Source organism: Pelodiscus sinensis, chromosome 28, assembly GCF_052426305.1.
Source record: "Pelodiscus sinensis isolate ZL-2025 chromosome 28, ASM5242630v1, whole genome shotgun sequence".
Taxonomy (NCBI): Eukaryota; Metazoa; Chordata; order Testudines; family Trionychidae; genus Pelodiscus; species Pelodiscus sinensis.
Window position 1 is genome coordinate 12,148,797 of NC_143079.1, and position 267,403 is coordinate 12,416,199.

Here is a 267,403-nt window from a genome sequence, read left to right on the forward strand (position 1 = left end):
AGGGAGCAGATGGGGGGGTGTGGGGTGCCCCATGGTGGTGAAAGTGGCAGTTGGGGTGTGTGGGGTGCCCCATGGCGGCATAGGGAGCAGACGGGGGGGTGTGGGGTGCCCCTTGGCGGCATAGGAAGCAGACGGGGGGTGCCCCATGGCGGCATAGGAAGCAGACGGGGGGGCTGTGGGGTGCCCCATGGCGGCATAGGGAGCAGACGGGGGGGTGTGGGGTGCCCCTTGGCGGCATAGGGAGCAGACGGGGGGGTGTGGGGTGCCCCTTGGCGGCATAGGGAGCAGACGGGGGGTGTGTGGGGTGCCCCATGGCGGCATAGGGAGCAGATGGAGGGGTGTGGGTGCCCCATGGCGGCATAGGGAGCAGACGGGGGGGTGTGGGGTGCCCCTTGGCGGCATAGGGAGCAGACGGGGGGGTGTGGGGTGCCCCTTGGCGGCATAGGGAGCAGACGGGAGGGTGTGTGGGGTGCCCCATGGCGGCATAGGGAGCAGATGGAGGGGTGTGGGTGCCCCATGGCGGCATAGGGAGCAGACGGGGGGGTGTGGGGTGCCCCTTGGCGGCATAGGGAGCAGATGGAGGGGTGTGGGTGCCCCATGGCGGCATAGGGAGCAGACGGGGGGGTGTGGGGTGCCCCATGGCGGCATAGGGAGCAGATGGAGGGGTGTGGGTGCCCCATGGCGGCATAGGGAGCAGATGGAGGGGTGTGGGTGCCCTATGGCGGCATAGGGAGCAGACGGGGGCGGTGTGGGGTGCCCCATGGCGGCATAGGGAGCAGATGGAGGGGTGTGGGTGCCCCATGGCGGCATAGGGAGCAGATGGAGGGGTGTGGGTGCCCCATGGCGGCATAGGGAGCAGACGGGGGGGTGTGGGGTGCCCCATGGCGGCATAGGGAGCAGACGGGGGGGTGTGGGGTGCCCCTTGGCGGCATAGGGAGCAGATGGAGGGGTGTGGGTGCCCCATGGCGGCATAGGGAGCAGACGGGGGGGTGTGGGGTGCCCCATGGCGGCATAGGGAGCAGATGGAGGGGTGTGGGTGCCCTATGGCGGCATAGGGAGCAGACGGGGGGGTGTGGGGTGCCCCATGGCGGCATAGGGAGCAGACGGGGGGGTGTGGGTGCCCCATGGCGGCATAGGGAGCAGACGGGGGGGTGTGGGGTGCCCCTTGGCGGCATAGGGAGCAGACGGGGGGGTGTGGGGTGCCCCATGGCGGCATAGGGAGCAGACGGGGGTGTGTGGGGTGCCCCATGGCGGCATAGGGAGCAGATGGAGGGGTGTGGGGTGCCCCATGGCGGCATAGGGAGCAGACGGGGGGGTGTGGGGTGCCCCATGGCGGCATAGGGAGCAGACGGGGGGGTGTGGGGTGCCCCATGGCGGCATAGGGAGCAGATGGAGGGGTGTGGGTGCCCCATGGCGGCATAGGGAGCAGACGGGGGGGTGTGGGGTGCCCCATGGCGGCATAGGGAGCAGACGGGGGGGGGGTGGGGTGCCCCATGGCGGCATAGGGAGCAGACGGGGGGTGGGTGCCCCATGGCGGCATAGGGAGCAGATGGAGGGGTGTGGGTGCCCCATGGCGGCATAGGGAGCAGACGGGGGGGTGTGGGGTGCCCCATGGCGGCATAGGGAGCAGACGGGGGGGTGTGGGGTGCCCCTTGGCGGCATAGGGAGCAGATGGAGGGGTGTGGGTGCCCCATGGCGGCATAGGGAGCAGACGGGGGGGTGTGGGGTGCCCCATGGCGGCATAGGGAGCAGATGGAGGGGTGTGGGTGCCCTATGGCGGCATAGGGAGCAGACGGGGGGGTGTGGGGTGCCCCATGGCGGCATAGGGAGCAGACGGGGGGGTGTGGGGTGCCCCTTGGCGGCATAGGGAGCAGACGGGGGGGTGTGGGGTGCCCCATGGCGGCATAGGGAGCAGACGGGGGGGTGTGGGGTGCCCCTTGGCGGCATAGGGAGCAGACGGGGGGGTGTGGGGTGCCCCATGGCGGCATAGGGAGCAGACGGGGGGGTGTGGGTGCCCCATGGCGGCATAGGGAGCAGACGGGGGGGTGTGGGGTGCCCCTTGGCGGCATAGGGAGCAGACGGGGGGGTGTGGGGTGCCCCATGGCGGCATAGGGAGCAGACGGGGGGGTGTGGGTGCCCCATGGCGGCATAGGGAGCAGACGGGGGGGTGTGGGGTGCCCCTTGTCGGCATAGGGAGCAGACGGGGGGGTGTGGGGTGCCCCTTGGCGGCATAGGGAGCAGACGGGGGGTGTGTGGGGTGCCCCATGGCGGCGAATGGGGCAGACGGGGGGTGGGACGGTGCCCATCGCCTGACGGCGGAGGGGCTGACGAGTTCGGTCACCGGGGCGGCGACGAGGGGTGCACGTAGGAGTGGCCCCACCAGGAACATACGTAGTTCTCCAGTGTGAACAGCCGCCTGCGGGGCTGGCTACACCAGGCACCCCTCAACTCCATTTTTCCTCTTAACGCAAACAAACACGAGAGGGGGGAGGGAAGAAAATGGGCGGGAAAATTTATATTTTTTCTATTGGCTACAAGAACCATCACTCATAAATCCCCGCCGTCCTCGAGCTGACTTCCTGCTACTATTGGCCAATGGCAACGTCATTCTCCAACTCCCCCCTCCCACGCCAAGCCCCCTCGGCCTCACTTCCCTCGCCCCTGCGTGCCGTGTGCAAAGGAAAAACAGCCGTTAAACGGGCCGCGGGGCGGGGCTAGCCAGCCGAGGAGACAAGAAGCGGTGTCGTGATTGGTCGAGGTGGTAGGTTCAAACTAGCATGGGATGCGCTGATTGGCTCAGAGCGGCCGCGGCAGGCCAGGCTCTCTCCTCGCGCTCAGGCGGTTTATTGTCTCGCGGCTCCTGAGGCGGCTCCAGCGCGGCGGAATCGGGACCGGTCCTCCCACAGCAGCGGCGGAACTATGGTGAGGCGCGGAGGGATGAGGCCGGTGGCCGCCGCGCAACGGGCGGGAAGTGCCCGTGCGCCAAAGGCGGCAGCGCTGGGGGCAGCCGAGCTCCCGGCCGCGGTGGGGCCGCAATCGCGCCGAGCCCCTCGCCAGGCGCGAACCCCTGTCCTTCCCGCCAGCGCGGTCCAGGCTGGTGGCGGCCCGGCTCCGGCTGTCAGGCGGGGAGCTCCCCAACGAGCAGGCCGGGCAGCTGATCGCGGGGAAAGTGTCGCTCGCGGCGGCACGACGGAGGCCGGAGACTTGCGGGGCTCCCCGAGCCTGGCAGGGACCTGCGGGGAGGAACGAACTGTGGGTCCCGTTTGTTTTCGCATCTTCCCCCCGGGGTCAGCGACTCCCGCTCGCTGGCCCGTCCCGCTCTCCTCGGACCTCCAGGCTCGAGAGGGAGCGTGCGGGGAAGAGGCGAACTTGCTCCTCGCGTACATGTCATGCCCTTGCGGAAACTGCTTTCTCCCGCTAGTGGCTTTGGAAGTTGGAACTCTTTCTGGATTGGGGTTCTGGGGGGAGGAGGGGGGGACGAACCATTTTTAACGGTCTTCTGCAGTCCAGCATCCTCTCGCTTTAAAGGAGAGCGAGGAGATAGTTGCAAGGGAATTCTGAGTTATGTTTTTGTCTAAGTTAATAAAACTCATAGGCCAGGGACCATGTCTCCACTGGATTGCACAAGCAGCGATGTTATTGCTCAGAGTTATTCAAATTTAACCTCTCGACATGAGTTGACACCAGCTCTATACTCCACTGATGCTCATCTGTCAAATTTTGCAGTTTAGTGATGGCTCTTAAAGCTATGACCTCATTAAGTAGTACAAGATCTGGAGGAATGAGCACGTGGGTGTGCGGGGAACACTGTTCTGCTGAGAACTTGTCACTTTGACTTATGGAAACTCTATATGTGAAATGGGGATAGTACCACCCTTAGGGTTTTGCACGCTTGTGGTAGGGATACCCAAACTTTGACACACAAGCAAATTGGGAACTTATAGATGCTCAAGGACTGCACATAGAGTGTATAGATTTATTTAAATAAAAATGGCACATGGCCATATTTCTGTCTGTCTCTTGAACTGATGTTTTGTTTAATTCATTGCACATTTCATTATTAATCAAAATAATCACAAGGCGCTATCTGCAAGCTGTATTTTACTGGCACTTTCCTTTTGGTTTGTATGTGGCCTGTCCTGATCCAAAGCAAAGGATTGTAATTGTAAGGGCTAAAGTAGGAGTGCTTTGTGGAGTTAAGAAATTGAATTTATCATAGAATCTTACACTCATAGATATCGTGTCGTTCTTGGCAAATTATGAACAAATTGTATTAAATGCTGCCCCAAATTAAGTGAAGCAATGCTATTATGTAATAAACAAGCAGTATTATAAGCACAATGTCAGGTTAAATGTAGCAGCACGTTCTAGGACTATCTTCCTGTATCACAATCGTAAGTAGAATACAGTGATTTACCTGACTCTAAATAGTTCATTCCCTGAGGTTACCAGAGTAGCATTTCCTAGAAAAGTGCTTATATTTATTTGCCTAGTACTTTACCTTGGACTTCATATGTAACATCAGTAGGATAAGAGCCTCATAGTGTCACAAGACACTAAAATATTTTTTGTACATCAAACTTCAACCATGGCAATGCCTAATTTTTTTTTTAATATTAGAACTAATATAAATGTTGAAAATTCTTTTAAACTGAACGCCTTTCTTGAATTGAAAGGGAAAACAAAACACTTTCTGTGTCTGCTGGAACAGCAACATCACTCAGCAAACATTGTTTCCAGAGTTGTGCTGAACAGTGATCCTGCCCAGAAAACGTATTAACATGTTTTATTTAATTTAAACAACTCCATTAAGCTATCAAGAAACATTTTAATTTCTAAATCCAAAAGGGAAAGTCGTTTCATTCTCCTGAATAGGAAAATATTAGCCCTCTTGATTTCCACCATCTAAGTACTTTAAATTATCCTAATGGACACTAAAACATATGAGAAGATTACTACTACCAAGTTGCTTTACAAGTCATTGCTCCTGGGCTGTGTAGGTATGGTAAAGACAAGGTTGGGGTGCAACCTATAATGTATAGGTTACTAAGCTAGGCCAAGTCCTGCTCAAGCATTTACTTATCTATGGCATATAATGGGATTATGCTTGTGAGGTACTTATTGCTGCTCTAGAAATTACTTTTTTTTTTTTAAATCTAAAGTCTCAATAGCCAGGAAAACTTGGAGCAGTCTTATAGTCATCTTGATTCTGCAGGCAGTGGAGTGATGGACGTGTGACTTTCACTGTGTAGACTCCAATCATGGTGAGCAAACTCAGCTACCAGGTTGTGTGTTCATCCTGATGTCTCCCTGGTTGTTCTGTATCCTCTGCACCACTATTGGCCATCCTCCTGAATCCTTGCTGTGCATTGGAACTCTGAGGCAGAGTAGAGTCCGTTTGTTTGCCCTTTGAGCTCCTTAAATGCAACTTCACTGATAAAACTAGATTTCTTAGACAAATCATTGTTCTTCTGATCAGAAACCACAAGATCTGAGTGGAAATACTATGTCTGAAATCGTGTAATGTTCTCAGTTTTATTCCTTAAAACTATTGGCTGTATTGAACTTCTGCAATGTTTCAACCCTCTCCTGCCAACTCGTATCCATTCCAAATCATGTGTGCAGTTTAACCACTTATGGTGAATAGACTAAATCTTGAAGATAAAGAAGCCAATTGAACGAATCTCTCTGGATGCTACCCGCAGAGGGAAATCTTATGGGACTTAACATAGAGGCCATGCAAAGTGTAGCCTGGGTTTGATGGATGGAGGAGTCTTAATTATACCCTAAACAATGTTGGATGGCCTGGGAAGGATTCAGATTGACCTAGGGGATTTTTTGACAAGAGTTGGTTTTACATGTCAGATATAGTAGAGGCTAATGAATAGACAGAGACCTGTCATCTTGATAATTTTATGAAAACTAGAACAGAGGTTGGGCTTCTCTACCAGAAAGCATCAGAAATTGATTTTAAACAGCTTCAAAATATTAGCTAAGTTGACTTGGAAATAAACTTTGAAATTTTGATTTCTGGTTCTCTCTAATGTATTACTTGATATTAAAGCAAAAACATACCCCCTTCACAGGCATGTAAATGCCAAATCTGACAGTAAACTGTTTTGAAAGTATTGTAATTTGGGTAGCTAATTTAAGCAATTTATATGCAATGGCCTTTTTCTTTAAGGGATAGAAATGAGTGTTTTGGAACAAAGCCTCCTTCTAGTCATACTTCTGGCAAAAAATGACTAAAGTCAGGATTAGAGAGCAGTGACCCTCTGAAAACATTACTGATTTTTATGTATATGTTTGCCCTCTTCTGCAGTAAAACATGTCAGGAATATGCTACAAACCTTTGCTGGCACAGTTATGTTGGTCAGGGATGTGAAAAGTTATGAACTCTCACTGATGTAGGATATTTTGCCAGACCAAGCTATCCTAAATGTAGTAATGGCCAAATAGCACTTTTGCTGGCGTAACTTATTTTGCTCTTACGGGTCGGGACTGGAATAAGTTGTACAGACAAAAGACTATTGCAGTTTTTCCAGTATAAGCTAAAGGATCACACAAGGAAGACCAGGTCATTGCGGCAAAGCTAAATACATTCTTTGCGATGGGCTTCACAACAGAGGATACCATACCTGACCCATTCTTTTTAGGTGTCACTTTTGAGGAACTGTTTCAGACTGAGCTGTCAATAGAAGAGGTTTTGGAAGAAATTAATTCATTAAATAAGTCTCCAGAATAAGTGGTATTCACACCAAGAGTTTTGATGGAATTTGGATATGAAATTGCAAGACTACTACTTGTTTGTGTAACCTATCGCTTAAATCAGCCTTTGTACCAGTTACTGGAGGGCTACTTAGTATAATGCTGGTTTTTCTTTTTTAAACAACCTCCAGAAGCAATCCTGGCGATAACTGGCTGGTAAGCCTAACTTCAGTACTAGGCCAATTGGTTGAAACTGTAGTGAAAAACAGAATGGTCAGATATGTATTTTGGGGGAAGAGTCTGTTTTGTTTTGGGGTTTTTTTGGCGGGAGGTGGGGCAAGAGAAATCATACCTAACCAATCTGTTAAAATTCTTTGAGTGTGTCAGCAAGTATATGGACAAGAGTATCCAGCAGATATAGTGTAGTTGGACTTTCGGAAAGCCTTTAACATGTCCCTCACCAAAGGTTCTTAAGCAAATTAAGAAGTCCTAGAATAAGAAGGAAGGTCTTCTCATGGATCTGGTTAAAACAAAGGATAGAACTAAATCAATGGTGGGCAACCTGTGGCCTGCAAGTCATTTTGTTTGCCATTGCCCTATGCACAGGGTTGCCAGATTCCGCTGGCTTCCATCCGCATAGGGTTTTTTCCTACTGGTATTACTAATTACGCACATGTGAGGTGTATGCTGATTGCACACAATGTTGACTGTGGGAGCCATGTGCGCCCTCTGTATCCCATCAACACACTGCTACAATTCAGTTGGCAAACCTCACAAATTTTAGGTATGCACGCACTTAGCAAAACTAATCTATCCTGGGAGACAGTTTTGCTTGCAACAGTCCATTGAGAGGAAAGGCCACTCATATGGCCCATTCTCTAGGCTAGGTTGCCCAGCGGTGGACTACATGATCTGTTTGGGTAGAAGTAAATAGCAAGGTCTCACAAAGTTCCGTACTGGGACAAACACGATTCATCATATACATAAATTGTCTGAAAAAGAGGTAGGCAAAGTTTGCAGAAGATACAGAAATACTTAAGATAGTGAAGTCTAAAATTGACTACGAAGAATTACAAAAGGATCTCACAAAAAGGGGTTAACTGGGCAACAAAACAGCAATGAAAACTTTATGCTGATAAATGCTAAATGATGGACATTGTATGTAAACGTGGGATGTTTTCCCAAAGTGATGGAGTCTAAATTCGCTTAAATTACCTTTTTCAAAAAAGGAGCATTACAACTGGATAAGGTACAGAGAAGGACAACAAAATAAGTAGGGGCATGGAATAGTACCTATATGAGGAGAGTTTAAAAAAAATTGGGACTGGTCAGCTTGGAAAAAGGGACTATTAAGGGAAGCGAGATCAAAGTCTCTCTAAAATAGGGATGTGACTGGCACCTGGCTGGAGAAGTCATCTGTGGCATAGTGCAACAGACCCTCCTGAGCACTGCTCCTGGTCAGGCCTGCTACCAGTACAGGAGCCAAGCCCTGCAGTTAACTTTTGATCAGTTACACAGTTAATTTTTTAAACATTTTTAACATCCCTACTATAAAATCTTGAGTGGCGTGGAGAGGGTAAATAGGGAAGTGGTGTTCTTATGTGAAAGGGTAAACTAGATGTCACCCTATTAATTACATTAATGGGCAGCAATTAAACATAAGGAAGTACTTCATACAAAGCACAATCAAACTGGGCAACTCTTTGCCAGAGGATGTGAAGGCCAAAAGTATAAATAAGTTCATGGAGGATAGGTCCGTCAATGTGTATTAGCCAAAATAGTCAGGATGCACCCCCATGCTGTCTCTCTAAACCAGTGACAGCCAGAAGCTGGGATTGGACTCGATAATTGCCTTGTGATGCTCTGGCACTGACCATTGTCAGAAGACAGGTTACTGGGCTTGATGGCCCATTAATAAAATATATGGAGATATACCTATCTCATAGAACTGGAAGGGACCTTGAGAGGTCAAGTGCAGTCCCCTGCCCTTACGGCAGGCCCAAGCACCATCCCTGACATATTTGCCCCAGATCCCTAAATAGCCCCCTCAAGGATTAAGCTCACAACCCTGGGTTGAACAGGCCAATGCTCAAAGCACTGAGCTATCCCTCCAGGGGTTTGACCCAGTGTGATTGCCTAGTGTCCATCTTAAGAGAAGAACATACGTCTACACAGCAGGGCTAACATCAAATTAAGATATGCAGCTTCAGCTACGTCAATTGCGTAGCTTGTTGAAATAGCTTAATTCAGCTTTTGACACTGTCTACACAGCAGGAAGTTGAAGGAAGAACACTCTTCCGTCAATTTCCCTTGCTCCTTGTGGAATGCGGGTTACTTTGAGGTTGGAGTAAGAAGTCCTCCAGCTCAACATTATTTTGAAATAACTGTTGGTAGTGTAGACGCGCTCTCTTATTTCAGAATAACGTCAGTTATTCTAAAATAACTCTGCTGTGTAGATGTACCATAGGAGCGCTTTGGTGGTATAGCTATATTGCCAAAATGCTGGTAGCATAGACGTGGCATAACATACAGAGCAAATGCATGGTAACAGTGGCTTAAATGAGACTCCAAACACAGCTTCTCTTCTTAACCTTTTCCATCTCTAAACTAGTTTAACCAGACTACCACTCTAACATTTGGATCAGGTACAGTATATACCGTGTTTTACCGCATATAACCTGTGGGTTATACAAAGTTTTACAAACCCCACAACCCACCTGCAGGGTATACAAGTTTATTTTTACTTGCCTGCGTGGTACTCTGCGTTCCTTCCACCCGGAGGAGGGTGGGTTGTGCCTGGCTGCAGCTGCGTGGAACCTGGCCACAAGTGTGGCTCCCCTCCTGCAGGCCGACCAGCTCGCCTGCGCTGCACTCTCCATTCCTCCCCTCCCGGAGTCTGTGGCTGGTATGTACAATTACCAGGTACCTTAAAGTAGTGTGTATATAACCTGTGGGCTATACATGTGTGCGGGTTATCTAAGACTTTTTTTTACACCTTCAGGAAAAACCACAGGTTTTGCACAGGTGCGGGTTATACACGAGTGTGGGTTATATATGCTAATTTATGGTAAATGTTAAACTACCAAATTACTGTAGACAGGTGTGAAGACTTTGCACTTGCTTAAACAGTGGTCTTTTTTGCATATTAATCACCAAAATTAGTATGTATGCTTTACTTAAGGCATTGTGTTAATCATGTTCTGTGTCCAAGAGATCTCACTTGAGAAGGATACCTTTCTTTACAGGTTAGAGAGGATTGTCCAACCAGTTAGAATACTTGCTCAGGTCTCTGAAAACTGTGGTTTGGTTCCCAGCTCTACCAGAGGTGTCCTGTTTGACTTCTATTAGTCACTTAGTGACACTCTTCTCCCCCCCCCCCCCCCCCCGAGATCAGTGCTCCACTACCTCATAAGTACATTAAAGATTGTGAGGTTCACAGATTTTAATAATTGGGCCATGTGAATACCCAAGCTACTTAGATAACTACAAGTTTAAAAAAAACCAAACCTCTACATTTGTCTGTTCTAGTCACTTTTTGCTATTTTCCTTGTATAGTTCTTTTCCCACCTTTTATGTAGGTGTTGATCTTTGCTGTTGCTGTGTGTGTGCTAAAATATTTGTAACAATAAAAAGTGAGTGGGTGACTTCTATTGAAGAAATTGTTAGATTTCAAGTTAATGACCCTTTAACATAGTCTGCATAGACATTAGTATTTTAAACTTCTAACCTCTATCTTGATCAGGGAGTGTGCTTTCCTCTATAGAAATGGAATGTTGAATGGAAAAAAATCCTATCTTTCGTACTCCCTGTGTATTCCTTAGTCCTTTTTGACAAGTAGCCTAACCATACCCTTCAAGCTATACTGTGAAGTGGAGGGTGTTCTGCTCTGAGTGCCATTTTCAAACTGCTACTGTTACAGAATGCGGTAATGTTTAAGAACATAAGAAAGGCCACACTGGGTCAGACCAAAAGTCCATCTAGCCCAGTGCCCTGTCTTCCAACAGCGGCCAATACCAGATGCCCCAGAGGGAGTGAACAAAACAGGGAATCATCAAGTGATCCCTCTTCTGTCATCCATTTCCAGCTCCTGACAAATAGAGGCTAGGGACACCATTCCTATTCTTCTGGCTAATAAGTATTGATGGACCTAACCTCCATGAATTTATCTAGTTCTCTTTTGAGCCCTGTTAAAATCCTGGTCTTCACAACATTCTCTGGCAAGGAGTTCCACGGGTTGACACTGTGCTTCATGAAGAAAAACTTCCTTTTGTTTTAAACCTGCTACCTATTAAGTTTATTTGGTGACCCTTAGTTCTTACGTTATGGGAGCAAGTAAATAACTTTTCCTTGTTTCATGATGTCCCTTTTCGCTAATGTATTATGAAGCCGTTTCCACACTGTGATAATATGGTACAGTGCCATTCTGGACTAATTGCAATCTTCCCAGTTTTAGTGTACCTTAATATTTTTTAATGTGTTGGCGCTAACCAGCCAAAAACTTAGTTAAGAGCTGAAGATGGGACCAGATAAAATGTTTCCTGACTAGGGATGTAAAACCCCATTTAAATCAGTTAAGTGGCCCCTGCCCACGGCAGGCTGCTTGGGCCTGGCTAGCCCTGCTGGGCCACTGGTTAACTGGTAAGCATCGCCCAATAAGGGCGATGCTTACCAGATAACCACTGACATCCCTATTGCTGACTCCACAATTACTTCCATTGCCATTTGAGTAGGTGAACTGAAACCTGCATATTCATTGCTTTCCGAAAGAGTCAGGAATAGCAAAACTTTCAGCACAATAACTGATGATGTATTTGTCTCAAAGTACTTAGAATAAAGGAGGTAAATATTATCTCCTATTCACAGATGGCAAAACTCCAGGCATAGAAGTGAAGTGACTTGCCAGGAGGCCTAGTCCAGTTCTCTAGCCAGGAGGCCACACTACACTGTATCTTCATTACACATGAATCTGGTTCCCAGCATTGGCAAAAGAAAGCATCATTATAATGGTGTTGGATGACTTCGGAAAGAGGGTAACATCTGGCTACATGTGGTGTGTTCAGGGATGGGAGATGCATCTTCTCTCAAATGGGTATTTATTCATTGCTGAACGGTGTGTTTCTAATGGGATCCTGCAGAGGCCAGTGCTTGGCCCTATGCTATGGACATTTTATTAATGACATAGAAGAGAACCTAAAATCATTCCTGATAAAGCTTGCAGACGACCCAGGTTGGGAAAGTGATAAACAATGCAAAAACCAAGCAATCCAGTTGCTTTTTGCAGAAAAGTGTCCGTGCCAATCTAGACGCGGTTTTGCGTAAGAATGGCGAAAATGGTGTTCGGGGCTATCTAGACGCTCTTTTCCACAAATGCTTTTAACGGAAAAACTTTTCCGTTAAAAGCATTTGCGGAAAATCATGCCAGTCTAGACACAGCCCTTGGGTAACTAAACAGGGGAATCTCAAGGAGAAGAGAAGAGGTTATTTAATCTCTTTATTTGGTATTGATGTGACTGTTGCTGGTATATTTTATTGGGTATTAATGTGCACAATTCAAGAGGGTAAGTGGGAGAGGGGTCAGAAAATAGCCATGAGAATGATTAAAGGATTAGAAAATATGCTTCACAGTGATGGACTCAAGGAGCTCAATCTTCTTAATTGAGCAAAGAGAAGGTTAGAGGGTAACTTGATTTAGTCTGTGAGTACCTAGATGGGGAACAAATATGTGATAACAGGTTCTTCGGTGTCACAGAGAAAGAACTAATGCAATCTAATGGCTGGAAGTTGAAGCCAGACAAATACGGACTGGAAATAAGGCCTACATTTGTAACAGAGCAGTTACTCATTGGAATAACTTACCAAGCGTTGTGATGGATTGTCACAGACTAGTTTTAAAACAAGATTGGATGCTTTCTGAAATATCTGCCTTAAGAATCTGAAGAAGTTTGTAAGGAGATGATTACAGTGATCCTGTGTAGTCCTGGAATCTGCCAGTTTTCATCCTCTCTCTAGCTCAGGGATACTTAACTTTGGAAGCCACAATGATACTCTCAGCACATGCCAAGGCAAGGGTCTCAACTTAAGTGTGGTTGCATGTACATGCAAAAATATATATGGAAATAGCTTCTTTCACACTGACTGACATGAATACAAAGATTAGGGCAAGACTACACAACATGCAGGCCCCATTTAAGTCAGTTCTGCTGATATTAATAAAATACAATATTTACCCAATTTCCACTCATATGACAGCACTTTTAATGAGCAATGACAGTCCAGGAATTTAACTACTAAAACGCATCTCAACAGAAAACCATTGTATTGACTCGCCATTATGGAGCATGTTCCCAGTAGAGGCCATGTTCAAAGGATCCCACCTGTGGGCCATGTGTTGAGCCCTGTGTAAACCCAAACCACACCATGGGCTGCAAGCGGGCTGTGGGCCACGTGTTGAGTAGGCCTGCTCTAGCTTCTACACCTGGGGTAGTTTATCAACATTATTGCATGGTGAGCCTTGCAGTTTGCTATAACAAAAACTGAAGGGGGTAGGGGTTGGTCCCTAGATTTCTTGGGATTATCAGATAAGTTAACTTATTCAGCCAAATAAACTAGTTCAGGTAAGAATATTCATTAGGTGATCAGTAAATTCACTGTGGAAAATTACAACTGCAATAGAATTGTTTAACATTCTGATCTGCTAACAAACTTTTCAGCATAAGTACTGACTTTTTAAAAATAGCATGGTCGTGCTCTTAAATTTTTCTGGCTTTAGCATAAAGCAGTCATGTGATCTTACAAAAACTGACATAAAAGGAATAGATGTGGGTGGTTTTGGTTGAAAAATATTTACATAAGCTGTAAACACCTGCAAACTTGGGAAGTTAGGTGCAACTAAACAGTCAAGCCCCCATGTTCATGTGCACAATTTTAATAGAGAACTCTGGATACAAACATTCCTCAAGTAAGAGATGTTGCTTAATCTTTTTGGGGATAAATTTTCCAAGTTTGAGCAGAAGAGGTAAGACTCTTGGATTCTTAACTGTGGTGGTGAAGATGGTGATGCAGTGCAGGTTTTTGTCTGTGCATGGGCTTGTTTTATTAATTCTAATATTGCTCTCTTGTTCAGGCTGGAGGCAAGGCTGGCAAGGACAGTGGAAAGGCCAAGGCCAAGGCAGTGTCTCGCTCACAAAGAGCAGGGCTTCAGGTAAAGTGGTGCGAAATCCTGTATTACTTTGTTTTGCCTTAGAATGTACAATGTGAATACAATAATTATCTGTTAAATAAAACTTACATTTTTGTGGAGCAGGTTTTAGCAGAGGGGTAGAAATATGCTTCTAGTTTGACTGTGAAATTTTGCATGGCTACTTATAACTGCAAAATCAAATGCCGTGGTTTCTTCTGACTCCTCTAGCCAGGCTTTTTCCTGCTACTCTGACTTTCTAACATGAATTAAACTTTACAATAGTGGTGTCCAGTGCGCTAGCTATTAGCTACGTGTGGCTTTTTGGCCGGTTGAGTGTGACTAGTTCAATACAACAGTAGCCATTTTTGTGTATATCACAATTTTTAACTAAATATAATTGATTGATTCAACTTCTTTCTTTGCCCCCATGTTTTACTGATTTCAAAAACAATTCTTGTCTATCATTAATGTTTGTTACTTACCTGTCTTATCGGGTGGTTGTGGGGATTAACTTGTATATTTTCAGGGGACTTTGAAAATGCAACACTATATAGAAGTACACTCCATCTGCTGTTCCTATGCTTACATAGTACCATTGGAAAATGTTTGGTCAACGGGGAACACAACTGTAAAATGTCATTTTCTGTAGAGTGAGTGCCCGCAGTTCTAGCAATAGTCAATGAACACTCCTCTGTTGTATGGCTTATGTCTCGGTAAATTTGTACTCCATTTACATGTCTTATACCAGATTGTTTACAGACCTTAACATTAGGCAGGAATGTAGTACTGTACCATAGATGTGGATCTCGAATGCTAACAAGTGTTTTTTACTGCAGTTCCCAGTGGGTCGTATCCACAGACACTTGAAGACTCGCACTACGAGTCATGGGCGAGTTGGTGCTACTGCTGCCGTGTACAGTGCTGCAATTCTTGAGTATCTCACTGCTGAGGTAGGTTTGAAGTACCTGCTGACAAACCCACAGAGTACCTGACAAAGTAAGGGCTAGGAAGTAGCCTTGTTTTTGTGTAGTCCTTCATATCTCATGTGGTTGTGTTTCCAAAGCCATGGAGAACAGATGTTTAGTCAGCTAGACAGAAAGATTGGAGATGTGTCTAATATCAGGCAAATATAATTGCAATAAATTAAATATGTTCCTTGTAGCTCTGAATAGCTACTCAAACAAATGTATTGAAGATAAGTGAGATGCAAATATTGAACGCTTTGGACCCCGAACTGTAGCATTGTTTGAATACCAAAAGAAAGATGCTTTTAACTATTTGCTATAAATGTGATAGGGATAATCATCCCCAGGATTATGTTTTTCAGAGCACACAGCATTTAGACCTGCAGTGTTAGGACCCTTTTAAATAAGTAGCAGAAAACAGTTTCTCTCTCAAATAGTTTTCCAATGTGGTAGAAACTAAGCAGCAAGTTTATATTACTGCCGTGTGTGTGTGTGTGTTTAATTTTTTAATTTTTATTTTTATTTTAAACACCTCCAGTTGGTTAAGCTGAATGGTATCTAATGCACTATTCTGTAGATGTAAAGAGCTAAGGCAATTAAAAAATGAGGGAATCTCAAGTAGGAGTAAAGGATCCTGTGTTTGCCACTGTTATTGGGAATACTGTGTCCAGGTTTGATTTCCACAGTTGAGACAATTAGAGAGGGTTCAGATAATGCCACTGATGTTTATTAAACATGCTTACAGTGACACATGTAAGGAGCTCCAATTATTTAGTTTATTAGAGAGAAGATAAAGGGTTGAATTAATTGCAGCTTATAAATTTTTACTTGGGGGAACAAATGCTTAATAATGGGATGCTCAAGTCTGGAGAACAATACAATCCAATAGCTGGAAATTGAAGCTAGAGCAATTCAGATTGGAATAAGGTGTACAATTTTAAGTGACAGTAATTAACCATTGGAACAACTCTGCAATACTTGTGGTGGGTTCCCCCTCACAAATCATGTTAAAATCAAGGTTGGATGTTTTTTCTACAAGATCTGTTTTAGAGAGTTTCCCCACAATAATTTCTAGCCATACAGGAGAGGAGATCAGTTTGCATAATCACATCGGTCCCTTTTGACCTTGGAATCAGTGAATGGATAAAGAAAGTAGCTAGAGAGCTAGCTTAGGACTTGGGAGACATGGGTCTGCCCCAAACTCCCATTGTTACACTAACCAAACTGATTAAGGTATCTGTGCCTCAGTTTCCCATCTGCAAAATAGGGATAGTAGCACTGTGAAGATAAATATATTACAGTTTGAGGCAATTGCATACTGTGGGAATGTGTAGCATATAAGTACTTCAGAGATAGTTGTTCATGATGACACATTCCCACTGAAAAAACATTTTGCTTTTTGTAAACGTTGACAGGTCTAACTCTTACTAATTTTGTCAGGTGCTGGAGTTGGCAGGTAATGCTTCCAAGGATCTCAAAGTAAAGCGTATCACTCCTCGTCACTTGCAGCTTGCTATTCGTGGGGATGAAGAGTTGGATTCTCTCATTAAAGCGACCATTGCTGGTGGAGGTATGTCTAGTTGGGCTTCTTAACTGGGTTCGTTATAGAAGTGGAGAGTCAGTAGTAAGGAAAATGATGGATAATAAGTTAACTTCACTTGAATTTCTTCCGTCACACTATTTCACAGTGGACACAAATCAATTTTGGCCATATTTGTATCTATATTGGTATCTAAAACATAGCTATTGTGATTTGGCAGTCTCAGAGAAAGATGAGCTACTGAATTACTCTTCAGCTTGTAGTGCATATTCTGTGGATTGTCCATTCAGTGCCTTCCATGAGCATTACACTTAAAATAATTGTAAGTTGAGGGAAATTGGGATTTGTTACACTTTTGTGAAAGCTCCTGGGATTGCAGCTTTTCTGTCCAGCCTCCATCTTTTTAACCTTGACTAGAACTTTCCTTACAGCAAGGACTGGGCTGTGTGAGGTAGTCTAGATAGGAAGAGGACTAAGCTTCACAAGAGTGCTCTTTGAAGATCGTGTAAATGATATTGGGTTAGAGATTGTAATTCTATATTGGACAAAATAACCTACAGTAACTTGTGAGATTTATATGAATGGGCCTGTTAATTCTCCTGTTGTTGCATCTGTGCCTCTGTACTTTCCTTATGTGGTGCTGCTGTTGGGATAAGCCTGGTAAACTCTGCAGAAGTGATATAGGCCTTGTTTACTCTTGTGGCTTGCAGGGTACACGTAGCTATGTGCTTCAGTGAAAAGCAAACTAGTTACATGCAGCAAAAGGCTCTGCTTGGGACTCTCTGGTAGTAGGGAACTTGCTAGACCCTTTTCTTGTTGCTTGAACTTCTTACTGCAGTGGGGAAAAGCTCCTGCAGCAGGACGGTATGCAGGGAGCGTGGCAGTGTAGCTATGGGAAGCGCTGCATGCGCGCACAGAGCTGTGTTGGGCTCATACTGGCGGGTTCTTGCACTTCTGTACTTGCCTAAGCAAAGCCTCCCCATCTACACTGCTGTCAAACCTGTGCTAGCCGTCTGCTCAACACACTGCGCTAGCTGCAGACGTAGCCGTGGTCAGCCTTAGTACTCACAGGTCAATTGAGCTGGTCTATGTACCCTTACAACTTCCATTTTAGCTTTACAGCTTAGAAATGGGCTGTTGAGACAGTAAACCTGTTAAAATGACAAAGGAGGTTCCATTGTGGTGGGATGAAATTATGGCTGGAGAATGGGCAAAGAACAAGAAAAGGTGTAAGTTTATGCAGATCATGCAAAACTTTCTGGCTATTCAGATAAAGAACAAACCTTTGAATTGACAGAAAGTAACCTGCTGAGAAATATTTGTTGTGCTACTATTCTAATCCATTGTTCTCTTTGCAGGTGTAATCCCTCACATCCATAAGTCTCTGATTGGAAAGAAGGGACAGCAGAAAACTGCATAGAGAGGAGTTTTAACCAGCCCTCTTCCTCCCTGTCATTGTACTGTAACTGGGACAGAAGAAATATGGGGATATGTGGAATTTTTTAAGAAATAGTTAAATGGAAGAGCATAGACAATTGACTGTAGACATGAGAAAACATTTGTATGTTCTTTAGATTCAAAGTTTGACAAAAAGTATCTTGTCATGTGGCAGCAATTCGTGTGTTGATTGGCTAGGTTTCTCCCGTGTGTTTTATACAAAAATGGAACTGATAAACCATTTTTTACAAAATTTGCTCTCTTGTGGTATTCAGGTGAAAAAAATCATGCAACAGAGACCTCACTTTTTTCTGTGAAACTGGCTCCCTCAGCAAAAGCTGTTTTCCTCTTTAGATAAGCCACATTCATGATGACTACACTTTGATGGTTTGTAATATAACCTGTTGATTGGGATGGGCAATGCTGGTAGTAAAGGGATAAACTCTTTAACTTACTAAAAGTAATTAAAAATCATTTTCTCACTTACCTGCCAAAATCTGAATTCAGGGTTCCGGTTGCTTTGTGAGAGAGGACACCGCTAGTATCTAAAGGGAGAAAGTGTTGAACTTTGTGTTTCTGATAGTAGCTCTTCTATCACAGGTAAATGGAGGGGCTCACCTCAACAGGTAGTGTGTAATTTGCATTTTTAAATGTACCTGTTGTCACTAGTAAGGATCACAGATACATTTTCTATTCATGTAAAACATGTGGTATGTCTATGGATAACATAATGCCCTAGAGATCTGTGGTGATTAACTATTCATATGTTTTTTTTAAAAAAATCTTTTTTTCCAACCACGGAGAACCACCAGCATTATGGTAATGGTGAGTCTGCCCTGGCTCCCAAGTGATTTCTGCTGTCAGAATGGCATGAGTGCAGTGGCAGCATTGCAAGCTACTTTCTAGTCAGTTACGTGCATCACTTCCCTTCTAACCCTCAAAGCTGTGTCTTCTGTTGGCTGACACTGCCACTACAGACAAGCCCAAGGTTAAACACCTGTAGTTCTCTGGCAAGGCGATGGGAGTGAGAGATGCTCAGCATCTTTGAAGTAAGTGATAGTTCAAGTGCTCAACTCAACTTTGGCTAAATACTAGATTCAACCTAGGTCTGCTAAGAACAATATAAGGCACTTCACCTGCAATCTTTACTTCTGGTAAGAGTACAGTAGTTCAGAAACATTTCAGTCAACAGATGTTTCTGGTTAGGGAAACTTTTTTTAAAGATGCTGTTCAAACAGCAAGTACCATTTTTCCTTAAAACAGTTTCCAGGCAAATGCCGAATGGGGCTGAAATCTGTTGCTGCTGCCTTCTGTTCAGAGATTAAATGATAACATTTGTTTGGTTTAAACTGTCATTTAAGTATTTTCTAATTTCCACCCTCTTATGGTTGCTAAAAAGAATCTGCTTTTGTCTTTTAGATTTTTGTAGACGTTAACATCCACTAAGTTGGACTTATGAGATAAATGTTGGCACAAATTGAATCATTTCACCTTTTGTAACAGCAAAAATATTACAGCTCTATGCAGTCAAATGAGTCAGTTCAGAAAGATGTGTGGGTTTTTTACCACTCACTTACATAGCAGCCATTCCCCATGCGAATTTCACATATGAACGCTGTCAGTGCACCGGCCACTGCTGGAACAGAGAGTCTAAATTGTGAGAGCATGAAAGCAGTAAGAACTGGCAAAACAGCGTGGTGGGGTGAAATGTGCAGACTCGGGTATCTTGCCATGCTAATTAGCTGATCACACTGGTTTTAAGTATTTTCAGTCTGCTGGAGAACTGGCTTTTTTTTTTTCCTTTCTTTCAAAACTTTGATTCTGAAGAGCTCTCAACAGTGCTATATTTGTGTAAACAGCAAACCCAGTGTATCAGTCTCTCTACATAGTTTGGCTTTCTAAACCTCTGAGACAGTACTACTGAGAGCAGAACAATGAAAATTTCACAAGGGGCTCCTGCATCAAACATTGCCAAACTGAAAATATTTGACACTGGTGTTGCTCAGGAATAGGGTCCAACTGTGGTGTCTGCAATTAACAAAGTGTTATGTTGGAGAGGGTTGACGAGAGATGAGAATTACTGAAGTGTTGAAAAATGTCAATAGGATGCTGGGGGCAGTATGGTCAATTCACTCCTGTTTGCATGTAAATGTCAGTGGAAGGGCTCCTGAGTTTGTAGAATTTTAATTTAATTTTCCATTCAAAAATATATTTTAGGGGAACATCTTATTTTGCCAAGTTTGGAAATAACTTTGTTAGACTCTACTATCAAGCAAAGGCCTAAATTGGAATTTGGCCCTGGGATTTTTGCTCAGGATTCAGTTCTGTTTTTTGTATTGCACACCAAGAGGGAAGTGGTTGGGGGAAACAAGCAATCCCAGTAATGCAGACATTTCCCTAGGGTTTATTATACTTGATTTAAAAAAAATCCGTGACCATAACCCATGTTCAGCTGGCAGCAGCCATCCTCAGTGCCACAGCAGCCTCTGCCTTGGCTCAGCTGGGATTCTCTGGCATGTGCTGTGGATCTGTAGCAAAGCTTCGTCAGTTACAGCACTGACATTCAGCAGGATCCAGGGATGAAAAGAGCATCACGGCTGTCACCATGTGAGGGAATCCTGGGAGCTGAATTAAGGTGCAGGCTGTGTGAGTTGGGTGCCTTGCTGTGACCCCATGGGCTGTCTGGGGCTTGTGTGCCTCTACCTTGTGCTAGCACAGGGAATTCAGCCTTGTGAGGGCTCAACCCTCCCACAGGCTTGAGGGCCAGCACAGGAAATGCTCCTTGTGCTAGGTGGGCTGGGGCAGGGGCAGGGGCATACTCTGTACTAACACTATGTGGCTGTGTGCAGAGTGAGTGGGTGAGATGTGCCCACCCTGGGCACTAAGTGACTCCAGGACTAACCCCCCTGCCACTTTTAATGCTGCCGCTGGGCTTCCCCGTGTGGGGCAATAATCACAGTGCACTAAACTGCTGTTGCAGGCAAAGGTGCAGGGCCTGTCCTTCCCTTAGCATGCTGGGGGGGGGGGACTGTCCCAGCTGCTCCAGGGGCAGTACCCTCCTCCGGCCGGCTCAGACCAGGAGGGCCACTGGACTGCCCCCACTCAGCCCCCTCCCCATGGGGAGCAGTGTGGTTCTCCTGGGCCTTGTGGGCTACAGCCTGAATGACTCCAGCTGGAGCTGCTCACCCATTGCTCCCTGCAAGCCAGCCAAAAGCCAGGGGCTCTGCAGTGCTTTCACCTGGGCTGGAGGCTTATGCAGGGGAACCCACGTCACTGTTGCCCAGAGGCAGGCCTGCTGGGGAATTCAGTGACAGCAGGAAAGCCTGGAGCCACCCATGAGGAGAGAGGGGTCCCCAGGCCAGGGAGCGGGTGGCTGTGGAGCTTGGTGCCTTTGACGGACCAAGGGAAGGGGGGGAGAAAGAGACCTCTTTCAAATTGTAGAAGCTGCTGGTCTCTCATCCAAACTGCTTCCCCACTCCCACCCTGCAGAGCCCTTCTAGGAGTGCACTTCCTGGGCAGCTGAGGACTTCTGGCCCCCACTCCCTACAGCCCCATCAAGAGCCCCAGCAGCCTGCTGAGCGCAAGGGGAGAGGTAGCTGCCTTGTATGGGGTGGTACCAGCTCAGCAGTGAGGGGACCTCTGGCTCCAGGCCTCCCCCCACCCTCAGCACCAGTTGAACGTGCGCCCCACCAGGCTGAAGAAGTGCTTGTTGTGGGCACTGAAATAGGTGCAGAGCTGCTCCAGCACCAGCTCAGGGATGGGAGGGTGGGGCCGCCCCTTGGACTCATCCAGGCAGCGCTGGTGAGCCCCAGCCCGCAGGCAGTAGAAGCCCTTGGTCTGGTTGAAGTAGAAGTTGTCAGGGCCCAGCCAAGGCATCAGGCCTAGGAACTGCTCCACCCGGCGCAGCTCCCCCAGGGGCTCGCGGACCAGGCTGCCCCCGTCTACCACGTGGATGTGGGCCAGGGGGAAGAAGGCCAGCCAGCGGGCCAGGTGCAGGGCATAGAGGCTGCGCTGGATGGCCTTGTAGCGGGGGTTGAGCTGGCCCTGCAGGAGCAGGAGCTGCTCCAGAGCTGGGTAGGGCTTGCGCCGGGCCTGGCGGTTGTGCAGGACCTGGGTGTAGTCTGACACCAGCCGCTCCACCGGGTCACGCACAATGAGCAGCAGCCGCACGCTGGGGTCCATGGCGTGCATGCGCTCGGGGGCCTGCAGGGAGGAGAAGTAGCCCGGGGTCTTCTCCAGGGTGAGCTGGCCGGGGCGGGTGAAAGGCATCTGCTGGCGGTACCAGCCCAGCCCCCGCTGGTAGTTCTCCTCCACGTTGAAGAAGTGCACCTCGGCGGGAGCAGCGGCTACCTGGGGGTGCAGCATCAGCATCTCCAGCAAGGCCCGCGTGCCCCCCTTCCTCACCCCAATGATGATGCACTGGGGCAGGCAGCGCTGCCGGCTGCGGGCTGGGCATGCAGACGTGTTTCCCGACCACTGAGCCTCCTGGGCCCAGGGCTCCAGCGTCCCGTGTGCCAGAAGCTGCCCCCAAGCCTCAGCCAGCACGAGCAGCCAGCCGGCCCACCAGCAGGCCATGTCTGCCCCCATCCCCATGGGCATAAGCAACGGGGACAGCCCAGGGTCTTGGCAGGAACTGGTGGGTGTGGTGCTGAGACCAGAGGCTGCTTAGCTCACATGTAGCCCCCTCCCATGGGGGCAGGGCTTCTCTTGGTTCCAAGCAGGGGCTCTGCCAGCTGTCTCCACTCTGGAGGGCAGTGGCTGCTGCACATCTGGAAGGATTCCAGCCCCCGGTCTGATTATCTCACTGGCTCTTCCATGCTAGGTGCAGCCAGGGCCCAGCTGCCAGCCATCTGCAGGAAGATGGGGAGAAAGGGCCTGGCTTAGCGGAAGCAGTTCTGGCCAGTGAGCGCCAGGGCAGCATGTGGAGGCCAGCTAGAAGGGGGCAGGGGAGAGACCAGGGCTAGCCGGAGCCATCCCCACCCGAGTTCAAACTCCAGCCAGCAGCTCACGGGGCCTCAGCTTGGGGTGGGGGTTGGAGCAGGGGACCAGGTAGGGGACAGGAGGTGGTGGCAGATGCTGCTCCTGTCCTCTGCTCTGCCCCTGTGGTGGGCGCACACAGTGTGACAAGGGAACAGCTGAGCAGCGTGCAGGGACTTCCATCCCCCTCCCCCCCCCCCCGGCTCAGCCCCCCCCAGCCCAGGCCAGGGCCACCAGCTCTAGGAGGGGCACTGGGGGGAACCTGCCCTCGCGTGGCCCTATTGGCATTGCAGTGTCAACCATGTCCAGCAGCTGTGATCATAAATAGCCCCCCCCCCCTCTCTGAATGCAGGGAGGTAGAAGAAAGGACTCTGCTCCTCACTCAGGTGTGTGTGGGGGGGGGGGGCTTTCATTCCAGCCTGGTGAAGCTGCTGTAGGGGGGGGGTTGCAGGCTGCTGGGCGTGGCAGCCCTTCCCTGGCTAGCCGGCCCAGGCTGTGCCCACCCCATGGCAGGTGTCTTCTCAGCAAGTGCAAGACCCTTCCCAGCTGCAGCCGAAGGGCTGGGCCCTGCCCCCTCCCCGGGCTGAGCTGACACGGCGCAGGTGTGCACATCCCATTGCAAATCTGCCCTCAACAGGCCCTGGAACACACATCCCAGGGCTGGTACAGAGGGACCCCGCCAAAAGAGCCAGGACTGGCCAGACCAGCACCAGGCACTAAATAGCACCCCCTGGGCAGGCCTCTCCTGGCGCAGAGCGCCCAGCTGGGGGCCACAGGCCCTGCAGAGCACATGTGCACACACAGCTGGCCCCCACACCACAACCAGGCTCTGCAGCGGGTGCTCAGAGCCCCCCGCCCGTCACACCCAGAACCGCTGGCGGGCACCAAGCTGGATGGAAAGACCCCACCTGCACCCCACCCTGCAGAGGCAGGTGAACCCCTGGTTGTTGTCAAGCTGTCCGCAGGAAGCGGGGAGATCCCCAAAGCTCTGCTGGAGGCTCTCAGCTCTGCACCCCCGCCCCCGCTGCTCAGACACAAACACCCACCGCACACGCCCAGCCAGCCCCTGCCCCCGGGGAGCTGTGGCTCCAGCTGAGCGGGGCACAAAGACGCATTTCCTCCTTCCTGCCACCCTAAATGAGTCCCAGGGGCTGGCGCCTGGCGCTTGCTGCCTGCCGCTGTTGCCCCTGGGAGTCCGGCTGGCGTCACTGCCGCTGTTGGGCCCCATGTCCCGGCCCCCAGGGGGCAGGTGTTGCCACAGCCGCCGCTGTTAGCCCCTCCTGTGAACAGCAGCACCCCTGCCAGGAGGGGCCAGAACAGTGGCTGGGGAGGGGCACGGGAACACCTGCTGAGACCCAGACTCCTCTTCCTGAGCAGCCAGGAGGGGCTGTAGCTTGGCCGGTGCCCCTAGTCTAGCAAGGGGGGTTAGATGCCCAGCCCCAAAGTGTCTGCCTGGCTCTGGGAAACTGAGGCACAAGGTGGACAATCCCGGTGCTGCAAGTCCTGCCCGAGAGACACTCCCCAGTTACTCCCAGTGCAGGAAGGCGTTACCCAGCTGGGGGGTGGGCAGCCCAGCTGGCCTGGGGAGTATTGGCGTCCGTGCACAGCTGGCTTCACCCCAACCCAGGGACAGCTCGGGCCGCGGCCGGGTCTGAAAGGGCCAATGTGCTGGGCCTGAGGCGCCAGCCAGCACCGTGGCACAAACCCCTGTGGAAGGGCCCAGACCCTGCCCCCGCAGGGCAGACACGCCCCACAGCCCCCTGCCAGTGGGCCCCGGCAGAGAGCCAATATGATCTCCCCATCCCGGGGGGGGCCCGTCGCTGGGGACACTGTTTGGCTCAGTGACTTGCTGCTCCCCTGGGGAACGACCCCCTGTTCCTAGTGGGAGTGGGGGGCAGCACCCACTGTCACCGTGGTAATGGAGTGCCGTTAAAGGGACTGGAGCGGGGGGGGGGGAGGGAAGAAGCCAGACCCTCGGTAAAGGGGATGGGGGGGGGCTGGGCTGCAGCACATGCAGCTCTCCCCAGCCCCCCCCCCCACATTGTGCCAGGGCCTGAGGGGGGAGCAGGGGCCCAAGAATCCAGGCAGCGGAGGGGCATTTAGACCAGGGCCTGGCGGCTTAGTTCTGAATGTGGAAAAACCTGCCCCCCAGCACCTCTGCCCTTAGGCACTGAGCCCCCGCCGGGCCCCGGCCCAGCCACCGCTCCCCAGGACAGCACCGTAGCCAGGGCAGAGCCGCCTCCTGCCCCACTTGTCCCGAGGCCACCTCCCTGAGCCCCCCAGCCCTGGGCACAGGCTGCCTGGCAGGGTCTGCTCGGGCCCCTCCTGCCCTCCACTCGCGGGAGACGCGGCGATCAGCCCCAGCCCCGGAACCCTGCCCCCCCCCCCATCGCCCCGCACTCGCAGCTGCTCGGGCCCCGGCTCCCTGAGTCAGCCCCGCAGGTCCCGCCCCGGGCGCTTCGCTGTCACTTAGCCCGCCCCCGCCTGCCTCAGTTTCCCCCACTCCCTGGGTGGTCCCTGGCAGGACCCAGCTTGGCCCGGGAGCGGGACGGGAGGCTGCAACTCACGGGCTGCTCCGGAAGCGGAGCGGAGCGAATGTCGAGCCGAGCCCGCCGCAGGGACCGGGCCCAGAACCGCCGACCCGCCCGATCGGGAGTCCGCGCTGCTGGGGGAGCCGGAGCACGCGTCTTTGTAACCGCGGCCCCGCCCCCCGAACAGGCCCCGCCTCTGGCCCCGCCCACGATGCAGCGTCCAGCCACTGGGGCCGGAGGAGCAAAACGACGGGGGGGGGGGGATGGGAGGGGCGTGACGGGGACGCTCTGGGAAGGGGAGGGGGGAGCATTGCGGACTGTCACCCGCCCCCTGCCCCACCCCACCCCACCCCACCAGCCCCCAGCCTCCCACCTGCCATCCCATGCGCCCCCAACACCCCCACCCCACACCCACCAGCCCCTGCACCCCCTAACATCCGCACCCCACCATGCCATGCCACCCCCCTAACATCTCCACCTCTACACCCCTACACCCTCCACCTGCACCCCACACCCTGCCATCTCCTGCAGCCCCAACACCCCCTACCTCTACACCCCCACCCCCACTCCCCATCCGTCCCCACCCTGCCCTCCCATGTGCCCCCAACACCCCCAGCCACATATCCACCTGCTGCCCCTCTCCACAAAGACCACCCCAATCCCCCCATCTGCTCCCCCACATGACCCCTATTCACTCCCCCTCCACACACACTTGGCCTTACTGGGGCGAGCCCGGTCCCTGCTTGCCCTGGTGCAAGTGGCACTTACCCTTTTCATGGTGGGGCTGCGTCATCAGCACCATGCTACAGAAAGGGAAACTGAGGCAGGTGGCATTTATCCCAAAGCCCACAGCAAGTCAGACCTGGGGCGGGGGGAGGGCAGGGGGAACCCAGGAGTTTTAGCTCCCAGTTCTGTGCTGTAAACACAAAAGGCAGGGATGCAAAGTGCAGGCCAAGGGGCAGAGCGCCCTCCCCAGCATCCAGGTACGGTCCCTCCTCGGGGGGGGGGCTATGTGGGGCTATGTGTATTCCCACGGCCCATCTCCCGGGCCCCTGGACACGGCCCTGCCCATCCTACCATCTGGCAAAGTGGACGCTTTCCCTTTAAACAGCCCAGCTCTTCCCAGCCCCCCATGGGGGGGGGGGCTGCCACAATTACACAGAATCACCCGCTCAGGTTCACCCGCAGTTCACCATCCACTGACCTGCCCCTCACCCTCCCTGGGGCAGCGGGTGCTAAATAATTAAGGGAGGCTTCAAAACTAGTGTCAGGAGACACACTCCCCCCCCCTCCTCCCCGCTCCCTCCCCCCGCTGTGTTCCAGCTCAGCCCCTGGCTGCTCTGAGGGAGGTGGGCCCCGGCGCTGGGCCCTGCTCGGACCAGCCCTGCCACGAAGGAGCTCACAGCCTAACAAAGGGGAAACCGAGGCACAGGACGACTACATGGCTGCAGTCACCTAGGAAGCCTGTGGCAGAGCCAGCTCAGCTCTGACCCCCAGCTAATGCCACCCCCCCTCCCCCGCCCTTTTCCCCACCTGCCCGTCTCTGCTGCTCACCTCAGGTATCCTGCAGCCCCATGGCTTAGGCACAGCACTGCCCAAGTCCAGAGGCAAGTCCCTGTCCCATTGCCTGGCTAAGGGCCCAGCCCCATAACCAGTAGGACGGGGGGAGGGATCTTTTCATTCAGCCTATGGGTCAGGAAGGGGGCAGAGGCTTCCCATGGTTTGGGGGCTGGGGGGTTGGAATGCCAGCCCCTGAGTCCCAGCACCTAGTCAACTCCCCTGGATTTCCCTACACCCCCCAGTTTTGTGAGCTATGGTGCCATACAGCCCACCTTCACCCCTCAGCAGCCCTGACACCCCCCTGTAAATTCGAACCCCCCCATTTCAATTCCTGGGGAGGCCAATGCTGCAGTAGCCCGATGGCCCCGCTGGGGGAGGCCGTGGCCGCGTGGCGCTTGCCCGCTGAGGCAGCTGCGGAGCCCAGGGTGCGCAGCTGAGTCATCCCTGCCCTGGCCGGGCTGCCCATGCAGAGCCTGTGGGGCGAGAACCCACCGCTGGTGCCAATCCCTGACTGAGGGGCAGCGGTGGCTTGGCACCACCAGCAAGCACCTCCCAGGCCCCCGCACTGCACCGGTGCCAGGTTCCAACAGGGGGTGTCTGCCCTTGGCCCCTCTGTGCTGCCTTCCCCAGCCAGCCCCCCACCCCGGCCCCAGCTGCCCGCTGCGGCCGCCCCCTGCTCACCGCCCCTAGAGATACTAACAAAGCCTGGCCCCCGTAGCTAATGCAGGGAGCAGCTTGCGCCCCGTTTCATGCTTGGTTATCTGCTGGCTCTGCACGACTGGCCACTGGGAAGCCTGAGGGGGGAGGACGAGCAGGGGGACTCCGCACCTCCTGCCTCAGCAGTGTCAGCCAGGGAAACTGAGGCACAGGTGGGCAGTACCGATCACCAGCGCTCCGGGGGTGGACATAGGCCCATGGCCTCCAGGACAGAAGCCGGGTAGGGCTCAGGAGACCTCGACTCCAACGCATGGGCAAGTCCCTGCCCCCCTGGGCCTCACTTTCTCCATCTATCCACGGGGCCTATGATCTGCCCATGGGCTCTCCAGCCTGGGAATGATGGGGAGACTACAGCGGGTTATATTGAAAGGTGAACTGTCAGGTTGGAGGAAGGTTACTAGCGGAGTTTTGGGGATCAGTTTTGGGGCCAATTTTATTTAATCTTTTTATTGCTGACCTTGGCACCACAAGTGGAAGTGTCCTGATAAAATTTGCAGATGACACAAAGTTGGGAGCTATTGCCAATTCAGAAAAGGATCGGGATATCATACAGGAAGATCTGGATGATCTTGTAAATTGGAGTGATAGCAATAGGATGAAATTTAATAGTGAGAAGTGTAAGGTTATGCACTTAGGGATTAATAACAAGAATTTTAGTTATAAGCTGGGGACACATCAGTTGGAAGTAACGGAGGAGGAGAAGGATCTCGGAGTCCTGGTTGATTATAGAATGACTATGAGCCGCCATTGTGACATGGCCGTGAAAAAGGCTAATACGGTCTTGGGATGCATTAGGCGAGGTATTTCCAATAGGGATAAGGAGGTGTTAGTGCCATTATACAAGGCATTGGTGAGACCCCATTTGGAATACTGTGTGCAGTTCTGGTCTCCCATGTTTAAGGAGGATGAATTCAAACTGGAACAGGTACAAAGAAGGGCCACTAGGATGATCCGAGGAATGGAAAACCTGTCTTATGAAAGGAGACTCAAGGAGCTTGGCTTGTTTACTTTAACCAAAAGAAGGCTGAGGGGAGATATGAATGCTCTCTTTAAATATAGTAGAGGGATAAATGCCAGGGAGGGAGAGGAATTATTTAAGCTTAATACCAATGTGGACACAAGAATAAATGGATATAAGCTGGCTAGTAGGAAGTTTAGACTTGAGATTAGATGAAGGTTTCTAACCATTAGAGGAGTGAGGTTCTGGAACGGCCTTTCAAGGGAAGTAGTGGGGGCAAAAGATCTATCTGGCTTCAAGATTAAACTAGATGGGTTTATGAAGGGGATGGTTTGATGAGATAACATGATCTTGGTAACTAATTGACCATTCATTATCAGTGGGAATAGGTCAATGGAGGGATGATAGGAGTTACTATAGAGAACTTTCTGGGTGTCTGGCTGGTGAGCCTTGCCCACATGCTCAGGGTTTAGCTGATCGCCATATTTGGGGTCGGGAAGGAATTTTCCTCCAGGGTAGATTGGCAGAGGCCCTGGAGGTTTTTCGCCTTCCTCTGTAGCATGGGGTACAGATCACAGCTAGAGGATTCTCTGCATCTTGGGGTCTTCAAAGTATTTGAAGGCTTCAATATCTGAGATATAGGTGAGAGGATTATTCTAGGAGGGGTGGGTGAGATTCTGTGGCCTGCACTGTGCAGGGGGTCAGACTAGATGATCATAATGGTCCCTTCTGACCTTAAAGTCTATTGGTCTATGGGCTGACAGAGGCTCACGGCACACAGGGCAGAGGGCAGACGTACCATCCTGCTGCAGGGCGACCTGGCCCGGAGCCACCGTGTGCTGGCACCATGTGGTCTACCCATTTGCTCACAGACACTGCTAGGAGCCGGGAGCCCCGACCCCCCCCAGGATGCAGATGGGAAGCGTTGGGTCAGGCCCCAGCATGGTGACGTCCCTGGGGTGAGCAGGCTGGGTCCCCCCTGGTCCCACGCTGGGGGAGCAGACTGGGTCCCCCCCAGCCCAGCTACAGCAGGGCAGAGGCCCTGTGCCTGAACTGATGGCTGCAGGGCAGACAGCCCCCAGGCGCAGCCAAAAGGCCTTGTGCAAGGGGGAGGCCGCCAGTTTGCGGCGGGGTCATGGCAGGAGCCATCATGAAATATTCACGGCCCTGCTGCACGTCTGGCATGGAGCCCAGCCCGCTGGGCCCTGCACGCACCGTGGCTCAGCCCGGCAGCTCTGGGCAAGGGGGGCTGGGCAGCACAGACCCCGGGCCTCGCTGCGGGCCCTTCCCCCTTGTGTGGGAGCCAGGTTCTGCCATGCCCCGCTGTACACAGCCCTGGAGCCATCGCCCCTCCCCTGCAGTACGACTGAGCCCCCAGCGCCCCTGCTGCAGGAGGAGATGGGCCCCGCGCTGCGAGCTCCCTCCCCCCCGAACCAGGCATCCAGCCAGGAGTGCCGGGAACTCAGAGTTTGGGGGTTTATTGATCTTCCCTTGGGTGCTGGGCACAGCGGGGGCAGCCACCGTGAGTGGGGGGAGGGGGATCTGTGCAGTGAGGGACAGCGTGGGGGGGGAGATGTACTCCAGGCGCGTTTCTCTTCCGGGTGGGGGGGGGGCGCTCAGGCATTTCTCTCCGGGGGGGGCACGTACTCCAGGCCCAGGTGCTGGAAGATTTCTTCTTCAGAGGCAGCCGGGAGCGAGAGGTCCTGGAAGGGAGGAACCCAGCACCCGAGCTGAGCGCGGCTCCCTGGGCCCATCCCATCCCGCAGGGCAGGGCAGCGCAGGGTCCTGCTGCAGCAGCTGCCAGGCCAGCAGACCCTGCCCCCCCCCACCCCGTGCCAGGGAACCCGCCTCCCACCCGCTCCCTGCGCCAGGCACGCGGCCCAGGGAAAGCCCCTCTGACTGGCGCCTTCCCTGCTGTCCCGCCTCCTGGGCCAGGGCAGCCAATCAGCACGGTCCCAGGAGACTGGCGGGGCGCTGCCCCACAGCCCTTGGAAGCAGCACAAAGACCAGCAGCTCAACAGCCCCCCCCCCCCCCCGCATGACCCATAGGTCAGCCTGTGCCCTGCCCAGGGCGCTGCAGAGGGAGGGGGCAGGGCATTAACCAATGGGAATGGCCAGCACCAGTGAGAGTCCCGTGGGGGCCAGAATTGGTGTCCCAGAGAGCAACTGCCCCCCCTGCCACCCTGCACACCCCACGGCACCGACCACGCCCCCCACGGCTATGACCACACACCCCTGCCACCCTGCACGCCCCACGGCACCGACCACGCCCCCCACGGCTATGACCACACACCCCTGCCACCCTGCACGCCCCCGGTTATGACCATGCCCCCCTGCATGCCCCCCCCAGCTATGACCACGCCCCCCAGCTGCCCTGCATGCCCCACTGCACTGACCACGCCCTCCCGCCACCCTGCACACCCCACGGCACTGACCACGCCCCCCCGCCACCCTGCACACCCCACAGCACTGACCACGCCCCCCTGCACGCCCCCCCAGCTATGACCACGCTGTCACCCCTGGGCGCCAGGGGCTTTTCAACACTGAGCTCCACCAACTCCTGCACCCCACAATTCCTGGGGTGCTCCCCATGCTGAGTCTGCCCCTTGGGCCAGCGAGAGGGACCCTCCATCCCAGCCCCGGAGCTGCCCAGAGGGCGTCTGGGGAGAGCAGGCACCCAGTGCAGGGCCCCGGCTTGGCAGCCAGAGCCGAGGCCCTGGGCAAAGACTTGGGGACCCCACCCGCAGAGGACAGGGGCCCTGGGGTGGGTCCTGTGGGTGCCTGGAGCCCTGGCCCTTCACTCCCACGCCCAGCCCTGCCCAGCACCGCCTACCCGCTGGGTGTCATACAGCGCGTGGCTGTTCAGCACCATCTTCCTCTCGTGCCTGGCAAAGCGGCGGAGCTCGCGCTCGAAGTGCTGGGGAGAAGGGAGCAGACCCCGGAGTCACCACCCGCTGCTCCGGCAGAGACCAGGCAGGCCCAGGGACTCGCCGCCCTGACTCCCTGCATGGGGGCGTCTGACTCAGGGCGCTGAGCCATGGGGAAGGTCTGGCTGGATCGAGACAGGGCCCTAAACCTTCACAGCGCCCGGCAGAGCGAGCCCAAATCCAAACACTGCTGGAGCGGGGGACGGGCTCACATCTGGAATCCAGCAGCACCTGGGCCAAGTTCTAGGATCCTGCAGCGCGGCCACAGCTGGCTCCAGAATCCAGCTCGGCCCTCAGATCTAGAACCCCAGTATCGCGGTAAGGGAGCTGGGCCAATCCACGGCTGGGAAGGGGGCTTGGCTCTAGAACCCAGGGTCAGACCCTGCAGCTCCATCGGCTCCCCCACCTGGGCAGGCACCTACCTGAGAGCCAGTCCAGCCTAGCAGAGCGAACGGGAACTGACTGATCGGAGCCACGACCAGGTCCACCCTGACGGCCTTCCAGCCTCGGGCCGCGCCCGGGCCCCGCTGGCCTCTCTGCGCCTCCAGGCGGAGTATGGAGAAGCACCTCTCGAAGCGGTCCATGCAGTCCCTGGCGCCCGGCGCCCCGGGGCCCTCGCAGAGCACGAAGCTGCTCTCCTGGCTGTGCTGGTAGAGGATCAAACCCTGGGCGGGGCAGGAAATCTCAGCCACGTGGGGAACTCCAGCCCCACCCACTGTGCCGGCCCCAAACCCACCAGCCCCCGCTCGCCTCCCAGAGCCTGGATAGAACCCAGGAGTCCAGCCCCTCCCCCAGGCCCCAGCTCTCACCTGAGACCCTGCTCCCCACCCAGATCCCCCCCATCTGAGGCCTTTAAAGGTGAACCCCCCCATCCAACCCCTCCCCCACCTGGCTCTCCAGCCAGCTCATGGCCTGGCTCAGCAGCCCCGCCTCTCGGCCAGCTTCGGGGTGGGTGAGGAGAAGATCCACGTCGTGGCCGTGCTGCTTGCCCCTGTGGGTGGGGAGGGGAGAAGCAGAAGGTCCCTCAGCCGCCAGGAGGGGGCAGCATGTAGTGCCCAGCCCAGCTGCAGCCAGTGCAGCTCCAGCAGGGGGCGCTGTGCGTCGGGGTGGAGAGATGGCCTGTGCCCAGGGCCGGGGCTTCCCATGGCCAAGCGGCCGCACACGCCCCCCAGGATCCCTGCGCCGTTCCCGTGCGGGAGGCAGGGCTCCCGGATCCCCTCCCCCAGCACGTTACCGTCTGAACCCGCCGGCCAGCGTCACCGAGGCTCCGGGCAGGACCCGCTGCAAAGCCGCCTGCACCGCCCGGCTGACGGCCTCCGCCTCGCCGCGCCCCACCGGCACGCTGAGGTCCTCGTAGTGCCGCAGCCCTGCAGGGAACCCCCGGGCCGGGGACGTGGGCGTGAGGTTCCCTTCCCTTGCGCCTGCCTGAGCCAGGCGCAGGGCTGCCCAGACCAGCAGCATCTCGGGTCCAGCCCGGCTCCCCCAGCCCACGCCTCGCTGGGGACTAGCCCCTCCCAGCCTGCGGAGGCCAGGCCAGAGCACGTCACCGCCAGGCAGTGCCGGCCAGCAGCGAGCCCGAGGCAACCCCGGGGGCCTCTGTGTCCAGCAGCCCCCCAGCGGAGCCCCCGTCCGGGCCCTGCAACTCACCTGCCTGCTGCTGCCGGGTCAGCCTAGTGCTCTGCACCTGCAAGTCCGCGAGCGTCCGCAGCCCCTCCTGGTACCACCGGCTGGCCGTCTTCACCCCCACCCCGAAGATCCTGGTGAAGAGCTGCGGAGACAGGACAGGCAGTGCCGGGGGGGCTGGACAGGTGGCATCGGTGGCAGGAGAAAGCAGCTACCCCCAGTAGCAGCCGCAGGACGCGCCTGTAGCACGGACAGAGCCGGGTGCTAGTGCCAGCTCCCCAGAGTGTTTAATGCATCTCGTAATTGCTCAGCTGTGTGTCCTAGGCCCTGTACTGCAAACGAAGATCCCCCTTCAGCTCAGCTGGCACGTTTACCATACGCCAGCCTACTTCAGCCTGTATCCAGGGCCCTTATGGAGAGGCTGAAATAGACATGCCACAGAGGTCTGTTATGGCCAATGCTGGGCCCCATCAGGCGTGACCCTGTGTTAAGACACGCTGCCTGGCCGGAGCCTGCAGGCTGCCAGAAGAGCCACCAGAGGGCAGCTGGGAGCAGCTGCTGACGACTCAGCCCCCAGTGAGCTCCGGGTCCGGGCCAGGATCTCCAGAGCCTGCCCAGCCAGCAGTGGCCAGGGGCAGAGCGAGGGGCAGGGCTGGCGGGGGTGGGGTAGCATGAAGCTCTACAGGAGGACGAGGGGAGGCTCAGGGTGGGGAGGGCGATGGAGCCTGCAGAGCAGCCAGAGACACTGGAGCAGGGTTCCCGGGGCAAGCAGCACAGCTGAGCCCGGAGACAACTCCAGCATCTCTGAGGGCTGCTGAGTCCCGGCTGCTTCCTAGCTCCAGGCCCCAGCGCAGGCCGGCACCACGTCCCTCCGGGACAGACCCTCCCCCACGTCCCCCAAGCGCCAGACCCCACCACCAACCCCAAGGAGACTCTCCAGCAGCTGGGAGCAGTGTAGGGTCTCGGACTACGTGTGGGGCAGCACCCGGCCCCACATCCCCCAACCAGATCTGGTACCTTCATAGTCTGGTATCGCTCCGACAGCTTCACGCGCTCCACCTCGGCCGAGACGCCGTCCTCCAGCACGTCCTGCCCCAGAGACAGGGCTGAGCCGAGTCCGCCCCTCCCCGGGGCCTGAGCAGCAACCCCCACCCATCACTGCAGGACGATGCCTAGGATGGGGGGACTGGCAGAGCAGGGGAGGAGACAGGGCTGGGCTGGCAGGGCAGGGAATTGGAAGCAGCTCAGGGCAGAAGGTTGGGGGCAGAGCTGGGCTGGCAGAGGGTTGGGGAGCAGGGCAGAGGGTTGGGGGCAGGGCAGAGGGTTGGGGGGCAGGGCTGGGCTGTGGCAGGGGGTTGGGATTGAGGGGCACTAGCAGAGCATGCCAGGGCTGCAGGGTCTCCCCCTGCCTCATGCCCAGTACCCCAGCTCAGGCCTGGGGCGGGACTTACCTGGATGACCCGCCGGGAGTGCTCCCCGATGCCGGGCAGAGGCCCCAGCTCCCCCAAGGTGCCAAGCGGGCCGGGCAGGGCCTTCAGCACGGAGGCTGCCCTGGTGAATGCCAGGCTGCGCCCCTCGCTGCCGCTGAACCTCGCCTCCTCCGCCAGGGTCTCCAGGGCCTCCTGGGACAGAGCAGAGTCACCGGGGGGAGGGGGCAGAGCTGGTCTCACCCCCCCCTTCGGGGACCAAAGCTCAGTGCTTCTGAGCACACCCAGGCCTCCCTCAGCTTCGACTCCCCTGTCCCTGTTCTGGCTCCACTGCCCAGCTCTGACCCCCAAGTGCCGGATCCTCCCATGCCCAAAGAGAGAACCCAAGAGTCCTAGCTCCCAACCAGGCTGCTCTAACCACTAGACGACACTCCCTTCGCAGCACTGGGGATCCACCTGGCTCCCAGCCCTCCTGGCCATGGGGCAGCCGTTACCGTCAGTGCCTGGTTGCTGTGGAGGAGCGGGGTGCGGCGCTGGCAGGCATACGACGCCATCAGCCCCCCATGCGGAGCCGCCGGCACGGTCACCTGGGGAGCAGAGCACCGGGGTAGGGGTCAGCGCCAAGACCCCAAGAGACCCCACCCACCATCTCCCCTCCCAAAGCGCCCCCTGCTGGGCACCCCTTGCCTGCGCCCTCCCCAAGGGAACCCTGCACCCAGCTCCCCCACCCGCCATCCCTGCCCAGCTCACTCGGAGGCGGTGCCGGGGTTCGATCTCCACGGGCCGCCCGGCTCTCATGCTCTCCGTGAACCAGCCGATGTCCAGCAGGGCGGGGTCCCCCCCTGCGCCGCGCACCCCCCGCTGCTGCGCCAGCCACTGGGCCACCTCGGCCCCCGAGTTCTGCTCCGACACCACGTGAGTCACCGCGGCGCTGGGCAGAAAAGCACAAGAGGGGCCTGAGCCCGGGACCCCAGGAGAGAATCGAGGAACTAGTCTGGGGGGCTCAGACTAGCACTGAGCATGGCTCTGCTCTCCCCTTATCCCAGCACTGCCCCCCCCAACCCTGCCAGTGCCCCTCACTCCGACCCACAGCCCCTGCCAGTGCCCCTCACTCCGGACCCACAGCCCCTGCCAGCCCTGTCCCCCCAGCCCCGCCAGAGCCCCTCACTCCAACCCACAGCCCCTGCCAGCACTGCCAGTGCCCCTCACTCTGACCAGCAGCCCCCCCATGCCCCTCATTCCAACCCGCAGCCCCCACCAGCCCAGCCCAGCCCTGCCCCCCAGTCTTGCCGACGCCCCTCACTGTCTCCCCGCAGCCCCCGCCTGCCTGGCCCTGGGATCTCATGGAGCAGTCAAGAAGACCCAAGAGGTTTCCAAACACCGCTCAGTACCTGGAAAGGGAAATCCAGCCTCCCACCCTCGGACCCCTCAGCACCTTGCCCAGGCTCAGCAGGATCCCTCACTTTCGGCACCAGACCTGGTGACCCCACAGGGCCAGATCCCCTCCCCTGACCCCCACTTAGCCACTGGGCAGCCTCTGCTCTGGGCCCCAGGGCACCTCAGACTGGGGGAGGGGACCCAGTGCCACCAGGTGCGAGTGGGGAGTGGGGCACGGCCAAGGCTGTCTCTGCTTTGGGGGTGCCTGTGCCCTGGGGTTCACGGCTCCCGCATCCTGCCCAGCTGCCCTGGGCTCCGCAGGGGTCAGTGGGGCCTGGCCAAGAGCTTCTCCATCCCCGATCCCAGCACCAGGTGCCCATGCCCCTGCTCACCTGTAGGCCACGTCCACGCGGAAGCCCTTGGCCCGGGCCAGCTGGGTGAGGAAGGCCCGGCGACTGGCGCCCATCCGCCTCTCCACCAGGCACAGCACCACGCTGGGGAAGCGCCCAGGGCCTGGGGGCTCTGCTGGTGGGGACCGGGTGACCCTCCTCCTCCTCTTCAGGGGCACCAGGGCCATGGCCCCTGGGGGGAAACGGGGGTCAGGGACACTGGCTGGGGTCTCCCACGGCTGCTGCTGCCCCCTTCAGCTCGGGGGCTGTGGGGAGGGGGGGCTGGCAGGTACTGGGGCTGGGGGAGGGCTAAGGTGGGTCAGGGAGAGGGTTGCATGGGGGGCTATGGGGCTGGAGGAGCAATGGGGGCAAAGGGGCCACTGGGAGGGACACAGGCGGGGGCTATGGGGGGGGGCCTGGGGCTATGGGGCTGGAGGAGCAATGGGGGCGAAGGGGCCACGGGGAGGGCTATGGGGCTGGAGGAGCAATGGGAGCGAAGGGGCCACGGGGGGTGGGGCTATGGGGCTGGAGGAGCAATGGGGGCGAAGGGGCCACGGGGGGCGCTATGGGGGGGGGCTATGGGCAAGGGCCCTGCCTGGCAAACTTCTTCACTTTGGAGGTGCCGCGTGAGCCTGAGGCGGAAACGTGAGTCAAACTCGCGCGCAGCCACGCCCCTTATGCAAAAATAGCCACGCCCCCTCCCTTGTGGGGCCAGGGCCAGGACGCTGCTTCCCTGCGCCCCATCCGTTAGGGGCGTGGCCAGAGGCGGGGCTTACTGGGGGCGGGGCAGAAGCGTGTCGGACTTGTGCAATTGCAACTTATCATATGATCGGCAAGTTGCGCTTCCTGAAAGTGCGCGGGGCGCAGAGCCGGGCGAGGGGCGCAGCGCAGGGGGCTCAGGGTCGGGAGGGGGCGCAGCGCAGGGGGCACAGGGTCGGGAGGGGGCGCAGCGCAGGGGGCACAGAGCTGGGCGAGGGGTGCAGCGCAGGGGGCGCAGAGCCAGGCGAGGGGGGCGCAGGGGGTGGGGGCTCAGGGTCGGGAGGGGGCGCAGCGCAGGGGGCGCAGAGCCGGGCGAGGGGCGCAGCGCAGGGGGCTCAGGGTCGGGAGGGGGCGCAGCGCAGGGGGCACAGAGCTGGGCGAGGGGCGCAGGGGGCGGGGGCTCAGGGGCGGGAGGGGGCGCAGCACAGGGGGCACAGAGCTGGGCGAGGGGTGCAGCGCAGGGGGCTCAGGGTCGGGAGGGGGCACAGCGCAGGGGGCTCAGGGTCAGGAGGGGGCGCAGCACAGGGGGCACAGAGCTGGGCGAGGGGCGCAGGAGGCGGGGGCTCAGGATCGGGAGGGGGCGCAGGGGGTGGGGGTCGCAGCCTGGCCATGGGGCACCCTGCACGGTGGGCTGCTCTGCTGGTGCTGGGCGCCACCTGGCAGCTGGTACTGTGGGGTACGGCAAGAGGGGGGCGGCGGAGCCCCCACAACATCGTGCTGATCCTGACGGATGACCAGGACACAGAGATCGGGGGCATGGTAAGTCCCCGGGGCTGCCAGCCCCTCCCCAGCCATAGCGGACACTGGTCTGGGCAGCCATCCCAACCGCTGCGCTGCCCGTGACACCCCACAACACGGTCCCACATGTGCCATGGTCCCATCCGCGCTGCTGGACCGTCCGTGCGCTGCCCGTGTCCCAGGCCCGGCCAGAGCATGGGGCTCCAAGTGGCTGCCAGCAGGGCCGGCCGGGGCTGCTCTAGTTCAAGTCTAAGCCAGTTGAAGGGTGACAGAGTCCAGCCCGAGCAGCACAGGTCGCTCGCTGGATTCATTCCCCAGCGCACTGGCCAGGGCGGAGTCTCCGCTGCCCTGCTCAGGGCTGGGTTACCCAGCAGGCAGACTAAGCACGTGCTTAGGGCACCCGCAAAGCAGGAGCACCAAGAAAAAAGAGATTTGACGGGACAGTATTGTTTTTATTTTGAATTACGGGGGGGGGGGCACTGTAATCTTTTCAGTGCTTAGGGCCTCTAAAGGTCTTAACCCGTCCCCTCCACGCGGGTCAGACCCGGCCTGTGGCAGACGGGGAGAAGGCGAGCAGCTCTGGCCGCACCTCGGCCCCTAGCACCAAATGCAGCCTAGAGCTGCCAACACGCACGTGAGCCGAGCAGCGCCGCAGCCTGGCCAGTGCAGTGGGGCTGGAGCCAGACGCCCACTGGGAGAGGCAGGGGCACCCGGGCCAGGGCAGTGGCAGGTGCCAGGCTGTGGGTTTGGCTGGGCAGGTACCAAAGGCAGCGAGAGGAGCAGCAGTGGCAGCCCCACGGCGACACAGGGGACCAGCTTAGCATCATAGAACCATAGAGCTGGAAGAGACCTCAGGAGCCATCAAGTCCAGCCCCCTGCCCAAAGCAGGACCAACCCCAACTCAATCAACCCGGCCAGGGCCCTGTCAAGCCGAGACTTAAACACCTCTAGGGATGGAAATTCCACCGTCTCCCTAGGGAACCCAGCCCAGCGCTTCACCACCCGCCTAGGGAAAGAGTTTTCTAGGAAAGACCTAGACCTCTCCCAGAGCCAAATAAAGGGGAATAATCACATCTCTGGACCTGCTGGCAATGCTCCTCCTAAAGCAGCCTAATATGCCATTAGCCCCCTTGGCTACAAGGGCGCCCTGTTGACTCATATCCAGCTTCTCATCCACTGTAACCCCCAGGTCCTTTTCTGCAGAACTGCTATTTAGCCAGTCGGTCCCCAGCCTGTACCAATGTTTGGGATTCTTCCTTCTCAAGTGCAGGACTCTACACTTGTCCTTGTTGAACCTCATCAGATTTCTTTTGGTCCAATCCTCTAATCTGTCCAGGTGACTCTGGACCCTATCCCAGCCCTCCAGCGTATCTACCTCTCCCCCTAGCTTAGTGTCTTCTGTGAACTTGCTGAGGGTGCAATCCATCCCCTCATCCAGGTCATTAATAAAGATATTGAACAAAACCGATCCTAGAACCAAACCTTGGGGCACTCCGCTAGAAACCGACTGCCACAAACCGTTGATCGCTACCCGCTGGGCCCGGCCTTCTAGCCAGCTGTCTATCCATCTTACCGTCCATTTATCCAATCCATACTCCCTTAACTTGCTGGCAAGAATATCGTGGGAGACTGTATCAAAAGCCTTGCTAAAGTCAAGGTACATCACATCCACTGACTTTCCCATGTCCACAGAGCCAGTTACCTCATCATAGAAGCTAATCAGATTGCTCAGGGACGACTTTCCCTTGGTGAATCCATGTTGACTATTCCTGATCATTTTCCCCTCTTCCAAGTGCTTCAAAATGGATTCCTTAAGGATCCTCTCCATGATTTTTCTGGGGACTGAGGTAAGGCTGACTGGTCTGTAGTTCCCTGGATCGTCCTTCTTCCCTTTTTTGCAGATGGGCACTACATTTGCCTTTTTCCAATCATCTGGGATCTCTCCCGATCTCCACGAGTTTTCAAAGGTAATGGCCAAAGACTCCTCAGTGACATTTGCCAACTCCCTCGGTACCCTCGGATGCATTAAATCCGGACCCATGGATTTGTGTATGTTTAGCTTTTCTAAACAGTTCCTAACCTGTTCTTTCCTCACCAAGGGCCACTCACCTCCTTCCCATACTGCGTTGCCTAGTGCATTTGTCTGGGAGCTGACCTTGTCCGTGAAGACAGAGGCAAAGAAAGCATCGAGTACTTCAGCTTTCCCCACATCATCTGTCACTAGGTTACCTCCCTCAGCCAGTAAGGGCCCCACACCCTCTGATCACCCTCTTATTGCTAATGTGCCAGTAGAAACCTTTCTTGCGACCCTTCACATCCCTTGCCAGCTGCAATTCAGTTGTGCTTTTGCCTTCCTGATAACTCCCCTGCATTCTCGAGCAATATATTGATACTCCTCCCTAGTCATCTGTCCAGGTTTCCACTTCTTGTCAGCTTCCTTTTTGTGTTTAAGTTCACCAAGGATTTCCCCGGTAAGCCAGTCTGGTCGCCTACCATGTTTGCTTTTCTTGCTGCGCATCGGGATGGTTTCTTTCTGTGCCTTCAATAAGGCTTCTTTAAAATACTGCCAGTTCTCCTGGACTCCTTTCCCCTTCATGTTACATCCCAGGGAATCCTGCCCATCAGTTCTCTGAGGGAGTCAGTCTGCTTTTCTGAAGTCCAGGGTGTGTATTTTGCTCCTCTCCTTTCTTCCTTTGGCCAGGATCCTGAAATCTACCGTCTCATGATCACTGCTGCCCAGATTGTCCCCCACCTCTACTTCCCCTACTTGTCCAGTGCCAGCCCGATGTGGCACGGGGCCCCAGGCATCCGCCTTGGTCCCCTGGACCTAAGGCTGGGCCTGTGTGTCACCCCTGTCACATGCTCTCACACGTGCCACGGTCCCATCTGCACTGCCAGGCCCCTGGGGTCGCGGTCCTGCTGGGGCTGTGACCCCCTGTGTGAACGAAGACAGGGCACCACGGCCACGGCTCCACGCCACGTGGCACAGAGCGGGCACGGCACAGCTCCAGCCAGGCCACGCCGTGTCCCTGGCATGGGCCTTCATAGCAGCAACTGGAGACACAATGCATGGCCTGGCCCCACCCCTGCTGCTGCCCAGCCGCAGCCTCCCGCCCACTCCCGCAGTGGGACTCCCCCAGGTGTGGCGCTGTCCTGGATCCAGGAGGAGCTGGCCTCTATTCCCACCTCTGTCAGCGGCTGCTGGGTGGGCAAGTTACGCCACGGCCCCCTGCCTCAGTTTCCCCTCTCACCCTTGCCTGTGTGCTCTTCCGGGCAGGGCGGGCTCCCAGAGCCGGGCTGTGTCCGTGCTGATCACAGGGCGCTGGTCGGCCCAGCCTGGCGGTTGTTTTGAGTCGCTAGTGCGTGAAAGGAGCTGGGGTGTTTGGCGCGTCCGTGCCAAGCAGCTGCGGAGGGTTACTTCATGCCTGGCTAACCCCGAGGCAGCTGCCGGTTCAAACTCAGAGCTGCTGTCTCGGGGAGGTAAAGGGGCTGCGATCGCCCTTGCGTGGAAGCACCGCGGGTCTGGCCCACTCTCCAAAGTGATGCGCTCGGCGTGGGCATGGGCGTGTGGCGGGTCTGCCCGCCCCAGGAGTGCACAGAAGCCTGGAGCTGTCCCTGGCGTTCCCAGGAGCTGGTGAGCAAGCGGTGCGGGGAGGGGATGATGTCTGACCGGCCTAGGGGAAGGGCGGGTCTCGTGGTTAACCCAGCAGCCCCCTGCAGACGGGATCCTGGGCAAGTCACTTCCCTGCCGTGTGCCCTGGTTTGCCCAGGGCAGGGTCAGGAACTAAATCCTGGGAGCTTTTCGGGGCCTGCAGGGTGACCGCTGGGCCCTGCTTCACTGGAGCATGGAGAGAGGCCCCTGGAATTCGTGCTCCGCTGCGCTGGTGGGCGGGAGATTGCCCCTCTGGGTCCAATGCGCCTGGATTCCCCCTGGGTGCCATCTGCCCCCTTGCCCTGTTGCTCTGCTCGAAAGCTGGGTCAGGATCCTTCGCCCCATGTGCAGAGGGGAAACTGAGGCACAACGAGGGGCTTGCACCCAGGCGTCCTTTCTCCCAGAGCCTGCTCTGTGTCCCAGGCCCTCCCCCGCGCAGCACAAGCTGGGCATGTTCGGGCACTGCCCTCGGCTGGCAGAACCCAGCCACTTCCTCCTTCCACTTCCACTTCTGCTGCTCAGCTCCCAGGGCTGTTGTCCCCGATGCAGAACAGCCCTGGGTGGTCACACTGACCTGGCGTGTGGGGCTGGGAGCAGCTGCTGCAGCCTCATGTGCTTGAGTCAGTCACAGGTTGCCTGGCCTGTGACCCAGGGGCCCAGCCAGGGCGAGCTGACGGACCCTTCTGAGAGCAGAGGGTTCCTAAGTGTCTCTGAGGTGCAGCCAGTGCTGGGGTGGAGCAGGGACACCAAGGGGAATCCCGAGTTCTCTAAGTTGTTCCCCTTTAGCGAGTCCACGTGTCGCTGAGCCTGCGTGGTCTGACCTGTTGGGGGTTGTTCTTTGTACAGCACCATGCCCAGGGCCGGGGAGAGACAGGACGCCACGTCCCTCCACAGCTGACAGTCAAAGTAAAGCGCAGCTCCATAGGAATCGCCTCCTGCTCGCCCCGGCTCAGTCTGCCTTAGCTCCAAGGAGCCCCTGCTGGGGGCAATTCCTTCCTGACCCCTGGCAGTTAGCGGCTGGCACGTGCCCTGAGGCATGGAGGTTTCCCAAGGGGTGTGTCCTCTGACATGACTATCAAAGTGGTTCATACACAGGGAATGGCTAATTCGCTTTTAATCTGGCGACAGTTTGCTATGCTATCCTGTGTGATATCCAGGGGCAGTGAGTCCCCTACGTTATCTCCCACATTCAGGAACTGAGCTGCTGTTATGAAAGACGGGGGTGGACGCATCATAATCCCCTTCTTTAGCCTTTCCACTATTTTGAATGCCATGCTCTGCCCCTGCCAAGTTACTGTACGGACCGGTCTGTATGTTCCCTGCCTCCCAGAAGAGGGAGGCTGTGTTCTGTCCCTGCCTCGTCTCTGTATGGACCGGTCCATAAGCTTCCTGCCTCCCGGAAGGGGCAGCCCATGTTCTGTCCCTGCCATGTCTCCGTATGGACTGGTCCATACGTTCCCTGCCTCCCAGATGTGTTCTGTCCCCGCCATGTCTCTGTATGGACCGGTCCGTATGTTCCCGTATGCCTCCTGGAAGGGGCAGGCCGTATTCTGTCCCTGCCCCTTGGGTTTGCAGCTGGTGACTGGTTCTGTGGCTCCTTACAGACTCCCATGAAGAAGACGCAAGCCCTGATTGGCCAGGCGGGTGTCTCCTTTGCCAATGCGGTGAGTGGCACGGCGCTGCGGTACTGGCCTGGGACGTCCCCACCAGAGACCGGGCGAACTCGCCGCACTTGTGGGCCAGGGACAGAGCCGGAGAGTGAGAGCTCAAGGCAGAGCCATGAGGCGCCCTGAGTTGGGAAAGGGGCTGCCCAGACAGCCCTGGGGGCAGCAGCCTTTGCCCAGGAAGGGGCTGGGGGTAGGGGGCTCTGCGGGGGGGGGGACACGCCTGCTGACCCAGAGCGGAGGGAGCCGCTGGCCTGAATGTCCCTCTCTCGGCCCAGTTCACGGTCACGCCCCTGTGCTGCCCCAGCCGCAGCAGCATCCTGAGCGGGCGCTACCCCCACAACCACCTAGTGAGGAACAACTCCCTGGAGGGCAACTGCAGCAGCCTGGCCTGGCAAAAGAGCCAGGAGCCGCTGGCCTTCCCCGTCCACCTGCAGCGGCAGGGCTACCAGACCTTCTACGCTGGCAAGTACCTCAACCAGGTAACGCCCCGGGGCCGCGCCCCGCCACACAGGGCAGCCTTGCCCGGAGCACCACCCCGGCGGGCACTGAGGGGTGGGGGAGAGCCAGGGTGCCTGGGTCTGTGCCGAGCTCTGGGAGTGTAGAGGGGCCTAGTGGTTAGAGCCAGGCGGGCTGGGAGCCAGGACTCCTGGGTTCTCTCCCCAGCTCTAGAGGGGTTTGGTTAGAAAGGAGGGGTCTAGTGGTTAAATCTGGGGGCTGGCCTAGACCGTCGCCAGGTTTCCCTGCGATGGAGAGTCTTTGGGGTGGGGGTTTGCTGCCTGCCCCCTCTGTCTGCGGGCCCGAAGGGGTGGTGCTGCTGGGCACGCCTTGGCCAATCGCCTCCCTGCTGCAGCCCGAGCGGCTGGCAGGGACCCCAGTGCCCAGCAATGGACCAGGGGCCTTCCAAGGGCTCTTCAGTGCCTAGGACTTTGCCCGGTGGTTTTGGAGCCAGGACTCCTGGGTTCTATGCCCCCTCTGGAAGGGGAGTGTGGACTAATGGTCAGAGCAGGGGGGGGATCTGCCCTGCTGCTGACCACACGTGCAAGCCTGCACACAGCATGGCCCTCTCTGCCTCAGTTTCCCCCATGGAACATGAAGCTAATGCCCCAGCCTGTGTGGGGTTGGGGCGATGTCTGGGAGGCTGCGGGTCACTGTGTGGATGGGGCCGTGGAGTGACTGGGCTGGGGGCAGTGGGCGTGTGTAACAGAGTCTCTCCCCTTGCAGTACGGACACCCCGCGGCCGGGGGAGCTCAGCACGTGCCTCTGGGCTGGAGCTACTGGAACGGCCTGGTGAGTGCCAGCCCCGGCTCCTGGCGCCTTCAGGCCGGGCCCCAGCGGGCTCCTGCTCCAGTCGGGGCGATCAGGTGTCGAGCTGCAGCCCCCCCAAGTCTCACAACCTCCTGGGGGCTGGGTCGGGCCCTCTGTGCTGTAGCCCCTGTGTGGCCCTGTCTGTAGCCTCGGCGTGGGAGGGGCACCCAGGAGCCAAGGTGATGGGTGGTGGGGACTGGCCCGGATCTGTTCTCCCAGCCTGCGTGGGGGGCACAGGTGGGTGCAGGGAGGTTGGGGAGGAACAGTTGCCAGTTGAACTCCAGTGTCCGGGCTAAATCGAACCAAAGAGCCGCACTTTGCCTCTCGGCGCCCATGCCCCGTGGGGCTTCACCTGCCGCCCTGGCCAGTGTCAGATTAGCTGCCCTGCTTCCCCCACAAGTGGCCACAGTGTAGTTGTGTGGGGAGGGTGCGAACGTCTCTGGGGCAGGTGGGTGGGGGGCTGGGCGGTGGGGAGGGGGCTGGGGGTGAAGATGGGGCACTGGGCGGCGGGGAGGATGCGGGGGGTGAAGGTGGGGCGCTGGGCAGCGGGGAGGGGTCTGGGGGTGAAGGTGGGGCGCTGGGCGGCGGGGAGGGGGCTGGGGGTGAAGGTGGGGCGCTGGGCAGCGGGGAGGGGTCTGGGGGTGAAGGTGGGGCGCTGGGCGGCGGGGAGGGGGCTGGGGGTGAAGGTGGGGCGCTGGGCGGCGGGGAGGGTGTGGGGGGTGAAGGTAGGGCGCTGGGCGGCGGGGAGGGTGCTGGGGGTGAGTGGGGCGCTGGGCAGCGGGGAGGGGGCTGGGGGGAGGTGGGGTGCTGGGCGGCGGGGAGGGGACTGGGGGTGAAGATGGGGCACTGGGCGGTGGGGAGGATGCGGGGGGTGAAGATGGGGCGCTGGGTGGCGGGGAGGGGGCTGGGGGTGAAGGTGGGGCACTGGGCGGCGGGGAGGATGCGGGGGGTGAAAGTGGGGCGCTGGGCGGCGGGGAGGATGCGGGGGGTGAAAGTGGGGCGCTGGGCGGCAGGGAGGGGGCTGGGGGTGAAGGTGGGGCACTGGGCGGCGGGGAGGATGCGGGGGGTGAAGGTGGGGCGCTGGGCGGCGGGGAGGATGCGGGGGGTGAAGGTGGGGCGCTGGGTGGCGGGGAGGATGCGGGGGGTGAAGGTGGAGCGCTGGGCAGCGGGGAGGATGCAGGGGGTGAAGGTGGGGCGCTGGGCGGCGGGGAGGGTGTGGGGGGTGAAGGTGGGGCGCTGGGCAGCGGGGAGGGGGCTGGGGGTGAAGGTGGGGCGCTGGGCGGCGGGGAGGGGGCTGGGGGTCACTGTGGGGGCACTGGGCGGCGGGGAGGATGCGGGGGGTGAAGGTGGGGCGCTGGGCGGCGGGGAGGATGCGGGGGGTGAAGGTGGGGCGCTGGGCGGCGGGGAGGGGGCTGGGGGTGAAGGTGGGGCGCTGGGCGGCGGGGAGGGGGCTGGGGGTGAAGGTGGGGCGCTGGGCGGCGGGGAGGATGCGGGGGGTGAAGATGGGGCACTGGGCGGCGGGGAGGGGGCTGGGGGGTGAAGATGGGGCGCTGGGCAGCGGGGAGGGGGCTGGGGGTGAAGGTGGGGCGCTGGGCGGCGGGGAGGGGACTGGGGGTGAAGGTGGGGCGCTGGGCGGCGGGGAAGGGGCTGGGGGTCACTGTGGGGGCACTGGGCGGCGGGGAGGATGCGGGGGGTGAAGGTGGGGCGCTGGGCGGCGGGGAGGATGCGGGGGGTGAAGGTGGGGCGCTGGGCAGTGGGGAGGATGCAGGGGGTGAAGGTGGGGCGCTGGGCAGCGGGGAGGGTGTGGGGGGTGAAGGTGGGGCGCTGGGCGGCGGGGAGGGGGCTGGGGGTGAAGGTGGGGCGCTGGGCGGCGGGGAGGGGGCTGGGGATGAAGGTGGGGCCCTGGGCGGCGGGGAGGGGGCAGGGGGTGAAGGTGGGGCGCTGGGTGGCGGGGAGGATGCGGGGGGTGAAGATGGGGCACTGGGCGGCGGGGAGGGGGCTGGGGGTGAAGGTGGGGCACTGGGCGGCGGGGAGGAGGCAGGGGGTGAAGGTGGGGCACTGGGCGGCGGGGAGGGGGCTGGGGGTGAAGGTGGGGCACTGGGCGGCGGGGAGGAGGCAGGGGGTGAAGATGGGGCACTGGGCGGCGGGGAGGGGGCTGGGGGTGAAGGTGGGGCGCTGGGCAGCGGGGAGGGGGCTGGGGGTGAAGATGGGGCGCTGGGCGGCGGGGAGGGGGCTGGGGGTCACTGTGGGGGCACTGCAGGCAGGCAGGTGGGGCTGACCCCTTGGGCTATCCCGCAGGTAGGGAACTCCCGCTATTATAACTACACCCTGTCGGCGAACGGTCGGGAGGAGCAGCACAGGCAGAGCTACCAGGAGGACTATCTCACGGATCTCATTGTGAGTCCCTGTGGGGTGCCCGCTGACCTCACCAGCAGCTTTCAAGCTGGGGCTTGCCCAGGGGCTGGAATTACCACCCAGGATTTGTGCTGGGTGTGGGGCCGATCAGGGGAAACCGAGTCGCGGAGCTACGGGGGCATGAAAAGGGCACAGGGGTCAATGGGCCAGGGACCAGCCAGGCTGGAGGTGAGATAGGCCCAGCTGCCCAAGGGAGGGACTGGACCACGGAGCTGCCCATGCTACTCAGAGCTGGATTCCAGGAGTCAGGGCAAGCTCATCCTTGGACTACAGCTCCCATGATGCACTGTGCCAATGCACCCCTCATGCTGCTCCTCCCCTTGCCAAGAGAGGATGCCATGGTGCATCATGGGAGATGTAGTCTGACGGAATGGATGGAAACTCAAACTACAGCTCCCAGGAGGCATTGCAGTAGCATCGCCCATGGGCAATATTCTCCATGTGGTTTTTGGACATCTCCTAGGAACACCCTCTCCCCGACATCCCTCTGCCCCCTTCCAGCCCTGAGCCCCCTTCCGCACCCCACATCCCTACAATCCCCACCCCCCTTCCAGCCCTGAGCCCCCTTCTGCACCCCACATCCCTACAATCCCCACCCCCCTTCCAGCCCTGAGCCCCCTTCTGCACCCCACATCCCTACAATCCCCACCCCCCTTCCAGCCTTGAGCCCTTTTCCCCACCCCACATCCCTCTCATCCGCCCTCCTCTACCCAATTCTCATGGCTGCCCAGTAGGGATCAGAGAAACCTCCACAGAGCCCCATGGATTCCAGCTGGACTGGGCACTGTGGGGCTCCCCCTAACCCCGCCCTGCCCCCATGGGCGCACAGCTATCCACCCCATCCCCTCTCTGGGAGGGGCCATCTCTCGGCCCTCAGGGCTCCACCCACCCCGCAGCGAGACCTGTGCCTTCCTGCCCAGGCCAACCGGAGCCTAGAGTACCTGGAGAGGTTTTCACACCCGCCCTTCCTGATGGTGCTGGCCCCACCCGCGGCTCACTCCCCGTGGACCGCGGCCCCGCGCTACGCCACGGCCTTCGGCTCCACCAAGGCGCCCCGCGGCGGCAGCTTCAACGTGCACGGCAAGGTGAGCGGGGACGGGGCGCCTGTGGCAGCCCGGGGGGGAGCCACGCATCGTGCCGGCGTCCTGGCCCCATCAGGCCACAGGGAGCCAGGGCCCACGGGCTAGTGGTGGGATCATCGGCAGGGCTGCAGCAGCCCTGTTCTCCAGCCTTGCCCCCTGCGCCGTGACGCCCCTGGGGCAGATCGGGGGGGCTGAGCTGCCCCTGCTGGGATTGAGCCCAGGTCCCAGGTTGCACCCGGGCTGGGAGTCGGGAATGCTCCCCCCACGCCCTCCCTTCCGGTTGCAGGACAAGCACTGGCTGGTGAGACAGGCCAGGAGCCCCATGGCCAACACCTCCATCGAGTTCCTGGACAAGGTCTACAGGGCGAGGTGAGAGGCCGGGCCGGGGTCAATGGGAGCTCAGTCAGCGCAGGTCAGAGCCCAGGCCGCCGAGCTGGCGGGCAATGGGCAGGGTGGAGAGACGCGGGGGGGGGGAGCAGGGATGGATATTGGGGGGCTGGGAGGTGGCTGGGTTTCTGCCCAGAGTGGGGGAGGGTTAGGTGGCCCTGACTGGTTTAGAGGGGTGAGGAAGGAGGGAAAGGGCCATTAGACTGATCTGGGAAAGGCAGGGTGGTGGTACAAGCGGGGAGGGCTGGGGGTCTGGTCTGGGACAGATGGGAGGGGATACCAGCTGGGAGCCTGGGGGTCTGGTTTGGGATGGGGGGGATACCTGCTGGGGTCTGGGGGTCTGGTTTGGGATGGGGGGGATACCTGCTGGGGGCCTGGGGGTCTGGTTTGGGATGGGGGGGGATACCAGCCGGGGTCTGGGGGTCTGGTTTGGGATGGGGGGGCGGATACCAGCTGGGGGTCTGGTTTGGGATGGGGGGGGATACCAGCCGGGGGCCTGGGGGTCTGGGCTGGCCAGAGATTAAGAACATAAGAACGGCCGTACTGGGTCTGACCAAGGGTCCATCTAGCCCAGTAGCCTGTCTACCGACAGTGGCCAGCACCAGGTGCCCCAGAGGGGGTGGACCGAAGACAGTGATCAAGCGATTTGTCTCCTGCCATCCCTCTCCAGCCTCTGACAAACAGAGGCCAGGGACACCATTTTATCCCCTGGCTAATAGCCTTTTATGGACCTAACCTCCATGAAATTATCTAGCTTCTCTTTAAACTCTGTTCTAGTCCCAGCCTTCACAGCCTCCTCTGGCAAGGAGTTCCACAGGTTGACTACATGCTGAGTGAAGAAGAACTTTCTTTTATTAGTTTTAAACCTGCTACCCATTAATTTAATTTGGTGTCCTCTAGTCCTTCTATTATGGGAACTAATACATAACTTTTCTTTATTCACCCTCTCCATACCACTCATGATTTTATAGACCTCTATCATATCCCCCCTCAGTCTCATCTTTTCTAAATTGAAAAGTCCCAGTCGCTTTAACCTCTCTTCATATGGGACCCGTTCCAAACCCCTAATCATTTTAGTTGCCCTTTTCCAAGGCCAAAATATCTTTTTTGAGGTGAGGAGACCACATCTGTACGCAGTATTCAAGATGTGGGCGTACCATAGTTTTATACAGGGGCAGTAAGATATTCTGGGTCTTATTTTCTATCCCTTTCTTAATAATTCCTAGCATCCTATTTGCCTTTTTGACCGCTGCTGCACACTGTGTGGAAGTTTTCAGAGAACTGTCCACGATAACTCCAAGATCTCTTTCCTGATTTGTCGTAGCCAAATTAGCCCCCATCATACTGTACGTATAGTTGGGGTTGTTTCTCCCGATGTGCATCACTTTACACTGGTGGTTGTCAGGGCAGAGGGGCCAGTCATGGCTGTCTCAGGGGAGCAGGAGAAGGGGCCCTGGCTGAGGGTGCGGTCGCCTGTGTGGGAACAGGGTCCTGGCGGGGGGCTGGGCAGTAACCCCCCTGTGCCCGCAGGTGGCAGACGCTGCTTTCGGTGGATGACCTGGTGGAACAGGTGATGGGCCAGCTGAAGGCCCTCGACCTGCTGGCCAGCACCTATGTCTTCTACACCTCGGACAATGGCTACCACGCGGGTGAGCTGGGGCCAGCTCTCCCTCCAGGCCACGGGTCACTGGTTTGGTCCAGTGTCACACCAGACGGGGAGCCCTCCCATTGGGGTGCAGGTCCCCGAGGCTGCCGGTCCCTGCAGGCAGTGAGGGAGGGGCTGCCCAGGGGGGTGCTGGTCCCTGCAGGCAGTGGGGGAGGGGCTGCCCAGGGGGGTGCCGGTCCCCGCAGGCAGTGGGGGAGGGGCTGCCCAGGGGGGTGCCAGTCCCCGCAGGCAGTGGGGGAGGGGCTGCCCAGGGGGGTGCCAGTCCCCACAGGCAGTGGGGCAGGGCCTGCCCAGGAGAGTGCCGGCCCCCACAGGCAGTGGGGGAGGGGCTGCCCAGCGGGGTGCTGGTCCCCACAGGCAGTGGGGCAGGGCCTGCCCAGGGGAGTGACGGCCCCCACAGGCAGTGGGGGAGGGGCTGCCCAGAGGGGTGCTGGTCCCCACAGGCAGCGGGGCAGGGCCTGCCCAGGGGAGTGCTGGCCCCCGCAGGCAGTGGGGGAGGGGCTGCCCAGGGGGGTGCCGGCCCCCACAGGCAGTGGGGGAGGGGCTGCCCAGCGGGGTGCTGGTCCCCACAGGCAGTGGGGCAGGGCCTGCCCAGGGGAGTGACGGCCCCCACAGGCAGTGGGGGAGGGGCTGCCCAGAGGGGTGCCGGGCCCCACAGGCAGCGGGGCAGGGCCTGCCCAGGGGAGTGCTGGCCCCCGCAGGCAGTGGGGGAGGGGCTGCCCAGGGGGGTGCCGGTCCCCACAGGCAGTGGGGGAGGGGCTGCCCAGGGGGGTGCTGGCGCTGACCCCTGCCCTCCCCGCAGGCCAGTTCTCGCTGCCCATTGATAAGCGCCAGCTCTATGAGTTCGATATCCGGGTGCCGCTGCTGGTGCGGGGGCCGGGCATCACTGCGAACCAGACCCGACTGGTAGGTGCCCCAGGCTGGGCTGCGCCGCCGCCGCGGCTCATGGGAAACCGGGTTCCTGTGCCCCTGGGGGGTCCTGTCTGGGCCCAAGGAGTGTGGAGCCTGATGCCCTCCCCACCCCCATCCCGCCCTTCCCAGAGCCAGGCCCCCCGCTCTGCCTGAGCCCTGGCTGCTCACGGCCAGCCGGGCACTGGGGGGCTGGGTGCGGCCGGGCTGTAGCCAGGGCCGAGAGCAGCCAAGGAGGGCCCCATGCCCAGCCCGCCCTGCCCCTAGCCCCAGGACCGGTGGTTATTTGGGTCCTCTCCCCCGCCTAGGAGCCGATCCTCAATATTGACCTGGGCCCCACCTTCCTGGACATCGCCGGCCTCAACGTGTCTGAGACAGCCATGGATGGGCAGTCCTTCCTGCCGCTGCTGGTGACGCACCCAGGGCGTGGAGGGGCTCTGGGGGGCAGGGCAGGGGCGACCCTATGGGTGAAGCAGGAGGATCACTGGTTGTGGGAGGAAGGAGCTCCCGGCTATTCCAGTCCCAGCCTCGCCCAGCGGGGGGCACTGTGGGGAGGGGGGCAGAGGTGTTGGCTGTGGGGAGCTCCTGGCAACTCCAGCCCCAGCCTTGCCCAGCAGGGGGCGCTGTGGGGAGGGGGCAGGGTGTTGGCTGTGGGGAGCTCCTGGCAACTGCAACCCCAGCCTCACCCAGCAGGGGGCGCTGTGGGGAGGGGGCAGGGTGTTGGCTGTGGGGAGCGCCTGGCATTTCCAGTCCCAGCCTTGCCCAGCAGGGGGCACTGTGGGGAGGGGGCAAGGGATTGGCTGTGGGGAGCTCCTGGCAACTCCAGCCCCAGCCTCACCCAGCAGGGGGCGCTGTGAGGAGGGGGCAGGGTGTTGGCTGTGGGGAGCGCCTGGCATTTCCAGTCCCAGCCTTGCCCAGCAGGGGGCACTGTGGGGAGGGGGCAGGGTGTTGGCTGTGGGGAGCTCCTGGCAACTCCAGCCCCAGCCTTGCTCAGCAGGGGGCGCTGTGGGGAGGGGGCAGCTGCTGGCTGGAGGGCTACGGTGACAGGTCCGGGGGGGGGCCCGGTTTAACCACCATGTGTTTGGCCCCAGGTGAGCCCCGCCCCGCCCAGCACGTGGCGGTCGGATTTCCTGGTGCAGTACACAGGGGAGGGGTACCCGGACAAAGATCCATCCTGCCCGGCCCTGGGCCCAGGGGTATCGGTGAGTCCGTGGCGGCTGAGCCCCATTGCTGCCAGGGAGAGCTGGTGTCTGTGCCAGTCAGAGCCAGGCCTCCCCTCCCCCGACTAGCAGCACTATGCAAAGCAGCTGGTTTGCACCAGAGTGATCTGCAAACACCCCTCCTGCCTGGCCGTGGGCACCGTGCCTGGCACCGCACAGCACCCAGGGTGCCCCTCCGCACGTCCCCTCCCGCCCCCCAGTGCCCGTTCCTCCTTCCCTAGGGCGCCCCCGTCTCTTGTGCTCCAGTGCACTGGCGGGGGGCGGGGGCCGGTCGCAGTGGTGGTCGGAGGGCCGGGGGGTGTCGGGGACGGGGCGGACTGGAGCTGGGGGGGCGAGGCTGGAATGTCCTGACGGTGACCCCTGCCCCCAGCAATGCTTCCCCGACTGCGTGTGCGAAGACGCCTTCAACAACACCTACGCCTGCCTGCGCGCCCTGCACCCGCGCAGCCTGCAGTACTGCGAGTTCGCGGACAGCCAGGTGAGCCGGGCACTGCTATAGGCTGCAGGGGCCTGCCCTCAGCGGCTGGGGGGGAGCCAGGCAGGGCTGGGCCTGCACCGGGCCTGGGGGGCGCTCAGGGCACCCTAGTCCGGGGCCTGTTGAGCCCCCTGGTTAGCCCAGGTACCCTAGGTGGGGCGGTCCCTGGACCCCACCCTGCTCTCCACTGACCAGCCTGGCACCTGCAGGCCTTCGTGGAGCTGTACAACCTGACCAGCGACCCCCAGCAGCTCCACAACGTGGCCAAGAGCGTCGACCCCACCCTGCTGGAGGCCTTGAACCAGCGGCTCATGAAGCTCCAGGCCTGTGCGGGGCCCAGCTGCCGGGACTAGGGGCACCCACCCTCGGCTGTGCCCAGGAACCTGCCCGCAGACACCAGGAACTCAGTACCCCTCAAACACCTGGCTCTGGGGGGCCCCAGGACCCCCCCCCCGACCTCAGCCACTGCCCAGGAATAAAGGGGCTTCCCCAGCCTGAGCCTGGATGGGGCCCTCAGCAGCTCCCCCCGTGTGCTGCCCCCCATGGGGCAGGTGTATTTGCCTCCCAAGCTGGGTCCTGGCAGCTCCCCCAGTTTGTAGCGGTGGCTGCTGGGCCCAGCCCCCTGCACCCCCAAGCTCTGCGCCCCCCATTTCTGCCCCTCCCCCGGCTCTGGGAGCTGCTGGGGTCCCTGATCTGCCCCCAGCCCAATACACGGAGGTGGAATAAAGTCTGGTTAGTCGAAGGGCTCGGCTGTTTGTCTGCGGGCTCCTGCCCCGGCGCTGGACCCAGCCTGCCTGGCTCCCACTGCAGCCCCCCTCTGGCACCTTCCCCCCTCCATTCCCACAGCCCTGGGACCAGAGGGGGGAGGAGGGAAGGACACGAGGGGGGGGGGCAGATTCTGCTCCTTCCTGTCTCCTCCCGCCTTCCTTTGGCTCATGCAAATCCCCACACAATGCGGGTCTGTGCCCCTGGCCCATTTGCATCCAAGCAGCTGCTGAGCTGCAGGGACCAGCATGGTGAGTCCAGGAATGCTGGGCTTTGGGGGGCAGGGCCTGCGGGCCTGGGGGTGAGCACCTTTGGGACCCCTGCCCTACAGCCCCAGCCCTGGGCCCCCACCGCTCTGCAGTGCCCCCACTCCCGCCCTGCAGCCCTGCCTCCCAGCCCTGCCCCCCAGCCCTGGGCCCCCACCGCTCTGCAGTGCCCCCACTCCCGCCCCGCAGCCCTGCCCCCCAGCCCTGGGCCCCCCACCGCTCTGCAGTGCCCCCACTCCCGCCCCACAGCCCCTGCCCCCCAGCCCTGGGCCCCCCACCGCTCTGCAGTGCCCCCACTCCTGCCCCACAGCCCCTGCCCCCCAGCCCTGGGCCCCCCACCGCTCTGCAGTGCCCCCACTCCTGCCCCACAGCCCCTGCCCCCCAGCCCTGCCCCCCAGCCCTGGGCCCCCACCGCTCTGCAGTGCCCCCACTCCCGCCCCACAGCCCCTGCCCCCCAGCCCTGCCTCCCAGCCCTGGGCCCCCCACCGCTCTGCAGTGCCCCCACTCCCGCCCTGCAGCCCTGCTGGCCCAGCCCTGCCCCCCAGCCCTGCCTCTGCCCCCACTCCCGCCCCACAGCCCCTGCCCCCCAGCCCTGCCGCTGCCCCTCACTCCTGCCCCACAGCCCCTGCCCCCGAACCCTGTTGCTGCCCCTCGCTCCTGCCCCCCAGGCCTAGGGCTCTCCTGGGAAGTTTCCCCACCATTGTGACATTTTGTTTTTCCATGGGCCAGAGCCACCTGCAGGCCCGGCCTCCCCCAGGCCAGAGGGTCCCACAGTGCGGGGGGGAGGCCGAGGGCTGCTTGATCCAGCAGGGGAAGCAGTAGAGGGTGGGGCGCCTGGGGGGTGGGGGAGAAGTGGGTGTTGGGGCGTGGGCGGGAGGATCTGGGGAGGCTCCCCACTGCCCCTCCTGCCCTGACCCCCCTGCTTCCTTGCAGAACATCTTTGGGAGGAGCCGCAGCCCGTGAGTAACTGATCTCACCCAGGCCAACAGCAGGGCCCCGGGGGGCAGGGACCCCCCTGGCCTTTGCCCCCCCAGGCTCACCGCTGCCCCCAGCCTGGCCGGAGGATCAGTCCCTGCACGGGAACCAGAGGGGCCGGGGCACCAGGCGTGTGATATTTGAGGCTTCCCCTTACACATGCAGCTGCCCCCCAGCCCAAAGAGAAATGTCCTGAGGTTTCCTCTTCCTGCTCACCCTTGGCAGGGAGCCCGGGTGGGGGTGGGGGTGGGGGGATGGAGCAGGGCAGGAGAGAGTTGGGGTGAGGGTTAGGGTTAGGAGCAGGGCAGTGGGGGGCTGTGGTGGGGTAGGGGATGGGAGCAGGGTAGTTGAGGGGATGCGGGATGTGGAGGGGAAGGGCAGTGGGGGCTGTGTTGGGGTGTGGGGGATGGGAGCAGGGTAGTGGGGGGGCAGGGCAGCGGAGGGGTGTGTTGGGGTGTGGGAGCAGGGTAGTGGGGGTGGGGGATGTGGGGGGCAGGGCAGCAGAGGGGTGTGTTGGGGTGTGGGAGCAGGGTAGTGGGGGGTGGAGGATGTGGGGGGGGGGCGGGAGGGGTGTGTTGGGGTGTGGGAGCAGGGTAGTGGGGGATGTGGGGGGCAGGGCAGTGGGGGCTGTGTTGGGGTGTGGGGGATGGGAGCAGGGTAGTGGGGGGCAGGGCAGTGGAGGGGTGTGTTGGGGTGTGGGAGCAGGGTAGTGGGGGATGTGGGGGGCAGGGCAGTGGAGGGGTGTGTTAGGGTGGGGGGCGATGGAGTTATGGAGGCTTGTGACAGCATGTTGTGGGGTCCCCGACCCTGCACCCCCATCCGCAGCCAGATGGGACTCCCGGCCGGCCAGGACACAGCGCAGTGCGGGGGCGGTAGCTCAGGAACCCAGGAGCCGACAGCTGAGCCTTATGTGATATCTCTTGTGGGGAAGGGGCACCCGGGCAGCCCCACCTCCCACATTGTCCTGCTTCCAGGCCCAAGCTGTCACCTGCGCCTCAGGAGTTGAGAGACTGAACGGACTTCCCCAGTGAGTCACACCCAGCCTCCCCCTCCTCATGCAGATAGTGCTGCAGGACCTGGGGAAACTGAGGCACGCACGCGCACACACGCACACAGACAGAGCATAGCATAGGACCATAGGATCACACACAACCCCGCAGGACACACAGTGAATGCAACCCCAGAGTGAACACAGGACTGCAGAAGTAGACGGCATCCCTGCTATGTCACAGAGCTGTGGGGGGCAGGGCAGTACGGGATGGGGGATGTGGGGACAGGAGCAGGGCAGAGGGAATGTGGGGCTATGCGGGGGTGGGGGATGGGAGCAGGGCTGGGGGGATGGGTCTGTGAGGGGACGGGGGCAGGGAAATGGGGGGATGGGTCTGTGGGGGGACGGGGGCAGGGCTGGGGGGGATGGGTCTGTGGGGGGATGGGGACAGAGAAATGGGGGGATGGGTCTGTGGGGGGACGGGGGCAGGGAAATGGGGGGGATGGATCTGTGGGGGGATGGGGCAGGGCTGGGGGGATGGGTCTGTGGGGGGATGGGGGCTATGCGGGCAGGAAGTGACGGTCGGGGTGGAGCAGGGAGTCTCATGGGGCTGCTCTTGTATCTCCTCCCCACAGGCCTCAGACCCCGCCCCTGCCCCCGCCCCCGCCCCCCAAGCGGCCGGGTAAGTGATGGTCTCAGGCCCAGGGGCTGGGGGTCGGGCAGCTGCTGGCTGAGCTGAGCCTGGGTGGCTGCGTCACTGCCCCCCTGCCCTGCACAGGGGGCGGGTGTGACGGGATCCCCCCGGACTTGCCGGAGCTGAGAGACGACTGGGCCCCCTTAGCTCTCCAGCCGGGGCTGCCCCTCCCGGTGCCGGATCAGCAGCCGGTGGCACGTGTGCCAGCCAGATGCACAAATGCGTCCCCCGGCCTGGCGCCCAGAGCTGCCCGGGCTCCCCCGGGGCGCCCCAGCCCCTCAGCCTGAGCCAAGCCCCCTCGAAGACAGGTCGGCCGCAGGCAGAGCAGCACCGGCCTCCCCACACGTCCGGCTCCTGCAGGCCCAGTGGGACGCGACCGTCAGCGGCTGGGCTCCCCCGCGGCCTGGGACCAGGCTCCCCAGTGCAAAGTCTCCGTCCTCCAGCGGCCAGCCAGGGGCTGAGATGGGGGAGGGGCAAGTGGGGGTGTTGCTGCCCCTCTTTCAGCCTTCGGCCCGGTTGCCAGAGAGATCCCGTTGTGCCAGGGGCTCTGCCCAGTGCAGCAGGGCCGGCGTGGGCCGCAGCAGGGCTGGTTAGACCTGCCTGGTGCACGGCACCTCGGCGTCTCCCCCCGGGGGACACGGGGCTCCGGGGCCCTTGGACAGGGCACGGGCCCCCCGGACTGGCTGCCGGAGCGTCCGTCCCTGACGCGGGGGAGGCGGGGGCCTCTTTCGGGCTGTGCCCACGTAACGCCCCAGTGCTGCTGCGCGGCGCCGTGTTCCCAGCGAGCCTCCGCCTGACGCCACCAGGCCACCCTCCCGGGCCGCGCGGACGCTTGTCTTGGGGCCCTTTGCCAGCGGCCGCCCTCAGCACAGAGGGCCACGTGAGCCTGAGTGCAGACAGTGCGGCAAGGAGCCATCACAGCCGCGGCGCCTGCCTCAGTTTCCCCTCGCACTCAGCAGACCAGGCTCATGGCGGTTTCCCTGGTGACAGGCACCAGCTGAGACGCAGCATCCCCCCCCCCCCCAGGGCTTGTGAGCACGGGGCCTGTTCTTACCGACACTCGCAGCCTGTCTACTCCCCCCCCCCCGGCCCACTGCCCCTTTCCCCTGCGGATCCCACCCCGCCCCGCCCCCTGCGCTCCCACGAGGGATCCCAGCAACCAGAGGCTTTGAATTAAAAACACAGCAAAGGGCTTGTGGTTCCTGGACCCCTGCTACGGCCTTGCCAGGCACAGGGGCTTGGGAGGGTGGGGATGGGGGGAGTGAGATGCGGGGGGAGGCGGGGGGGCAGGAGCAAGGTGGGGGAGGAGCAGGCTTAGTGCTGCCTTCAGCACCCGTGGGCAGCTCCTTTGCCGGCGCAGAGCGAGGCTCCAGCACCCCCGGCCATGTGAGTACGGGCCCTGCACCGTGACCCCTCCCACCGCCCACCTGGGACAAACCCCTCGGCCTCCCTCCCCATGAGCACTGGGGGCTTCAGGGGCGACGGGGCGCAGTGTCCTGGGGGGTGGGGCGGGTCCAAGCATGGCCCAGTAGAGTCACTGACAGCCTGGTCTGTGTTACAGAGACCTGGGAGTGTGCGGTAAGTGCTCCGGCGCGCTGCACCCCCTGCACCCCAATCCCTGCACCTGCCCCCTGCAACCTCAACTCCTGCACCTGCCCCCTAACCCCTGAACCCGCCCCCTGCACCCCAACCCCTGCACCTGCCCCCTGCAACCTCAACTCCTGCACCTGCCCCCCTAACCCCTGAACCCGCCCCCTGCACCCCAACCCCTGCACCTGCCCCCTGCAACCTCAACTCCTGCACCTGCCCCCCTAACCCCTGCACCCGCCCCCCTGCACCCCAACCCCTGCACCTGCCCCCTGCAACCTCAACTCCTGCACCTGCCCCCCTAACCCCTGCACCCCAACCCCTGCACCTGCCCCCTGCAACCTCAACTCCTGCACCTGCCCCCCTAACCCCTGCACCCGCCCCCCTGCACCCCAACCCCTGCACCTGCCCCCTGCAACCTCAACTCCTGCACCTGCCCCCCTAACCCCTGCACCCGCCCCCTGCACCCCAACCCCTGCACCTGCCCCCTGCAACCTCAACTCCTGCACCTGCCCCCCTAACCCCTGCACCCGCCCCCCTGCACCCCAACCCCTGCACCTGCCCCCTGCAATCTCAACTCCTGCACCTGCCCCCAACCCCTGAACCCGCCCCCTGCACCCCAACCCCTGTCCCCTAACCCCTGAACCCCCCTGCACCCCAACCCCTGCCCCTGCCCCCCTAACCCTTGCACCCCCCCTGCAACCTCAACTCCTGTACCTGCCCCCTGCCCTCCTAATCCCTGCACCAGGCACAGCCCTGCCCCCCTAATCCCTGCACCAGGCACAGCCCTGCCCCCTGCCCCCTCAACCTCTGCACTCACTCCCTGCACCCCTAACCTCTGCGCCCAGCACAGTCCTGTCCCTTGCACCCCTGGGCTCGGGTTGCCAGGTGTCCCGTATTCACCCGGACAGTCCAGTATTTTTGGCTCCCGTCCGGTAAAAAAATTCAGAGAATCCCGGAGAATACAGTCCTGAGCTGTCCGTTATTTTCTGAATTTTTCCCCAGCCAGGAGGCAAAAATGCCAAACACTCAGCGCCCGGCCTCCCCACCCCAGCTCCCGACATCCCCAGCCCCCTGCTTACCTGGTTCGCAAGGCTGCCGGCCAAAAGCCCTAGGGGTCTTAGTGCTCAACCACTCCCGTCCCTCTCCCTGCCCGTAAAGGGGACCATGCTATTCTAATGCTGTTTTATTTCAAAAAAAGTTTTGGCTTAATAAGTCCTTGGAGTCTTTTTTGTTTTGTTTTGTTTTGTTTGCTCAACAACTTTGGCCCCCCCCCCCCCCTTTTCTTTTCCCCTTCAACAGAATTTTTTCCTGGTGTTTTTTTTCAGGGGGGAGGGGTGTTTGGTATTTTTGTTTCAACCATCTGGCAACCCTACCTCCAACCCCTGCACCTGCCCCCTGCATCCCCAACCCCTGCACCTCAGTTGCTGCACCTACCCCCTGCATCCCCATCCCCTGCACCCCAATGGCTGCACCTGCTCCTGCATCCCCAACCCCTCCTCCCCACCCCGCCCGCTGCACCGCCAGCCCCTGCACCCCCAATCCCTGCACCACAACCCCTGTACCCAGCAGAGCCGAGCCCACTGCTTCCCACCCCACCTGCTGCACCTCCCTGCACCTGCCCACCCCGCCCCACAGCCATAGCTCCACCCACTGCACCTAGCATGCAAGCAGTCATCCCGACCGGCCCGGCTGCACCCCACTGTTGCTCTGTCCCCCCCAGCCCATGGCAGCACCCACCTGCTCCCATCCCCCCCCACAGGGCCCCAGCACAGGGGAGGAATCAGACGAGGGGGACACGTACGAGGTGCCGCCCTGTGAGAGCCAGGCCCGGAAAGTGGCACCGGCCAAGAGACAGGAGGACGCGGACAGCACCTACCTTGGTAACAGGGCTGGGGGGGAGGGGGAGCGAGGGGCTGGGAGGGAAGGGGGCAGAGTTGGGGGTTGGAAGGTTGGGGGTCAGCAAGGTCCCTGGGCCCATCTCATCCCATCCTTGCCTCCAGATCACGCTGCTGCCCGTCGCTGCTCAGAGTCCTACACCCAGCTGCCCACTCAGGTGAGCGAGCACCCACAGACCACAGCATGCCCCCTGCACCCCTCCCTCCACAGTGGGCCCCCTATACCCCCAATGCCCCTACCCCCACACCGGGACCCCTGTGCTCCTGCACCCCTCCCCCCACACCAAGCTCTCTATGCTCCCAATGCCTCTCCCCCCACACCGGGCCCCCTGCACCCCAATGTCCTTCCCCCCCACACCAGGCTCCCCTGCACCCCAATGCCCTTCCCCCAACACTGAGTCCTCTGCACCCCACCCCACCCTTCTCCCACGCTCAACTCCCTTCCCAATGCACCATCTCCCCAGAGCTGATCTTCCCCCGTAGTCTGAACCCCTTTTCCTCGCTTTCCTTCCCCCTGCCCCAGTGCTGAGCCCCCACCAGCCCTCCGATGCCCACGTAGGGAGAAAAGTAGGGTGGATAGACAGGAGCTCCCCTTTCCCTAACAGCAGTGGGCTCCAAGGAAACTCTCAGCCCCCTATCTGACCACCCCACATGCAGCCTGTGGCCAGCTCCTTCCAGGAGAGCCTCATATCCCACCGCTGCCACCAGTTGCCCCATTCAGCCACCCTGACCCAGCCACTCCAAGCCTGGGGGCTCAAGCGTGGGGCTCACGAGGTACTGGGGGGTGGGGGAGCGGATAAAGGTCACGGGGGGCTGGCTGGTGACTAGCTTCTCTTGTGCCCCACAGTTCCTGTCAAAGGTCAGCCTGGGGCCAGGCACAGATGCTGGCAATGGGGAGGAGATGCCCTGGGGCCAGGCCTGGAGGAAAGGTGAAGAGCTGGGGGCAGACACGGGGGGGGGGGCTGCTTTGTGGAGTGACCCCCTTCCCCACACACACTGAGCTCCCCTCCAGCCAGGCCTGGCAAAGCCATTGGGCACCTCCCCTGGGCTGGCTCCGGCCATGGGTCTGGGGGTGGCCTGGCTCCGCGGGCAGTGATCGCCATGGTAATGGATGTGGTTGCCATGGTGACTGGGTGGGGTGGCCATGTGGGGCCCTTGGGGCTGGGCCCTGCTGCGGCTTCTGTGGGCACCGGGCAGAGGCCCCTGGGGGCCCCTGGGGCCCGGCGCTGACCCACCTCCTTCCCTTGCAGCTCTGGACAGAAGCCGGGCACAGCTCCCCCAGGCGCCCTGCAGTCGCAGGGGCTCCCTGCCCAGCGCCGGCCGGACGCCCCCGCCGCAGCCAGCTGGCCCCGCTGCACCCCAGAGTATGTGGGCACCAGGCCCCCGGGTCGCCCCTTGGGGGGGCTGCACACTGAGGGGGCTCACTGGCGGGAGAGGGTTTGGCCCACAGTTTTCAGGGGGAGGACCCTGGGGCCCCTGCCACTTCCCCCCAGTCTCTGCCCCCCACCTGCCCCATCCCCCAGTCTCTGCCCCCCAGCCTGTCCTGTCCCCACACCATTGCCCCCCGCCATCCCATCCCCCCACCATTGCCCCCCACCTGTCCCGTCCCCCCATCTCTGCCCCCATGGACCCACCCCTCCCGCAGGGGAGGGACACAGCTCCAGTCACATGGTTAGTGTCTCGGGGCCCCAGTGATGACCCCCTTCCTTCAAGGGAGGGAGGGGGCTGAGCGGGATTAGTCTCCGGCTGCTGCTCACTTGGCCTTGTTCCTGCACCCGCAGATCCTGGCCTGGCCTCCTGGAACAAGGTACCAGACGCCCCCCCTCCCTCCTGCCCCGGTGGCTGCTGGGTGGGGGCCCCAGTGGGCTCCTGGCCTTCGCCCATCTGTGGGAGACCGTGCAGCCATGGGGGGCTGCACCTAGCCTGCCCCTGAGCACTCCACTGCCCTCTGCTGGGTGGGCACGGAGCTGCTCCTTGTGTGCCCAAGCCCCTGCATTGCTAACAGCTCATAGGGATTCCCTGCGCGGCAGCAGGGTCCGGCAAGGCTGTGAGGTGCTGGGTTGGCCAGGGACTGGGTCACGTGTCTGCACCCGCCACCCAGATCCCCAGCCTGCTCCGGGCGACACCCTCCTGGCATTCCAGTAGGTCAGTTCTGCATCCCCAGTCCATTGGTGGAGAAACTGAGGCACGGGAAGGTGAGGGGATACCACCCAAGGAGTCAGTGGCAGAGCTGGCAATAGCACCCAGGAGTCCTGGCTCCCAGGCCTCTGCTCTAACCACTAGCCCCATTGCCCTCTCAGGCCCTTGTTTCAGCCACAAGGCCCTACCATCTGTTGGGGGGGGACATTCCTGTGGCCCTGGGCTCTCCCCCAATTGCAGTGCCTGTGGCTGGACCCACTGTGCAGCAGAGGTATGGGGCGTCCGGCTGGGCAGGGGGCAGGGCCCCCCCCAAGTGATACGGGCATCTCTCCCCTCCCAGGACAGATCCCTAGGGGAGGAGGTTTACCTGGCGTGTGAGCTGCCCAGCCCACGTGAGTTTCTGCTCCTGCTCCCCCCGCCAGCCAGGCACTGAGCTGGGGCTGCAGCTCGGTCCCCCTGGGGGCCTGCTCCCTCCCTGACGCATGTCTGCTCCCTTCCAGCTCCCTGCAGGGCGGCCCTGGCCCCGAGGCGCCTGCTCAGCCAGGTGCCCCCACTGCGGCCCCCGAAGATACCCAAGTGAGTATCAGTCGTGGCCCTGCCCCCAACCGGGAATCCGGCTCCCGGCCCTGCCCCCGACCCCAGGATCCGGCTCCCGACCCCAGGATCCGGCTCCCGACCCCAGGATCCGGCTCCCAGCCCTGCCCCCGAACCCAGGATCCGGCTCCCAGCCCTGCCCACGACCCCAGGATCCGGCTCCCGACCCCAGGATCCGGCTCCCGACCCCAGGATCCGGCTCCCGACCCCAGGATCCGGCTCCCAGCCCTGCCCCCGAACCCAGGATCCGGCTCCCAGCCCTGCCCCTGACCCAGCTGGTGCAGGGGAAGCAAGTTCCCCCACTCAGGCCCAGTCACAGGCCCCGCCCTGGGTGCGAATGGCAGACGGGGACCCTGACTCCTGTCCTCTTCCGCAGGCCGAAGATCATCCTGCCTGGGCCGGAGCAGGTGAGTGCAGAGCCGGGGAAGGGGGGGGGGTGGCGGGGCAGGATGGCTCCCCACATCCCCACTGAAGGCGCCTTCTGCTCTCTCTTGGCAGAACCTGGCTGATGCCTCCCCTAGGGGTAAGTGCCCCCCAAACCCTGCCGGTGCCCCTCGCTCCCGCCCCGCAGCCTCCACCCCCCCCGCCGGTGCCCCTCACTCCCGCCCCGCAGCCCCCCCTGCCGGTGCCCCTCGCTCCCGCCCTGCAGCCCCCCAAACCCTGCCGGTGCCCCTCGCCTCCGCCCCCCCCCCGCCGGTGCCCCTCGCTCCCGCCCCGCAGCCTCCACCCCCCCCCGCCGGTGCCCCTCACTCCCGCCCCGCAGCCCCCCCCGCCGGTGCCCCTCACTCCCGCCCCGCAGCCCCCCCCGCCGGTGCCCCTCGCTCCCGCCCTGCAGCCCCCCAAACCCTGCCGGTGCCCCTCGCTCCCGCCCCGCAGCCTCCGCCCCCCCCCGCCGCCGGTGCCCCTTGCTCCCGCCCCGCAGCCTCCGCCCCCCCCCCGCCGCCGGTGCCCCTCGCTCCCGCCCCGCAGCCTCCGCCCCCCCCCCGCCGCCGGTGCCCCTTGCTCCCGCCCCGCAGCCTCCGCCCCCCCCCACCGCCAGTGCCCCTCGCTCCCACCTCGCAGCCTCTGCCCCCCCCACCACCAGTGCCCCTCGCTCCCGCCCCACTGCCTCCCACACCCTGCCGGTGCCTCTCACTCCCGCCCCCCCGTCCCCTCCCCCGCCGGTGTCCCTTGCTCCCGCCCTGCAGCCCCGGCCCCCCCCCGCTGGTGCCCCTCGCTCCCGACCCGCATCCCCTGCTCTCTGGAGCTACCAACTATCTAATGGACCAAAACTGAACAACTTTTCCTGCCCTGCCCCTATTGTGAGGCCCCATCCCGCCCTCACTTTCAGCTGGCTGGGGCAGGGGGTTGGGCTGAGGGCTCCGGCTGGGGGGCAGGCTCGGGGGGGGGGCCAGGAATGAGGAGTTTGGGGTGTGGACTGTGGCCAGGGGGTTTGGAGTTTGGAGGGGGCAGGCTCTGGGAGGTCATTTGGGTGTGGGAGGGGGCTCAGGGCTGGGGCAGGGGTTGGGGTGCAGGGCCAGGCTGGGGCTAAATAGTTTGGGGTGCAGGAAGGACCCAGCTTGGGAACTGGTAGGGGTCAGGGAAGGGGGCTCAGGCCAGGAGCTGGCTGGGGTGGGGCCAGGTCTGGGGACCCCCCTCATCCTGAGTGTTGGTTGGGCCCCTGGGGGTAAAGGCCCCGCTACTGCTGCCAGTCCAGGGAGCTCCCCTCTGGCCCACAGCAGGGCCTGGCTGGGCAAGGGCGCCCCAAGAATCTGCTGGGTCTCCTCTTAACTCCTCGGTGTCCTGCCTCTTTCAGCCTGGAGCAAAGGCCTGGCCTGCTCAGGGGGCGGTGGAGCCCCCCAGGAGGTGAGCACCAGCCTTGCCCCATCTCCCTGGGTGTGGGGCTGGGGAGGGGGTGGCACAGCCCCTCACCAGGGTGGTCCCTGCATCACCCCCAGCCCGTGGGCAGTCAGGTGCGTCCAGGCAAGATTCACGTCCGTGTTGGCATTGGAGGAGGATGGGGGCCGGCCAGGGTCCGTGGAGGGGGGGATCCCCCGGCTGCGCTGACCCCTTCCCCGTGCCCCCCAGGATCCGGACCAGGCCTGGTATGCGGGGAGCTGTGACCGGCAGACGGCAGAGAGCGTCCTGCAGGGGGTCAACAAGGTACCGGCCACGCCCGGGAGAGCGAGAGCAGGGCCTGGCACTTGGATCCCAGCTCAGGACGGGAGTGGGGGCTAGTGGTTACTGCGGGGGGGGCAATGGGGAGCCAATGGCCCTCTGCGCTGTGAATGTCCCAGCTGTCTGGGGTGGGGGTGGGGAGAGGAGGGGCAGGGCTGTGCCCAAGGCTCACAAACCCACTCCCAGTTCCTGCTGCCCCCCAAATGGAGCCAGGGCTGTGGGGGGGGCGGGGCTGGCAGCAGCTCGCAGGGCTCGATGCTGAGTACCCCCCCCAGGACAGCACCAGGGCTGTGGGGGGGGGCGGGGCTGGCAGCAGCTCGCAGGGCTCGATGCTGAGCGCCCCCCCCAGAACAGCACCAGGGCTGTGGCGGGAGGGCTGGGGGGGGAGGGCTGGCAGCAGCTCGCAGGGCCCAGTGCTGAGCGCCCCCCCCAGTACAGCACCAGGGCTGTGGTGGGGGGGTTATGGGGAGGGCGGGGCTGGCAGCAGCTCGCAGGGCCCGGTGCTGAGCGCCCCCCCCAGAACAGCACCAGGGCTGTGGTGGGGGGGTTGTGGGGGGGGGTGGGGCTGGCAGCAGCTCGCAGGGCCCGGTGCTGAGCGCCCCCCCCAGAACAGCACCAGGGCTGTGGCGGGGGGGTTGTGGGGGGGGTGGGGCTGGCAGCAGCTCGCAGGGCCCGGTGCTGAGTACCCCCCAGGACAGCACCAGGGCTGTGGCGGGAGGGCTGGGGGGGGAGGGCTGGCAGCAGCTCGCAGGGCCCAGTGCTGAGCGCCCCCCCCAGGACAGCACCAGGGCTGTGGCGGGGGGGTTGTGGGGGGGGGTGGGGCTGGCAGCAGCTCGCAGGGCCCAGTGCTGAGCGCCCCCCCCAGGACAGCACCAGGGCTGTGGTGGGGGGTTGTGGGGGGGGGTGGGGCTGGCAGCAGCTCGCAGGGCCCAGTGCTGAGCGCCCCCCCCAGGACAGCACCAGGGCTGTGGTGGGGGGGTTGTGGGGGGGGTGGGGCTGGCAGCAGCTCGCAGGGCCCAGTGCTGAGTACCCCCCCCCCAGGACAGCACCAGGGCTCTGGCGGGGGGGCTGTGGGGGGGGGGGCTGGCAGCAGCTCGCAGGGCCCGGTGCTGAGCACCCCCCCCAGGACAGCACCAGGGCTGTGGCGGGGGGGCTGTGGGGGGGGGGGGGCTGGCAGCAGCTCGCTGGGCCCAGTGCTGAGTACCCCCCCCCCAGGATGGCGCGTTCATGGTGCGTCAGAGCTCGGGCCAGGGCTGGAGCCAGCCGTTCACCTTGGCCGTGCTGCACAGAGGCCACGTCTACAACATCCCCATCCGCTACCTGGCGAGCAGCTGCCAGTACACGCTGGGCAAGGACCGCAAGGGCCACGAGCAGGTGGGTGCTGGGGGGGTGGCCTGGCAGCGCAGGGCAGGGCGGGGGGGGGGACCCTGGGAGGCTCCTGGTCATCCTGCTGCTCGCTCATCCCTGGGGGGGACCCGGCGTGGGGCACCCCCTGGCTAACGGAGCGCGTGGGCAGGTCCAGCCCTGGGACCGGGGCCCTGGGCAGGGTGGGGCTGGTCCTGCTGCCCTCCCCCAGGAGCAGGCGGGGCCGGCTGCTCTCCGACTCCATCTGCCCCTTTCTCGCCAGCGGTTCGCCAGCGTGGCCGCCATGGTGCAGCACTACCAGGAGCACCCGCTGGTGCTGATCGACGGCAGCTCCGCCTCCAGGGCGCCCGCCCGCCTGCTCTTCCCTGCGAAGCCCTGAGCCCTCCCACCCCTCCCGTGGGCGCCGAGGCTGCTCTGTGTGGCCCGGACAGCAGGGGGCGCCAGCACCCCCTGCAGGGGCTGGGGGCTCCCCCCAACCAGCTGCCCCCCACCGCCAGCTGCATGCACCGGGGAGGCGCCTTGGAAGCCGCTTTGCCCCACGGGGGCCCCTCGTGGCCTGGGCCTACGGCGGCCGGGCCGGGGACCGATGGGAATGGGGGGATGGAGACTGGCCAGGTCAGCAGGGTACCCCCCCCCCAGCTAGCACCTAGGCCTGAGCCCTTAGCACTCCTGGGTGAGATGTGAGATGGTATCACCCCCTCCCGGTGCCCCCGCACCAGAGACCCCCCCGTACCCCTGTACCACAGTGCCCCCCGCACCACAGAGACCCCCCGTACCCCCGCACCACAGTGACCCCCCCCATACTCCTGCACCATATCCCCCGCCGGCCCCGCACCACAGTGACCCCCCCGTACCCCTGCACCATAGCCCCCCCTGGCCCCGCACCACAGCGCCCCCCCCCCCGCACCACAGCGCCCCCCCCCCCGCACCATAGCCCCCCCTGGCCCCGCACCACAGTGACCCCCCCATACCTCCGCACCATAGCCCCCCCTGGCCCCGCACCACAGCGCCCCCCGCACCACAGAGCCCCCCCGCCCCGCACCACAGAGACCCCCCGTACCCCCGCCCCCCCCCCTGGCCCCGCACCACAGTGACTCCCCCATACCCCCGCACCATAGCCCCCCCTGGCCCCGCACCACAGTGACCCCCCCGTACCCCGCACCATAGCCCCCCCTGGCCCCGCACCACAGCGCCCCCCGCACCACAGAGACCCCCCCGTATCCCCGCACCATAGCCCCCCCACACCATAGCCCCCCCTGGCCCCGCACCACAGCGCCCCCCACACCACAGAGACCCCCCCCCGTACCCCGCACCATAGCCCCCCCGGCCCCGCACCACAGCGCCCCCCGCACCACAGAGACCCCCCCCCCTGCACCACAGAGACCCCCCCGTATCCCCGCACCATAGCCCCCCCTGGCCCCGCACCACAGCGCCCCCCACACCACAGCGCCCCCTCCGCCCCGCACGGCAGGACTCTTGAGCTCGGCGTGTGGGGCCTCAGCTGCCTTTGGACCTTCAGGCCTTATCCCCAGGATTGAAGGGCACCCCAGTGCCTGTCAGTACCTGCCGGCCTGAGCCCCCAGCCCCTTCTGCTGCCCCCTGCCTGGTGAGGCGAGGGCCCTGTCCTACATTCCCAGGCTCAGGGCCGCGGTGGGGTGAGACGTCTCCCACGCCGCTCCCCAAACCAGAGCTGCCCTCCTGGGGAGCCCTCCCAGAGCCCCCCCACCCTGCCTGGCCCAGACCTCCTCTGGCTGGGGCAACAGGAGCCCCTGTCACGCCCCACACTCAGCCCGTCCCCCCCGGCAGGACCCCCCCCTCCAGCGCGGCAGCCCCTTCTCGGGGGGCCCCTCCCCTCCAGCGCAGTGGGACAGCCCTTTCCCAGGGCCCACTCTACTGCGGCGACCCTCTCTTGGGGGCCCCTCTCACCCGGGGGGGCTGCTCCTCCGCCTCCGGAACAGCCCCTCTCAGGGCCTCCAGCCGCCTGCCTCCAGCGTGAGCCCCTCGGGGGTCCCCCCCTCTGGCCCCCGGGGCCTCCCCTCCCCGAGGGGGCAGCGCAGCCTGTTCCCAGCCCAGGGCGACCCCCAGCCAGCGCCCAGCAGGAGGGGCTATGGAGCTTTGAACCCAGCCACGGATCCCTCAGGCCAGTCGGCCTGGGCCCCGGCCCCCACGTCAGTCTCCCCTGCAGCCGGCTGAGTCCTGCCTGCTCCGCTCTCAGCCCCCAACACAGCCCCCGTCTCCCAGCAGAGCCCCCAACACCCCAGCCACAGCCCCTCCCCCGCCAGTGTCTTCTCCCCAGGTAACAGGGGCACCTGGGCCCCTCCTCGCCGCCCCCCTCCCTGTCCCATGTTCCCCCCTCGCTGGGACCCGCTGGGCCGGGCGCCGGGGTCCCCTCTGCAGCCCCTTGTCTGGCCTCTGGCTGGACCGGCCGTGTCCTCTGAGCAGGGCCGGGGGCACCAGACGCCGGCTCCAGTTCTGGGCCGTTCCCTGAAACGACAAACTCCCCCCCCCCCCCCCCGTCACATTAAACCAGTAACATCCGGCACTGAGCCCCCTGCATGTAACCCCCTTTGAACCCCAAAGCTCCCCACTTCCTCACAGCCCCCCCCCCATCCACTGGAGCTGCCTGGGCACTGGATGCACCTCAACTTGCCCCCAAGCTGCTGTGGGGAGAGGGCTGGGGGTCGTCTCTCCAGGGCAGCCTGGGAAGCCCCTCCAGCAGCTGAAAGCCCTCTGCCCTCCCCCCCCACCCTGTGACAGGTCTCCCCAGACTGGGGCACGACCCTCACTCCGCACCCGGCCAGGAAACGAGGGGCGCAGGCCTTGTGCTAACGACTCGGCGACGGGGCAGGGCTGAGTGTGGGGGAGCCAGGGTGGGCCCTGGCAGCGGATGCCCCACTGTAACCTGGGCCCAGCTGGCCCAGCAGGCAGGAGGGGCGTGGGAGGGGATGGCGGGGAGCGCCCAGAGGCCACGAGTCCCGCTGGGTTCCTGGCCGGGGAGAGAGAGCTGCTCAGCCCCACAGCCAGGTTCCCGGTAACGTGCGCCCGCGGGCTCCGCGGCAGTGCCAAGCCCCCTCGGGCAGGGAGCTCAGCTGATGGGCGGGGAGGGGCGCTCCCGTCCCAAAAGGGAACTGCGGCGCTCCCGTCCCAAAGGGGAGCTAAGGGGAGAGTGAGTGGCTGGGGGATGGGAAGGAGGAAGTACGTTCGGGTCTGTCTACACTACAAAGTTAATTCGAACTAACGGACGTTAGTTCGAATTAACTTTCCTAGGCACTACACTAGCGCTCCGCTAGTTCGAATTTAAATCAAACTAGCGGAGCGCTTAGTTCGAACTAGGTAAACCTCATTTTACGAGGATTAAGCCTAGTTCGAACTAGCTAGTTTGAATTAAGGGGTGTGTAGCCCCTTAATTCGAACTAGTGGGAGGCTAGCCCTCCCCAGCTTTCCCTGGTGGCCACTCTGGCCAACACCAGGGAAACTCTATGCCCCCCTCCCGGCCCCGGACCCCTTAAAGGGGCACGGGCTGGCTACGGTGCCCATGCCAGGTGCAAGCCTGCCAGCACCCAGCCAGCAGACCCTGCACCTGGCACGGCACGGCACAGAGCCACCCACCCGATGCCCCCCAGCCCTCCCCCTCTTCCCGGGACCAGGCTGGCGGCTCCCGGGAGCTTGCCCAGGACCTCAAGAGGCGGGCACCCGCCTGGGCTAGTGCGGACATCGTGGACCTCGTCCACGATCTCCGCACTAGGCACAGGAAAGTGGCCGGCTAGGGCAGGAGAGCTGCCAGCCTGGCCACCTAGGAGCAGGTGTGCAAGAGAATCAAGGGGGTCCACTGAGACCCCTGAGCCCTGAGCTTACAATGGCCGTCCTGGGTCAGACCAAAGGTCCATCTAGCCCAGTAGCCTGTCTGCCGACAGCGGCCAACCCTAGGGACCCTGGAGGGGATGGACCGAAGACAGTGACCAAGACATTTGTCTCGTGCCATCCCTCTCCAGCCTTCCACAAACCTTGGGCAGGGACCACTCCTACCCCTTGGCTAATAGCACTCCATGGACCCAACCTCCATGACTTGATCTCACTTCCCTTTCAACTCTGTTCTAGTTGTAGCCTTCACAGCCTCCTGCAGCAAGGAGTTCCACAGGTTGACTCTTTGCTTTGTGAAGAACAACTTTCTGTTACTAGTTTGAAGCCTGCTACCCATTCCTTTCCTTTGGTGTCCTCTAGTCCTTCTTTATGGGAACTAATGAAGAACTTTTCTGAATGCACCCTCTCCACCCAACTCCTGCTTTTATAGACCTCTATCCTGTCCCCCCTCTGTCTCCTCTTTTCTAAGCTGAAAAGTCCCAGTCTCTTTAGCCTCTCTTCATATGGGACCTGTTCCCGACCCCTGATCATTTTAGTTGCCCTCCCCTCTCCCAGCCTTTCTCTTCCCCTCTCCCACCTCCTTTTCCCAGTCTCCCCCAGTTTTGTTCAATAAAGACAAATTCCATTTTGGAAGACATGTTATCTTTATTTTGTACATCAAGAAGAGGGGCTAGGGAAGGGTAAGTGGAAGGAGGTGAGGGAGGAATGGGGTACGAGCCCCCGATGGGGAGGACTGGGCTGGCTCTGCGGGCTTCTGGGGGTGGAAGCTCTCCTGCAGCCCCCCAATTGCCCCCTCTCCCCAGATGGCAGCCTGCGGCAAGTGCAGCTGGTCTGATGGCCGAGTGCTGTGATGTGCCCAGTGTGGGTAGTCCGGGCAATCCAAGCCAGGACTGCTTTGCAAGCAGGGCACCCCTGAGAACTGTCTGTCTGGGGTGGGGGTCGGGACCCTTTAAGCACAGCCCTCGGCTAGCCTGACAGAGCATCTCCACGCTCTAAGTCCTCCTCTGATGCCCTGCCGGCACTGCTTCCGGCCATCCTTAAGCCCAGTTCAGGGTCCAGTTAATGTGGACATGCTAGTTCGAATTAGCAAAACGCTAAATCGAACTAGTTTTTTAGTCTGGATCCGTTAGTTCGAATTAGCTTAGTTCGAATTAACTAATTCGAACTAAGTTCGTTCGAATTAGCGCTGTAGTGTAGACATACCCTTAGTAATGAATTGGCTGATGAGGGGTCAGAGGGACCAGGAGCCCAGCACCATGTGGGCAGCCCCAGTCAGCTCTGGGGGATCCCAGGGACCGGGGGCTTCATCTGGGCTTGGGTAGAGCCAGGGCCCCTGTAATGCCCTTGCAGCAACCTCACCTCAGGTTCTCTGAATGCTCCCTGCCCGCCCCCAGCAGCACCCCCTCTCTCACACATCCCCTGCGACTGTTCACACCCCCTACAGTCCGGCTGTTCTCTCTTTCACACACCCACCCCGCGACTGTGCACACACCCCACACGCCGCCTGTTCTAACACACTCCCACCCTGCGACTGTTCACACGCTGCCTGTTCTCTCTCTAATACACACACCCACATACACTCCTGCGACTGTTGGCATCCTTGACACTCCAACTGTTCTCTCCCTCATACGCACACCCTGCGACTGTTCACACACCCCACACGCCGCCTGTTTTCTCTCTCTCACCCAGGTTATGCCCAAGGGGGGGATTCTGGCCATGGGCTTGGCCCTGGCTGGGCAGGGGTGATGCTGGCAACACCGACAGGGATGTTAACCCCATGCTGGCTGGGTCACAGGTGAATGAGGCCACAGCCTGAACGCCCCCTTTTCCAACGCCGGCTCCCAGCCAGAAGTGCCCCCCTGGTGGCCCTGAGTGGACGAGTGCGGCGCCCCTTGGCCCTGAGAGGCTCGGGGCGTGCCAGGGCCCGTGCTCAGCCGGCAGCCCCCACCCCGGCCGTCCCCCAACCACCCTCGGCATCACAAACCCAGCTGTGCCCAGGCCGGATGGGGGGCAAAGGCAGCAAGTTCCCAGGTGCCCTCCCCTGGCGGTTACGAGTCTGTGCATGGCCCCGTCACAGCCCTGCCCACGCCCCACGGCCAGCTCCGTCCTGTGGCCTGGCCCCCCTGTGGCAACACCAGGCAGGGCCGGCTGCGACCCCGGGTCGCTCAGAGCCCCGATAACAGATCCCTGCAGCTGGGGCCCTGCCACGGCGCGAGGGCGGGACAAGCTACCGTCTGGCACCGTCCCCCGCTGGCCCCACTCCGGCGGGATCCCGCAGGTGGGAGGCCCCGGCAGCTGCTTGGCGAGCTCCCCAGCTGCCTGCCGGGGCTATTTCGAGGCCTCTGGCACAGGCACCGCTGAGCCCCATTGTTATGCCGGGCTCGGGGCCAGGCCGGATTCTTCCCCCGCCCGCCGCATGCCTCCTGCGCAGAGCCTGCTGGGCCGCCGAGCCCCTCGCCTCGGGGCGTCGGCTCTGAGGGGGCAGCCCCGGCCCTTGGAGGAGAGGGGGCCCCTGGGCCAGGCTGCGCCTGCCGGCGTATGAGAGCAATGGGCACTGAGCGGACATCCCGACAGCCCCCGGGTGCCCCCACAGGAGCATCGAGGAGGTGATTGGCTCTGGCTGCAGCCCCCGGGCCCCGTGCCCCACGGTTGCCTATTTTTAGCCCCTTCGTGCAGGACTGACTAGGAAGCTCTTTCCCACCAGCTGAGCTGCTGGGGTCAGGTGCCGGGCAGGGCTGCCAGCCCGAAATAGCCCCGGTTCAGCAGCCTTGAAAGGCAAGGCCTCCCGGCTCCTCTTCCGCTGACCCGCCTGGAAAGGGGACGGGTGGCTATGGGCCGGGCTGACCCTCCCACCTGCTTCCCACTCCTCCACTTAACAAGTGACCTTCTCCCTCTGGTCAGTCAGCAGCCAGCAACCCACCCCCCACCCGCAAAGAGCCAGGGCTTTGCTCTGATACCACAAATGGCAGCAGGCACAGCAACATGCGTCCAAGGCCCTGTACTGCAGACAGCTGGTGGTGAGTCTCCTTCCCTCTCCTGGAAGGAAGGGCGTTCTGGGTTCTATTCCTGCTGCTGGAAGGGGCCGTGGGTGGAGGAAGGATGTGGGATCCCACCAAAGATGCCCATGAACTGGTCAATAACCCTGGACAGATCATCTGTTATGGCCATGCTAAGCAGGTGGGGTGGAAATCACAAGGCCTGTGTCCTACTTGAGTCCTAGAGGCTTGGCCTGGGTGTGTCTTATGTCGTGCCCAGGCCTCAGCTGGTGCCTGGTGCGTCCTGGTGCCCAGGCCTCGGCCGGTGCCTGGTGCGTCCTGGTGCCCGGGCCTCGGCCGGTGCCTGGTGCGTCCTGGTGCCCAGGCCTCGGCCGGTGCCTGGTGCGTCCTGGTGCCCGGGTCTCGGCCGGTGCCTGGTGCGTCCTGGTGCCCGGGTCTCGGCCGGTGCCTGGTGCGTCCTGGTGCCTGGGTCTCGGCCGGTGCCTGGTGCGTCCTGGTGCCCGGGTCTCGGCCGGTGCCTGGTGCGTCCTGGTGCCCGGGTCTCGGCCGGTGCCTGGTGCGTCCTGGTGCCCGGGCCTCACTCACATCCTTCTCTTTGATGCGCAAAGGCAGGAAACACACAGTGCCAGAGTCCTATAGCGAGAGGCTGCTCCACTCTCCAGCTACAGCCTTGACCCCTCGTCTCGCTCCCAGGCACGGGTCAGACTGGGCAGGCATCCGCCCAGCAGAACCTTCCCTGGAAGGGTCTCAGCCATCAGAGGGATCCCCTGCCCCACAAAGCCCCAGAGGCACATTCACTCCCAAACCCAGCCAGGGTGCAGCCAGCCGCTGGCCTCCCCGCCAGGCACGGCATGTGAGGGGGTGTGTCCCCCTCTGCATGGCAGGCGTCTGCTCTGCATGGCTGAGCTATCACATTCTGCCGGCAGCTTCCCAAGGGCAGCGCCGGCTGCACCTGTTCCCCGAGGCCTTAGCGGGGCAGGGTGCTGAAATGCATCTGGGGTGTCCCTGAGCTGCTCCGGCCCGATCCTGCTTCACTTCCCTGCTGGCTTCAAGAGAGTCGCTCTGGATTGACTCCAGATTGAGCGAGATCATAACGAGGCCCCTTTGCCATAGCTGTGGGAGTTTGGGGCAAGGGGGCCAGGATCTGTGATGTTCCCAGCCCCACACCCACCCCTGCAGCCCCCCAAGTTTGGGGATTAAACTGAATCAGGTCTGGGACCAGTTGGGGACTTAGGCTGTGTCTACATTACAGCTCTGCAGCGCTGCAGAATCCACACCCCGGAGCCCAGAGCTGGGTTGCTTGAAAGGTTGTGTGTCGCTCAGGCTTTCCATCTGGGGAGCTGGCCTTGAGCTCCACTGTGTGGCTGGGTTCCCCACACTGCGGCCCAGAGGGCGGGCGGCCCCCCCACCTCAGGGGCGCCAGGAGCCAGGCTGTTCTGGGGTGCAGATCACACCGTTGTCTCCCTCTGCCCAGGCTGTGGCCTGGAGAGCTCAAGGCACTTTGCACACACTGGTGCTTCGAGTCTTACAATCTCCCACCACAAGGTGGGTCAGGGTCATTGTTCCCCTTGTGGGGGAAACTGAGGCATAGAACAGGAAAGTGACTTCACTGGGGTGCGTGTTCTAGTCGGGATGGAGGCCAGGAGTGGCCACGTAGGGACAGAAAAGCCTCTTCTGGCACTTGTGCTTACCGGCCTAGGTTTGCGATATGAGGCTTAAGGCTCCACTGAGCTTCCTGTGCGTCTCCACCCGCCCACCTGGCTGGGAGGCAGGCTGATGCAAACTGCAGCCGTTCTTCCACACCCCTTCCCGCTCCCCGGCCTGGCCGGAACAGCAGGCCACGCAGGCCGCACGGGACAAGGCCCAGCAGGGCCGCGCAGGCTGGTGAGACGCAGCTGGCAGAGAGCAGGGAATGTTGAACAACAAACACACCTTGATCGCTGGGCCGTGAGCTGCTCCCTGCACCTGGGCGGCCGTGGACTTTAACCAGAGAGCAGCAGAGCCCTCGCACAAGCGCCCCGCGGGCAAAGCCCCAGCGGGAACCCAGTGGGGTTAGCAACGCTCTGCAAAGGGGCCGGTTCCCTGTCCTGGGGCCTGGTGCACAGGGAGACCTGCAGGGGCGCTGCCTAGCCTGGCCTGGGGGACTAGATTTAGGTACCCCCAGAGTCTCGTCTGCACTGACATTTAGACCAACTATGTCCCTCTGGGCTGTGGAAATCTGCGGCCCAGGTCCCGCCTCTCAGAGCAGGGGGCTAACGGCATTGATGGATCCGTCCTTCCTGCCCCATGGAAGGGTTGGCCCGACAACAGTGTCTACCGACGGGGCCTGCTTCTAGCACAACTGTGGTGGCGGGGTTCAGCCTTGTGGCTACGGGTTGGGTGTCGTTTGAGTGTGTATCTGTGTGTGTGTATGAGAGAGAGAGAGAGAGAGAGTGTGACTGGGAATGTCTATTTGTGAATGTTTATGTGTGTGTGTGTCTCTGTGTGTCTCTGTGTTTGTGTGTGTGCATGAGTGTGTCTGTGTGTGTGTTTGTGTGTCTCTGTGTGTGCAAGTGTATATGAGTGAGTGTCTGTATGTGTCTCTGTTTGTGTGCCTGTGTGTGTGGGTGAGTGTGTGTGAGTGTGTGTGTGTGAGTGTGTCTGTGTGTGTGTGTATGTGTGTGTCTGTGTGTGTTGTGTGTGTGTGCGTGTGTGTGTATGTGTGTGTGTGTGTGCCTGTGTGTGTGTGTGTGAGTGTGTCTGTGTGTGTCTCTGTGTGTGTGTCTATGAGTGAGTGTGTCTGTGTGTGAGTGTGTCTGTGTGTGTGTGTATGAGTGTGTCTGTGTGTGTATGTCTGTGTGTGTGCCTGTGTGTGAGTGTGTGTGTATGAGTGTGTGTGTGTGTGCGCGTGCCTGTGTGTGTATATGAGTGAGTGTGCCTGTGTGTGTATGTGTGTCTGTGTGTGTCTCTGTGTGTGTGCCTATGAGTGAGTGTGTCTGTGTGTGAGTGTGTCTGTGTGTGCCTGTGTGTGAGGGCCTGGAGGCTGCTGCTGGCCAGCCCAGCCTGGGCCTGGGAACAAAGCCAGCTGCCTGGGGGCGGGGATGCTGCCTCTTGGGCCTGCGCTTTAGCCTTGGTGGAGGTCTCGGGGCCAGGGGAGTCCCGGCTGCCCTGCGGGAGGTTCAGTTTGCAGCTGGACCCTGTCTCTGTGCCAGCCGTCCCCCCCGGGCCTGTTCCCCCCAGTGCTCCGCGGCTCCTGGGGGCGGCTCCCCGGCCTGGCCGGAGACGCAAGGTGCAGGCCGAGAGGGAAGGCAGTGCCGTGGGGATAGGCTGCAGCCCCGGACTCACGCACCGGGGGGCGCACACGAGGGGCAGGGCCGGCCCCCACTCACCCCCCGCGCTGCTCCACAGGCTGCCCAGGTGGCATTTGCAGTCACTGGTTGCCTTGGCAACACGCGGGCCCAGCCAGAGGAGCGTGATGCTCTGAGGCCCGAGGCGGGCGCCGGGGAAGGGGCTGGGGGGCTCTGGCCATGGGCGAAGGGGAGGCCGGGGCAGCTGTGAATTGCAAGGGGCTGGGAGCCCCCAGCCAACCCAAGGATGCAGAGCGGCAAAGCTACTAGCCCAGAGCAGTAGTAGCCAGCGTGCAGAGCGCTAAGTACCGCGCCCGCTGCGCACGTCACCTCCGGGCCTGCTCCCCCAGGGTACAACGCTCCAGGGATCGTGCCAAGGGCTCATCAGCTGTCTGCCACCATTCAAAGTGTGGGAGCTATGCTCAGAGACTGACCCTTCAGCTGGCTTTAAAATGGGGAAACTGAGGCCTGGACAGGCCACGCCATGCCTCTCACAAGAGACAGTATCACAACGCGCTCCTTCCTGGCTCCTAACCAGTAAGGCCTGAAGAGCCTGTTTGGCCCAGCCCGGCTTCTGCCTGCGCTCACGCAGCGCTTCTGGAAAGACACCTGTCTCCAAGCGACTGTGGGTCCACCGCCTCCTGGGCCAAGCCCCTGGCTGAGCCTCAGAAACTGCCGGCTCCTGTCAGAGCTCAGGAGCTCGGCTCTAGGCCCCGCACAGGGCTTGCTCTCCATGCTGTGCACAGAAGCCCCCAGGAATCGCTACCCGATTAGCACAGACTGGTGCCCTTCTTCCGGGGACAGCCCTGGCTCTCCCCAGCTGCCGGAGCCAGAGACCCTGCTGCATTGTCTGTGCTCCCTGGCAGCTGCTTATGCCATGGCTGCTCAGTCCGCCTTGAGCACCAGGGAGGAAGGCAAGTGCAGAGGCGCACAGGGAGAGTGCTGGGCATATGGAGCACAGAGGGGGCCGGTACCCTGGTGCTGAGAGCCACCCCAAACCCTCGGCACTGCCCTAGCCCGTTGGGAATGGGGCTCAGCAGGGTCTGGAGGAGAAGAGGGCATTGGGGGAGGGTCCTCACAAGGAGGCAGCACTGCACAGACCAGCAACGGGACCTAGGGAGGGGCTGCCCCACAGGACTGCAGGGTCGCCCTTCGACCTGCAAAGCCCTGAGTTGTTCCTGGACTCCGTGGTAAGGAGGCTCTGGTTCACCCCTGCCGACTCTTACATCAGCCTGGCAGAGGAGCGGCCGAGTGCCTCACCTGGCCGTGCTGACCTCTGGCGAGAGGAGGGTCTACTGCTTTCCAGGGGCGGGCCTGGCAGTGCCTGGGGCAGGCAAAGGGCGTGCGTGTTCCTGGGTGTGGGGGAAGGACGCTGCGACCTGCTGGGCTGGGTTGGGCTAGTTCCAGCACTGCTAAGACTTCGGCTTCCTTGCATCATGCAGGTCACTGTAACGTGCACAAAAGGGCGCTTGGCCTGAGACCAGCCCTTCCGTGCTGCCCAGCCAGGCCTGCAGCTCCTGCTCGGGGGGGACGCCTGCCCGCTCCAGAACAGCAGATGAGCCTGGCCCGTGAACGTTGCCAAGGAATAGTTTGGCTCATCTCCTTAACCCTGCCTCCCTTCAACCCCCATCAGCCCAGGGGTGACTTTGGGAGGCACTGGTGATACGGGGAGAGGGAGGCCAGACCTCCAGAACTGTCTGGGGTTTCCAGCAGTGAAAGATGAATCTTTAGTTAAAATTGATTTCCTGTCCAGGAATATGTCCAGCCAAATCTGGTAATCCTACATGGAGAATCCATTGCCTGGAAAATGTTGACAGCACCAGCCTTCTGCAGCAGGAAGGATGGCCTAGTGGTTACAGTGGTAGCCTAGCAGCTGGCAGACTTAGGGTCAGTCCCTGTCTCTACTTTAGGCTTCCTGTGTGACCCTGGACTCCTTGCTGTGCCTTGGACCCCCTTGGTACACTGGGGCTAGCTGCCCAGCAGGGGTGTGCAAGGAGAAATACAGCAGAGGATGTGAGATGCCCCCAGTAAAGGATTCCTGGAGCCATTTCTGCAGTGTTCACACTCAGCTCCTGTTTTGGACATTTCCATTACACCCAGCTGGAGCAGGGAGACAGCGAGCCCTCACCCAGGGCCATCAACCGACGGGGGCGCTTGCTCTGTGCCTGCTGTTACTGAGACCCCATGCTGGCCCTGTGCCTCCTGGCCCACTCACTGCTGGATGCACAGCCTAGCTGCCCCGAGTGTCACAGCGACAGCCGGCAGAGGACTCACTCTTGCTCCAACAGCCCAGGCTGTGCTCCTGGGCCTCGCCAGAAGCTGCTGGCAGGAGGAGGGTGACACACAGCCAGGCAGGTCTGAGTCCATCCAGACGGGGACACACCGGTGGCCATTTCACTGAGATTATCCCCTCATGTGACAGAGTCGTGGGCAGTCACTCAGCCTCTGAGCAATTAGACGTGTTTTGCAAATGCCCTTTTAATTCATCCCTTTAAGGCTGAGGAGCGATGCCGGATGCTTTCCCTCTCTGCATCCTGCAAGCTGCTCCTGTCTGTCCTCATAGGCTGTCCAGCCCACTCTGAGCCTTGGAAAGTGCCTGCATCCACAATGCTGAGTCACTCCCAGGAGGGCTGGGGACCCAGAACTTCCCTCTCCCCATGGCACTCTCCGGACAAAGCCGGCAGCTGCTGCAGCCAGACAGGTCCCATTTGCTCAGGGTGCAGGGAGTGGTTAGGGGAAAAGTGGGAATCACCCGCCAGGCCCAGGGCTCAGCAACACCAGCTGGATGGAATTTACACTTATCCAGGAGGGATGCCGGTTCCTCTGGAAAGTGAAGGTGTCACTCGCAGAACTGAGCTACCAACACTCTGTGCAGATCAGCCCTGAGCCTCGGGAGAAATTCACCCGCAGGGCACCAGTTCCAACCCAGCCCCCGTGCGAATGGCCGGCAGGTCTCTGGTAGCCCTCGAATTGGTGGGTCTCTGCCCCCATCTCAGTCTCGACCATCACAGCAGGACTGCAGCCTGGCAGTCTCAGCCAGGAGGCTGAATCGCTGCAGTTCCTTCTGCCAGGCCCTGGCTGCATGATATTGGCAGCATGACAGCTGGGAAGTTCAGCAGCTGCTGGTGGAGCTGGCCTGATGTGGAGATAGAGAGAGCAGGATGCAGTCTGCCCCCTTTTATTACTATTATGGTAGATCCCCCCAGACCTTCCCTGTCCATGAGCCCTGTCCGGGCGGCCTGGGAAGGCCTCAGCATGCTCTGTGTTCCGGTGGCACAGCTGTCACTGACACTGAACAAGGAAGCAGAAACGGAGCCAGTGGCGGAACCCGGAGCTGCAGCTCAGACAAAGGGGAAGCACTGACCACACAGGCCCGCGGGAATCCTCCCCCGTCAGCAGCCGGACCAGGCTGAACGTGTTTACACCAGGGCAGGGGGGATGCGCCATTGCAGCCCCATTGACCATGTCCCTGGGAGAAAGGGATGCAGGTAAAATACAGAAAGGATAGGCCAGGACAAGGAGCCTCGTGCTCTCTCGGCCCTCACCCTCATCTCTGGATGGATTTTGAGAACCACCAGGACATCACAACGTGGGCTTTTGCCGGGGGTGTACATATAAGCATTCGGATTCCAGTTGTTTTCTGTGTACTCACTCGTGTGGCACTGGAAATGACTGTGTGTGTGTCTGTTGGGGTGGAAGCCTCAGGGTGTCGCGGGAAACCAGCCTTATCTTTGCTCAGGCTCATGATTTGCTCAGCTGGCCTGGCAGTTTATAAACAAGGACAGGCCAATGGGGTTGCGCGTGTGTAAGCACGGGGGCAAAGTCAGCGGGGGACAAATGCAGATCACAGCCCTGCCATGTGCATTTCACCCGGAGTCCCTTGGCTGGCCTCGTCTGTCACATGATGAAATCAAAACACAGTCCTCAGACCACGCACGCCACTGAGTCCTACCCAGGCAGCCCAGATTCCTGCAGCGCTTAATTCTAAATACAGACCACAGGGCCAGATCTTCCACAGCTGCTGAAGCCCTGGGCCCTCTCCTTCTTCTATCACCAGGTGTGGGGATGGAATCCCACATTGCTCCTGCACTGGGGTCTGTCCCAAGGACCCTCTCCTAAGTGGAGGGAGCCCCACAGGCGGCTTTCGGCCACGTACTGCCCCTGCCCAGGTGGTGCTCCCACTCCTTGCTGCCTGGATCAGAAAGAGGCAGCTTCCCGCTCCTTGCTGCCTGGATCAGAAAGAGGCAGTAGGCAGGGGGAGAGGAAGGGATGCTGGGCGGGAGCTAGCTTAAAAGCTGGTTCCCCTCAGCTCCAGCTCAATGGGGAGGAGCCAGGGGCGCAGCGGTGGCATTCCACCGTTGAAACGTACAAGAGTCCCCGCTGGGGCTCCTGTACATTTCAAAGCAGAAGTGCTGCATGGGGCCTGGCGCCAGCGGGGGGCTCAGAAAGTCCCCGACTGGCCCCAGGCTCCAGGAGGCATTTCAGTCTTTGAAATGCACGAAAGCCCTGGTACATTTCAGAGGTAGAATGCTGCCCATGGGCTCTTGCTGCATTACAAAGCGGACGCGCTGTTATCCACAAATCAAATAGTTTATGGAAATTCCATCAACTATTCGAGCAGATGATTAATCTAATTTGAACATCCCTAATTGGGGCCTTGCCCCCACTGAGCACCCCTGGAGCCAGGGCCATCCCTAGCAGTTCTGATGCCCTAAGTAACCTGAGCACCTGCCCGGCCATCTGAAGGGGAGTCCAGTCCCTCTGCACAGGGCTGCACTCCGTGGCTGTGGGGGCAGAAGGGTAGGGAGACAGCAGAGATCAGGTCCACCACTGTACTCACAGGTGGCAGGAAGTGAAACAACATAGCTGGGAGAGTGGAGTAGGCTGTGGCAGGACTGGTCTGCTCCCCACTGCCGCTGGTGAGTGTGGGAGGGCCCAACTCCTGCTACCAGTGCCAGGCCCCCTGCTAATCCCCTGGATCCCATCACTCACAGAAGGTGGCTTGGGTGAAGGGATGATGAGGCAGGGGTGGGCAGAGTAGGATGAGAGACGATGAGGTGAGGTGGGCAGGAGATGAGGAGGCAGGGTGAGTGGTGGAGGGTGGGAAATGATGAAGCAGGGTGAATGGCAAGAGGGTGGGAGACAATGAGGTGGGAAGAGTGGGAGATGAGGCAGTGTGGGTGGCGGAGGCCAGGAGATGGTGAGGCAGGGGGGCAGCAGGGGCAGGAGATGGTGAGGTGGGGTGGGTGGGAGATGATGAGGCAGGGTGGTAGCGGGGGGGCGGGAGATTGTGAGGCAGGGGGGCAGTGGGGGCGGGAGATGGTGAGATGGGGGACAGAGGGGCGGGAGATGGGGGCAGGGTGGGCAGGAGATGGGGACAGGTGAATGGGAGATGGGGGCAGGAGAGGGTGAGGCAGGGTGGGTGGGAGATGATGAGGTGGGGAGGTAGCAGGGGGCGGGAGATTGTGAGGCAGGGGGGCAGTGGAGGGTGGGAGATGATGAGGCAGGGTAGGCAGCAGGAGCTGGTGAGGCGGGGTGGGCAGCAGGGGCGGGAAATGGTGAGATGGGGGACAGAGGGGTGGGAGATGGGGGGCAGGGTGGGCGGGAAATGAGGTGGGTGGGATATGGTGAGGCAGGGTGGGTGGGAGATGGTGAGGTGGGGTGGGCGGGAGATGGGGAGTGGGAGATGGTGAGGCAGGATGGGTGGGAGATGGGGGCAGGAGATCAGGCGGGGTGGAGGGAGATGGGAGGAGGGAGATGAGATGGGGTGGGCGGGAGATGGGGGGAGGGAGATGATGAGGCGGGGTGGGTGGGAGATGGGGGCGGGAGATGAGGTGGGGTGGGCGGGAGATGGGGTGGGCGATGGTGAGGCGGGGTGGGCGGGAGATGGGGGGGGGGGAGGGAGATGGTGGGAGGCGGGGTGGGCGGGAGATGGGGGGGGAGGGTGGGGTGGGCGGGAGATGGGGGGAGGGAGATGATGAGGCGGGGTGGGGGGGAGATGGGGGGAGGGAGATGGGGGGGGGAGGCGGGGTGGGCGGGAGATGGGGGGAGGGAGATGGTGAGGCGGGGTGGGCGGGAGATGGGGTGGGCGATGGTGAGGCGGGGTGGGCGGGAGATGGGGGCGGGAGGTGCCGGGGGGGGGCTGCCCTGAGGGCTGGCGCTGCCAGAGGCATGAGGCCCATGGGCACAGGGCTATGTGGCGCATGGCGAGGTGGCCCTAAGGGAGGATCGGGAGGGGGGGGTCACACTGGCCAGGGGAGGGGGAACTAAAAGAAACCAAAATGGCCGCCAGAGCGGGTCAGCCCATGAGGCACTTTACTCGCCCGCCTCCTTCCTAAGCGCGTGCGTCACACTGCGCCTGCGCGCCAGCCACATTTCTCCCCACCCCCCTTCCCGTCGGGAGCGGCTCTCATTGCGCCTGCGCGACATCCCATCACGCCTATTCCTCGGGCTGGAACCAAGCGTCTGGGTCAATCCAAGTGTCAAACCCGGGGGGGGGCACAGTTCTTCCCTGTACGCCTTGCGGGGCCGACTTAAGGACGGGATTTATTGCCTTGCCCTGTGGCGAGTTGTGAAGAGACATTTCCCTTCCTCCGTCTCCGAGCGAGCTAGGCCATGTGGCAGGGAAGGGGATTTATTATATAACGAGGCCCCCTCCCCCGGGGAGTGGTTGAGTCCAGGCCCGCTCTCTCCGCCCTCCCCGAGATTGGCGCGTTGCGGCGGGGCGGGGCCTGCCGGAGGGGGCGGGGCCGAGGAGGGTATAAATAGGGGCGCTGCTGAAGCGCCCTTCTCGTTCTGCCGAGCCCGCTGCCCATCGAGCTTTGTTCCTGTTTTGCCGCCGCCATGAACGGGCAGATCAACGGCTTCCGCGAGGCCTTCATCGACGAGGGCAGCTTCCTCTTCACCTCCGAGTCCGTGGGGGAGGGGCACCCAGGTGAGGCCGGGGGCGAAGGCGGGAAAGCGGCGGGCTCCGCAGGATGCGCGCGCCGCGCGGGGGCGGGGGATGGGCCCCTCCGAGCGCGCGCCCTGCGCCCTCAGCCGCACGCGCGCGCCGCATTGCGGGCTCGGCCGGGCGGCACGTGAGCGGCGCCGCGCGCCCCTGCAGCGCCCGCGTGGGGAGGGGGGGGGGCGGTTGCCCTCACCCGCCTCTTCCGTCCCCGCGCGTGGCCGCTTCCTGCGCTAGTCCCGCGCAAAGGGCAGGGCACGAGCCGCGCGCCGGCCCCGTGAGCGAGCGCGTCCACGGGGGGGTCCCGGCCTCCCTCCCCCCCCCCCAATTGTGGGCGGGGGCGAGTCGTGGGGGGGGTCCCGGCCTCCCTCCCTCCCCCCCAATTGTGGGCGGGGGCGAGTCGTGGGGGGGGTCCCGGCCTCCCTCCCTCCCCCCCAATTGTGGGCGGGGGCGAGTCGTGGGGGGGGGGGGGTGTCCCGGCCTCCCTCCCTCCCCCCAATTGTGGGCGGGGGCGAGTCGTGGGGGGGGGGTGTCCCGGCCTCCCTCCCTCCCCCCAATTGTGGGCGGGGGCGAGTCGTGGGGGGGTCCCTCCCCCAATTGTGGGCGGGGGGGTCCCTCCCCCAATTGTGGGCGGGGGGTCCCTCCCCCCAATTGTGGGCGGGGGGTCCCTCCCCCCAATTGTGGGCGGGGGGCCGGGTGTTGGAATCGTTCCTGGCCTTCCCGCGCGCGCCCCCCCCTTGAACGCAGCACCTGAGGGCTGAGCACACTTACATCCGGTCTCTCCTCGTGATTCACCCTTGCTCCAGCCAGGGGCTGTGGGCCTGGTGACTGGTGCTCATGGGGGCTTCCTGTGATTTCCTCACATCCGTGGCAAGGCGGGATTGACCTGCGTCATAGCCCTGGACCCTGGCTTTGTGTCGGCTACTAACGTGGTTTTGTCTGCAGCCTCCATTTTGGGGCCTTGTTCTGTTCAGATTCCCATTCTCTGCTCACACTGCATGACAGACTCAATCCTCTGCCCCTGCTGCGGAGGCTGCCTCAGATGGGTCAAGCCAATGGCCAGTGATGGTCAAGCATAGACTGGCTAAACAGGTGACCAGGCTTCAAAACCTGCTGCTAATAGTCTTGCAGGTGAAGCCAGGCTGCAGCAGTGCTCACATTGATTATTGCTGCGTAATTCTAACCAGCAGTCCTCTGGTATCCTGGGTATGGGATTTTAAATTCTCTTTAGTCTATTTTGTTGTTTTTTCTTCACCGTGTAAAAGATTAATAGTTCGCCTGTAAACTACATCCAGGGGGATTTTTTATCTCCCTGGGTACTCTACAAAATGATGCTTCTTGTTGCATCCTTTCCAGCACTGCTCTTTCACCAGTCACCCTGAAGTTCTGAGGAATGAATGGATTAGAGATGACAGGAAGGGGGTAGCTCAGTGTCAGGCTTCCCTTTATTCCATTTCATCCCCCTGCAGCGCACAGAATTAGGTCACTTGCTACATGTCTGATCTGAAAGGTCATTGTCAAGGACATCTAGCCCTGAGTAGCTTATTCATCACAGAATGTGAACAGTTCTTGCAAAGCCCATAGTGCGTTAGGGGTTTCAGATTGCTCTAGAATTGTCTGCAGCAGTCATGCTGGAGTGACGCTGACCAGCTGAAACCAGTTCTGCAGTCAGGTGGGCAGTGCTGCTGGTAACTTAGTTGCTTCTTGGCAGCCATGCCCAATGGCAGTGTGAATGTAGCCTACAGTATTGCATGTTAGAGTGTAGTCATTTAAACAATTAACTGATAAACCTGGGTTTATTGATTAATCCAGATGAGTTGCACGCATGCACACACTCCTTGCTGCCTCTATCAGTGCTGAATTTTAAGCTGGTGCCTCATGCATGCTAGTTCCCATGGAGCTACATGCCCCTCCTGTGGAGCTACTGGAGGGGGGCAGGTGGGAGCCAGTGCCTTGGGGTGCACTGTCCCTACTGCCACACAGCTGCCTCTATCAGAGGCAGCAGTGTGTGTGTGTGGGTGGGGGGGGGGGGGGGGGGGGCAAATGGGATTCTGGAGCAGCCTCTGATGGCAGTGCTATGGACAAGCCACTCTATGGGATGCTGGAGCAGCCTCCGTTCCTGGTAGCAGCTGGGGTGTTAGCAGCATGTTGGATACAGAGTAAGGGATGTTAGAGCAGTTTGGCTAATCGTGTAGTTGATACAAATTGTATCACTTACAGGTTAGTCGATAAGAGGGGCTGTTCTGCAGAGCTGCAGTGGTGGGTAGCTCCCATGGGCTCTTACTGCTTTTAAAACACAGAGGTGCCAGATGGCATGGTATCAGCTTGTGCTGCTGTTCAGCAGCCCGTTTGCTGCAGCCTCCCCTATCCCCTGCTGCCTCTGATAAAGGCAGTGCTGGGGGGAGGGAGGGGGACTGGCTTTTAAGCTGACTTCTGCCAGCACCTGCTCCTGTCCCCTCCTTGCTGCCTCAAGTGGGGGAGTATTCCACTCTTACTTGCTTATCCCTGATACAGAGGCAGCATCGTGGGTTGGCAGGGGACAATCTGGGAGTGGATCCAGGAGCACGCTGGCTGTTGGCCCTGCCCCCATGGAAGCATTTTAGTAACTGTAACCACGAAAAATTGTTGTGGCTACACAATTACTAAAATAAATGCTATCCAACATCCATCTTAAAATGCCATCAGTGGGGTTATGATGGGTGCATGCAGACCCTTGCTTGTGTGGATGCGAATCTAGAATGATTTTGCTGCAAGTGGCCATTTTGGCAGGCTGATTTTTCTAAAATATCTACAAACCAAATTGAGGCTGCTACCTTCAGTATGTGCTAGAGGGCAGAGCCACTTGCAGATCGGGTGCTGCTGTGATTTGGGTGCCAGAGTAAATCGCTTGGCAGCAGGTTGTTGTGCTCAGGGCTGTGGGAGAAGCTGTGTGCATCACAAAGGTGGAATAAGTGACTCCATTTAAGTCCTGACATAAATGTAACTTGATCCTAGGAGTGCCACTTGCACATGCTGCATCTGAGGGACAGTAAATGACAGTGTAAGATGGCACTTTTGCCTGGGGTTGTGTAACGGCAGTGGTTGCTTTCTGTTTGCAAACGTATGTGGAGACTCCCAGAGTTGGGTGGAATTCAACATATTGACTGGAAAGGGAGTTTAGTGAAGTGCACTGTGGCTGGAAAATGACTGGCTGCTTGATTTCTTTTCAGATAAAATATGTGACCAGATCAGTGATGCTGTCCTTGATGCCCACCTTAAACAAGATCCAGATGCCAAAGTTGCTTGCGGTGAGGTTACCTAGCCTAGGAAATGGGGAGAAATTGTACCTGTTAAATGCACTTTCATTACTTTAGGAGAGCTGTTTCTCCTAGTGACACTGAAGTTGATCTTTTATCCTCTTCTAGAAACTGTTGCAAAGACAGGGATGATCCTTCTAGCTGGCGAGATCACATCTAGAGCTTCTGTTGACTACCAGAAAGTTGTGCGTGACACAATCAGACATGTTGGTTATGATGATTCTTCTAAAGGTAAGGGTTTCTGGCTGCCTATGTCTGTGTTGGGAAGCTTGTGTTGCTAGCTTTGAGTAGAATGCTCTTGGCTGCTGTCGGTGAGTTGGCTGAGTATTTGTTCCTCAGAACACCATCACCTGTTCGGGGCTAGATGGATAAAGCTGGGATTCTGTGAGCCTGAAATTCTGCTTTGTGTGTTAGGGTTTGATTACAAGACTTGCAATGTGCTGGTAGCCTTGGAGCAGCAGTCCCCTGATATTGCCCAGGGAGTCCATCTGGACAGGAATGAAGAGGATATTGGTGCTGGGGACCAGGTTCGTATTCTAGTAATAGCTCGTCTGAGCTTGGAGATGTTCTAGTGTATGGGACATATTTAGCACTTCTCAGGAGTTGGGTCTGAAGTTGAGGTTCTAGACTCTCTCTCCTGTCCCATAGGGCCTGATGTTCGGTTATGCTACTGATGAGACTGAAGAGTGCATGCCCCTGACCATTGTCCTAGCGCACAAACTGAATGCCAAGCTGGCAGAGCTGCGGCGCAATGGCACCCTGCCCTGGCTACGGCCTGACTCTAAAACTCAGGTAAGTGGAGCCCTGCTGTACAGCTCCAGGAACGGGCGTGTGTGCAGGAGCCTGGCTGCTGGCCTCAGCGTGCTAAAAGCAGAATGGATTTCAGTTCTTTGGGTGAGGGAGGGTGGCCAGGAATGAAGTGGCACTAGTCTGTGTTCTTGCCCTCTAATGTGCTGAGTGGGACTATGGAAGGTGCTACTGTCCCTCCCTGTTAGGATCTACTGTAGATGTGTCTGACTGGTCTGTTGGGGGTATCCTTTCAGGTGACTGTGCAATACATGCAGGACCATGGCGCTGTCATCCCTATCAGGGTCCACACGATTGTCATATCTGTGCAACACGATGAAGATGTCTGCTTGGACGAGATGAGAGACGCCCTGAAGGAGAAAGTGATTAAAGCTGTTGTGCCTGCAAAGTACCTGGATGAGGATACAATCTACCACCTGCAGCCAAGTGGCCGCTTTGTCATCGGTGGGCCCCAGGTAAAACTTACTCGATACTCCAAGTCCAAGAAATGGATTCAGGTGTTTCACACCGTACTTGTCAGCAACAGGGAGGTAAAAGGTTAACCAGTTACCTGCTGGGTAATGCTTACCAGTTAACCAGCAGCTCAAGACTGGAGCAGCCCCTGCCCTCAGGATCCCAGTTATCCAGTTAAATGTAATGTTTAACAAGTTAACTTTTTAAATGGGCTTTTACATCTCCAGTTGGCAAACCAGTGTTTTGGAGCCGAAAGCTGTTTGTACAGTTGCACTAAAGTGAAATCCAGTTGTTGTGAAGTGGGGACGGGGGTTAATTTGAAAGCCCTGTGCCTGCTGATGTTAGAGGGGTCTTGTGATTAACTTCAGTGGGTACAAGGGTTAAGTTGGTGTGAGCAGTTATTTGGGGCAGCTAAAGTACTGCAAAGGGACCAGTGTTTGAAAACGGAGCCTAATGGGAGTTAATTCCAGGGAGATGCTGGCTTGACTGGCCGGAAGATCATCGTTGACACCTATGGTGGCTGGGGTGCTCATGGAGGAGGTGCTTTCTCGGGGAAAGATTACACCAAGGTGGACCGTTCCGCTGCTTATGCTGCTCGTTGGGTAGCCAAGTCCCTTGTCAAGGCTGGTCTGTGCAGGAGAGTGCTTGTCCAGGTATGGCCACCTGCTGCTGAGGTTTGCAAGTGAGCTGGCTGGGCAGCTGGTATTGGTGGCTGGCAGGATCTCTGCCTTTAAAGCCCCACTGAACCAATGATCTTGGGGCACTGTTATGCCAGGGAAGGGGGTGTGGCTAGCAGTATTGGGAGCCCATAATTCCCAGCACCATCCCACCAATTTGTACTAATGGGAAGCTGATGGTGCGAGTGGTGAATAAATGGAGCTTGTAATGGGGGTAGCAGATCCTGCCCAAACCTAGGGCACAGTGATCTGTGGCTGGCAGGGACCAGTGCCGTGTGCTGCACTGGGTGGGTGTTCCTGCCAAGTGACTGCAGAGCAAAGGGTGACCCTGGAATAGGAGGCGAGATGAGAAGGGAGCGTGGGCAGCGCAGGGGAACATGAACAGGCAGTATGCTTAGGGCAGCTGGATGGCTTGTTCCTGGTGGGGTGTGGCATGAGAAGCAGTGGAGGGGCGGTTTGTGGAGAGAGGAGTCCGTGTTATGGGAACCAGGTTGCCCTTCAGACTTGGGTGAACAGGTGTTGGACTGGAGGCCCGTGCGGCCATCTGCCTGGCTAGTGCTGAGACACGGGATCTCTCCTCTGCCCACAGGTGTCCTACGCAATTGGAGTGTCCCACCCACTGTCCATCTCCATTTTCCATTACGGCACTTCTCCGAAGAGTGAGCGGGAGCTGCTGGATATTGTGAAGAAGAACTTTGACCTGCGCCCTGGGGTTATTGTCAGGTAAAGATGGTAATGCATGCCCAAGGGTCGCTCCCACTCCCTTGTAGGGAAATCTCTTACTGCCAAGGAGTAGGAATTGAAGGCCTGGGTAGACTGGCAGTGCAAATGCTGCTGGAGTGGATCCTTACCATGTCACTGAGGTAGAAGTACACTTCTCCAGGCTGGGCTGCCTAATACCCTACCCCATTTCTGTAACCAAATGGGCGGCTTAAGTATCTGAGAGCACTTGAAGGCCGAGGTTGCCTTAAGACGGGGGCTAAATGCTCCTGTATTAAAATCTAGGATTCTAGAGCAGACTTGGCTGCCTAACCATCTTAGCAAACCCTTTGGGTGCACTTTTGAGCTGGAGTGTTGTGCTGCTGTTTGCATTCATGCCTGTTTTGCAACCTGTGCTGGAAGCATCAGATTTAAAGTCAGAAGTAGCCATTGGGCTAAGACAAGAGCTGCTTAAACAGAAGAGATAAGTGGTTTCACCAAATGGATCACCAGGTGCTGATATGCTGTAACCCTGTCGGGTAAGTATCTCATGATGTCACGTGAGTTCGGACACTTGTCGTTTCTCAGGAAGAGTTCAGACTGACCTGCAACTAGCGACGTGTCCTAGGACCCATCTAGAGAACAAAGCCTGAGAAACAACAACTGCTTTTTAAAGGAAGTGAGGAGCCTCAGTCAGAATGAATCCAGTTGCGTGTAGTCTGGTTTTATAGCAAGGTGGAAGGTGTCTTGGCCTCCCATGCAGCATATGTAGTTCCAAGCCTGCTCCACCAAGGGGGTGTTTGCCTCCATGACTTCCCCCTGCTGAGGAGTGAGGTCACCAAACCAGAGCCTCTGAACTGTCTTGTTTGCTTTGCTTGTGATTGATTGCTCTGTATTAAGTTTGGGACTTGTATATTCCAGGGATCTGGATCTGAAGAAGCCCATTTATCAGAGGACTGCAGCCTATGGCCACTTTGGTAGGGACAGCTTTCCTTGGGAAGTGCCCAAAAAGCTAAAGTATTGAGTGTTAGGCTTTTCTCCCCAGACCTGTTGGCGTAGGCTACAGAGAAGCTTTCAGGCTCTGGGGGAAAGAGCCCCTCTTCCCTCACATCCTGTCCTCCTGCTCAGCTCTTACTCAGCAAACCTCGTCCATTGTCATGGGGACCATGAGTTAGACCTACCCTCCTAGTTCTGGCCCGTGCTCCTTTAGTGGAACTGGTTGAGCACAGGCTACCTGTGTAATGGCCCAGAAACAAGCAGGCAGCAGCCTGTTGCATAAACGATGCTCTAAGATTGGCTCCATTATGCCCGAGAACCCAGCCCGAAAGCCTAAACTGCAGTGAGTCCCCTTCAGATGCTGACTGAGAAATTGTCCTTGTACCGTGCACGTGGGGTCTGCTTCACCATGGCCTCTGTCCAGCCCGCCAAGCAGCATGATTTGTGGTGTCTAGAATGTAGAGCCTCCTAGTGCCTGTAACACGCTCAGTCTGACTGTAGCTTTAGCCTGGGAGCGCTTCCCCCTAGCAGACCAGCCTTGCATGCAACAAGTTCCACTTGGAGCTCCAGCCTGCTGCAGTTTTTATTCAAAGGCAGTTCTTTACCCATTTGTGGCGCTTTACGCTCTTATTCCCTCTGGAGCTGCACCAGATTTTAACCTCTCCGCTTTCAGCTGTCTCTTGGGAGGACGTACGTAATAAGGTTTTTTAAAAAAGAATCAATCCTATGCATGGTTTCAGCACTAGCCAAACCTCACCATCCCCTGTCAACGGGCACTTGGCAGCCAGGGGATGTATTACAGAGAAGTCCCCAGGCAGTACCCGAGGTCTGTAGGCTGCACACTTTGGTACCAGAGTAATTTTTTTCTTTATAAGAAAGCTGGAGAATTCCACACTGCACAGAACTCCTCCTGGGTTTTTAAACTTTGTTTTATTTTCAAAGCCAGGTCCAATTTGTGCTCTGGACAGTTGGTGTCGCTACAGAGAAACCAGCTTCCTTCAGAGCCACAGGTGCATTTGGAGGGGAGGAGAGGTGGCAAAAATAACCCTTCATACTTGAACATTTTTCTAATTGCTTATTTATTGTGCTCTGGGGCAGGGTGTGAGTACAGAGAAGCCCTGGGCTCAGATGGCAGCTTTTTAACACATTTTTTGACACCATGATTCTTTGCCATGTTTCCAGCATTCCCTGATAGGCCAAGGTGTCCTACAGAAAAACCTTGGGTCACACCTACAGGGGGTCTGGCTGGTGTGAACGAAATGGAGAGGGCGAAGCTAGGGCAACTGGCCATGGGAGAGGCTGATTTGGCTGGTGTTGTACAGAGAAGCCAGCTTGTTTACATGCTTTTCCCAGGGTCTCTTCCCTGAGTGGAAAGTGCCTTTCGTGATCTATTTTTCTGGAGGTTTATTACGTATGTCTGGTTCTTCACATCCCACCAATTAACTGAAGATCTGAATAAAGTGCTAGGTTCTACCTGAACAGTCTCTGCACCAAACTTTATGTGGAACAGCGCATCCCGTGGAGGTGGGTATGGCTCACTCGTGCCCGTGGATAGGGCCACACTAGGTTACGTCTGTGGGAAGGGGGATGGAGTCTGTGGCCAGCTGTTTGCTTGCTCTGCTGTGGAGAGACTAGTGCTTAATTGGGAGGCAGGGGATAATTTTCCACTTCTTGTTCCCTCTCGGTTTAACCCGGTGTGCCTCAGGCAGGGTGGCTGTAGGTTGCTTGAGGTTTGGGCTGTGAGCTGAGCCTAAGACAACTTCAGCTTCTGCTCCTCTGCATTAGAGAACTGCACCAGGCTGGCCAGGGGCCCTTGGTCTAAGTACAGCTAGCACGGTGCATGCTCTGCTGCCAGGAGCTTCCTCCAGGGTCTGGGGCTTCTGCCTGACCTGTTTGCACCAGCAGGGCTGTTTGGGATGTCCCAGGCTCCTGGGGGTTAGACTAGTTTGGCAGAGCCGGATGGTCTCTGGTGCAGTTTGTAAGGGAGGCTGTACGGGCCTGAGCAGGCTCTGGCCTTAGTGCTGCTCCTGCTGGGGGAGGGCAGGTTGCAGGAGGAACCTAACAAGCTCACAGGTGCCCTACAGTGGGGGGGTTGTAAGGGGAGGAAGTGTCAGGCGGGCAGGTTTTGGGGCTTTCGGGCAGAGCTGGTACTCCTGGGCTACAGGCTCAGCAAAGGGCAGTTTGTGGCTGAGCCATTTCCTAGGGATGGGGGGGGGGGGGAGGGAGGAGAGGAGAGATGGATGGATTTTTCAAGTGGCCACACATCCAGCATCTGCTGCTTGCAGTCAAGGCCCAGATCTAGGCTCTAGTCCAGTTCTATGGCTGACCTGGGACTGGGCATGTGTCTGTTTCCCAGTGTGGCTCCCTCTGTCAAGATGGCATTGGCCAGATCTGGGCCTGAGGGCCACAGTGCAAGGTGTGGCAAGGGGGCAGTGGCATTACCCAGATAAGAGGCTCCCTGGCCAAGCTGTGGGCAGACCTAGGGCTCCAGCGAGCTTGGTTGTCCTGGGCTCTAGTCACCAGTGAGTGGGACAAAACTGAGCCCCTGCTGGGGATGCAAGCCCTGTGTGGGGGCAGGTTGGCACTGGGTGCTGTGGTTCCATCAGTCCCACTGCTCCTTCCCCCTGAAGCCAGCTTGGGGGGAGGCAGTGTGTTCTGCTTCCCAGGGACTGGGCCCTGCAGTGGCCCCTTGGGCAGGTGGCCATGCTGTGACACCCAGTTGGGCTGGCTGAGGCAGCAGGGATGTCTGTACAGCCAGGCTGGGCAAACAGCATTGCTGGCACAGACCTGCTCCTCTCCCCTCCAGAGCCAGCTGTGCCTCTTCCATCACTGCCCCAAGCTGCAGGTGGGCAGGGCCTGAAAGAACCCAGCCTGCCTCCTGTCCCTGCTCGGCCCACTGGCCAGCAGCTGCCTCAGGCCCAGGAGCAGAGCCCTGCTGTCTTGGCTACTGCATGAGGGGGCTGATGCAGCTGACACTCAGCCCTGCTGACCTGGCTTCCCAGCCCCAGCTAAAGCCTTAAGTGGCTTGGAGCTACCTTCATCCAAATGAAGCTTTCAGGGCTCTCTCTGGTGGTGCCCCCCTATTGCTTCAAGTGAAAGGGGGGGCAAGCCCCATGCAAGCCCAAGCCCCCACCTTTCCTGGCTTGTCCCTTAGCATCTGTGCATGTGCCCCTGGTTCACCCAGCCCTGCTGGATGGGGACAGGGCCCAAAGCTGAGTAGTGGCTCAGCTCCCAGGGCTGAGTAAAACCTACCCCCCAGCCCTGAGCAGGTTCCTGGTCCCAGGTATGTAGGGGGAGGATCAGGGCCCAATCCTGAACTCCCACTCCCCAGCAACACCTGGCGAGGGAGCAGGTGGCCAGGCTCTGCAGCCCACCCTGTGTATGTCAGTCTGTCCTACCCCAGCCCTGCACTATTCTCAGGCTGCCATGGGGTCGCTGCCTGGGACCTGCTGGGCAGGCAGCTGGAGACCAGGGGCCAATAGGGCTCTGCAGTGGGGTGGCCAGCAAGAGCTTCACCCTCAGCCCAGCAGGCACCAAAGGGGAGGGGTCATGGAGCCTCAGGCACCTGCACAGGAGACAGCTGGTGCTGGGATCAGGGGTGGGCTCTAGGTCAATGCTGCTGCCTCTGTTCCTGTTTGGGGGGGGGGGAGAGAACCCACATGTAGGGATTCTGTGCTGTATGGGGGCAGGATTGGGGGGGAGGGGTACAGTTAAAAGCAAGAGGCTGGGCACAGACCAGGCTGGAGCCACACATCAGCTACCCCTACCTGCCCCCACCCCATGCAGACTGGGGAGGGGTACTGCTCACTGCAGGAGGAGAGACAGGGCCCCTCCCCCAGGCAGGGGCAGGAACCAGCCCCAGGCTTAGAAACAAGGCGCTTTATTGAAGGAAAGGTTAAGCCCATTGAGCTAGAAGCCAGTGCCCAGAGAGCACCCCTCCCCCAGTGTCCCTCGTGCCCCACCTGGCCTGTCCCCAAGGGAGCTTGCTCACTGTTGGGCACGTTGGCCTCATCCCCAGACTGAGTCCTGACAGCCACCCAGCCAGGCCCCCAGCTCCCAGCCCTGCTCTACCCTCCCTGCAGCAGTCAGTGCTGGCACAGGGCCAGGCTGCAGGAGATTCCCAGACAGCCGGGGCTGAGCCGTGCCCATGGCCACAGACAGAGCTGGAGACAAGGGGCCCCCTTGCATGAGCACTAGCAGCCCAGCAGAGATGGGGGACCAAGGGTGCACTGGGCAGTCCCATGGAGGTGGCAGTTGGGCTGTAAAGCCCAAGGGGGGGAGGAACCCCTCTCTGATGTGCCCGCTGGGGTCAGAGCTCAGTCCGCTCAGGCTCCTTCTGCCCCCCTTCTGGGCTTGTGGTGCCCTCCGGCTGCTGCATGTTGGCAAAGGCCACTTCCTGCGCCAGCTGCTCCAGAGACGGGCGCCCCAGCACCAGGTTCCTGAGTGAAATCCAGGTCATCAGGAAGCTGTGAGGGAAAGAGCAAGGGCTGACTACAGGCCTGGGGAGAGCACTGGGTGCACTTGCCAGGAGGTGTCAGTAGGGGGCTTGTCTGTCACAGGGGCGGGGCTGGGAGGAGGCAGGTGCCCTGCCGGGGCCCGGTCTGTCACGGGGGCGGGGCTGGGAGGAGGCGGGTGCCCTGCCGGGGCCCGGTCTGTCACGGGGGCGGGGCTGGGAGGAGGCGGGTGCCCTGCCGGGGCCCGGTCTGTCACGGGGGCGGGGCTGGGAGGAGGCGGGTGCCCTGCCGGGGCCCGGTCTGTCACGGGGGCGGGGCTGGGAGGAGGCGGGTGCCCTGCCGGGGCCCGGTCTGTCACGGGGGCGGAGCTGGGGGCCAGTCTGTTGCCAGGGCGGGACCAGGCGCTCACCTCCGGCGGAACAGGAAGTACTTCTTGCCAGCAAAGCGCTGCAGCCGCTCCCCCAAGGTGGCGTTTCGCCGCCTCTGCAGCTCCTCCAATCGCTGCTGGCGCCGCACGAAGGCCTGGACAAGAGGGTCCGGCTGTGTGGTGGTCCCCAGGGTGCCATCCAGGATGGGCTGTAGCTCGGGGGGCAGGGGCTCTGTCTCTGCAGCAGGGGGACAGAGCGTGAGAGGGTGACTCACCCCCAGGGACCCGAATGCCATAGGGAAGGGGAAGCGTTCAGGACAACCCCCCCGCTTGCCTGCCTGGACACAGGCACTGGTGCCCAGCAGGAGGGGTATCCGCCTGTTACACACACACATCCTGCCCCTCACACCGCAGGGGACCTGAGCTCAGGGCAGCACCGGCCCCAGTGGCCAGGAGCCAAGTGCCCACGGACTCACCGCTGCCGTTCTGCACCTTGTCCCGCAGCTCCTGCAGCTGGGTCAGGTTCCGCTCCAGGGCCACGTCTGTGGTGTTAACGTAGACGTACATGTAGCAGGAGGGCTCGGGCGACACTGTGTGCACCTTGTGGTACTCGCCTGGGGGCAGCTGGACCGGGGGGGAGGGGTCAGTGACTGGCAGCAGGCCAAGTGGGCTAAGCAGCAGCCAACTGCCCTCACCCAGAGGCCTGCCAGGCCGGACTCAGGCTGGGTCTAGGATGCAGTCGCTAGGGGAAGAGACGCAAACCGAGAACCACAACAGGAGAATCTTTCCCTGCTTTTTTTTTTTTTTTGGAAGAGACTTTTCTGAAATTTGTCCTGTTTACACGGGGCCAAGTTTCGGAAAAGCCTCTTTCGGAACATCCCCCCTTCCTGAGGCAACGAGAACGTTTCAGAAACTGTTCCTTGGAGCCCTCGGGATCCTGGAAAAGCTGCAGTGTAGACATAGCCACAGTGCCCAGCTTGGGGGAGAGGGGGCAGGAATCCCCCCTCCCCCCTGATCTGAGGCCAGGCCCCCAGCACATTCAGCAGATCGAGGCCAAGAACCAGCCAACCTCCCTGCCAGGTCTGGGCCCCCACCCTTACCTGCATCCTGTCCCCCTCCCGCAAGGTGTAGTTCCTCTGCTCCTTGAGAATCTCCACTGCCACCTCCCCCTTCAGCAGCTGCAGGCTCGTGTTGCCCAGGTCCTCGCTCACAAAGTTCTCCAGGTGCAGGCCTGGGGTGGGCACAAAGGGGGTGAGTGGAGCCCTAGGGGACCCACAGGACATGCCCATGACTAGGGTGCCAGCCTAGGGGCTCCTGGCCTCAGGAAAGTGACACGAGGGCCTGCTGGGAAGTCTCTCCTGGAACAGCCCCTCCCCATCTCCCGCCTCGCAGTGGGTAACAGCTGCCCGGGAACAGAGCTGCTCCTTCAGGTGACACTGCAGCGGCCGAGGCTGGGGCAAGCCAAGGGGCTGTTCAGAATGGGACAGGCTGTGGACCCCACCTGGGAAATCAGCGATGAAAACCACCTCGGTCTGGTTGTCCAGCGAGCTCTCGATCTGCTGCAGCGTCGCTCTCCAGGGAGACAGGTTGACCAGCAGCGGCTTGAGCCACGGAGTGTGGCGGAAGGGAGACCACTCGGCCCGCACGATGTCCACCTGCGGGTCGAAGAGCCTGGCCGGCAGGAGGGACCCAGTGAGTGCCGGGGGTTGCAGCCACAGGTCCCTCTGGTACCCTGCCCCGACCTGGCTCATCCCCCCAGGCCCAGGCCAGAGCCAGCCGCCGGGTCACTGCTGACCTGGAGAGGCACCAAGTGCCTGAGGTGGCCAGGAGTCGGGGTGCCCTGAGCTGGGCAGGGGGCTGGCCGGCCCTTGCCCCGCTAGCTGACCTGTGCCCCCACCCCCACACTCGCCTCTGCTGGAAGCGGTCGTTGATGGAGACCCAGATGTCGAAGTAGATCTCGGGCTGCGAGACGTTGTAGCTGTGCAGCAGGCGGCTCAGGCAGGTGGCGTACTGCTTCAGCATGTCAGCGTGGTCCTTCCAGCGCCGGCTCTGCGTGAAAACCTGCCCAGGCACCAGCCGCTCAGACCCAGCCAGGGCAGCTCTGGGCCTGCAGAGATCCCACCAGCTGTTTCCCCACTTGTATCAAGGCAGCTAAACTCAGCTGCATCTGAGGGACAGAGCCAGGCCTGAGCGCAGGACTCAGAAAGCCCTGGCAAAGACCCCCCAGGTCTGAAACCCACACTGCACACATGGGAATGTAAAAAGACCAGCCCCCTAGGGCATGGGGCTCCAGCTGGCACACAGGGCAGGGAACCACTCACCGACAAGCAGAGTTTGGGGGAGAGGAGTCAGCAGGACGACAAGGTTCTAACCAGAGCTCAGGGAGGGGAGTAGGGTCTAGCAGTTAGAGCTAGGGCAGCAGGCTGGGAGCCAGGAGTCCCGCGTTCTAGCCCTGGTTCTGGAAGAGATTTCCTCTGTGACCATCAGTCAAAACCCCCTGCATGCCTCAGTTTCCCCATCCATGCAATAGGTGCGGCCTGGGGCCACCTTTGTGACGTGCCCCGAGAACCTGAGAACAACTGGAACCCAGGAGTCCTGGCTCTGCCCTGGGGCGGGGTCACTCACCCCCGGGTTGAGGTAGCCCAGCTCCCCTGTCACGCCATCCCGGTAGGTGATCTTCACGTGCTGGTGGGAGCGGGAGTGGACCATCATGTCCCAGGAGTAGCCGTACAGCCCCTGGGTCCAGTTGTTGTAGCCCTGGGGCAGGGGGCAGATGTCAGGGGGGGGAGCCCTGGCCCAGCACCCCACTGGGTTCCAGCCTCTAGCCCAGGGAGCTGTTTGTGCTGCTCCTTTGCTGCCCCCTGCTGGGCAGGTGGGGATCAGCAGCCGTGGCACCACAGCCTACCTTGAAGCCACGGCTCGGGGCCCATGCCCCCCCTCCCTGCACCCACCCCAATACCTGCGTGGGGCTGCTGACGCAGGCTCCTGGGGAAAGTCAACCCAGCTAGGAGGGGGAGGACCCAGCCCCACACATGACTCCCCATGCCCCTGGACATAGGTGGCAGGGGAAGTGAATTGGCACCAAGCAGGGGTCCCAGCTAGTCCCTCTCCTGTGTGAGCACCAGCTGCCCTGAGCAGCTATGCCTATGGCCTGTTCCCTATAGGCTCCCTATGCCCTCCGCTAGCCCCCAACTGCTGGGGGGCTCCCCGCCCTCAGAGTACCCAGAGCCCGTGCTGGGCGCCCCAGTGGGGCCCTACCTGGGTGATGAAGTGGGAGTAGGGCAGGAAGAGCTGCTCCAGCACGTACAGCACAGTGAACAGGGCCCCCAGCTTCTGACGCAGTCCTGGCCCCCGTTCCCTCTTGCCCTGGCCCTTGTGCTCCGGCCCCCTGTACACGCATGCTGCACTGGGCTGCGGCGGCTCCAGGGAGGGCAGGAGCCTGCGGAGACAGGCCGGGAACCTGGCGCCCAGGCGGCGTGGCCAGTCCGGGTAGCAGAACAGGGGGCTGGTGGCAAGCATGGTGTAGGAGAACATGCCTGTGGGGGAACGGAGACATCAGCCAGGGAACACCCCACCCTTCCCCTCCAGGCAAGCCATGGGGTGGGAGGACAGCAGCCAGGGGGATTAAACTCGGAGGGGGAGGGGAGGAGGCAGGACTCCTGTGTTTTCTCCCCAGTGCAGTGGGTTAGCTCATGGGGAGGCAGCGAGGGGCCAGGACTCCACTCCCAACTCGGGGGGGGAACGGGACTCCTGTGTTCCATTCCCAACAGCCCCCTTACCGATGCTGAAGAGCTGCGAGTTCATGCAGTGGAAATAGGAGACGAAGACGAGCGCTACCGGGCGGGTGGCATCAAAGAACAGCAGGTAGCCAGCCGTCAGGTCCAGCATCAGGCCCCCGCCGTGCACCACCAGCAGACTGGTCATCTCCTCCGACAGCACCAGCCTGGGGCACGCAGGGGTGAGACCCTGTCCTCTGCCCAACACGAGCCTTCTCCCCTGGAGCCCCCAGGCCACCTCCCCCTCCATACCCAGATCCTCCATGTTCTCCACCCCACGGCAGCCCCCAGGCCACCTCCCCCTCCATACCCAGATCCTCCATGTTCTCCACCCCACGGCAGCCCCCAGGCCACCTCCCCCTCCATACCCAGATCCTCCATGTTCTCCACCCCACGGCAGCCCCCAGGCCACCTCCCCCTCCATACCCAGATCCTCCATGTTCTCCACCCCACGGCAGCCCCCAGGCCACCTCCCCCTCCATACCCAGATCCTCCATGTTCTCCACCCCACAACAGCACCAAGCCCTGTATCTGGGCTCTGGGCCTGGGTGAGCGTGAGGGAGAAGGGCAGCCCCTGGAGGTGCGGGGGATAGTAACGCCGCATCCCCTTCCATGGTGGCCAGTGATCTCGGGGTGGGAGGACGGGGACCCTGGATGGCCAGGGAAGGAAATCCATGCCCCAGCCACTCCGTTTCCCACTAAGCCCCATGCAGGGCCTCAGCGGATGGGGGTCCCCCTCCCCTGCCGGCCCCAGCAGAGAACTGCTAGGGTGGAGGCAGCTGTCTGGGGCCAGCAGGGAGGGGCCCCTTCCCCCAGCTGTGGCAGATCCATTTGGAGCCCCGGGGAAGCAGCCAGCACAGGAGGCCCAGCTCCTAGGCAGAGGGCCAAGGGCTCCACACACTAGGGCGCCCAAGGAGGGGCAGGCACCAGGCAATCTGCCTTAGCACCCAGCTCAGCCCAAGCTCCAAACCCCGCACCCAGAGCCAGCTCCTGCCCCTCAAGCCCCCAGCTCCACCCCAACCCCAGCCCTGAGCCCTCCCCCCACCCGAACTCCCTGCTTCACCCCTCAGCCTGGAGCCCCCTCCTGCATCCCAAGCCCCGCATTCCCAGAGCTCTTGCCCTACCTCGGAGCCCAAACCCCCAGCCAGAGCCTTCGCACCTCTGCACCCCAACATCCTGCCCAAGCCCCCTGCGCCCCACCCCCACCTGATGAAGTGTGTTATTTGCATATAAAGGTGATGTGTCGCACACCCCCTCCGGGCCACACCCCCCGCACGCTGGCACACGACAAAATTCATTCTGCTGGGGGAGAACTCGAGGGAGCCATGCTTGCCACCCTCCCTGCACCTGCAGCTCTTCCCCCTGGCTGGACTCCCAGGTCCCCTCCCTCTCCCTGGATTCCCATCACTGTGAAATGGCTCCGGCCCCCAGCCTGGGTCAGCGTTCGCACCCCCAGTCTTGGGGGCACTGCCCTGAGCTTGTACCCTTGGCGCAAAGACCTTGGCAGGGGCTTTGTTTCCCAGCACTCCAGCTATCGCCCACGGTCTGCCGGCATGGCAGGGGCCAGGGCATGGGGCCGTGCTAGGGGACTCAGCCGTCAATCCCACACGCAGAGCAGCGCCCGCCTCCCTGTGGGCGGGGTCCCTCTGCAGGCACCCAGCCATGCTGGCGGTCAGGGTGAGACAGCGACTGGCCAGTGCCCACAGCAGCCAAGGAACCCAGAGCTTGCCCCCCAGCACTCACTTGAAGGGGTCGAAGAGCCAGTGGCGGGACAGCGACCCCATGGAGTAGCCTTCTACCCAGTCAGCATCCAGCTTCTTGATGCCCGCGATGAAGTAGACGATGAAGATCTGAATGACACAAGTGCCGTGAGCAAGCCCTGCCGGCACCAGGCTCCTGGGCCAAGTTCCCGCTACGCTGCCCGTGAATCCCACCCAGGGCTCGTGGCTGCAGCAGGGCAGCTCTCCCCCGCCCTCCTGGCTGTCCCCAGAGCGTGTCGATACATCGCCGCTTAGTCATAAATCTCTGCACTAATCGTGAAGATTTCAACTTTGCATCGAGTCCTTTTATACAGAAACTCTGCACCTTTTCATATCGAACATAGAAACTTTGTAGAGTCTTGGTAGGACAGGCCCTAAAGAGAAGCAGTGTGAAGAGAACGTCTTTGCACCAGAACAGATCTACGGGCTGCCCTATGGAGCGACAGGCTAAGGCGGAAGGCGAGCACGTCCGGGCAGTTGGGAGGGGCTGGAATCCAGGTCCACGGACAATGGGACCTGGGAAGTGGGCTCCCTGAAAGATGACTGGACCTGTGGACGCCTTGGGAGTCAGCAGCAAGGGCCTGCTTTTGGAAGCCCCCTCTTTGGAGGGGAATGTGGCACCACTGAGACACCCTCCCGCAGAGGCGCCACAGACACTGACTGCATATGCCTACGATGATAGATTTGTAGGAGAGGGGAGCCCCTATCAATCTAAGGTGTCTAGTAGGGGGACCCTGGGTTTTCTTCTTGTCAACATGGGAGCAGCAATCCGGATCGGCTCCCCACCTAACTCGCCTGGCCAGTGCAGTTAGGGGGAGCAACTACTGGTAACAACCGGGGGGACCAGACAGAGTGTGCGTGGATTGTATCAGGTGCATGCCCAGCACGGATTGCTGCGTGTATCACCCACAGATGTGGCGTTCTGCCCTATCCCCCTGGAAAGCTCTCCTGCCGTGCTATTGAGTACAAGTGGAGCCACTGCAGCAGGGGAAGGGGGGGACCAGCACAGCAGGTCTGGCTCCTAAGTGGGGGAACCCTGGGGCTCCACGAGCTGCCTCTGCCCTGAGGGGGCGCTCCCAGGCCAGCTGCTGGCCCCAGGACACACCAGGCAGCCCACTTTAGTGCTGCTAACCAGGAGCTACCCAGGTAAGCCTGAGCCCCAGGCCCTTGCCCGCAAACCTCCTCATGCCTGGCCTCACTCGATGCCCAGACCCCCCCTGCACACCAACCCCCAGTCCTGAGCCTGTATCTCCAGCCAGGGCCCATGCACCCCAGCCCTGAGCCCCCTCAGCCCCATGCCAATTTTGTTATGTACCCCAATACGGAGGTGATGTGTCACACATCCCCTGCACACTGGTGTGCACAAAATTCATTCCACTCGGGGTGGGAAAAAGAGGGAAGCCTGGGCCGGGCCCAGCCATTCAGCACCAGCCAGCATGAGGCACAGAGCGAGGAGGCAGAGTGCACGCTGAGAACACTTACAGGGGAGGGGGGTGTATCTGCCTGCACCTTTCTTACCAGGTCTCAGAGGCCTCGCTATTTTTATCCCTGCATCACAGGTGGGGAAACTGAGGCAGGGAGGGGCTGGGATGGGACCAAGGTCACAGTGAATCAGCAGCAGAGGTGGGAATACAGCCCAGACCCCCATCTCTTGCTCTAGGTCAACCCCTCTCTCAGCCCCCAGAGCACTGAGGTTGTTGGGGCGGGGGGAAGGTTCCCTCTAATCTCTTCCATCTGCGTGAAGATTTTTTCCATCCATGTGCAGAATAAATGTTCACGTGCACTGGGGCATGTGCCAATGTGCACCACCAACAGTGACTAACCCTGAGCGTGGGCATGCTGCTAATCAGCCGGGCAGCACTGGAATCCCCCCAGCTTCCAGGGACCTCTGGGGCGGGGGCAAGGGTCTGGCTGCCCTCACCCTTCCAGGCAGCAACATGCCCAGTGCCCCCTTGTGCTCAGCCCGAGTGACTGCACCAGCCTTCTTAGCCCCTTCAGCAGCATGGCCAACCCCATGCCAGATGAGAAGGACCCAGCAAGGGTCCTGACCAGACCAATGGCCGGGCAGGGAGCTCTGCTGGGAGCCACCTCCCCAGCCGACACCCTCTCCTGGCAGCTGGGGCAGCCCCTTGCCAGAGGGGCTCAGAGCAGCGCGCCCTGCAGGGCAGAGCGAGGCAACGCACATGTGGGGTGGGGGCTGCCCCACACGGTGCCCGCAGGCCCCCGTTCGTACCTGCATGCGCAGCACCGTGTAGTTCCACAGGGGCACGTGGGCGTTCCTCTTCCGCCGGTCCCGGAGGCCGTCGATGGACCTGGGGGAAGGAGCTGCTGTCAGGGTCCGGTTGGGCTGGCGCAGCCAAGCCAGGGGCCCTTGAGCAGCCGAGGCTGCCCCACCACTGGCACCCTGGTACTTATGTCAGAGCCTAGCTATGGGCAGGCCTGGCAGCAGCCCCCAGCTGGGCTATGGGAACCAGGCTCCAGCCCTGCACGATGTAGGGGTGAGACTAGCTGAGCACAGGGGACCCGTCTGACTTTGCTGCAGGCCGGGTTAGACGTGGGGCTGGGCGTTCAGGGGTGCGACCCGGGACCACACGTCTGAGCGCTTGTTCTTGTGCACTGCAATCAGGTGTGTGCGCATGTGCACGGCTGCCGTAGGGTCGGCCTGGGCACCCCCTGGAGTCGTGCCCCCAGGTGCTCAACACAGGACCCTGCCAAGCCGCCTCCCACTCAGCTCCTTCTTCCCGTGACAGCGGGAACAGCCTGGTGATCTCGATGCTTCTGGGCGCAGCAGCAGCCCCTCCCACGGGGCGTCAGGTGCTATTGGTGAATAGCTAGCGAGAGATTCTCTCTGGGGGGGTCCCTTCCCACCCATCTCGACTCCGGGCAGGCCTGGTCCCCTGGCTTCAAAGCTTGTGAAACCTACAGCAAGTCTGTGCCCAGCAGAGACCCTCACTCTTGTCTGAGGAGCTTAGGAGGGGGCCACCACATGGGCAGGACCCTCAGGCCCCACACAGGGAAGGAAGGACAGAGGCAGCACCCAGCCCGCAGTGATCCAGGGAGGATGGACCCTGCGCGGAGCACCCAGCACCATCAGTAAGAACAAGGCCTTGCAGCACCGTTCGGGCGCCCCCAGTCCCTGGTGCCACAGGAAAAGAAGAGGCCAGACAGGCCGATCTCCCGCTCCTCGGCCTAAGGATCCAGCCCCTGCGAGACCCGCCAGCTGGACCCTCGTCTGGCGCTGAGCCAGAGCTGGGCGCTGCCCCTTCAAGAGCTGCTGCCCTTCCAGGCCCTGCTCTCCCCACCCAGAGGGCACCTTCTCGAGGGAAGCCACAACAGCTGCCACGATGCTCCCTGAGCCCTAAGAGTGACCCATCAATGCCTGGAAGCAAAGCTCCTCCGTGGTCCTCAGGCTCTGACACCTTGGGGACCCCTGTAGGTCCAGCAGGAGGTTCTCCACCCAAGACTGACTCTCTTGCCCAGCACTGGGGCTCATGCACCGGCAGCCCCCAGCCCACTGCCCTTTCCACCACGCCGGGGCGGAGTCCAAGGTCCCATTCTAGGGGGGCATCCTGGTTTCAGCCACATTCGTGACCCCTCTGGCACCGGCGGGAGGCATCCAGACGCCTCCAGCCCCAACGGCCACACCGGAGAGTTCTGCAGATACAAATCTACCCGTGGATCCACAGGCCTCTACTCCGAAGGGACACTGCAGCCAATGGAGAGCAGCAAGGGGCTGTCGCCCCGCCCCAGCAGCCTGGCTGTACCACTCTCAACCCCGCCCCAGCAGCCTGTATGATCCGACGGGAGATGCTGCTGTGGCGATGGCACAGTGGAGCCTGGCAGAGCTGCGGATACAGATGCCCACCCGCGAATAGACATTTGCAGCTACACGGGGCTCTACACGCCGGCGCAGACGACGGTGGCTCTGGCCCCGACGGGGACACTCTCAGCAGGTGGCGCCTTCCCTGAGTCATGCTCCCCCTGCACCGAGGGCCCACGACACTAACGTATCCCTGGTTGGGGTCTCGGCCTCCCCAGGCGAGGTGTTGGTGGCACAGCTCCAGCTCCAGCCTTGGCAGACAGCAGCTTCTCCAGCAGTTGCTGCAGAGGCCTGCCCAGGGCCTGGGCACCCCGGCAGAGGCAGTAGTGGAGGATGCAGATCCACGGGTGCCCAGCCTCACCCCTCCGGACTGGTGTGTTGCCTTGCCCCTTATGAAGGCCAGGCCTGACCGACAGCTAAGCACCATGAACGCCCATGCCATCCCAGGGCCACCAGCACCACTAAGCCCTGACGCACTGCAAACCGACACAACAACCGGGGCTTTCAGGGACACGCCCCGAAAAATCAGGAGGCCAAAGGCCTAGACCTTCATGGGAGGAAGGTCCCCTCATGGGCTGGTGGCAGGGGACTCCCCAGGAGTGGGGCTCGGAGCGCACTGGCTGCAGGCCCTGCCTCCAGGGACCATCGAATAATCGTGTAACCACTAAGATTTGGTGCAGTTACACGATTATTAAACTAAACATCGAACATCCCTCATTTCCGGTAGCGTAACCTCAGCCAGGAGCGGGTCTGAGCTCAGGGCCCCTACACCTCTCCCCCTGCTTTCTGCCAAAGGTGGTGGGGCGGTTCCACGCCTCCCGGTGTTCTCCCGCAGGCCGCTCTCTAGAGACGCCGCTCCCGGGCGCTTGCAGAGCACTGCGAGAATAAACCTCTCCCAAAGGAGTTCAGCTCTGTAGCCGCAGCGGACAGAGCGCAAGGGGAAATCTGGCAGCGGTGCACATGGCACGCACCTGATCGCAATGGACGTGAGCCACACGGGTACAAGAAGGGGAGTAACCAGTTCCCACGACAGGATGTTTATTGGTGACCGTGCGGCTTGGTGTCTGTGCCCCGCATGCCCCCGGCCAGCACCGACTGCAGGATTTCTCCATGGGCAGAATGGGGGGTTCGGCAGAGAGATTTGGGGCCCGCTGCTCACTGCACGACTCCCCTCTGGGGACTTGTCCCAAGGCGTTGGCCCTGCCCCGCCCCTTTGGCTTGGCTCAGGGGAGCGGAGCCCTGCGTCTCCTCTCCCAACGTGGATTTGGCAGCAGCGTGGAAACAGCCGCGCTGCTGCGGTGCAGTTTCCAGCTGGCTCGCTTTTGCATGTGGCTGCTTTACTGTCACACACGGGGCGGACTGCGGAGACTCTCACGCGTGACAGAGGGCGTTTCGGCAGGGCTCCCGCCCTGGGAAATGAACCTAGGCCCCAGCACGCCGTGTGAACAGACCCACGCTGGGGCACAGCACCAAGATGGAATTGTTGGCACGTGGCAGGAGGGACAGAGTCAGACTGCCTGCCCCCCCCCCCCCATCTAGGTCCCACTCAGGGCACCCATGACCAGCAGCAGCGTCAGTGCCCGACAGGAAGACCCGGCCCTGGGTGGGCAGGGGGCTGAGGGGAGGAAATTCATGGGAAGAAAGGGCTGAGTTGGAGCCGGTTTCAAGAGCCCCCCAGCCCCATCCTGCAATGCGCTGCCCCTGCCCACCAGCCACGCCCGCCTGGCCCTACCAGTAGCGGTTGGCATCCATGAGGGCAAGCTGGAAACCGAGCAGGCCGTACAGGTAGGAGTGGTTGTTCCAGGCCGTCTTGTCCAAGAAGAAGACGTACCAATAAGGCAGCACGAAGAGCAGGCAGCTCAGCCGGTAGCAGCAGCCCAGCATGATCCCCAGGGCCCCTGGAATGGGCGGGAGTGGTCAGCAGGGGGCAGGGGTCCCCCCTAGAACTTCACAGTCTGGACCCCACATAGTCAGCATCTGCAGGGTGTGGCTCTGAGCCTGTTCCCACACATGGTCACCAACTGGCAAAGTTGCCCTGGCATGGCTGCGTCTAGCATGGGCTGGCTAGGCCCCCACCCCCACATGTGGCTTGAGCCCCGATATCAAACCAGTCAGGGCCTCTCAGACACTGCACCTCCCCAGCCCCAGCCAGCCCCCTCAGCTGTGACATCCAGACCCCCCAGCCCTGCCCATGACACCCAATTCCTCCAGTCCCGCCTCCTCTGGTCCCCCCCAGCCTCCCTGATCCCTCAGTAGTGCCCAGCCCCACCCACCAGCAGTCCCCCCCAGGGCCCTCACCCAGCAGCATGACCGTGTAGAGTAGGTACATCCAGTCCAGGGGCAGCGGCTCCAGGAAGTTGAAGAGGGGGAAGCGACAGACCTCCAGCCCATCCAGGTACCTGTGGTCCAGGTAGCTCAGGCCACGCTCCTGGGGGATGTCCAGGGCCATCAGCAATCCTGACACATGGGCAGACACATTATGGGGAGGGTCCCCTGGCCCCCCTTCCCTCATGGCTAGCCCAGAGGTAACTGGGCCCCCCAGGCTCAGCCAGTCCTGGAGGTGGGGCCAGCAGCCTGTGCAGTCGGGCACAGAACCTCAGCAATGAGGCAACCACATGGCAGCTCTGCCAAGAGCCACCCCTACCCCACCAAGAACCCACCCAACCAACCGCAAACACTCCCGACGGGGACCCTCCACCTGAACCCAGCCCTGGCTGAGCACCACACCCCTTTCACCGGCAGGGAAACAAGACTTGCCAAGGCTACCCTCAGGAACCCGGGCACCCCGCCTCATCTCAGGGCTGACCTCGCTGGCTATAGCAGCCCAGCAGGGATCCTGCTGTTCCCTCCCACACTCCCCTGAGCTGGCAGAGGGGCCCAGCCTCACCCAGGGATGCAGCCCCAGGTCTGGCTCACACAGCAGCTGGGAGACCCAGACCGTAGGCCTCTGGATGAAGCCTGCCTGGCCCAGCAAGGCTGCTAAGGACCAGGAGAGGCTGCCACAGGCAGCAGCAGGAGCCGCGTCGTGGGAAGCCAGCACCTGTGAAAGGTGCCAGGCTGCGGGGAACCAGGCTTGCCCAGGGCAAGGCTGGGCAGAGAACCCAGGAGTCCTGGCGCCCAGCACTGTGCAGGGACAGTAGAGTCAGTTGAGGACAGTGCCCCTACTGAGCCCCCTTTTCCAAGTAGCTGAGCCAGCCTGTGTCTGCCTCACAGCGTGGCTGCAGGACTCTTCCCCCGAGCCCCGGAATCCCCCGCGAACAGCCAGAGGGTTCCCCCCTTCCCCACCGGGCCTGTCTGAGAGCATGTGCTGTGCTGGGGCGCAAGGCCCCTCCTGGAAGGACCTGACCCAGATTCACCCCCACCCTCCAGGGCGCACTGGGGGCAGGAGGGGTGTGGCCAGGGGATTCCCACAAGCTCCCAGTGCCCATGTGCTGCCATCTCTGGGCAGCCAAACACCAAGATCTGCCCCTCCCCCGGGAGGCAGAGCTGGAAGCCCCCTATGGCGCCTTCCTGATCACTGGGGCCTCCCTTCCCCATGCTGAGGCCAAAGTCCCTCCATCCCCCGCAAGCAGAGGCCACTGGCCCTAGCTACATTGCAAAACCAGCTCTGCCCAGGGACTGGACCCACCCGCAGGCAGCCCAGCAATGGCAGGGCAGCTGGGGGGAGTCAGAGACTCTGAGCAGGGCCTACATGGGTCCCCTCAAGCAGCACCCCAATCCACAGGGGCTGGGAGACCCAGGGATGCATTGCTTCCAGGGTCAGGGCTGTGGCTGGGGAGGAGGGGCTCCTCCTTTCTCCGCTCCTGGAGCCCCACACAGATGAGGGACAGAGAGCAAGCTCCTGGGTCCTCTCCCCAACCCTGCTCTCCCTCTAGCCCCCTTGTGCCTCAGTTTCCATCTGTAAACATGGCAAACAACACTGACCCAGCAGGATGTGCTGAGATCAGGAGGCTGGGTTCCACAGGGGAGATGACAGCACCATCATCCCCAGCACCTAAGGGACTTTATTGCCGCAGGACACAGGGTCCCGGACACACGGATGATTCCAGAGGTGACCCTGGCCAGCCGGGCTCCCCAGCACCAGCGCGGCTTGAGGGGCCGGGATCAGGGCACTCACCAAAGAGGAAGCGGAAGATGCCCAGGGAGGCCGGGTCCGTGGGCCTGTTGAGCAGGCAGACGAAGCGGTGCCAGCTGGACAGGTCAGCCCATTCGAAGCCCAACAAACGCTTGGCCCAACTGCTCCTCGGCTGGGCAGGGCCTGGCGCGCCCTGCAGCCCGTCCCCAGCGCGCCGCCTCGGGCCAGCCGAGGGCTCCGACAGCAGGGCAGCTGCAAAGCACCAGGGCAGGAGTCGCTTGGGTGGGGGGCGCTGGTGCCCCACACGCACGGTGCTGAGGTCGGCTCCCAGCTCCGCCGCGCCAGGCCGCCGCCCCCACCCAAAGCCTGGCCCCCAACCCGGCCAGCGCCCTCACAACCGCCCCCCCACCGGCCCCCCCGCGCCCCTCACAACCGGCCCCCCACGCCCCTCACAACCGCCCCCCTCACAACCGCCCCCCTCACAACCGCCCCCCCGCGCCCCTCACAACCGCCCCCCTCACAACCGCCCCCCTCACAACCGCCCCCCACCGGCCCCCCGCGCCCCTCACAACCGCCCCCCACCGGCCCCCCCGTGCCCCTCACAACCGCCCCCCCGCGCCCCTCACAACCGCCCCCCACCGGCCCCCCCGCGCCCCTCACAACCGCCCCCCACCGGCCCCCCCGCGCCCCTCACAACCGCCCCCCACCGGCCCCCCCGTGCCCCTCACAACCGGCCCCCCACGCCCCTCACAACCGCCCCCCCCCCCCACAACCACCCCCCACAGGCCCCCCCCCCCCACAGGCCCCCCCCGCGCCCCTCACAACGGCCCCCACCTGCCGCGCGGCCCCGTGTCGGCTCCATCTCGCGGATCGCAGCCCCGCGCTCCGTTGCTAGGACACGTCACCAGCGGGGCAGCCGCAAAGCGCGGGGGGGAGGGGCGTCGCTTTACGGCAGCGCTGAGGCGGGCGCGACCCAGGCGCGCGGGGCCCCTCCAGCCCCGCCCCCGCCCGCAAGGGGGCGCTGCGCCCCCCCCCCCCCGCCCTTGCGGCGCCCGGACGCCTGGTTCTTCCGCCGCGGGGGGAGGGGACAGGGCGCGGGGGGGGGGCTGGCCCCCCGTTTCGTGCAATCCCCGCGGCCCCCGGCAGCGCTGGGGGGATGGGACCCCGGGGGCAGGGGTCTGCTCGTGACTCGCTGTGCGACACTGGCCGTGCCCGCTCTGTGCCTCAGTTTCCCCCGCTGTCCGATGGGGTTGCTGAGGCTGAAGGGGGGGAGGAGCTTCAAGTCTCTGGGATCTCACCGGAAAGGGCGAGGTAGCAGCCCTGCTGCTGCGGGTCGCCCGGCGGGCTGGGAAGCTGCAACGAGGGGCTGCTGGAGACGCCTTTCTCCTCTGCTGCTGACTCTGCGTGTCTTACCCCCCTCCCCAGCCCTGTGCAAACCCAGCACCTTTTGCTCCCAGGGCAGAGCTCAGCCAGCAGGTTCTTCCAGCTGGGCCACATTGAAGGGAAGAAGCAAACATGCATAGCCCCAAAATGTTACTTTCTCTGTGGCTTTGGCCCGAGGGGGAGGAAGCAGGCCCAACCTGGCGGGGGCGGGGGGTTGAGAGATCTCCCCGATGTTCTCCACAGCCACCGTTTTTCCTAGAAAACGAAATCCAGACCCCATCTGGTCTCACTGTGCAGAAAACCTTTCCCTGGTGATGCTGGGGAAAACCAACATGGCTGCATTTGCCTGAGTTGGCAGAGAGCCTGCGCCCACCACTCAGACACCTGCACGGAAAGAGATGGGCCCTTCCTGGGCTGGAGTCTGCCCCCTTCCTCCCTCAGTTACCTCAGGCCAGTTTCCATCAGGGTTAAACTAAGTGCTAGAGGGGGAGCTGATCAACCCTGAGCACCCCATCTCCAGCACCAACTGCTTCAGACATGCAGGAAAATCCAGTCCCTGTGAGCAGGGACTTCTGCCTGACCCTTGGGGCCATCAGCCCTGGAGCATGAGACTTGATTATGACTGTAACAGAAAGGAAAGGGGAGGCATCCCTTGTGGGGGAGGGTGATTGTGAGGGGGGGTAGGAGCTACTTGTTGGTAAATCTCTTTGTGATCGGGCAGGAAAGGGAAAGGGCAGCATGGCCCCAGGGGCAGAGAGCAGGGCATCTGGCAGACTGGCTGGGGCCTAGGCAAGTGGGCGGAGCCTTGGCTGGAAGTGACAGGACTGAAGTGTGCCAAGCGGTGCTCCCGCAGCCATGTAAAGGGCCTGGGGCTGCAACAGTGACCAACGGCCCCAGGCCCTTTTGAATGGCAGGGCCCTGGGGCAGTTGCCCCTCCACCCCCCGTCAGTGGGCCTGGCAGGGGGGGCGCAGGATGTGCCGGGATTGTGCCCATCAGGCGCCATGGCAGCAAGGAAGATGCATGAGCGGGGGGAAGTGATATCGGAGCTGTGTCGAGCCCCTGCGCTGCATGAGTGCCAGGGCTGGGCAGGCCAGGCAGTCACCAGTGTCCTCCAGAGCCCCCAGCCCCCTTTCACTGCCCCACCATCTAAACCCCCAGGCCCTTTTCACCACCCAGCAGTCTCTGGCCCTGAGCCCCCTGCCATTGTGTCTGCTCGCCTGCCCCCTCCGTAACTGGCCTGAGCCCAACTCCACAGCCCAGCAAGGGCTGGGGCAGGTTCACAGCAGCTCCATGCCCAGCAGCGTCGGCCCCAGGAACATGTCTCCGAGCAGCGCTGGGCCCGGGTCTGCTCCCAATGAACAGGCAGGTGGCTTCTGTCCGGCTCCACCCGGCCTGAGCCCTTGGGCAGCATCTGGGACCGGCTGGTCTCAGCCGGGGGGTGGGACACCCAGTGGGCAAAGCTCACCCAGCCGGGAGAGTCTCCTGCCCCAGCTCTGCCGATGCCCCGCAGCCCCTGCTATGCCTGCCCCCCAGCTCTGCTGATGTCCCTCTCTCCCACCTGCAGCCCCTGCTATGCCTGCCCCCCAGCTCTGCCGATGTCCCTCACTCCCACCCCACAGCCCCTGCCACTCCTGCCCCCCAGCTCTGCCGATATCCCTCTCTCCCACCTGCAGCCCCTGCTATGCCTGCCCCCCGGCTCTGCCAATGCCCCTCACTCCCACCCCACAGCCCCTGCTATTCCTGCCCCCCAGCTCTGCCGATGCCCCTCACTCCCACCCCACAGCCCCTGCCACTCCTGCCCCCCAGCTCTGCCGATGCCCCTCACTCCCACCCCACAGCCCCTGCTATTCCTGCCCCCCAGCTCTGCCGATGCCCCTCACTCCCACCCCACAGCCCCTGCTATTCCAGCCCCCCAGCTCTGCCGATGTCCCTCTCTCCCGCCTGCAGCCCCTGCTATTCCTGCCCCCCAGCTCTGCCGATGCCCCTCACTCCCACCCCACAGCCCCTGCCACTCCTGCCCCCCAGCTCTGCCGATGCCCCTCACTCCCACCCCACAGCCCCTGCCACTCCTGCCCCCCAGCTCTGCCGATGCCCCTCACTCCCACCCCACAGCCCCTGCCACTCCTGCCCCCCAGCTCTGCCGATGCCCCTCACTCCCACCCCACAGCCCCTGCCACTCCTGCCCCCCAGCTCTGCCGATGCCCCTCACTCCCACCCCACAGCCCCTGCTATTGCTGCCCCCCAGCTCTGCCGATGCCCCTCACTCCCACCCCACAGCCCCTGCTATTGCTGCCCCCCAGCTCTGCCGATGCCCCTACCTCCCGCCCCACAGCCCCTGCTATTGCTGCCCCCCAGCTCTGCCGATGCCCCTACCTCCCGCCCCATGGCCTTCTGTGTGTGTATGAGTAGCCTGAACCCTAAAGCAGTAGTTCAGTGCAAGGACCAGCCTGCTGGGATGGGGGTGCCCCCGGGTCTGTGACAGCCCAGCGGGGGGGGGGGCTGTGGCAAGGGGCGCCCTGGGGTCCGTGAGAGCGGGGGGGGGAGCGCTGCGGCAGGGGGCGACCCGGGGTCTGAGACAGCCCAGCCGGGGGGGCTGTGACGGGGGCGCGGGGCAGCAAGGCTCGGGCCCGTGCCTGGGGCCGAGGGTCCCCCCCCGGTTCTGCGCCGGGCCGCGGGGGCGGACGCGGCCCGGCCAGTGTCTCTTTAAAGGCGGCGGCAGGACCCGGGCCCGCCCCTCGCACCTGGGACCTGCCGGGCCGGGCCGAGCCGGCTGCAGGAAGCAGGAAGTTTGGGCCGAAACTCGGCGCAGCAGGAAGCGGCCGGAGAAGCGAGAGCGGAGGCCCCGGAGCATGGTGAGCGCCGGGATCGGGGCCGCGGGGGGTCCGGAGTGACTCCGCTTCGGCGGGGTCCGGAGCCGGGCGCTGGCGGGGGAGCGGCTGCAGTGGGAGGCCCCAGCTGCTGCTTCTGGGCCGCGTCCCCCCTCGCGCTCTCACCGCTAGACCCCACTCCCCTCCCAGAGCTGGGAGCGAGCCCCGGGCCCCGCGCGGTCTGGGGGCGAGGTGAGGGTGCTCGGCGCTGCAGGCTGCGGGGTACCAGCCCGGGCGCAGGAAGCGACGCCGGCGGGGCTGGTCTCGCCAGTGTGAGGAGATGGGGGGGCCCTGGGGTCTCTCCCCGGAAGGGGGGCAGGGTCCTTCCTGGGCCCATAGGGACCCACCCTCCAGTAACAGGTTCCTGTGTCCGTGCCAAGGGCCCCCTGTGGCCCCCGGGGTCGGAGCTGCCTGCTCCCCTCCCCCTCTAGGGTGCTGGGTCCCGTGACCGCCCTGCCCCACTGTAGGAAGGGGAAGTGGTCAGCCCAACCGTCCCTGGCACGGGGTCCCGGGTCCTGTTCTGCAGCCTGAGGCGACGCAGGTGGGGGCACCCCCATTGCGGGGCTGTTCTGGGGTGGGATGCGGGGCAGGGGAGCTGGCTTAGTGGGCATTGTGGGGCAGCATTGGTGGGTGGGGTGGAGGGAGGCCCAGCACCCTTCACAGCCAGGCTGGGTGTTTAAAGGGGCTGGAGAGAGTCTGGGGGCTTGGGGAGTCTGTAGGGGCCAGTTGCACCGAGGGCTGGGGGGTCTGAGCCCTGGGGCCCCAAAGCCAATGGGCAGAAGGCAAGAGAGTAACGCTCTGTCCTCCACCTCCAGCCCCTGCATTTGGGGTCACTAATTCACCCCCGTCAGGCGAGAAGGGGGTTCATCCCTGCTAGGGTGCCCCAGTCCTGAGCCACCGGGGCCGGCCTAGGAGCTGAAGGGTAAGAGGGGCACGCTGGTGCCCCAGGGGCTGCCAAGGTGCCCCAGAGGTGGACTAGGGATTCAGGAGGTCTCCTGCAAAGGGCCCCCACAACCGGAATGGGGGGTGCTCAGCTTCCTGCTGGCAGTCTGGGTTTCACCGCCCAGGGACGGGGTCTGCCGGGGCCATGTGGGTGCCTCGGGGCCATGCTTGGACCAGACCCTGAGTGGGCTTTGGGGATCGGCCCGGGCTGAATGTGGCTGGGGCTGGGGGTTGACTGGGGACCCAGTAAGCTACCCTGAATGGCTGGAAAGGGAGGGGGCAGCCTAGAGGGGAGTCTCTCTGCAGGCTGCTGGACAGGCCATGGGGCTCCCTGCTGGGCATCGCGAACCTGGGCACTGGGCTGACGCTGCTCCCAGCTGCCTGACTGGCCCAGGGCAGCGTGTCTGAGACCCACCCAGCCCAACACACCTGGGTCTGACCAGCCGCAGCTCAGGCTCCGCTGGGTGGGGAGCCTCTGTCCTGGGTACCCCCCAGGGTCTCTCAGGCTGCGGGGTGATCTCAGAGGGATCTGTCTGGGGTGGCAGTGTTTGCCTGCTGGGAGCAGCAGGTACGAGGGCATCCCTGTGGGGGGGAGGGGGGGGCGCTGTGGCTGTCCGACCGGCTGGGCGAGTCCGGCTGGTGGCGGAGACGAGATGCGGATGCTGGAGGCTCTGTTGATGTTCAGCAGTGGAGGGGGCAGGGCAAGCTCATGGGGGCAGCTCGGCTCGGGGAGCCCCCCCGTGTCCCGTCCTGTCCTGTGGGAGGTGGCTTGTTCAGCCTCTGCCGGCAGCACCACCACCGTGCCCTGGGCACCCTCCTTCCCCAACTGCCTCCGTCCCTGTGCAGGCTGAGGTGCTGTGGTCCAGTGGTTAGAGCAGGGGGGCTCTCTTATTCCTAGTGCCCAGAGGTGTGTGGGTTAGGGGTACGCATGGGGTGGTGGGACACAAGACTCCTGGGTTCTATTCCTGGTTCTTTGGGCTGGTCTGTCAGCTGCCTCAGTTTCCCCATGTGACTGTTCTCTCATGGAAGACTGCAGGGAGCATCCTGGGCTCCTCAGCCAGACAGGGCTGCAGTTGGGTGCAGAACTGGGGCATTGCCCTGAGATCAGTGCCCTCTGGCTGCTTGACCTGCCCCTCATTCACCTTGGGCCTCTGCTTTGCCGGGCCACATTGGCTGCTCCCACAGCCGCTCTCCTGCTGACCCCTGGGGGGCGCTCTCCCTGCAGGAGGGCTCTGGTGCCAGCGGGATGGCGACCGACCGGGTGAAGAACCTGCAGAGCGATGTGGAGGGGGTGAAGAACATCATGACCCAGAACGTGGAGCGGATCCTGGCGCGGGGCGAGAACCTGGACCACCTGCGGAACAAGACGGAGGACCTGGAGGCGACGGTGAGCCCAGGCGGGGCGGGACCGGGGAGCAGCAGGCGGGAGGTCCCTGGCTAGGCCGAAGGGACAGGGGACACCCCAACTCTGGAGATGATTGCAGGGGGTTTGAGTGACGGGGGGCTGGAGACTCGATGGGGGTTTGGGGCGAAGGCCTGGCGCTGCCTGGCCTGGCACTGGGTGTTAGTGGTGCCCTGGCTCTGAGAGCTCCGCCGGGCGTGCGGCGGCACGGGGCTGCTCGGGGGTGGGATGACGCGTCCCTTGGGTTCCTCTGGTCTCTGCCTGCGGGTGCTGCAGGGTGGGGCTGTTTGCTCAGCCGCTGATAAACCCAGGCAGCCAGCGAGGCTGCTCGCTGCCCTTTGCACCGCTCCAGCGCTGCCTGCCTGGGGCTCTCCATGCTCAGGCCCATCTACCCGGGCCAGCAACTGCAGAGGGAGATGCAAGTCCCCCGTGGACAGTCTGGGGTGCCCATAGCCCCCCCTGCTGGGCATGCGGGTGACGCTGGGTTGGCCTGCATGTGGACCCCCCCCCAGCATCACTGTGCCTGCTGATCTGCCCTCATTAGCTGAAGCAGGGGGAGCTGGATTTCCACCCGCCGTGCTGGAGTCAGGCCCAGCTGCCCTGGAGTGGCCAGGGCCCCGGAGCTGGCTCCGTCGCAGCGAGCACGCGCCGGGGGGTCCGGTGCCCCAGCACTCACCTGCGGGGCCTGGTGTAACCGGCCTCCCCTGCCAGCCCAGGGAGTGTGCCCAGGGGCAGCCTCACCCCGAATCCCTCTGGCCCAAGCGGGCGCGTCCGTGTCTAGCTGTCTAGGGGCTGAGCCGAGCAGCCCCCCCGCTGGCAGGAGGGCTAACCCCCGTCTCCCCCCCAGTCCGAGCACTTCAAGACGACCTCGCAGAAGGTGGCCCGCAAGTACTGGTGGAAGAACGTCAAGATGATCATCATCATCTGCGTGGTGGTGGCCATCATCCTCATCCTCATCATCCTCCTGGCCACCAAAGTCATCCCCACATAGGCCCCTGCTGGCTGCAGCCTCCCTCTGCTGGGTCCTGGGCTGAGGCTGCTGTTGTGCCCTGACCCCGCTCCCCATGGAAGCACAGTGTCCCCTGGGGGTAACTCCCCTGCTCCGTCTGCCTTGGCTCAGCCCTCAGATCCTTTCCCAGGCTGGTGCTAACACCCACGCAGGCACAGCTCCCAGTTCTGCCCCCCTTGGCCCCAGCCACACAGGACGGCTTTGGGGGGCAGGGTGGTCCCCCTGCCCAGCGCAGCAGGCTCTATCCCAGCTGAGCGAGGTGCTGCTGACCCCCCCACCCAGTCTGTGGGACAAGGGCTGCTCTGCCCTCTGCTGCAAGTGGCTTTGCTGGGCCCAGCAGGGGGGAATCTCCTTCTTCCCTTGGGAATTCACACGGGGGGAGGGTGCAGGTGGCTTGGCCAGGCTAGGGGCTGCTGGGCTTCTCCCCTAGCGCCCCCCCCGCCCCGGCCTGCCTGGCGGGGCTGGGGCGCTTAGGGCTGTGGCAATGCCCTGGTGCCTGCAGGAGGCGACTTGGCCATGGGGAGCAAAGCCCCCCCCGTCCTGCCCCCCCCATCCTGCCACATGCCCTGCGTTTAGCTCTGCCCGTGGATCTCACTGGCAGCCTCCCATAGACCTGGGGGTCCCTGAGCCATGCAGGGAGCTCAGAGGCGCTCAGCCCCTCTCCCTCCGTCCTCTCTGCTCCCCCAGCCCTGGAGGGAGAGGCCAAGTCTTCCTGGTTTTTTTTGTTTTTGTTTTTCCCCCCTGGAGACGCAGGCTGTGCTTCCTGCAATCATGTATTTATACGGCCATGGAGAATAGAGATTGATTAGAAGGAACTGGCCTCTGTCTCGGCTCTGTACCGCCTGGAGAGTCCTGGCAGGAATTGCCCCACCCACAGTGCCCCCTGCTGGGAGGGGCTGGGGCTGGGGCTGGAGAGCCAGGAGCTCCCCCCACTGCCCTGCCCCTCCCCACAGTGCCCCCTGCTGGGAGAGGCTGGGGCTGGAGAGCCAGGAGCTCCCCCCACTGCCCTGCCCCTCCCCACAGTGCCCCCTGCTGGGAGGGGCTGGGGCTGGAGAGCCAGGAGCTCCCCCCACTGCCCTGCCCCTCCCCACAGCGCCCCCTGCTGGGGTGGGCCTGCAGAGTCGGGCTGTGCCCAGGGAGCAGGTGGGGGGTGGGTCTGTGATGGTTCTTTGTTCCTGGGGGAGTTGGGTGTGGGCCCTTGCCCTGTGGGGCTGAGCACAGGACAGGTGCCCTGCCCAGCAGCCAGCCCGGCACCTCCCAGATAGGGCTCTGCCAGGCTGCCTGCCTCCCACCGCTGCTTGGCTAAAGGGAAACTGAGGCACGGAAGTGGCTTGTCAGGGCCGTGCCAGAGCTAGGAAGAGCCCAGGGGTCCTGCAGCAGTTTCTCCGTGAGAGCTGGGTAAAGCAGCGTGTGGCTGGGGCGAGTGTGGGCACAGGGCAGGCAGCGGTGCCAGCTCCAGTGACACCCCCCCATCCATGTGCGCTGCTGTCATGTGACCCTGCCCCTGCCATTCCCATTGTCTGGTGCTGAGAGCGGCTGGGGGGGACCTCAGCGACCGTCCGCCTGGAAGGCTCCTGTCTCTGGCCCTGGCTGGTGGGGTGTGGGGACCCCTCCCTCTGCCCCGGGACTGGCTGCTGTGGGAGCCCGCACACTGGGGTGGCTGGGCTCATGGGGCAGTGGCTGGGGACAGCTGCTGCTCTGGGCTGGGCTCAGGGAGGCAGCCGGGATCGGGTGGAGGGGCAGCCCCTGGGAAGATGGGAGCAAGTGTGGCCATGTGGGTGCTGCCAGGGGCTCTCAGGCACTGGCTGCAGCTCTGGGGGCTGGTGCCACGGGGTCCCTGCCAAGGCAGGATGGCAATGAGCTAGGGGGCCTGTTTGGCTGGGCTTGGCCCCCCTGCACTCCAGCTCCACCCCCCAGCCCCTGCATTGGCCCCTGCTCCCCAGCTCAGCCCCTTCTGGGTCCCATCAGGGCCGTCCCATTGCAGTCATTGCCTGACACAGGCAAAGTCCTGGGCACTTTGCCCAGAGCCTTCCTCCCCCTCAGTGGCCCTACTGCCCCCCAGCCACACTCCCTCCTGGGCCCGGGAGCAGCTCCCACCAGGCTCCAATACCTCAGTTACCCCCTGCCTCGCTGCAGGCCCCCAGCACAGCCCCTCTGCACTGCACCCCCAGCCCACTCCTCCTGGGAGGGAACCTGGCCAGCACCTGAGACATGGGACCTGCCACACCCACCCAGAGCTGCCACGTGGAGCCCCCATTCCTGCAAAGGACCACTCAGAGATAGACCAGGCCTCACCCACAGACCAGGACCACGCCCCTAAGCTGCCACTGGCACACACTGTGCCCAGATCCTTTTATACCCTCGGTCTCCTGGGATTCAATCCACAGCAAACTACTATAGAGCCCTGTGAGGGAGCATTGGGGTCCCCCGATCCTGCACCCCCATAGCAGCAAGAACAGACTCCACAGCCAGTAGAACAGGGGGCTTTATTGCTCCTCCGGGATACAGCATGGCACAGATGTGATGTGGCTACAGGAGCCAGGGCCAGGATGCCTCAGACCCCTTAGGGTAGGGGGTCCATCGCCCCCTTAACCCTCAGCTTAGTCTGTTCCCTTCATGTTTCCCAGCCAGGAACTGCCTCACTCCCAGCCCCTGTCCTCCCCTCCCCTCCCCCCCCCTCCCCCCAGCCAGCTGACCGTCTCTACCTCCCTTTGTCTCTCCCCCTGGGAAGAGCCTTATCTGCTCAGGCTGGGACTAGGTGTCTGGACCAATCCACGTGTGGGTGAGTCAGTGGGAATCGCATCACAGCGTAGGGGGACCCCGATTACAGAGCAGACAGCCCCCCACTACATCACAAGCCACCATTAGGTTTCAGAGTCAACACCAGAGCAGGGGGATGGGGCCCTCCACACACCCCTCCACACTAGCCACATGCAGACGCAGGGAGTCACCTGCCAGCTCCTTGCAGTACCGTGGCTGGAGCCTTAATTACCATGTAACATGCTGAGGCCTTGCGCCAGCTCCCTAAGCCGAAGAGCTGGCCAAGGCTGGCTCCTGAACTGCCAGCAGCTCCAGCCAATTGGGGGCCAGGTCCCACTCCCCGCCCCTTGCCAGCGGAACCCTATTGTAATTCGCAGGGGGACCGTGCAGCAGCCGAGCTGGGTGTCCGACAGGAAGTGTCAACGGCCCAGCACTTCCCGGCCCCAGGAGGGGGGAGGCCTCCTTCAAGCCGCTTCCCATTAGGTAATTGAACAGTAAACAACCATCCTGCTGGAGCAGTAGCGGGGGCTCCGCATTCTGCCCCCCCCCCCTGTAACAGTGCCAGTCACAGGGGACCCCAGGGCCTTGGGGGTGTCTGACTCCCAGGATCCCCAGTGCCACTGGTGGGCCCCCCACATGGCACAGCTGGGGTCCTGCAAATCACACTGGGGATGAGCCAGGGTTGGTGCAGAGGATCTCGGGGTTTCGGCCCACCATGCTCTGACGGAGCCCGTGGGTTGTGGGGCACAAGGCACTGCCATGGGTCGCCCGCCCATTGGGTGGCACCACGTGCCAATACCAGTGTGGGCAAAGCCTTTCTACTGCCCCTGCAGCATGAGGGCAGAGGAGCGGCTACAGCACTGGCAGGGCCGGCGCCGCAGGGGTGTACTGCACAGGGCAGTCATGGGGAGATCCACCCATCCGCTTCCGGGCAGTGGCAGGTTTGGGCCCTGAGCAGAGGGCTGCAGTCGGGAGCATCTCAGCTCTCAGACAGTGAGGGGCCAGTCTTCCAGGAATGTATCCAGCTCTGTGTGGAGCCCTGTGATATTTTTGGCTGTTGCAGCATCCCCTGGCAGTGAGTTCCACAGGTTAATTGTGCCACACGTGGGGGGAGGGAGAAAAATCACCTCCTCCTCTTTGTGTCCAACCTACTGCTCTTCCTGTCAGTGCAAGGCTCCTGGGGTTTGTGTTGGGGGAAGGGGAACTACACGTCTCCATTCACATGTCCCGCCCCTCGCCGGGGTGCGTCTCCGTTCTAAGCTGAACACCTTGAAACCGTGCAGCCTCCCCCCGCGGAGCTGTCCCTCACCTTGTGCCCTTCCCGCAGGCTTGGCCGGCTCCCCACGGATCGACACAGGGTGCCGGGCGTTTCTCTGCTCTGACTCTCCTGGTCCCGGCTGGGGTGGGGCTGTCCCAGGGCTGCCGAGTCTCCTTGAGCAGGAGCAGCGGCTGGCCCCCGTCCCTCGCTGGGAGGAGCTGGGATTGGTTTCCGGTGGGCAGAGGCTTTGAGGTTCCCCATAACTGCTCCCGGCTTTGCTGACAGGCAAATGGCACTTCCCTGTGTGCTCCCTGTTCTGGACCGCACTGCCCAGTCATGGTCCAGGTACAACCGGGGACCCCGCTCACCGCTCTGCTTGGGGGGGGGCACCGAGTCCTGCCCTTTGTCCCCACCTGGCCAGGGCCTGGCTGCTTCATAGAACCCTAGAAGCCCAGGGCAGGCAGAGACCTCAGGAGTCATCGGGTCCAGCCCCCTGCCCAAGTCAGGACCAACCCCAACTCAATCATCCCAGCCAGGGCTTGGTCAAGCTGAGACTTAAACACCTCTAGGGATGGAGATTCCACCCCCTCCCTAGGGAACCCAGCCCAGCGCTTCCCCACCCTCCTAGGGAAAGAGAATCCACCATCTCCCTAGGGATCCCATCCCAGTGCTTTAACACCCTCCTAGTGAAAAAGTTTTGCCTAATATCCAACCAAGACCTCCCCCCCCTGCAACTTGAGCCCATTGCTCCTTGTTCTGCATCTGCCCCCACTGAGAACAGCCTCTCGCCAGCCTCTTTGGAACCTCCCTTCAGGAAGTTGCAGGCTGCTCTCAAATCCCCCCTGGCTCTGCTCTCCTGCAGACTGAACAAGCCCAAATCCCTCAGCCTCTTCTCATAGGTCATGCTCCAGCCCCCGAATCATTTTCATCGTCTTCTGCCGGACCCTCTCCAATGCGTCCACACCCCTTGTGTAGGGAGGGGTCCAGAACTGAACACACCACTCCAGATGTGGCCTCACCAGAGCCAAATAAAGGGGAATAATCACTTCTCTAGATCTGCTGGCAATGCTGCTCCTAATGCCCCCCAATGTGCCATTAGCCTTCTTGGCTACAAGGGCTCCCTGTCGACTCATCTCCAGCTTCTCGTCCACTGGAATCCCCAGGCCCTTTTCTGCAGAACTGCTACTTAGCCAGTGAGACCCTGTCCGTGGCCTGGGCCAGAGTGACAGGAAAAGCTTCTCCTGTTGTGAGGCTCCAGCCACCCCGGGGAGCCAGGTGGGGCCACCCAGCCTGCCTGTAACTGACGCACTTCTCCCTCTGTTGCAGGTTGGGGAGGAGCCAGGCACCCTGCTCCCCTCTGGGCTTTGCTCAACTTCCTACTTCCTCTCCCCTCCACCCTACCCCCCCGCTGGCCGGGAGTCCAGAGTTCACCTGGGTGCGTGGAAAGTAACAGAGGTGCCCACTGGAGAACCCAAGCTGTTCCCTAGGGCGCCAATGAGAGACAAAGCAGCAGGTGCCCCCGCTCTTGCCCACAGCTGCTGATCAGCCTCTGCTCCCGCATCCCCGAGAGCCTCTCTAGCCCCCTTGCAGCTGCCCCCCAACCTTGTCTTCCAAGCTGCAGGGTTTTCATGCAGCCGTGTCCACATCCCGCACTCTGGGCACCCCCGGGCCTGCCTCCTGTTGCATTCGGGACAGCTGAGCCCTGGATTCCCTGCAGCTCCTGGCAGGCGGAAACCGAGTCTGAGGGTAACCTTGAGACTTGTCCTCTCCTGGAATTGGGCCTGGCTCGAGCCCCTCCCCCACAGCTCTACAGCAAGTCCCAACCGAGGCGCCATTATCCCCTTTGCGCACAAAGGGAAACTGAGGCACCGCAAGGGGCGGGGATTTGGCCAAGGTCAACTAGCAGGGCAGTGGCAGAGGCAGGTGAGGAACCACCCCCACTCTCCTGCCCAGCTCTGGGGCCGCTCATCTCGCCCTTCCCCGCCCTGCAAGACCCACCCCAGGCTCAGGAAAGGGGTGAAAGTGGAAAGACAGAAGGAAAGAGACAGAGAAGTCAGCGCCCGCCCCGCCCCCTGACGTGACTCCGGAGTGACGCCCAGTGCGGGACCCCAGCCTGGAGGGGCTCCGGAGTGGACAGGGCAGGGCAGGGTGGAGGGCCCGGCGTGCGCTGCGGGCGGGGCCGAGCCGGCTCTAGGGCGCTCTTCGCCTTTCTGGGCGGGCGCTGCCCGTGGCCCGGCCCCGGCCCCTCCCTCCTGGCTCAGCGGCCGCTGTGGGGCAGGCTGGAGGCACCGCACCGCAGCCAGGAGCCCCCGAGCGGCTGGCAGCGCCCAGGACGGCGGAGTGAGCGGCGGGGCCAGGCGGCCTGAGATCCGGCGCCATGGTGAGGGGCGCGACGCGGGCGGCACTTTCGGTTTCTGGGCGCCTCGTGGGGCCTGTCCGGGGCCCTGCGCCCGCGGCGGTCCGCTGGCCCCGGCCGTGGGGCTCCCGCTGGCGGGGGCATGAGGGGCTGTTCGGGGCCTGCCCCCCTTCGAAATCGGTGTCTCCTCCCCATTTCCCGGACTTGTGCCATCGCCAGCGGCTCCGCTCCCTCCCCCCGCCCCCACCAGGGCTCACATCCTGCGCTTTGCCCCAGAGCCGGCTGCGCACGGACCAGCCCTGCGCCTGTGGGGGCTGACGGGGTCCCCGCTGTAGGGCCCCTGGGCCCTCCTAGCCCTTCACCACGCAGGTCGCCGCCCTTACCCCCAGCGACCGTTGGGGAAACTGAGGCACGCAGCAGGGACGAGACGGGCCCAAAGTCACCCAGAACTTCAGTGGACTAGACCTCCCATGGGCCAGTCCCATGCTCCGTGCACTAGGCAACGCTGCCTCCGGGGTCACCCTCCCTGCGAGGGGCCTGGCTCTGGCCGCCGAGCCAAGAAGCCCCGTGCTCCAGGCGGGGAGTAGCGGCGTGTCGGGCCGGGGCCGGAGTTACGCAGGGAAATGGGTTTGCGAGGCCAAGTGCCCTGGAATGCGACATGGGGGGAATAGCCCCGCAGCCCCTGCCCGGGGAGGGCGCAGCCAGGGCGCGCTCCGGAGAGCGGCCGAGGCCCCGCCGAGCTCGGGGAAGCCGGGCCCCCTGGCTGGGCCATGACCCCCGAGAGCCTCAGCCAGAGTGGGGCCTGCTATTGCGCGTGGGCGTCGCGCTGGCCCCCTGGCACTGCCCCTGCTGAGTGCAGCAGAGCCGGGCAGCTCCCCTGGCAAACCCTTCCCCAGGGGCAGCCAGCTTAGGTGTGCCAGCTCTAGGGGTCCGTCCCCCGGATCTCCCATAGTGCCCCCCGGATCTCCCATAGTGCCCCCAGCTCTAGGGGTCCGCCCCCCGGATCTCCCATAGTGCCCCCTGGATCTCCCATAGTGCCCCCCAGCTCTAAGTGTCTAGCCCCCCCAGATCTCCCATAGTGCCACCCTGCTCTAGGGGTCCGCCCCCCGGATCTCCCATAGTGCCCCCCAGCTCTAGGTGTCTGGCCCCCCTGGATCTCCCATAGTGCCCCCCTGCTCTAGGTGTCTGGCCCCCCGGATCTCCCATAGTGCCCCCCAACTCCAGGGGTCCTCCCCCAGCTCTAGGGGTCCTCCCTCCTGGATCTCCCATAGTGCCCCCCAGCTCTAGTGGTCAAGCCCCCCGGATCTCCCATAATGCCCCCCAGCTCTAGGTGTCTGGCCCCCCCGGGTCTCCCATAGTGCCCCCCAGCTCTAGGGGTCCTCCCCCCAGCTCTAGGGGTCCTCCCCCCGATCTCCCATAGTGCCCCCCAACTCTAGGGGTCCTCCTCCTCGGATCTCCCATAGTGCCCCCCAGCTCTAGGGGTCCGGCCCCCCGGATCTCCCATAGTGCCCCCCTGCTCTAGGGGTCAGGCCCCCCGGATCTCCCATAGTGCCCCCCAGCTCTAGGGGTCAGGCCCCCCGGATCTCCCATAGTGCCCCCCTGCTCTAGGGGTCAAGCCCCCTGCATCTCCCATAGTGCCCCCCAGTGCCTGGGGCAGGTTGGGGGAGGCCTGTGTTCTGTCTCACCCATTCTGATCCCTGGGAGATGGGCCTGTCGGGGGCCTGGCTGGGGTTTGTGATGGAGTGGGGATTGGGGGTGTTAATCTGCTTTGCCTGGCAGCCTGCCCTGGCCCACCCCTCCTGGCACCCCCATGCAGTGGGGGAGCAGTGGGGAGCGGGGGACCCCTCTACGCTGGAGGCGGCTCCCCTCTGCGATCACTTTGAAAGGGGGTTTGTTCTGGGCTGGTCCTCGCACCTAATGGGACAGAGGGGCCCCCCTGCAGGCTGGGCGGGGCTGGGCCCGGTTGGGCCCAGCTTAGGGCTGCTGGGTGTCCTGCGGGGGTGGGGGGTGGAATTTAAATTATGCAGCGAGACTCCCTGGGGCCATGAGTGCCCCTCCGCCTCCGCCGCTCCTCCCCTGCTCTGGGCCTCGGTTTCCCTATCTGGGATCCGAGCGAGCCCTGTGAGCTCTGGCAGGCAGCCTGGTACCCGTGCCAGGGGGCTCTGGGCCCCACACAGTGGAGCTGGCAGCGTGGGGGCTGGGCCACAGGGGAGCCGGGCTCCACACAGACCCTGGCCCTTCGCTTCCCTGCTCTGGTCATGCTGTGGGGCAAGGGATGCCCGGCCGTGGGGGGTGCTCGGCCGTGGGGGGCAAGGGGAGTCTAGCCGTGAAATGTGGGTCCCCCCCCTCGAGGAACCCACCTGTCCGTGTCAGCAGGGGCTCAGCACGTGCCACCAGCCCGGCGCTTCCTCTCTGAGCCGCTCGGAAACCCCCTTCGGCCAGGAGGAGCCTCAGGTCTCAGCCCCCGGCCATCTGGGCTGTGGCCACACTCTGGGGAGGGGCTGCTGCTGTGGGTGCCAGTCCCCCCCGGGAGCGGGGCCCCAGAACCTCTCTGCCTGGTCGGGGGGCTGGGGGTTTGTCCCACTGCAGGAGGGGGGCTGAGGCCAGAGGTGGCGAGTGGCCTGAGGAGGCCACAGCAGATCCAGGGAGGGCCCAGCCCATGGCAGGCGCAGTGCTGGGAATTCCCTGCCCGGCAACTTGTTTTTCCAGCTCTTGCCACCTCCGGGCATCGATCACAGGGGCCCAGAACAAACAATAGCAACTTGGCTGGTTCCCGTAAACATCCACCCGCTGCCGCGCGGCCCAGCCGGACGTCCAGACAGCTCGGCCTGCAGGAAACCGCCCGGCGCAGGGCTGGCTCCAGGCCACGGCCTGTGAGAACGGGCAGAGACCGCACAGTGCTCCCCAAGCCCCGCACAGCGTACCCCAGCTGCTACCCTAATCCTACCCCCGCACAGCGTACCCCAGCTGCTACCCCAATCCCAGCTCCCGCACAGCGTACCCCAGCTGCTACCCTAATCCTACCCCCGCACAGCGTACCCCAGCTGCTACCCCAATCCCAGCTCCCGCACAGCGTACCCCAGCTGCTACCCCAATCCCAGCCCCCGCACAGCGTACCCCAGCTGCTACCCCCAAACCCCGCACAGCGTACCCCAGCTGCTACCCCAATCCCAGCCCCCGCACTGTGTACCCCAGCTGCTACCCCCAATCTCCGCACAGCGTACCCCAGCTGCTACCCCAATCCCAGCCCCCGCACAGCGTACCCCTGCTGCTACCCCCAAACCCCGCACACCGTACCCCAGCTGCTACCCCAATCCCAGCCCCCGCACAGCGTACCCCAGCTGCTACCCCCAAACTCCGCACAGCGTACCCCAGCTGCTACCCCAATCCCAGCCCCCGCACTGCGTACCCCAGCTGCTACCCCCAATCTCCGCACAGCGTACCCCAGCTGCTACCCCAATCCCAGCTCCCGCACAGCGTACCCCAGCTGCTACCCCAATCCCAGCCCCCGCACAGCGTACCCCTGCTGCTACCCGCAAACCCCACACACCGTACCCCAGCTGCTACCCCAATCCCAGCCCCCGCACAGCGTACCCCAGCTGCTACCCCCAAACTCCGCACAGCGTACCCCAGCTGCTACCCCAATCCCAGCCCCCGCACAGCGTACCCCAGCTGCTACCCCAATCCCAGCCCCCACACAGCGTACCCCAGCTGCTACCCCAATCCCAGCCCCCACACAGCGTACCCCAGCTGCTACCCCAATCCTACCCCCACACAGCGTACCCCAGCTGCTACCCCAATCCCAGCCCCCGCACAGCGTACCCCAGCTGCTACCCCCAAACTCTGCACACCGTACCCCAGCTGCTACCCCAATCCTACCCCCGCACAGCGTACCCCAGCTGCTACCCCCAAACCCCGCACAGCGTACCCCAGCTGCTACCCCAATCCCAGCCCCCGCACAGCGTACCCCAGCTGCTATTTCAGTCCTAACCCCTGCACAGCGTACCCCAGCTGCTACCCCAATCCTACCCCCCGCACAGCGTACCCCAGCTGCTACCCCCAAACCCCGCACATCCCCAGTCCCCCAATCCCAGCCCCCGCACAGCATACCCCAGCTGCTATTTCAGTCCTAACCCCTGCACAGCGTACCCCAGCTGCTACCCCAGTCCTACCCCCCACACAGCGTACCCCAGCTGCTATCCCAGTCCCCAAACAGCATACCCCAACTGCTGCCCCCAATGCCTGCACAACGTACCCCACCAACTACCTACAACCCCAGCCCCTGCACACCGTAACCCAACTGCTCCCCCATCCATGTGCTTCACCCCCACAAATCCACATCTTCCAACCGAATCCCTGCCCTTCTAGAACTCGGGGGCAGGGGGGCGCAGCCCTGTGCCTGCTCCCACCTCACCCCAGCCGCTCCCCTTACAGCCCCAGGCTGGGGCCGCTGCAGAGCCGCAGGTGCTAGGAGATGGGGGGGCTCGGAGCAGCAGGGACCTTTGTGTGGTGTCATCTTCGGCATCCATGTCTGAGCCTTCTCGGGGGCCGTGGGCACGTGCGTTGGCCGTGCTGGGAGCAGTGAGGTTCAGGGGGGCTGGGAGTCAGGACTCTGGCAGGGGCGGGGCACGTAGCCGTCCCAGCAGTGGGGCTGGGCACAGGGGTCTCGCCTGCCGCACGCGATGGGTTTCCCAGACTGTCCCTCCCCAGCCCAGCCCTCGCGGGTCACGCCGAGAGCTTCCTTCCGCCTGCCGCGTCCTGCACATGCGTTCGCCGCAGCCCCAGGGCTCCCCCGGTCCCACTTCCTGTGGGACTTGGCTCAGCTGACCCGTCCCAGCTGCCAGCAGATGCAGCTGGGGCTGGCTCGGGCCTCTCCACCCTTTGGCTGGGGTCTGCTCCTGGCGGAAAGGGTACTTCCCAGGGGGCTGGGCCCGCCAGCCAAGGTGCCTCGCTCCAGGAACCGCGGCCGTCACAGCGTCCGCCTGTCGGTGCCGAGAATTTACCCTCGTGGCTGTTTCCTGCTTTGGCCATGCGATCCCCCATGGGCGGCGCGGGCGGGAGGGGGCCTCGCCTGGGGTGGCAGTGGGGGGAGGGGGCGACTGTGCCAGCACCTCTCTGCCAGGCCCTGCACCGCCCACACAGAGCTGACGGGGCCTCTTGGGCGGGAGGCGTCTCAATTAGAGGGGAAAGGAAGCAAGAGAGCCCTAAGTCTGCAGACACCACGCAGCCGCCCGGGGCAGGGCACCCACAGGCCCTGCCGGCCGCCTGGTTCTCAGAATCCTCCCGTCCACGCACCGTAAGGAAGGCTGGGCTGGTCCTTGAGCCCGACAGGGACTGGCCTCTGGGCCGCGGGTGCTGTGCCTGCGTTTAACCCCATTGGCCCCAGCCAGGGATGAGAAATCCTGATTCGTCAGGTAAACAGCAGGTTGGCCTAATGTGTAACCGACTAGGCAGGCTCCCAGGTTGGGGGGGCTGCTTCAGCCTGGCTGGAACAGCCCCCAGCCCGCGGGGCTCCCGCTCTCAGCCCCGCGCAGGGCTGGCGGCTGCCCTGGACACTGGTTACCTGCTACCCAGTGAGGATGGTGCTTAACCGGTTACCCGTTCACATCCCTCTTCTCGGAGGCTGGGCCAGAGGGCACTGGAGCTGTGGGTCTCCGTCACCGGGGGGTGGCTGGGCCAAGGCAAGTGGCACTGCAGGGTGGGAAGCGGCTGCTGCCTGGGTGGGTGCAGAGGGGGCTCCCCTGCCCCCCAGAGTCGTGGCCTGGCGGGGCTCAGGTGCTAGGGACTTAAGCCTTAGTGCCAGCAAGCTCCCCCTGGGCTCCGCTCCCCTCCTGGAGGCCACTGGGCTGGCACTGCCCTCTGCCCTGGTCCCGGACAGCCAGAGCCCAGGCACCCCTGAACCCTGGCCACCCCGCAGGTGGAGAAGAAGCTGGAGAGATGCCAGAAGGATGCCGAGGAGGTGACTCAGATCATGCTGGACAACTACTCCAAGGTGCTGGACCGCGAGGTCAAGCTGAGCGACCTGGACAACCGGGCGGACGAGCTCCGCGTCATGGTACGGAGGTTGGGGCGTTCCTGGGGCAGCGAACCCAAGCCCCAGGGCGTGGAGATGGGCTCCCACTGTGTGGCCGGCAGGGGAGTTCCCAATAGCTCCCAAGCCCGTGGAAGAGGGGTACGGGGGCAGTTGCCCTGGGGCCTGTTGATTTCAAAGGGGCAGCTCTCAGGACTGGCTGCCCATCTGCATGGCGCTGAGCCCTGCCCCTTCTGCCTGAGGCCCCGCCCCTTCCCCATACCAGGGCCCTGGCGATTCTGTTGGCCCCGCCCATGACACACAGCTGCCCGGTTCCGAGGCGGGCCAGCAGGGGGAGGCGTGACCGGCACGCCAGGAGGCGGGCCATCGGGGATTGAGGGCGGGGACCTGAGAGCTGTCGCTTTGCTCCCTCCTAGAGCTCCACCTTCAGCAAGACGACCAAGGTGGTGGCGCAGAAGCAGCGCTGGGCGAACCGGAAATGGAAGCTCATCCTGGCAGGGGTGGCCGGGGTAGCGGTGCTGGTGATCGTCCTGGTGCTGGCTGTGATGCTGGCGCCGGGCGGGGCCGGGACTCAGGCTGCCGAGAGCCGGGCCGCCGCCGCCACCACGCCGAGCCCTGAACACGAGAAGGCGTGACCCAGCGGCCGCCTGCGCTGAGCGCAGTGCAATACGGACACGGGTTGGGACGGACGCTGCACGGGCTGCCACGGCCCCAGGGCTTTGCTGTAGCTGTTTGCAAAGGCCCCTTCGCAGATGGGTCCCAATACCCAGGAAACACCATCAACTGCCCAGGTCCACAGGGCAACCCTACAATAACAACCCGCTAGTGATGGGCCCGGGCACCCTACAATAACAACCCCCTAGTGATCGGTAGGGGCACCCTACGATAACAACAACCCCCTAGTGGTGGGCCCGGGCACCCTACAATAACACCCCCCTTGTGATCGGCCCGGGCACCCTACGATAACAACAACCCCCTAGTGATCGGCCGGGGCACCCTACAATAACAACAACCCCCTAGTGATTGGCAGGGGCACCCTACGATAACAACCCCCTAGTGATCGGCAGGGGCACCCTACGATAACAACAACCCCCTAGTGATGGGCCAGGGCACTGTACGATAACACCCCCCTAGTGATCGGCAGGGGCACCCTACAATAACAACCTCCAGGGATCGGCCCAGGAGTAGTGTCCCCTGTGAGCTGAGTGCTGGGGTGGCCACCCAGGAGAGATTCAAATGCTACCCAGCTTATTAGCAGAGCTTCCACACTGCCCGCGGCTGGTAGCATGTGTTTCGATGTGTGGTGCACATCTGCACATGCATTGGTGCACATAACAAAATTTATTCCCCACGGATAGAAAAAATCAGAGGAAACATTGCTCAGGGGCACCCTACAGCAGCAACCCCCTAGTGTTCGGCCTGGGGCACCCTACAATAAGACCCCCCCCCTAGTGATCGGCCAGGGCACCCTACGATAACAACCCCCTAGTGATGGGCCCGGGGTACCCCACTGTAATAACCCCCTCGTGATGGGCTTGGGCACCCTACCATAACAACCCCCTAGTGATGGGGTTGGGCACCCTACGATAACACCCCCCTAGTGATGGGCAGGGGTACCCTACAATAACAACCCCCTAGTGATGGGCCCAGGGTACCCTACAATAGAACCCCCAGGGATCGGCCCAGGAGTAGTGTCCCCTGTGAGCTGAGTGCTGGGGTGGCACCCAGGAGAGATTCAAACGCTACCCAGCTTATTAGCAGAGCTTCCACACTGCCCGCGGCTGGTAGCATGTGTGTCTATGTGTGGTGCACATCTGCACATGCATTGGTGCACATAACAAAATTTATTCCTCACACATATAGAAAAAATCAGGGGAAAGGTTGCTCAGGGGTTCCCTACAGTAGCAACCCCCTAGTGTTCAGCCTGGGGCACCCTACAGTAACACCCCCCTAGTGATCGGCCCAGGCACCCTACGATAACATCCTCCTAGTGATTGGCCCGGGGCACCCTACAGCAGCAACCCCCTAGTATTTGGCTTGGGGCACCCTATGATAACACCCCCCTAGTGATTGGCCCGGGGCACCCTACAGTAACAACCCCCTAGTGATTGGCCTGGGGCACCCTATAATAACAACCCCCTAGTGATCGACCCGGGGCACCCTACAATAACAACTCCCTAGTGACGGGACAGGGCACCCTACAATGACAAATAGAGTGAGTAGCCCAGCTCTGACGTACAATCCCCCAGTAACAACCCATTGTGCTCAGCTCCAGCAACCCTACAAAAACGTGGCCCCTGCCAGCATCCCAGGCTGTGCAGCCTAAGGCCCCGAAAGTGTCTGGCGAAGCGCAGCCGAGGGCGCGGGACCCAACAGGGCAGAGGTCCCTGTGGCAGGCGTCCCGGCAGTGGTTACAGAGCGTGGATAACTGCTCGTAAGTGCCTTGTGTGTTGGTCAGTCCGGGGCGGGTGGAGCTGTTTATGAAGCATGTTTGTTTCCACTAGAGCTGCTTTGAGGACTGGCCAGGTGTGTTTCGCTTTTGCTGTGCCGCAGCCTTTGGCACCTGTCCCAGCCCTGCTGCGGGCGGGCCAGTAAAGGCAGGTTGTTTGTAAAATGCCTGTGTTTGTGGGTCTCTCCAGCTGCTGGGAAGTGCCGGGAGGGGTGGAGCGAGACAGAGGAAGTGCTGGAGTCGCTCAGAGCAGGATCGGGACGTGCCTTTGCCGTCCTGGTGAGCGCGCTGAGCCCACGGCCAAGGGGCAACAGCCCTTTGTGTGTTCCTGGCGCTGCCCCAGCTGGTGACCTGTCTCATGGGAGCAGAGCAGTTTGCTCTGGGGGTGCCGAGAGCCAGTGCAGCAAAGGGGAGAAACCCCCACTGGGGGCTGGGCTGGGCTGCACCTTTCAATGGGCTCCTGGCCTTGAGGGCGGCTCCAGGGTGCTGCACGTCTAGCACGTCCAGGGCCGCCCAGCGGGCAGTGTGCGGGGGGTGGGCACCTGTCTGCTAAGAATGGGGCTAAGACCCACCAGCTCCAGGGCTAATAGAGACCTACTGGCCATTCGCATGGGGGCTGGGTTGGAACCGGTGCCCTGAAGGGCTGCTCTGCACAGCGTGCTGGTGGCTAGGTGTGCCGGAGACACCCTGGCCTGTCTCTGGGGGGGCGGCGCCGCTCACTGCTCAGCATCAAACCCACCCTGTGGCCCTGCTGAGCCCTGGAGCCTGTTGGCATCAATGGTTATAAGCGCTGGGGGGCGGGGGGGAGACATGCTCCATCACCGGGGCTGGACCGCTTCCCGGGCCCCCATAGCACAGGAGAAAGTGATCCTGAGGCTGAATGAACTGTGAGCTTCCCCACAGCAGTGCCTCACCCTCGACTGTGTGCTCCCCAAGGCAGGGCCCCCCCTCAGGCCATGAGTGCCCCAGGTTGGTGCCCACCCAATCTTGTGACTACCCTCCCGCTATGAACAACACCAGGGCAGTGCTCCCCCCCGCCCACCGCTGTGAGCCCCCCACCCCCCAATGTGAGCGCCACCATGCTGTGAGCGCCACCAGGGCAGTGCTCCCCCCCCCGCTGTGAGCCCCCCACCCCCCAATGTGAGCGCCACCATGCTGTGAGCGCCACCAGGGCAGTGCTCCCCCCCCCCCCCCCCGCTGTGAGCCCCCACCCCCCAATGTGAGCGCCACCAGGGCAGTGCCCCCCCTTCCGCTGCGAGCGCCCCCATGCTGTGAACGCCACCAGCACAGTGCCCCCGCTGTGAGCGCCAACGGGGCGGCGCCCTCTGAGCCCCGCTTCCAGCGCTGTCCCGGGCGGGGCTCAGGCAGGTCCTGTTTGAGTCACCGCCCTTCTTCCCATGGCGCGTCCCGATTGGCTGCGGGCTGCGTCCTCGTGACTTGCGCCTGCCAATCGGCGATTAGTTGCCCGGCTACTTCCCCATCCAGCCCCGCCCCCGACCGCGGGGATTGGCTGGCGCGGCCCGTCTCGCGAGGCCATTGGGCCGGGCCGAGTCACTGGCCCCGATGGCTTCGTACTTCGAGGAGCACAACTGCGAGCCCGGCGAGCCCGAGCGCGCCCTGCTGGAGCTCGCCAGGTGGGGCCCCCGCCCGGGGGGGCTGGGACAGGGAGCCCCCGCCCTGGGGGGAGGAGAACGGGGGACAGGGAGCCCCCACCCGGGGGGGAGGAGAACGGGGGGGTCTGGGACAGGGAGCCCCCACCCGGGGGGGAGGAGAACGGGGGGGGGGGTCTGGGACAGGGAGCCCGCACCCGGGGGGGAGGAGAACGGGGGGGGGGTCTGGGACAGGGAGCCCCCACCCGGGGGGGAGGAGAACGGGGGGGGGTCTGGGACAGGGAGCCCCCACCCGGGGGGGAGGAGAACGGGGGGGTTTGGGACAGGGAGCCCCCACCCGGGGGGGAGGAGAACGGGGGGGTCTGGGACAGGGAGCCCCCACCCGGGGGGGAGGAGAACGGGGGGGGGCTGGGACAGGGAGCCCCCACCCGGGGGGGGAGGAGAACGGGGGGGTCTGGGACAGGGAGCCCCCGCCCTGGGGGGAGGAGAACAGGGGGGGTCTGGGACAGGGAGCCCCCACGCGGGGGGGAGGAGAACGGGGGGGTCTGGGACAGGGAGCCCCCACCGGGGGGGAGGAGAACGGGGGGGTCTGGGACAGGGAGCCCCCACCCGGGGGGGGGAGGAGAACGGGGGGGTCTGGGACAGGGAGCCCCCGCCCTGGGGGGAGGAGAACAGGGGGGGGTCTGGGACAGGGAGCCCCCACCCGGGGGGGAGGAGAACGGGGGGGTCTGGGACAGGGAGCCCCCGCCCTGGGGGGAGGAGAACGGGGGGGGTCTGGGACAGGGAGCCCCCACCCGGGGGGGAGGAGAACGGGGGGGTCTGGGACAGGGAGCCCCCACCCGGGGGGGAGGAGAACGGGGGGGGGGTCTGGGATCGGGAGCCCCCGCCCAGGGGGGAGGAGAATGGGGGGGGCGGGCCAGGGAGGAAGGAGGAGAGGGGTCTGGAAGGCCCCCAGGGGAGCCCACTGCAGGAGCCCGGGGGTGTCACTGCACGACCCAGCTGCCCCCCTGGCCTGCCCACTGTCCAGCCTGTCCCCGCAGGACGCTGCTGAGCGGGCAGCAGATCGACCTGGGCTCGGTGGACTTCAGCGACTGGGATCAGAGGCTGCCCCCGCCGGCCGCCCGGCTCGCCGTGCTGAGCCTGCCCACCGTGCGGGTGACCGCCGCCCAGGCGGGTGAGAGCTGCTCTTGGTGCCCCTGCGGCCTGACCTGCAGCCCCACGGGGGGGGGGGGCATTGAAACGCCACCGCCCACTCGGGCCCACAGGGATGCTTTGCTGCCCCCCGCCAGCGTGGCCCCGTGGGGCGGCCGTTCCCTGTGGGCTGGGTCCATGCTGGATCTCGGCGCTCCGGCGGGACGCCTGGTGCCCATTTCCCTGGAGCGCCGGGAGCAGGCCTGACCTGCCTGGGACTGGACCAGCCTGATGCGTTTCTCTCCCGCCCCCCGCCCAGACAAAGGGCTGAAATGCCCCGTCTGCCTGCTGGAGTTCGAGGAGGACGAGGGCGCCAAGAAGATGCCCTGTGAGCACCTCTTCCACTCGGGCTGCATCCTGCCCTGGCTGGGCAAGGTAGGTGCAGGGGGCACCCCCAGAACCAGCTGGGCTTCCCCTGCCCACCCACGGCAGCCCCACCCGTACCTGGGCCCCTGGAAGAGACCAGGGCGCGCGAGGGGACATTATCAGCAAGTTCCTTCCTCTCCCCAGACCAACTCCTGCCCCCTGTGCCGCCAGGAGTTGCCCACGGACGACCCGGAGTACGAGGAGTACAAGAAGGACAAGGTGGGCGCCTGGCAGCCGCTGGCCATGCGGGAGCCGGGGTGGGCAGTGGGGTCCCCTGCAGGGCTCCGCTCAAGGCCTGTTGCGGCTGGAGCAGGGCCAGGCCTTCCCGTCCCTGGTGGCTCTGCCGGTGCCCTGCCGTGCCAGCCCTGCGCTGAGTCCGCGTGGCCCGGTGCCAGGGGAGGAGGCCGGAGGCGGCGGCCCAGGGCCGTGTCTGGCTGCATGGATGGTGTGTCGGGCACTGCGATGATGTGCGCTAAAGCCCCTTTCGCTGCACCCCGAGGGGGAGGGGAGCACAGGGAGGCACATGCTGGGTGGGGCGATGCTCTGGGTGTGGCTGCCTTCACCAGCGCCTGCCCCTGTTTCAGGTGCGGCGGCAGCAGCGGGAGCACCGGCTGGAGTACCTGCATGGGGCCATGTACACCTGAGGGGGACAGCCTGGGGCCCCCTTCCCTGGACATCCTGGGCCCGGCTGTGTCCTGGGGTGACACCAGGGACGGGTACCAAGTGGTCTCCATTGTGCGTTCCAGGCCTGGGTCCCAGGGGCAGCCTCTGAGCTAGACAGGACCCCTCTCGGCATCCCCTGCTCCCTCGGCAGGGCCACTCCCAGGAGCCACAGCCGTGGGTCAGCCAGCCCAGAACGGCCCCGTGTCCCCCTCCCGCCGCTGGGGCCCTGCCGGGGTGGGCGGGGCACTGACCAGCCAGCCTCCCCCCAGGCTGATTAAAGCCAATTCCCTCTGTCAGAGCGTTTATGGGGCATCAGTGGGGCTGGGGGTGTCACTGCCAGGGTGCAGGTAGCGGGAGGAAGGCCAGGATGGGGGGTGGGGGTCTGTCTTTCATTGCCAGGCAGGAGGATCCCTGCCCTGGGCCTGCAGCCTTGGCCCCTGCAAGAGCCCCAGCTAGCTGCCTGCCTGGCACCGGCTCCCTCTTCCCTTCCCAGCAGCAGTCCTAGGGCCCTGGCTCCAGGTCCCTCCCCCATGCAGGGCAGGCAGGCTGCTCAGAGCAAGATCACAGGGGACTGGGGCCCTGCCCTATAACTGCTGGGGAGATGCCCCTCCCAGCATGATTGGGGGGGAGGGGAGGGGAGGGGCAGGGCTGTCTGTGGGGGGAGGGGAGAACCCAGCTCCTGGGGGCTGATCCCCAGCCATGGCAGCCCAGGAGGGAGGGGGCCCTGACATACAGAGCTGGGGAGCCCCCCCACACACACATCAGCAGACAGCCCTGCAGCCAAGCCCACCCCACCAGCACAGGGAGAGGCCCGCGGGCATGAGGCCAGCCCCACCCCAGAGGCCCACAGCAGCATGAGTGGGGCAGGCGCTGCCTGCGTGGGGCTGGGTTGGCCCCAGGCTGCTCGCCCTGCTCCTGTACCCAGCGCCACAGACAAACCTACCCAACTGCTACCCAGAGAAACGGCCCTTTGCCCACTGCTAGGACTGGGGGAGCACCAGGAGCAGTGGCACCCCACAGCCCCTGGGGGCCAGGCCAGGGCTCCCTTTGGCTGCTACTGGGCAGAGGCGCAGGCAGGTTAATTCGGTGCAGCCCTACTCCTGGGTTTTCCTTTAAAAATTCTCTTTTTTGGTACAAAAGAGGAGCCCCCCTCAGATCATGGCCATGCTCTCCGGGGTGCAGTTGAGGTGGGTGGAGGTGCTGCTGCTCCCGGGTGACTTGCAGCCCCGGCTGCCGGCCTGCTGCAGCGCCGCCACCAGCGTGTCGGTGGAGACGGCCCCGAAGTCGTAGGCGAAGGTGCCGTAGAAAACCAGCATGTCGATGACGAAGACCCACTCGCAGACAGCCGCCAGGTGCTGCAGCAGGGGGCTCTCGTGAATGAAGAAGACGCCACCTAGGGGGTGGCTAAGGAAAGGCACCAGCTGGGTGTGGCCCTTGCAGGGGTGGAGTCAGATCCAACCCTCCCCTAGTGACTTGCAGGGACCAATACAGCCCAGGCACCCCCCCATACTGTCCAGAAGGGGAGGGCATGCAGGGCAGCAGCTCCCCCGCCCCCCAGCCTGACCCTTCCCCCAGCCAGGGCTCTGTGGGCTGCCTGTCTATCGCAGTAGAGTGGCGATAGCTGTTGGCACCGCCATGCACGGATAGCCAGGGCACCCAGGCAGCCTGCAGGACCCAGTGCTGCGCCCCAGCCCGCCGGGCAGCAAGGGGGCCGCGGGATCCCCCGCTGGAAGGATACTGAGGACCAAGGAGATTAAGGCCACGGCGGTGAGCGAGACGCGGAGATGCGCCATCCAGCCGTCCAGGGGGCTGGCGGCCGCGTGGTAGGTGAGCACGCACTGGAGGCAGACGAAGAGCAGCCCGGCAGGGAAGGCGATGCCTGCCCCCATGTAGTGCAGGGACTTGGCGTAGTCCACCTGGCACAGAGGGAGGGACACCCCAGCACTGAGCCGGCCCCTCCCTGCCCCTTGGCCCCTCCAGCCCCCCCCCAGCACTGAGCCGGCCCCTCCCTGCCCCTTGGCCCCTCCAGCCCCCCCCCAGCACTGAGCCGGCCCCTCCAGCCCCCCCCCCCAGCACTGAGCTGGCCCCTCCAGCCCCCCCCCAGCCCATCGGCCCCTCCAGTGCCCCCCCCCCCCCAGCACTGAGCCGGCCCCTCCAGCCCCCCCCAGCACTGAGCCCCTCAGCCCCTCTGGCCCCCCCAGCCCTGACCCAGCCCCTCCGAGCCCCTTGGCCCCTCCAGTGCCCCCCCAGCACTGAGCCGATCCCTCTAGTTCCCCCCTCCAGCACTGAGTCAGCCCCTCCCTGCCCCTTGCCCCCCCCCCCCCCAGCACTGAGCCTGCCCCGCAGGCCCCTCCAGCCCTGAGTCCCCAGCACTGGGGCATCCCATTGGCAAGGGGGGGGGGTGAGGGGGCCAGGGCTGTGCAGGGCCCACCTGGAAGTTGCCGACCACCACAAGGCCAGCGGCGTTGGTGCAGCCCGCGACCAGCGCCGTCGTGTTGACCCAGGAGCGGTGGCTCTGCTCAAGGAGCTGCCCGTAGCGCAGCAGGCAGATCAGCACCACTGCAGAGAGACAGGCCCTTAGTGGGGCAGGGACCCGGGGCTGCCCCCACAGGGCTCCAGCTGCAGAGTGCGGGGCTGGGAACAGCCCTCCAAGCCAGGCTGCCCACAGACCAGCCTCCGCAGACCCAGGGCAAGGCAGCAGGCCAGGAAAGCTACAGCAGGCGCCCTTGCCGTGCGTATGGCTAGTGGCCCACGGGGACCCCAGCGGGAGCCCCACAGCCCGGAGAGCCGTCTGCTCTGCCACCCTCTGAATCGCCCGGGTCCCCCGAGCAGGCTGCTGGCGCGGAGCGTCCCCGGGGCCGGCGGTTGAGAACTCCAGGGTGCGGAGCTGGGGTCCCATGAATACCGTAAGGGGGGGCTGGCAGCCAGGGTGAGACTCGTACGCGCCCCCCCAGCCTGGCCCACGTGCAGAGATGTTCCCAGCACTCACGGTTCCCCCCCCCACCGCCGGCCTGGAGCAGATGCAGCGCCGGGAGAAGAGCAGCAGGCCGGGGCAGCCACTCACCCATGAAAGCCCCGACGTTCCCGATGAGGCTGAAGAGGCAGCTCTCAGGGGGGTAGGTGCCGCACTTGCTGCAGGGCAAGGAGAAAGCAGGCAGCAAAGCTGGGCCGCGATGGGAGCAGCACACACCCCGTGCCACAGCCCTGGTGGGTGTGACCCCGGCCAGCACCCCTCTGGGCCTGGCAGCCGGACGCGACACACAGCGCGCCCCCCCCCCCCCCCATGCATGCTGTTCATGCCCTCGGTGGACGGCCGCAGCTCAGGCGGGGCTGACTGGTTGGGGGGCTGCCCCGAGCCGTGGGGCATTGCAGCACATGCCACCCGAGGGCTCTGGGCACCCAGCGAGGCCAGGCCTGCTGCCCCTGCGGTGCCCCCACCCTCAGCCCCCAGTGACACGTGCACGGGCTGCCCCGGGGCAGAGCTGCCTGTCAGCGCCTCCAGGCGGGATCACACAACCCCCCTTCAGCCTCACCTGATCAGAGGCACGTCCTCCAGGGTGCAGCAGCTCTTGGGGGAGCCAGGCATGGCAGGGCTGGAGGAGCAGGACTCGTTGTAGGACCTGAAACCGATTGGCAAGGGCGGGGGGTGAAAGGGGCCGAACAGCCCAGTGCAGGGAATTGGGGCAGGACTGACCCGCCCTGCCACACCCTAGGGCAGGAGGACCGTCCTAGCACCCAGCCCTGGGCATAGCCCCCCCCCCGGGGTCTACGGCTGCCCATAGGCCACAGAGGGACCCGTTCCCCCACCAGCGAGCCCTGTGCACACGGCTGCCGCAGATGGGCAGGTTACAGCCAGGCCAGCTGGCGCCCTGGCCCATCTGGGCACAAGCAGCTCCCACGGCCTGGGGGGCTGGACTGCAGGGTGGGGCACCCAGAGGGGCAGCGCTTGGCAGAGGCTGCCCGGGCACAGCCAGTGAAGGGGGCTGCCACTCACCAGTTCTCGACGGGGCACACGTGCTGGTTCATCACTGCCATGGCGTAGCTGCGGGGAGTAGAGCCCAGGTCAAGCCTGACCCCCACTAGCAGAAGAAACGCCCCCCCCCCCCCATAGGAGCCTTCTTACCTCCCCAGTCTCTGCAGGGGAGCCCAAATTACACCCCCCACCCGAGCCATGGGGGTGCTGGGAATGGGCAGTTCTGGGAAGGCCAGCCTGGGTGGCACCAAGCCGAGACCTGGCAGTGCTAGCCCGTGCCTGTTGTGCCATGCAGACCAGACACCCCACTGCCTGAGCCGCACCCTCCCGCTTGGCTGGGGGAACCAAGCAAAGCTCCGTTCTCCGGTGCTTGCTGCAGCCAAGGGCTCTGGAGCCAACTCCAGCACCAAACCCTGCAGGAGAACGGGGACTGGGATCGGCTTGGCCGTCCCCCCAGGGCATGGCCATGTGCCAGCTGGGGCAGAGGATGCTCCCAGGTGTCGCCTTCGGCAAGGCCGAGCGCAAGGGCTTCCCTGGAGCCACCTACCCCAGCGACCCAGCGCTGCTCGCCCTGCTGTCCCGCCCGCAGGCCCGGCTGCAAGGTGCAGGAGCTGAGCCGCTGCCTGGCCACCTAGAGCAACGTGACCATCGGGCCCGGCCCTGCAGGGCCGCTCAGCTTCAGCCACAGCCTTTGGTGCCAGCGCAGGGCAGGGGTCCCTGGGGCCAGCTGGCACCAGCAGGCTCCGCGGGGGCGAGGCAGCAGCTGGCTCCAGTGGGGTCTGAATTCCCACCCAGATCGTGGGCAGCTCTACAAGCCCCCCCCCCCCAACCCTGCACTTGGGGGCACCTGGCTCTGCCCACGTGGCTGTGTAGGGTCCCCCCAGTGGAAGGAGCCTGGTACTGCAGGGTGAGCTAAGGACACCCGGGAGGGAGATGCAAGGACAGGGGCGCGTTTGCAGGCAGCTGTGCTGAGCCTGCCATGGGCAGCGTTCAGAGCGGGACCCGCCCAGCTCGGCTGGTCACTGGCAGGGCCTGGGCAAGTCCAGGGCCCTCGCGGGGACACCCCCACAGGGGCCCTGAGCACTCTGACCCTAGGGCCACTCACCTGGCTGGCAGGGGGTCCAGTTCTGGCTGAGCCCCACCTAAGGGACACCGTTAACCCTCCACCGCCCACACTGTCTGGATCAGTGCGGCAAGGGAAGGCCCCGGGGTGTGGGCAGCAGGATGCGGGCCAGGCCCACGGGGCACTAACACGGCCTGGCTACTCAGGGTCCCCACCCAGCTTGCACTAGTTTGGCACCTGATCAGAGGGGCAGGGCCCAGAGGTGCCCCTTGCACTGGAACTGGCATCCGCCCCTCCCCAAGTACCTACTCCAGGGGTCCCTTCCGCAGCCCCATGACAAAGGAATCTGCTCCCTGTACAAGCCCCACAGAACCCCAGTCACAAGCTGGACCAGGGACACAGTGGAGCACAGGGCTGGCCAGCAGGGCACTGGCCGCCAGTCACACCCAGAGAGTGGGGCAGCACTGGAGGGAACCCAAGAGTCAGTTCCCAGCACAGGAGACTACTAAAGGGGTCGTTAGCCCACAGAGAAGCAGGAACCAGCCCCTCCCTGGGCCAGGCACACGGCTTTGGCTGAGGTTGCCAGAGCCAGGCCTCCGGTCTCCGTGTCAACCCGAGCAAAGCGGCTGCTTACACGATCCATATCCCGGTGATGGAGAAAGTGGAGAGGCTGATGGGGAGGATGATCCAGGCTGTCATTAGTGAGTCCAGGTATGGAGCATGTGGGGGGAGGGGGAGCCACAGAGAGGAGAAGGGGGGGATGGGGGAGCCCCAGCTACAACCCGAGGCCTCCACTCGAAACCATCAGAAGGCACCTGCCTGGAAAAGAGGGGGAGGGTGTCAATAGCAGCCAGACCCACTGGTGGAGGGGGCACAGCTGCCTGGGAGCCTGTGGTGGGGACGGCTTCCCTCCACCAGCCACAGTTCTTGGACAGCAGGTGTTCCCCATCCCCCTCCGAGCCAGGAATCCCCAGGCCCCGGGCCATGCTGCTCCCCACACCCGGCCTGCAGCCAGAGCACAGCGCCTGCCAATGCAGGGACCCTGCTGAGTGGCACAGGGTAGTGGGGCAGATCCTCCAGTCTCGCTCCCCTCAGGGCACAGGGCAGCTGCAGACCCGGCTGGGAGCTGCCCTGCTTGGCGCTGCGGCTGCATTGCCACATCCTGATGCAGCACCTCCCCCCCCCTTGGCCCACTGGCCCTGCCCCCACCTAGCAGCGAGGCAGCCAGCGCCTGGAGGGGATGGTCATTTACCTGACAAGCTGGCCGCCCAGAGTGGGAAGGCTTTGTCTCCCATCCCACTGTCAGAGCTAGGGCCTTGTTTCCGGCCAAGGCCCACGGGACCCAGAAACCAACATTTCATTCAGCCACACCCCTCCCGCCACAGCTGGATTGCTCAGGGGTTTCAGACTTGTTCCAGCAAAACCGGTTCCTGGCCCTGGGCTTAGCCAGATATGGTCCTGACAGAAGCAGCCGAGATGCCGGGGCTGGCCAGGAGGCCCTGGCTTCTCCACACCCCCACCAGCAACACGGTCACCCACCAGAGAGGGGCTGCCTGCGGGAGCTGGGCTGCACAGCCCGCAGAGAGCTGCCTGGCCCGATGGAGCTACAGGCAGTGGCTGGCCTGGACGCTAGGCAGCTGGTAAATCGTGCCAGTTAATGGCACCAGCTCCCTTGCCACACTGCAACGTGCTCCCTTGGGCGTGGCCAGCTCCCGCCCAACCAGCATTAACCGGATCTGGAAACCAGGGAATTCTGCCTTTCTTGCGGGTCTGTCCGGAGCCCTGAGGCAGGTCCCGCATGCGACAGCCATGGCGCGCCCCAGGCGGGAGGTGGCCGAGGGGGACAAACCCTACGGTAACACAGAGCCCTGCCCGCACCACTTAGAACACGCAGGGCGGAAGGACGAGGGGCACCGTGCTCAGCGCCCCCGGCCCACGGAATTCGCCTGCTCCCTGGGAGGTAAAAAAGGATCCATTTTACAGACAGGGAAACTGAGGCACAGAGCAAGCGCCAGAGCTGGGTGGAGAACCCAGGAGTCCTGGCTCCCCACCCCCACGCTCTAACCACTGGGCCTCGCTGCTGTCTCACGAAGGGACACGACCAGGAACGCTCACCCCAAGAGCCACGCGGGGGGGGGGGGGGGAGGGGCAGAGGCGGGGGGGTCGAGGACGGGGGGGAGCAGTGAGCCCGGGCACGGGAGGGGGGGGGGGGGGAACCGGGGTGCGCGGGCACGAGGGGCAGGGGCGGGCTCCGGGAGCGTCTCTTACCCGCTCTGGCCGCGGCCGCCGCCTCCACACGGACCTTTATCGGGCCAGCACGGCCCCGCCCCCGCCCAGCTGACCGCGGCGCGCAAGGCCCGACGGGAGCTGTGGCTTCCGAGCCCCCGCCCCCGGACCACAACTCCCGCCATGCAGCGCGGCATGTGCCGAACGCCAGGCCACGCCCCTCACTAGAACGCGAGCAGCTGGGGCGGGGCTCCCGGGGAAGGGGCGTGGCTAGACGGTCCGATGGTGGGGGAGGGGGCGGTCATGCTGGACTGAGCCAGCTCTGGGGGGGGGGGGGGGGGGGTGTCAATGTTCCCCCCCAAAAACATCCCCGGAGTAGGGTGGCGATGCAGGGACGTCACTGGCAGCTGAGTCTGGGGGGGAGCGAACCAGGAACCAGGATTCCAGGCCCATCTCTGCCAGACTCCCCGACCTCCCCTGCTCCATGCCTCAGTTTCCCCTACTGTAGCCTGGAGGTGGGACTGCCCTGCAGGAGGCTGGGAAGCAACGTGGCTCCTGTAGGCCCCCTGGCGGGTGTTGTGCTCTGCCCCACGCTTGGATCCCCTCACCTGAAGGAACTGCATTGTGGCACCAGACGTGGACCCTCAGTGCCATCGAGGGTTTCGCTGTCAGTGTCCCCTGGGATCCACGTGGCGCTGGCAGCTCTCAGCGCTGGCTCCAGGCTCTGCAGACTCAGGCAGGCAGTGCCAGCCCACAGCTCACATTGTCCGGGTTTCCTCACAACCACGAGGCTGGCCTTGCCCTTTCTGGTTCAAAATGGAGACTGACGTGGCAGGATCTGAAGGTCCATGCAGGCCACAGCGACACAGCTGGGGGCAGGGTCTGGCTCAGACACTTGGGCTGTAATCGCTGATTGGTAAATGGCACCCAAAGGTGCCTGCCTCCCAGAGCTCCCGGCCCCCTGCAGAGCCCATCACAGGAGCACGTGACAGATGGAGCATTTGGCCATATGCCCCAGCCACGCTCCGCGACAAGGAGGCCCAACCCCCTTGCAGGAAAGGCAGCTATTCCCTTCCCTTCCCTTTGGGGAACGCCAGTGCCAGAGCACAGGGCTGGGACCAAGGAGACCTGGTGCTGGTTTGTGGGTCACCCTTGGGCTTCCCCTTCTCATGCCTCAGTTTCCTTGCTGCCTATTGCAAGCGCTTTGCGATCTGTGGCCACTGCGAGTGGCAGCGCGGGGCCTTGGGAAGTGTCCCAGGCACAGACACGTTTGTGGGGCTAAGGCAGCCACGACTGGCCAGCTGAGAGATGCCAGCGCCACTCCATGAGGACACCCTAAGTGCTCTTCAGCTGACCCGGTAACACCCGCTGCACAGAGGTGGGGGAGCCTGGATCCATTCAGGGCACAACTCTCCACACAGGCCCATCTGCCAACCCCTCCCCCACTATGCCAGAGAAGCAGCTGAGTCGCTGTGCCCCAGAGCAGGCCCAGGAGGAACCCAGCTCCGCCTCTCTGTGCCTCAGTATCCCCAACTAGTCCCAACACGGGATGCCAAGCAAAGTGTCTCTTGGATCCCATAGAAAGAAGAGCTGCTGGATGCTGTGTCAGCAGCCAGAGGAAATCCCATGTGGAGGGCAGCACGGCACAGTGGTGAGAGCACCGGGCTGCCACTCAGGAGAGCCAGGCCAGGCTGATGAGATGCATCCATTTCAAAGGCGAGGCAAGGGTGAGTCAGATCCTCTATCCAGGTCCTACAGCCCCAGAGACAAAGGGGGAGGGGCCAGATCTGCCCCAGGGCATGACCCAGAGATCCCAGTCCAGGCTAGGGCAACCCACTTGCTGGTTACTACACACCCAATTCGGTTTTGTCAGCACGTTTATTGGTGCCACGAGCATGGGCCCCCATGCTCCCGCTGCCGAGAGCTCCGTGGGGCAGGCCTGGCTGCTCACGGCCCTGGAGCACAGGGCTCATTCACGTCCCTCAGGGCCAGCGGGCACTAGAGCTGAGATGCCCCACGCAGCCTGGCTCCGAGGGGGCAGTTCCACCATGTGCGCAGAGCAGATCCAATGGGGTTTGGCTGGTTCCCCCACCCAGGCCACAGGGCATCCCCTAAAGGTCTCTGTGGCACATTCCGGCCTGGGTGGGGCGTGCGGTACGTGCAACCCTGTCAGGGCCCAGCCCAGACCTGGTACCCTCCAGTTAAAGCCCCAGCTGCCACGTCCTGTATTGGCCACAGCCTGGCTCCTTTGACCAGCCAGAGCTCCTTAAGCCAGTCTGCCCGGGTGTGAGCCCCCGGGCCTGGGCCACAGTCCTGCAGCCAGGACGGTGAGTAACTCAGGCCGGAGGAGAGGGGACCCCAGGAGGAGAGGGGAGTTGGGGGAAAGAGGATGGGGACCGTGGGAGTCAGGGAGCAGGTGGGTGAGGAGCCGGGGGACTGGAGGCAGGAGGACCTGGGGGATGGGGAATGGAAAGCCCTGGCAGCTGGGAGAGGGTGGGAACCCTGGGGGGGCAGAGGGGCTTCATGGGGCCGTCAGCACCAGAGCACCAGTTCCCCAATCCCACGCACATGATCCGACCAGGCAAGGCAAGGCCCCTCCCCAGCGCTGCACCTGCCCCAGTACCCAGGAGCTCCTGGCCGCCACGCTCAGGGTCTGTACCTACAGCCGGCTCTGGGGCATGGCCGGGAGAGCAGCAGACAAACCCGCTCAGCAGCCGTTTCCACTGCCCTGAGGCCAGAGCGTCCGACTCCCAGCCAGGGGGCCACGGCTCCCCCCCGCACACGGCTTCCTGGCCACATGGCTGCCCAGGATCTCAGCGCTTCGCCCGCCGCTTCTGCAGCTCTTCCTGCACCCGCTCCCTCAGGGCCTCTCGCAGGAGCGGCTCCAGCGGGCTCCGGGCACAGACCTTCTCCGTCACCTCCTCGGGGCTGTCGTCCTACAGCGAGAGGGGCAGAGGTCAGCAGGCATCCTGCCACCCGCCAGCTCCTGGATCCGCCCAGGCTGCATCCTGCCACCCGCCAGCTCCAGGATCCGCCCAGGCTGCATCCTGCCACCCGCCAGCTCCAGGATCCGCCCAGGCTGCATCCTGCCACCCGCCAGCTCCTGGATCCGCCCAGGCTGCATCCTGCCACCCGCCAGCTCCAGGATCCGCCCAGGCTGCATCCTGCCACCCGCCAGCTCCAGGATCCGCCCAGGCTGCATCCTGCCACCCGCCAGCTCCAGGATCCGCCCAGGCTGCCCACCTCACGGAGCGAGCAGCTGAGAGTCTGTACAGGGCCCGTGCTGGCCCCAGCCCCCACCGGCTGCAGCCTCTGCCGTGCATTCTGCCTGCCAGGCCCCTGCTGCGGGAGGGAAGGGCTGCTGGGCTGGCAGCAGAGATGGAAAAGGGGGGGGGGATCAGCTGGTGCCCCCTACTGCTTCCCCCCCCCCAAGAATCAGAGCAGGGCAATAAAACAGGAGATACCAACAGGATGGAGGGACTCTGCCCCCTGCTGAGCCTCCCACAGCTCAGCCCCTCTGCTGAACGCAGCCCCCTTGCAGCCCAGCCCCCTGCAGCCCAGTGCCCCCTGCTGAGTCCCTGCCCTGCTCTCTGGCCCAGGGGGAAAGCGCCTCCTACTGGCTCCCATTCTCCCCTGCCAGGAGATACCCCTCCTTGCTGCCCTGTTCTCTTGCCAGCCCTGCCTGGCGTAAGGGCGCACACCTGGCACACAATGACCGTGGTGACCTCGCCGCTGTCGGCCTCGTACTCCAGGCAGAAGAGCTCTGTGCCGCGGGGCTCTGGCTCGGTGCTGGAGCTGCTCTCGCTGGAGCCCTCGTACTCCAGGCTGCAGGCTGCGTCGGCTCGACCTGGAGCAAAGGAGAGCGGGTGAGGGGTGCACCCGCCCAGAGAACAGCGCAAGGGGCCCGGGGCTGGCGCAGCAACCTGTCAAATTTAAGGGGCTTTGGTCTAATGACCCTCAGTCCTGCCCTGCAGCCCCCCCCCGCTCTGCCGTTGCCCCTCAGCCCCCCGCCCACTCTGCTGTTGCCCCTCAGCCCCCCGCCCGCTCTCCCACTGCCCCTCAGCCCCCCGTCCGCTCTCCCTCTGCCCCTCAGCCCCCCCGCCTGCTCTGCCGCCGCCCCTCAGCCCCCCGCCCGCTCTCCCTCTGCCCCTCGGCCCCCCCTCCCGCTCTCCCACTGCCCCTCGGCCCCCCCTCCCGCTCTCCCACTGCCCCTCGGCCCCCCCTCCCGCTCTCCCACTGCCCCTCAGCCCCCCGCCCGCTCTCCCTCTGCCCCTCGGCCCCCCCGCCCGCTCTCCCTCTGCCCCTCAGCCCCCCCGCCTGCTCTGCCGTCGCCCCTCAGCCCCCCGCCCACTCTCCCACTGCCCCTCAGCCCCCTGCCCACTCTGATGCTCCCTCAGCCCAGACCCGACGCCCCTCAGAACCCTGCTAGGCAGAAGTGGCCAGTCAGGATCATCTGTGGAGTGGGACGGGCACCAGCTACAGGGAGCCCCAGAGCCAGGTCCCGTGAGGACTCAGCAGGGAGCAGGTGGGGACTGAGCGGGTGGGGGATCAGAGGGTGGGGCTCAGCGGGTGGGGGGTCGGGGCTCAAAGGGGATCAGGTGGGGCTCAGGGGGGAGCGGTGGGGGTTCAGATTTGGTTCAGGGGTGAAGGGACCATGACGTTAACCCCCTGCTCTGGGGCACAGCCAGGGACCAAGGAGAGGACTGGGGCTTGGTCCCCTGGGCCTGGCCAGTCACTGAGCCTTGCAGAGCAGCCTGTGCTGGGGGGGGGGGGGGCATTTGAGCGCATCGGCTTCAGCAATTAAAATCTTAGGGGGCACACGACTCGTCTAGGGGTGCCTGTGACCCCCCCCCATGCATCACTTACAGCACCCATGGTGCAGACACGGTGCTAGCAGCCTCCTGCCCTTGTCCCCTCCCCCACGGCTTGGCTCAGACAGGAGTTAAGGATGCCAGGCAGCCCCCGCGAACGAGGGCTGCGCCCCACTAGTTGTACCCGGCCCCCTCTGCTCCCCGCAGGAGCACCGAGGGCCTGGCGCCGCTGTGCTCACTTCTCCGGCAGGGGTGGTACACCGGCTGGTCGGGCTTCCGAGGCCGGGGCGGGGTCGGCGTGTGCCTCTTCTTCACCTTCTCCTTGGCCTGCTTCATCTCCCGGTCATAGTCATCCCTGGTGGGACCAGAGGAGGCCTGAGGCTGCAGCTGGATGTGGGGCAGGCCTGCCTGGAGGGGCCATTGATTCGCCACGCCAGGGGGTGCACATGGGGCGGGTTTGCAAAATATCTTTAGGATGCGTCTTGTGGCAGGGGAAGGGCTGGTGCTAGGATGGGGGGGAGGGTTACCTGCCCCATCTTACCCGCTTCTCCAGTGCCCCCCAGGGTATCTGCGGAGGGGTGTGGGGGGAAGGCATCTTCCTTGCCCTGCACACAGGCATCCCTCTTCACATTAGTACTTTGGGGACCCATGTCCCCTCCCCCCAGGCTCTGAGCAGACGTACCAGCCAATGACCCAACCCCCAGGTGCCAGAGTGGGGGTGGGCACGACCCCCAGCCTGCACCCAGTGGGGTCAGCAAAACCTCTTCTAGGGTCCCACTCCCCAATGCAGGCAGGGCTGGGGGGCCCCCACGTGCGCTTGGGGACCCCGAGGGCAAGGACCAGGATCCTGGACAAGCAGGGTCCTGAGCCGAGTTCACATACCTGGGGGGAGGGGTCCAAGATGCAGTGTCGGGAGATGGGGGTGGGGGGCAGGGGCTGTGTACCTAGGGCTCTGGTACAGACGTCCCGGGGGCAGGGTTATGGTCAGGTATTGGGGGCGGGTACTGGTACCTGGGGGAGGGGAAAGAGTTAGAGGCAGGTCCCGGTAGCCGGGAAACCCAGGTGCAGGATTGGGGACATGTACCAGGGGTGGGTACTGATACTGGGGAGGGCAGGGTTAGCGGCAGTCCCAGTACTGGGGGAGGGGGCAGGGCTGAGGGGGTACGGGAGGGCAGGATTAGCGGCGGTCCCGGTGCCGGGGGGGCAGGGCTGGGCGGTCCCGGTGCCAGGGGGGCAGGGCTGGGGGGTCCCGGTGCCGGGGGGGGCAGGGCTGGGGGGTCCCGGTGCCGGGGGGGCAGGGCTGGAGGGGTTCCGGGGGGCAGGGCTGGGGGTCCCAGTGCCGGGGGGCAGGGCTGGGGGGGGTCCCGGTGCGGGGGGGGGGTAGGGCTGGGGGGTCCCGGGGCTGGGGGGGCAGGGCTGGGGGAAGTTCCGGGGGGGCAGGGCTGGGGGGTCCCGGTGCCGGGGGGGAGCAATGCTGGGGGGGTTCCGGGGGGGCAGGGCTGGGCGGTCCCGGTGCCGGGGGGAGCAATGCTGGGGAGGTTCCGGGGGGGCAGGGCTGGGCGGTCCCGGTGCCGGGGGGAGCAATGCTGGGGGGGTTCCGGGGGGGCAGGGCTGGGGGGTCCCGGTGCCGGGGGGAGCAATGCTGGGGGGGTTCCGGGGGGGCAGGGCTGGGGGGTCCCGGTGCCGGGGGGAGCAATGCTGGGGGGGTCCCGGTGCCGGGGGGAGCAATGCTGGGGGGTTCCGGGGGAGCAATGCTGGGGGGGTTCCGGGGGGGCAGGGCTGGGGGGTCCCGGTGCCGGGGGGAGCAATGCTGGGGGGGTTCCGGGGGGGCAGGGCTGGGCGGTCCCGGTGCCGGGGGGAGCAATGCTGGGGGGGTTCCGGGGGGGCAGGGCTGGGCGGTCCCGGTGCCGGGGGGAGCAATGCTGGGGGGTTCCGGGGGAGCAATGCTGGGGGGGTTCCGGGGGAGCAATGCTGGGGGGGTTCCGGGGGGGGGTCCCGGTGCCGGGGGGGGGGAGCAATGCTGGGGGGTTCCGGGGGAGCAATGCTGGGGGGGTTCCGGGGGGGGGGGGGGGTCCCGGTGCCGGGGGGAGCAATGCTGGGGGGGTTCCGGGGGAGCAATGCTGGGGGGGTTCCGGGGGGGCAGGGCTGGGGGGTCCCGGTGCCGGGGGGGCAATGCTGGGGGGGTTCCGGGGGGGCAGGGCTGGGGGGTCCCGGTGCCGGGGGGAGCAATGCTGGGGGGGTTCCGGGGGGGCAGGGCTGGGGGGTCCCGGTGCCGGGGGGAGCAATGCTGGTGGGGTTCCGGGGGGGCAGGGCTGGGCGGTCCCGGTGCCGGGGGGGCAATGCTGGGGGGGTTCCGGGGGGGCAGGGCTGGGGGGTCCCGGTGCCGGGGGGAGCAATGCTGGGGGGGTTCCGGGGGGGCAGGGCTGGGCGGTCCCGGTGCCGGGGGGAGCAATGCTGGGGGGGTTCCGGGGGGGCAGGGCTGGGCGGTCCCGGTACCTGGCGATCTGGTTGCGCCGGATGTGCCGCACGAAGCCGTGGCTCAAGTCGAGCCGCCCCCCCGGCCGGCAGCCGCCCCAGGCCGGGCCCCGCTCCGCCTCCGGCCCCGCGTCCATCGGCCCCCGCCTCGCCCCGCGCCGAGAGCGGCCGCGCCGGCCCCGAGACCCGCCCCCGGCCCCGCCCGGCCGAGCCGCGAGAGCCGCCCCGGGGCTCCCCGAGTCTGCAGCCCCCGCCCCCCCCGGACCAGCCCCCCCCCGCAGAGACCATTCGCCGCATCCCGTGGCCCCCGCCCCCTCATGCGCCCCCCCCGCATGGGGACCCCCCGCCCTGAGTCCCGTGTGCACCGCCCCCGTGGCTGTCCCAGCAGCACCAAAGGAGTGTGGGGGGGACCCCTGGGGCTCCAGCAGCGCCCGGCGCCATGCCCGTGGGGTGTGCTGGGCGCTGTATCTGCCCCCCAAAACCGAGCCCCCAGCCTGGGCGCAGGGCGACCCTGCCCGCTTGGGTCTGGCCTGGCTGCCCCACTGCTGGAGCCACTGGGCCAGGCCCTGCAGGGCAGCAGCTGGTGCACCCGCTGCATCGGGAGCAGATGTCCCTCCGCCCCAGAGCCCGTCTACACTCAGCGCTGTGCTCCGGCAGGCACTGCCCGGAGAGGTTCTCTGGGGGGCACCTCCCCAAGAGGCAGCAGCTGGGTCCCCAGGATCCCTCCGGCCACATGCTCTCTGTGCCGCGAGGGTGGCTTGAGCAGGCCGCTGGGTGGAGGAACATGGGGGCTGTGTCTAGACTGGCCACTGTTTCCGCAAAAGCAGCTGCTTTTCTGGAAAAACTTGCCAGCTGTCTACACTGGCTGCTTGAATTTCCGCAAAAGCAGGGACGCTCTCGTGTAAGATTGTCACTGCTTTTGCGGAAATACTACGCTGCTCCCATTCGGGCAAAAGTCTTTTTCCGGAAAACTTTTGCGCAAAAGGGCCAGCGTAGACAGCAGAGATTTATTTTCCGCAAAAAAAGCCCCGATTGCGAAAATGGCGCGTCTAGATTGGCCACGGACTCTTTTCCGCAAAAAGTGCTTTTGCGGAAAAGCATTCTGCCAATCTAGACGTGCTTTTCCGAAAATGCTTTTAACGGAAAACTTTTCCGTTAAAAGCATTTCCGGAAAATCATACCAGTGTAGACGTAGCCGGGGAGTTTTTACGCCCCTGCTGGAAGCAGTTAAACCGGTTTAGTTCTCTGGTGTAGACAAGGCCTGGTTCAGAGGCTCTGGGTATTGGGAAAGTCGCAGGGTCCCTAAAGCCGATTTGAGGGACCAGGCGGGGGAGGCGCAGACACGTGTCCGGGTGGCCCAGCTGCTGCTGGTGGGAGCCAAGCTGGGGAGCCCCCCAGGGCCGGGAACCCAGCTCGCAGCAACTGCTCCATCACGGGACTCCGGGAGCTGGGGCTTGCGGGGCCGGGCGGGCTGCAGGGATGGGACCCAGGGCAGGGCGAGGCGCAGCAGCACAGACCGCAGCCGCCCCCGCCCCCCCCCCCCCCCCGGGGAGCAGAGCCAGGCCGCACAGCTCCCAGCGCCAATGAGCGCGCTATCAAGGGGGACTGTCTCTTTAAATGCTAACTCCGGGAATGGCGGCGGTCGGCTCATCTCGCAAACGCTGGTCGGAGAGCAACCAACGCGCATGCGGAAAGGGGCGGGTAGCGTCTGACGATAGGACTGCGCAGGCGCCAAATTGATCCTCGCGCCTTCCTCTGGTCGTCTGTGCGCACGCGCCTCTCAATGCACATGCGCCACTGGGCGGTGCGCGCGCATGCGTGTGCGGCCGCGCGTGCGCAGTGCCGGTTGGGTCGCGGCCCGGGATGTCCAGCCGGGCGAAGCGGGAGCGGGAGCGGGAGGCCCGCGCGTCCACGCGGAGCTCGGCCTCGGGCCGCAGCAAGCGGGAGTCCGCGGGGTCGCGCAGCTCGTCCCGAGCGAAGCGCGAGGCGGAGCCCGAGCGGGTCCGGGTCAAGCGCGAGCCCGAGGACGGGCCGCCCCGGGTCAAGCGGGAGCGCGAGGCCGAGGAGGAGCCGGAGCCGGAACCGCCAGGTGGGGGGGGCGGGGGGGTCGGGGGGGTCCTGGTCTGTAGTTGGGGGGGGCTGGGGGCGGGGCAGGGGAGGGCTGGGGAGGGTTTTGGTCTGTAGTTGGGGGGGGGGGGCTGGGGGCGGGGTGGGGGGGCTGGGGAGGGTCCTGGTCTGTAGTTGGGGGGGGGGGCTGGGAAGGGTCCTGGTCTGTAGTTGGGGGGGGCTGGGGGCGGGGCAGGAGGGCTGGGGAGGGTTTTGGTCTGTAGTTGGGGGGGGGGGAGGCTCGGGGGGGGGGGCTGGGGAGGGTCCTGGTCTGTAGTTGGGGGGGCTGGGGGCGGGGGGGGGGTTGGGGAGGGTCCTGGTCTGTAGTTGGGAGGGGGGGCTGGAGCTGGGCCAGGTGAGCCAGGGGCTGCGTTGCTTTCACGCAGGCACAACTTCAGGCAAACGGCTAATTCCTCTGCCCGGCAGTTGATGCTTATCCATGTGGTGTGTGTGTGTTTGTTCCAGTGAGGTACGGCCGATTCGACCCCGAGGACCGGCGCAGCAGACACTGCCCGTACCTGGACACTATTAACAGGTCAGCAGAGACAAAGCACAGGGTCCTAATACGTCCGTGTCTGTGAGAGTGGCTGGTACCCACGAAGAACCCCAAGCGTTCTCTGGATTAGCAGTCTCAGCTGGTGCTACAGGGCTGGAGGGAGCTGCAGCTGCAAAGGTCGAGCAATGCCAGCCGGAGGGGCAGGACTGGAATAGCAAGGGATGCTGGATGGGTTGAGCTGCAGTTCTGATTTTTAAATTGATGTGGGATCTTAGTTCCTGTGAGAGCCCAGAAATGGGGAAAGGGGATCCCTCATATTTGAGGTATAGCCTGCCAGCACTGTGGCATGGATCAGCCCTGATCAGTTTTCTGTTGACCTTGGTTCTCATGGACTCTGTCAGGTTTATGAGAAGGTAGGACTGGCGGGGACCTTCTAGGTCAGGGGTTGGCAACCTACTGCACTTATGGCATGCAGCGGAAGCTCCGCTCCCTCCACCCTACATGTATGGCGGTCACATGTTGGGCGGCAGCTGCTCTGGTGGCCTGGCCGGGGCCAGAGCCAGAGGGCACGTGTGAGACAGTGACAGCCCCTTTGGCCACTGCCAGGGTGGGGGTTGATCCTGCCAGGGTGGAGCCTTCCTTCCTGTGGCATGCCAGAGCCCCCCAGAGAGCTGGAACAGCCCATTGACCGTAAGTAGCAAGCATCACCCAGTAAGGGTGATGTTAACCATTCACATCCCTGTTTTGAATAGGAGTTTAATAGTTGGGCTTTATTGGTTTATGTTGATGTGCATGTGCACGTGCTAGGTTGGCTTTTGTTTTTAAACTGCCCAGCTGGTGGCCTTTTCTAAGCTTTTAAAAGATTTTAAGTAAGAAGTATTATTTTTTGCATTTCATAGGAATACTTATAATTATTTTAAAATTTTTATTTTAATGATAATTTTATTGTTTTAGTTGCTTTATAAGTGACAAACGGATGTAGGGTGTATATTTTGGGTTTCTCTTTTTATGTTTACCTTTTTTATGTTTAATATTAAACGTTGTGGAAAAAAAAATGAAACCATGAAAGCATCACAAGAAAAGCTGGAGCGGAGCCCTGGGCAGGAGACCAAGCAGGGTGCATGGTGGAGAGAGCCCCTCCTCCCCTCCCAGGAGAGTGGCGTGGCCCAGGGCAAGAGGGTTAAATCTTGGCACGCTGCTTCAGAAGGGTTGCTGCCCCTGTTCCAGGTCATAGAGTCCAGACCCTACTTCCGTAGGCAATATTAGCTTGTCTGTTTCATGGTCGTTCTGCTAACTCGCTATTAACCTGCCATTTCAGGAGCGTTCTGGACTTTGACTTTGAGAAGCTGTGCTCCATCTCGCTCTCGCATATAAATGTCTATGCTTGTCTGGTGTGTGGGAAGTACTTCCAGGGTGAGTGCATTCCCGTAGACCTGCCTCTGCAGCAGCAGAAGCACTGAACTGGGCTCTGAACACTTGGGGGGCACTTAGAAGGACATTCAATTTATCTTAAGTGAGAATTTGCCTTTTCCTGTGGGCCCTGAATTTCTAAAGCTATTTTCCATTCAAATTATTGTCAGAATATCGAAGAACCTTTTCTTAGCCATTACTGTGGCTTGTGCAAGGGTTATAGCAAATGTGCGTGACTGGCGTGGATGTATTGCTCATCTGAACGTGTGATTAGCTCATGCCCCTGCTGTTCTGTGGTTCCTTCTTTGCAAAGTCCCCTTGCAATCAACAGGGCCTGTGTCTTATTTCATTTTAGTGACGCCATGTGGGGTTCAAAAGAAAGTAGCATGGTAAATAACTGAATGTTAGAAACTAATGATCAGTGGGAAGTGACAGGTCTCCCATTTTAATAGTAGTAGAAATCCTGCGACTGGATCCCGGGGTTCTCGAAGCTAAATCCCAGCCTGGATTGTGGAAAGCTACCTCTGAGATGTTTGAAGATTCATCTTCCATCAATGTACCAACCCCTCTCCCAAAAATAATTCCATTTCCCCCTCAAGGACTGTTCTCTGCTGTTAGATGCTCAGAGAATTCTAGCTTATTCCTTCTGAATAGCAATGCAAGTGGGGCATGGAAGTAGCTGAGATTCTGCCCTGGATTGCAGCTTGCCTTGCTCCGTAAAGCACCTCACCCCCCCATGATGTAATGTAACAGTTTTCCCACCATCCTCTGTCACCTCCTGTTGCTTTGAACTTGTCTATTTGTTCCTGCCTCCAAGGGGCTGAGCAAGCTTTCTCTAGAGCCCGGCCAGCCTCTCTGGGGCGGGGATGAATGGAGGGAGGTGTCGCTAGCAGTGAAGTATGCTGCATCTCTGGAGCGGAGATAACATTCAAACAGCTCCTGCAGCCAGAAGACAGCATTTGTGTCTCAATAATTCATGCAGTTTCCAGAGGAGGACAAAGCCAGCCCCTGCTCTGGCCAGCCCTCCACAGTCGTGGCAGTGCAATAGAAGCGCCGGTAGCCTAGTCTGCGCTGACTCACTGGCTTCTCCGCTGCGCTCCCTGTCCCTGACCTGCCTGTCTTGCCCCTTCCACAGGCCGAGGGCTGAAGTCACACGCTTACATTCACAGCGTGCAGTTCAGCCACCACGTCTTTCTGAACCTCCACACCCTCAAGTTCTACTGTCTGCCAGATAACTACGAGATCATCGACTCCTCGCTGGAGGACATCACGGTCAGTGGGGTGTGGCTGGGGGGGCAGGGTGGCTCCCTCCCGTATCACTGCAGAGCGTATGAATGTGCTTTTCCAGGGGACAGCATGGTTTGTACTGGCATGACCGGCTGCTGGTTGTGCCATGCAGTCCAGACACACACTGGCCCGTTGCTCTCCGGGGGTCAGGGCAGACTTGCTCAGACCAGAAGAGCTGGTGGAATTGTTCCTGTAACTCACTGCAGGGAGGCCTGGTGGGACATCTTGAAAAGGGAAGTCATCATTTATTTAGACTTTCTTGTATGGAGATACTGATGAACCGCACGAGTCCCTGTGCCATACAGGGGATGTAGCAAGAGCTTTTCAGTGTTGGGTACGTGTCTTTTCATGCCAGGCACTAGTGATGTCCTCCGGATGCTTGGAGCCCAGAGACCTTTACTTCAGTTACAGGGAAGAGCTTGCATCCTCACACTGAATCTTAAAAATACATACTTTCTCACTCTAGTTTTGCATTTCCCTTGCTTGGCCAGTGAAAGCCAATGGAATCTGTCTTCCCACCCCATCATCCGTTTCCCTATGGCTGTGGGTGCCCCAGTGTTGGCGTTGTGAATGTGCTGGGGGGTACTTTGCTTAAAAGCTAGTTCCAGTGACATGTAGAAAAAAATAGGAAACTCTCTTCTGTTGGTCATACCTCAAAAACCTTGTTTCAGACTCTTAATTCTGATCACTTTGAAGTGTGAGCAGCGTTTGAGGGATGTGCTAGTTGGAATGAGCTTTCCACGCAGCGAATCTGGCCTGGAACGTGGTACTGACAGTCAGGTCCACAAGCTGATGTAAAAACGCTTTCAGCCTGAGGCCCGAGGGCCGCATATGGCCCTTTGGGGTTCTGTGTGTGGCCTGCCAGACATTTGGTTGCCCATGATTCCACGGGTGGCCGATTGCACAGTTTTTTCCTACTAGTATTACTGAAGCGATGCTGACTTGCAGCCAGGGCGCGTGCCATGGGGTGCGCGCTGATTACACGCAGCTTTGACTGTGAGAGCCGTGCTCTCCCTTGGCATTCAGATTGCCGCTGTGGTCCAGTCGGCGCCCCCCGCAAACTCCAGGTGCACAGGTGCAGTTAGCAGAGCTACCCTGTCCTTGTGGCCCACTGTGAGAAAGGAGGCCCCTCATGCAGCCCACTCACCAGCCTGGGTTGCCATCGCTGCTCTTCATTCCAGCAATGACTTCCAGCGTTGCCTTTCTCTTCCAGTACGTGTTGAAGCCCACTTTCACCAAGCAGCAAATTGCTAATCTGGACAAGCAAGCCAAACTGTCTCGGGCGTACGATGGCACCACCTACCTGCCTGGCATTGTGGGGCTGAACAACATCAAGGCCAATGACTATGCCAATGCGGTGCTCCAGGTACAGTAGCTGTCGTCATGCTCTCTGTGGGGAGACCCGTAAAGAGAGGCAGACTGTGTGCACCCCCACCCCCTGGGCGCTCTACGTCTCAGACCCCACCCTCCTTCAGGACGAGCCGAGTGATATGGCCGTGTTTCTTGGCTCAAGGTGGACTACTCATTGCACGGTGGGATTTGTAGTGTCTGTGGTCAAGAGGAGTGACTGCAGCTTGCTCCATTGCAGGGCAGTTGGGCTCTTTCTCCAGGTTGGCCAAAATCTGATGAGATTTAAAACCTTCATTTAGTAATTGCCAGGGAGTTCCCACACGCAGAGCAAACTTAATGTGGGCCACTACCGTGGCTGAGTGGAAGTGTGTTTTGCCAGTGTGGCCACTGGCATGGTGCCATGCTTTTGAGAATAATTGCTGGGGGAGGTTTCTTCCCTTTTAACGTTGCTGTATGATCACAGATGCTGGAAATGATACATTATTCCTGAAACAAAATATGGCCGAAAAGATCAGCAGCATCCTGTTATCTGTGTGTATTCTCCAAAGGTGAATCTAGATCCCTGTCTGTAGAGCCAGACTGTTACATTGTCTTGCATGAGAATTTGAATCTCTGCAGATTTTCTCTACCCCTTACCCTCGTGTCCTGTGGGGGGAATATCAGGAGTATGAAAGGAAATCCTCTCCATGTTTCCACAGTCAGTTTGCTGGCTCCCACTTACTCAGTCCTCATTTGCTTGGAATCAGACGAGGCTGGAGGCTGAGTGCTTTTGGTTGGGAGAGTTCTGGGCCTGCTGCTGAGGGGCTTGCGGGGCTGAGTGAGCTCTTTGCCACTGACCTCTCGATGTCTGTGCCCAGGCCCTGTCTAACGTCCCACCTCTGCGGAACTACTTCCTGGAGGAGGAGAACTACAAGAACATCAAGCGCCCGCCAGGGGACATCATGTTCCTGCTCGTGCAGAGGTTTGGAGAGCTGATGAGGAAGCTGTGGAACCCCCGTAATTTCAAGGCTCATGTCTCTCCCCATGAAATGCTGCAGGCCGTAGTCCTTTGCAGCAAGAAAACCTTCCAGATCACCAAGCAAGGTGAGACCATGGGGAGATCTTTAGCAGGCCCTTCTCCTCCAGCCTAGAGCAGTGGTTTGCAGCTTTGTGTATTATCTGCAGCATGACTCTGCCAATGGGGAAGCTGAGGTCCTGGTTGGGCTGTGTTTGTCCCCGGGCTGGGATCAAATTAGTACTAGATCAGTGGACCTATGATGGACTAGAGAGCTCATTTCTTCCACAGCTCTAGGGATGAAAAAGGCTTTTTACCACTTTCAGGTTGCTCTTCCTGCCAGGTATAAAACATTTGTTCCTAGCCCGCAAGGTCTGTGAAGCAATGGGCTTTACATTACATTTGGATTTTCTCTTTGGATTTCCTTCGCTTGGATTCTAATGTGAGTCTATCCTGAGCAGGAAATTAACATTCAGTGCCACCCGAACGCTGAGCAGCCCCCTCTGTGATGCCCACAGCCCCAGGGTACATACATGTACTGCACTAGGATCTAAGCCCTGGACCGGTCATCTGAAGTGTAGTACGGACAGAGCAAAGTGATGAACCCTGCCCACAAAGACCTTACAAATGAGTGTGAGGAAGGAGACAGGAGGTGGCTACAGACAGACAGGGAAGCATGATAAAACACTGAAGAAAAAATCTTAAATGAACCAAACTGTTCCTTAGAGTCTTTATGGACAGTAATTGCATGCTCTGATAATATGAATGTAGCAGTAGGGGTGTATGGCTGACCAGGATAGTGATAGTCACTATGAAATGCTAATGGAGATTAGAGAGCTATAAAAAACTCAATGGGAGATTTCAACTGTCTCTATATTGACTGGGTATGTGATGCAGAGAGAAAGTCTCTTGACACCAGGAATGGCTGTTTCTTGGAGCAGCTGGTTCTGGAACCCACAAGAGGAGAGGCAGTTTTTGATGTAGTCCTAAATGGAGCATGGAATCTGGTCCAATAGGTGAATATAGCTGGACTGCTTAGAAATAATGACCATAATATAATAAAAATTGAATATCCCCGAGGTGGAAAAAACACCTCAGCAGCCCAGCACTGGTATTTAATTTCAGAAAGGGGAACTACACAACAAATGAGGAGGTTAGTTAAACAGAAATTAAAAGATATAATGCCAAAAGTAAAATCCCTGCAAGCTGCATGGACATTTTTCAAAGACACCATAATAGAGGTTCAACTTGAACGTATACCCCAAATTAAAAAATACATTAAGAGAACCAAAAAAGTGCCCCCATTGTTTAACAACCAAGTAAAAGAAGCAGGGAGAGATAAAAAGGCATAATTTTAAAAGTGGAAGTTAAATCCGAGTGAGGAAAATAGAAAGGAGCATAAACTCTGTCAAATGAAGTGTAAAAATACAATAAGAAAAGCCAAAAGGGAATTTGAAGAACAATTAGCCAAAACCTCAAAAAGTAATAGCAAAATGTTTTAAAGTCCAGTAGAAGCAGGAAGCTGCTAAGCAACCAGTGGGGCCCTTGGACAATTGCAATGCTAAAGGGCAATAAGGTCATTGCAGAGAAACTAAATGAAATCTTTGCGTCAGTTTTCACTGCTGAGGGTGTCAGGGAGATCCCCAAACCTGAGCCATTCTTTTTAGGTGACAAATCTGAAGAATTGTCCCGGACTGAGGGGTCATCAATTTGTTCCAAGACCTCCTTTAAACTAAACAGTAACAAGTCCCCAGGACCAGGTGGCATCCACCCGAGAGTTCTGAAAGAACGTCCAAGGGAAATTGCGGAAGTAGAAACTGTGATTTATAAGCTGTCCTTTAAATCAGCTTCTGTACCCAATGACTGGAAGATAGCTAATGTGACACCAATATTTAAACGGGCTCTAGAGGCGTTCCTGGCAACTACAGACAGGTAAGTTTAACATCAGTACCAGGCAAATTAGTTGAAACTATAATAAAGAACAGAATTGGCAGACACATAGAAGAAAAGTAACAGAGAGGTAGCCAGGTTAGTCTGATCATGGTAAAACAAAAAAAGCAGTCATGTAGCACGTTAAAGACTAACAAGATGGTTTATTAGGTGATGAGCTTTCGTGGGGCAGACCCGCTTCTTCAGATCATACTCTGAAAGTGAATTGGCATGACTGTTATATAACAAAAGGGATACAATGAAGAAGTAAACAAATTATACGATAAAAAATCAGCTACAGAAGGTGGGGGCGAGGGAATGAGGACCAGACAAGGAAGCAGGAAATTGCTTATTGTCAGAGTCAATTAAGTAGCTAATCTTGAGTACTATGAATATCAAAAGGTGAGGAGGCTGTCTTAGTAATGTGGAAGGTAATTACCATCTAAATTAAGGTCCATTCCCAGCGTGTCGAATTTTAGTATAAATAAAAGTTCTGAAGTCTCTCTCTGTAATCTGGTGTTAAAGTCTCTTTGAAGTAAGGTGCATGTTTTCAGGTCTTTAAGGGAATGGCCAGCTTGATTAAAATGTTGGCTAACAGGTTTTCTGTATGGAGATGTCTGATGTCTGATTTGTGAGAATTGATTCTCTGGTGAAGTGACTGACCAGTTTGTCCAATATACATCGCAGAGGGACATTGCTGGCACAGGGTGGCATATATCGCATTGGTGGACATACAGGAATATGAGCCCTTAATCATATAACTGACACGGTTAAGTCCAGTGATGGTGTCTCCAGAGTAAATATGTGGACAAAGCTGGCAACGGGGTTTGTTGCAAAGGAAAGTTCCAGGGTTAGTTTTAATGTGGTATGTCCTGTGGTTGTTAGTAAGAATCTTCCTGAGGTTAGGTGGTTGTCTATAGGAGAGTATAGGTTTGTCACCCAGAGCCTCTCGGAGTGTAGCATTCCAGTATAGGTTGTAGGTTATTGGAAGGGTTTGAGCTGGGGGCTATAGGTGATGACAAGTGGTGTCCTATTGTTGATTTCCTTGGGCCTATCTAGGAGTAGCTGGTTTCTGGGTATTCATCTGGCCTTTTCAATCTGTTTTTTAACTTTCCCCAGTGGGTAATTGAGTTTTACGAATGCTTGGTAGAGATCTTAAAGTTTCCGGTCTCTGTCAGTGGGATTGGAGCAGATGCGGTTGTGTCGAAGGGCTTGGCTACAGATGATGGATCGTATGGTCCGTCCTGGATGGAAGCTGGAGGCATGTAAATAGGCATAGCAGTTAGTGGGCTTCCTGTAGAGAGTGGTACTGATTTTGCCTTCAGTGACTTGTGCTGCATGGTCTAGGCTGAGATTGATGGTGGGATGCAGGTTGTTAAAATCTCGGTGGAATTCGGCCAGTGTTTTTTGGCCATGGGTGCAAATGATAAAGACGTCATTGATGTAGCGTAAGTAAAGGAGGGGTGATGGGGACAGGAGTTGAACAAATGTAATTTTGGAGGGAAAAGTCAACATGGTTCTCTAAAGGGAAATGATGTCTTACTAATCTACTAGAGTTCTTTGAAGGCTTCATCAAGCATGTGGACAAGAGAGATCCAGTGGATACAGTGTACTTAGATTTCCAGAAGGCCTTTGACAAGGTCCCTCACCAAAGGCTCTTAAGTAAAGTAAGTTGTCATGGGATAAGAGGGAAAGTCCTTTCATGGACTGATAACTGGTTAAAAGACAGGAACCAAAGGGTAGGAATAAACAGTCAGTTTTCAGACTGGAGAGAGGTAACTAATGGTGTCCCACAGGGGTCAGTAGTGGAACTAATCCTCTTCAACATATTTATCTGGAGAAAGGGCTAAACAGAGAGGTGGCAACATTTGCAGATGATACAAAACTGCTCAAGATAGTTAACACCAGAGCAGACTCTGAAGAGCTTCAACAGGATCTCACAAAACTAGGTAACTGGGCAACAAAATGGCAAATGAATTTTAATGTTGATAAATGCAGAGTGACTGCATATTAGAAAACATCATCCCAACTAGACGTACAAAATGGTGGGGGCTAAATTAGCTGTTACCACTCAGAATGATCTTGAAGTCACTGTGGATAGTTCTCTGAAAACATCCATTCAGTGTGCAGCGGCCGTCAAAAAACAATGTTGGGAACCATTAAAAAGGGACAAAAACAGACACTATCTTATTGCCTCTGTATAAATCCATGATATACCAACATCTTGAATACTGTGTGCAGACATGGTCACCTCATCTCAAAGACATCTTAACATTGGAAAAAGTTCAGAAAAGGGCAACAAAAATGATTAAGAGTTGGAGCGGCTGCCATATGAAGAGAGATTAAAAAGACCAGGATTTTGCAGCTTAGAAAAGAGGAGACCAAGGGGGGATATGATAGAGGTTTATAAAATCATGACAGGTGTGGAGAAAGTGAATAAGGAAAAGTTATTTACTTGGTCCTCTAACATAAGAACTAGAGCTTACCAAATTAAATGAATAGGTAGTAGGTTTAAAATAAAAAGTATTTCTTCACACAATGTAGTCAACCTGTGGAACTCCTTGCAGGAGGATGTTATGAAGACCAGGACTTTAACAGGGTTAAAAAAAAACTAGATAAATTCATGGAGGATTGGTCCACCAGTGGACCTTAGCTAGGCTGGGCAGGAGTGGTGTCCTTAGCCATGAAATGGATCATGATGGAATGGATCACTTGATGATTATCGCAAACTCGATCACTAGCTCTGCATGATGTTGCAGAAGCCAGGAAACAGGTTTGCTAAAGTAAATGTGGTAATAGAACCGTATTAGCCTTAGGTATCACATGACTAAGGCTGTTAATTCTGTACCATGACAAGACAACTGTTTTGCCAAACACTTCATATTTTTTTCAGATTTTGTGATCCACCTGGCTAAACTTTCACTAATGGCTGAGAAATTACTGCCTAGTTACAAATGAGATTTAAAAAAAGTCAAGGTTGCCATTTGGAAAACCCCCCTTAGATTGAAAGGTGTGACCCTGACTTGGATTGATGTTTCCCAGTATGTCGCAACGGTACAGTAGTTTAACTTCAGCTGTCATGAAACCTTAATACAAGAGTTGTCTGCTCTCAGCATGTTGGGCATTTCATTATTTAGCTTATATTTAGCAGCTGCTTGTGATGAGCAACTTCTCTCCGATTCACAGGGCTCAACAAATTGCTGTTTCTATTCGCCCGTGGCAAGTAGATTTCAGCCGGTCGCCCCGTTCAGTGGCGGTGCGCACATGCGCAATGCGGGTCATGCGCAGTGCAGGGCTGGCAAGTAGATTTTGCCGCTGTTTGTGAAGCCCTGCCGATTCAGGAAGTCTGTTATTTCCGCATGCACACTTCTGATCCTTATCTGCTTCGTTTTAACTATCCAATCTTCAGGTACTTACTGATTGCCTATTCTGCCTTCCTGTTTTTACCTTTGATTTTTTTCATAACCTCTGCTCCTTGTTTCCCGCCCCCCCCCTTTCCTTTTTTTCCTTTCCCCTTCTCCTCTATTTACTTTGGGTCTGCACCTCCTAAACTCAAAACTCCAGTCATCTGAAGAAGTGGGCTGTTCCCACAAAAGCTCATGATACCATCTACATGTTTTGTTCCTCTATAAAGTGTTACCAGACCAGTTTTTTTTTAAGTTACTTCACATTGCTAGTCAGGTGTTTGTAGCCTGATGTAGTGACTCTGGGTAGCATCTCTCCCCATTCTGCCACCCGAAGCCGGTCCACCCCGACTAGTCTGCCCCTTGCGAGCCTGAATTCTTGGCTTTTCTCACTTGCAGAGGACAAAAGGAATTTATCCACGCCTGACCTACACTTGACTTAAACCAGTTCACATTGACCTACAGTGTGCTCCTGCCCCCAAGGGCGACTTCCCACCTCTCCAAGAGGCATAGACCGTAGGCTGCTACAGTTAGGTCAGTGCAGCGTCTGTAGATGCTGTGTTCCTTACATCTGACTGTTCCAGCTCAAAGCCTGGAGTCCTGCCATGCCGGGCTGGCAGCAGGAGACACGCCAGTGCCCCACACTGGTATTTAATTACCATGGTGGCTCTGCATCGACATACCTTGAGTTCATGTTGTGCTGTAAACTTGCTCTCCGAGATGGCTGGAACTGGTCTCATGTAGAGGTAGCAGTAGCGCCAAGCTGTTTCTTGCCCTATGATTGTTAACACTGCGCTGTGAGGGAATTGAAAGAAAATGTGGGCTTGATTATGCTCCCGTTTAAATCGGTGCAGGGATGTGCCATGAACTTAAATGGAACAGGATTCGGCTCTTAAAGACTTGGCATTGGAAAAGGTTCAGAAAAAGGCAACAAAAATGCTGAGGGGTTTGGAATTGGTCCCATATGAAGAGCAATTAAAAAGATTGGGACTTTTCAGCTTAAAGAAGAGGAGACAAAGGGGGGATAGGATAGAGGTCTGTAAAATCATGACGGGTGTGGAGAAAGTGAATAAGGACAAGTTATTTACTTGTTCCCATAACATAAGAATTAGGGGCCACCAAATAAAATTAATAGGTAGCAGGTTTAAAACCAACAAAAAGTTTTTCTCCACGCAGTGCACAGTCAATCTGTGGAACTCCTTGCCGGAGTATGTTGTGAAGACTAGGTCTTTAACAGGGTTCAAAAAAGAACTAGATACATTCATGGAGGTTTGGTCCATCAACACTTATTAGCCAGCATGTGTAGGAATGGTGTCCCTGGCCTCTGTCGGGCTGGGAATGGATGACGGGGGGGATCACTTGAGGATTCCCTGCTCTGTTCACTGTCTCTGGGGCACCTGGCACTGACCACTGTGGGCAGAGAGGACACTGGACTGGATGGCCCTTTGGTCTGACCCAGTCTGGCCATTCTCTTGTTCTTAGCAGTGGGATAATATTGGGCAGCGGACACGGCGCACGAGGTGCCTTATAGAGCAGCAGTACAAAGTCAAACTGGTCAAGACTTAAACTTTTAATTGCAATTGCCATCATATGGGGCCGGGTAACGGGCTCCGTATAAACTCTCCGTTGTGGTTTCTCTATGGCTTTGTTGCTTTGACCTGTTTTCCTCAATGTCTCCTTGTCTTTAGGCGATGGCGTTGACTTCCTCTCCTGGTTTCTCAATGCCCTGCACTCGGCTCTTGGTGGGACGAAGAAGAAGAAAAAGAGTAAGTTGGGAAAACAGGGGTTTCTGGGCCTGTTCAGCCTGGCACGTGCTGCTTTGGGTTCTCTACCCAGGGAGCAATTTCCGTTTGCTTGCTAAAAATGAGAAAACAAAAATCAGCCCCTCAGCCAAGGCTCGCCCCCCCAAATCCCACCCGAAGACACTTGGTTTGTTTCAGAGGCAGGTGAGTGCTGTGAGCCGCCCCGTGCGTGTTTCAGACAGCAGCCGCCGGGTCCCAGGAGCAGGCGCCTGCCACGTAGCCCCAAGTCAGCTGGAATATTTACAGCTGTAAAGCATCCACCAGGAGCCAGGCTTTCAGAAATAAGACGACTTTAAAGTAACTGACCCAGGCAGGACAAATCTCGCCTGTGGTCAGAGTGGGATTTCTAGGCCTCTTTTTTTCTTCTGGACTTTGTATGCAACACGCACCTGCCGTGCCAGCCGACCGGAGTGCAGGCGTCCTCAGCTCGGCCTTTGGCCTTGTCTCTCCAGGCCAGGAGTCCTCCCACTTCAGATGGAGCTACTGAGCTCTTCCCCCTGGTTAAGCCACCTCCTGCCTGTGCAGATCCAGCTGCAGGCCCTGGAGCCCTGCTGATTTCAGCAGAGCAGCCGCTGTCTGGCAGCCCCATGCTCTCTCCATATTCTCTTCCTTTTTTGGCCAGTGCCATGTGCCAGGCACAGCAAGAGACCCTCAGCCACGTCCACAGTCTGTTCTCTGTGTGGCTCTCGCACATTTCCCACGCTCCTCTGGACGTGTCACTCGCAGGAGCTTCCTGACTTGGGAATTAGCACTGCCCGGCTTCCCAGGGGCTTCCAGACCAGAGCTGCTCTTGGCCACTGGTAACGATTCCTTGCTCTGGGTGTGTATTTCCACAGCCATTGTGACTGACGTGTTCCAGGGCTCCATGCGGATCTTCACCAAAAAGCTTCCACACCCTGACCTGGTGAGTCCCGCCCCGGGGTTTGTACCCATCCTTTACACATGGAAGGGCCTGGATCAGCAGATCCTGTGGGTTGCATTGGGGGCGGGGGCAGTGCTGCACATGCACATCCAGCGAGCCTGTTACTGGGTGTCACTGCTGTGGGAAATTCTAGTGGTGGCTGCACAGGCACTTGGAGGAGCCACGGTGAAGGCAGATCACCGCCCCGACGTCTGTTCTCCACGTGCCTGCGCTGCCCTTCGCGGAGCCAGAGAAAGAAGTAGGGAGTCTTCCTGACGGGACAGCCAAGGCAATTGTAATGCGGGGTCAGGGCAGACCTGCCACGCCTGCCCCCTGTCTTCATGCCCCCCCAGTTCGTGCACAGGGGGCGGAAGCTGCTTAGAGACACGAGAGAGACGGGGGGGTGAGGGAGAGACAGGCCGTTGTCCGCCGTAGGGCTCTGTAGTCCCTGGTTTGTAGTGTCTGGCAAAGTTCTCTGCCAGGCTGCCTTTGAAGGGGCCATGCAGGTGCCTTGGGGAGGGGACAGAGATCACCTGTTGCTGTGTGAACCGTGTGTGCCCACGGGGGATGGCACGTTGGTCTTCTGTCACTTGTCGGGGGAGTATGCTGGGAGCTCACTCGCTCACTGGTTCCCACAGTTGCTGTTGCGGCATTTTGTGCGTGGGATGAGATGCCACATGCTGTGCCAGGCACATGTAGGACCTGTGGCTCTGGAAAGGGGGGGCTGTGGGGAGCACTGACCCTAGCACTGGTACTGTGTCTGCTGGTTTTGCATGTAGTCACAGAGCCTGGTGCTGCTGTGTGTGGGGAGCTGGTTTCGGTGGTGGGGGGGTTGTTGGAAGGCCAGGAGAGTGGTCAGTGAAGAGAAACGTGGCGCTCTTGTACATAGCTGTGTGTAAGGCCACGCTGTAGACACTGATGCTGGGAGCTTTCCTGAGATAGCTGGCCACTGGGGGTTGTCGTGGCGTTGGTGGGATTTTGAGTGGGGTTAGGTCGCCTGTCCCGAAGATGAAAATCTCATCAGGGTGGATCGGGAATCTCATTGGCTTTGTGGGACATTTGTCTAGAAGGTCTGGATCAAGGTGGCCTGTGAAGCGGTTGGCATTCTGGGCGCAGGGGGTTCCTGTGGGGTTTGCGCACAGTGTGGCTGCTACGGGAGCATTGGTGGCAGGAATTGTAGATGTTGGAGGCAGGCCCTGATGTGGCCTTTGGGAGGCGACATCCGTGGGGTGCTGCGGGAAGTGATTAATGCTGCAGAGTGCCGGGAGACAGCTGGCCCGTTGTGTGGGGAGTGGTCTGAGGATGGTTTCTGAGAGTCCTGCTTCTCCGTCAGTAAGAGTGCCGTGGCCAGACAGGAAGAGCCTGCCCGCGTCCCCTCGTTTGTGTGCATCTTGGGGAGCACGCAGACGGCCCCGTGTCGGCCGTAGGATTCTCTTGGAGTTGTTTGGGTCGGGTTAGTGTTGCCACTAGATGGTGCCAAAACTTAACGCAGCTCTTGTAAGGTAGCCACACTGCAGTGTGTTGCATTGAAAGGGGCAGGAGGCACTTTCCTTCCTTAACAGCACAGGGAACTTTCCCACTTCTCCAGTACAGGTGTGGGATGTAACTGGTAAGCGTTCTGCCTGCCGGGTGATGCTTACCTGTAACCACTTAACCCGCGGCCTGGCTGGGCTAGAGCGACACCCCCACCCCCTGGATCCTGGTTAAGTGGTTCACTGATGAAATGGGATTTTACATCCGCAGTGGTATGTCCTTGCAGTGGTTCTCCGCTGGGCACTGCTCAGGCGCGTAGTAACAGTCCTTGCCCCTTACAAGCTTGCGGTCGAAGTAGACGACCCAGAGGCAGGTTTACTGCTGCAAGCTGGGAGGTTTCAGCCAGAAGACGTCACCCGCGGTTGTGACCACGCATGCCCTGAGAAGCCATGATGGAGACTGCTCGTACGACAGAGCGACACCTCAGGAACTGTTGGGCCACAAGCCCAGACTGCCGCTGTGGCTGTAGCTCCCTGCTTCAGAGCAAGCTGTGTAGCCTGCCGGAGTCACTACTGGGCTGCTAGAGCGAGAGCGCGCAGGCCCTCCTGAGACACCATGTCCCTTGAATTTGAGCCATTGGAAGAGACCATGAGCCATCGCTGCCCTCAGTGGTGCCTGTGCAGGTTAACTCAGGGCTGCGATTTCTGGTGTCTCCATCTCAGATCATGGGGCTCCTTACACTGGGGAGGTAGCGGTAACGGCAAGGCTGCAGCCCCCCCGTGGAGCTGGCTGCCGTGAGGTGAACACTTGATGCTGTGCAGCAGGCCGGATTTAGTGATGGGGCTGGTGGTGCATGATGTCCTAGCCCCTCCCCTGCTGCGAGTGAGGGGTCAGAACTGGAGTTATTCTGTGGAAATTGGTTCGCTTCCAAAGCTCCCCCTTGCCAAGGCCCTCATGCATCAAGGAAAGTCCTGCCGGGTCAGGGCCCGGGTATTGGGGTGCAGCGTAGCAGCAGGGCTGGGATGGCAGCGCAGCCTTAGAGAAAACTTGCACTAGCTGGGGGCAGCTCACGACATGCTCACTCTGGGCTCCATCTCCCCAAACATCTGTCCCGTGGGGCTCCGCTGGGCTAAGCCCAGTGCCTGTGTCCCACCTCCCTCAGCCAGCCGAGGAGAAGGAGCAGTTGCTGCACAATGATGAGTACCAGGAGACAATGGTGGAATCCACCTTCATGTACCTGACCCTGGACCTCCCCACGGCCCCACTGTACAAGGACGAGAAGGAGCAGCTGATCATCCCCCAGGTGCCGCTCTTCAACATCCTGGCCAAGTTCAATGGCATCACAGAGAAGGTAACTCTGCCCCTCCCAGCTCACTTGCTCTGCAGCCCTCCTGCCCCGGGGGGGCGCCCGTCCCTGTTGGACTCGCCTGCTCTGCAGCCCTCCTGCCCAGGGGGCGCCAGTCCCTGTTGGACTTGCCTGCTCCGCAGCCCTCCTGCCCCGGGGGGCGCCCGTCCCTGTTGGACTCGCCTGCTCTGCAGCCCTCCTGCCCAGGGGGCGCCAGTCCCTGTTGGACTTGCCTGCTCCGCAGCCCTCCTGCCCAGGGGGCGCCCGTCCCTGTTGGACTCGCCTGCTCTGCAGCCCTCCTGCCCCGGGGGGCGCCCGTCCCTGTTGGACTTGCCTGCTCTGCAGCCCTCCTGCCCCGGGGGGCGCCCGTCCCTGTTGGACTCGCCTGCTCTGCAGCCCTCCTGCCCCAGGGGGCGCCCGTCCCTGTTGGACTCGCCTGTTCTGCAGCCCTCCTGCCCCGGGGGGGCGCCCGTCCCTGTTGGACTCGCCTGTTCTGCAGCCCTCCTGCCCCGGGGGGGCGCCCGTCCCTGTTGGACTCGCCTGCTCTGCAGCCCTCCTGCCCCGGGGGGCGCCCGTCCCTGTTGGACTCGCCTGCTCCGCAGCCCTCCTGCCCCGGGGGGCGCCCGTCCCTGTTGGACTCGCCTGTTCTGCAGCCCTCCTGCCCCGGGGGGGCGCCCGTCCCTGTTGGACTCGCCTGCTCTGCAGCCCTCCTGCCCCGGGGGGGCGCCAGTCCCTGTTGGACTCGCCTGCTCTGTTGGCTGCATGTGTTTGAGACAGCAACAAATCCGCGAAGGCGCCTGGCAGACCCAGTGCGGCGCTGTGGGTGGCAGGGGGGTTGGGCGGATTGGGGGGTGGTGAGGCAGGGGGGCAGTGCTGGCAGAGCGTGGGGGTATGCTGGGGGGGTGCCATGGAGGTGGAGGCTGTGGGTCCCAGTGGGGCAGGGGACGGGGCCAGGGATGCTGGCGGGGTGGGAGGCAGGGCAGGGGGGCGGCACTGTGTGCTCTCCTCCCTGTGGGGTGCCTGTGCCCTGGCTGCTGAGGGCTGTCTCTGTCCTTGCCCCAGGAGTATAAAACCTACAAGGAGAATTTCCTCAAGCGCTTCCAGCTGACCAAGCTGCCTCCCTACCTCATCTTCTGCATCAAGAGGTTCACCAAGAACAACTTCTTTGTGGAGAAGAACCCGACCATTGTCAACTTCCCCATCACGTAGGTGCCGCCCGGCCCCGGCTGCAGCTCCCTCTGGGTGTCCTGCAGATCGCACGCTGCTGGGCTTTATTGGCCGGCTGCTCCCTGCTGCGCTGGGCCCGTTTGGCCGGAACTTGGGGACACACGGCCTGGCCAAGCGCCCTGTGTGCAGACCGGGCAGGCGTGTGCTGATACCAGGCAGCTGGGTGATGGAAGGACGGGCTGGAGGCTGAAGCGCCTCCCTGGGACTCCGCAGACCTGGGCTCAGTAACTGGCTCTGCCATAAGCTCCATGCGTGGCCCTGGGCATGTCCCTTCCCTGCTTTGCCTCAGTTTCCCCATCTGGAAATGGGGATGAGCCTTCCCTGCCTCCACGGGGTTGTGGGTGGCTGGCCTGTGGGCGAGGTGCTTGGGGGGCAGCGTGTTGTGTGTCAGCATGGAGATGGCTTCATCTATACTTTAGGGCGGGACTCCCAGTTGGAATGGGTGCTGGGCGGGGGCACGGCACGTCTGGTCATGACTAGTGGGGCTGTGGCATTTAGCGACTCCCTGGTCCGGTCTTTTCACTCGAGTGGTGAAGTGCCCTGTGCAGGCTGGTCTGGGCCAGAGTGCGTCCTGCTTGCTGGCTGCTCCAGCCCTGCGTAGCGACAGCCGGGGCATGTGGGGGCCGCTCTCTCCGCTGGCGAGGGAGCGCCGGCCCGGGGTCGTTGGCACGCAGCGCGCGGGCCCGCCTCTCAGTGCTGCTCTCCCTGCTGCAGGAACGTGGATCTGCGGGAGTACCTGTCGGAGGAAGTGCAGGCCGTGCACAAGAACACCACCTACGACCTTATCGCCAACATCGTGCACGACGGGAAACCTGCCGAGGGCTCCTACCGGATCCACGTGCTGCATCACGTGGGTGCCCGCCAGGCGGGGCTCGGTGTTCCCCAGCAGCGTGGGAGCGGCGTGCGGAACTCCCTGGGGGCGACCGCTCCCACCACGGGCCGTTCCCCCGGGCAGAGAATGGGTCCCGCTAGCTCGCTGCCCTCGCGGCTGCTGTAGCGGGGAGCCAGTTGGCCTCCCTCTTGGCGCTCCAGCCTGCCCAGCAGCTGAGGCAGCGCGTGGGGCTTGCCCCAGAAGCTCTGCTCCCTGAATAGCCCTTCAGGGGCGCTCCCCCTGCCCACGTGTTGGCCACGCAGAGCGCCAGCCGTGGGGCCTCGTTACCTTGTGCCCACGGGGTGATCGCTGGGGACGAGCCTGGTGCATGCTTTGCCGTTGCCATGGCACGGCCAGACAGAGTGTGTCAGGACCGGCCCACAGTAACGCCTGCCCCTTCCTCCTCCCCCTGGCAGGGCACAGGCAAGTGGTACGAGCTGCAGGACCTGCAGGTGACCGATATCCTGCCCCAGATGATAACACTCTCGGAAGCCTATATCCAGGTGAGTGCGCTGCCTGGTCCCCTGCGCGGGGCTCGTTCTGCGCCCGAGGGACCTGCCCAGGGCTCCCAGCTGGCAGCGCGGGGCCATGGCGCATTGCCTGGCTGTCTGCGCACCATGGCAGAGCTATTTCAAGAACACTTGCTTGTGCTGCAGCCGGCTTAGCACACTCTCCTCAGCCCAGGCTGTCTCCCAGCCCTGGGAAAGGAAGTGGTGGTCCCTGCGAGCGGAGGAGGGCTTGGTGTGCTGAGTCATTCCTCATCTCTGGGAGGTGTCGGGTGAGGGTGTGATTATGGGTTGAGTGTGACATGTTCCCACAAGTGCTAGTGGCTGCCACTCTGGGCCTCCAGCGCAGCCTGCCCAAGGCAGAGATCCGGCTCTGCTCAGGGGTGGGGCTGGAACCATGGGCTCTGTTCACAAGTGGGATACGTGATGGGTGATAAACATTTCAGTCACTGGCCACAGAGAGGCCTCCTGTGTGTCCTGAGGCAGGGAGCAGTAACGGAGGGGAAAGGGGGTGGTCACAGATGATCCCTTGGACCGAGATTCCGATACCCGCCTCTGGGGCTTCTCACCATCCTGTCCTGCTGGGCCAGATCTCCCGGTCACCCCCAGCCACGGCAGAGCTGAGGTCACCACCCCCCAATACAGACAGTGAACCTCTTCAGGTCTGAGGAGAAGGCAGTTTCAGGCCCAGCTTCCAGGAAGCCCACCCCCAAAGGGGATCTGAACCCCACTCAGGTGAGCCCCCTTTAACAATGAAAGAGGGTGCCCCCCAGGTAACAGCTGGTAGTAAATAGTGAGTTTGTGAAGCGCAAGCCATGGGATTTAACTGGTTGCGAGTGAGAGCAGGCAGAGCAAAGTAGATTACAAATTGAAAATCACAGAAACCAGGTCGCTGGTTCTCACTCTGAAAGCTCAGCACAGACTCCCCCTAAAACTGTTCCTATGTCAGCTCCAGGGCAGGTCTTTTCCCCCTGGGGTCTCTGGTTCATTTTCTTGGGAGTGACCTGCCAGCTACAGACAAAAGCCTGAAAACTTTGCATCTTAAATCGCCTCCTTTTTAGGCGGAAATTCTTGGTCTCTACATTCCACCCTTCCTTGGAAAATTACCTGACCAGAGCCTACCAGGTAGAGAGGTGGCATGAAATCCTAAGGCCAGCCAAAGGGGCTTTTACAGGTGATCACCCAGACTTCGAGGGAAACACCCTGGATGGCTTCATGTACACATTTAAACCCATCAACATTCCCTGCCCCATATTTCTGAGTGCATTCGAGAATGGTACGTGCCCCCCAATGAGCTGTGCAGACCCAGCGGACAGGCGTGCAGATTGACAGGTGACATGCGGTATTTTGTCCAAAGCACCTGTGAGTGACACGTGTGTGTCCATAAATCAGTTTCATAAAGCATGGGGGGGCGGTCCCAGGAGGTGCAGCCTGTATCCTAGTGCTGCTCATCTGTGCTGCTCCGAGGGTGGCAGGGCTGCCCAGTGATCAGGTCACTAGCCTGCGGTTCGAGCGCCTGGTTCAGTTCCGGGCTCCGCAGGCTCAGGACGACCACAGGGGTCAGACTGAGGGTCCATCCAGCCCAGCACCTTGTCTCCAATACTGGCCAATGCCAGGTGCTCCAGAGGGGAGTGCGGGGCCACACTGAGACTGCTCAGTCAGGGCAAACTGTAGAGTGGGGCAGACGATCGCCCTAACACTGAGATCCAGCAAGTCAGCAACAGAAGAGCTTCTCCAGTCCCTTCCTAGTTCCCCAGCAGCCAAACATACAGGATCCTTACAGCACCCCAGCTCTGGGGACTGCCCAGACAGCCAGGTCAGACAGGGTCCCTGGAAATCCATGTTCATTGATGGAACAGGATCCACCTCCTTCCTGCGTGCACACAGGCCGCTGGCTGCATTCGTCAGCACAAGGTAACTGTTCATGAAGCTGTTCCCAGACCGTTTGCTGCCAGCGCCCAAGAGCGGTGGCAGCAATGAAGCTCTTACACCCAGCCTTGGCCACGTCAGTATTGCCGTGGCTCTTTGAATCAATGGGCTTAGAAACACACCGGAACCATCTCTTTGCAGGTTCACACCTAAAGAGCCGTAAGGAAACTCCTACCATTCGGATTGCCTCCACTTCTCCAGAAGCCCGGCTTGTGCTTCAGTCTAGTCTGTCCGCGGGCCTAGTGACCACCAAGACCCCCAGCCTGCCTAGCGGTGCGCTAGCTTGCGGGCTGTCGGCCTGTGTCCCAGAGGGAATGACGAGAACAGGGCAGTGACCCATTCCCAGCGTCTGGCTGTCCAAGGCTTACGGACACCCTGAGCTAGTGGCTGTTGATGGGCCTGTCGCTCATTGGCGTGCCTCGCTCTTTTCTGCACCCGGGGGGAGCTGTCTTCATCTGTCACTTTAAAAAACTGAGTCAGTCCTGAGACGAACACAAATCTATGGAGTCTTGTGGGCTTGCGGGGGCCAGGGCCCACCTCCCAGACAGAAGCTTTGCAGGACAGTCCAGTCAATGCAGCTGGTGCCTCCTGGGCCCCGTTGCTCGTGGAAAGCTCCTTGCTGGGCCCAGCAGCCTGAGCAGCCCTTCCTGGCCATGGTGGCTGGCTGCTCTGTGGTAACTCCAGGAGCTAGCCGTGGAAATAGACACCAGGCGAATGGTCATTTCTCCAAGTACCAGAACGATACATGCTCACAAACAGCATCCACTTGACTCGGCAGCTTTCTGAAGACACCTCATGTGGCCCATTTGCTGCAGGAGTTGGTGCAGATGTAGAACAGCAGTTGCAACAGTGACCTGGACCAGCGACCTGCATCCCACACCAGTAACATCGGCCTTCCCAGCCTAGCGTGTTTCTCGCAGTCGGAGCATCTGCTGACTGGGTTGCCATGGCCAGGTCACTTCTGGAGCTTTTTTAAAAACGCCCCCCAGTGTTAGCTGCCCTCCAGCGCTCTGGCCCAGGGGCTGGGTTGAGCACTAAGGCACACGGCACGGTTGGCAGCTCTGTAATTTCGTATTTGAGTCCTCCGCATCTCGGTGAGATCTGGGGACTGAAACCCCCCCAAGCTGGCACCTCTTGGACAGCTCCTCAGCCGTCTCTCCTAAGAACCACTCATGACAGGTCTCCCCCACACCCTCTGCAGTGGAGATGGGTGCCACAGATTCATTTAGCTTCCCCACAGCGGCCTTGTTTTCCTCGAGTCTCAGCCTCCAACCCTGCTGGCTGTCGGGCAGGCTTCCTGCTTCGGAGGGATCGGGGGCTTGTTTGCTCTTAGCTCACTCGCTCTTGGTCTTTTCCATTTCTCTTGGCATCGCTTGAGTCATTTCATTCCAGTTTTTAAAGGGCGCTTTTTGCCTCTCTGCTGTTCAGCGCCAGGGGCAGCGTTTCGGTGCTCTTGTTGATTTCACTTTGGGGTACACGATTAGTTTGAACCTCAAATATGATGCTTTTACATTGTCTTGATTCAGACATTTCACCCTTATGCCTGTTTCTTTTCATTTCTGTCTAACGAGCTTCCTCCTTTCTGTGTGGTTCCCCTTGCTGAAGTTAAATGCTACTGCACGGGTCCGGGGGGGGTTCTCTGGTAAGTACGGGGTATCCCCACATTACAGATGGGGAAACTGAGGAACAGAAGGGCCTTGCCCGAGATCACTGCGAGTCCGTGTTAAGTCAGAGTCTGGCTCCTGGCTGCCGTCCTGAGCACGGTCGAGGGGGGGAGTGAACCCTAGAGTGACTGGCTTCCTTTCTCTTGGCAGATCTGGAAGAGGCGGGACGATGACGAGACCAACCAGCAGGGGGCATGAGACAAGAGCGAGGCACCAGGACCGTTTGGGGAGGTGTCGCTCCCAGCTGGATGGCGCGTCCCCCGCTGCCTGGTGCGATGCGCAGCCTGTGCCCACCGGATCCTCTGCCGGGCTCTGCGGGGACGGGGAATCACCCGGAGCCTGCCAGCTGCTCTCTGGCAGCACACGGACCCCAGCAGGCCTTGGCCTGTTTGCTGGGCAGAGGAAGCCGGTCCTGCCTGTCGCTAGCAGCTGTCTGTCCGGAAAGCTCTCCAGGGACCCTGGTCTGTCCCGAGGTCCCAGCCCAGCTGGCTGGACACTGAGCAGGCCCGGCCTGGCCACAGAGACTAGCGAGGCCTCTCTCCTTGGGCCAGTCCTGCTTCTGCGTGGGCATTAAAGGAGCTGGGGCCTGTTTTTTATTCCACTGGCCTGGCCTTATTGCTTCTGAAGTCCCCTTGGTTCTGTTGGCCGCCTCCTGTCCTCTCCAGCTGCGGCCCCGTGTGCTGCCCTGCTGGGGGGGCAAGGCAGGAGGGAAGGCTCCCTGTCCGGGGGCAGAGAAGCTGCCAGGGCTGTTCCACGGCCCCCCTCAGCTGGGCCATACCCTCTTTTTCTGCGCCAGACATGGCCCCTTTTCCCAGAGTCCTCCCCTCCCCTCCTATTTTCCTAAGGAGCCAGCAGGGCCACCAGCCTCCTATTTGAAACCCATGAGACTTGGGGGGCTGGGCTTACCCCCCACCTCTCTCAGCTGCCAGCCCTGGCTCTCTGCAGCAGAGAAGAGTGCTCCCACGCGAGGGGGGGCAATGGGGGAGGGCTGGCTGTGATGGAAACTGTCAGGCCAAGGTGTTGTAGCTCCCTGCAGCCTCCGGTTCACACTTGGCCGGAGGGGAAGCAGCACGGCAGCAGCTGATGGTGGGAGACAAGGGGAAGCGGGTCACTGTGGCTAAGCTGAGAGTCAGGGAGCTGACAGCTGTGTGAAACCCCAGGCACGTAACCCCCTCCCTCCCTGCTCCATGGCCTGCCTGCAGGACGCAGCTCGAGGGTGGGGCTCCCTCAGGAGGGCAGTCCGAGGGTGGCTACCCCCCCAGCCGCTGTGTGTCTGGCCGGCCCTCCTGCCTGGCCTCTCCTTGGTATTTGTGCCTGGGATCCCTGGGCGTGGAACCCCTTGGGCAGGATGCGTTCCAGCTGACCAGGGGTGGTGGCAGTCAGCGTTAGAACTGCCCGTCCTGTGCTTAAGCCAGGCATTCCTGCCCCCCCCGCCAGCCTGTTGTGCTATAATCTCCCCCCCCCCCCCCCCCCCGCCAGCCTGTTGTGCTATAATCTCTCCCCCCCCCCCCCCCCCCGTGCCCTTTCCCTGCTGTCCCCACGTTGGTTACACTGGTTTCAAAAGGGCTTGAGGGCACTATTCTGAGGCAGTGTGACCTAGTGGATGGAGCACTCAACTGGGACCCAAGACTTGGGTTTGAGCCACAGTTCTGCTGCTGACCTGCAGGGTGACCTCGGGCAAGTCCCTGCCTGAGCCTCAGTTTCCCCATCTTTAAAACAGGCTGATGGCACTGACCTCCCTGCAGCACTTTGCCAGGCGCCCAGCGGCGACGGTTAGTGCTGTACACTAAGACACAGGCTGCCAGAGCCAGGTTGCTGCACGCCTCCGTCTAGAGCAGCTGTTTGGACGGATGCGGACCCGAGAGCTGGCGGGCCGATTCCTGTAACCCCGCATGCTCCCAGTCACTGGGCACTAAATCCCACAGGCCGCCCCAAAGTAAGGAAGAGCATCGCTTTAAATTCCCACCTTGGCTTGTGCTGGTTCAGCCTCCCTGCCAAGCATTGGACACTAGGTGATTTAGGAGCCTGCATCCTGCTTTCATAAGTGATTTATGCTCTTGGGGGGATCAGACATTTAATGGGAAGCAGCTAAAGATGCAGATAGGCCGGGGCAGTTTCTGTTGTTCCATTTAACACGGTTCCCCTGCTTGGGGCATCTTCCTCCTCAGCCCTGCGTCTTGGCGTTTCACACTGACCGTGCGCGCTGGCAGTGCGGGGTCTCTGTCAGCTCCTGCACCAGAGAGCGGGGGGGCGGGAGCAGCATGTGAGAAAAGGCCAGGAACCTGCAGCCAGCACAGGCGCCTCTTGTCACGTAGGGACTGGCTAGTGGCCACAGAGTTGGGCTGCGATTCAGCATCTGTCCTCCCCAGGAGAGCCGGGCACGAGCCACCTTGGCAGTAAGGGCCTGGGGAAGATTGCGGCTGGTCCAGACACGGGGCCACACGCCGGCTCGGCTGCCCCAGAGGCAGAGGGCAACAGAGAGGCCTGGCCAGCGGCCCTGCCAGCAGAGCTGGGGAAAGGGGCCCGAGACACCCTTGGGAGCCCTTGGCGGCGGGGGCTCAGCCCCACCACCCAGCTGGAGGCAGTGCCCATCCCGAGGAACAGCCCCGGGTGCCACGCCGGCAGGGAGGGTGTTTAAATCCAGATTGGGGCAGCGAGGACAGAGGCAGGCGGCACCGCGATGCCCACGGCGCCGTGATCTCGCCCCGGCCAGCACAGGGTGAATCCAAAGCTTTATTTGTCAGGCATGTGTCCCTACAGCAAGGGGAGCGGGGGCTGGGTAGAGAGCTTCCGAGAGCTGCCGGCCTGTCTGATGTGGCGGGGGGAGGCGGCTGTGGCTGTTGTGGGGAGGCTCGTAGCCGGATAAGCAGCTGCCTTTGATGTGGGAGCCAAGCCAGCGGTTTGTGCTGTGACTGCTGTACAAGAGGCTCCCGGCAGCACTGCAGCCGTGTGCCCGGGGCAGAGCGCAGGCCGGGTAGCAGCGCTGAGCGGGTGCCAAGGCAGGGCAGGGGGCGGCTGGGCGCTCCGGGGCAGACCCAGTGCAAGCTGCGGCAGGCGGAGGAGAGGGATCCACGGGGGCTGGGCTGGGAGCAGAAGTCGGCAGAGGAGCCGTGGCCTGGCATGTCTCCGGCTATGCCCAGCCGTGGGCCTGGCAGTGCTGCACAGCCTGCAAAGAAACAAAGGGAGATGGTAGAGCCAGCCGGGGGCCCCGCGCATGAGCTGGACCTGGAGCAGGGCTTGTCTCTCCCCTCGCCTGGGGGCAGCTGGGGAAGACGGAGCCTCCCAGAGGCATGGGGGAGGTGAAGCTGAGGGCCAGAGCCTGCCCCACAGCGCTGTACTCACCTGGCACCGCTTGGCCGCCTCCAGGCTGGAGCACCAATAGGCTGGTCCCAGCGCGCAGCCCTCGGCTCCAGGAGCGGGGCCCGGCCCAGGCTCACACACGCCCAGTTCCTGTGTGTGAGGGGCAGAAAGCGCAAGGCCCGTCAGCCCCCTCTGAGCTGCGACATGGGGGGCTGAGGGGTGCAGTGGCACAGAGCCCCCAGGGTTTCCCTTTCAGGGCCTGGCACCGCCCGGCTGGGGGTGCGGGAGGGGGAGGACCGTGGCTTTGCCACGTCACTCGACGGCTCCTCTGACCTGGCACGTGGTCCGGGGGTCCCGGGCCTTCGGCAGCAAGGTCAGCAGCCGGGGCTGGAGCCGCTCTATGACGCTCTTGCACTGAGGACGGAGGAGGCGGGTTAGTGTCTGTGCAGGGAGCCCCCCCCCCCAATTCCTTCCTGCCCCGTGGGCTCCATGCAGCTCCTGGGCATGGCTGCCTCTGCCTGTAGCGGTCCTGATCCTGCAAGGAGAGCCAGGTGCAATTCGCCCCCGGCCCCAAAGGGCAAGGCCCTGGGGGATCCCGCTGGGCAGGGACCCCAGACACCAGCACGGAAGGGACCCACCCTGCCAGGGAGACCCTTGTGTAGACCCTCCCCCTCGTCCTGCCTGCCAGGACCCCCGCCCTCATGGAACTGGGACACGGGGCAGAAGCCAACCTGGGAGCCCCCCCTCGTCACTGCCAGAGCAGACACCCACCTCCTGCCGGCCCAGCTGGGCCCCGCTGCAGGCCCCGAGCAGGGCGGCCTCCACGTCCCCCGCCGTGCTGTTCTCCCGCACGATCGCCTTGGCCAGCCTGGTGAGAGCCACGCAGGCCTGGCACTCCGTGCCCTGGGCAAGAGGGGGCTCTGCAGAGGGACAGGGAGCAGCCACAGGCAGAACGGCTTTCCCATTGTCCTGGCCCTACCCCTGGGGTCAAGGCAGCATGAAAATGCTGCCTATTTATAGCCTTGTCTCCATCCCAGCATGCCTTGCTGCCTAGGCTCCGCCTCCAGTATCGCTCCAGACTACAAGTCCCAGAATGCCTCAGTTCTGGACCTGGGAAATGCCCTTAAAGGGCCACCTCGCCCTGATGTCTACAATACGTCTGCGCCAGTGGTGGGCAACCTGCAGCCCTCGAGCCACCTGCGGCCTTGACGTCCCCACTGCCCCCCCTCGCCCCCAGAGCTGGCGCGCTGCCAGGCAGCTGCAACAGGGAGGGGGGAGTGGGGAACGGAGCACGGATCAGGCAGTTCTCACGCTCCGAAAGTGCGGGGAGGGCGGGGGAGGGGCAGGCAGCGCGGGGCTCCAGGGCCCCATGTGTGAGAGGCGCGTGGGGAGCGGGGTGCGGGGGGGGCAAGTGGAACCCCAGTGGGCTGCAGGCTGCTGCGGCCCCCTGAGGTGAGGGAGGGCCTCGTGCGGCCCACCCGCTCTTCGGGGCTGCCCGTCGCTAGCCCCACCTACCCCCCTGGGCCCAAGCTCTAGTTAGCGGGGCCAGCGCGCTAGAGCCGGGGCACTGTGGGTCAGAGGGTTCCAGTGCGAGGTGCCGCGCCGGCCCCACGCTGGGGCAGCAGGCCAGGGCCAGGGACTCACCCGGGCCGTAGTTCTCCCCCGTGGAGCACATGAGGAGCATCCCACAGATCAGCCGCGGGCCCAGCTTGTCCAGGACCAGGTCCAGCGTGGTGACGGTGTATTTCTCCATCAGGCACTGGCACGCGCCGCCGATGGTGCCCGGCAGGAGACGGCAGAGCTGCGCCATGGACTTGGCGATGGCCTCCTGGGGGAAGGGCAGACAGCCTGAGCCAGTGCCCCCAGCTCTCGGCTCCTTGGGGGGGGGGGGCAGGTCCTCCTGGCCAGCTGCCATAGACCTGTTATTTTTTACTGGACATTGTGGAAAATTACAGGGGGTTCCCCCAAAACATCCTGCCTTTTTTTCATTTTCTTGATGAAAAATTCCCTGATTTAAAATAAACAAGTTTAAACAAAGAAGTTCAAGGTTTAGCCCAAATGTTCCTATTTTTAAAAACCAAAAAGCTTTGAGAAAACTCAAATATTTTTACACAGAAAGTTTTATTGAAAATTGTTATTTTTCTTAGAAAAAAATCTGGAAAAAATATTTTGTTATTAAAATACCATTGTTTAAACTCCTCAGGTCTGCCCCACTGCCCTGGCCTGTGCCCCCAGGCAGAGCTGCCATTTCCAGCTGCTAGGGCAGGAGGCAATTTGGGCCATACAAGCATTTCTCTAGCGGGTGGTGGCTCAGATTGAGCCTGGACCCTGCAGTTCCGGGCGGAGCAGAACCCCTGTTCCCTGGCAGTGTAGGTCCAGGCTCACAGTCGGGGGGCGAAAGTCTGACCGGAATTTTCCCTTGAAATTAGTTTCCAACAGAAAATGCAGTTTCTGCAAACAATGGAGTTAAACTGCAGCTGCCTGATGGTGATGCCTCATGGGAGTTGTAGTTCTCCCCTACTTGGACTACATCTCCCATGATGCACTGTGGTGTGCTTTCTGACCAAGCTGTGTGGTGCATCATGGGAGATGTAGTCTGACCAGCAAGTTGCACCCCAGCAGAGAGCGGGCCCAAGGGAACAGGAGGCCCTGCAGCACCTGGCACGGACACAGTTTGGTGTCAACGTTGAACTGACTCCAGCTGAACTGTGTCTGGAGCGTTTCAGCTCATAAAGTTCTTGGATTTTCATCCTGATTTGGGAGCAAAACAAAGGCTGAACGATGAGCATTTCCCGTGGGATGGGGGGGCCCGATTCCCGCCCACGCCACCTGGGGGGCTTTTGTCCCGACGGGGACACCCCTGCTGCCCCGTGAACTGTCTCTCCCAGTTCTCAGCCCCTCCTGCTCCTCGGCTCAGCCGGCCAAGCCTGGCTCCGCAGCGCCCGTCGCTCTGGGTTCCGCCAGCCCCGTCCTGCCTGGGGCCACGTGTGCAGCCCCATCGCTGAGGGCGACCGATGGCACCTTGTGCCCTGCCCAGGGAGGGTGCGGCTCTCCTGGAGCCGTGTCACACGGGATGGCAAGGGGGAGCCAGGGCGTGAGCTCTTGCCCCTGGCATCTCCTGCATGGGAGAGTGAGCGTCCCCCTGCCCTGCTCAGCCCTGGGCATCTCCCTGCAGGCTGGCAGCAGCCGGACTGAGACCTGCCTCGCTCTTTTCACTGATCCCCCGGGCATGGCTGGGGCCAGTGACCAGCTCTGGGGTCTCTCCCACACTGCCCTGGGGGAGTGCAGCACCTTGGGGACAGTGGCCTCGATCCGGCTGACGAAGGAGCGGCACATCCAGCACAGCGGGAGTGGGAAGGGCAGGTCCTCGCCAGGGCGTCCCTTGGGGAGAGAGAACAGGGTCAGCAGGGAGCAGCTGGGCACCAGGCTGGGCCAGGCGGGGGTGGGGAGAGGGCAGTGCAGCTGGGTTGGGGGTGGGGTCAGCTGGGACCTCTTGAACCCCGGAACCCCTGAGCTTTATCCCCTCTGCTAAGCCAGGGAGCCCTTCAAGGCAGCCACAGGCCCGGGGCGGGGAACCTGGCCTGCCTCCTACATAACCCCATGCTCCTGGGTCTGTCTCTGGGCCTCCCCGGTGCAATCCCACCTCGCTGTGGATCTGCCTGGCCCCAAGGCCACGTGGGTTGGGTGGGCTCTCGTAACAAGCTCCATGGCTGGGGCAGTCCCCCGCCTGCAGCCCTGTCGCCTCTGCTGACTGGCTGCCACAGTTGTTTAGGCGTCTGCCTGGGCCTGCAGAGAGCCTGACACCGTTGCTGTGAGATGGAAAAGCTGCTTCCCTCCAGCTCAGGGGTGTTAACTCTGAGCCCTACTAATGGCAGGTTGGGAATGGCCAGTGTTCCCAGGAGAGAGTCAAATGCAGCCCAGCTGATTAGCAGAGTGCCCACAATGTCCAGAGCCAGAAGCATTTGTTTCTACTGGTGGTGCACATCTGCACATGCCTTGGGGTACATGACAAAACTTGTTCCGCACATGGATCGAAACGCTTAGTGGGGACACGGGTAATGGCCCAGCCCTTTATCGGCACATGCCCTTGGTCCGCTTCCCCAGTCTCTTCCCAGGCCCGAAGGGGCAACCGCCCCTCCCCCCGCTGCCGGAGCCCCCAGCTCGGTGCATGTGCAGCACGTCCTGCAGTGGGAGTCCAGCCTGGGCCCGGGCGGGAGGGGCAGGTACCAGAACGGCTGGAAGGGCTCCAGGCCAGGTAGCTGCCCCGCTGCCCTCCCAGCAAGGAGCTCAGGTTCTGCGCAGACTCAGGCAGTGCCGCTGCTGCTCCCGGTCCCGTCAGTCCTCAGCGATTGTCAGTGGGGCTGGGTGGTGGGGGTCAGGCTGGGGGCCAGGCTATGCGGTGCCACGGGGCCCCCAGGGAGCTGGGGTGATGCCTGGGCCCCTAGGCCTGGCACTGGCCCTCTGGCTGGGGGGGCTGCCCCAAACTCGGCACATCAGCCCTGCTGACACCGGTAGCGGGATGCCACAGGGTGCCAGGATCGGGCCCAGGGGGCTGGAGGGGCCCATACCTGCGTCTGGCTGTCGGGAAGGTCCAAGCGGAGACCTTGCAGCATCTGGAGGACCCACGTGTCCAGGCTCAGGCCGGCCAGGGGCTCCGGGCGCTGGTCCTGAGGCAGGGCCGTGGGGCACAGGCCCAGCTGGCCGCACACGGAGGTGGGTATCTGAGGGGCAGAGCAGAGGTCAGTGGTGGGAGGGGGGACCTGGCTGTGGGCCCTGGGAGCCAGGAGTGACCCCATGGAGAGGAACCTCAGGGGGCCCACAGGAACCCCAGGGAAAGTCCCGCCCCCGTGCCTCAGTTTCCCCGCCAGCCCAGTGGTGTGGCAGGAGCTCACGCAGGCTGCTAGCCCTTGGGGCTGGGTACTTCCCGTGTGCCGCGGCCCCGGTATCGGTATCCGTGCGCCGCGCCCCCTGTGTGACTGGCTGGGCCCCGGAGCTCCGGCAGGGCCAGGGACCCCCAGCTCTGGGGAGGGTCCTACGCGCTGGCCACTTACGATCTGGCCCTCCAGGCAGGCGATGAGGAGGGCGAAGTACGTGTCCACCACCTTCTGGCAGTGCGGCACCAGCATCCTCAGGGGCAGCAGGGCGCACTCGTGGGTCAGGTACTGCTGGATGGCGTCCTGCGGGGGGAGGGGGGTGAGGGGGGCAGGCCCAGAGCCCGGGGTGGCGGGTGCCCGACCCCCCGTGCCCAGCGGCTGGTACCTTGACGGCCGAGTCCTTGGCCATGCGGGTGAGGATGGTGACGATCTGCTGGCAGTCGGCGCACATGTCCTCCTGCGGGGAGAGGCCGTGGGGCTGAGCGTGCTGGGCCAGGGCCCCCGGGTCGCACCCTTGCCGGGGCAGGACCAGTCTGTATCTCCTGCCCAGCATCTCCCACTGAGCCCCCCGCCCCCCAGCCATGGCTCCTAGGCCTGGCTACTTGCAGCCCCCCACCCCAAAGGCCGGTGGTGGCCACCCCCTTCCTGGGACCCTGGTCCTGGCCCTACCCAGCTCCCACTGCCGGCTGCCCACGTCCGTGCCCCCCGCTGGCAGCGAACCCGAGCAGGGCTGGCAGCAGAGCACAGAGCGTGGCTGCGGCTCCCCCGACCTGCCACCTCGGGGAGGGGAGACCTGCATGGCCGCTGGCTGGTGCCGCAGCCCAGGGCCGGGGAGTTGTCCGGGGGCCCGTCCCCCCCCCCCCTCAGCCCGACCAGGGCACCTCGCGGGCACAGACGGGACCTGCCTTGGCAGCCTGGCTCCAGCCGGCCTGGGCACAGCTCTGCACCGCCCCACACTGCACCGCTGTCGCCAGACTCCGGCACCAGAACGTGGGGCCCTCGGCGCAGCCCTGGGGGGCCAGCGGGCTCCCGGTCAGGCCTGGCAGGAAGAGAGACCGGGGCCTGGTTAGTGCCAGGGACAGACGCGCCTGCTCCAGCCGCCCTCCCTCCGTCTGTGCGTCTGTCCCCCGGCCACTCGGCCACGCTGTGGAGACGGGGCCTTATCTGGACCGAACAGCCTGGAATCCGCTGGTGGGGGCTGCGTGTCCTGGGGCCAGGATTGACCCCACGGGGAGGAACGTCGGGGGGGCAGGAGGGGAGCCCCCCTCCGAGTTCTGATACTGGCCGACCCCTGGGCCTGGCAGTTCCTCTGGGGGCAGACCCTGGGTGCCGTCCCTGCCCGTGTGGGGCTGGGGGACGGAGGCGAGGCCCTGGGGGAGTCAGGCCCTGGCCCCGGGGGAGTCAGGCCCTGGCCCCCTGCAGCTCTGGCAAAGCTCCCTCTGTGGGGTGGGGGCTGCTGGGGAGCTGCCTGCCCTGTGTCCCCCTCCCAGGGCCTGGGGGTTTGGGAGGGGTGTTGGGTGGAGACACCCCCCCCACCTCCCCCCGCCTCCTTCCCCCGATACTGGTCACCAGGCTCGGCGTCACTGCTGGATCCGGTCGCTTGGCCTGAGCCGCCGGGGAGGGAAGCCCCACGCTGCCCTGGCCACGGGGCGCAGGGGTAGGAGTCCCGGACCCCGCGCCCTGGAGCGTGAGCGCGGAGCCCAGCACGGCCTGTGTCTCTGACGAGGGCCCCGGCGGAGCCCCGGCCCGAGTGCCGGAGAGACCGGCTGGTGGGCGCGTTGGCTGGCCCCGCCTCGGCCCAGTTCCCAAGCATGCGGCAGGCAAGGGGGCACGACCAGGCGGGAGGGCAGAGTCCAGCCTGTGGCTGAGCGGGCTGGGTCCCGGCCACAAAGCCGACCCAGGGCCGGGCTCCAGAGACCCAGATGAGCCCGGATGAGGATCCTCCCCCCGCAGGACCGCAAAGCACCCGCAGCATTAGCCCCTTTTACAGCTGGGGAAACTGAGGCACAGAGCCAGAAAGGGAATTAGCAGCTGAGCAGGGAAAGAACCAGCCTCCTGCTCTAACCACTGCACTTCACTCCCCTCCCAGGCAGAGCCCAGGAGTCCTAGTTCTGTCCCCTGGCCTCTCATGTCTGGGCTGCCGTCGGCCCTCCAGGGTCTGTTTCCACTGAAGTCCCACAGCGACCCAGGCGTGTGCCTGGGCCAAGGGGCAGCTCTGGCCCCCTGCGGGGCGCGAAGGGCTCTGTGGAAGGGCCTCTGTTGCCCCCCCCATGCACCCACTGCTGGGGAGGAACCTGCCTGGAGGGCCGAGCAGAGGGACCTGTCCCATCTCCCCCAGCTTGGCCCCATCTCACGGCTTGTCCCCTGCACCCTGGTCCCTCCGGCTCTAACGCCTCCTCCCTTGTGGCCCCTGCATCCGGGTCCAGCCCAGCCCGAAGCCGCCCCTACCTGAGCCCCCGCAGAGCAGGGCGAGCAGAAGCAGCTGGCACCTGGCCATGCTGAGCGCAAGCGTTGGAGCCCCCGCGCCCCGCGCCCCGCGCCCCTTTTATAGCCCTGCTGGGCTCGGGGGGCCAGCCCGGCCAATGGGACTGGAGCTCGCCCTGCGGGATGGGGGGCGGGGTTAGCTTGGGGTAAACCCAGGGAAGTGAGGGCTGCGAGGGAAAAGTACCTGGCTAAGCTCCAGCCCCGGTGCCCCTCCCTCCCAACCCCCTGCCAGCCCAGCCCTGCCCCCCCCTCGACCCACAGCCCCTGCCAGCCCTGCCCCCCCTCGACCCACAGCCCCTGCCGGCCCAGCCCTGCCCTGCCCCCCAGGCCTGCTGGTGCCCCTCACCCTGGATCCACAGCCCCTGCCAGCCCAGCCCTGCCCCCCTCGACCCACAGCCCCTGCCAGCCCTGCCCCCCCTCGACCCACAGCCCCTGCCGGCCCAGCCCTGCCCTGCCCCCCAGGCCTGCTGGTGCCCCTCACCCTGGATCCACAGCCCCTGCCAGCCCAGCCCTGCCCCCCCTCGACCCACAGCCCCTGCCAGCCCTGCCCCCCCTCGACCCACAGCCCCTGCCGGCCCAGCCCTGCCCTGCCCCCCAGGCCTGCTGGTGCCCCTCACCCTGGATCCCCAGCCCCTGCCGGCCCAGCCCTGCCCCCCAGCCCTGCCCCCCCTCGACCCGCAGCCCCTGCTCCAGGCTGGGTGCTGCTTGCAGGGGAGAGGGGGAGGCTGCAATGGCGTCACTTTGTGGCAGGTGCAAATCCCGCCCCCCCCCCGACACTGTTCTTGCTCGGCCCCGGCTGCCAGGCCTGTCTCCTGCACCCACATATCCCGGGCAGGGCTGTGCCCCGGGACTCCGTCCTGGCCCCGGGCATGTGCCCCCCTTGCATTGGGGCAGGGCGGGCTGGTGCCAGGGGGTTCTGGGCTCCGGCTGCTCCCCCCGCCCTGGCGTGTTGACACTGGCCCGGGCCTGGCGCCGCGCGTCAAGTGCTGGGCTGTTGGCTTTGGCCTCTCCCTGCCGCACAAGGGCCCTCGGCCAGTTCCTGGCAGCACCTCCCCCACCCCCACAGTTATTGCCTGTGCTCGGGGGGGGGCGCATGGCCCCCAAGCTTTCGCGAGAAGCCGGGCGCCAAGGCAGCGCCATTCCGGGGGGGTGGGTGAGCCTGGCGGGGGCGGGGGCTGCCGAGGCCTGCGTCATCGGCGGGGCAGGGGCACGGGGGAGCCACAGCCGGGGTGGCCCCTCTGGCTGGCTCATGCGCCATCTGAGGAGGGAGCGGAGCGGGTGAGGGGCAGACGGCAGGGAAGCAGGAGCCTGGCCCGGGATGGACGGACAGCAGGGTGCCTGGGAGAGTTTCCCCCAGAGCTCAGTGGGGACTTGGGGGGTGCCCCCTCCTCAAGAGCCTGGCCAATCTCTGGGGCCTTGGGTCAGCCCCCCCGGACTATTCGCCCCCACCCCGGAGATGCTGCCCTCTCCTCGGGGCTCCCTGGGTGAGGGGGGCTGGTCCCCCTGCCCCACTGGACGCGTCCAGCCCTGCACCCCGTGAGCGGCCCAGGTGCCCCCGCACGGCCCCTGCTGGCACTGGTGGGCCCCAGGAGGCTGGGCTGTGGCACGGGGGCGGGGGACCAGCTCACGTGGCACTAGGGGTCCGAGGGTGGGGAGATCTTTGCTCAGCCGTTGGCCAAGCCTGCCCTGAGGGCCCCCCGGCTCGGACCTGGGGAGCAAGCCCCTCGGCACAGCAAGCGGCGGGCCGTGCACTGACAAGGGCCAGCCACTAGGGGGTGGGAGCCAGGGGGTGGGAGCCGGGTGCACAAGCTAGTGGGGGGGACAGGGGCTGAGGCCCCCACCCCTGGCTATGGCTGGCTGGGCTGAGCTTGGAGGGCCCGGAACAGGGGCTGCTCTGGGGCGGCCGAGCTGAGCCCCCTCAGCTTCCCAACCCCGGAGCCCCTGAGGTGGGGGGGCGGGTGGCACATTCCTGGGGGGGGGGCACTGTGCCGACTCCCACACCTGCTGCTCTTGTGAAATTGCTTCCGAGGGCGGCTCCTTTGATGCGGGCGGCGCTGCCCGTTGCGGGGGCGGTTTGCGGGCACGGCCGAGGGCCCTTCGTGGCGCAGGGCGGGGCTGGGAAAGAACCGGCGGGGGCTGGTGGGCAGCGACCGGCGGGGCAGGGGGGGGGCGCTGCCAGGCGCCCAGGATGGACAAACACAGGGTGCACAGCCAGGGCGGGAGCGGGGCTGGGGCTGGTGTCCCCGGGGCCAGGTGCACAGACCCCCTGCCCTGCCCCCTGCTGGCTGCCCGCTCCTGGGGGGGACTTAGCTGTGGTGGGCCTGGGGAGATGGAGCCAGGTGGGTGCAGCTCCCCCCCCCCACATCTGGTCCAGCTGGGTCTCCCAGGAGCCTCTCCTGAGGCTGCAGGGCAGAGCCAGACCCTGGGGCTGGCGTCAAGCCTGGAGCGTGGGCCTGGCATTTCCTGCAGGGACCGCTCAGCCTGGCCCTGCGGAGGGGGGGGCAGACGGAGGGGGGGGCAGACGGAGGGGGGTATAGTGGGGGGGGGTTGAGGGCCAGGGGGGACAGCGGGGGGCGGGGAGGAGGCAGCTGAGGGGAGCAGCCCAGCCACAGGGAAGTAGCTGGCCGGGGCCGGGTGACCCCACAGCTCCCCCTCCCTTGGCAATAGGGGTGCCCCCCCAGGCGTCCACTGAGCCAGCCCAGGGCTCCCCCGGCTGGCCCTTGCTGCGGCACGTGCCGCTGGAGGTGCAGGCGTCGTGGGGCTCCAGGTCCTCGGTGGGCGCAGGAGCTGGGGGCGGGGCAGCGGCAGGGCAGGAGCCAGAGCCCTTGGCACGGCGCCAGAGTGCCGGAGCTGGGCGGATGGGGGTGGGGCGGCATTGTGCACCCCGGGCTGACCTGGGTTGGGGCTCCCTGGCTTGGGCGGCCGCGCAGGAGTCGGGATGTGGCCTAGTCGACTAGCCGCTAGGCAAATGTGTGTAGACAGTCGACAGGCCGGGCGGCCGGTCCCCCCCACCCGCTGCTTCCATCGGAAAGAGGCAGCAATGGGGGGGACGGGGTGTTTCAAAATGGCAGCGCCGCCTGGAGCCTGGAGCCAGACCCTGGGCTCCCCGCGGCGCCGCTTTGAAACGCCAGCTGGCCTGGGCTGCTCCATGTGGCGCTCAGTGTCAGCTAGGGACCCCCCCGCCGCCCCCCCCCCAGCGCTTCCGCCTTCAGAGAGCGGCAGCAGCCCTGGGGAGGTTACACGGCAAAGGCGGACGCCCTGCGACTGATGGACGAGTCGATGCAAATTACATCGACTCTTCGATTCAATGTAACGTCCCTGCTTAGGAGAGAGGCCAGTGCCGACCAGCAGAGCGCCCAGGGCGAGGTGTGGTGGTGCACATTCAACATGCCTCACCGTGCATACAAATTATTCCGCACATGGATGGAAAAGACTAGACTAGGGACCCTTGGCTGGCTCCAGGGCTGGCTCAGGCACAGCTGTTGGAGATACATGCTTCTGCTAGCGGGGGGCAGGGGGCGGAAGGAGAGGCTGGGCCACAGAAGGTCAGACGGGATGGTCACAGTGGTCCCCTCTGTCCTTGGGCACTATGGGCAAAGGGCCTTCCGGACCCCAGCAGCTAGTGGCAACTCTTGCCCTGAAGCATGAGGGTTTCTAGCCCTTAGCAGTACGACTGTGCAGCTCAGCTCAGGCCAGGCCAGCAACGGATCAAGCTGCGGTGACAGAAGGGGGTGGGGGCGGTTCACCCTTAGGGCTGTGGGCCAGTTTCTGCTTCACTTCTGGGAACCTCTCCTCCCCTCCCACCACTTCCTACAGATCCGACAGGCAGGGGGGGCCACGCAGCCCTCGGGGTAAGATCAGACCAACCGCTCCCGTGTGCCACCAGCGCCGGGTTCCCCTCTGCTGCCTGTGCCCTGCCTACAGAGCACTGACGGGCCCACGCGGGGCCCCTTCCTCCGGCTTCACTCGCCCTGCCCAGGCCGGACTGCTGCCCACAGCGCTACAGCCGAGGGCCGAGCTCGGAGCCGGGGGGAGGTTATGGGAACACCCCAGGCTGGAGGGGGGTGAGCTGTGGGGGAGGGGTAAGGACTCTGGGCATCGGGGCAGAGGCTGCGATCCTCCTTCCGCGCAGTGCCCCCGGGACAAAGGGCTGCCTGATGCGCCTGGCGAGCAGGAACAGCCGGCGCGCCCCAGCCCTGCTGCGAGGTTACTGGCTTGCCAGGGCGCGTCTGCGCGAGGGAGCGATTTCGAAATAACAGGATGAGTCCAGGCTGCCGAGGGTTTCGCACCGACGCCCTAGTGCACACACGCCCGGAGAGGACCAACCCTCAGGGCTGCTTCGAGGAGGCCAAGCGAGAGGGCTCTGGAAAGCAGCGGGCTGGCCGGTCTGTTCACACGGCTCACGTCATGGAGCAGTTTGGGACGTGGTTCTGGAATCGCCAGCAGGAGGCTGGGCCAGGCTCGCGGCGTGACTGGGGCACTGGGCCGTGCGAGGGGTCAGTCCACCTCTGACGAGCGCCTCTGTGGCCGCCCGGCTGGCGTGGGAGCCGTGGCCGCTGCCTCCCGAGGAGCGAGTCCCAGGGGAGCCGTGTGTGTCTGCAACGTTAAACCAGCCAGTGGCACCTCCGAGCCCAACCACAATCTACACGGTCAGGAGGGTTTGGGGGCAAAACCCACTTCCGGGAGGTGACCTGCTCATGTGACAAACTCCACGTTGGGACACACTCACCCAGCGAGAACAGCGGATTCCTCCCCAGGGCCGGGGTCTGCAGTCCAGCTCACCCCCTCGGGAGGGTCTGCTAAGGACTGAGCCTGAAAGGCCCATGGACCCTTCCTAACAGCGGAGGTGTTCCAGGGCCTGGCCTGAGCCAGCAGCTTGTTCCGCCAGCTCTGCTACCGCCCGCACCGAGAACACGGCGACGTTCTCTCATCCATCTCTAAACCCCTGGGGTCAGTCTAAGCAGTGGTCCCCAACGTGGCGCCCGCTGGAGCATTTATGTGCGCCCGCCGAATGATCTGGGCCGGCCCCGCCCCCGGTGTGCGGCGCATGCACGGTGCCGGCCCCGCGCGCGCGGCACATGAACGGCCCCACCCCTGGGCACGCGGCGCGTGAGTGGCCCAGACGCCTGGCGTGTGAGCGGCCCTGCCCCCGGGCGCCCGGCAGCCCTGAAAGGTTGGGGACCACTGAGGATGGGCCCCGCAGGCGCTGTTGGGCGAGATCTGAGGGGAAATTGACCTAGGACTGGGGCTGGTGAGATGGGTGTGAGGAAGTGGGGAGTTCTGGGGCTCAAAGGGGGGTGTTGCATATAGGGGGCGCTCAGTGACAAGGGGGGGGAGTTTGTCGTTGCAGGGAACGGCCCAGAAGTGGAGTCGAGGCGTCTGGTGCCCCCGGCCCTGCTCAGAGGGCACAGCTGGTCCAGCCAGAGGCCAGACAAGGGGCTGCAGAGGGGACCCCGGCACCCGGCCCAGCAGGTCCCAGCGAGGGAAGAAGATTGGACGGGGAGAGGGGCGGAGAAGAGGGGCCCAGGCGACCCTGTTACCTGGGGAGAAGACACTGGTGGGGGAGGGGCTGTGGCTGGGGTGTTGGGGGCTCTGCTGGGAGACGGGGGCTGTGTTGGGGGCTGAGAGTGGAGCAGGCAGGACTCAGCCGGCTGCAGGGGAGACTGATGTGGGGGGCTGGGGGGCCAGGCACGACCTGCGAGCCATGACAATGGGTTATAACCTCTCCCCTGTGTAGGTGGGGCTGGGGGGGCACAGGGAACACTGGGGTACCTGAGGGGAGGTGGGGGATCTCTCCCCTGTGTAGGTGGGGGGGCACAGGGAACACTGGGATACCTGAGGGGAGGTGGGGGATCTCTCCCCTGTGTAGGTGGGGGGGGCACAGGGAACACTGGGGTACCTGAGGGGAGGTGGGGGATCTCTCCCCTGTGTAGGTGGGGGGGCACAGGGAACACTGGGGTACCTGAGGGGAGGTGGGGGATCTCTCCCCTGTGTAGGTGGGGCTGGGGGGGCACAGGGAACACTGGGGTACCTGAGGGGAGGTGGGGGATCTCTCCCCTGTGTAGGTGGGGCTGGGGGGGCACAGGGAACACTGGGGTACCTGAGGGGAGGTGGGGGATCTCTCCACTGTGTAGGTGGGGGGGGCACAGGGAACACTGGGGTACCTGAGGGGAGGTGGGGGATCTCTCCCCTGTGTAGGGGGGGGGGCACAGGGAACACTGGGGTACCTGAGGGGAGGTGGGGGATCTCTCCCCTGTGTAGGTGGGGGGGCACAGGGAGCACTGGGGTACCTGAGGGGAGGTGGGGGATCTCTCCCCTGTGTAGGTGGGGGGGCACAGGGAACACTGGGATACCTGAGGGGAGGTGGGGGATCTCTCCCCTGTGTAGGTGGGGGGGCACAGGGAGCACTGGGGTACCTGAGGGGAGGTGGGGGATCTCTCCCCTGTGTAGGTGGGGGGGCACAGGGAGCACTGGGGTACCTGAGGGGAGGTGGGGGATCTCTCCCCTGTGTAGGTGGGGCTGGGGGGCACAGGGAACACTGGGGTACCTGAGGGGAGGTGGGGGATCTCTCCCCTGTGTAGGTGGGGCTGGGGGGCACAGGGAACACTGGGGTACCTGAGGGGAGGTGGGGGATCTCTCCCCTGTGTAGGTGGGGCTGGGGGGCACAGGGAACACTGGGGTACCTGAGGGGAGGTGGGGGATCTCTCCCCTGTGTAGGTGGGGCTGGGGGGGCACAGGGAACACTGGGGTACCTGAGGGGAGGTGGGGGATCTCTCCCCTGTGTAGGTGGGGCTGGGGGGGCACAGGGAACACTGGGGTACCTGAGGGGAGGTGGGGGATCTCTCCCCTGTGTAGGTGGGGGGGCACAGGGAACACTGGGGTACCTGAGGGGAGGTGGGGGATCTCTCCCCTGTGTAGGTGGGGGGGCACAGGGAACACTGGGGTACCTGAGGGGAGGTGGGGGATCTCTCCCCTGTGTAGGTGGGGCTGGGGGGGCACAGGGAACACTGGGGTACCTGAGGGGAGGTGGGGGATCTCTCCCCTGTGTAGGTGGGGCTGGGGGGGCACAGGGAACACTGGGGTACCTGAGGGGAGGTGGGGGATCTCTCCACTGTGTAGGTGGGGGGGCACAGGGAACACTGGGGTACCTGAGGGGAGGTGGGGGATCTCTCCCCTGTGTAGGGGGGGGGGCACAGGGAACACTGGGGTACCTGAGGGGAGGTGGGGGATCTCTCCCCTGTGTAGGTGGGGGGGCACAGGGAGCACTGGGGTACCTGAGGGGAGGTGGGGGATCTCTCCCCTGTGTAGGTGGGGGGGCACAGGGAACACTGGGATACCTGAGGGGAGGTGGGGGATCTCTCCCCTGTGTAGGTGGGGGGGCACAGGGAGCACTGGGGTACCTGAGGGGAGGTGGGGGATCTCTCCCCTGTGTAGGTGGGGGGGCACAGGGAGCACTGGGGTACCTGAGGGGAGGTGGGGGATCTCTCCCCTGTGTAGGTGGGGCTGGGGGGCACAGGGAACACTGGGGTACCTGAGGGGAGGTGGGGGATCTCTCCCCTGTGTAGGTGGGGCTGGGGGGCACAGGGAACACTGGGGTACCTGAGGGGAGGTGGGGGATCTCTCCCCTGTGTAGGTGGGGCTGGGGGGCACAGGGAACACTGGGGTACCTGAGGGGAGGTGGGGGATCTCTCCCCTGTGTAGGTGGGGCTGGGGGGGCACAGGGAACACTGGGGTACCTGAGGGGAGGTGGGGGATCTCTCCCCTGTGTAGGTGGGGGGGCACAGGGAACACTGGGGTACCTGAGGGGAGGTGGGGGATCTCTCCCCTGTGTAGGTGGGGGGGCACAGGGAGCACTGGGGTACCTGAGGGGAGGTGGGGGATCTCTCCCCTGTGTAGGTAGGGGGGCACAGGGAACACTGGGGTACCTGAGGGGAGGTGGGGGATCTCTCCCCTGTGTAGGTGGGGGGGCACAGGGAACACTGGGGTACCTGAGGGGAGGTGGGGGATCTCTCCCCTGTGTAGGTGGGGCTGGGGGGGCACAGGGAATGCTGAGGTGTTTGGAGAACTTCTTGCTGGCCACGCGCTCTGTGGGACTGTTTGGTGCCTCGCCGTGGGGGACCCCCGGCTCAGGCTGGGAGCAGCCCGGTCTCCAAGCAATTCGCCAATTTGACCCTCTCAGCGACACCCCAGAAATGTCCCGTGTCAGGCCCGCACATGGCCCATGGGCTGTGGGAGCGCAGCAAAGCCCAGTCCGCTGGGGAAACAGACACTCCGGTCCCATATGGCCCCTGGAGTGTACATGCTCCCAGGCCGCACTTTTCTGCTATATGGATCAGGGAGTGGGGTTGGGTGCAGGGTCTGGGGGGGAGGTTGGATGCAGGAGTGGGCAATGTCGGGGGGGGTTGGGTGCAGGATCTGGGGGGGGTTGGGTGCAAGGTCGGGGGGATGCAGGAGGGGTGTAAGGTCGGGGGGGTTGGGTGCAGGAGGGGGGCAAGGTCGGGGGGGTGCAGGGCCAGTTTCTGGCCAGTGGGAGCTGTGAGGATGATGCGGGGGCGGGGGCAGCACACACAGACTCCCTACCCTGTCACTGAGAGGTGGGGAGTCACCAGGCCCGGCCCCCCAGCCGCAGGGAGATGCAACTCCCGGCAGGCAGGGAGAACTGAAGGTTTACGAGGCGACAGGGACACAGCGCACAGCAGACTGGTCAGCACAGGAAGCCTGTCTGCTGCCCCCCACCCCACACGGGCTGGAGCTGCGTGGCAGAGAGGGGTGATGTTGCCATGGGAGCCAGAGCAGAGCCTTAGACCTCTTGGGGGGAGGGGTTCACAGGCCCCTGAACCCCCTTGTCCTGGACTTAAACTGCTCCCTTCGTGCTTCCCTCCGCCCAGCCTGACCAGCTCCCTGGCCATGGCGGCTCCTGTGTCAACCTGGACCCTGCACTGTGCTCTGTCCCTGAGCAGCAAACAACCTTCTACTCTACAGCCCGACAGTCACAGCTGGGTGCAGATGGGGGCTCCCCAACGCGCCGTCACACACAGGGAGACCCCCCCCAGGAACCTGGGGCTCTGTCCTGGGGCTCCCCATGGCCCTACCTGAGCCCCCCTCACCTTGTCACGCTTGTCACCAACCAGGGACTCCAGTGTCCTCATGATTTTGGTGCAGAGGGAACACTGGAAGGCAGGGGCGTCCACCCGGCTGCGCCAGCCCTGCTGAGCCATGCACAAGCCAGGGTCACCTCTGGAGCAGCCACGTCCCCACGGACCCCTCAGCCTTCCAGCCCTGAGCCCCCTGCCCCCTATGGACCCCTCAGCCTCCGAGCCCTGAGCCCCCTGCCCCCTACGAACCACTCAGCCCCCCAGCCCTGAGCCCCCTGCCCCCTACGGACCCCTCAGCCTCCCAGCCCTGAGCCCCCTGCCCCCTACGGACCCCTCAGCCTCCCAGCCCTGAGCCCCCTGCCCCCTACGGACCCCTCAGCCTCCCAGCCGTGAGCCCCCTGCCCCCTACGAACCGCTCAGCCTCCGAGCCCTGAGCCCCCTGCTCCCCACGAACCGCTCAGCCTCCCAGCCCTGAGCCCCCTGCCCCTCATGCACTCCCCTCAACCTTCCAGCCTTGAGCCCCACTGACCCAGCCCCTATGGAGCCGGGACAGGCTCAAGAGCAAAGGTCACAAGCCCCCCCCACTGCTCACCTGGGGCTTGTGCTGCTCCAGGAACTTGCACTTCTGCTGCCATCCGCACTGAGCCGCTAGGCCTGGATCCCTGCACAGGACCTCAGGGCCCAGCAAGCACTGCCTGGGCACCAGCTCCTGGGCACAGAGCCCTGCAGAGGGAAGGGCAGAGCAGCATGGGGCTGGAGATCTGGGCCTGTTGGGCCGGGCGCCCCCAGACTCCCCGAGATCAGGGCCCGTCGGGCCGGGCGCCCCCAGATCCTGGCTGAGAAACTGAGGAAATAGGAACCAGGTGAATAGTCCAACAGGGTGTGGACCAGATTTAAACCCAGTTTTCCTGTGCCCAGCCCCACTGGCCCTGGGTGAACGGGGTGGAGCCGAGTCTGGGCTTGGCTTTGCCAGCGTGCCTGGTGCTCCATAAGAGCTGGAGCCTGCCCAGGGCATTGTGCTGCGATCGGCTGCACCCTGACATTGGGTGAGCGTCATACACCCCCTGGGGGGGACAGGCAGGGCAGGCTCTGGGGTGCTGGCTCGGGGGAGGAGCCAGGGAGACCCCCAGGGCTGTGTCGGGGATGCGCCTGGTGACCTGCTTACCTGAGCCCAGCCAGAGGAGCAGGAGCAGAGGGGCCATGTCAGGACCAGCGGCAAACTGCGGGCGCCGCTTCTGCTCTGCCTTATAGTGGAATCTGGGCCAGCCCCCTCCGTGTCACTTCCCCCCACTGATTGGGGGGGATTTGGGTGAAGGAGGGAGCTCCGTGCAGGAGGAGTGCAAGGTCTGGGAGGGGGGTTGAGTGCAGGGTCTGGGGGAGGTTAGTTGCAGGAGGGGGGCAAGGTCGGGGGGGTGCAGGGCCAGTTTCGGGCCAGTGGGAGGTGTGAGGATGATGCGGGGGCGGGGGCAGCACACACAGACTCACTACCCTGTCACTGAGAGGTGGGGAGTCACCAGGCCCGGCCCCCCACAACTGCAGGGAGATGCAACTTCCGGCAGGCAGGGAGAACTGAAGGTTTAGGAGGCGACAGGGACACAGCGCACAGCAGACTTGTCAGCCAGGAAGCAGGAGCGGCCAGTACAGCCCAGCTTGGGAGGGGACCCGGGGCCCAGGGCCGTGCCCCCCAAGCCAGGCCAGACTAACCCACACACCCAGCAGCTGGGTCCCCAGGCTCGGCTTTTGTGGGGCTTCCCGGGGAGAAGGCGGCACCTGGTCGCCCCCCTCCCGGCTCAGGTTAGCAAGGGCAGCGCCTCGCGCAGCTGCCAGCCTCTCCGTGGGAAATGCCCAGGGAAACTGAGGCACGCAGACGGGGTTACTGCAGGACCGTAGAAATCACAAAGAGAATAACCCCCCTAGCTCGTCCCGCGCGCCTTCCCCGCAAGGGGCGGGCGGAGGCACGTGATTGCCCCACATCCAGCCCCAGCCCCGCCCCCCCGGCCGGGCGGATCCGAACCTGGGTCCCTGCTGGTGGGCGGCGAGGAACCAGCTGGATCGAGATACACGCGACCTGATTGGCGGATCCACCTGCCTATCACATCTCTCCGTTCTCCTATTGGTGCAAGAGGAAACGTCCCGCCTCCCCTCGGTAGGTTTGCAACCCAGGGCAGCTTTCTCGGTCAGGGCGTTGAAATGCGCGGTTCCTGTCCTGGCCGCTGATTGGTCCGTGCGAAGAGCAGAGAGGCTGTGATTGGAAGCCAGATCAGGCGCTTTCCGCCCTTGGCTTTGCTGCGCCACGTGTGTGGGAGTCTGGGTTGTAGGGAGCAGCCCCTAGAGCCGCCCTATGGGGCTGTCTGGCCGCGCACCCCGCAATCCCCGAACCCCCATGTACCTCCGCAATCCCCGCACCTCCATGTACCTCCGCAATCCGTGCACCCCATGTACCCCTGCAATCTCTGCACCCCCATAATCCATGAACCCTAAGTACCCTCAATCCGTGCACCCCCGCTGTCCATTTCCCCCTTGCACCCCGTCAATGCACAGAGATCCACTAGATAGTCAGATCTAGGGGGCTGCACAGAGGCTGTGCGAGAGGAAGGGGGATTTTCTTGATGCCTGGCGTGAGTGTGGTGCGTGCCTCAGTTTCCCCGTCATGCTGCATGTTTAAAGAGGTGTTTGTGTTGCAGAGGGCCAGGTGTGACCAGCCCAGCAGCCTGGACACTTTGCAGCATGGCCCATGGGGCTCAGGCCAGCCAGAGGGCGAAGAGAAGGCCCAGGTGAGAAGCCTAAGGGGGAGGGGCTGCTGGGGCACTGGTAGCAGGAGTGTGGGGGGGGGGTCGGGCAGTGGTACGGTGGTCGGTGGAGGACTGATGGGTTGGGGTCAATGAGCAGCCAGAGACTCATGGACTGGGCCAGACCCCGGGGCCATGGTGTGACTGGCCTGGCCTGAGCCCTGGGGAGCTGCCTGGGCCGTGCCCAGACGTACGACAAACCTGCCTGGGGTGCCGGCCGCCATCACTGCAGGCAATGGGGGGGCATCGCTCCCTGGATACGGAGCGAGGGGCAGAGCCGGGGGCTGGTGGCCCCGAGGGCGGTTCCAGGAGGCAGCAGGGCCAAAGCCCCTAAGCCCAGGGAGAGGGGACCCCCGGGGGGGTTGCGCAGAGCTGATGGAGCCATAGTCCTGACTCCTGCAGGCTGTTGACCCGGTGACAGGGACGCTGGGCTCTGCTGGGGGCCCTCGGGGTGCAGTTCCTCCTTGGGGTCCCCATGCGGGTGGGGCGGGGGGGACAGCGGGCTGGTCCCCAGCGTGGCGCTGCTGGCCCATGCCAGCTGTCTCTCCTGCTGGAGCCATGGGGCGCCCACCCAGAGCGCCGTCCCTTCCCTGGGGGAGGTGACATCTTCACCTCAGCCCCCCGGCCCTGCAGGGAGCTGGATTGAAGGGGGCCTGGATCAGGGAGGGGAGCAGAGCCTCAGCATTCAGCCCCGGGCTTGCAGCTGTGCCCCCACTGCTAAGGAGATACCCCTCTCCCCGGGACCAGGTCTCCCTGCCCTGGGGCCCTGCAGGGTCAGGCCCTGGCAGGGAGCGCGGTGTGGGGATCCAGGCTGTAGCTGGCAGAGCTGACCCCACTGAACAAGGCCCCAGAGCCAGGCCATGCAGAGCAGGCAGTAGCAGGCGAGTGTGGTCTGGGATAAGGATGTTAAGGACTGGTCAATTCCCCGCCCTTGCTGCCTCCGGTGTTGCCCCTTTAAAATGCTGGTGGAGCCAGGGTCAGCTGGAGTCCCCAGCTGACCCCAGGCTCCCTGGTGCTGCCCCTTTGAAACAGGGAGGCAACTTGACTAGTCAATGAACCACAATTTAACATCCTTAGTCTGGGAGGATCAGCTGATGTGGAGACCAAAGCAAAATGCCCCTTCTCCTGCAGAGAAGCAGCTGTGGTGAGAACTGGTTAGAAACAGCCGCGGCATCCCACCCCAGAAGTGGCTGCCCCTTGGGATGGGGGGGTCAGGGAGAGGCAGGGCCTCCTGGGCTGAGAGCGCAGAGACTTCAGGTCAGTATCAGTTCTTTATTGCCCAAAGCAGGGAGGGAAGCAGAAGTCAGAGGGGGCCGGGGCGCAGGTTCCGTGCTGGAGGCAGGAGCTGGGGGGCGCTGCTTGCTGTGGAGGGGCACAGGCCCAGGCCTGGAGAGGGAGGAGGGGTCAGTGTGGTGCCAGCAGGGGGAGGGACGAGGCAGGACTAGGCGCCCACGGCCCAGCGCTGCCCTCCCCCAGGGATGCCCCCCCACTGCCCCCAGCCCGGGGTGCTCACCTCACAGCTGTGCCCACATGTCAGTGCCAGAGCTGGGCTCTCCCTGGGCGGGCTCCTCCGGCAGCTGGCAGGCCTCTGCGTCCTGGGGAGGGACAGGGTGTCTCTGAGGCAGCGGGGCAGGGGAGAGCCCCCGGGGGTGGGGACGGGGGGGGCAGTGCCGCAGCCAGGGGACCCCGGCGGGGAGGCCGGAGTGACGGGCTTGTCGCTGGCCCCTCGCCCCCGGTCTCTTACCAGACAGGTGGCGAGCGGGTCCCAGGGCTCCCTCAGCGCCTGCAGCAGCCTGGCTCCGTAGCGCGAGAGGAAGGTGTCGCACTGCGAGGGGGCAGAGAGCGGGGTCACGGCACAGAGGGGCAGGGGGCCGGGGGACACTGAGCCCAGCTCTGCCCAGGAGTCCTGGCATCCCGCTCCAGCCAGGAGCCCCCACATCTGCGCCAGGCTGGTGTGAGCCTCGGCGCCTGCTGCCCAGCCCCGCTTGGCGGGGACGAGCCATGGGCCCCCCCTGGCCCCGGGGGCCGAGCTGAGTCCTACTGACCCCGGGGGACCCCCCGAAGTGCCGCTTGCACGTGCTGTTCAGAGCGTCTCCCAGGTCCCGGCTGGGCTCCAGGTCCAGCAGCGTCAGGCTGGTGAAGGTCAGGCAGAGGTCACAGGCATCGCGGGGGGGCAGCAGGGCGCCTGGCACGTGGGAAGCAAGGATCTCAGCATCCCCCCTCGGGCGCATCACACCTGCCCCCCAGGGCCCTGCCCCCCGCTCTCAGACCCAGGGGGAGGCCCCCCTCCAGCAGCAGGTGGGGGCAGGACCAGCATGGCCAGCTCTGTGCTGCTCCCCTCCGGACATATGGGGCAGGCCGGGGCTAACGGGATCCCAGGGCAGTGGGGGTCACTTAGAGCCGCCCCAGGGCTGCCCTACAGAACCGAGGTGCAGGCAGCTTGTAAACGCCAGCGGCCTGGAGCCTGGTGTCTGCTCGTCCCTCCCGCCCCCGAGGAGCCCTGCTCCGGTTCCCATTCGTCCCCCCACCACAGGGACCTCGGGTCTCCCTCAGCGGGGGGTCACCCCTGCGGCCCCAGGGCAGAGCCCAGTGTCAGTTTCCCGGGCACAGCGCCTCAGGCGGCAGCAGCTGGCGGAGAACAGCGCGAAAACCTTGGGCGGGCCCTCGGCACATCCGCAGGCTGGTGCAGACGCCCCTGGCATCCTGCCCGTCCTCCAGCGCCTGGGTGATCTGGGATTTGAACTTCTTGATGGCGTAGCGGCAGAGGCGCCGCAGCATCCGGCCCACCCGCTGGCACACCTTGTCCTCGGCCTGGCTGATGGTGTCCTGCACCGGGAAGAGGGAAAGAGACTCCCTGAAGGGGGCGCTCCCTGGCATGGCCCCGGGCGCGATGCAGGGCCTGGGCAAGACTCGGGCTGTGCCTGGGGGCGGCTGCACCCGAGTGGGCGGCCAGTGGGGCTGCCTATGTCCCCCGGCACCGCGGTCATGGTGTGAGCCCCCCACCGCATCCTCGAGCCCGTCTGCTGCCCCCCCCCATCCCGCAGGGGCTGGAGCCTGGGGACCCGGTGTCCACTGGGAAAGCCCCTCCCAGCCACAGGGACCCGGGGCTCTGTCCCGGGGCTCCCCATGGCCCTGCCCCCGTCGCCCTCACCTCGTCACGGTCGTCGCCGACCAGGGACTGCAGCTTCTTCATGATTTTGGTGCAGAGGGAACACTTGATGGCAGGGGCGTCCTCCCAGCTGCGCCAGCCCTGCTGAGCCACGCACAAGCCAGGGTCACCCCTGGAGCAGCCACGCCCCCACCGGACCAGACCCCTCAGCCTCCCAGTCCTGAGCCCCCTACCCCCCACGGAACCCTCAGCCTCCCAGCCCTGAGCACCATGCCCCCCACGGACCCCTCAGCCTCCCAGTCCTGAGCCCCCTGCCCCCCACAGACCCCTCAGCCTCCCAGCCCTGAGCACCATGCCCCCCACGGATCCCTCAGCCTCCCAGCCCTGAGCCCCCTGCCTGCCACGGACCCCTCAGCCTCCCAGTCCTGAGCCCCCTGCCCCCCACGGACCCCTCAGCCTCCCAGCCCTGAGCACCATGCCCCCCACGGACCCCTCAGCCTCCCAGTCCTGAGCCCCCTGCCCCCCACGGACCCCTCAGCTTCGCAGTCCTGAGCCCCCTGCCCCCCACGGACCCCTCAGCCTCCCAGTCCTGAGCCCCCTGCCCCCCACGGACCCCTCAGCCTCCCAGTCCTGAGCCCCCTGCCCCCCACGGACCCCTCAGCCTCCCAGTCCTGAGCCCCCTGCCCCCCACGGACCCCTCAGTTTCCCAGTCCTGAGCCCCCTGCCCCCCACGGACCCCTCAGCTTCCCAGTCCTGAGCCCCCTGCCCCCCACGGATCCCTCAGCCTCCCAGTCCTGAGCCCCCTGCCCCCCACGGATCCCTCAGCCTCCCAGTCCTGAGCCCCCTGCCCCCCACGGACCCCTCAGCCTCCCAGTCCTGAGCCCCCTGCCCCCCACGGACGCCTCAGCCTCCCAGTCCTGAGCCCCCTGCCCCCCACGGACCCCTCAGCTTCCCAGTCCTGAGCCCCCTGCCCCCCACGGATCCCTCAGCCTCCCAGTCCTGAGCCCCCTGCCCCCCACGGACCCCTCAGCCTCCCAGTCCTGAGCCCCCTGCCCCCCACGGATCCCTCAGCCTCCCAGCCCTGAGCCCCATGCCCCCCACGGACCCCTCAGCCTCCGAGCCCTGAGCCCCCTGCCCCTCATGCACTCCCCTCAACCTCCCAGGCCTGAGCCCCACTGACCCAGCCCCTATGGAGCCGGGACAGACTCAAGAGCAAAGGTCACAATCCCCCCCCCACTGCTCGCCTGGGGCTTGTGCTGCTCCAGGAACTTGCACTTCTGCTGCCATCCGCACTGAGCCGCTAGGTCTGGATCCCTGCACAGGACCTCAGGGCCCAGCAAGCACTGCCTGGGCACCAGCTCCTGGGCACAGAGCCCTGCAGAGGGAAGGGCACAGCAAAGGGGCAGAGCAGCATGGGGCTGGAGATCTGGGCCCGTCGGGCCGGGCGCCCCCAGACCTCCCGAGATCAGGGCCCGTCGGGCCGGGCGCCCCCACACCTCCTGAGATCAGGGCCCGTCGGGCCGGGCGCCCCCAGACCTCCCGAGATCAGGGCCCGTCGGGCCAGGAGCCCCCAGACCTCCCGAGATCAGGGCCCGTCGGGCCGGGCGCCCCCAGACTCCCCGAGATCAGGGCCCGTCGGGCCGGGCGCCCCCAGACCTCCTGAGATCAGGGCCCGTCGGGCCAGGAGCCCCCAGACCCCCCGAGATCAGGGCCCGTCGGGCCAGGAGCCCCCAGACCTCCTGAGATCAGGGCCCGTCGGGCCAGGAGCCCCCAGACCTCCCGAGATCAGGGCCCGTCGGGCCGGGCGCCCCCAGACCTCCCGAGATCAGGGCCCGTCGGGCCAGGAGCCCCCAGACCTCCCGAGATCAGGGCCCGTCGGACCGGGCGCCCCCAGACCTCCCGAGATCAGGGCCCGTCGGGCCAGGAGCCCCCAGACCTCCCGAGATCAGGGCCCGTCGGACCGGGCGCCCCCAGACCTCCCGAGATCAGGGCCCGTCGGACCGGGCGCCCCCAGACCTCCCGAGATCAGGGCCCGTCGGGCCGGGAGCCCCCAGACCCCCCGAGATCAGGGCCCGTCGGGCCAGGAGCCCCCAGACCCCCCGAGATCAGGGCCCGTCGGGCCAGGAGCCCCCAGACCTCCCGAGATCAGGGCCCGTCGGGCCAGGCGCCCCCAGACCTCCCGAGATCAGGGCCCGTCGGGCCAGGAGCCCCCAGACCCCCCGAGATCAGGGCCCGTCGGGCCAGGAGCCCCCAGACCCCCCGAGATCAGGGCCTGTCGGGCCAGGAGCCCCCAGACCTCCCGAGATCAGGGCCCGTCGGGCCAGGCGCCCCCAGACCTCCCGAGATCAGGGCCCGTCGGGCCAGGAGCCCCCAGACCTCCCGAGATCAGGGCCTGTCGGGCCAGGAGCCCCCAGACCTCCCGAGATCAGGGCCTGTCGGGCCAGGCGCCCCCAGACCCTCCGAGATCAGGGCCCGTCGGGCCGGGCGCCCCCAGACCCTGGCTGAGATACTGAGGAAATAGGAGCCAGGTGAATAGTCCAACAGGGTGTGGACCAGAATTAAACCCAGTTTTCCTGTGCCCAGCCCCACTGGCTCTGGGTGAACGGGGTGGAGCCGGGTCTGGGCTTGGCTTTGCCAGCTCCAGAAAGCTGGGCTGCTGGCTCGGGGGAGGAGCAAGGGAGACCCCCAGGGCTGTGCCGGGGATGCGCCTGGTGACCTGCTTACCTGAGCCCAGCCAGAGGAGCAGGAGCAGAGGGGCCATGTCAGGACCAGCAGCAAACTGCGGGCGCCGCTTCTGCTCTGCCTTATAGTGGGATCTGGGCCAGCCCCCCCCCCCCCCGGTGTCACTTCCCCCCACTGGCCTCAGCCCTGAGCTGTGGGGTTTCTCCAGCCTCAAGCCATGCAGCATGTTTCCTGCCTCCTTCTGCAGTGACAGCAGCTTGGGGGGGGTATCACTGTCCCCCCAGCACAGCCCCCATCCCCACTGTCCCCCCAGCACAGGCCCCATCCCCACTGTCCCCCCAGCACAGCCCCGCTGACCTGCTGCCCCCCAGCACAGCCCCCCATCTCCACTGTCCCGCCAGCACAGGCCCCATCCCCACTGTCCCCCCAGCACAGCCCCGCTGACCTGCTGCCCCCCAGCACAGCCCCCCATCTCCACTGTCCCCCCCAGCACAGCCCCACTCCCCCCCAGCTCAACCCCCATCCCCACTGTCCCCCCCAGCACAGCCCCACTCCCCCCCAGCTCAACCCCCATCCCCACTGTCCCCCCAGCACAGCCCCACTCCCCCCCAGCTCAACCCCCATCCCCACTGTCCCCCCCAGCACAGCCCCACTCCCCCCCAGCTCAACCCCCATCCCCACTGTCCCCCCCAGCACAGCCCCCCATCTCCACTGTCCCCCCAGCACAGCCCCACTCCCCCCAGCTCAACCCCCATCCCCATGTCCCCCCATCACAGCCCCCCATCTCCACTGTCCCCCCAGCACAGCCCCGCTGCTCTGCTGCCCCCCAGCACAGCCCCCCATCTCCACTGTCATCCCAGCACAGCCCCACTCCCCCCGCTCAACCCCCATCCCCACTTTCACCCCTAGCACAGCCCCCCATCCCCATGTCCCCTCCAGCACAGCCCCATTGCCCCCAAGCACAGCTCCATCCCCACTGTCCCCCCCAGCACAGCTCCCATCCCCACTGTCCCCCCCAGCACAGCTCCCCAGCCCTGCTGCCCCCCCAGCATAGCCCGCCATGCTCTCCTACCCAGCAGTGAGCCTGCCTGGATGGGAACCTGGTGGCCCAAGCCCTGCCCACCGAAGCTGCAGCGAACGTGGAGATGGGCGGTCGCGGGTGTCTGGGTATCCGGAGCCCTGTGCAGAAGGGAGCTTGCTGGCACCCAAGCAGGGATGTTCAACGAAGCCCGTCTGGGGGCCGAGGGGCCAGATCCCTCCCCTGCCCAAGTCCTAGCCACACCCAAGCGCCCCTGCTCAGCCCCCTCTTAATGACTGTGAGGACTGGGTGCCTCAGTTTCCCTTGCGTGTGGCACAAGTGTCTAGCTGGTGGGACAAGGGTGTGAGTGCTGCAGAGACCCCAGCGGGCTGCTGGGCTCAGACAGTGGCCGACGTTCCGGATCCTGGTGCTGGGGGCCTGGGCCCACCCTGGCCAAGAGGCCTTGGAGATCGGAGACCTGGAGACCAGGGTCCTGCTGCCTGGGGCCAAGGAGCACTCCTGTGTGCGCCGGTGGCTGGGCTGCCTCCAGGCTGGGACTCTGTGAATCCCCCCCCATGACGCGCTGGGCTCCCGGTCCGGACACCCCACTGAGGTTTGGGGCGGGGGCGAGCTCAGGGCATGACCACGCCGAGGTCACTCCCAGGGGCCGTGGGGGGCCCCGAGCAGTGTCACAGCTGGCCCGAGCACCGAGCCGGGGGGTGCGAAATGCGCCCGCACCCCTGCCTGCCCCCCACGTCTGGGGCCAGTGCTAGGGAGGGTCACACCCCACCCCCGCTCCCAGCATGGCTGCTTGCACGTTTTGCCACCACAAAGCAGAGCTGAGAAACCGAACGCACTTCCCTTCTCTTCCTGTGGCGCCACAGCTCTGCAAAGCGGCGGGGGGAGAGCTGGGGGGTCGCGGAGGGAGGGAAGGGCTGGGGGTGTGGGAGAGCTCGCGGGGGGTGCTGACGGAGGGACCCTAGGCCTGGGGGCCAGTGGAATATCCAATCACCCCTCATCAGAGACCCCCCGGAGCCCCACACTCAGGCCAAGCAAACCTGGCTGCTGCCGAAAGGGGGCTGGCAACGCAGCAGGGGGTGCAGCCCTTACTCTCAGGGCTAAGGGGCTGCCGGGAGTGGGGTGGGGGGCTCAGCAGTGGGCTCTGGGCGGGGGAGGGCGGAGCGGGGGTTGCTGGTTGGGGGCTCAGCAGGGGGCTGAAGGGCAGCGGGGATGGGGACCTGGCTGTGCCCCCTCTTGCCCCATTGCCAGCAAGCCCCTAGAGAGGGGGTGTGATGCCGAGTCGGGGACCCCCCGATCCTGCACCCCGTCTGCAGCAAGAACAGACTCCGCCAGTCGTAGAACAGGGGGGTTTATTGCTTCCCCAGGGACAGCCCAGCACAGACTTGATGTGGCTACAGCAGCCAGGCCCAGGTTGCCTCAGACCCCTGAGGTTTGGGGGTCCATCACCCCTAGCCCCTCAGCCCTCCGCTCAGGCTGCTCCCTTCATGTTTCCCAACCAGTTTTTCCGGAAAATCAGCTGCTTTTCCGGAAAAACTGGCCAGCTGTCTACACTGGCCGCTTGAATTTCCGCAAAAGCACTGACTTCCTACGGTAAGAAATCAGAGCTTCTTGCGGAAATACTGTGCTGCTCCCGTTCGGGCAAAAGTCCTTTTGCGCAAAACTTTTGCACAAGAGGGCCAGTGTAGACAGCTCAGATTTGTTTGGCGCAAAAAAGCCCCGATGGTGAAAATGGCGATCGGGGCTTTTTTGTGCAAAAGCGCGTCGAGATTGGCCACGGACCAAGTGCTTTTGCGGAAACGCGTCCGGGCCAATCTAGACCCTCTTTTCCGAAAATGCTTTTAACGGAAAACTTTTCCCTTAAAAGCATTTCCGGAAAATCATGCCAGTGTAGACGCACCCTCACTGCCTTAGTTCCAACCCGTCTGACCCTTGGGTCTGTGTCTACCTGACTTGGGCAGCCCCCCTGCTGGGCCGTGCTCACCCCCAGCCCAAGCACAGCGACCAGCAAGGTACCGACTACATCAGGTGTGGGTGAGTCAGTGGGAATCTCACCTCTCAGCGCAGGGGACCCCGGGTCACAGAGCAGACCCCCCCACTACGCCACAGGGGGTTGGGATACAGCGGGGTGCTGGGCGGCCCGTGCTCCCCTTGGCGGAATGGGGGGACTGGGGGAGGCCTAGCGGCAGCCCCTACGAGGAGGCGGATGCCGGGGCCCCATTCAGGCTGGAGGAGACTCGGTTCCTTGTTCCCACCACTAGGTGGACCCTCAGCCACGTCGCCCATTCAGAACCCACACAGGCTGCAGCTTAGCCGGCCTGCAGGCCGCCCTGGGCTGGGCCTGGCCCCTTCCTGATCTCAGCTGCCTGGACACAGAGCGAGCCCCTGTCCCGAAGAACCATCCGGCTACGGCCAGTAAAGGCAGGAGGGGAAACTGAGGCTTGAGGCTCCCAGAGGGACGGCGCCTGGCCCCAGGACACCAGGGTGCGTCTACACTAGCGTTAGCTCATGACATCATGAGCCAGGGCCATTCCGTTGTTTGGAAATAAGGGGCGACCGAACCCGACCTGGGTGAACCTCCTTCTACGAAGACCAGCGCCTGTCCCGACATGGCTATTTCCCAGGAAGGGGGGGGATGGGGACGCTGCCCTGCTGCTGTGTGGAAATAGCCCCTCCCCAGGCCTCTCCAAGTCACTCCCTGTGCCTGCTGGGGCTCTCAATGGAGGGAGCGTCCACGTAAGGGGGGCCGGCCTGGGACTCATTCTGGGGCTTCCCCGCAGTGTAGACGTAGCCCCGGCGGGACGGCAGGCGAGCAGCCAGCTGTGCAGGTCCCACGCGGCCCGACTTGGGGGACCACACTCCCTGCAGCTGCCCCACACTTCCACCCCTGGATGGGAGGGGCCAGTGCTGGGCGTGTGACCCTTTGGAGGCGAGGGGCTGGGTTCAAAGGGGCAGCCAGGCCAGGTCCTGTCACTAGATCCTATCTGGGTGCGGGGGGCGGGTCGTTCCCAAGCTGAAAGGGCCCAGCTAATTAAAGAGACAAGAGGAGGAAATTGGGCCTTGCCCCTGCCCCATCCTGGGGGCTGTCAGGAGTGAATTACGGCCTGGGGGGTGGGCTGTTGATGCAGAGCCAGGCCGCTCCCCATCTCTGTGTTGGGAAGAAAAATACCCCGGTTAAAACGCCTGCACAGGTCCGGTGCCAGGAAATGCCCCTGCCCCACGGCTCCCGCAGCCCGAACCCCTGGCGAGCAGCTGGGCTGGGGGGAGAGAGAGGGTGTATGAAACAGAGCGCGGCAGAGGGGCGGTGTGGGGAGAGAGACAGCGGGAGGGTGGGTAGGTAGACAGATGGGTGTATGGGGATAGGTAGAGAGATACAAGTGTATGGAGACAGACGGGCCGCGTGGGGACAGACAGACAGAGGGCAGATGGGGGCATGGGGCAGAGACAAGGCAAGGGAGGTAGCAGGGAGCTTGCTGGCAGGGGGGGCGGCTGTTGTCTCCCTGGCCAGTTCTGGTCCTGAGACGTCTCCGATCCCCCAGCTACTGGCTTATCACCCCCCCCCCCGCCGGGGCAGCAAGCCCGGAAGAGGGTCCTTAGGGCCGGGAGGGGCGCAGGGCAGCGGGTCCGGACAGCCCAGGGGAGCCGGGGCACACGGGCAGAGAAGTGTGGGGAAAGGCCGGGCAGTCGCGGCTGTGTGGCAGATGGTCAAGGTGGGGCCCGCGCAGGACCCCCCCCTCCACTCCCTGTGACCCCCCCCCCCGCAGCAGCGCGGGGATCCGGCCCCCGCCACCGTGCAGCCGCGCCCCGCCCCGCCTGCTTCCCTGGGCCGGGGGGGTCAGAGCCCCTCGCCCCCCAGCCAGGTTTCTTTCTCCCCCAGCGCGGCTGGGAGGCTGCTTTGCATGTGCGCGGGGGCGGGGGCTCATCAGCGCGCCGATAATTGGTTTTGCGAGCCCCCCCTCCCCCGCCCCGGCCTCTCCATTTCCCCGCAAAGAGGGAATTCATTCCCCGCGCTAATGCGGTGTCAGCGCCGGGCGCCCGGCGTGGATGATGTATAGGGGGACGCGCAGCCAGAGGACTATTTAATGATGCATAGAATTAAATCCAGCCCTCCTCAGCTGAGCCGGCGCCTCCCTCCCGGTCCCCTGGGGACGCCCCCCCGCGGAGTGGGCGGCCCGGCCTGTGTGCGCGCTACCGCCCCCTGTCCGCGGCGCAGCGCACGGGCTGATCACAGACCCCCCCGCGCCGCGCCAGAGCACCGGGCTGGGAGCCGGGGCCGCGCCAGAGCACCGGGCAGGGAGCTGGGATGCCGGGTTCTGCTGTGTGCCCGGGCGCGTCACTCACCCGCCCCGTGCCTCAGTTTCCCCCGCAACCCTCGTCTATTCACACTGTGAGCTCCCTCAGGCTGGCACAGCAGGGCCCTGGCCCCGCTCATGCCCCGTCTGCAGAGCCGCTCCCAACCCCCCAGAATCAGGCCCTCAGGCCTCTTCCTCGGGGAGCCCCACTGCCTGTCACCCCCCTTCCAAGGAGGGGGGCCAGGGCGGGGGGGGGCTTAGTCTTGCTCTCCCAGCCTCATCGTCGCTCCCATGCCATGGGGGGAGGCAGGGAGTCAGGCCCCCCCCTTCCGGCGCGCCCGCCCCGGCGCTAGCCCGAGGGGAACAGGCTGGCGGGGAACATGCAACTCACTGGCGCCCTGCTCGAACCCGGCTGCGGCCCCGGCCCGCGGTCCCCGGCCGAGGTTGCTGGACACACAGACCCTGCGCTGCCCGATGCCGCTAGTGGGGGGCGCCCGACAGCCCGGCTGTGACGACAGCTGGAAATGCTCCTTCCTAGCGCCCAGCCACGGCATGGAACAGATGGGGGGGGTACAACCGGGCAGGGGGGGCACAGCTGGGAACGGGGGTACCTCCGGGCAGGGGGGCACAGCTGGGAACGGGGGTACCGCCGGGCATCGGGGGCACAGCTGGGTATGAGGGGTACCGCCGGGCATGGGGCACAGCTGGGTATGAGGGGTACCGCCGGGTATGAGGGGTACTGCTGGGCATGGGGCACAGCTGGGTATGAGGGGTACCGCCGGGCATGGGGCACAGCTGGGTATGAGGGGTACCGCCGGGTATGAGGGGTACTGCTGGGCATGGGGCACAGCTGGGTATGAGGGGTACCGCCGGGCATGGGGCACAGCTGGGTATGAGGGGTACTGCTGGGCATGGGGCACAGCTGGGTATGAGGGGTACCGCCGGGCATGGGGCACAGCTGGGTATGAGGGGTACTGCTGGGCATGGGGCACAGCCTGGCATGGGGGTACCGCCGGGTATGAGGGGTACTGCTGGGCATGGGGCACAGCCGGGTATGAGGGGTACTGCTGGGCATGAGGCACAGCCTGGCATGGGGGTACCGCCGGGTATGAGGGGTACTGCTGGGCATGGGGCACAGCCTGGCATGGGGGTACCGCCGGGTATGAGGGGTACTGCTGGGCATGGGGCACAGCCGGGTATGAGGGGTACTGCTGGGCATGGGGCACAGCCTGGCATGGGGGTACCGCCGGGTATGAGGGGTACTGCTGGGCATGGGGCACAGCCGGGCATGAGGGGTACTGCTGGGCATGGGGCACAGCCTGGCATGGGGGTACCGCTGGGTATGAGGGGTACTGCTGGGCATGGGGCACAGCCGGGTATGAGGGGTACTGCTGGGCATGGGGCACAGCCTGGCATGGGGCACAGCCGGGCATGGGGGCACAGCCGGGTATGAGGGGTACTGCTGGGCATGGGGCACAGCCTGGCATAGGGCACAGCCGGGTATGAGGGGTACCGCCAGCTCCAGAGAGCAGGGAGGCGAAGTCTTTGGCAGCTGGTTTAGTGAGCCAGGGCTGGGGGACCGGCTGGCAGCGCAGCAGGAACTGGCTGGTCCCCGCAGTGGGGGGGAAGAGATGGGGGGTGGCGACCGGTTCCCACCCAGCCCTGATGTGACATGGACGAGACGGTGGGTCGCTGGTGGGTATTATGGCAGCTGCTGGAGCCCCTGCCCCAAAGAGCTTCAATCTAACTGGGCACAGGATGGGAAGGGAAACTGAGTCACGGGGCAGCAAAGGGCGTGCCCGTGGGTCACTGCAGTCCTAAGCACCGACTCCATGTCCTGACTCCCAGCCCAGCACGCGGGTCCATGTGCCTCTGGCTCTGGGCTGCTGCAAAGGACAGGCAGGGGGTGGCCCCAGAAGCGAGAGGGCAACAGCCTAACTCTGGGCTGAGCGCTGTGCCCCTCCCCCTCATTTGCATAACGACTACCTGGCCAAGGCCTGGAAATGACGTTGCCAGGTACCACGGATGGCACCACTGCCTGCCAGCCAGAGTGCATGGGGCCCTGCGCATCACCTGGCATGGAAGCAGCAGGCATCCAACCACCCACCACCTCAGCACCCATCCTCACGGCCCAAGCTGCACATCTGGGGAAACTGAGGCAGGGGGCACTCTGAGGGAGGTAGCTCCAGCCCAGCCCAGCGCTCTGGCCACTTGGCTCTGCAGCCTCCCAGCCAGGCTGGCCTCAGCCCTCAGCGTGGGCTTGGAAGGGTCTAGGATGAGGAGAATTGCCAGCGATGCAGGGGAGGACACCTCCTGCTTCCTGGGAACCCGACTCCGCGTGGCTGCCACGCTTGGTTCTGGGCCTGCCCTCTGCCAGGGTCACTGCCAGGACCCTGGCCTAGACGGGCCCTCTCCAGCCTCCCGCGCACAGGCTGAGCGCGCCCTGGAGTCCTCAGTCATCTGAAGCTCTAACCACTGCAGCACACTCCCTCCGCCAGGCAGGGAAGAACCCAGGTGTCCTGACTCCTACCCCCCCAGCCTTGTGGCTCCACTCCCCCGCCCCACCCTCTGCACCCCTGGGGTTGGCAGCTGGGGTTGAGCCAAAAGCCAAGGCTAGCTCCAGAATACACCTCCTGTCTCTGCAGGGTGGACAGCGCCCCCACCTGGCACCCCTCCCTCCCCACTGCCCACCCCCACCCCAACGCCCCTGCCACGTGTTCCTCCCCCCAAGTTCCCTTCCCCTCCCCCACACTCCCCCAGGTGCCGTGCGGCCCGTCTCACTCCCCTGCTTCCACGTATGATTTATTACTTGCCCTGATGCTGCTGACAAACTATTTGCTGGGAGTGAGACGGGCTGGGCTGGCTGGCTCGTCGGGGGGAGCGGGGGGGTCTCCGCCGCGATCCCCCCCAGCCCTCCCCGGCACCCAGGCCTTTAAGATAAATGAGAAAAAATGAGGAGACTTGCGGGTGCGGGGGGGATTCAATAGCAGCGAATGTGGGGCGTGTGGGGGCTCTCCAGTCTGCACGGTGGGGGGCTGCCCTGTGGGGGGCAGGGTGGGGCTCCTCTGAGAACATGGGCTGCTGGGAGATAGTGTCTATGCTGGGGTGGGGGCTGTGGGTGCAAGCCAGGGGCAGGGAAGTAAGGCGCCTCTTGTGGGGGGTAGGGCAGGTCGGGACCCCTCCCCAGTGCGCTCATCACGCACCCAGGGCAACAATTCTGGTACACCTGGGCAGACGCCATCTGGGCCTGCCGGGGGGGGACGTGAATTTCCACCCTCTGGGGGCTGGTCCATCAGTGTAGCCCCCCTAGAATGTGGGTGGCACAGTGCCTCTGGAGGCTGGCAGCTACTGGCGTTCCCCCTTCAGCCCCGAGGCGTGAGCACCACGGGTGACCCACGCACATGGCTGAGGTGGGGGGTGGGGCTTTGCACACCTGAGGGGCTCAGACACGTGGGAGAAGCACCCAGTTGTGTGAGCGTGGGGCCTGCCAGGTGTGTGTCTGGGCAGCTCAGGAGAACAACCTACTACTGCTGCCAGCAGCCGCTCTGCTGACTCCTGCACCACCTGCACAGAGGCGTTCACAGCAGCGCAAACGAGGCCCCCTCGTGCCCTCGCAATGGTGCCTCTGATTTTTTCCATCCATGTGCAGAATAAATGTTATGGGCACCCAGGCGTATGCCAATGTGCACCACCAGCAGAAACAGGCACTGCTAGCTGTGGGCGCAGCCGGGCGGCGTTCGAATTTCTCCTGGGCAGCTGCCCAAGTGCGCGGCTTCCAGGGACCACCGCAAACGGCAGCGTCACCCCGAGCCACGGGCAGGGCCTGGGCGAAGCAGGGGCAGCCTAAGAACCGATGGAAGCTCTGTGGGGCAGCAGCCGGTGCCGCGGACACGTGGCAGCACCCAGCACGGTGCAGGGCCCCATCGCGCTAGGCGCTGCACAGACCCGGCCCAACCCCAGGGAGATGAGGGGCCCAGCTGGAGCCAGACCCCCAGGGCGGGAGGGGCCCGAGGAGGCCGTGGGATAAGGCCTGGGCAGGCTGGCCTAGCGGGCACAGCGGTGGGGACTGCAGGCAGTTGGAAGCAGGCCTCGGGGCTGCACGAGGGGGCTGGTTTGGAGCTGGGACAATGGGGCACCCGAGGGTGGCATGATGGGCTGCCCAGGGGTGACAGGCGGGTGGGGCTGGCTGCAGGGAGGAGTGGAGGCTCCGTGGTTATTCCCTTCTAGCCCACGGGGAGCTGAACGCAGGGGGCCGGCCCCGGCTGCCCGGCATCAAGGCTCAGCCTGACGTAATCGTTTGCCCCCCAGTCCGCGCAGCCAGTGTTGCTGCCCGCGCAAAGGGGCATTGCACCAGCCCACGGGCCAGCAACGCCGGGCACTCACTCCCCAGAGCCTGCCCAGCCATCCGGCTACTGGGGCCACCTCTCCCCTGGGCGCTCGGCTCTGGGCCGGATCCCAGGTGCCCTGACTCAGGCCGCCCGATGGGGGCAGAGCCTGGCGCCCTCTGGTCCCTGCAGCACGGTGCCCCCCCCCCCCGCATGGAGCCCTCCACGCCCCCCAGCACATCTCCCTGGCGCCAGGCCGTGGGCTCCTTCTGGGCCTGAGCTTGCTCTGGGGGGCAGGTGGCTCCCCACGGTGGGAGTAGCCCTGAGCCCCCCACAGCCAGGGCCAAGCAGAACCTGGGGATCCCCCGGGGCGTCCTCCTTCCAGGTTCTCTAGGGGCTGTGTCCCCTCTCCAGCCGGAGCCGCAGCAGCCGTGGGCCAGGGGCCCAGCTCTGCCAGTGACTCCATCCCCCTCTCAATGGGGCGTCTCACCAGGGGCCTCTGTCTGTCGCAGGGGATCTCTCCCGAGGCCATCGCCGCGCCCAGCCTGGGCCACGCAGGCCCGGGAACGCTCCGCCTGCCTGGTGCTGAGGCTCTCTGCTATGGGCACACCCAGGCGCCTGCAGCCCGGCCTTTAACCAGCCCCCGGCTCCCAGGGACACCCTGGGGGTGGGGAAAGGTGGCGGGGCAGCGTGGGCAGAGGACGTGGAGGAGGGCAGCAGAACAAAGGGGAGGCCGCCCCCCAGCTCAGCTCAGCCCAACGAGCAAGGGGTGCATCCTGCGGGCAGCCCAGCAGAGAGGGAAAAGCCCCGCCAGCCAGGCAGACACGGGATTCCCAGCTGGCCAGCCAGCCCCAGCGTACAGCAATCTGCCTGGAGCACAGGTGAGTGGGGGCTGGGAGCCAGGACTCCTGGGTTCCAGTCCCAGCTCGGAGGGGTGAAGCCTAGTGGTTAGACTGGGGGTGGAGTGGGAGCCAGGAGTGGTGCTGCTGCTTCGTTTAACAGTGTCCCCAGATCCCCAAGGGCTTTCTTAACATCACCCCTCTCAAACCCATCCTCATAGGCTGGGAAAGGGAGGCACAGAGAGGTGATGACGGAGAACAGCACCCAGGAGTCCTGGCTCCCAGGCCCCTGGCACTAACCACTGCACCTCACTCCCCTCCAAAGCTGAGGAGAGAACCCAGGAGTCCTGCCTCCCCCCAAGTCTGGCTGGGCCACGGTTTCAAAGCCAACCCTCAGCGGATCCAACCCATAGCCCTTTGCTGTCCCAGTCCCGGCTCCCCACACTTCTATGGGGCTCTCAGAACCAGGCAAGGACGAGCTCGTCTTTGGGCGTGGACGAGCCCTCTGGAGTCAGCACCGCCCTGCTGAGGTGCCCCTGGCCAGGGCGCTGGCATCCTTCTCTAGGCCGAGGTGCCAGGGGCTGCAGACACATGGGCCCCTGCCCAACCCCAAAGCTCACCTGCTAGATAGACATGGCAACCACAGAACAGGATGGGAAACTGAGGCACAGAGCAGGAGGGATTTGCCTCTGGTCACCCAGGAATAGAGCCCCTGCTCTCCTGGGTCTGGCAGCCCCTCTGGGACGCAGACCAACCCCTCTCTGAGAGGCCCCCCGGTGCACCTCAGACTTACCCCCAGCACCTAGCGCCAGGGCAACTTCAGCCACCCCCAGAGATCTTCCTTCCCCAGAGTGACCCAAGCCCACCTTGCTAAGCCGCCCTGCCCCAGCCCGTACCTGGGGTGCTGGCTCCCTGCCAGAAGGGAGCTGCCAGCAGCTTCACAACAGATTCAAATCCCCAGCAAGTGCCCCCACCTCCCAAATAAACTAGCAAATGGGGGAAAAAAATTAAGCTGCGCTTTGCATTCTCATTAGCGGGGCCCTGGGAGATGAAGCACGTTATGTTATTAGCTGCATTCTCTCGACTCAGTAAACACAAGCCGAATAAATTTATAAACATCAGCATTAAGTGAGATTTAACGGGGGGCTCTTTATCTTCCGCCTGTCAGGCGCTGACAGGAGATCTGGCTGCCATGTATCACTCAGCAGCCGTGCAATGCAGCCGGGCCCCGGCGCTCGCCCACCCGCCGTGGCAGGGCAGTGCCAATGGCCACGGCCGGACTGGGCCACGTGAGCCCGAGTGCGCCACTCCGGGCCGACAGGCTCCACGAGACCGGGCCCTCCCGCCCCCGTCCCGCCTCGACGTCCAGCCGCTGGCTCGTGTTCCGCAGAGCAGGGATTGCCGCTGCTCGGAGGGGATCTAGGAGAGCCAGGTCCTGGTGCGCCAGGCGCTGCCAGCTGAAAAGACAAGGGTGAGAGGGGAAACTGAGTCACCGAGTGGGGCTGTGGCCAGGCCCAGCACCCATGTCTGGCAGGCCCCACCAGGTGATGAAGCGGCTGATGGGCAGCGGGAGAGAAAGGCGCCTGGTGAGTGCTGCTATGGCTGGGGGCGCTGCTCCACCGGCCGTCCAGTCTGCGATGTCCTGGGGCTGCTGCTCCCCCTGCTCCGGGGCAGGGACGGGAGGGAAAATCCACCTCCCCCTTTAGGGTTGCCAGGTGTCCCGTATTCACCTGGACAGTCCAGTATTTTCGGCTCCCGTCCGGTAAAAAAAAAAAGAGAATCCCGGACTCCTGAGCTGTGTCCTGAGCTGTCCGTTATTTTCTGAATTTTTCCCCGGCTAGGAGGCGAAAATGACAGGCACCTGGCAACCCTCCAAACACTCAGCGCCCGGCCTCCGAGCTCTCCCCTAGCTCCCAACACCCCCAGCCCCCGGCCCCAGCCCCCATGCTTTCCTGGTTCCCCAAGGCCTCGCTGCCGGCCAAAAGACCGAGGGGAAGCAGTGCTCCCCTGTTGCTGCGCTCACTCTTAAGGGCACATGCTTCTCATGCTGTTTGATTTTAATTTTTTTTGGCTGACTTGGAGTCCTTTTTTTTTTTTTTGTGGCTCAACAACTTTGGCCTCCCCCCCTTTTTTTCCCGTCAACAGAATGTTTTCCCGTTTTTTTGGGGGGGGGGTTCGGTATTTTTGTTTCAACCATCTGGCAACCCTGCCTCCCTTCTCTACTTGCTCCGTTTTACCCAGGATGCCTTGCAACATGGAGGCACACCCACATCTCGCTCGGCCCATGGGGCAGGCCCGTCCTTCTGGCCACCCATGCGCCTTCCCCACCCCGGCCTCAGGCCACGGGGCTGGGGCGCTCTCCCGCCCCCCCTCCCCACACAGCCTGGCTTCTGGTCCATGGAAAGCACAATGGCGGCCATCTTTAATAGGGGCAGCTTCACTCTCAGGTGCCCAGAATGTAGGGAAGTGGTGGCCATCTTGATTGAGGGCTGTTTGGCTTCAGTCCCCTGCGGGGAAGGGGAGCTGGCGGCCATTTTACATGGGGAGACATTGGTGCGTGTGAGGCCAGGAGCCAGGCGCTGGTGCGAGTCGGCAGCTCTGATTTTCCTTCCCTCGCCCACCGGTCTCCCTTCTTCTGAGCGCCCAGCCAGGCCTGGTGGGAGGCTGGCTGGGGCTAGGCTTCTCAGGCTGTCATGGACCCTGTTCTGCAGTGCCCACCCCCGTCAGCTGTATGGCCCGCACAGCCGCCCTCTGCCCCACGCCCGCCCTTGCACTCACGTCAACCCCCCTACCCGGCACACACGCTGGGGCACTCACTTCCACACGCAAGCAACCACTCCTCCAGGAGACACAGAAACACACCCACCATACACACAGAGCAACCCCCCCTCGAGTACACACCCAGCACACACACAAAAGTACTGCAGGCTCATGCATACACCCCCAGAGTACACACAGAGCATGCAAGCACCCCCAGAGTGCACACAGAGCATGCACTCACCCCAGAGTGCACACAGAGCATGCACACACACCCCAGCACCCCCAGAGTACACACAGAGCATGCAAGCACCCCCAGAGAGCACAAAGTGCATGCACTCACCCCAGAGTGCACACAGAGCATGCACACATACCCCAGAGTGCACACAGAGCATGCACACACACCCCAGCACCCCCAGAGTACGCACAGAGCATGCACTCACCCCAGAGTGCACACAGAGCATGCACTCACCCCAGAGTGCACACAGAGCATGCACACACACCCCAGCACCCCCAGAGTACGCACAGAGCATGCACTCACCCCAGAGTGCACACAGAGCATGTATACACCCCCAGCACCCCCAATGTACACAAAGAGCATGCACGCAGCCCCAGCATACACACAGAGCATGCATGCACCTCCAGCACTCCCAGAGTACACACGGAGCATACACGCACCCTCAGAGTGCACACAGAGCATGCACACACACCCCAGCACCCCCAGAGTACACACGGAGCATACACGCACCCTCAGAGTGCACACAGAGCATGCACTCACCCCCTGGGCCCCCAGAGTGCACACAGAGCATGCATGCACCTCCAGCACCCCCAGAGTACACACGGAACATACACGCACCCCCAGAGTGCACACAGAGCATGTATACACCCCAGAGTGCACACAGAGCATGTATACACCCCCAGCACCCCCAATGTACACAAAGAGCATGCACGCAGCCCCAGCATACACACAGAGCATGCATGCACCTCCAGCACTCCCAGAGTACACACGGAGCACACACGCACCCTCAGAGTGCACACAGAGCATGCACTCACCCCCTGGGCCCCCAGAGTACACACAGAGCATGCCTACGCAGGGAGTTCCCCGGGCTGAGCTCATGGCCTGTGTTTCCTCACACTGGCAGCGAATTCCCCACTGTTCAGTATCCCTGACTCCCCCCTTGCGCTGGTACCTGGAGGCCGGGAAAACCCATGGCCCGGATCTCCCCTCTCTACCCTCCCTGGCCAAGCACCCTCTTCCCTGTCTCTGGGGTTCACACGCAGCCCTTCCCTGCGTGCAGTGTATGGAGAGCAAAGTGGGCACCCTGCCCTGCTCCCATCCCCCTCTGGCTGGCACTCACTGCGGGGCAGGGAGAGAAATGGGGCTCAGCAAATGGCTGCCCCAGCTGCTGGCCCTGCCCCTGCTCCCTCGGTGGCAGCTACGTGGGCACAGGGACGTGGGCCAGGAAATCCCCCAAGCTCAGTGCAGCGGCCCCGGCGAGAGAGACTCCCAGGGTCTCTGCCCACATGGAATGCGGCCGGGCGGCATTTCACACCCACGCAGCTTGGCCAGGGAAATAGAGTCAGCGGGCTGGGCTGCTGCTGACCCGGGTTCTGCTCTTGCCCATGGAGCACCCCAGGGGCGGCTAACAGGAGAGGCAGCACAGACTAGTGGTTAGAGGAGCAGGGGCCGGGGTGTCAGGACTCCTGGGTTCTATTCCCAGGGCTGAAGGGGTGGCTAGGGCAGGCTGCCTGGTGCTGTTCCTCACTCTGGGCTGTTAGAGAAGGACTCCTGCATGCTGTACCTATCTCTACTTGCTCCTGAACTGGGACAAGTCCGGTCACCTTTCTGTCCCCCTTCCCGGGGGCTGAGAACTTGCATTGATCTTGAAATGCTCAGAGGCCTTTGAGAAGGAAAGGCAAAGAATTGCTATTAGGTTTGCCTTAGCATCTGTTGGATCATTTCCAACCTGGTGTGTCATCCTCAACCAAGGAAGGGCCACAGGATGACTGGGAATAACTTGAGACCAACCTGTGGAACTCACCGCTGCAGGAGGCCATGACTGAGAATACCACTGGAAGAGGACCAAACAGCTGTCTTGCTCCAGGGTGTCATCCGATCACTGCTGGGAGGGGTCAGGCAGGAACGTCCCCAACCGTTGCTTGACTTGCCAGTGGGAATATTCTCCTTTCTTCTAAAGCAGCGAGTGGGCTGGGGCAGGCGAGGCGATGGGACCAAGGCGCTGCTCTGGAGCGGCAGGGCTGCTGTGCGTCCGTAGCGCCCCTGGAATGAGGAGACGAACGGTCCAGAGCTGAGACTCACCCCTGGCTGGGACCAGCCCGTCGGTGCGAATCCGCAGCCTCTGGTAGTCGCACGGCAGCAGGATTTGGCCTTACGAGAGCTCCCTTTCTCCTGATGCACCCCCGCCCCGGCTCCGGCCTTCTCCCGCCCCCACCCAGGAGCGCCCCCTGCCTTTTGCTGGCAATTCCCAGCAGCCCCCCACTCCCCTGCGCTGACTCCCCTGCGCCCCCAGCTGTCATAATTCGTTTGTCCGGGACAAAGGAGCCTGGAATAAGTCAGCTATTGTCCCTGCTGGGGGCTGGGGCCTCTCTGTCCCGTCCTCCTGTTACTCCTGCATGCCGGCCAAAGAGCCCCCTTCCCGCCCCTTCCCGAGCCGACTCCTCCCAAGAATCTCCCTGCAGGGCCCAGGAGCTGCTAAAATGTAACCAGAGAGAGAAGTCCAGTACCCACAATGCACCAGGCGTGGGCTGTGGGCCGTGTGCAGTCCCTCTTGCACGAGGGTCGATTTTATTCCGGTCACTACGGTAGTGCCACGGGGGCTCCTGCAGGGGGAGGGGCTTGGCCCTGCCCCAGGCCCCCATCCTGGGCGGCTGAGAGGGCGTCTCCCGGAGCCAGCGGTGACAGCCGGGGGCTCCAGCAAAGGGTCAGAGCTTCGTGCAGATGGGGGAGGGGCCACTCTTCTCCCTCTGGTGGCTAGCAGGCCCAGGTGACTCCCAGAGCCTGCCTGGGGCTCTAGGGACCTGAGTTCTAGTCCCAGCACTGTTCTGTGCCTCAGTTTCCCGTCCCACCCACTGTAAGTTCTTAGGGACGAGGCGGGACAGTGAGTCTGGACTCCCAGGGCGTGTGAGGAAGCTGGGGGTCAGGGCTCCTGGGAGGGAGCGGTGCTTTGCTGGTGAGAGCAGGGCTCGGGGAAGGTCGCTGGGAGCGGGCGGGTCTGGTCAAGACACTCTTGGACGTGGGGGCGCTCGGGTCGGTGCTGGCCGTTCTGCTTCCACGCGGGGTGGGCGAAGCCGCAGGGAGAGCCTCCCCCTCCACTTCCTGCAGGGCGGGCGGCGCCAAAGGCCACGCTCGGGTACTTCGGCTGCGCAAGTGACGTATCTCAGCTCACCCTCGTCCCGCCGGGCAGGCGCCCCCTGGGCTCTGTCCCTGACTCTGCCACTGACTTGTCAGCGCAATGGAGCAAAGTGGGATCTGCGGCCGGCCGCGCTTCGCACGGTGAGAAGGGGGCTTGTCAAAGCGCAGTGGGAACAAGAAGAGTCCTGGTGTGGGGTTGGGCCATTCCCACAGGGCAGGGGTCGAGCTACCAATGAAAAGGCAGAAGAGTTCAGTGCATATTCGCGTCCTGTGCCTGGGGGAATGTGATGGAGTCACATCATGTGATAATTCTCTTTCCATGTCCAGAGGGGGAGCTGGGAGCCGTGTTAGTCTGTTTCAGCACAAACCAGGAGTCCTTTGGCACTAGTATATAAGGGGGAAGCTAAACAGATGCTTCTAAAGTGAGACGTTTGTAAACGTCCAGCTCCAGAGAGCTGGAATCCAAGAGTTTTAGAAGAGCTGGCCGAGGAGCAAGTGGGCCGGCTAAAACCGATTTTCCCTGGGGAAGCCCCAGAAGACTGGAAGACAGCGAATGCAATGCCAATACTCTGACAAGGTGACCAGGATGAGACCAGGCCTCAGTCTGACGTCCATCCTGGTCACGGTAATGGAGCTTCTGCTTACGGGACATCACTGGAATGACAGGAAGGCTCCTCAGGGAGCCCTGGACAGGGGAGTTAGTGTCTTTGTGCAGGACTCTTCTCTAGCCTGCTGCTGCCGCCCGGGGCGTGAGCGCACGCGATGGGGAACGCTAATTCATTGTCCTTGAGAAGGCCGCAGTGGCGCTGGCTGAGCGGGCCAGCCGCAGAGGAACCCCGTGTGCCAGGGACTGAAGGGGGACGTGCTGCAGCGGGTACGTCTGGGTGCTGCTCTGAGAAGGGGACCGAGAGCCCCAGGGACGGGCCCTTCCAAGGAGCATTTCTTGCCCCTCACTGGGAAGCAGCCGCATAGTGGCACTTGGGCCCCGAGGTGCTGGGGGGGCTCACTGGGACAAAGAGGGGGTGAAGGACAAGGGGGGGGGCTCACTGGGACAAAGAGGGGGTGAAGGACAAGGGGGGGGCTCACTGGGACAAAGAGGGGGTGAAGGACAAGGGGGGGGCTCACTGGGACAAAGAGGGGGTGAAGGACAAGGGGGGCTCTGGGACGAGGCTCTGGTGTGTAAACCAAAGGAAGGGCAGGCAGGAGATCTGGGCCTCGTGAGGTGGTGGATCTGCCCGACTCCCCTGAGCTCTGCCCACAACCCTCCTAGGCCAGCTCATCCCGGGGGCCTTGCCTGGAGCGAATTGCTCACCAGTTAACTGCAGACTCGCCCCTCCTGCGTGTCTGGGCTCTGGCCCTTCATGGGTAAAGTCCAGGCGAGTCCTGGCAAAGCCCCACAGCCGCCTTCGAAGGGCGTTAGCAGAAGGGGACTAAATCAGCCATCGATTCCACAGCCCCTTAGGGGCTCGGTGTGTGAGGCTGCCAGCTGGGGTCTGCCGCTGCTCTGTGCCTCAGTTTCCCCCTCTGTGAAATGGGGCAATGCCCCCACAGCATGGCTCCCTAGACAGGAGTGTTACTGGTGTGGCCTGGGCAGCCCCCAGCTGAGATATAAACGGTGGGGGGAAAAGCCAGCGCCTGGGGGCAGGCGTCTCAAACATCACCAGTGTCTCCCCAGGGAGGGCAGGGCTGGATCTGGCATGAGGAGAACTGGGTTCTAGTCCTGGCTCCGCCACTGGCCCAGAGAAATCGTCTCCACTTCTCCCGGCTCTGTTCAGACTGAGCTCTGCCCACCTGCAGCTCCTAGTGCCACGGGGCCCTGCCCACAGGAGTCCTGTGGAAATGACCACGGCCCACTTGAAATGGACTGAAACTGACCGAGAGTCTCCACATTTAAATGAAGGGACCGCCTCATCAAACCTGTGTTTCCCACGGGGCCCGGTTCCTGGCCCAGTGCCAGTTCACATCCCTATTAATCACCTGGAAGAGGAAATCAAATCATCCCTAACGAAGGGATGAACCCTGCAGCGACCCAGGGTCTGGAGGAGGGGCGGATGCTGGAGGACAGGTCGTGGGTGTGTCTGGGGACAAAGAACCCAGGGCGTGTGCCTCGGCGGGGGGGACTGTACCTGGGGAGCCGTGACTCTGAAACTGATCTGGGGGGGTGTGGCGCAGAATCGGCTGCACACGAGCTCCCGGGGCCCCCCGGGGCCAAAGGGCCGATGTGACCGGAGCTGGGTAAGCGGGAACCTCAGGCTGGAGCAGAGAGGGGAGGTGACCCCTGTGCCGGGCCAGGGATCAGGGCTCCAGCTCTGGGGCCCCCGGCTCAGGAAGGTTGTGGATAAATTGGGGAGGGGGCAGAGCCAGGAGAAAGCTGATGGAGAGGAACCAGGCCTGGCCATGGGACCCTGGGAGCGTCCGTCAGAGACGGTTGAGGGAAGACTTGATCCCAGGGCTGTCGACCTGCTGCTGGCTTTGCCAGCCCCGAGTCCTGGTCTCCGGGCGGCCCCTGTGGGGTTCCCCAGCCCCACTGGCTTTGCCACTCCCACCTGTGGCCCTGCTGGTGCTTGGGATCCATGGGAACAATGTCCCGGGTGGTGGCAGATGCTCAGCACTGGTGTTTTACAGCCAGGGGCTGCGTGGCTCAGGGCAGGTCCCGGGCCTGGTTCTGCCCAGGATCAGCTCCCTTCTGCGGTTGGAAGCTGCAGCTCGGTGGCGCTCGGCCTTCGCTCACTGCAGGCAGGCCCCTGAGCTAAAGGAGAGTAGTTTGTTCTCCACATGGGGGGCAGCCAGCTGGGGGCCGTGCCACGCCCAGTCAAAACGCCCCCCGCCCTGCTGCCGCCCAGGATGGGTGACTGGCGGCCTGCTGGCCCTAGTCTCTCTGCCGCTCGGAGGAAACCTTTGACCCTCCCATGGGAGCCCAGCACCTCTGCCCCATTTCAGCCCCAGTGCAGGGCTGGGCTGGTAATGGGTAACCAGGGCCTGCCACACTGAGTCAGCGAGTTGTGACCGGCTCAGCCTGTTCCCCTCCGTTGCCCTCCCTGCCATGTGGCTGAGAGCCACATCCCCCCACCCCACGTGGGCAGCAGCTGTGCTCCCAGAGCCCCAACATGGGGGTTCATGCCACTTGGGATGCACCCCGCTCGTTGCCTCAGTTTCCCTCAGGCTAACATGTCTCCCACATTGCGACCTCTAGATGCAGGGGCTGGAGGGACAGGGATCCTGTGGACTCGGAGCTCTGCTGGAGACAGGCCCTGGTAGCCATGTGTGGTGGCGCGTCGGGGTTCCCCCGCCTCCTGCACCCCCGTAATGGCACGAACAGACCTCACCAGCCAGTGGAACAGAGGGAGTTTATTGCCTCTCCAGGATACAGCACAGCACAGATGTCCTCTGGTTCCAGGGCAGGCCTAGGATGCCTCAGCCCCCCTTGAGCTGGGGGAGACTGGGCCCCTAAATCCCAGCCCCTTTCCCTAGGCTGTCTCCTCCATGCTCCCAGACAGCAACTAAAACTCTCCTCCAGCCCTGCCCCCAGCCAGGTGCTGGTCTCTGCCCCCTCCCTTTGTGTCTCCCTGGGGGGCTGAGCCTGGGGGGCTGGTTAATCCACATGTGGGAGAGTCAGTGAGAATCTCCCGTCCCAGCGCAGGGGGACCCGGGTCACAGAGCAGACCCCCTCCCCCATGCCGCAGCGTAGCCATGCGAGGCTCTGTCTCCGAGTCCTGCCCAAGGGTCCTTACGGCAGAGCATCCGCCCCTGCAACCCACAGCCCTGCCTCTACCTACCCATCCCAGACACACCCCATCCACCCGCCCACCCACCTACCTACCCCTCCCTCCAACCAACCAACCCACAGCCCTGCCTCTACCTACCCATCCCAGACACACCCCACCCACCTACCTACCCCTCCCTTCAACCAACCCACAGCCCTGCCTCTACCTACCCATCCCAGACACACCCCATCCACCCGCCCACCCACCTACCTACCCCTCCCTCCCTCCCTCCTCCCAACCAACCCACAGCCCTGCCTCTACCTACCCATCCCAGACCCACCCCATCCACCCGCCCACCCGCCTACCTACCCCTCCCTCCAACCAACCAACCCACAGCCCTGCCTCTACCTACCCATCCCAGACACACCCCATCCACCCGCCCACCCGCCTACCTACCCCTCCCTCCAACCAACCAACCCACAGCCCTGCCTCTACCTACCCATCCCAGACACACCCCATCCACCCGCCCACCCGCCTACCTACCCCTCCCTCCAACCAACCAACCCACAGCCCTGCCTCTACCTACCCATCCCAGACACACCCCACCCACCTACCTACCCCTCCCTTCAACCAACCCACAGCCCTGCCTCTACCTACCCATCCCAGACACACCCCATCCACCCGCCCACCCACCTACCTACCCCTCCCTCCAACCAACCAACCCACAGCCCTGCCTCTACCTACCCATCCCAGACACACCCCACCCACCTACCTACCCCTCCCTTCAACCAACCCACAGCCCTGCCTCTACCTACCCATCCCAGACACACCCCATCCACCCGCCCACCCACCTACCTACCCCTCCCTCCAACCAACCAACCCACAGCCCTGCCTCTACCTACCCATCCCAGACACACCCCATCCACCCGCCCACCCGCCTACCTACCCCTCCCTCCAACCAACCAACCCACAGCCCTGCCTCTACCTACCCATCCCAGACACACCCCATCCACCTACCTACCCCTCCCTTCAACCAACCCACAGCCCTGCCTCTACCTACCCATCCCAGACACACCCCATCCACCCGCCCACCCACCTACCTACCCCTCCCTTCAACCAACCCACAGCCCTGCCTCTACCTACCCATCCCAGACACACCCCATCCACCCGCCCACCCACCTACCTACCCCTCCCTCCCTCCCTCCCTCCAACCAACCCACAGCCCTGCCTCTACCTACCCATCCCAGACACACCCCATCCACCCGCCCACCCGCCTACCTACCCCTCCCTCCCTCCTCCCAACCAACCCACAGCCCTGCCTCTACCTACCCATCCCAGACACACCCCATCCACCCGCCCACCCGCCTACCTACCCCTCCCTCCCTCCCTCCTCCCAACCAACCCACAGCCCTGCCTCTACCTACCCATCCCAGACACACCCCATCCACCCGCCCACCCGCCTACCTACCCCTCCCTCCCTCCCTCCTCCCAACCAACCCACAGCCCTGCCTCTACCTACCCATCCCAGACACACCCCATCCACCCGCCCACCCACCTACCTACCCCTCCCTCCCTCCCTCCCTCTAACCAACCCACAGCCCTGCCTCTACCTACCCATCCCAGACACACCCCATCCACCCGCCCACCCGCCTACCTACCCCTCCCTCCAACCAACCAACCCACAGCCCTGCCTCTACCTACCCATCCCAGACACACCCCATCCACCCGCCCACCCGCCTACCTACCCCTCCCTCCAACCAACCAACCCACAGCCCTGCCTCTACCTACCCATCCCAGACACACCCCATCCACCCGCCCACCCACCTACCTACCCCTCCCTCCTCCCAACCAACCCATAGCCCTGCCTCTACCTACCCATCCCAGACACACCCCATCCACCCGCCCACCCACCCACCTACCTACCCCTCCTCCCAACCAACCCACAGCCCTGCCTCTACCTACCCATCCCAGACACACCCCACCCATGCATCCACCCCCTCCCCATCCCTCCCTCCCTGTGCCCTGCCTTTATCCATCTCCTGACATAACCCCTATCATAGAGGACTGGGATTGGAAGATCACAGGAGGTCGGCAAGTCCACCTCCCACTACTTCAGGGCTACTCAGCTTTGGAAGCCCCGGGGGCACAGTGATCCTCACAGCACATGTGGAAAGCTGCACCCGGAGTGCGGTTGCATATACCTGCAAACAGATGCAAATCGCCTCTTTCACACTGACAGGCGTGAACACAAAGATTAAGGCAGGACGACACAACACACAGGCCCCCTTTAAGTGACTTCTGCCGATATTAATGAAATGCAACAGTTACCGGATATCCACCCATAGGACAGCACTTTGCATGAGCAATGCCAGGCCAGGACCGTGACTACTAGACTGCGTCTCAACACAAGACCATTCTCTGGCAGCTGTTTTGTTTTGGTCCCTCAGGCCGCGTGTTGAGCCCCATGTAACCCCAAACCATCGGCCCCATGGGACCTACAGGCCACGTGTCCAGTAGCCCTGCACTAAATCATCCCAGCCAGGGCTTTGTCAAGCTGGACGTTAATAACTTCTAAGGATGGAGATTCCAGCCCCTCCCCAGCGAGCCCCTCCCAGCGCTTCCCCACCCGCCTAGGGAAATCGTTTTTCCTAATATCCAGCCTAGACTCCCCCCCTGCAACGTGAGCCCATTGCTCCTTGTTCTGCATCTGCCCCCGCTGAGAACAGCCTCTCGCCAGCCTCTTTGGAACCCCCCTTCAGGGAGTCGCAGGCTGCTCTCAGATCCCCCCTCCCTCTGCTCTTCTGCAGACTGAACAAGCCCAAATCCCTCAGCCTCTCCTGGTAAGTCATGTGCTCCAGACCCCGCATCATTTTGGTCGCCTCTGCTGGCCCCTCTCCAATGCGTCCTCGTCCTTTCTGTGGCGGGGGGCCCAGAACTGGACACAACACTCCAGGTGTGGACTCACCAGAGCCGAATAAAGGGGAATAATCACTGCCCTGGATCTGCTGGCAAAGCTCCTCCTAATGCCCCCCAAGGAGCCGTTAGCCTGCTTGGCTACAAGGGCCCTGCTGACTCACCTCCACGGCCAGCCCCAGGCCCTTTCCGGCTGCTCAGCCAGTCGGTGCCCAACTGGAGCGGGGCGGGGGGCTCTTCCCTCCGGAGGGTTCCTTTGTCCCTCCGCTCCTGTGCAAGTTGCCAGTTCCCAGAAGTTTCCTTTTTGGGTGGGACTCACGGAGCATTTCCCTGAAGCCGGGCGGGTCGCCTGCCGCACTCACTGTCCCATCTGCACAACGGGTGGCTGGGTCCTGCTGGGTTCCCCGCTGTCCTCGACCCCCCCATCAGCCTCCAGGGATCCTGCCCAGCAGCCCCAGAGGGAGCCCAAGTCTGCTCCTGGGCCGTCCAGGGGCCGTATCCTGCTACTCTTTCCTCCTTCACTCAGGGTCCTGAGCCCGACTTCTCATGAGCCAGCTAGTCCCTACCCTGCCCCATCCAGCCCTCTATCTGCCTGCCCATCCCCCCACCCCTCTCTCCGTCCTTCCACCTCCATACACCCCCCACTCTCCAGCCCCACGGCTCAAGTCAGTGCTGGCCGGGGACAGGACCGGGCATGGCACCCAGAGCCGGCACCCAGCAGGGGGAGCACCCAGTATCTCCCCCCGCAGCCTTGCACTCCCACCCCCATTGTCAGTCACTGGCCCCCCACTCACAGCTGGTGGGCAGGTGACGGACTAGCAGGGGTCCAGCCAGTGGCAGAAAATACGGGACAATTTGCTCTTTCTAAAGAAAAAGTTGGGACACCTGCAGGAGACTGAAATGAGGACTGTCCCTTTAAACCCAGGACTCTGCTCACCTAGCTCTGCAGGCCCAGTGCACCCCACACATGGCCCTGCCTCCAGAGCTGCCCACCAGCCGGCCCTTGCACCCGGTGTGGAGGGTTGGCAGCCGTGTGCCAGGGCATGCCTGGGGGTGGTGCCATCAGAGCCCCCAGCCACCCCTCCTGCCCCGGGGGCTGTGGCTCATGCTGCACCCCTCCCCAGCAAGGCGGAGCAAAGCCAGCACCTTGGAGTGACACCAGAGGTGGGGGAGGGGAATCTTCTAGACTTGCCGAGCCCTCAGCCTGGTCCAGCCCCCTCGCTCCTGGACCCAGGACAGTGTCACCCCCATCCAAGTGCCCTGCCCCACCTTCCCAGAGCGCCAGCCTTTGCCTCTGGACTGCAGTGCCCTCTCTCTCCCGAGCTCCTGGGCCAGACTGGGAGGCACTTGGAACTGGGACTTTGGCTTGTCCGTGGCTCTGACCCTGGGTGCAGCCTATTAAAGTCAGTGCAGGGTCATGTGCTACAGGCAAGTCACTGCAGAGCAATGAAAGAGCCCCATTCTACATATGGGGAAACTGAGGCACGGGCCAGTGACTTGCCTCAGGACACCCAGAAGGCCAGTGGCAGAGTTGGAAGCCCCCCTCCAGGCTGTGGGCCCTTTCTGCACCCTGTGGGCCCTTTCTGCAGTGGGGGTCCCCAGGCATGACAGCTGCCCATATGGCTGGGCTGTATAACCCAGGCCAGGCCCTGCTAAAGCCAGGGGAAGCAGCACTGACATAGAGGGGAGCAGAACTGGCCCAGTGTCTCGCCCAGCAGAGCTAGTGTAGAAACAAGCCTACAAATGGCAGGACAATGGAGCCATCTGTGGTTGGCAGCAACGTGTCTCGGGGGCAGCGTTTCCAGTGGCAGCGTGTCGGGGGCAGTGTGTCGGAGGCAGCGTGTCAGGGGCAGCGTGTCCGTGGGCAGTTTGTCAGGGGCAGTGTGTCGGGGCACTGTGTCCGTGGGCAGAGTGTCCGTGGGCAGTGTGTTGGGGACAGCGTGTCCGTGGGCAGTGTGTCAGGGTCAGTGTGTCAGGGGCAGCGTGTCGGGGGCAGTGTGTCTGTGGGCAGCGTGTCGGGGTCAGTGTGTCAGGGGCAGTGTGTCAGGGTCAGTGTGTCAGGGGCAGCGTGTCGGGGGCAGTGTGTCTGTGGGCAGCGTGTTGGGGGCAGTGTGTCAGGGTCAGTGTGTCAGGGGCAGTGTGTCAGGGTCAGTGTGTCGGGGGCAGTGTGTCAGGGTCAGTGTGTCAGGGGTAGTGTGTCGGGGGCAGTGTGTCAGGGTCAGTGTGTCAGGGGCAGCGTGTCGGGGGCAGTGTGTCTGTGGGCAGCGTGTCGCTGGCAGCATGTCCGTGGGCAGTGTGTCGGGGGCAGTGTGTCCATGGGCAGTGTGTCAGGGTCAGTGTGTCAGGGTCAGTGTGTCAGGGGCAGCGTGTCGGGGGCAGTGTGTCTGTGGGCAGCGTGTCGGGGGCAGTGTGTCAGGGTCAGTGTGTCAGGGGTAGTGTGTCGGGGGCAGTGTGTCAGGGTCAGTGTGTCAGGGGCAGCGTGTCGGGGGCAGTGTGTCAGGGGCAGCGTGTCGCTGGCAGCATGTCCGTGGGCAGTGTGTCGGGGGCAGTGTGTCCATGGGCAGTGTGTCGGGGGCAGTGTGTCGGGGGCAGTGTGTCGGGGCAGCGTGTCGGGGGCAGTGTGTCTGTGGGCAGCGTATCGGGGCAGTGTGTCAGGGCCAGTGTGTCAGGGGCAGTGTGTCAGGGGCAGCGTGTCGCTGGCAGCATGTCCGTGGGCAGTGTGTCAGGGGCAGTGTGTGCGTGGGCAGTGTGTCTGGGGCAGTGTGTCAGGGGCAGTGTGTCAGGGGCAGTGTGTGCGTGGGCAGTGTGTCTGGGGCAGTGTGTCAGGGGCAGTGTGTCAGGGGCAGTGTGTCCGTGGGCAGTGTGTCAGGGGCAGCGTGCCGGGGGCAGCATGTCGGGGGAAGCGTGTCCGTGGGCAGCGTGTCCGTGGGCAGCGTGTCGGGGGCAGTGTTTCAGGGCAGTGTGTCGGGGGCAGTGTGTCCGTGGGCAGTGTATCGGGGCAGTGTGTCCGTGGGCAGTGTGTCGGGGCAGTGTGTCGGGGCAGTGTGTCCGTGGGCAGTGTGTCGGGGCAGTGTGTCCGTGGGCAGTGTGTCGGGGGCAGTATTTCAGGGGCAGTGTGTCGGGGGCAGTGTGTCCGTGGGCAGTGTATCGGGGCAGTGTGTCCGTGGGCAGTGTGTCGGGGGCAGTGTGTCAGGGGCAGTGTGTCGGGGCAGTGTGTCTGTGGGCAGTGTGTCAGGGGCAGTGTGTCTGTGGGCAGCGTGTCCGTGGGCAGTGTGTCAAGGCAGTGTGTCAGGGGCAGTGTGTCGGGGGCAGTGTGTCGGGGGCAGTGTGTCCGGGGGCAGTGTGTCGGGGGCAGCGTGTCCGTGGGCAGTGTGTCCGGGGCAGTGTGTCCGTGGGCAGTGTGTCAGGGGCAGTGTGTCGGGGGCAGTGTGTCCGTGGGCAGTGTGTCGGGGGCAGTGTGTCGGGGGCAGCGTGTCGGGGGCAGCGTGTCCGTGGGCAGTGTGTCGGGGGCAGTGTGTCGGGGGCAGCGTGTCCGTGGGCAGTGTGTCCGGGGCAGTGTGTCCGTGGGCAGTGTGTCGGGGGCAGTGTGTCCGTGGGCAGTGTGTCCGTGGGCAGTGTGTCGGGGGCAGTGTGTCGGGGGCAGCGTGTCGGGGGCAGCGTGTCCGTGGGCAGTGTGTCGGGGGCAGCGTGTCCGTGGGCAGCGTGTCGGGGGCAGTGTTTCAGGGCAGTGTGTCGGGGGCAGTGTGTCCGTGGGCAGTGTATCGGGGCAGTGTGTCCGTGGGCAGTGTGTCGGGGCAGTGTGTCGGGGCAGTGTGTCCGTGGGCAGTGTGTCGGGGCAGTGTGTCCATGGGCAGTGTGTCGGGGGCAGTATTTCAGGGGCAGTGTGTCGGGGGCAGTGTGTCCGTGGGCAGTGTATCGGGGCAGTGTGTCCGTGGGCAGTGTGTCGGGGGCAGTGTGTCAGGGGCAGTGTGTCGGGGCAGTGTGTCTGTGGGCAGTGTGTCAGGGGCAGTGTGTCGGGGCAGTGTGTCCATGGGCAGTGTGTCGGGGGCAGTGTGTCAGGGGCAGTGTGTCAGGGGCAGTGTGTCTGTGGGCAGCGTGTCCGTGGGCAGTGTGTCAAGGCAGTGTGTCAGGGGCAGTGTGTCGGGGGCAGTGTGTCCGGGGGCAGTGTGTCGGGGGCAGCGTGTCCGTGGGCAGTGTGTCCGGGGCAGTGTGTCCGTGGGCAGTGTGTCGGGGGCAGTGTGTCGGGGGCAGTGTGTCCGTGGGCAGTGTGTCCGTGGGCAGTGTGTCGGGGGCAGCGTGTCGGGGGCAGCGTGTCGGGGGCAGCGTGTCCGTGGGCAGTGTGTCCGGGGCAGTGTGTCGGGGCAGTGTGTCAGGGGCAGTGTGTCCGTGGGCAGTGTGTCCGGGGCAGTGTGTCGGGGCAGTGTGTCCGGGGCAGTGTGTCCGTGGGCAGTGTGTCCGGGGCAGTGTGTCGGGGCAGTGTGTCGGGGCAGTGTGTCGGGGGCAGTGTGTCCGGGGCAGTGTGTCGGGGGCAGTGTGTCGGGGGCAGTGTGTCCGTGGGCAGTGTGTCCGGGGCAGTGTGTCGGGGGCAGTGTGTCGGGGCAGTGTGTCCGGGGTAGTGTGTCCGTGGGCAGTGTGTCCGGGGCAGTGTGTCGGGGCAGTGTGTCCGGGGCAGTGTGTCCGGGGCAGTGTGTCGGGGCAGTGTGTCCGGGGCAGTGTGTCGGGGCAGTGTGTCCGGGGCAGTGTGTCCGTGGGCAGTGTGTCGGGGCAGTGTGTCGGGGCAGTGTGTCGGGGGCAGTGTGTCGGGGCAGTGTGTCGGGGGCAGTGTGTCCGGGGCAGTGTGTCTGTGGGCAGTGTGTCCGGGGCAGTGTGTCCGTGGGCAGTGTGTCCGTGGACAGTGTGTCCGGGGCAGTGTGTCGGGGGCAGTGTGTCCGGGGCAGTGTGTCCGGGGCAGTGTGTCGGGGCAGTGTGTCCGGGGCAGTGTGTCGGGGGCAGTGTGTCCGGGGCAGTGTGTCCGGGGCAGTGTGTCGGGGGCAGTGTGTCCGGGGCAGTGTGTCCGGGGCAGTGTGTCCGGGGCAGTGTGTCGGGGCAGTGTGTCCGGGGCAGTGTGTCGGGGGCAGTGTGTCGGGGGCAGTGTGTCCGTGGGCAGTGTGTCCGGGCAGTGTGTCCGGGGCAGTGTGTCGGGGCAGTGTGTCCGGGGCAGTGTGTCGGGGGCAGTGTGTCGGGGGCAGTGTGTCCGTGGGCAGTGTGTCCGGGCAGTGTGTCCGGGGCAGTGTGTCGGGGCAGTGTGTCCGGGGCAGTGTGTCCGTGGACAGTGTGTCCGGGGCAGTGTGTCGGGGCAGTGTGTCGGGGCAGTGTGTCGGGGGCAGTGTGTCGGGGCAGTGTGTCCGGGGGCAGCGTGTCGGGCACGTGTCGGGGCAGCGAGCAGGGCCGGGAGCTGGGGCCGTTGCGCTCTGTGGGGCAGGGGCAGGCGGGGTGACTGAGGGCAAGTCCCTGCCCTGCTCTGTGCCTCCGTTTCCCTGTGCCCGGGGGGAAGGCCCCTTGAGACTGGGGGGGGCTGCGGGGCTGAGCCCAGCGGGGCAGAGCAGGGTCCCAGGAGCTTCCTCCGCGGCGCCTTTGCAGGCTCCTCCCGCTCCCCGGCGGGGCGTGCGGGGCGGGGAAGCAGCAGCGGGGAGGTTGTGAGGCCGCCCGGCACGCGCGGGTGTGTCCCTGGTCCGCCTTGCCGGCAGGGGGCGCTGCAGGGCGCGGTGCGCTCAGTGCTCGCCCCTGGGAGCAGCCTGGTTTGTCCCCCGGGGTTCGGTTCCTGCAGGCGCTCGAGGCCCAGGCGCTCGCAGGGGCCGGCAAGGAGCCCGAGAAAAGGGAGGTGACGTCATCGACAATGACACTGGCCCTTAGACCATCCCCATGGCCACCTCACCCTCCCCATGCAGGTGTGCGCCCCTCACGCGTGCACACACTCACTACACGTGTGCATATGCACACTCATTACACACGTGCACACCCGCACACTCATCACACGTGCACACACATTCACTACACATGCGCGCGCACACACTCATTACACACGGGCACACCCCACACATCACACGTGCAAACCGACACACTCATCACAGAACACACGCACACACACTAATCCCACGTGCACACACGTGCACACACATTCACTACACATGTGTGCACACACACACCCATTACACACGTGCGCACCCCCACACACCACACGTGCAAACCGACACACTCATCACAGAACACACGCACACACACTCATCCCACGTGCACACACGTGCACACACAATCACTACACATGTGTGCGCACACACACCCATTACACACGTGCGCACCGACAGGCACACACACGCATCCACGTGCGCACACACTCACAAATGACTCTGGGCAAGTGATTTTGGAGGCCGGGTTGAGGCCGGGACCCAATTCCTGACCCCAGCGGTGCTCTCGGGACGCGGCCTGTGTTCCCCAGCGCCCAGGGGCTCTGGCTTCCCTGCCGGCCTGCCGGGCCTTGCACACACCTGCTCACCAGGGTCTGGGCCTCCGCTCCCTCGGGCCGGGCCTGCCGGTTGGACGCTGCCATGGGCTCTATGGGCCCTCGGAAGGAGGCTGGGAGGGGACCAGGCTTGGGGCTCGGCGGCGGGTGCTTGCCCCTGACAACAGGGATCTGCCCGGACCGGCTCAGCCGGGGCAGCCCTGGCCGGGGGGCGCCGTGCGGGCTGGGGGGGCTCCCCCCTCCCTACTTTCCAGCCCCGGCTCCTGCATCTTTCTTGTTAACTCTTCCAGCCGCTCAGCCATGACCCCCCGCCCCCGCCAAAAGCCCGGCCAGCCAATCCCGCGCCGCTCCGCTCCGCCGGGCGCTCGGGGGGACCCCGGGGGATAAAACCGGCTGGAAGTGACTCGGGCTGGAAACAACTTCCCGAGCAACCCCAAGTCAACGGGAGATTTCGGGGGCGCTTCCCCCGCAGCGGGGCTGGAGAGCGGCGGGCAGGGCGGGGGCTGCAGCCGAACAGGTGAGAGCAAGGCCCCCCCATGGCTGCTCCGCTCGGTCCCAATGGGGGGCGACCCTAGCGGGAGGGCGTCGCCCCGAGCCCGCTGCATCCCCCGGCGGAGGCCGCCTCAGACTCCAGGGTCCCTCCGGGCTGCCGGGGCCGGTCCGTTTGCAGCCTCCCATTTCCCTGCTTCCCCTCCAGGCCCGCGAGACCCAGAGTGGCCCCGGCTCCGCTGCAGCCTTCCCCGGAGGGGCGGCCCCGCCCCAGCCATGCCCCACAGCTCCATCCGCTCAGGTAAGGGCCCCGCGGGGCTGCGGCGGTGCGGGGGGGGGGGATGCTCCAGTCACGTGCAGAGGGGCCGTCACATGCCCCCCCCCAGGCTCAAACCGCTGCCAGGCTGAGGCCCGGCTCGGCCCTCGCGACCCCCGCCCGGCCCGGGCCAGCCCCATAGGGGGGAGGTGACCCTGCTCGGGCTGCGGGCACCGGGTGCGGGAATCGGGCCGGGGGGGCATCGCCCCATCGGGCCGCATTGAGCCGGGGCCTTTCGGTCTCCCGGGCCGGGCCGGGGAAGTTCACGGCCCAGCTGCCCCCCCCCCCTCCAGTCCTGCCCCGCGTGGGACTCCGCCCGAACCAGCGCGGAGCGGGAGCCGGCGGGGTCCGACCCGCTTCCCTTCGGCTCCGGATTCCTTCCCACGGGGCGGACGCGCTCCCCGAGCCGCCTATCCCGGGGGTGTCAGCCCCGCTCAGCCTGCGGCCTGGCCCCGGCGTGCACCTGCCGACGGGGCTGGATGAGCGCCCGGAGCCGGGCCGTGGGCTGGGCAGGGGCGGGGGGCCCGAGCTGGGGCAGTTCGCGGAACTTTGGCCCCGCTCCGGCGGGTCCCGGCTTGCCCCGTGGGGACGGGCTGGAGCCGCATTCTCGATGCTGGGGGCCGGGCCGGGGCTTCACTTGACACCTCCCCCGACACGGGCTGCCCCGGCCCGGAGCTCGCGGCTGGGGAGGCAGATCCTGTGTCTGGCCGGAGCTACCAGGCGGGGGCGGGGCGGGGGCGGACCCGATCCGGGCTTGGGATCGGTTCCGGGCGCCGGGCCCTGCGCGGGGCGCGGGGGGGGGGGGGGGGGAGGTCAGAGCCGGCGGGGGCCTCTCTCTAGCCACCCAGCCGGGCTGCGGGCGCGTCCCCTGCTCCTGGCCTCGGATCCCGCCCCGGCTGCCTTAGCTGGGCGCTTTGGGCAGCGGCCCCTTAGCCCGGCTTTGTACCTGCCCCCCCCCCACTCTCTGGGGATACGCGGGGGCTCGGGTCCCGGGCGGGCGGAGCTGGTTAATATCACGGCGCGGGGCTGGGGGGCCGCGGTAGCCGCCCCCGGTCCGCTCGGGCCCCGCTTTGTCCGCCCTCAGCCAGGTCCTTGAGGGTCTTTTCTTCACAACCTAGCGGCCCGAGCCGGCGGGGCCTGGAGCGGGGAATCCGGCGTCGCTTCGCTTCCCCTTCGCCCCGCGCCCGGCTGGGAACCGAGTTTGTAACAAAGGAACCGGGAGGCGAGCCCCAGTTCTCCCGGCTCGCGCAGCCCCGGGCAGGGCGGGCGAAGGGGTCAGCAGAGAGCCACGGCCCCCGGTTCTGGCCCGGCCTCCCTTTCAAACGCCGCCTGGGCCGCACCGTGTAATGCCCGGGCTCGGGCTGGTTCTCCCCACGCGCGGCTGTGTCCGACCCCCCCCCCCCCGTACTGCGCGCGGGCTTATTCCGTGAGTGTCTTACTGGGGTCACTCGGCGGCCCGGCGCCGTGTGAACCCTGGAGCGGGGCTGCCGGCCTCGCGTGTTCTCTGCCGCCCGCGGGGCCCTGCCGCGCTGGGTCCGCCGCTGGCTTTGGGGGGGACTGGGCTGCGGCGGGCGCCCGGCGTCTGGAGCGGGGCTGGATTTTCCGCCGACGCGGCGGCTCCAACGCTCGCAGCCCCCGCTCAGGGGCACTGTCCCCGAGGTACCGTCGGGGCGTCCCGGGGGGCCGGTGTCGCCTGCGCCCCAAGAACTGGCGGCAGGAAACCCCGCGGGCCCTGCCCGGCTTGTGCGGCGGGAGAACCGGACCCCGGCGCCCTGTGGCGCTAGGCGGACAGGCGGCTTTGCGGGCTGCCGCTGCGGTTCTAGGCGGCTCATCGCCCACGAGAAAGTCCCGGGGCAAGTGGCGAGCGGCTCGGCGGGGGCCGGACTGTTCCGGGGGCGGGTTCATATCCCGCCCCGAATCCGAGGGGGGTTGATTCTTTTTAAAGCGATTTTCTGTGATTTGTTGGGGGGGGGGGCGCGATGCGGGGGGGCTGGAAAGGAGTCAGGGACTGGCTTGGCTCCGTGCCACCCCCCCCCCCCGCACGCTGTCCCAGCATCACTGCCCTGAGCTCCCCCCCTGACCCGATCTGGCGGAGCTGGGGGGTTTCTAGTAGGTTCTAGGCCAGAGCAGCGGGACCTGGCTCCGCTCAGCACCCTGGGGTGGGGGGAACAGCCGCGAGACACGAGGGGATTTCTTCTCCTCCCCCCGAAAGTGTCCCCGTGTTCGCCCGTGCGCTCTGGCACCCGCTCGCTCCGGTCACCCCGCTGCCAGCGGCTCCGTGGCCTGCGGGGAGCTAGGTTTGTCCTGGTGCCAGGGGCGCAAGAGCGGGCGGCCCCCGCCCCCCGGCTGGACTCTGCCTGGGCAGGCTCAGGGTTTAATCATTCTCGGCCGGGAGGGAGCGGGGGGGGGGGGGGCGGGGGGTGGGCTGTTTCCTTAAGGCGCAAAACGCCTAAAAATCCCGGTCTGAGCCCGGCTGGGGAGGTAAAAGCTTTACAAGAGGCCCCCCCGCCCAGCCTCCCCATGAGCCACCCCCCAGCCGCCCCCTCGCTCCCCCGCCCAGCCTCCCGCCCTCATGAGCCAGCGCTGCACCCCCCAGGCGCCCCCTCTCCCAGCCCCCGATCACAGCACCGCACAGGATGCACTTGCCAACACGGCCCCGCGGCGGGACCCGCAATGGTGCGGACAAGCGGATTGGGACCCTCCCCCCGCACCCTCCGTACACACAACACGGGAAGGGAGAGGGGCCCCCGGCCCCCCCAGAGAGCCCCAGTTCTGTGCGTGCGCCTGGCGGGCCCAGCACACGCAGCCCGAAGGCGCGTCCAGCGCAGTGTCCTGTCTCTGACAGTGGCCAAGGCGGGCGCCCCAGGGGGAGGGAACAGAGCAGGGATCCCAAGGGGTCCCTCCCCTCTCGCTCAGTCCCAGCCCCGACACACGGAGCCGGGGCGCCCTCCCTGCCCAGCCTGCCGTCGATGGGTGTAGCTGGTTTGGGAAGCCTGTTAAAACAGACACAGGCGCGCTCCCGGCTGCCTGGGCGGCCAGTGACGGGCCCGCCGGGACTCGGGCCCTGGGCGAGGCAGGAATCGGAGCGAGTGTCAAGGCGGCCGCGCACCCCCCGCGGCTCCGAAGGGGCCGGAGCTCGGGCGCTGGCGGCCCAGCCCAGGGAGCACCGAGAATCGCGCTGGAGCGACGGTGCCTGATGTGGGGCAGGTTCCAGGCAGGAGCGTAACCTGCGGGGGCCAAGCCGCTCCCCCCCCCGCTGGGGGGGGGCTGCCGCTTCCCACCGAGTGAGGACCCGGCCTGCCCCCCCCCTCCGCGTGCAAACGGAGGTGCCGCCCCCTGGGTGACCGGCGGCTCCGGAGCCAGGCTGGGGGCGGCCTCCCCCCAGAGCAGAGGCACGTGGCATCTGGGGGGCCGCTCTGCGCACCCGGGGCTCGCGGTCAGTCCGACTCCTGCGCCGCCGGCCGGGCTCAGAGCCTGGGTAAAGTCGCAGCCGCCACTGACAGCCGCGAGGGCCCGACCCCTCCGCGACTGATCCGGCCTGTGCCGGGGGGCGGGGCACGAACCCCCCAGGCCCTGAGCGCACGTCGAGGCCCGCGCCAGGCCGGCGGCGCAGGGAGACTGGCCCAGCCAGCGGCTGGGTGCGGAGGGCAGGGGGCTGCGCGCTCCCCTGGGGACCAGGGAAGACTCAGCGGGACGCGCGGGGATGCTGCGAGCCCCGGCCAGGCGCAGGCCGGCGTGTCGGGTTTCGGGGAGCCGGGTCCCGTCGCGTTTGTCCGGCGCGTCCTTGGCAGGGACTCCCCGCGCCCCCGGCTGCGCCCGGGAGCCGAGCTCCTCAAGCGAACCGCCCCGAAGCGCCGCCGGGCAGCAACCTGCGCTCCGGGCCGGCTCCGCCGCTGGTTACACCGGGAGCGGCTCCGATTCTCGGGGGCTTCGCCTGATGGGCGCCAGGGCAGGGGGCAGCTGCTGCCGGGGGCGGCTTTTTCCCGAAGAGCCCGGAGCTTCTGAACCGAGTTCGTGGGGCGAGGCTCCCAGCTTCCCGACTGGGGAAGGCCCCGGCGCGCCCTGCGGGGCCTGCGACCGCGGAGTCCCGCCAGCCCCAGAGGGCTGCAGCTGGCCCCGTTAACTCCAGCGGGACCCGGCCGATGAGGGCGGCAGGAGCAAGGCCAAAACCTGCGTCCCATTCCCAGCTCTGCCCCTGAGTCAGGCGCCGCCCCGTGCCTCAGTTTCCCCCGTACAATGGGGAGGCTCAGATTCCCAGAGGGAAGGGGCACGCTCAGGTCAGAACGCGTGGGGCGGAGCCAGGGGCGGGGTCAGTGTGTGTGTGGGGGGGTGCGGATGTGGGGTGGGGAAAGGGGGGTCTGGCTGTGGTCAAGTGTAGTCAAGCGTCAGAGGGGTCTGGACCAGCTCTGCCATGGGGCTGGGACCCCCAGCAGGTTTCAGCTGCAGCCAGGCCCGGGGCACGGGGGGCTTCCATGACGTGTCCCCACTTGGCCTTTTCCCCCCACCCTGAGTTTTTGCAGCGTCTGTCCTGTGAGAGAGGGGCTGTCTGGGACCCGGGAGTTCTCTCTCTCGCTGCCCCTGCAACTCTGCTCCAGAAACATTTTTGATCCCTATTTGGGAAACAGCGGGAAGAGGTTTTCCTGTCCTAAGCTGGTGAAATACAACGGCTCTGGAGGAGTCAGAGAATACTAGGACTGGAAGGGACCTGGAGAGTCACCGAGTCCAGTCCCCTGCCCTCATGGCAGGACCAAATACTGTCCAGACCATCCCTGATAGACATTTATCTAACCTGCTCTTAAATATCTCCAGAGATGGGGATTCCACAACCCCCTGGGCAATTTATTCCAGTGTCTGACCACCCTGACAGGCAGGAACTTTTCCCTAATGTCCAACCTAAACCTCCCTTGCTGCAGTTTAAGCCCATTGCTGCTTGTTCTATCCTCAGAGGCCAAGATCAACAAGATTTCTCCCTCCTCCTTATGACACCCTTTTAGATACCTGAAAACGGCTCCCATCTTCTCCTCAATCTTCCCTTTTTTAAACTAAACAAACCCAATTCCTTCAGCCTTCCCTCATAGCTCATGTTCTCTAGACCTTTCATCATTCTTGTTGCTCTTCTCTGGACCCTCTCCTATTTCTCCACATCTTTCTTGAAATGCGGTGCCCAGAACTCAACACAATACTCCAACTGAGGCCTAACCAGCGCAGAGTAGAGCGGAAGAATGACTTCTCCTGTCTTGCTCACAACACACCTGTTAATGCAGCCCAGAATCATATTTGCTTTCTTTGCAACAGCATCACACTGTTGATTCCTATTTAGCTTGTGGTCCACTATAACCCCTAGATCCCTTTCTGCCGTACTCCTTCCTAGACAGTCGCTTCCCATTCTGTGTGTGTGAGACTGATTGTTCCTTCCTAAGTGGAGCACTTTGCATTTGTCTTTATTAAACTTCATCCCATTTACCTCAGACCATTTCTCCAATTTGTCCAGGTCATTTTGAATTCTGACCCTGTCCTCCAGAGCAGTCACAACCCCTCCCAGCTTGGTATCATCTGCAAACTTACTAAGGGTACTTTCTATGACAATATCTAAATCGTTGATGAAGATATTGAACAGAGCCAGTCCCAAAACAGACCCCTGTGGAACCCCACTTGTTATGCCTTTCCAGCAGGATTGAGAACCATTAATAACTACTCTGAGTACAGTTATCCAGCCAGTTATGCACCCACCTTATAGTAGCCCCATCTAAGTTGTATTTGCCTAGTTTATTGATAAGAATATCATGCGAGACAATACCAAATGCCTTACTAAAGTCTATGTATACCACATCCACCGCTTCTCCCTTATCCACAAGACTCCTTATCCTATCAATGAAAGCTATCAGATTGGTTTGACATGATTTGTTCTGTACAAATCCATGCTGGCTGTTCCCTATCACCTTACTACCTTCCAAGTGTTTGCAGATGATTTCCTTAGGAAGTCAGAGGGCTTTAAATCAGCAGGTGCGAGAACTTGTACCCAAGAGTTTCAAAAGAGCTGGCCAAGCTGTTTCCTGCCCCATTCCTTTTTGTGCTGGAGCACAGGGGAAAGCCAGCATGTCCGTATTTAGAGGGGACAGCTTGGGGAGCCATAGGCCTGCCAGCCTGACCTTGGCTGGGGGGGGGGGTGTAGTGGCCAGTCTGGCACCCCTGCAGTAACGACAGAAGGGACATTAACAGACCCTGACACTTTCTTTCCATTTTAATGGGACTACGAGGCTGGTGGGTCAAGCTCACAGGGGGGCGATGCTCTCAGGCGGCTCCAAGGAACGTGGCCTCATCCTGACGTTGAGAGTCTAGGTGGATAAGAAAGTGAAGGGGCCCATATTAAACGACCTGCTCAGCTGCTGGCTGCCTGATCCATTTCCAGGGAAAACTGCCAAGGGGCCCCCATGAGCAGGGGGTTTTGGGGTCCCATGGGGTAGGCTGGGGCTCTTCATGCCATGTTCGTCTTTGCCAAACAAACCCTCCCTCCAACGTCTGCAGGTGGCACAAAGCCGGGGGAGGGACAGGGGCAGGTCACGCAGAGCGAGCAGGGCACAAGTGAACACTACAGCGGGCAGGTGCTGTAGAGGGCTGGGCAGCAGGGGGCGGTAGGGGACCAGGCACAGAGGAGGGGGGGAGCTGGAGTCCCAGGGATGCAGGGGTGCGGCATAGGACGTGGGGTACAGAGAAGTGCCGTCAACTCCATGAGCAGAGTTTTACCCGCCTGTCCCATGAACCCGGCCCTCGACTGATGAGGTGGGTGAAAACCACAGTGCCAAAGGCGGGGGCCTTTTGTCTATGCTTTGGGGGCCCTGGAGCCACATGCCTGGCTTCCCTTTGCAAACAGGAGGGCTAGAGCTTAGCCCCTCCACAGCCGTTGGCTCGGGGATCTGGGGCTTTAAAAAACACCCCAACCAGTGAGATTGGGGTCAGCCCCCCAGAGGCTGCTGGTTCAGAGAGGGCTCCCCAGGGCTGGGACAGGCTATGGGGCAGGCCCAGCACTGTGAGGCTGTGGCCTGTTTCTGGGGTGCTGTAGGGGGAGAGCCGACCCACAGGGTGCTCTGTGCGGGGGCTTGTTCCTGCAAATTTTCTGCAGTGGGCTCCCCACCAGCCCCACGGCAGCCAGGGCTTAATTTCAAGGGCCGCACTTGGGATGGGCGATGGGGGGCGTGGGGGAGGGGAAAGCAGATTAAAAGAGAAGGGGGGCCCATTAGAGAGGCAGGAAGGAAATCAGGCCGGGCAATAGAAAAGCAAAATCTAATATCAACAAGGGAGAAATAAATGGAGATTAGGGCGAGCAAATTAGCTGTAATGGGCTCGGTGCTAATACAAGAATAACAGGCGAGGGGAGAATGCCTGCGAGGGGCGCAGGCCGCGGCGACGGAGCGCTCATGAGGGCAAGAGCCATTATGCCGGGGAGGCAGGATGGGAGTGAGGGGGGATGGGACAGAAAGGGGGACAGCTGGTGGCCAGGCAGTGGGGGAGCGTGGAGAGGCGGCACCGTGAAATGGCGCAGGGCTGGGGGGCTCTGTGTGGGGCGCAAGGCTTGGGGGCTTCTGTGTGGGGTGCAGGGCTGGGGGGCTTCTGTGTGAGGGGTGGTGTTGGGGGGCTCTGCCTGCCTGGTGGCTCTGTGTAGGGCGCAGGGCTGAAGGGGCTCTGTGTGGGGTGCAGGGCTGGGGGGCTTCTGTGTGAGGGGTTGGGTTGGGGGGCTCTGCCTGCCTGGTGGCTCTGTGTGGGGCGCAGGGCTGGGGGGCTCTGTGTGGGGTACAGGGCTGGGGGGCTCTGTGTGGGGTGCAGGGCTGGGGGGCTCTGTGTGGGGCGCAGGGCTGGGGGGCTTCTGTGTGAGGGGTGGGGTTGGGGGGGCTCTGCCTGCCTGATGGCTCTGTGTGGGGCACAGGGCTGGGGGGCTTCTGTGTGAGGGGTGGGGTTGGGAGCTCTGCCTGCCTGGTGGCTCTGTGTGGGGCACAGGGCTGGGAGGCTCTGTGTGGGGTGCAGGGCTGGGGGGCTCTGTGTGGGGTGCAGGGCTGGGGGGCTCTGTGTGGGGCACAGCACACTTATGCTGCTGGCACCTCTGCTATCCAACCCCAGTCCTGCCGTGGGCCATATGGGGCAGCCCTGGGGGTCCGAGCAGGGGGCTGTTCACAGGCGTAAGGAAACAAGGCCTGTCAGAATCTGTCCCCAAAGGGGGCTGCCTGGGGCCTGATCCAGCGAGGTGCCAGCTCCCCAGACTCACGGGCGGGGGGCTGCACTCCTAGGGTGGGCACCAGCACCAGCCCACCAGTGCTACCTGCCCATCTGTCCCACCATGCCCAGGTATGTCCCTTTGTCTGTCCATCCATCCGCCCATCCCCACTGCAACCCCCTGTGTAGCCATCCTCCCCCAGACGCACCCCTCTGTCTCTCTAATCTAGTTGCAGGGTTTTTACCCTGTTGCCCATCACCGTGGTATCAGGGCAGCTCCCTCATCAGATCAAAAGAGAATCCTCTGGCGGAGTTCCTGGGGCCTCTCCAGTGCCAGGGTCAGGACCCGCCTGGCGCAAGGGGGGCGGGGCTCAGGGAAGGGCGTGAAATGCGGCGGGAGGGGCTCTCTGTTGAGAGCCCGTCTCAGCCCCCCCCCCCTCGGCATGGCTCTGCTAGGGGGGCTGGCTTTCCGGGAGGCAGTTTCCCTGCCGCTTGGCCCCCCCCCCGCCCGCTGGGATGCTGCAGTGCAAGGGGGTGTTTTCTCTGAAGTCTTCCTGGATTTTTGGGGGGGTGATTTGATTTTTGAACCCCCCTTTGTTGATGTTTTCACCAAACCGTGTGGGAGCCGTGCCCTGCAAGCCCGGCCAGCACTGGCCTGTGGTTGACCTTTGGGGTCTGCTGAATGAACGGGGGTTCCCAAAGAGGCTGGATACATTCATGGAGGGCAGGGCCATCGAGGCCGTTAGCCAGGCTGGGCGGGGAGGGAGCCTGTAGCCTCTGTCTGTCAGGGGCTGGGAATGGGCGACGGGCGGGATCATGGGATGGTCCCGGTTCTGTTCCCTCCCTCTGAGGTGCCCGGCATTGGCCTCTGTCTGGAGCCACGACCCTGGGCGGGATGCATGTCCACCCCTGCGTGCATAACAGGGCTCTACACAGGCAGAGTCCTGCACATCCCAGTACCCCCCATCGCACTTCATGCTCCGATATGCTCCTGTGGGCTCTGGGTGCACGGCTGCAGATCTGCGTCCTGCCCAGGGATCCGTGTGCATGTAGGTCTGTGCATGCGTGTAGAGCTGTGAGTATGCATGTTAGTCAGAGCATGCTTGTAGCTCTGTGCAGGTCTGTGTGCATACGTTGAGGCCCTTACGGGCACATGTATGGTGCATGTATGGTGTGTGTACAGTGCGTGTACGGTGCGTGTACAGTGCGTGTACATTGTGTGTACAGTGCGTGTACGGTGCATGTACAGTGCATGTACAGTGTGTGTACAGTGCGTGTACAGTGCGTGTACGTTGTGTGTACAGTGCGTGTACGTTGTGTGTACAGTGCATGTACAGTGCGTGTACGTTGTGTGTACAGTGCTTGTACGATGCATGTACAGTGCGTGTACGGTGCCACCCTGCCCTCTTTGGGGAACTCTGCGGCACTGCGCACGCGCAGGATTTATGTCCTTCCCAGGTTTCTTTGCTTCCCCCGGAAAAATGACTTTTTGAAGGGGAAGCGAAGGGAAGCCACAGGAGCGGCCATGCCCCCTCCCCTACAGTAGGTCCAGGTGCCAGGGCAGAGAGGTAAACCACTGTGGGGCAGGAGGCAGAACTGGGGAAGACCCAGCTGGTGGTTCCTACCCTGCGCAGGGCCCAGCTGTGAGTCCTGGCTGGGAAGGGGGAGGGGGGCAGGGCTTTCTCCTCCCCATCCAGGGCAAGGTCAGACCCACCCCCAGATTTCTCCCCAGGCTGTAGGGAACCCCCCCCCCCAGTTCCTGCACCCCAGTGCCTCAGCTTCAGGGAGGGGGATCCCTGTACAGAGATCTGCTCCTCCTTCTGCCCAGCCCGCTGTACCCCCAGACCCTCTGCCGAGCCTCCTCTCTTGCCCTCAGACCCCCGATGAGCCCCCCAGTGCACGAGGCAGGTCGCCGGGCTCTTTGCAGCTAAGGGCCTGCAGTGGGGCTGACTTGCCTCCTGCGCGCCCGGGGGCCAGGGCCTTTGCGGGTGTAAAACGGGCGGGGGGAGCGGGCTGTGCCAGGAACATGGTGCCGGGGAGTGTGGGCTGCGGACTGTTCCTCGTGGCTCCTGGCGGGCGTGTAATGTACTCGGCAGGACACCGGCGGCTGAGGCCCCCTCGCTGGCTCCCCCGTCGCTGCAGCCCAGCCTGGCCTGGGGCGCCTGTTTCCCTGTGGGCTGGGCGCCGCCTGGGCCAGCTCCCAGTGCTGGAGCAAAGAGAGGCCCTGCACCCCCGTGGCAGAGCCACCGTCTGCAGCGCTAGTGTGGGTGGCGGGGGCGGGGAGCTAAAGGCACCCCCGTGCTCCAGGGCTCAGGCTGCGTGTGGACAGGCAGGCCCGTGGCCCAGCTCGGGTAGCGCTGTGGGGCGCACCGAGGCGCCGGGCAGCTGCGGAGCGCAGGCCGCGCTTGGATAAAGATGGCAGCGTGGCCGTTGGGCCGGGGCTGGAGCCGGGCAGGGGCAGGCTCAGTGCGGGGCCCAGCCTGTGTGGGAGCAGCGACACGGCCCCCAGACCCGCCGAGCGGGGTTGCTGCGTAGGCGTTGCCGGGTCTGCGCGGCGCTTGTCACCCGGGGCAGCGGCCCTGCTCGGAATGCAGCATCGGGAGCCTGCGGAGCGCCGGGCCCTGGCCGAGGCGAGGGGAGACGGGGGCAGGGATCGGACGGGTCTGGCTCTGACATGGCCAGTGGGTGCTTAGTGGTGCCCATCCCCCGCCCCCTCCACTTGGCCACGCCCACTGCCGCTCCTGGTGTCGTTGGACGGTGGAACTGCCCGCCACTGGCTCTTGTCGAGCCAAGGGGTCGGGCGGTTCGAGGCGCGACTGGGCGGGTCTAGCGAGCAGGGCGGAGTGCAAGGGGCAGGGCTGACAGAAGAGCTGGAGCACTGGGCAAGGGGCCAGGACAGCGCAGTGGGGCGGGGAAGCTGGGGCTGAGGAGACCACGGAGCCTGCGGAGTGACAGTCGCACGGAGCCTTGACACCGGGCGTGGCCCCTGGCCGGGCCCCATGCGTTCCCATGCAGTAGCCCCGAGCCAGGTCCATTGGCTCTGCTTGTCTGCTAGTCACCGCTGTGCTGGTGGGGTGTGTCTAGCGGCGTGAGGACGGTCCCGGGGGCTGGATGAAGCACCCAGCCAGCGGCTCAGGTTATTTTTGGTAATGCAAACAACCTTTGCTGTTTGGGCGACATCAGCTTGGTGCGCCAGGCCCAATTTCACAGGTCCAGCGACACAGTGGGTCAGAGCGGGGTGGGGGAGGGGGAGGTTTGGGTCGGGGCCACTGGCCCACAGAAAAGTCAGCCGGGGCTGCACGGAAGTGAGAAGCTGTGACGGTGCATCGGGACCCCCCCCCGATCCTGCACCCCCGTAGCAGCAAGATGAGTCTCCGCCCGCCAGTAGAAGGGGGGGGGGCGTTTATTGCTCCTCCAGGCACAGCCCAGCACAGACGTGACGTGGCTACAGGAGCCAGGGCCAGGAGGCCTCAGACACCTTGGGGGAGGGTCCATCGCCCCCCAGCACTCAGCTTAGTCTGTTCCCTTCATGTTCCCCAGCCAGAAACTCCCTCGCTCCCAGGCCCTGCCCCCCAGCCCGGTGTCTGTCTGCGCCTCCCTCCCTTTGTCCCCCCCCGGGAAGAGCCTTATTCCCTGCCCAGGCTGGGACGAGGTGTCTGGCTGGGCCAATCCACTTGTGAGTGAGTCAGCCGGATCAATCGCACCCAAAGCAAGAGCAGGCCCAGCAAGACAGAGAGATGGCCCAGGGCTGGCCAGCTGGGAGAACAGGGGACCGGAGAGCTGGACGAAGGAGGCTTTTTGGAAGGACTCGGAGCCTGGATGGAGGAGCCAAGAGAGGGAGCCGGAGGTGGGGCCCGTCACTGCTGGGCTGGCTCATCGTGGCACAGGTGTGACCGGGGCGCTGTGGCGTAACCCGGCCCCAGGCTCCGGCGCCGTGACCTGGTTTGGAAAAGGCTGCCTGGCCTCAGAGGAGGGGCCCGCCGGTGTGGCTGATCTGCTGCAGGGAGCCTTGCAGGGAGACGGGGGCACCTTGCAGAGAGACGGGCGTGCTGGTGCCAAGGCCCAGGGGCAGGGCTGTGCAGTCTTGGGCCTCGGCTCAGGGGAGGGGCTACTCCCAGAGACTGGGGACACGCTGGGCAGAGACGCTGCCGAGACTCCAGGACGTGCGTCTCTGGCAAGGAGGCAGCCGGGTTCCAGTGACTCCCACGGCTGAGCAATGGGGCTGGCAGCCAAGACGTTCGCCCTGCGGCCGGGATCCCCTCCCGCCTGGGGCTGGACCTGCCCGGCAGGCTTGACGGGTGCCCCTTCGGAGCAGCATCGTCTGCAGTTACGCAGCGACCTGGTCCGTGGGCTGGGCCACGGCTGGCAGGACGTGCCTCCTCCAGCCACGTCCTCCCTGCCGCCAGCCGGCTGGGCGGTGCCTGGGTCTGCTTCAGTGTCTTCTCACTCCTGGCATGTTCCCAGCCCGGCTGGTGCCAGTCTCGTCTCTGTTTCTCTGTACTCTGGTGCGGGCTGCTTTGGCGGCGGGGCCGTCCACGGGGTCCTGATCTCCTAGGCAAAATGCCATCAGGACAGGCCAGTCCTCACGAGCATCAGCCGCTGAAAGCCGCTGCCCCGCGGGCGGAACGCGCTTGGCCCCTCCGGCTCCCGTCAGGGCGGCCGCAGCAGAACCGGCTCTGGAACCATTTCGCTATTTCAGCCTTGCCCTTGGTCTCTGCATTGCACCTAAATCCTTGGCTCCAGCGTGCACCCCGGAGCTCTGCGCCCAAGGCACCAGCGTCACTTTCCCTTCGATCATCCAGGCGTCGTCCCGCCTTTGCCACATCGGCAGCAGCGTCTGCGACAAGACCACACCCTGGACGCGTGGAATTTTGTCCGCAGGTTGTTCTCCTTCCCGCTACTTCCAGATGCTTTGCAGTCGGCCCTTTGCAGAGCGTCTGTAAGGCCACCAGCGCCGTCTTCGGCTGTCGCCCACACACCCTCGGCTCCACTCGCCCCTACTCCGACTGCCACGGTTCCCAGATGCTTCTTGCAAACCCTTCGATTCCCTTCTCACCTCCAGCCCTGCCGGGCGGAGCTGGTGGCTGGCTCGCAGCGCTCAGCAGCGTGTCCAGAACAGGAGGAATGGGAGAATTTGTAGAAGACACAAGCTGAGCAGACTCTGCGTGTATGGTCTCGCTGGAATTCGCTGCCCCTGGTCCCGACCTCCCGCTGCTCTCCTGGGCGAGGAAGGAGAGTTTGGGGCTTCCTGTTGCTTTGTTTTAATCCAAGTAATTTCTGGCCTTTAGCTACAGCGGGTGAATCAGAAGTTGTTTGAGGCCACGTAGGTCTAGGAGTGCACAGAAAGGAACATAAACACTGTCAAATCAAGTGTAAAAATGTAATAAGAAAAGCAAAAAAAGATTTTGAGGAACAGCTAGCCAAAAACTCAAAAAGAAATAACAAAATATTTTTTAAGTACATTAGAAGCAGGAAGCCTGCTAAAAAACCTGTGGGTCCCCTAGATGATCGAGCTATAAAAGGAGCAATCAAGGACAATAAAGCCATTGCGGAGAAACTAAATGATTTCTTTGCTTCAGTCTTCACGGCTGAGGACGTTGGGGAGATTCCTGAATCTGCACCGTCCTTTGTGGGTGATGAATCTGAGGAACTGTCCCGGATTGAAGTGTCATTAGAGGAGGTTTTGGAACAAATAGAAAAACTTAATGTTAACAAATCTCCGGACCGGATGGCATTCATCCAAGGGTTCTAAAAGAACTAAAATGGGAAATTGCTGAGCTATTATCTGTGGTTTGTAACCTATCCTTTAAATTGGCTTCCGTACCTAATGACTGGAAGGTAGCCAACGTGACACCAATATTTAAAAAGGGCTCTAGAGGCGATCCTGGCAATTACAGACCGGTAAGTCTAACTTCAGTACCGGGCAAATTAGTCGAAACAATAGTAAAGAATAAAATTGTGAAGCATGTAGAAGAACATAATTTATTGGACAAAAGTCAACATGGTTTCTGTAAAGGGAAATCCTGTCTTACTAATCTGGTAGGGTATGTCTACACTACCCTCCTAGTTCGAACTAGGAGGGTAATGTAGGCATACCGCACTTGCAAATGAAGCCCGGGATTTGAATTTCCACGAGGTGTACCGGTAGTTCGGAATAGGAATCCTAGTTCGAACTACCTAGTTCGAGCCCCGTGTAGCCGCGCTGCACGGGGTTCGAACCAGCGGGGTTTTAAAAATGGCGGCTCCCCGCTTATGCAAATGAAGCCTGGGAAATTCAAATCCCGGTCTTCATTTGCAAGTGCGGTATGCCTACATTACCCCGCTAGTTTGAACTAGCGGGGTAGTGTAGACATACCCCCCGAGTTCTTTGAAGGGGTTAACAAATATGCGGACAAGGGGGATCCAGTAGATATAGTATACTTGGATTTTCAGAAAGCCTTTGACAAGGTCCCTCACAAAAGGCTCTTGTGTAAATTACATGGCCATGGGATAAGAGGGAAGGTCCTTTCTTGGATTGAGAACTGGTTAAAAGACAGGAAACAAAGGGTAGGAATAAATGGTAAATTTTCAGATTGGAGAGGGGTAACTAGTGGTGTCCCCCAAGGGTCAGTCCTGGGACCAATCCTTTTCAACTTATTCATAAATGATCTGGAGAAAGGGGTAAGCAGTGAGGTAGTAAAGTTTGCAGATGATACAAAACTATTTAGGATAGTCAAGACAGAAGCAGACTGTGAGGGACTCCAAGAAGATCTCACCAAACTGAGTGATTGGGCAACAAAATGGCAAATGAAATTTAATGGGGATAAGTGTAAAGTAATGCACATTGGGAAAAATAACCCAACTATACGTACAGTATGATGGGGGCTAATTTGACTACGACAAATCAGGAAAGAGATCTTGGAGTTATCGTGGACAGTTCTCTGAAAACTTCCACACAGTGTGCAGCGGCGGTCAAAAAGGCAAATAGGATGCTAGGAATTATTAAGAAAGGGATAGAAAATAAGACCCAGAATATCTTACTGCCCCTGTATAAAACTATGGTACGCCCACATCTTGAATACTGTGTACAGATGTGGTCTCCTCACCTCAGAAAAGATATTTTGGCCTTGGAAAGGGTTCAGAAAAGGGCAACTAAAATGATTAGGGGTTTGGAACGGGTCCCATATGAGGAGAGGTTAAAGCGACTGGGACTTTTCAGTTTAGAAAAGAGGCGACTAAGGGGGGATATGATAGAGGTCTATAAAATCATGAGTGGTGTGGAGAGGGCTGATAAAGAAAAGTTATTTATTAGTTCCCTAAATAGAAGAACTAGAGGACACCAAATTAAATTAATGGGTAGCAGGTTTAAAACTAATAAAAGAAAGTTCTTCTTCACACAGCACATAGTCAACCTGTGGAACTCCTTGCCAGAGGAGGCTGTGAAGGCTAGGACTATAATAGAGTTTAAAGAGAAGCTAGATAAATTCATGGAGGTTAGGTCCATAAAAGGCTATTAGCCAGGGGATAAAATGGTGTCCCTGGCCTCTGTTTGTCAGAGGCTGGAGAGGGATGGCAGGAGACAAATCGCTTGATCACTGTCTTCGGTCCACCCTCTCTGGGGCACCTGGTGCTGGCCACTGTCGGCAGACAGGATACTGGGCTACATGGACCTTTGGTCTGACCCAGTACGGCCGTTCTTATGTTCTTATGCTTCCGTCTCCCATTTCAAGCAAACCCGTCTCCCTCAGAGCTGCTCTGTCCAGCAACCTCAGCTCAGATCTGGGTTTGTTTGTGCAGCACCTAGCACAAGGGGGCCTGATCGCGGAGCAGAGATATGGCTGGCCAGGCTGGGGGGGAGAGGCCAATGCCTGTGCCGTCCCTGGGGACGAGCGGGCCGTTCTAGTGCCCGTGCCCAGGCCCAGGCTAAATGGCTCGTGAGATTAAAACAATAATGGAAAAGGAAGGACTTGTACTTGTTTCTAGGCCCCTCACCATGGGGCCACGGTGGGGGGGGGGTGTCACGTTTTCCACGGCTTCCCCCAGCCCCAGGGACAGCCACGTGCTTGTTCTGTAATCAGACACCAGTGGAGATTCTCCGCCTGCGACTCCTGGAGCCGGGGCTAGGAGGGAACAGCCAATCGCACGATGGGCTCGTGGGCCCTGGCACCGTGGCCGGTGGCTCCAGGCGGCTGCTAAGGGTCTGATTGATCCCTGGGGCCGAAGGCTGGGAGACCGCGTGACGCGGCGGGTGCCGGCCCAGCCCTGGCTAGAGACCATCCCCGGGGCCCGATCCCCTGGGGCCGAGCCTGTACGGGCCCCCGTAACCCCAGCCGCCCGGGTGGGCTTTGTCTCCTGGCAGGGCACGGCGGGCTGAACCAGCTGGGCGGGGCCTTTGTGAACGGCCGCCCCCTGCCGGAAGTGGTCAGGCAGCGCATTGTGGACCTGGCCCACCAGGGCGTGCGGCCCTGCGACATCTCCCGCCAGCTGCGCGTCAGCCACGGCTGCGTCAGCAAAATCCTGGGCAGGTAAGCGCAGAGGCGGGAGCTGGGGTGGGGCCTGCAGCGTCCCTGCCAGCCGCTCCTGGCTCCCATCAGACGGCAGCAGTGTCCCCTCCGCGGGATGTGCCAGGTTCTGTGACAGGCTGGCACCGGCGCCCCCCTCCCCCCGAGTAACTAGGGTAACGAGGGCCCAGTGGGCAGAGCTAAGGTGACACAAAGGCTGGTCAAGTGGGAAGGGCGCTCTCCGGCCCCCGAAGGCTCTGCCCTGGACGCCATGTGGCCCTGGGTCTGGACCTGAATTTCTGCTTGCCTCAGTTTCCCCTCTGCCAATGCTGACCATGATCTCAGGGTCTGAGCTTGGCTGGGACTCTTGGGGGGGGCTTGCTGCAGAACCTGGTCCCCAGTGGATCTCCACGGCAGCGTGGTGCCACCCTGGAGCTTGGCTCCCAGCAGGTCTGGCTGGCTGGTGCCGAGTGGTTGGAACCCTCCCCCCAAGAGCCTGTGGGTCCTGCTGCCAGTGGGGGTTCAGGGGGAGGTGCCAGGGGTTCGGTGGATCTTTGCCCCAGTTGTCAGCTCAGCACCGGCCTTTGTGTGTGCTCTGGCTGCCGCTGGCCCAGGCGGTCGCACGGGGACCGGCAGCCCTGCCGTGTGCAGGGGGTTGTGCCTGAGCTACCTACGGGGGACGGTCCGGCAGGGCTGGTGCAGGCTTGGAAGGGGCGGCCTGGGGAAGGCCATTTGTTGGCACTACGTACTGACCCAGCCCCAGGCCACGGGCCCCGAGGGGCACCGGACACCACTGTGACGGGCACAGCAGGAGGTCCCAGGCCATGCCTGGCCGGGTAACAGCTGACATAGTTCCCTGAGCCTGGCACCCCCTGACTATTTACAAATGCCCCATTCCAGACTCAGGGACACCCTGCTCCCGCTCTGTGCCTCAGTTTCCCCATCTGGGGCTAACACACTTTGTGACGCCACGAATGCCCTGATCTCTGTGCAGGGAGGAACCTGCTGCTATTTCTCCCTGAGCCATCCAGGGCTGGGCTGCAAGACGAGCCCCCAGGAGCCGGCCCCGGCTCCGTCTGCAGGGAGTGTCTTGCTGCCAGACTCCCCCCAGCTCTGGTGCTCCAGCTGTGCCCGCCGTCTGCTTCCCTCGGTTTACCCGGTAACCCTCTCGCTTTCTCTATTGGAGTAGGTACTACGAGACTGGCAGCATCCGGCCCGGCGTCATCGGGGGCTCCAAGCCCAAGGTGGCCACCCCCAAGGTGGTGGAGAAAATCGGGGACTACAAGCGGCAGAACCCCACCATGTTCGCCTGGGAGATCCGGGACCGCCTGCTGGCCGAGGGCGTCTGCGACAGCGACACCGTGCCCAGTGTCAGCTCCATTAACAGGTCGGGGTGGTGAGAGACATGCCCTGGGGACCCCCACCCTCTCCCCTAGACATAGCCAGGCCTGTTCCCTCCCAGGGACCGCCCCATCCATCCAGGACCCCCATTCTCATTTAGCTGGGCCCTGCCCCATGCCGTGGAAAGGGCAGGGAGATGCCCAACACAGGCCCTGGGTGGGGGGGGGGCAGTTAGGCCTTGGTCCCATTTAAACCCTACAAGGCTTGGGCACCACTTCAGTCCTGCTCCCTCCTGAGACTTGGGAGACTCCCTTGCCCCTCTCTGTGCCTCAGTTTCCCCACCCGGAACATGGGGCTAAAGTACTTTGAGCTGCCCCAGGGGCAAAGCAGGAGTGAAGTTGTACCTAGCGCTGGCCCGGGATGAGTCTGCCCCAGTCTGTGCTCGAACCCCTCCCCGAGGTCCAGCGCAGGATTCCGTCCCGCCGGGCTCCGAGGAGCAGCCCGGTTCTCGCCCCGGACCTCAGGGCTGTGTCATTTCCTGGCGACCCTTTCTCCCCTCAGAATCATCCGGACCAAGGTCCAGCAGCCGTTCAACCTGCCGCTGGACAGCTGCGTGGCCTCCAAGGCGCTGAGCCCCGGGCACAACCTGAGTAAGTTCTGGGCGGGGGCCGGGCCGCGCTCTGTCCCTGGAGCCAAACCGAATTCAGCAGCGGGCGGGCCCTGAGCTCACGGCTCTCAGAAGCACCGGCCGCGGCGCCTGTTGGCTTCTGGGCAGTGGCAGAGCAGGGCGAGTTCAGGGAGATTTTAGAAACATTTCTGGCAATTTTGAAAGTTTTTAAATGTTATTTTGGGCGGGGCGGGGATGCGGGCGCGGCAGGCGGCGGCGAAGATGCTTCGCTCTGGGTTTGAGCCCTTTTGCCCACGGTGGAGTCGTGAGACTGTCCAGGCCACTTTGCAACACAAAGTCTTTCCAAACTAACCGCCAAGTCTCTTCCCACGGAATGGTTAGCGCCCCAAATAGCCACTTCAAAGGCAAAGGCAGGTGGGCTGGGGGTGAGCCCAACGGGGGAGTGGTATTGAGGGGAGTCCCATGGGGGGAGCAGCATTGGGGGCTCCTGCGGCAGGGGGCTGTATTGGGGGTCCCCAGGAAGCAGTCTGGGGGTTTCTGGTGGGAGCAGCATTGGGGGTCCCCAGGAAGCAGCATTGTGGTGTCCCCAAATCTGCATTTCCCCTCCCCAGCGGGTTTAATAGTCCTCCCAGCTCTAGCATCCACCTGTGTGTGCCCAGCGCCAGATCGGCACAGCTGGCCGGGCCGTGGGGGCTGCGCACTTCAGCCTGGGTGCCTCATGGGAGTCGCAGTTTGGTTTCCCAAAATCACGGTTCTCCCTTATGGGCCAGGCTGCCCAGGTGGCTGCATCTCCCATGATGCAATGTGGCCAGTGACTCTCAGCTGCCCAGCGCCTGTGGTGCATCATGGGAGATGTAGTCTCACCTGGGACCCTGGCCTATAAATAGGGTTGCCAGGTGTCGGGTTTTGAGCCAGACAGTCCAGGATTGGAGCGTTCTGTCCGGGAAACAAATGGAGACAATAGAACTGTCCGGGATTTTCTAAATGAGATGTCATGTCGATTGTGAGGTCATGTCGAGTGTGTCTGGTATTTTTGTTGAAACCATCTGGCAACCCGCCCTATAAAGGGGTGGGGGTGGGGGTGGGGAAAAGAGGCACCCACACTACAGCTCCCAGAATGCACAGCAATAGCCTTGCCAAACAGACCCTTTTCAGTATTTGAATTTCTGCTGAAAAACTTGAAAATGCCTCCATTTCTGGCCATCCCGTGCCATTCCACCCCACCCCCGACAGGTAAACTGAGGCACTGAGCCAGGCTGGGTCACACAGCGAACTGGCGTCAGGGTTGGGACTCCCCCCTCTCACCCTGCTCCCCTCCCACGAGCTCACGGGCCCATGCAGCTCTGTGCTCCGGGGGTGCTGACCCGGGGGGGGGGTGTTTTCAGTCCCCAGCTCGGCCGTGACCCCGCCGGAGTCACCCCAGTCGGACTCGCTGGGCTCCACCTACTCCATCAGTGGGCTGCTGGGCATGGCCCCGGCCGGCAGTGACAAGAGGAAGATGGACGACGGTGAGTGGGTCAGAGGGGTCCGGCCGCCAATACCACGGGGGTGGGCCTGGCACAGCCCCTGGGGGGCGGCCACAGAGGCCTCGCCAGGCTGCTGCTCCCAGCCCCTCACTGAGACCGGCTGGGCCCTGGGCGGCTCCCCTGTGGCCCTAGAGCAGCCACTTCAGCCCCACGCAGGCTGGTCTCAGTTCCCCTGCCCAGACCAGGGCCCCAGGGGACAGTGATGCCCACGTGGTGACATCCTGCTGCCATGTGGTGTCCAGACGCTCCAGGCGTGGACGAGCCGTGGCTGGCAGTGGAGGGAGGGCTGGGGGGCAGGGCCATGCCCATAACTGGGGTGGGCTGTGTCCTTGAATTGGTGGGGTGGGTCGGGGCTCAGGCCATGCCCCTGTCTAGAGGGGGCTGGCTGGGGGTGGGGTCATGCCTGTGGCTGGGAGCAGGGAGGTGGCCATGCCCAGGCCAGGGTCTCACGGCTGCTCTGCCTGCAGGCGACCCGGAGAGCTGCCGTCTCAGCATGGATGCCCAGAGCAGTGCCAGTGCTGCCCGCAAGCCCCTGCGCCCCGAGGCCTTTGGGCAGCCGCCCCTGGAGCCGCTGGAGTGCCCCTTCGAGCGGCAGCACTACCCCGAGGCCTACGTCGCCCCCAGCCACGCCAAGGGCGAGCAGGTGCCCATGGACACCTGGCACAGGCGGCGCGGGGGTTGTGAGCACTAGAGGGGCTGGGGGTGAGCCCAACGGGGGAGTGGTATTGAGGGGAGTCTCATGGGGGGAGCGGCATTGGGGGCTCCTGGGGCAGAGGGCTGTATTGGGGGTCCCCAGGAAGCAGTTTGGGGGTTTCTGGTGGGAGCAGCATTGGGGGTCCCCAGGAAGCAGTTTGGGGGTTCCCTGGGCAGGGGGCAGCATTGGGGGGGTCCCTGGGGAGCAGCATGGGGGTCTCAGGAGGTCTGGGGGTGCTGAGCCTCGCCAGGGTCACTGACCTTTCTGTCCCCCCCATGGCCAGAGTCTCTATCCCCTGCCCCTGCTCAGCAGTGCACTGGACGACGGCAAAGCCGGGCTGACCCCCTCCACCACGCCGCTCGGCCGGGGCCTGCCCACCCCCCAGCCCTACTCGGCCGGGCCAGGTAAGGGCTGCTCCTCGGCACGCGCCCCCTGCTGGGGGCCTTGGGCAGGCTGGGGCTGGCGCGGGGTGAGGAGACACCAGGCCTCGGGAGACTGGGGGGTGCCCCCAGTGCCACTGGGGTTCTGTCTCCGCCCATCTCTCAGCCCATCTGGCCAGAGCCCATGGGCCCTTCTCCAGTGCCTGCCCCGCCCCTTGGCCTGAGATCAAAGGGTTTCCCTTCCCCTCCATCCTCAGTTGGCCCTTTGCTGGGCTGCCAGCTCCGGCTGTGGACAGCTGGGTTGGAAAAGCTCTGCCCAGACTCTCAGACACCCCCTGCCCCCCATCTCCTGGATCCCAGCCTGACATGCTAATGATGCTCCTGCTCAGCCTCAGGGCAGAGAGAGTCGCTTGGCTGTGTGTCCACAGCCCCACACTGCTCCTGGACCATGGGGATTCTCCAGCAACTGGGATTTGACTGGCCCAGGAAGGGGCAGCTGCCTGGCCTCAGGGAGGTGCCAGAGCTGCCCCCCCAGTAGAAAGTTCGGAGTCATCTGCCCCCAAGGGACGATTCTCCCTGACCTATTGGTCCATGACTGGCTCTCACCCTTGGGGTTAGATCCTAGCTGGGCCCATTTACCATCAATGTCTCCTCTGCTCTGGGCCCTTGTGGCTCCAGTACTCTCCAGTGGCAAGGAGTTCCACAGGCTAACAGCATTGGCCACATGCACTTTTCAGGCTCTGAATCGGAATCGGGGCTCCCTTTCCCCATGCCCATCGGGGCTCAGTCCTGGGGTCTGACCCAGTCCTTGGGGAGGAGGGGAGGGCTGGGGCAGAACAGGCCCACTGGAGAACATGGGACCTGCCCTCTCCTCCCCCTTCAGCTGTGGGAGAGGAAATTGCCCACTGGAGGGTGACGGGCTCAGGTTACAGGCCAGCTGTGCAGCTGCTGGGGGAGGGGCATTGTGGGCAATGGGGCACCCCACAGAGCTGGGAATGGGGCGGGGGCAGGGCAGGGCTACTGGCCTAAGCTAGTGACAGAGCTACAGGCTGAGGACGTGATCTCTGTGGCATCTCAGAGCCGCCCCCCCAGCCCCCCCGGCAGTCCCGGCTTGCGGCAGCGCCACTGTCAACAGGGCCCTGGCAGGGGCAGGTGAAGCAGCGGGTAGGGTGGGCACCTGAGCCACGGAGGGCACCTGAGCCACGCCTCGGCAGAGCACTGGGCGCTCATCTCAGCCTGGCACTCACAGCACTGGGGGGGAGGGGCGGGGGCCACAGGGCACCTGGGTCCTAGGTCCAGCCCTGCCCCGACTCCCTGGGGATCTTGGGTAAGTCCCTGCCACACTCTGTGCCTCAGTTTCCCCAGCTGTCCAAGGAGGATCATCAGCCTTTGTGAGGCTGTTTAGACTGGGTCACTGCGGTGCCTGGTGCATCGGGGCCCTGAACTTGGCCAGGGTCTGGGCAGTGCCCGGCCTGGCGGGCCATGATCTCAGCTGAGGTGTGGGCAGTGCCCAGCACGATGGGCCCTGGGCTCAGCTGAGGCTTCTAGGCGCTACCATAATACACATCAGACCATAGGAGCCCGGCCCGGGGCTTTCAGCCACTGACCCTCGTCCCCGTTGTCACGGGCTGGGGGGAGTCCCCGGGGCCGGCACCCCGTCTGCAGCCAGACGGGACTCTCGGGCGGCAGGTAGGAGAGAAGGTTGATTGGTTCCCATGGACACCAGGTAGCCCAGACTTGGTGGCACAGGAACCAGGAGCCGTCAGCACAGCCCAGCCTGGGGGGGCCCAGAGCCCTGCCCGGCCCCCTCGCCGGCCAGACTCCCCTCTCCCTGAGCCAGCCCAAAACTAACTCACCCCCCAGCCACTGGCCCCAGCCCCCCAGGCAGCCCCGCCCCCTCCTTTCTCCTGCTTCTCCAAGGTGTTATCTGTTGTCACCTGGAGGCTGAACATACAGGCACAGAGAGTGGTGCCCAGCCCTCCCCTCCGCATCCAGACAGTGCTGCAGTGCCCAGGGAAACTGAGGCACGCACACACACACACACACACACACAGAACAGCACAGGACAGTAGAATCACACACAACACTACAAAGCAACCCAGTGAACACAAAACCAGAGTTACGGCACACCCACCGCGTGCCGCCCGCCTCGCCCCGCCGCATTTCACTCCCGCGCCGGCAGGAGGGGTTGATGCCCAGCCCGTGGGGCTGGGGCGGGCGGGCAGGGGGCTCAGATAGGGGGAGAGGGGAGGCAGATGGAGAGATACATGGAGATGGAGTCTCCAGTGCAGAAACACACATCACGAGGCCGGCAGAGGTTGGCGAGGTGCTATATCCCCTGGGGAGCTAGGTGGGCGGAGCCCCAGCTAGGTGGGCGGAGCCCCAGGACGGGGGAAGGATTGGGACCGCAGAGCCCCCACTGAGTAGCTGTTCTACGTGGCTGATCCCAGGCGGGGGGCAGCTGGGCTGGGGCTCCCTTCGGGGCTGCCCCCCACGCGTGTCCTGCCTTTCACCTGCTCGCCCTTCTCCCCTGCAGGGCGCGAGATGGTCAGCTCCACGCTGCCCGGCTACCCCCCGCACATCCCCACCAGCGGGCAGGGCAGCTACGCCTCCTCCGCCATCGCCGGCATGGTGGCAGGTAGGGCCAAGGCTGGGGGGGGGAGCGGGCGCTGGGCAGCCAGGAACTGTCCTGCTAAAGGCCTGTGCCCACCCGCAGGCTGGCTGGGGTGGGGGAAGCCCGAGTAGGTAGCAGGGGGCTGCCAAGGGGAGGGTGGTGCTGATGGGGGCCACAGCCAAGCTGGGGGCAGCCTGGGCTCAGAGATACGGCGTTTGGAGTGGGGGGGGTTAGGAGCCAGGACACCTGGGTTCTGTTCCCAGCCCATGGAGGGGAGTGGGGTCTAGTGGTTAGAGTGGGGGGGGGAAGGTGAGAGCCAAGACGCCTGGGTTCTATCCCAACCCGTGGAGAGGAGTGGGGTCTAGTGGTTAGAGCAGGGGAGGGGCTGAGAGCCAGGACTCCTGGGATTTGTTCCCAGCCTGTAGAGGGGAGTGGGGTCTAGTGGTTAGAGCAGGGGAGGGGCTGAGAGCCAGGACTCCTGGGATTTGTTCCCAGCCTGTAGAGGGGAGTGGGGTCTAGTGGTTAGAGCAGGGGAGGGGCTGAGAGCCAGGACTCCTGGGGTTTGTTCCCAGCCTGTAGAGGGGAGTGGGGTCTAGTGGTTAGAGCAGGGGAGGGGCTGAGAGCCGGGACGCCTGGTTTCTGTCCCAGATGAGTTTTGCAGCTGCCTTGTCTGTAATGGGCTGAACCCAAACCCAGGGTCCCTTCCCCCATCAGGTCTAGCTGTGAGGTTTGGCTCCGGGTCCTGCAGGAGCTGTGGTGGGGGGAGGCGAGGGGGCCCGGGTCGGGAGCAGCCCTGTGCTAATCCCCAAGGGGGAAGCCCAGACTGCCCTGGCCACACTGCCCCATCCGCCCAGCGCTGCAGCGGCTCGTGCCTGGAAGGGTTAATCGGCGTGGGCCGTGGGCCGTGGCCCAGGTAGCTGCTGGGAACATGCTGAACTGGCGGGTGGCTGTTACCCTGGAGATGTGCTTAATGCGGCGTTGAGAATCCAGAGCTGGGCCCGGCCCCCCGGCCCTCTCCTGGAGCGTGAAATGAAATGGCAGCGGGCGGGCGGGGGAGCTGGGCTAGACAGTGTGAGCTGGGGCGCCTCCCGCAGCCCTGGCACCCAGCCGCCGCCCGCTGCTAACGCCACCCGCAGCCCTGCCCGCCAGGCACGGACCCCTGCGTCCACCCGCCTCCAGCCACGGGCAGCTCGGCCAGCGAGCAGGGCACAGGGGTGGTGCGGTCCGAGGGACCTGGGCGGACCCCGGCGGGGGGCTCTGCTCCCTGCGCTCGTGTGCCTAGAGCCTGGGGGTGCCACCTGCACGGAGGCAGCTGGGACAGGCTGCAGAGGGAGCGCCGGGGGCAATTAGCCCGCCCCTCCCTTCCCGGGCCCGGGCCTCGTGGGCGTCGCATCTGGAATATCAGCAGGGAAATCCACACAAGGGACACCAGCAGACCTGGCCACCCTGCGCGTGGGCACCCACAGACCCCCATGGGCCACTGGCTGCCCCTCTCTGGTCTGTCCCCACAGCCCCGGATCTGTCTGTCTATACCCCCCTCTGCCTATCCACAGCCACCCCTCTGTCGTCTGTCTGTCTATCCCCACAGCCCCGGATCCGTCTGTCTATACCCCCCTCTGCCTATCCCCAGCCACCCCTCTGTCGTCTGTGTGTCTATCCCCACAGCCCCGGATCCGTCTGTCTATACCCCCCTCTGCCTATCCCCAGCCACCCCTCTGTCGTCTGTGTGTCTATCCCCACAGCCCCGGATCCGTCTGTCTATACCCCCCTCTGCCTATCCCCAGCCACCCCTCTGTCGTCTGTCTGTCTATCCCCACAGCCCCGGATCCGTCTGTCTGTCTATCTCCAACCTCTGTCTGTCCCCAGCCACCCTTCTGTCAATCTATCCCCATACACCCTTCTGTCGTCTGTCTTTCTAGCCCCATCTAATCTATCTATTCCCATACACCTCTCTCTCTCTTCCCATACATCTTGGCTGTGTCTAGACTGGCCAGTTTTTCCGGAAAATCAGTCGCTTTTCCGGAAAAACTTGCCAGCTGTCTACACTGGCTGCTTGAATTTCCGCAAAAGCACTGACTTCCTACTGTAAGAAATCAGTGCTTCTTGCGGAAATACTATTCTGCTCCCAATTTAAAGACTAACAAGATGGTTTATTAGGTGATGAGCTTTCGTGGGCCAGACCCACTTCCTCAGATCAAATAGTGGAAGAAAATAGTCACAACCATATATACCAAAGGGTACAATTAAAAAAATGAACAAATATGAAAAGGACAAATCACATTGCAGAACAGGAGGGGGATGCAGGGGCGGGGGGAAGGAAGGTAAATGTCTGTGAGTTAATGGTATTAGAGGTGGGGAAAGGTAGATGTCTGTGAGCTAATGGTATTAGAGGTGATAATAGGGGAAGCTATCTTTGTAATGGGTAAGGTAGTTGTGACGACGCCTTGGGGTTCCCCCGCCTCCTGCACCCCCGAAATGGCACAAACAGACTCCACCAGCCAGTAGAATAGGGGGAGTTTATTGCTTCTCTAGGATACAGCACAGCACAGATGTCATCAGGTTACAGGGCAGGCCTAGGATGCCTCAGCCCCCCTTGATATGGGGGGGTCTCTGTTGCTGAGGCTGCTTCCTCCATGCTCCCAGACAGAAACTAACTCTCTTCCAGCCCTGCCCCCCCAGCCAGGGGCAGCATCCACCTTCCTTTGTTTCTCCCCATGGGGGGTAGCTGGTCAGACAGGTTTGGAGCCCCCTTTGCATAATGACTCACCTTTTTCCCTGCTGGGTCCTGCTACAGACAGCAGAGGTCGCCACAGCCCTAGCAAGTTACCCCCACTACGCCACAGTAGTTGGTGTCTTTGTTGAGCCCCCCGCGGAGAGTGTTGAATTTTAGCATGAATGACAGTTCATTAAAGTGCTACATAGTCCTGTATTTTGTTTCAGCTACACCAGACTAACACGGCTACATTTCTATCACTATTCTGCTCCCGTTCGGGCAAAAGTCCCTTTTGCACAAAACTTTTGCGCAAAAGGGCCAGTGTAGACAGCTCAGATTTGTTTTCCACAAAAAAGCCCCGATTGCGAAAATGGCGATCGGGGCTTTTTTGCGGAAAAGCGCGTCTAGATTGGCCACGGACGCTTTTCTGCAAAAAGTGCTTTTGCGGAAACGCGTCTGTGCCAATCTAGATGCTCTTTTCCGAAAATGCTTTTAACGGAAAATCATGCCAGTCTAGACGTAGCCCTCCTCTATCTGTCTATCTATTGAATATGTCTGTCTGTCCTTGGCCCCTCACCAGGGTATCTGATATGGGGCTGGGGCTTGGGGGACTGAGGGGGTGAGCGATGTGGGCGCTGATGGCTGGTTGTGTCCCCAGCAGGCAGTGACTACTCTGCGAACGCCTACAGCCATTCCCCCTATGCCACCTACGGAGAGGCCTGGCGCTTCCCCAACTCCAGCCTGCTGAGTGAGTGCCTGGCGTGGGACGGGGGTGGGGGCTCCATTGCATGGAGGGGCGGGCAGAAGGGACTTGCCCAGACTCCCACCGAGATCAGGGCCCCATCAGGCTGATTCCCGCTGCCCCTCCCCCCATGGGACAGCTCCTGTTCCAAAGAACTCCCATTCTATGTCAACGAAGGAAGTGAGGGGAAACTGAGGCACTGAGCAGGGCACTGCCTTGCCTAAGGCCCCCAGCCAGTGGGTGGTAGAGCCCAGGTCCCTGACATCGTCTCCAGCTGCCTTGCCCATTGGACCCACCCGTCCCTGGCCGCTTCCTGCCCTTTGCAGCCGGTGGGGGAGGAGTTCTCGGTGCAGGTGACCCCGTGGTGCCCAGTGGGATGGTTAACTCTGGCTGGTGCCCCCCTCTGACGGGCACGCTTGGTCCTGCCCAGGTTCTCCGTATTATTACAGCTCAGCCTCGAGGGCCCCCGCGCCCCCCGCCGCCGCCTACGACCACCTGTAGCTGTGCTGGGAGCTGCCCACAGGACCCGGCCGGGCCCGGCCGCCAGCCCGAGCTTTATTTATTGCCTGAGAGCGCCGAGCCGGGCACCGCAGCTTCACGGGACCGGACACGTGGCAACGCAGCTCCACCGGGGCAGGGGCAGCCGGGGATGCACGGGGGGCACCCGCATGGGCCCCTGAGCCCCAGTGCTTAGGGGCAGAACAATGGGGCAGCGGACACCCAACAATGGGCAGAGTCTCTGTGCCCGTCCGGCCCCTTGGCCGGAGACCCGCCCCAGCCAAAGGGGAGCGAAATGGGACTTGTGACCATCACCAGCCCTCTAGAGACCCAGAGCCGACTGATCTGTCTGTCCCCGTACGGCCCCTGTATGTCCCCACCCCCATCTGTCTGTCCCCATACACCCCTGTCTGTCTGTCCCCATATGGCCCCTGTATGTCCCCACCCCATCTGTCTGTCCCCATACACCCCTGTCTGTCTGTCCCCATATGGCCCCTGTATGTCCCCACCCCCATCTGTCTGTCCCCATACACCCCTGTCTGTCTGTCCCCATATGGCCCCTGTATGTCCCCACCCCCATCTGTCTGTCCCCATACACCCCTGTATGTCCCCACCCCCCATCTGTCTGTCCCATACACCTTTCTATGGAGCTATCCATCCCCATATACCCCGTCTGACTTCCTGTCTGTCCCCATACACTGTCTCTTCCCTGCCGTCCCCACGGCCTGGGGACTGGCGCTAGGCCCATGCAGATGGGCCTCTTTTCCCTGTGCACTGGCCATGCAGCTGTGCTAGGCTGGTGGCAGGACCCTCGGCGCCCGGCGGGGCCCTGGTCGGGCACCAAGCCCTGCGCAGCTGAGGCTACCCTGCTGGATAGTCCTGTCTTTTGTTTCAGCAAGACCAGACTAACACGGCTGCATCTCTATCACCCTTCTGGGCTGGAGTTTGCCAGACGCTGGGGAGAGGCAGGGCCCCCTCTGCCAGCCCGGCCCCTCCCGGGAAGGCAGCGCCAGGTCCCCTATGGAGCGGCATGGCGGGCTGTCCTGCGCCAATCGCCAGCCTCCATCGCTCCTGCCCACCTCCCCTTGCTTGCGCAGAGACTGGGTATCAGCCCTGCCCGGTGGGGCCTGGGGACCCCCCTTCTCCTCGTCCTCGCTCCCCGTCGGATGCTCCTGCTTTTTATTAAAGGTTCAGTAAACCCGCGTCCTGGCACCCGGTGACCGATGGGAGGGAGCAGTGGCTTGCAGGCGCGTCCCCCCGGCCCAGCCCCGCCAGACAGGCATCTGTGGGCGGGCCGGGGAGGTGCACAGGGGCAGGGCACAGGACTCACGGGGGGCTGGCGTGGGATCTGCCCGCCACCCGGCTCTGCTCCAGCTGGAGTCACGGTGCGGGGCGACCCCGGCCTGCGCCCACCCTGGCTCAGCCGGCCGGGCCGGAAAGCAAAGACGCCAGGGAATAAAAGAGTCAAGTGAAGCCAGGCCCAGGCAGGGTCCGGCTGAGTTCAGAGTGACCAGGGGAGCCAGTGAGCGCTGGCCCCCTTGTGCCAGGTGCTGTGCAGACCCATGGCCCTAATCCCCCACTTTGCCCTCCTGCCCCGCTCCCCTCAGCGCCCCCAGTGGGGTGACGCTGGGCTGGAGAGCCTGGAGCCCCCCCTCGGCCACTGAGCACGAACCAGCTTTCTGTTGAGCCCCGCCCCAAGTGATGGTTGTGCACAAGCTGCCGCAGGGTCAGTAGCTGTGTCCTGCCCCAGGGCAGCAGAACAGATCCGCCTCCTGCTTCAGAAACCCAGGCTCAGGCCCTGAGTTAACAGAGAATCCCCCTCGCTGACAGCAGTATGGGGCTGGTGCCACCCAGGCACGCAGTTCCGGGCCTATCCTGCAGAGGGCAGCGCTGCTTGCTCACACAGACACACACAGGCGGGCTGCCCGGGGCCCCATGGCCGGGCCGGGTACAGAGGTGCCCACGGTCCAAGCCCGAGGGAATCCGCGAGGGGGCGGCACTGGGCAGCCCTGGCAGGGTCCCAGGGAGCCTGAGGGAACCCCAGGGGCTGGCTGAGCCCAGCAGCCACGACAGAAACACCCTGAGATGCAGCCAGCCACGGGCCCACGCAGGCCGGCCAGCAGCTTCCCCGTGAGGGGAGAGGCCGGGCAGCTCCTGCCTTTGTCCAAGCCTGGGGCTGACCCATCCCTCCCCCGGGCTCGCCCGCTGCTGGTCCGGGCTCAGCCCAGAAGCGCCCAGCGGGGGGGCCCTGGGCCAGTGACAGAAGAACCCTGCGCCAAACGCCCCCTGGAGCGCAGAGCAGCCGCCTGGCCTGGGCAGCGGGAACCCGGCCAGGCCCGGGCCAGGGCTCTGCTAAGGGCAAGGAACAGGCGGGTGGGGCTCGCGCTGGGCAGTGCCAGCCTGGATGAGTCGGCCCCTGGTGCGGGGGGCTCGGCAGAGCACGTGGGGAAACTGAGTCACTGCGAAGTGCTGGCGAGTGGAATCGAGCCGGGCCCGGCTCCTGCCCCTGGCTTGGAACCAGCGAGAGGGCTCTGTGTCTGGGCCCCAGCCCCGCCAGCATCCCGGTGCGGGTGGAGGGGCTGCGGGCAGGGCGGGGCTGGCCAAGCTGCGAAGCCGGGGGGTGTTACCCACTTCTTGCCCCTTTGCTCGGTCCCCGCCTCCCCCCATCCTGTGGCCCCGCGCAGGCCCTGGCCTGTGGCGCCCCCTGAACATCCATTGGGGGCCGGGGCTGCTAGAATGGGAGGCGCAGAAGCTGGGGAACGGGGGGGGGGGGGGAATATGGGGGGCTCAGCCCTCCTGGGGCAAGAGCTGGCCTCTGTGATCTGGGGACCCAGACTTTGGGGGCAGGCGCTGAAGGGCAGAGCCCAGCCCTAGAGTGGGTCCAGCCCCCCTGCTCCTGCCCACTCCGGCTCAGCCCCTCCAGGAGGGGGCAGCCGAAACACGCCCTGCCCACGTCACTCTCACCCTCCACGGCGGGGGGGGGGGGGGCGGTAGGGGCAGCCGGGTAGGTGGGGAACCCCCAGACTCTCCACAGCTGGGGCTGCCGGCTCTTTTTCCCTGGGGGTGGCCTCTTCACGGCTCCTGCCCCCCCCGCCTTCTGTACCCCCAAATCTCTATCCCCTCCAAGCACCTGAGCCCCAAATCCCCATCCCTGACCCTGCCCCCCATCCCTCCATAAGCCAGCGCCGCTCTCCCTCCGCGCGTTGGTTCCCCGCTCCCCGCGGGGGCTATTGATCACGGGGGGCTGCGGGGGCTCGGCGCGGCGAATCCTACCGGGAGCGGGGGGGAGGGGAACGGATAATGGGAAATAAAAGTTCATGAAGCAGAAAATCAAAGGCAGATTATACAGATGTGGCAATTTGCAGGATCATTGCGCCTGCCCCCCCCCCCCCCCCGGCACCGCTGCAGCTGGCTGCCCCCCAACCTCCCGCCGCTGCAGCTGGCTGCCCCCCCGATCTTCCCCCGCTGCAGCTGGCTGCCCCCCAACCGCCCTGCCGCAGGACCCCAGCAAGGTACAGCCCCCCCCCTTTCCCCTCCGGGGTCTAACAGCCGCGCTGGAGAACCCCCATTCCGGCTCCGCTGGGGCAGGGTCGCCCCGGCCCGGGGTGCCCCTGGGGAGAGACACGAGGCGCCCCCCGGCCATGGCGGGGCGGGGTGGGGGCTGGAACCCGCATAAACCGGGACGTGCCTGGCAGCGGACCCCCGCCAGGCTCCCTGGCAGCCCGGTGCCCCCAGCGGGTCGGATCCAAACCGGGATCTGGTGCAGCGCGACTCATGGCGGGGGGGGGGGGGGGGGGCTCCGAAACGGGGCTTTTCCCCACTGGCCATCGCACCTCGCCTGGCCTCTTGCACTCAGCCCGCCTCCGCCGAATGAGTGACAGCGCACCCAGCCAATGGCACCACTCGCTGATCCCGTGCACCAGGGTGGGCAAAGGGCGGGCCGCATCCGGCCCCCGGGCCAGCTGATGTGGCCCGCGGCCGCCCCCGCGCCAATCCGGACTGGGGGGGCCGAAGTCTCCTCTAGGCAGCTCCCTCTAGGCGCCCTGCCCCGGCAGGGTGGGAAAGGGACAAAGACTTCACCTGCCCCCAGGCCAATCAGGGTGTCTCCTGGCCCCGCCCCTTCCATCCGAGGCCACGCCCCTTTCGAAATTTGGGACGTGCCCCCCCCCCCAACGAATGCCCACCCCTGCCTTAGACCTGGGCGGGGCCGTTGTGATTGGGCCTCTGAACCCCCCCCCAGCCTTGGGAATGGAGCCCCGAGTCCCAGAACAGCCCTCCCCTAGGGCAGGTTGGCTGCTGGACATCAGAGCCAGGGAGAGCTCCTAGGCGTGCTGGCGCCCAGCCCCCCAGCTCTAACCACTAGACCCCACTGCCCTCCTAGTTCGGGAGAGAACCCAGGCACCCTGGCTCCCAGCCCCACCCTCAGGATCGCCTGGGGAACCAGAGAGCCTCTCACTGCACAGGGTGTCTGCAGGGCCCAGGGCGGGAGAGGGAGCTCCCACATGTGGGTGGTGCAGCCAAGGCCCCCATGAAGCAACCTGGGCCCCCTGGCCGGGTTCTGCTCGAGCCCAGGATCCAGTCTGAGCTGGGGGGAAGGGGAGGGGCCATTAGAAGCCCTGCCATAGGGCCACAGCACCAGTGGAGCTCGGATGGAACAGGAAACAGCATCGTCTGCCAGGGCCAGGCTGGCAGGGCCTGCGGGTCAGAGCAAGGGGCACTGGCAGGGCTGGGGAGCCCCAGGGCTGGGCTGGGCTGGCAGGGGCTGCATGTCACGAGTGTGTGTGTGTGTGTGGGGGGGGGATTGTCACCCCTGGCTCCCAGCCCCACTTGACTGCAGGCTCCGGCTGGGCTCGGCCGCTCGCTGTGGGGCTGGTTCAGTCCCGGTGCCCAGCCGCTCGCTGTGGGGCTGGTTCAGGCCCGGTGCCCGGCCGCTCGCTGTGGGGCTGGTTCAGGCCCGGTGCCCGGCCGCTCGCTGTGGGGCTGGTTCAGGCCCGGTGCCCGGCCGCTCGCTGTGGGGCTGGTTCAGGCCCGGTGCCTGGCCGCTCGCTGTGGGGCTGGTTCAGGCCCGGTGCCTGGCCGCTCGCTGTGGGGCTGGTTCAGGCCCGGTGCCTGGCCGCTCGCTGTGGGGCTGGTGCCCATGCATCTCTGCTGGCGCCTGCAAATTCTCAGTTTGGCTCTGTGATGTAGTGGGCAGGCCATACACTCTGGGCATCCCCTGGTGGCTGTGTTTGGGCTGGGGTGACCCCTACTGGCCGGTATTGGTAGCACCGCCCAGCATAGAATCATAGAACTGGAAGAGACCTCAGAAGGTCATCAAGTCCAGCCCCCTGCTCTAGGTGCTTCACCACCCTCCTAGTAAAATAGTTTTTCCTAATATCCAACCTGGACCTCTCCCACCACAACTTGAGCCCATTGCTCCTTGTTCTGCATCTGTCACTACTGAGAACAGCCTCTCGCCAGCCTCTTTGGAACCTCCCTTCAGGAAGTTGAAGGCTGCATCAAATCCCCCCTCACTCTTCGCTTCTGCAGACTAAACAGACCCAACTCCCTCAGCCGCTCCGCATAGGTCATATGCTCCAGCCCCCTAATCATTTTGGTTGCCCTCCGCTGGACCCTCTCCAATGCATCCACATCCTTTTTGTAGTGGGGGGCCCAGAACCGGACACAACACTCCAGCTGTGGCCCCACCAGAGCCAAATAAAGGGGAATAATCCCTTCTCTAGATCCGCTGGCAATGCTCCTCTTAATGCAGCCTAATATGCCATTAATTAGCCTTCTTGGCTACAAGGGCACACTGTTGACTCATCTCCAGCTTCTCATCCACTGTAACCCCCAGGTCCTTTTCTGCAGAACTGCTACTTAACTGGTTGGTCCCCAGCCTGTAACAGTTCTTGGGATTCTTGAACCTCATCAGATTTCTAGTGGCCCAATCCTCCAATTTGTCTGTCTCTCTGGACCCTATCCCAGCCCTCCAGCGCGTCTACCTCTCCCCCTAGCTTAGTGTCATCTGCAAACTTGCTGAGGGTGCAATCCATCCCCTTAGGCAGGACGGCTGCCTAAGGTCACAGGCAGAGACCCAGCCTGTCCGACCCGTTGAGGGCAGGGAAGAGACAAAGGAAGGGAGGTTTTGGGGGAAGGGGCTGGGAAACATGAAGGAAACAGCCTAAGCTGAGGGCTGAGGGTCTGGGGGGGGGTGATGGACCCCCTACCCCAAGGGGTCTGAGGCATCCAGGCCCTGGCTCCTGTAGCCACATCACGTCTGTGCTGGGCTGTATCCTGGAGGAGCAGTAACCCCCTGTTCTACTGGCTGGGGGAGTCTGTTCTCGCTGCTATGGGGGTGCAGGGTCGGGGGGACCCCAACACACCGTCACAGGCTCTTCAGTCCATTTGCCCTCCCCCCTGCTGTCCCTGCCCACAGATCACTCCAGGGGTCTCCAGAGGGGCCAGCTTTGTGGCAGGGACAGGCCCAGGCACCCGGCTCAGTGGGTGCGGATGGGACCAGGCCACACTGGGGATTTCGTATCCATCTCACACCCAGGACCGTGGCATAGGGCCCAGCACCCCTAGTGTGATATGCTGCCTGGGCCAACAGGGGGCAGCGTGCAGCTCACTCTAGGGACGGCTGGGGCTACCTGGTGCCAGCTGCACCCCCAGAGGGTGGGGAAACCTGCCTGGCCCCAGCTGTGCCCCCAGGGGGTGGGGAAACCTGCCTGGCCCCAGCTGTGCCCCCAGGGGGTGGGGAAACCTGTCTGGCCCCAGCTGTGCCCCCAGGGGGTAGGGAAACCTGTCCAGCCCCAGCTGCGCCCCCCAGGGGGTGGGGGAACCTGTCTGGTCCCAGCTCCTCCCCC

General features: G+C 62.6%; 16 protein-coding genes, 2 long non-coding RNA genes and 1 other non-coding gene across 40 annotated transcripts; 11 read left to right on the forward strand and 8 right to left on the reverse strand.

The window, feature by feature from the left end:
* Positions 1-2,499: 2,499 nt before the first annotated feature.
* On the forward strand, positions 2,500-18,083 carry LOC102463597 (uncharacterized). The gene is given in 5 exon segments (XM_014579264.4): positions 2,500-2,922; positions 13,832-13,909; positions 14,725-14,838; positions 16,294-16,423; positions 17,752-18,083. Coding segments are annotated over 5 exon segments (807 nt in total). The 3' UTR covers positions 17,814-18,083.
* A 1,697-nt stretch (positions 18,084-19,780) lies between these two features.
* Positions 19,781-25,517, reverse strand: LOC102444953 (heparan sulfate glucosamine 3-O-sulfotransferase 1-like). The gene is made up of 2 exons (XM_075911123.2): positions 25,375-25,517; positions 19,781-22,680 (listed from the first exon to the last, which is right to left on the reverse strand). The coding sequence occupies exon 2, from the start codon at positions 22,427-22,429 to the stop codon at positions 21,494-21,496; it is 936 nt and encodes a 311-aa protein (XP_075767238.2). The 5' UTR covers positions 22,430-22,680; positions 25,375-25,517; the 3' UTR covers positions 19,781-21,493.
* A 4,518-nt stretch (positions 25,518-30,035) lies between these two features.
* On the reverse strand, positions 30,036-41,172 carry POLM (DNA polymerase mu). 3 transcript variants are annotated; one of them, XM_075910610.2, is made up of 12 exons: positions 41,065-41,172; positions 36,320-36,509; positions 35,301-35,481; positions 35,045-35,137; positions 34,575-34,745; positions 34,141-34,212; positions 33,148-33,268; positions 32,735-32,867; positions 32,389-32,491; positions 31,923-32,165; positions 31,407-31,490; positions 30,036-30,276 (listed from the first exon to the last, which is right to left on the reverse strand). In XM_075910610.2, the coding sequence occupies exons 2-12, from the start codon at positions 36,502-36,504 to the stop codon at positions 30,190-30,192; spliced, it is 1,473 nt and encodes a 490-aa protein (XP_075766725.2). In that variant the 5' UTR covers positions 36,505-36,509; positions 41,065-41,172; the 3' UTR covers positions 30,036-30,189. The 3 variants fall into 3 exon arrangements, with proteins under 3 accessions (XP_075766725.2, XP_075766726.2, XP_075766727.2); XM_075910612.2 differs by lacking the exon at positions 41,065-41,172 and having other exon boundaries at positions 30,139-30,276; positions 31,923-32,142; positions 36,320-36,646; XM_075910611.2 differs by lacking the exons at positions 34,141-34,212; positions 41,065-41,172 and having other exon boundaries at positions 36,320-36,644.
* On the forward strand, positions 37,522-53,333 carry LOC142820918 (N-acetylglucosamine-6-sulfatase-like). 4 transcript variants are annotated; one of them, XM_075910606.2, is made up of 13 exons: positions 37,533-37,834; positions 43,070-43,129; positions 43,408-43,611; positions 44,354-44,419; positions 46,736-46,834; positions 47,773-47,937; positions 48,221-48,303; positions 49,852-49,970; positions 50,790-50,893; positions 51,205-51,306; positions 51,988-52,098; positions 52,487-52,594; positions 52,801-53,333. In XM_075910606.2, the coding sequence occupies exons 1-13, from the start codon at positions 37,685-37,687 to the stop codon at positions 52,942-52,944; spliced, it is 1,515 nt and encodes a 504-aa protein (XP_075766721.2). In that variant the 5' UTR covers positions 37,533-37,684; the 3' UTR covers positions 52,945-53,333. The 4 variants fall into 4 exon arrangements, with proteins under 4 accessions (XP_075766724.2, XP_075766721.2, XP_075766723.2 ...); XM_075910608.2 differs by lacking the exon at positions 37,533-37,834 and adding an exon at positions 37,896-39,780; XM_075910607.2 differs by lacking the exon at positions 37,533-37,834 and adding an exon at positions 41,314-41,447.
* A 152-nt stretch (positions 53,334-53,485) lies between these two features.
* Positions 53,486-66,906, forward strand: SH2D6 (SH2 domain containing 6). 8 transcript variants are annotated; one of them, XM_075910620.2, is made up of 17 exons: positions 53,486-53,607; positions 54,556-54,581; positions 56,221-56,267; positions 57,841-57,857; positions 59,629-59,749; positions 59,870-59,922; positions 60,612-60,693; positions 61,015-61,128; positions 61,546-61,571; positions 62,244-62,295; positions 62,404-62,479; positions 62,874-62,904; positions 62,996-63,020; positions 64,293-64,342; positions 64,565-64,639; positions 65,870-66,028; positions 66,282-66,904. In XM_075910620.2, exons 1-17 carry the CDS (start codon positions 53,605-53,607, stop codon positions 66,396-66,398), a joined length of 1,074 nt encoding a protein of 357 aa, XP_075766735.2. In that variant the 5' UTR covers positions 53,486-53,604; the 3' UTR covers positions 66,399-66,904. The 8 variants fall into 8 exon arrangements, 7 of the variants coding, with proteins under 7 accessions (XP_075766735.2, XP_089629879.1, XP_089629878.1 ...); XM_089773753.1 differs by lacking the exon at positions 62,244-62,295; XM_089773752.1 differs by lacking the exons at positions 60,612-60,693; positions 61,546-61,571 and having other exon boundaries at positions 66,282-66,905.
* A 16,072-nt stretch (positions 66,907-82,978) lies between these two features.
* Positions 82,979-91,555, forward strand: MAT2A (methionine adenosyltransferase 2A). The gene is made up of 9 exons (XM_075910981.2): positions 82,979-83,136; positions 86,358-86,435; positions 86,553-86,675; positions 86,859-86,971; positions 87,093-87,236; positions 87,488-87,706; positions 88,175-88,357; positions 88,971-89,104; positions 90,002-91,555. The coding sequence occupies exons 1-9, from the start codon at positions 83,046-83,048 to the stop codon at positions 90,102-90,104; spliced, it is 1,188 nt and encodes a 395-aa protein (XP_075767096.1). The 5' UTR covers positions 82,979-83,045; the 3' UTR covers positions 90,105-91,555.
* A 2,385-nt stretch (positions 91,556-93,940) lies between these two features.
* On the reverse strand, positions 93,941-109,319 carry GGCX (gamma-glutamyl carboxylase). Of its 2 annotated transcripts, XM_075910980.2 has the most exons (15): positions 109,163-109,319; positions 108,371-108,580; positions 106,552-106,710; positions 105,986-106,151; positions 102,667-102,745; positions 100,417-100,523; positions 98,677-98,840; positions 98,156-98,433; positions 97,523-97,654; positions 96,807-96,958; positions 96,399-96,568; positions 95,998-96,128; positions 95,374-95,521; positions 94,940-95,135; positions 93,941-94,542 (listed from the first exon to the last, which is right to left on the reverse strand). In XM_075910980.2, the coding sequence occupies exons 1-15, from the start codon at positions 109,188-109,190 to the stop codon at positions 94,386-94,388; spliced, it is 2,277 nt and encodes a 758-aa protein (XP_075767095.2). In that variant the 5' UTR covers positions 109,191-109,319; the 3' UTR covers positions 93,941-94,385. The 2 variants fall into 2 exon arrangements, with proteins under 2 accessions (XP_075767095.2, XP_075767093.2); XM_075910978.2 differs by lacking the exons at positions 97,523-97,654; positions 109,163-109,319.
* A 3,089-nt stretch (positions 109,320-112,408) lies between these two features.
* VAMP8 (vesicle associated membrane protein 8) lies at positions 112,409-116,747 on the forward strand. The gene is made up of 3 exons (XM_075910791.2): positions 112,409-112,564; positions 114,747-114,908; positions 115,771-116,747. The coding sequence occupies exons 1-3, from the start codon at positions 112,562-112,564 to the stop codon at positions 115,912-115,914; spliced, it is 309 nt and encodes a 102-aa protein (XP_075766906.1). The 5' UTR covers positions 112,409-112,561; the 3' UTR covers positions 115,915-116,747.
* A 5,336-nt stretch (positions 116,748-122,083) lies between these two features.
* Positions 122,084-130,951, forward strand: VAMP5 (vesicle associated membrane protein 5). The gene is made up of 3 exons (XM_075910790.2): positions 122,084-122,330; positions 128,224-128,361; positions 128,754-130,951. The coding sequence occupies exons 1-3, from the start codon at positions 122,328-122,330 to the stop codon at positions 128,970-128,972; spliced, it is 360 nt and encodes a 119-aa protein (XP_075766905.1). The 5' UTR covers positions 122,084-122,327; the 3' UTR covers positions 128,973-130,951.
* Positions 130,952-132,266: 1,315 nt separating this feature from the next.
* Positions 132,267-134,912, forward strand: RNF181 (ring finger protein 181). The gene is made up of 5 exons (XM_075910789.2): positions 132,267-132,420; positions 133,437-133,570; positions 133,847-133,962; positions 134,098-134,172; positions 134,538-134,912. The coding sequence occupies exons 1-5, from the start codon at positions 132,350-132,352 to the stop codon at positions 134,595-134,597; spliced, it is 456 nt and encodes a 151-aa protein (XP_075766904.1). The 5' UTR covers positions 132,267-132,349; the 3' UTR covers positions 134,598-134,912.
* Positions 134,913-135,717: 805 nt separating this feature from the next.
* TMEM150A (transmembrane protein 150A) lies at positions 135,718-140,421 on the reverse strand. Its single transcript, XM_089773859.1, has 7 exons — positions 140,287-140,421; positions 138,611-138,658; positions 138,150-138,236; positions 137,681-137,748; positions 137,048-137,175; positions 136,355-136,532; positions 135,718-136,009 (listed from the first exon to the last, which is right to left on the reverse strand). The coding sequence occupies exons 1-7, from the start codon at positions 140,349-140,351 to the stop codon at positions 135,768-135,770; spliced, it is 816 nt and encodes a 271-aa protein (XP_089629985.1). The 5' UTR covers positions 140,352-140,421; the 3' UTR covers positions 135,718-135,767.
* A 49-nt stretch (positions 140,422-140,470) lies between these two features.
* LOC149521328 (uncharacterized) lies at positions 140,471-145,585 on the forward strand. Its single transcript, XR_016348019.1, has 3 exons — positions 140,471-141,612; positions 143,460-143,605; positions 144,821-145,585. It is a non-coding gene; the product is annotated as an uncharacterized LOC149521328 (long non-coding RNA).
* On the reverse strand, positions 143,738-149,468 carry C28H2orf68 (chromosome 28 C2orf68 homolog). Its single transcript, XM_075910788.2, has 4 exons — positions 149,186-149,468; positions 146,929-147,044; positions 145,580-145,725; positions 143,738-144,814 (listed from the first exon to the last, which is right to left on the reverse strand). Exons 1-4 carry the CDS (start codon positions 149,299-149,301, stop codon positions 144,692-144,694), a joined length of 501 nt encoding a protein of 166 aa, XP_075766903.1. The 5' UTR covers positions 149,302-149,468; the 3' UTR covers positions 143,738-144,691.
* Positions 149,469-150,836: 1,368 nt separating this feature from the next.
* USP39 (ubiquitin specific peptidase 39) lies at positions 150,837-174,459 on the forward strand. Of its 2 annotated transcripts, none has more exons than XM_075910782.2 (13): positions 150,837-151,253; positions 151,736-151,805; positions 153,085-153,179; positions 154,312-154,448; positions 155,677-155,829; positions 156,671-156,896; positions 163,829-163,906; positions 164,779-164,846; positions 167,479-167,667; positions 168,724-168,866; positions 169,603-169,738; positions 170,176-170,262; positions 172,336-174,063. In XM_075910782.2, the coding sequence occupies exons 1-13, from the start codon at positions 151,028-151,030 to the stop codon at positions 172,345-172,347; spliced, it is 1,620 nt and encodes a 539-aa protein (XP_075766897.1). In that variant the 5' UTR covers positions 150,837-151,027; the 3' UTR covers positions 172,348-174,063. The 2 variants fall into 2 exon arrangements, with proteins under 2 accessions (XP_075766897.1, XP_075766896.1); XM_075910781.2 differs by having other exon boundaries at positions 150,851-151,253; positions 174,009-174,459.
* Positions 161,459-161,594, forward strand: LOC112547059 (small nucleolar RNA SNORA66). The gene has a single exon (XR_003090805.3). It is a non-coding gene; the product is annotated as a small nucleolar RNA SNORA66 (small nucleolar RNA).
* A 2,120-nt stretch (positions 174,460-176,579) lies between the features above and the next one.
* SFTPB (surfactant protein B) lies at positions 176,580-195,753 on the reverse strand. 5 transcript variants are annotated; one of them, XM_089773862.1, is made up of 12 exons: positions 195,626-195,753; positions 194,204-194,334; positions 182,938-183,071; positions 182,418-182,489; positions 182,210-182,335; positions 181,727-181,879; positions 180,450-180,539; positions 178,803-178,986; positions 177,930-178,078; positions 177,492-177,572; positions 177,201-177,308; positions 176,580-177,024 (listed from the first exon to the last, which is right to left on the reverse strand). In XM_089773862.1, the coding sequence occupies exons 2-12, from the start codon at positions 194,244-194,246 to the stop codon at positions 176,989-176,991; spliced, it is 1,176 nt and encodes a 391-aa protein (XP_089629988.1). In that variant the 5' UTR covers positions 194,247-194,334; positions 195,626-195,753; the 3' UTR covers positions 176,580-176,988. The 5 variants fall into 5 exon arrangements, with proteins under 5 accessions (XP_089629988.1, XP_089629987.1, XP_075766902.2 ...); XM_089773861.1 differs by lacking the exon at positions 195,626-195,753 and adding an exon at positions 194,777-195,290; XM_075910787.2 differs by lacking the exons at positions 194,204-194,334; positions 195,626-195,753 and adding an exon at positions 194,777-195,290.
* Positions 195,754-197,658: 1,905 nt separating this feature from the next.
* On the reverse strand, positions 197,659-212,376 carry GNLY (granulysin). The gene is made up of 10 exons (XM_089773739.1): positions 212,335-212,376; positions 207,911-207,966; positions 203,264-203,370; positions 200,754-200,884; positions 199,552-199,650; positions 199,052-199,226; positions 198,446-198,585; positions 198,145-198,225; positions 197,914-197,995; positions 197,659-197,786 (listed from the first exon to the last, which is right to left on the reverse strand). Exons 1-9 carry the CDS (start codon positions 212,374-212,376, stop codon positions 197,915-197,917), a joined length of 912 nt encoding a protein of 303 aa, XP_089629865.1. The 3' UTR covers positions 197,659-197,786; position 197,914.
* Positions 212,377-213,812: 1,436 nt separating this feature from the next.
* Positions 213,813-218,142, reverse strand: LOC142820947 (uncharacterized). The gene is made up of 2 exons (XR_012897976.2): positions 217,483-218,142; positions 213,813-214,140 (listed from the first exon to the last, which is right to left on the reverse strand). It is a non-coding gene; the product is annotated as an uncharacterized LOC142820947 (long non-coding RNA).
* Positions 218,143-232,294: 14,152 nt separating this feature from the next.
* PAX8 (paired box 8) lies at positions 232,295-261,758 on the forward strand. Of its 4 annotated transcripts, none has more exons than XM_075911020.2 (11): positions 232,295-232,446; positions 232,627-232,719; positions 249,278-249,443; positions 250,606-250,806; positions 251,322-251,410; positions 252,774-252,896; positions 253,382-253,557; positions 253,892-254,012; positions 256,525-256,626; positions 259,974-260,063; positions 260,488-261,758. In XM_075911020.2, exons 2-11 carry the CDS (start codon positions 232,695-232,697, stop codon positions 260,556-260,558), a joined length of 1,164 nt encoding a protein of 387 aa, XP_075767135.2. In that variant the 5' UTR covers positions 232,295-232,446; positions 232,627-232,694; the 3' UTR covers positions 260,559-261,758. The 4 variants fall into 4 exon arrangements, with proteins under 4 accessions (XP_075767135.2, XP_075767136.2, XP_075767137.2 ...); XM_075911021.2 differs by having other exon boundaries at positions 259,977-260,063; XM_075911022.2 differs by having other exon boundaries at positions 250,609-250,806.
* The last annotated feature ends 5,645 nt before the right edge of the window (positions 261,759-267,403 follow it).

Bases quoted from the DNA above. Each gene is read 5' to 3' on its own strand.
- LOC102444953 (XM_075911123.2), bottom strand. From the start codon at position 22,429: ATGCCCATGGGGATGGGGGCAGACATGGCCTGCTGGTGGGCCGGCTGG.
- POLM (XM_075910610.2), bottom strand. From the start codon at position 36,504: ATGGCCCTGGTGCCCCTGAAGAGGAGGAGGAGGGTCACCCGGTCCCCA. The intron at 35,138-35,300 runs GTGAGCTGGGCA...TCTGCTCCCCAG, and splicing joins AACCCCGGCACCGCCTCCGA to GTGACCGTGCCGGCGGCTCC. The intron at 32,492-32,734 runs GTAACGTGCTGG...CCCCACCCACAG, and splicing joins CTGGCCGGCGGGTTCAGACG to GGGCAAGCAGCACGGCCACG.
- LOC142820918 (XM_075910606.2), top strand. From the start codon at position 37,685: ATGGGGCACCCTGCACGGTGGGCTGCTCTGCTGGTGCTGGGCGCCACC. The intron at 46,835-47,772 runs GTGAGTCCCTGT...CTTCCTGCCCAG, and splicing joins ACTATCTCACGGATCTCATT to GCCAACCGGAGCCTAGAGTA. The intron at 47,938-48,220 runs GTGAGCGGGGAC...TTCCGGTTGCAG, and splicing joins GCTTCAACGTGCACGGCAAG to GACAAGCACTGGCTGGTGAG.
- SH2D6 (XM_075910617.2), top strand. From the start codon at position 59,045: ATGCTGTTTTATTTCAAAAAAAGTTTTGGCTTAATAAGTCCTTGGAGT. The intron at 62,480-62,873 runs GTGAGTATCAGT...CCTCTTCCGCAG, and splicing joins CGGCCCCCGAAGATACCCAA to GCCGAAGATCATCCTGCCTG. The intron at 66,029-66,281 runs GTGGGTGCTGGG...CTTTCTCGCCAG, and splicing joins ACCGCAAGGGCCACGAGCAG to CGGTTCGCCAGCGTGGCCGC.
- MAT2A (XM_075910981.2), top strand. From the start codon at position 83,046: ATGAACGGGCAGATCAACGGCTTCCGCGAGGCCTTCATCGACGAGGGC. The intron at 86,436-86,552 runs GTGAGGTTACCT...ATCCTCTTCTAG, and splicing joins AGATGCCAAAGTTGCTTGCG to AAACTGTTGCAAAGACAGGG. The intron at 86,972-87,092 runs GTTCGTATTCTA...CCTGTCCCATAG, and splicing joins ATATTGGTGCTGGGGACCAG to GGCCTGATGTTCGGTTATGC.
- GGCX (XM_075910980.2), bottom strand. From the start codon at position 109,190: ATGGAGCCGACACGGGGCCGCGCGGCAG. The intron at 108,581-109,162 runs GTGGGGGCCGTT...GGTGCTTTGCAG, and splicing joins GACACGGGGCCGCGCGGCAG to CTGCCCTGCTGTCGGAGCCC. The intron at 94,543-94,939 runs GTGAGCGCCTGG...TTTCCCTCACAG, and splicing joins TACTTCCTGTTCCGCCGGAG to CTTCCTGATGACCTGGATTT.
- VAMP8 (XM_075910791.2), top strand. The intron at 114,909-115,770 runs GTGAGCCCAGGC...TCTCCCCCCCAG, and splicing joins CGGAGGACCTGGAGGCGACG to TCCGAGCACTTCAAGACGAC.
- VAMP5 (XM_075910790.2), top strand. The intron at 128,362-128,753 runs GTACGGAGGTTG...GCTCCCTCCTAG, and splicing joins CGGACGAGCTCCGCGTCATG to AGCTCCACCTTCAGCAAGAC.
- RNF181 (XM_075910789.2), top strand. From the start codon at position 132,350: ATGGCTTCGTACTTCGAGGAGCACAACTGCGAGCCCGGCGAGCCCGAG. The intron at 133,571-133,846 runs GTGAGAGCTGCT...CCCCCCGCCCAG, and splicing joins GGTGACCGCCGCCCAGGCGG to ACAAAGGGCTGAAATGCCCC. The intron at 133,963-134,097 runs GTAGGTGCAGGG...TCCTCTCCCCAG, and splicing joins TCCTGCCCTGGCTGGGCAAG to ACCAACTCCTGCCCCCTGTG.
- TMEM150A (XM_089773859.1), bottom strand. From the start codon at position 140,351: ATGACAGCCTGGATCATCCTCCCCATCAGCCTCTCCACTTTCTCCATC. The intron at 138,659-140,286 runs GTAAGCAGCCGC...TACTCCCCGCAG, and splicing joins ATCACCGGGATATGGATCGT to CTACGCCATGGCAGTGATGA. The intron at 137,176-137,680 runs GTGAGTGGCTGC...GTCTCTCTGCAG, and splicing joins GAACGTCGGGGCTTTCATGG to TGGTGCTGATCTGCCTGCTG.
- C28H2orf68 (XM_075910788.2), bottom strand. From the start codon at position 149,301: ATGGACGCGGGGCCGGAGGCGGAGCGGGGCCCGGCCTGGGGCGGCTGC. The intron at 147,045-149,185 runs GTACCGGGACCG...TGGTCCCACCAG, and splicing joins CGGCGCAACCAGATCGCCAG to GGATGACTATGACCGGGAGA. The intron at 145,726-146,928 runs GTGAGCACAGCG...CCTTTGCTCCAG, and splicing joins GTACCACCCCTGCCGGAGAA to GTCGAGCCGACGCAGCCTGC.
- USP39 (XM_075910781.2), top strand. From the start codon at position 151,028: ATGTCCAGCCGGGCGAAGCGGGAGCGGGAGCGGGAGGCCCGCGCGTCC. The intron at 167,668-168,723 runs GTAACTCTGCCC...TCCTTGCCCCAG, and splicing joins TCAATGGCATCACAGAGAAG to GAGTATAAAACCTACAAGGA. The intron at 169,739-170,175 runs GTGGGTGCCCGC...TCCCCCTGGCAG, and splicing joins GGATCCACGTGCTGCATCAC to GGCACAGGCAAGTGGTACGA.
- SFTPB (XM_075910783.2), bottom strand. From the start codon at position 183,845: ATGCTTGGGAACTGGGCCGAGGCGGGGCCAGCCAACGCGCCCACCAGC. The intron at 182,490-182,937 runs GCAGGTCCCGTC...CTCTCCCCGCAG, and splicing joins GCTGGAGCCAGGCTGCCAAG to GAGGACATGTGCGCCGACTG. The intron at 177,309-177,491 runs GTCAGAGGAGCC...CCTCACACACAG, and splicing joins ACCCCCGGACCACGTGCCAG to GAACTGGGCGTGTGTGAGCC.
- GNLY (XM_089773739.1), bottom strand. From the start codon at position 212,376: ATGGCCTCGGGAGAGATCCCCTGCGACAGACAGAGGCCCCTG. The intron at 203,371-207,910 runs GTGAGTTGCATG...CCTTCTGCACAG, and splicing joins CGGGTTCGAGCAGGGCGCCA to GGCTCCGGATACCCAGACAC. The intron at 198,226-198,445 runs GTCAGTAGGACT...GCCCCCTCGCAG, and splicing joins ACTTCGGGGGGTCCCCCGGG to TGCGACACCTTCCTCTCGCG.
- PAX8 (XM_075911020.2), top strand. From the start codon at position 232,695: ATGCCCCACAGCTCCATCCGCTCAG. The intron at 251,411-252,773 runs GTAAGTTCTGGG...GGGTGTTTTCAG, and splicing joins GAGCCCCGGGCACAACCTGA to TCCCCAGCTCGGCCGTGACC. The intron at 260,064-260,487 runs GTGAGTGCCTGG...GGTCCTGCCCAG, and splicing joins CCCCAACTCCAGCCTGCTGA to GTTCTCCGTATTATTACAGC.